A 277,863-nucleotide genomic window follows, 5' to 3' on the forward strand; every position below is an offset into this window, starting at 1 on the left:
ATTTTTGTCCCCATTTCACTACAGATTGGAGGTCATCCTCTAGTGTTTCTGCCATTTCCTTAGATATGTGTTCATTTGTTTTCCCCTCGTGCCTGTTATAAAGAGTGGTGTCATCAACAAATATACCTATCTCAGAAACAATTTTATCAGAGAGGTCATTTATGAATATCAGGAATAATAGAGGTCCAAGGATAGACCCCTGAGGTACTCCCGCATTTATATCATATTGTTTAGATGTACGACTGTCGAGGACAACTTGGATTTTTCTCCTACTTAAGAAGGATTTAATTACATTATGTATTCTTCCAGTGATACCAGTGATCTAATTTTCCTTAGAAGACCATCGTGCCATACCCTGTCAAAAGCCTATCAAGGGCTACTGCTCTACCCTTCCCTGTTTTCTCCAGTGAACAGTATATATGTTCAGAGATTACAGTTAGGATATCTGCTGTGGAACGAGCTTGCCTAAATCTATATTGTTTGTCAGTCAGGAGTTTAGCAGCTGTAAGGTAATGGACTAGAGCTTCATTAATTAAAGACTCAAATATTTTGGTGAAAAGCAGGAGAAGGCTAATGGGGCGATAATTTAATGGATCAGTTCTTTTGCCAGAATTCTTGAAGACTGGTACCACAGAAGCGGTTTTCCAACAGTCAGGAAAGCAAGATTCGTTAAGACATTGTAAAGCTTGGAGAGAACTGGAGCAACCCCAGCAGAGCATTTTTTTAATAGTACAGCCAGGATGAGATCGGGTCCACATGCTTTTGAGGTGTCTAGATTTTTTATGATACCATATACCTGAGAAGGGATAATTTTCAAATCATCTAGTGTGGCGTCTGTCTGCAAAGGAAAGTCAGGAGGGAGTGGTGTGCCGGATCCAATGTGGAGTTAGAGGCAAACCGACTGGCAAGCAGGTTAGTCTTCTCGGTTGCTGTACAAGCAACCTCATAATTGTTTGATAATGGTGGAATTGTTGGCTGCCCATTATTTACTACGCTGTTGTAGATTTTCCAAAAATCACAAATTCCTAATTTCTGTGCTTCGATGTGTTTTTAGGTGGTTTCAGTGTATTCTGTCTTAGCTGTCGTTATTTCTCTCTTACAATTACTTCTAGCTTCTATATACTTCTGTCTGTTTGCACTGGACTTATGTTGGTTGAATCTGCAGTATGTATGCTGCCTTTGAGCAATGGCAGCTGCACAAGCAGAAGTAAACCCTTGGCGAGAGTGGGGCTTGCTATAGAATTTTCGTGTGGGAACATGTGCTTAATTGCAGTTTTGAACCATTCAGTGGTCTCAATTGTGCACTGTTCAGCTGGAAGAGAAAAGATATTTTCCCATGGGGTATCTCTGATGAGATCCCTGATGGCTTCCCAGTCAGCCTTTTTGTAATACCTCATTGTTTTGAGCAGTGGGCCTCTAGTTTTGGGTCGAGAATTTAGGGTGATTTCTTCCATCATCACAGCGTGATCAGCATTCTTGAGTGGGCTGTGGGCATTCGTTGTACAATCATCAGGAACTGTGGTCAGAAATAGATCTAGCAGTGAGGCATGTTGATCTTGCTGGTCTGGGAAACGTGTCGGAAATGTAACCGTCTGTGATAATTTTGCTCTATAAATGTGTCTGTGGTGACAAAAGGTTATTTTTTTAGGAATTAATCCAGTGAGATTAAGAGTTTTTAGGTGTATGGCGAGTGAAGTCAATGTTAGTGATTTTACGTCAATGAGACGGAGTTGAACAGTGAGTTTTTCATTTGTGGTACTGCATCCTGAACTGAACTGAATGGAACTCTGACTCAACTGGTTTGGCTTTAGTGTGCAGTGTCTTTTATATGCTTCTAAGTGGCTCCCAGTGAAGGCTGTTAGAAAAAGATTTTAGACAAGAGTTTTCTCCAAGTGTTGATTGGACGGAAAGTGGACACCCTGTCATGTTGAAGAGAGTTGCTTGCCATTCATCGGCTACCGCATGGTGTTAGTGTCTCCAGACAAAATGACGGACAGCTCCCTTAAAATAATTTTTAGAAAAATAAATAAAAATAGTCAGACTTGGCATAAAAAAGGAAAGTGTAAATTTATTTGTCATTTTCTATTGTTTATTTATATTGTTTATAGTGTCCATTGGTCGGGTAGAGTGAAACGAAGAAATCCTTCTTGACTGGGTAAATGTTTTTTATGTAAAGAAGAAAACAGTTCTTTTTAAGGAAGAATTAAACAATATAAAAATCCCCCGCTTACTTAGCGGAGAGATAGAAAAGGGTAAAAATAAAAAGTCCATCAGGGTAACAAGGTCCATCTCTATGTGGAGGAATTAATTATTGAGCGTGCATGCGTTTAACGTCCACACGGATGGAGTTAATGATGATGTTATAGCATGCCTTGTGTCGACTGATTCGTTTGGGCGCAAAATGCCCTTTTTATAGATCTAAGCCGGCTCCAAAACGTGATAGTTTCTGCTGATATTTTGGCTTTTTGGAAAAGTGTTAAAAAGATAGTCTTTTTAATAGTGATGGGACGATGCCAAAATTTTTCCCGATTCCGATTCCGTTCAAAATTTCCGATTCCGATCCGATTCCCGATTCCGATTCCGATTCTTGTAAAATTTATACATATTTAATTAGAGATTTTTTTTGTTTGTTTTTTCGTAAATTTTCAAAGTATTACATAAACCCCTGGTTAATGTCCACGTATATTTTATCTCAAATGTTTGCCTTGTAATTGATTAAAAATTGTAACACAACAAAACATTTATTTTGATTTTAAAACAAAGCTATATTGTACCAGTTCGTATTTACTGTATAACATGCTACTTACATGAATAGTGGAAAATATTCGAAGATTGGTAGGCAAAATAAGAAAACGATGTAAGAACAATATATTTAACAACGCCACTTAGCAAAGCCACATCTCATTGTTACGAACGAATTTCTAAATAATAATATTACTATTATGAAAACCATTTTTAACGTGAGATTGCGTGAGCTTTCTGTGCTTTCTCTCGCAGCTAAATCCCTATTCCAAAATGAAATATTACTTTTATAGATTACGTGTTAGAACATTTTTTTAATTGGCGGAAAGAAAAGCGATCATTTAGAATTTAGAGTGTAAGATCAGTTTCGAATATAAATTTAACGTAAAATGATCATCATTTCTGGCCATCCTAATTCTTTATGGATATTAACTAAAGTGTTTCCCACTAAATTAAGTTCGGTTTGCAACGTTGTAAAACCATGTGTAATCGCTTAAAAAGTAGACACCCTATCCCCAATAAGCGCACATAATTTAAAATTGGTAACACACTACAGCTCATGTTACGTTATATTTATTTGTGAAACTGACCGTCTATTTTAAATTCCTAATCGTTTTATATTAGTGTTGTGTCGATTAATCGGAATCGGGAATCGGATAAATCGGTAATTTTGGGGGTATCGGAATCGGTATTGGAATCGGAAAAATTTGTGCCTAATTTCCGATTCCCAAATCGATTCTTTTAATATTTTTAAAAAGTTCATTTTCAATTGTTTGTACCGATTATAAATATTTCTTTCTTTTAAACTATTAGTAAAACTAAAGAAGATCTAAACTTATTTTATATGCGTAAAATAAACAAAACAAAAATTGAAACTTTGCGAAAATTCGCTAGGTAACCTTTAGAAGAATGCAGTTTATTTTCAAAGTAGCGAAAGAATTGTCTAAAATTAAAGAAATATTTTGCCCAGAAAAATAATATCAAACATTATTGCTAATTAAATGAAAAGTAGAATATAAAAGTGTTGGGTTTTGTCGGTATGTTTGCTGCTCCCTCACTTGGCAATCGGTATTGACAAATATAACAAGCCGTGCATGCATGGTCCCCCTCTATGTGAGGAGGGGGGATCGAATAAAGTGATAAAAAAAGTGATACATAACTGATAAAAAAACAATTTTGAGTGAATAAAAAAATTTTCAAAAGTTTTCAGAAAAATGACTAAGTTCAACTTTTGCTCCACACCCAATATTAGCCCTAAAACCTCCAGGGCTTGTGACTCTGATTTTTCCCAGGGTCAGTGATACTTCCATCAGGTGTATATCAGGTATGCCCATGGTTTTGCCAAGTTTCAGAAAAATCTAATGAATGGATGAAAAGTTATTCTGAAAAATATGTCAATTTTGTCTATTTAGAGTCATTTTGAGGTATTTTTTTACCTCTTTTGCCCCCATGGGGGAGCTGATTACTTGTAAAAATGGACAAACGGCTATGTTTCAGGCCTTAAGACATGTAAATTTGAGTTCAGCACCATAAAAAAAACACTAAATAGAGATACATAATCACATTTTAGACAAATATGAAAAAAAGAGCCTAAAAAAGGGGTGGTTTTTAGCCCTAAAAGTTCCCGGGGGGCGCAAACCAGAGTTTTGCCAGGGTCAGCGATACTGAATTTACATTTGCAACAATTGCCTTCACATTTTGGACAAGTTTCAGTAAAATCTAATGGACGGGAAAAAAGTTATGGGGCCAAAAGTGTCATTTTTGCCATTTTGGGCATTTTTGACCCCTTTTCAGCCCCTGGGGGAGCAACGAGAGTTTTCTTAAAAAAAAAAAAACTCGATGTTGTGCACATCTACGTATTGGAGTACAACTTGTGGCAAAATTTCAGAAAAAAGTAATGGACGGTTATCCAGGAATCATCCGGACGAACGCCACTGAAAATTATAGTCCCTCTCCGATCGGGGGGGGGGGGACCAACAAGGAATGGGCAAAATTTTGAAAAGGCTTGGCCTTTGATTTAATTTGAAATATGCTTCCAGTGTGATTTTCTTTGATTCTGCCGGTATTGTTTATGTTTATACTTAAGGATTGCTACGACGGCGCCAATGCCGTCTGAAGCTGAGGCCTCCGTGATATATATATATATATATATATATATATATATATATATATATATATATATATATTATGAAATTACGTGATTTTTTTATGAGAACTTCATTCCATAACGAGTACGTAGAATATATATATATTTTTTATTTTTCGTTTTTTAACATAGTGTAAACTGCACAAGCACCCTTTTTTAATACGTGAAGACAGTTTAGAGCTTCATCTAGATCTAAAAATAATTTGGTTTTTAGTGGGTTTACAAATATCGTCCAAAAGTAGAATTTCAATGAGGGGGGACTTTTAAATGTAAATATAATTTCTTTTTCAATCTGAAAAATTTCTAAATGTTTTCTCTTTATCTATTTTATCCAGACTTTGATAAATTCATTGTGAGATATTCATGTATATTTTTAACTTTTCCGAAACCCATGCGACGGTGTCAGACAATGTGGCTCCAGGAAAATAAAATAAAACTCTATTCGTTTGAAATCTTTTCATATTAAACTCCTTGAGAAATTTGGCAAGTGGGTGTGAAAAAGTATTGTTGTCGAAACCAACGGCATCGAAGGTGTTAATTACCCCATAATACTTTCAACTTGAGTGAGATTGGCGGGCTTCAGCGAGGCCTCCGTGATATATATATATATATATATATATATATATATATATATATATATATATATATGAAATTACGTGATTTTTTTATGAGAACTTCATTCCATAACGAGTACGTAGAATATATATATTTTTTTATTTTTCGTTTTTTAACATAGTGTAAACTGCACAAGCACCCTTTTTTAATACGTGAAGACAGTTTAGAGCTTCATCTAGATCTAAAAATAATTTGGTTTTTAGTGGGTTTACAAATATCGTCCAAAAGTAGAATTTCAATGAGGGGGGACTTTTAAATGTAAATATAATTTCTTTTTCAATCTGAAAAATTTCTAAATGTTTTCTCTTTATCTATTTTATCCAGACTTTGATAAATTCATTGTGAGATATTCATGTATATTTTTAACTTTTCCGAAACCCATGCGACGATATATGTATATATATATATATATATATATATATATATATATATATATATATATATATATATATATATATATATATATATATATATATCACGGAGGCCTCGCTGAAGCCCGCCAATCTCACTCAAGTTGAAAGTATTATGGGGTAATTAACACCTTCGATGCCGTTGGTTTCGACAACAATACTTTTTTACACCCACTTGCCAAATTTCTCAAGGAGTTTAATATGAAAAGATTTCGAACGAATAGAGTTTTATTTTATTTTCCTGGAGCCACATTGTCTGACACCGTCGCATGGGTTTCGGAAAAGTTAAAAATATACATGAATATCTCACAATGAATTTATCAAAGTCTGGATAAAATAGATAAAGAGAAAACATTTAGAAATTTTTCAGATTGAAAAAGAAATTATATTTACATTTAAAAGTCCCCCCTCATTGAAATTCTACTTTTGGACGATATTTGTAAACCCACTAAAAACCAAATTATTTTTAGATCTAGATGAAGCTCTAAACTGTCTTCACGTATTAAAAAAGGTGCTTGTGCAGTTTACACTATGTTAAAAAACGAAAAATAAAAAAATATATATATTCTACGTACTCGTTATGGAATGAAGTTCTCATAAAAAAATCACGTAATTTCATCAAATAGTTTTTATTTTATGCCGTAAAAACGATTTGGGAAATTCGGAATCTTCCTAAAAAAACTGCGATAATTAGTCAAGGGAGCGTAAAACAAAAACTATTTAATGAAATTACGTGATTTTGTTATGAGAACTTCATTCTATAACGAGTACGTAGATCTATAGAGTTTAGTTTTACTAATATTTTAAAAGAAATAAATATTTATAATCGGTACAAGCAATTGAAAATTAACTTTTGAAAAATATTCAAAGAATCGATTTTGGAATCGGAAATTATACACAAATTTTTCCGATTCCGATGCCGATTCCCCGAAAATTACCGATTTAACCGATTCCGATTCATCGGCACAACGCTACTTTTTAATTATCTCATTGGTTGGTTGTGTCACGTGATGGTGCTTTCAACTACGTCCGCCAAAAATATGTTATTTTTAATTTTGTTGTTTTGAGAAAAGTGTGTGGGCGTATTTGAATTTGTGCGGTTGCTGGACGAACTTATTTTTTTGCAAAATGCAATTTTAATGTCTCTGGCATATCGCTACAGAAGTATAAAAATAAAATTGTTGAAATCTAAATAACAAACGAAATTATTAAAACAAAATAACAAAATTTCAAACATCATCAAAAAAAAAAAATACATATTCAATACATAATAAAAGAAAAGGAACTGATTTGTCTTGTCACCGCTTTCAGTAAGCGCTTCACAAAAAATTAGGAAGTACCGTTAGCTGACCTTAACCAGACTCTAAAATCAAAGTGTACTAGTGCACTGCAGTGCACTCATTGATCCGTGCTGAATTAATAATGTTATTATTTAGAAAGCCATTCTTAACACGGTGAGGAGAGGGTGTTTTGTACCTATTCTGTACTTTAACCTTGTAATTTAATAAAAACAGATATCATAAAACTTTAATTAAACTTGAAAATAGCGCGGATCATTAAGTACATTAGGACCAATGAAAGATTTTAAATTTGATCAAAGGGAGGTAACTCGTATTTTAAATTTGAGCAAAGGGAGGTAACTAGTAGTTTTAATTTGAGCAAAGGGAGATAAGTCGTATTAAACTTCCTGTTTAAGACAGGAGCGAGAAAGTAACAAACTTTCTTTCAACACGCCTGAAACACGTAAACATGGTAAGTTTTTCTTTCTTTATTTCAAAACTATTGTTTTTTTTTTAAATTTAATTTTATTAATCTAATTGAAAAAAAAATTATTGTTGAGTTAATCGGGATTAAACGAGCCTCATCTCGTCTTTTTCTTTTTCATCCGTGTAAAAAAAAAAAAAATACAATTTAAATTTATTAATAACAAGACAAGACAACGTGTGTCTTGTCTGTGTGATCTACAAAAAACAGACAACAAAACTTTTATAAAAAACAAAATTATGGCGAGTTTGCAGTTTAATTTTTGGCGGACCTGGACGATAATCCCCCCCCTTCCCCCAAGAACGGCTTTCGGAATAAACACTCCCTACCTCCCTATGTTAAGAACGGCTTTCGGATTTTTGCAATTTTTCAGTGGATTATTATTGATTGGACATTAATATATAAGGGTGTGAGGTACTGAGGTACTAGTCGCGATTAGAGTTCCCTACCGAACACCCTAAAAAAACACTGACTTCTCCCTACGCATGAGCAAAGGACATGTTTTAGTTGCCATAGTAACTAAACGATCATGAATTTTTATCGGCTTTGTTTACTGTTTATGAATATTGAAATAAAAGACATTACTACACATTTATTAATAATATCTCACTTTTAATCACTTTTATCGACTTTTTTTTTTACTGTTTTACTGTTTATGTGTCACTTTTATCGACTTTTTCTTTTCTTTTTTAAATAGTATTTTCTTTTTTAAATGACTACGTTTTACTGTTTATGTCTGACTTTTTTTTTTATATTGTACTAGTGCAGTTATTGATTCGTGCTGAAATAACGTTATTATTTAAAAAGCCATTCTTAACATGGGGAGGGTGTTTTGTACCTATTCTCTACTTTAACCTTACAATTGAATAAAAAAACATTAAACTTTAATTAAGCTTAGAAATACGATTTAAAATATAGCGCGGATCATAAGTGCACTAGCACCCATTTTTTTATTAATAAATGTTTATTAATTATTTTTCTTTTAATATTCATAAACAGTAAAAACGTCGTCATTTAAAAAGAAAATGCTATTTAAAAAAAGAAAAGAAAAAGTCGATAAAAGTGACACATAAACAGTAAAACACTAAAACAGTAAAAAAAAAAAAGTCGATAAAAGTGATTAAAAACAAAGGCGATAAAAGTGAGATATTATGCAAATTCGCCTAAAAAAGTAGAATCTCATTTTACGGAATTAGCTAAGAGTGTTAATTTACAATAACGCCTATGGCACCATTGGCACTTCTGCATGTCAGTAACATGAAGCGAATGCGTGTAATTTAGTTTCAAAAACCGCCAACAGATGTCGTTTGTCAGCCAAAGAACCGGGGTCGATAACTATTGTTGTAATGAAAAAAAAAAAGTTTCATTCAACACACAAAACTAAAAACACATAGAAATTAAAAAAGTTGGGAAATTATTTTAATATTCATTTTAAGAAATTCTTTTTTAAAGAAAAGAAAAAGTCGATAAAAGTGAGACATAAACAGTAAAACGTAGTCATTTAAAAAAGAAACAAAGTCGATAAAAATTCATGATCGTTTAGTTACTATGGCAACTAAAACATGTCCTTTGCTCATGCGTAGGGAGAAGTCAGTGTTTTTTTAGGGTATTCGACAGGGAACTCTAATCGCGACCAGTACCGGGTGGGATTCTCGTTTAGATCCGCCCAGAATAGTTAACAGACCCATCCCCTCTCCCTGTTAAGAATAGCTTTCTAAATAATAACGTTATTATTTCAGTACGGTCCGTCCGTATTCTGCATAAGTACCTGTTCAAAAATTGTAAACGTGACTAGCTTTTTATAATTGTAGACTAAAACACTTGCCCGTTATTCGTTTTGGTTGTATTGGCGAACGTGACTTCCAAGAAACGTTTCGTTTATTTTTTGGGTACTTGTGCACTTTTGCCGACCCTCTTGCAGTTTAAGGAAACTAAAATATCGAGAAGAAAATGGGACATAAGTCATGTTACACCGGTAGAAAGAATGCCACCTGATTGGATATTGAAATTGACAATATTAGAAAACAATATTTTTTATATTAAATAATTTTTAATTTAAATACAGGAATTTCGAAAAAAAATTATTTTTAGCAGTTTAGATTTTTTTTATTGAATCACTCCCGCATAATTTTATAAATAAAATCGCTAACAAATGAAGATGATTAGAAATGATAATAATGAAACTATTTTGTTTTTTTTTTGTACACCAACAAAACACAGGCGGGATGCACCTCTCCTCCCCGTATTTTTAAAATTTTATCTTCTTTCAGTTTTTTGCGGATTATTAGCGATTGGACACTACTATTAAAAAAAAAAACCCAAATTCCGTCCTTTCGCATGTTTGTTGATCTTTTTCGTATAAATAAAGCAAAATTCATCGAAGGAAAGCCGTCAGCGGCCTTTCATGCCAGGATGTCTTGAAAGCAATTAGCTTTGATCAATGTGGAGAAAACCCCTCATATCAGATAATTGCTATTCATTTGGATACTCCCTTTTTATGGGGAGCTGGTTATCCATCTAACAGTGCTCGATATTCTTTTATATTTATTTCTACATATTTATTTAATGATTATTTAAAACTTTATTATTTTTTTTTTCAGGCTCGAAATAGTGAAAAGGCAATGTAAGTAATTTCACAATCCTTTCTTGCATTTTATACATTTTACAAAAACTCTGCAGACATTATGACTAGGGCTATGTCAACAGCATATTCTTTTCATTGTTTTGACTCTCAAGTATATATCCAACACAGTTAATCAACCAAGAACATCACTCTATATAAAAGCATATAAGATATCAACGAATACACACTCAAGAGTCAAAATAATGAAAAGAATATGCTGTTGTCCTAGCTCTGATTATCACCTTGCACCGTACACATTTCATCTGTCAGGAATGCAAGTTATCCGTCTGGTAGCAAGATTCCACTGATTTAAAATCCAAAATAATCATATTTCATACTAACAGGACCTCTGGAAATTCCACAGTGGTATCTTTCATGTGTAATCTATTGCTGTGCATTCTGTGAACGTTCAGAGTGAATGGAGACTTCGCAATATTATTGTAACCTTTTGTTAAAACTGTAAAATTATTTATCTAAGTAATCTGGTTAATGTAGTGTCATAATATAGTTTGTTAATAGTGGCTGCGCTGTGTCGGCACACACAATGCCGGGTTAAACACAAAATCGAGTACACTCAACATCGTCTTACCATCAACGCTTACCTTGTGAACTCGGAGTATGGGAAATTCCCATATGCACAAAACAAAATCACTAAAAAATCAAAAATACCCTAACTAAGGGCAAGGATAATGAGTAAACGTTGGATAAAATGATGGTTAAAATTATTACGAACTTGCCAGGATTCGAACCTGGAATCTTCTGATCCATAGTCAGATGCATATCCATTGCGCCACAAGTCCTGTCCATATGCCAAAAGATGTTACTGTGACTGTATACAGACAGTGCTAAATTCCAATGACATGGGCAGGTAACTTTTTGGACAAAAACGAAACGGCCCAAAAACCCTTATTTTGAGCTTTTTGTGTAACTTGGCGTTGTTCGTTACGAACCATATATAGATAAGGACAATCTAGGGACCCACAAGAAAAAAAAAAATTTTCAATTCGGTGCGTCCGTTCGAAAAGTTTATTGGTATATACACACACACACACACATAAATAAATAAATATTTAGAATTTTATTAATAGTATAGATTACAGTTTATCACCAATATCTTTATAGGAATCCGTGACAGATTTTTGTTGTATGGACACCTGGTGTGAACAGAAATCCCCACGATATCATTATACCATCTTTAGACAGAACGGATCCAGGGAGATTGGATCCTAGCTAGAAGACGAAGAAGGTATAGGGTGGAACGATAAAAATGTCGCCCTAAATAAAACAATACAACAGCTTTATTTTAAAACTTTTATAGAAAAAATCAATTCAGGTAACTTGATTATGTTGTAGAGATAACATCTATTAAATGTAGCCACCTTCAGCCTCAATCACTGCCTCACTACGGGTCCGGAAAAACAGCAATATTGCATCCCTGTGCTTTAAAAAAAAATTTTTTTTTTACAAGTATTTTTTAATGGAATGTGCTCAGATGAACTCATTGCATTTATACCCCTTTGACATACATACTCCCGACAAACCTGTCTAGCACCAAAATTACACCCCTTCCTATTGTTACCAGATCAGACTGTCTGAAGATATTGGCTTCCTGAGACAAAATGTACCTAACATTCATGCTTTTTGTTTTTCTACTTCCTTTTGCAAAACTTAATTATGTTCTACAAAAACAAAAACAACTACCCACCTTTTCCCCCTTTTTTTTCTTCTCATTCTCTCTTTCTCTTTCTACCTCTCCATTCCTGACTAGTTTCCTAACTTAAAATGTATAAAACATTAATACTGTAACCCTTTTTCCTCTCCCATTGCAAAACTTATTCATGCTCTGTAGGGCAAGGAACAAAGACAATAAAATCCACTATAAAAATATAAAGAACTTGAAGCATATAGAACTGTTTTCGAAATAACTGGATTTAACGTTTCTGAATTTTTGAGATGAGGATTAGTTATATTATTTGGATTTATCAGACTACTGTCCTTATCTTGAATGTGATTTTCACAACGTTTCGGTCAATGTAACCTCCGGCCTTCTTCAGGTGCATCTTGTCGAACTCAGGAATGTTTTTGTCAAACTCAGGAATTTGGACGGAATTTGGAGCGGAACCCTTTATTTACTTTATGGGGGTAGCGTGCTATTGTTCATCAGCCATGACTGGATGGAGGTCCTAAGTAATTCGCAATTGTATTTTTCGGTTGCTCACACTGAGGATTGAACCTTCAACCTTTAGGAGAATATCACTTTTTCCAAGTACTCTAACCACTGCACCACGGGTCCTTGCACACTTATTGTCTCTATAGACACACAACAATCCTTATCCATGGAATTCTTTATTTGGCCAATCAACTCTGGTATTTTGACTTCCTTACTCCTCCCATACCTCTCATTATTCCTCATAGATTCCTTGCCTTCCTTGAATCTCTTATGCCACTCAAAAACTGATGCTCAATTCATGCAAGATGGTCCAAAAACAGTCTGAAGCATTCCATACATTTCTGTGGCATTTTTTCCAAGTTTGAAACAGAATCTTATTGCATATTATTCTTCTAGAGAGTTCCCATGTCCAGATTGCATTTTTGAAATTCACCAGCTGTGGCAATCAGGCTTTAGTAGGCTGTATTCCAATTCCTGTTGTAGCTGTTCATTTGAACCTGGAATCATAAAAATTAGTCACTCATCTTCTAAGATATATAGCAAATAACATATTAAATTTTCAAGAGTCTACAACAATTTTAAATCCCTGTACCAAAAAAAATCTGGAAACTTATTGAAGGCACTTTGTAACTTAAACTTTTCTCATAAGTAAAAATTGTTGCTTGATTTTATCTGATTGCCCCAATTTGAATTTGAAAAATATCTAATCAAATATTTGTCTCCTTTGTCTTCAGGACGACACTTGCACGGTGGAGAGCGGCACAAATGGGACTCAACCGAGAAAAAGTAAGTAAAATATATTTCCAGCAAAACAAAAGTCAGTTTTAATCGTGTCAAGTTTATTATGTCGATATTAAAATCAATTTAAAATGGTTTCATGATAATACAAATCAATTTCATTTCAATAATCACAAATTAAGTCTATAATTGGTAGGCATCCCAAACCAACATTCAATAATCACAAATTAAGTCTATAATTGGTAGGCATCCCAAACCAACATTCAATAATCACAAATTAAGTCTATAATTGGTAGGCATCCCAAACCAACATTCAATAATCACAAATTAAGTCTATAATTGGTAGGCATCCCAAACCAACATTCAATAATCACAAATTAAGTCTATAATTGGTAGGCATCCCAAACCAACATTCAATAATCACAAATTAAGTCTATAATTGGTAGGCATCCCAAACCAACATTCAATAATCACAAATTAAGTCTATAATTGGTAGGCATCCCAAACCAACATTCAATAATCACAAATTAAGACATCCCAAACCAGCATTTTATTTACATTATATCTAAAAAAAAAAAAACAACTTAATTTTGCCAGATAGATCTTTACAGAACAAACAATAGTATTTTTTGAATTGAAACCCATGTTTAATTTCAGAAGAATTTCCAAATGGGTAGCTAATTTGTACAAGTACTGGAGATAAAAAAGAGTTTTTGGTGGGTAGCTGAGCTGTATAAGTTTTGGAGATGAAAGAGTTTCCAACATATTTATGTGCATTTACTACAAGTTACTTGGAAACCATTTCTGGAGATTTTCAGTGCCATATTTGGATTCCTTGCACAAAGGTACACTTATATGGCAAATTTCATTGCTTAATCTTGTGTTTTAACAAAAATATAACATTTTTACTGAAAAAGGGGCGTAAAAAATGTGATAGACACATATGAGAAAAATATCCAAATGTTCAAGGCACAAAAAAGTTATAATTTCCTTATTTTTTATTGAATTTTAAAAGTTTAAAAAGATTCTTTCTTAGCATAGCAAGCTCTTTCTATGTATGCCATTATTGAAATATTTTAATTAATTACAGTTTTGTTCATGTGTATTTTTATGTAAAATATATTTTAAGGAATTAATATTTTGTTCATGTGTATTATGTAAAAATATATTTTAAGGAATTAAAAAAAATTTTTTAAAAATTAAATCTTCACCCCAAAAAAGGCACATTGCCACTTTGGTGTAGAAGGCTACTATCAGGGACATAAGCTACTGGGGTACTATGTAGGGAGTTGAGCAGTAAGATGTCGGTTCACATTACACTTGAACTTCTGCATGTCAGTACAGGTGGGGAAGCAGGGAGCCGGAATAGAGTTCCAAAGTCTAGCAGTTCTGGGAAAGAAACTACTGGAGTAGAAAACTCTCCTACATTTAGGGATCTCCACTGTGTAAGGGTGGGATTTAGCTGCTAGTCGGGTTTGTTCAGGGTATTTACATCATGGGGGCACAAGTGCTTGCAGTTTGTCAGAGCATTCACCATTAAAATACTTATAGAACAAGCAGAGGGACACAACATTTTGTCGGTGGGACAGAGGCTGCAGCTTAGATGACAGTTCAGAACCTATCAGGTTGGCGACTCTCTTTTGAACCTTGTCTAGGAGTGAGAGACTAGTAGCAGATGCACCAGCCCAAATATGACAATAATACTCCATACATGGGCGAATGGTCGCCTTATAGAGGTACAGGATACTTTCGGGCGTTAGTAGCTTTCTAGCACGGTAGAGAGGGCATACCTTATTCACAGCGGTCCTGGCAATGCTCTCAATGTAATTATTCCAACTCGTGTTTCCTGTGAACATTAGGCCGAGGAGTTTTGAAAGAAGTACTTTGTTCCTGTGTATTATGCAAAAAAAAAAATGATATGTTATTTTATTATTTTCTTGATTTTGGTATTTTCTTGTCGTTTTCAGGAACGTCGTCCTTACTTATCGTCAGAATGTGATGATCTCCAGAAAGCTGAGAAATGGAGACGACAAATTATCGGCGAAATATCTCGGAAAGTTGCACAGATTCAGAACGGTAAAATCTTTGTTTTTGTTTATTTGAGTCTCTTTAATCATACACTCATTCATGTCTGTACGTACGTTATCACCTTTCACACATGTTAAAAATAAATTAAACCATCCAATAACCACGCTGATTCCGTCAAGGTCGTTGTCATCACACAAATGATTTATCCACAAAGCCATTGTGTAATAAAGCTCGGATGTGCGTATGGTAGTAGCAGTACGACAACCAATGTATGCAAATGACTGAGCTGTGTATGAGGTGATGTCACAGCGAGGAAGAAGAAAAAGATTATAAAAAAAGAAAAACGTGGTCCAAGAAAGAGAGAAATAGACGTGTTACACACATGGCCCGAAAGTGACAGGGAAAGATGTGTCTTTAAACATTGCCAGACAAAGATGTGTTCGATATGACAGTCTTGTTAAGCATATTGGAGTATGAGAAGATTTTTGAACAAGAGACAAAGCATTATTCTGGAAAGTACCTGTAAATAAATATCTGTTGTTTCACTGAAAAAAGAGTGAATCTTTTCTTGCGACTATCTGCATATAACATGTGAGTCTCAAGTGTTGGTATGTAACAACTACGTTAGAATTGGACCAGCCTCTCTTCAGGGTTGGAAAAAAAACGACACAATAGCCAGCTGAAAGTCTAGTTCGGAATGGTGGTGAAATAGGATACCCCTGTTGATCCTGGGACTGTTGCCTGGATGTGTTTTTTTTTTTTTTCTGTTAGCACCAATATTGGATAACACTCGTGTCTACTGCTGCAATGGACCATTGCGCCTGATTAGCATTTTTTTGGGATGCAGTAAATTCTATGAAAGGAGCCAGTTCAACTGCTCCAACTCATACCAAAACAAGTACAAGTCAGTTACCACATTTCATACTCATTAAAACAAATTAGATCACCTGATGATCAAAAATAAAATATGCCTGTGTTTTTGCTAGATTTGTATTCCAACTAATTACCGTGGAGTGATTGGTTTCATCATGCTAGACTTCTTTAGCTACTGAGGTTTTTTAATCTCTATGAGGGCTTTATGTTGTTACTGAAACAGTTGCATTTTTCGAAATGGCGATTAGAAATAATAAAACACTTTTTGCGATTGTGTTTTTTTTTTCATCGACAATCTTCTAAAGCTTATTACTGAATGAAAAGTATCTTTTCAACCATTATTTTTTTAATAAAACCAACAAAGTCAAATTATTTAAATAATAAAAGTTTAATGGAACAATATACTCTTATTTTAATGAAATCTGTTTCAAATAAACATCTGTAGAAATTTGAATGTTTATACGTTCAAATCTCAACATAAAACTTGGGGCATATTTAGAATTACACTTATTTGAAAATAACGCAGAGAAATCTTTGATGTACGTACTCGTCAAGAGAGTGATTTTTCCAAGTTGATCCTGCCCCCTTGACTCTATGGGTTTTTTTCTGCTAGAATCATGATTGGCTAACACTTATGTCTGCTACTGTGGTGGACCATTGCGCTTGGCTTACATTCATGTGGAACACAGTAAATTCTCTGGAAGGAGTCGATCTAACCGCTCCAGAGTGAATGCCAAAGCAAGTCAGGCATCACTTTTCATCCCTATTAAAAACCAACATTGATCACCTAATGACCAAAAGTAAAATATGCTTGTGTTTAACCAGATTTATATTCCAACTAATTACCATGAACTGATTGGTTCCACCATGCTAGACTTCTTCATTTGCTTAGGTCTATTAACTCTTTATAACCTGGTTGAACTTATTCATATGGTCATAAATAAATGAATATAACGGCATAAATAAAGTAAGAATTGATTCAAACACGCCTTGTACATATTCGTTCAGTATCTGGGTAGATGCCAGATACCTACAGATTGCAGCTGTCCATTACTTACATTCAGTCTGCTGCTATCTAAAATTAACAAATATTTTTAGGCACCGACTTAGTCAGATTTGGACCTTAGAATTCACCCTTCTCCGTTCCTCCATTCGTTCCCAAAATTCTCAATAACTACTCATTACATTTTTCTGAAATTTTGCATGAAGTTACAACTAACCAAGGGAGGAAAAGTAACATTCTTGAATTTTTGATAAAAATTCTGTTTGCATCACAAGGGGATCAAAATGGGAAAATTCTGGTTGCGTCCCCAGGGGGTTAACAGAGGTCAAAATGGCCAAAAATAGCACTTTTAGGGACATAGAATCTTTTCTGACCATTAAATTTTGCTGAAAATTACCCAAAAGCAAGATCACATAAATATACATCTGAAAACGTAATATTTGACCCGGAGAAAATTCTGGGGCTTGAGCCTCAGAGTATTTTAGGGATGAAAAACGCACCTTTTGGAGCTAATTTTTATTTTTTTCCTCAAATTCAAGACAACAGTCGGGGGACCATATAGTTTTTGGCTTGTTTTAATCATCTACATCATAATTCAGGTCATGAAGAATTAATGATGTACCATACTGGGAACATGAATTGAGTTGTCTCTATGCAGAGCTTTATGTTGCGAGTGAAACAGTCGCATTTACAAGTGATTTTGTCAATGTTTATCCTGGGCCCTCGTCTCTGTGGGTTTTTTTCACTGGAATCATGATTGGCTAACACTCATGTCTGCTATTGTGGTGAACCGTTGTGCCTGGTTAGCATTTGTTTGGAATGCAGGAAATTCTCTGGAAAAGTCAACCCAGCTGTTCCAGGGTGAATTCCTAAACAAGTGCAAGTGTAATGTTGTCATTAATATTTTAATGGACACGGGACCCTCACATTGTATGCAGACAGTCACAAGAACACAAAGACTAGGAAAGAATTTGACTTGCACAGAAGAGACATTGTGAGCCTGTCTCTGCTCTATCGTTATTTTCATGGTAAATGCTCGACTACACTCCAATCTATGGTTCCTTCTTGACAAACTTTCACAAAAAAACACTTGACTATTTACAACCACTATCAACAATTTCCTCCACTCTCTATCTGTACCTAAATCTAAATGTAGATTCCATGAACAAAGCTTCTTTTCCAGAAGTACCCACCTGTGAAACACTGTTCCGCTGGCTTGCTTCCTAGTTGAATACATGATAGCCTTCAAATCCAATGTAAACAAGTTCTTGTTGAGCTGTCTCTATAAATAATCAAATTCTACCCAGTTGACACCATTAATGATTACTACACTACCACCTTACATTCATTAATCTTTATCCTCGAGTGGCTTTCGAGCCTTTATAAGTGGTGACTTTCTAGTAAAAACAAAAAAAGAAAGACTTTTTTTAATAAAAGCCTTTTATTCTTTCTCCATATAGCAAGATTATCCGAGTCATGTTTTGAACGTGTGCTTTTTTGTTGCCCGTGACTCAAATACCTTTTTGAATCTCTTTCCTATGATATCTCGTGACTTGCTCTCTTGAATTCCTTTCAAATATCGCTCCCTTCTCTCTGAACATGTGGATCTGCCAACCTGGAGATCTAAAAATCTCTGTTTATAACACTGAACGGGTCTTGTTTTCCTTAGTGGCATCATGGTTTGTGTGGTTTGGTTTGGTTCGGTTTGGTTGTTTTGTTTGACAGCAAATCAACCCTTTTCAGATTATTTAATGCAGAATCCAGTTATTTTGGAAACAGTTTTATGCTTCAAGTTCTTTATATTTTTAAATATTTATTTGTAGAGTTTGGTTTGGTTGTTTTGTTTTACGGCATATCAGCCCTTTTCAGGTTATTTAAGAGAGAAAAGGGTTGCAGTATTAATATTTGGTACATTTTAAGTTAGGAAACTGGTCAGGAAGTCAGGGAGATAGAAAGAGAAAGGGGGAATGGGAAGAAGGAAAAGGGAAAAAGGTAGTGGCATCATGCCATGACGGATAAAAAAGATGAAAAAACAAAAAAAACTGTCTCCCCTGACAGATGTGATTACGTCAAAAAGTTTGATTTATAAACAAATAAATATTACATTGTTCGTAGACATTTATGCTGACAACATTGCCATCTGTGGTAGCACATCTAAGACCATAAACGACAAAGTTCTCTCTAATTCTCTCTCCTCTGATCTTGAGCACGTGGTACAGTGGGGAAAGAGGTGGCTGGTTACTTTTAATGCATCTAAAACCAAGCTTCTATCTTTACATCATCAATGCTCTGATCCCCATCTGGCATTAATTGAAATGAATGGTTTTCGCCTTGGGGAGGTTTCGTGTTTAGACAAGCTTCTGGGCTTGACCTTTACTCCCGATCTGAAATGGAACACCTACATCAAATCTGTTGCCAAGATCACTGGAAAAATGGTAGGATCTTTCTATTGATCCAGTAGATATCTCGCTGCTGATGCAATTCTCTACCTATACAAGAGCCAGGTACGTCCAAGAATGGAGTACTGTTGCCACATCTGGGCAGGTGCTGCTAGGAAAAACTTATCCTGCCTTGACAGAGTTCAAAATAGACTTCGTTGCCTAGTAGGGGATGCCTTTTTCTCTTCCCTGCAACCTCTTTCTCACAGAAGAGACATTGCGAGCATGTCTCTGCTTTATCGTTATTTTCATGGCAAGTGCTCGTCTAAGCTCCAATCTATGGTCCACACTTACCAAAGTTTCACGAGAAACACTTGTCTAGCTAAAAAAATTATTAATAATTTCCCTCACTCTTTATCTGTGCCTAAACCTAAATGTAGATTCCATAAGTAAAGTTTCTTTCTTAGAACGGCATGCCTGTGGAACTATCTTCCGTTTGCCTGCTTTCCAGCTGACTGCAATATGACTGTCTTCAAGTCCGATGCAAACAAGTTCTTGATGAGTCGTTCTACTTAAGTTAACAAATTTACCGAATCTCCACTACTATCGATTACTAGGATTCTGATACTGTACAATCTGTAACATTTATCCTCTAGTTGCCTCTGGGCCTCGATAAGTGGTGACTCCCATGTAAAAAAAATGTGTCTTGAATTGGCTTACTAAACTTATATTTTGATTTAATAATTTTTTTTTTGTTACTAATTTTTTTCTTGTCATTCTTTCAGCTGGTTTAGGTGAATTCAAGCTGCGAGATTTAAACGATGAAATCAATAAATTGCTCAGAGAGAAAGGCCATTGGGAAGATCGTATCAAAGAACTTGGCGGACCCGATTATAAAGTAAGGAAACTTTTAAGTACTTATACAAAGGACGATTTGTTTTTCCTTGAATGTTGCATTTTTTGGCAACTTAGATAAACTGCTGGAATATGGCAAAACGCTCAGCCAATTCAGTAGACAACAGTTGGTACTCTTGCAGAATTTGACCCAGATCCTCGGGATTTTTCATCAATTATGGTTCGGGCTCGGTCAGCAATCACCAGATTAAGTCAAGCAAAGTAACAGACACTGACGAATTTCAAATCAAACAAAACGAAATAAAAAAAAGAAATACAATAAATAAAAAATAACAAAAACCTACTGTAGATTTATTAAATAAATAAATATATATATATACACACACACACACACATATATATATATATTTTTTTTAAATTTGCATTTTGTATTGTTTATTTACTTTTATAATTATTTTTTCAATTTTTTAATCAACAAAAGTTGTTGTTTTTTTATTTTCAAGAAAAGATGAATTTTTTTTAACCATAAATTGTTAGGTGAAAGTACAGTTTTTTTTTCAAGAAAACTTATATATATATTTTTTTTTTAAAGAACATTGGCAGTAAAATTTTTTTTGTAAACAGAAGTTTTTTTTATAAAAAAAGATGAATGATTTTTATGAAAACCATAAATTGTTAGGTGAAAGTACAAATTTTTTTTTTTTCCATGAAAATTTACAAATTATTCTTTGTGAACAAATGTTAAAAAACAAAAAAAAAAAATTTCATTTAGTGTTTCAACATTTGAACGACGCTCGGCTTAATCTGGTGATTGCAGGTCAAAATGGAAAATCCCGAGGATCCAGCTCTAATTCTGCAAGAGTACCAACAGTTAATAAATTGGAAGAAAATATTCGTGTTAATCATGCAAAAAATTTAATCATTAAAAATATATCATTTAAGTAAAACCTACACAATGAATGTAACGGATTTGCAGATCAGAATTTAATTATATCATATTTGAATTGTTTGGATTCTTAATTTTTTATTTGGTTGAACATAAAGAAAATAAAATTTAATGCTAAGGTAGATAACTCTTATTATATTCTTCAATAAAAATTATTAATTATTCCCCTTTGCTGATTTGGAATAGGGCTCCCTATTCCCAAAACATGGTAAACCATTGTGTGTGACATTGTGTGTTTGTTTTTTCCCTCTTCCAACATTTATCCAAATGCCACGCATTGTGATTGGCTAATCGGTGTCTTAGGTTAGATTAGAGGCAAACCCAAGTGGACCCTTAGATACATCTGGTTCAGAATTTGCATAAGTAGCCATATTAGTTATAATCGTGTTAAAATTAAAATCGTTAAAAATAAATCATTTTAGTAAAGCCATCACAATGAATTTGACGGATTTGCAGATTATGCTATGGTTGCTGAAAAAATTGTTTCATTTTGCCAGGATTGGAAATTAATCGGAAAAACATGTGCTCAACGACATTGCGACTACAATTCTGAATTTTTGAGATGAGGTATAAATGTTTATATTATTTAGAATAATTCGAACAATTGTTCTCATTTTGAGTGTTATCGACACAATGTTTCGGTCGATATAATCGATATAAGGTGTTAAAGTTGCCTTGTTTTCTTTTTTGCCAAACATGGCGACTTTAACACCTGAAGAAGGTCAGAGGTTACATCAACCGAAACGTTGTGCAGGTGACACTCAAGATGCGAACAATTGTTTGATTTTAAAAAAAAAAATGTAACTTCCAATTTTCTTCAAATGTATAAGTTGGCAAATTTGGCAAAGGAGGAAACATGGCAACTTTTACACCTGAAGAAGGTCAAAGGTTACTTGCACAATGTTTCTGTCGATATAACCTCTGACCTTCATCAGATGTAAAAGTCGCCAATTTTTTGTAGTTTGGTAGTTTTTTACTTTTAACTGGGCATGTACACATACAGACAAATAACCTTTATATAATAGATTATTTGGATTATTCAGACTATCAGTCTATTTTGGCTGATATTTTTATAATCTTTTGGCTAGTGCTAACCTCCGACCTTCTTCAGGTACATTTTTTCATACTTGTGGAGCTGGGTTGGGCAGCTTTCCAAAAACACAGCACCATTCTAAAATCAAAAATTGTGCTGATAAATGTTAAAATAAAAGCTTATTTATTTTATGTCCTTCCAGTAGTTTTATATGCCTTGATTGTGTCACATGGACTAAACAACTTACCAATCATGTGTCACATGGACTAAACAACTAACCAATCGTGTGTCACATGGACTAAACAACTAACCAATCGCATTGAGGTGTTTTAAAATTACATAATGCATTTCATTACGGCACATCACCTGATCAAACAAAACAAAATATCCACCCTCCGTTAAGCTACTTCCCTACCTCCTCTGTTTGATAAAATCAAAAGTAGAACACTTAAACATTTTGGCCATGTCAAACGATTAGCCACTGATCTGTCAAAGTTATGCTTTGAGGGTATGTGTGTTTGTCTGTCGAAACGATGAGGACCATCTGATCATCCTGTAGGGTGGGAAGGGAGTCATCATCGGTGAGTACGGATATGGCTGATAAGCCCAATCTTTGCTTGAAAAGTTCTATTGCATTAGGAACAGGGAATCATAGCAGATGTCGCAGGCTTCAAAACATTGTCCTTTCTGCGCTTCTCTGCAGCAACCTTTCGAGGGTATACTAGAAGGCAAAAAAGGAGCAGAGGAAAGCCAAGGAGAAGGTGGAGAGAAAATGTTTTTGATTGGAAATCTCTCAGCAGTTGGGCGTCCATCAACCAACTTGCCCCAGATTGGGAGGAATGGTGAAAAATAAGTTACGTGGGTTTGCAATCTGCACTGAGTGGAAGATGCGACTCGTGATGATGAATCTTTGTCAAATTTGGGGAAACTATATCTGCACTCTTATATAAAAGTCACTTTGTGTGTGTACGAGTTCCTTCCGCGTAAGTTCTGAAACGGCTGAGCCTATCTTTTACAAATTTCAAACAAAACTAATTTATATGTCTGGCAGTGTTCTTAGATATGTTTTGTACAGCAATTCATTCGATAAGTATCGACCCCCCCCCCCAAATTGTTAGATAGAAAGTAAGTTTAAAAAGTAAAAAAATAATCATTAGTTTTGTTCTCCTAAATTATCTCTAATAGAATCTTACTTGATCTGCATTCTAAATCACTGATCAATATTAATTTTTATTTTTTTTTATTTTTAAGCGCGTTGGTCCCAAAATGTTAGACCACGAAGGCAAAGAAGTTCCAGGAAACCGAGGGTATAAGTGAGTAGTTTATTTGATTATGTATTTTCCGAGATGAGAATTCTCCATTTATTTGCTTGTTCTTGTTGTTTGTTGTGTCAGCGTTCACCATAGGTTGGTTGAAACAGCTTCTCCAACTGAATTCTCTGCATCTCGTATAGATGCCACCCAAGCATGTCTGTTTGAAGCTGCGGTTGATATCAGGTCTAGCTGTTCGTGGATCCAGTGGCGCACTCCGTAGAGGCGAGAACACAGGATCAGATCAGCATCTTGCTTCCCCATGCTGAGCCAGGTTTTCAGCTGACCACTGCATTGCTCTTCCAACCCTGGGATGCGGCTGGGTTGATTGTGGCATGGATGAGGTCATCTGGTTGCCGGCGTAGAGTATGACCAAATCGTATGAAATAAATTTTATTTAATCCTGAATTTAACTTTTAAACCTGAAATTAACTTTCAAATCTTTGTAAAACTATGCGTAATAGCTTAAAAAAAAAAAAATTATTAACCATATTGTGGTTTGTTGTCAGCATTCACCATGGGTTGGTTAAGATGACTCCTCTAACTGAATTCTCTGCATCTTGTATAGATGCCGCCCAGACACGTTGGTTTGAAACTGCGGTTGATATCAGGTCCAGCCATTCGCAGTTACAGTGGCGCACTATGTAGACGTGAAAACACAAGATTGGATTGGCATCTTGCTTCACTGTGTTGAGCCAGGTTTTCAGCTAACTACCGCTTCATTTCCTCCAACCTTGGAGTGGGGCTGGGTTGATTGTGGCATGGATGAGGTCATCTGGTTGCCGGCACAACTTCCACTTTCAGATTAATTTTTTTTTTTTTTTTTACAGTTAACAGTAGTTATTTCGCTTAGATATTATTACAAAACAAAACAGAAGGAAAGATAATATGCATATGTGCATAAATAATTAAATAATTATTATTACATCTAAGTGAAATGCATAATAATGATAATATAAACTAGCGAGACCTGTGGAAATTCCACAACGGCATCTTTCATATATATTATACTAGCGGGGGGTACCCGGCGATGCCCGGGTGTCTTGAGGTAAATCAAAACTCCGGGGGAGGGGGGGGGTTAAATAATAATAAAAAAAAAATGTTTTGATAGGTGAGTATGAGAATCGAACCCGTACCTTTGAGTTGGAAATTAATGTGTGAAAAAAAAACCCTGTGCTATGTTAACCATTGAGCTACGGCGACATACAACGTTAAGCAGGTTTGAATTTATTTATTTAACTATAAAAACAGCCGTGCGCAATAAAAGTTAACTCTGCTGCTTCCATTTGACCTAATTAAGAAGGTCAAATAGAAGTCACGCAGCGTTTGGGTTTGTTTACCCAAATTTGACTGTTTTTTTTCCCCCAACAGATGTTGGGGAGGGGAAAGCAGCTCCCAATTGTCCAGATTGAATTATACAAGAGTGATCAAAGCTGATTGCTTCTGGACGTGTTTCCCGGCGCAATGCCGAGAATACATCTGTTTGAGTTTAGTTTCATTTTATTTATACTAAAAAGCCCAATCAACACGCGAGAAGCCAAAATAGCAATAATTTTGTAAAAATCGATGTAAATAAATCTATACGCTACGCGCTTTCCTAATTCCTAGATATTGTTATATAGGACCTATATAAACAGTTGTAAGCGATAGTAACGAACCCGGGACCGTGTGCGAGAAAAGCCTTTTGAAGACATACACGAAATGATCACACACATTTTGCCTTTTATATATATTTTATTGCTGCTGGGCATTCTGTGGATGTTCAGCGTGGCTAGAAACCCTGCAATATTATTGTAGCCCTTTTGTTAAAACTGCAAAAGTATTTATCTAAGTAATCTGGTTAATGTAGTGTCAGAATATATCTGGTTAATACTGTTCAAATCCAATATCCTTATAGGAGTCTGTGACATATTTCTATTGTATGGACGCCTAGCGTGAACGGAAACCCCACAATATTATACCATCTTTAGACAGGACAGATACTACACTTAGATCCTAGCCAGAAGACCAAGAAGGTATATTTTAGTTTCACATACAGCCCAAAAGTGACATTTTTTTTATTTTAATGTTTATTTTTTTTAAATTTAGATTACGTCTTCGGTGATCGGGAGATCCTATTTATTAAAAAGGAGAATAGGTGATAACATACTACGAACATAAAATTTTATCTATATACTAATTTCATGTTCATAGTATGTTATCACTAGGGTTATGACAACAGCATATTCTTTTCCTTGTTTTAATTCTCAGGTATATATCCATTGATATCTTATATGTTTTTATGTAGAGTTATGTGGTTCTCGGTTGATTAATTGTGTTTATGTCGGATATATACTCGAGAGTCAAAACAATGAAAAGAATATGCTGTTCTCATAGCCCTAGTTATCACTTTCTATTCTCATATTTAATAAATAGGATCTTCCAATTGAATAAATTATAATCTGGAAACCATGACATGTACATACGTATGTTAAAGATACTTACTGATAAGTGAGTCAGCTAACTTACTTCCTAACTTCCGGTGTAGTTGCTACCAAAAGTGGTGACAAAGCAAATCAGTTTCTTCACTTTTCTTGTGATTCAGTATTTCTATTGTGAAGCGATTTATTGAAATATAATATAAGAAGAGGACATTATTAAAATAATATACAATAAAAATTTGTAAAAATTGTACAAATAGAAATAACGCAATTAGTCTTTTTCGATAGTCACCTGCAAGAATTCTTGTGGCGGCGGAGAATCAAAGCCAACTATTTTGGAAATATTATGTATTGGACACGATTTTTTATGATGTTTGAAATTTTTTTATTTTCATTTCAATAATTTTATTTTTATACTTTAATTTGATTTCGGTAGTTCGAATTGAGTTGTTTTCCTTTATTAAGCATGATGGAGAAACACTTAACGTCTCGCTTTGTAATAAAATGTGATTTTCTTAATTAAAAAAAACAAAATCTGATCAATTTACGCGATTTTTTTAAAAATATGACATCTTTGTTCCGTGATGGATATGTACATCATGAAGAGTTTTCTGTATTTTTTTTTTTTAAAATTAGGTTGAATTCTAAATAAGCACTAAAAAAAGAATAAAGATTATATTCAGTTAACGTACTTCCTAATTTTTCTGCGGAACGCTACCAGAAGTGATGAAAGTTAAATCAGTTCCTTCACTTTTATTGTTCTTCAATATTTCAATTGTGAAGCGATTTATTGAAATAAAATATAAAAAAAGGACATTGAAAAGTATACAATAAAAAATGAACAAAATTATACAGATAAAAAAAACATAATTAGTCTTTTTCGATAGTTATCTGCAAGAATTCCTGTGAAGGCGGAGGAGCAAACCACAATTATTTGGGAATATTATATATTAGATACAATTTTTTTGATGTTTGAAATTTAGCTATTTTGATTTCAATAATTTCATTTGTTATTTTGATTTCAGTAATTTCATTTGTTATTTTGATTTCAGTAATTTCATTTGTTATTTTGATTTCAATAGTTTCATTTGTTATTTTGATTTCAATAGTTTTATTTGTTATTTTGATTTCAATAATTTCATTTGTTATTTTGATTTCAGTAATTTTATTTGTTATTTTGATTTCAATAATTTCATTTGTTATTTTGATTTCAATAATTTCATTTGTTATTTTGATTTCAATAATTTCATTTGTTATTTTGATTTCAATAATTTCATTTGTTATTTTGATTTCAATAGTTTTATTTGTTATTTTGATTTAGATAATTTCATTTGTTATTTTGATTTCAATAGTTTTATTTGTTATTTTGATTTCAATAATTTCATTTGTTATTTTGATTTCAATAGTTTTATTTGTTATTTTGATTTCAATAATTTCATTTGTTATTTTGATTTCAATAATTTTGTTTGTTATTTTGATTTCTATAATTTTATTTGTTATTTTGATTTCAATAATTTCATTTGTTATTTTGATTTCAATAGTTTCATTTGTTATTTTGATTTCAATAATTTCATTTGTTATTTTGATTTCAGTAATTTCATTTGTTATTTTGATTTCAATAATTTTATTTGTTATTTTGATTTACATAATTTTATTTGTTATTTTGATTTCAATAGTTTCATTTGTTATTTTGATTTCAATAATTTTATTTGTTATTTTGATTTCAATAATTTTATTTGTTATTTTGATTTCAATAATTTCATTTGTTATTTTGATTTCAATAATTTCATTTGTTATTTTGATTTCAATAATTTCATTTGTTATTTTGATTTTAATAATTTCATTTGTTATTTTGATTTTAATAATTTCATTTGTTATTTTGATTTCAATAATTTCATTTGTTATTTTGATTTTAATAATTTCATTTGTTATTTTGATTTCAATAATTTTATTTGTTATTTTGATTTACATAATTTCATTTGTTATTTTGATTTCAATAGTTTCATTTGTTATTTTGATTTCAATAATTTTATTTGTTATTTTGATTTCAATAATTTTATTTGTTATTTTGATTTCAATAATTTCATTTGTTATTTTGATTTCAATAGTTTCATTTGTTATTTTGATTTCAATAATTTCATTTGTTATTTTGATTTTAATAATTTCATTTGTTATTTTGATTTTAATAATTTCATTTGTTATTTTGATTTCAATAATTTCATTTGTTATTTTGATTTCAATAATTTCATTTGTTATTTTGATTTCAATAATTTCATTTGTTATTTTGATTTCAATAATTTCATTTGTTATTTTAATTTCAATAATTTCATTTGTCATTTGGATTTTAATAATTATATTTTTATACTTTCGTAAACATATTTATTATATAAATTCAAATAAAAACTTTAAAAATAAAAAAAAAACTTATTTTTATAATTTCATAAACATATTTCTTATAAAATTTTAGATAAAATAAAATCTTTTAGTTTTTTAATTTTATTAAAAGTACAAATAAAGACTTATGAACAACCTGGCCTAAGAGATGCTCAGCATTAACCCAGATGTGGCAAAAATACATGATGCATGGTTTGAATCAAGTTGTCGTCAATTTTTTTGTGATTTGAGCCAAGTTGTCGTCAGTTTTTTTGTGATTTGAGCCAAGTTGTCGTCAGTTTTTTTGTGATTTGAGCCAAGTTGTCGTCAGTTTTTTTGTGATTTGAGCCAAGTTGTCGTCAGTTTTTTTGTGATTTGAGCCAAGTTGTCGTCAGTTTTTTTGTGATTTGAGCCAAGTTGTCGTCAGTTTTTTTGTGATTTGAACCAAGTTTTCGTCAATTTTTTTGTGATTTGAACCATGTTGTCGCCAATTTTTTCTTTTCACGCCAGCTCAAGCGTACTTCCTAATTTGCATACGCATTCAAATGCAGCTTCTGCTGCTAATACAATCACTTGCCATCCATCCTTCTACTGCTGTTGATATTTTCATACGTGCTCATATGCGCTCTGTAACACAGATGAACTGTCATCTAAGCTTCAGCCTGTGTCCTATTGACGAAATGTAGCATCCCTCTACCTGTTCTACAAGTACTTTAATGATGAATGCTCTGACGAACTGCAAGCACTTGTACCTCCTCGACGTAAATACCCCCGACAAACCGACCAGCAGCAAGATCCTACCCCTTCACAATTGAGATACCTAGATGTAAGAGAGCCTTCTACTCCAGTAGTTTATTCCCCAGAACCGCTAGACTTTGGAATTCCTTTCCGGGTTCCTGCTTTCCCAACTGTACTCACGTGCAGAAGTTCAAGTGTAACGTGAACCGACATCTTGCTGCCCAACTCCCCACATAGTACCCCTGTAGCTTATGTCTTTGATAGTAGCCCCTACATCTAAGTGGCAATGTGCCTTGTTTGGGGTGAAAATGTAATTTAAAAAAAAAAACGCATTTCAGCCAACTTATCTTCTGGCCTTCTTCAACAACAACTACGAAAATGAGTCCGCAAAAGAATGAATACATAAATTATGAAGCCTCATCACCAAGGATTAAAAAGCAAAACAAAAATAAAAAAAAAGAAATATAACTTTCCTTTTTGCAGATTTCTCAAAGAATGAGTTGGCATAAGGGACTTAACTCGTCTATAAAAATCCAGAGTTAATTGCCTTTAGTAAATAAAATGGTTGACTAAAATCACTAACCCTAACGAGCCTTCGTAAGTTGACTCCCAAAAAATGAATATTTGACAATTTTTTTAGATATTATTGATTTAACATTTAATTTTTGCTTTTGTTTTAATTGAAAGATATTTCGGTGCTGCCAAAGAACTTCCTGGTGTCCGAGAACTTTTTGAACAAGAACGTAAGTAATTAAAAAAACTTTTATAATTGTGAATAATTTAGAGGGGGGATCGCTCTTCAAAAATGTCACTCATGAAATGTAAATGAATAAATGCAAAATATTTTTACTTTTCCGAATTCTGAATTTTTTAGATGAGGATTGATAATTTGGATTGAGATTAGCATTCTCATCTTGTTTGTTATTTGCACAATGTTTTGGCCGATGTAATCTCTGACTTTCTTTAGGTGTATGAAGATACACCTCGGGAATCTTTCTGTCAAACTCAGGAATCTGTTTGGAATTTTTACAATGAGGATTTGTATTATTTGGATTATTCGGACTACAGTTTTTGTCTAAAATGTTATTTTCACAACGTTTCGGTCGAGATCACCTTCATCCTTCTTCAGATGTATTTTGTCAAACTCATGAATCTACACAGAATTTCGAACGGAATTTTTGTTTTCATTTAATCCATGGGGGTAGCATGCTGTCATTTCATCAGCCATAGCCGGGTAGAAGTCCTAAGTAATTTGCAGTTGTACTTTGGATGAGGATTGAACCGTCCACCTCTAGAAGAGTGTAACTTACAACTAAATCTTTATCCATGGGTCCTTGCAGACAATTCTTATATGAATTTTGGCATATTCTTGTTTTTAGTTGTACAATATTACTATTTATCACTATACATCGTTATTTATTTCTACAGATTACTCTGGTGCTACCAGATCGGGCTGTCTGAAGATATTGGCTTCCTGAGACAAAATTTGATGCTTTTTGTTTTTCTATTTTCTTTTGCAAAAATTAATTACGCTCGGCAAAACCAAAATAAAAACAACAACCCACCTTTTTCCCGCCATTTCCCTCTTCTTAATCCTTTTTTCTCTTTCTATCTCACCCACTTCCTGACTGGTTTCTTAACTTAAAATGGACCAAAACCTCTTCCCTCTCCCATTGCAAAACTCCTTCAGGTTCTGCAGGGCAGAGAATAAAAACGATAAAATTCACTATAAAAAAAACAAACCAAACACTACAAACTAGCGATTGAGGATACAAAATGGTTGAAGAATAAAAACCTTTGACAAAATAACTGGATGCAACATGAATACTATTTCTAAAATAACTGGATTCAGTATTAAATGACCCGAAAAGCATTGATATGCCGTAAAACAAACAAACCAAACCAAACCAAAAAGTCATATATTTAATATATATATATATAAAATGAAGATATTTACAATGATTATATTACTAATAATAATATTTTAACCACAAACCTATAGTAAAGCCTACATTGTTTTTTATTACATTTTCACCCCAAACAAGGCACATTGCCACTTTGGTGTAGGGGACTACTATCAGGAGCAACAACTACTGGGGTACTATGTAGGGATTTGGGCAGCAAGATGTCGGTTCACGTTGCACTTGAACTTCTGCACGTCAGTACAGTTGGGGAAGCAGGGACCTGGAACGGAATTCCAAAGTCTAGCGGTTCTGGGGAAGAAACTACTGGAGTAGAAAGATCTTTTAGATCTAGGGATCTCTACAGTGTGGGGGTGGGATTTAGCAGCCTGTCGGGTTTGTCGAGGGTGTTCACGTCGTGGGGGCACAAGTGCTTGCAGTCCATCAGAGCATTCACCATTAAAATACTTGTAGAACAGGCAGAGAGATGCAACATTTCATCGATGGGACAGAGGCTGAAGCTTAGATGCCAGTTCAGGGCCTATCAGATTTGCGACTCTCTTTTGAACCTTGTCAAGGAGCGAGAGACTAGTAGCAGATGCACCAGCCCAAATATGACAGCAATACTCCATACATGGGGGAATGGTGGCCTTATAGAGGTACAGGATACTTTCGGGTGTTAGTAGTTTTCTAGCATGGTAGAGAGAGCCCACCTTCATTGCAGCGGCCCTGGCAATGCCTTCAATGTAATTGTTCAAACTCACGTTTCCTGTGAACGTTAGGCCAAGGAGTTTGAAATATGTGCTCTCAGATAAAGAGTCGTTGGCCATTGCTGTAGGTGGTAGAGAAGGTTTCTTGTAATTATTGAATGAAACTAGTTTAGTTTTACATATATGTGTATATATACCTACAGCCTCTAGTGTTTCACGCTTAGGCAATCATGAGTGCAGGAGATGAAATGCAACGCTAATCAACAAATAGTTGTTTCTTTAAATCACAACTCCACATCCAAATATAAAAAAAAAAGAAAGTGTTTTGGAGATCATTATTTATGACGGCATTCACTATCGATGGGGAAGAATAAATGTATGTGGGAAAGGCTCTCTCTTATACTGACATATTTTATCTTTGTCACTGACCCCAAGCAAAGCCACTTCAGAAGAGGTGCAGTTAGAGAATATGCAACCCTTGCTTCAACATTGCAGAGATATTCATTACCTATTAAGAGTGAACAGAACAGCTAGAAAAAATATCTATATCTATAAAAGTGAGAATGTGTGTTTGCGTGTGTGAAAACACTTCTCAACCTATATACTCAATGAATTTATTATCTACAAACTTGAAATCTGGTATATGGGGTATTCAGACAAATGTAAAACTTTTTAATTGGTTTTCATTTGGAAAAAAGTCTGCTAAGGGATTAAAATATAAAAATTGGTATGTGGGAGTTGTCAGATTTTTATCTGTTTGATGTTTTACGATTACACATGAGTCAATGGTTCACATGACAGATTTCTTATGTTAAGTATGAGTTGGTTTGAAAACGCTTTTTAAAGAATGTGTCAAGCTGGTCTAATGGTTATCGTACTTGACTCACTGTCTTTTAGGTTTTGGTTTTGATCTCAGCTCGAGTATTTCTTTTTACTTACAAGTGAACTGTTAAAAAAATCATAATACTTGCATGCACATGTCTCAGTTTCTTTCCATTTTTTAAAATTGTTATTTAAAGGAATTTAACATTATGTTTAATACATGCAGTATTTCTGTTTATGATAAATAAGAAATCTGCATTAATTAAAATATAATATTTTTGCATATTTTATGACTGGGCAACACCAGGTGGCTTGCTAGTTGTTAATACAATTCAATTTTAACTTGTTTTTTTAATTTTTAGCTCCATCGCAACCACAAAGAAGCCGTGCAGACCTCATGAAAGAAATAGATGCAGAATATTATGGTTACCGTGACGATGATGATGGCGTTCTCATTCCTCTTGAATATGAACAGGAACAGAAAGGTAATAAGTGCATTTGAATTTTTTCTTTTGAATTTTCTTTTTTCCTTTTTAATTTTAATTTTTTCTTTTTAATTTTAATTTTTTCTTTTGAATTTAAAATTTTTTTCTTTTGAATTAAAAATTTTTTTCTTTTTAAATTAAATTTTTTTTCTTTTTAATTTACTTTTTTTCTTTTTAAATTAAATTTTTTTTCTTTTTAATTTAAAATTTTTTTCTTTTTAATTAAAAATTTATTTTTTTTAATTAAAAAATTTTTTTAAAATTAAGATAAATTAAAAAAATACCAAGTAATCTATGGCAGTGTTTTTTTTTTTATTTTTGAATTTTTTAAAATTAAAACAAATTAAAAAAAAAAACCAAAGCATCAATAACCGATTTTTTTTAAATTTAAAGATTTTTTTTAAATTAAAATAATTTTCAAAAAATTACCAAACAATCTATGGCAGAGTCTTTTTTTAATTAAAATTTTTTTAAGTTAAAATAATTAAAAAAATAATACCAAACTATCTATGGCAATGTTTTTTTCTTTTAAGTTAAAAATTTTTTTGAATCAAAATAATTTAAAAAAAAAAATTACCAAACAATCTATTACAGTGTGTTTTATTTTATTTAAAAAAATTTTTCAATTAAAATAATTTAAAAAATAATACCAAACCATCTATTACCGTGTTTTTTTTTTAATTTGAACATTTTTTAAAATCAAAATAATTTTAAAAAAAAAATACCCAACAATTTATGTCAGCGTTATTTTTTTTTTTAATTTAAAAATTTTAAAAATTAAAATAATTTAAAAAATAATACCAAACTGTCTATGATTGTTTTTTTTTTAATTTCAAATTTTTTAAAAATTAAAATAAATTAAAAAAAAAATACCAAAACATCTAGAGCAGTGGTTTTATTTTTTATTTTTTAAACTCCCCTTTACCCCAAACAATGCAAATCACCACTTGGACATAAGGGGCTATGCAATCATCAGTGCAGGAGATGAAAATCAATCCTAATCAAAGATAAAAATGAAATGTAATAAGTCCCCAGACGTACCTCTCCATCGTACAGTATATCGATACACTAAGGCTGACTGGGATAGCTTCCGTACATTTATATCTGATCTACCTCTGCATTCCATGTTTAAAAAGGATGTGTCCTCTATAGTATTAGACCTGATGGAATGGTTAATTGTAGGTATTGACCGTTTCATACCCTCTAAAAAGTTTCAGCAAAAACCTAACAGCCAGCCATGGTTCTCTCCAGAATGTGCTGCTGCCATTGCGCACAGAAATCACTTTTTCCACTGTTTCCAACGTAATAGATGTATGAATACTAAAGCCGCTTTCAGGACTGCCAGCAACCATTGTAAGAAAGTAATAAAGAATGCAAGAGAGTTGTATGCTCAATCTGTTAAGTCCAAAGTAGCTGAGCAGCGGCTTGGTTCCCACCAGTTTTGGCAAATAGCAAACAGAATCATGAATAGAAGCGTGTGCTCCATCCCAACTATTATCAATGGACCTGAGGTAATCTCGTCAGCATCAGACAAAGCCAAACTCTTTGTCAAGAACTTTGCAGCTAATTCTACCCTTTGCAATCAAGGCTGCCAACCCCCAATATTTCCTCCTGTATCAGAAAACATGCTATGTGATATACGTATATCTGTACGTGATGTTGCCAAGCTAATCAAAAACCTTGATTCCAGTAAAGCAACTGGCCCTGACGGTATTCCAATTATAGTACTCAAAAAACTTCAACCTGAACTAGCGCCCATACTTACAAAACTGTTTAAACGTTGTCTTAAGGAGAATAGTTTCCCATCTCCCTGGAAAATTTCATCAGTATGCCCTGTATTTAAGAATTCAGGTGATCGCTCATCCCCCTCTCAGTACAGGCCAATAAGTCTCCTGTGCGTCATGAGTAAGTTGCTGGAATCTGTGTTAAATACAGAAGTAATCAACCATCTCAACAAAAATAACCTTCTTAGTGACACTCAATATGGTTTCCGTTCTGCTAGATCTACAGCAGATGTGCTTACAGTTATATCTCATAGGATTAGCAAATCTCTCGACGGAGGCAACCTTTCTAGGGCAATTGCTCTTGACATATCTAAGGCCTTTGATAGGGTATGGCCTAAAGGTTTACTTCATAAGATCTCTAGCTATGGTATTGTTGGAAATGTCTTCTCAATTATTAAATCATTTCTTTCTGATAGGTTCATAAGAGTAGTAGTTGAGGGGCAAAAATCAGAAGCTCACAGTATTAATGCCGGTGTCCCTCAGGGGTCCATCCTGGGCCCAACTCTTTTCCTGATCTACATTAATGATCTTCCAAATCACATCCTTACATCATTTGGAGACATCTATGCTGACGACACTACCATTTATGGTAGCACATCTAAGACAGTAAATGACCAAGTTCTCTCCAATTCTCTCTCCTCTGATCTTGAGCACGTAGTACAATGGGGTAAAGAATGGCTGGTTACTTTTAATGCATCTAAAACCAAGCTTCTCTCTTTACATCATCAACATTCTGATCCACATCTGACATCAATTGAAATGAATGGCTCTCGTCTTCAGGAGGCCTCAAGTTTTGACAAACTTCTTGGCTTGACCATTACTCCTGATCTTAAATGGAACACGTATATCAAATCTGTTGCCAATGCCGCTGGAAAAATGGTGGGATCTTTCTATCGATCAGGTAGATATCTCACTGCTGATGCTATTCTCTATCTATATAAGAGCCAGGTACGTCCAAGGATGGAGTACTGTTGCCACATCTGGGCAGGAGCTGCTCGAAAGGACTTGGCCTGCCTTGATAGAGTTCAAAATAGACTTCGTAGCCTCGTAGGAGATGTCCTTTTCTCTTCCTTGCAACCTTTATCTCACAGAAGAGATGTTGCGAGTTTGTCTCTGATGTATCGTTATTTTCATGGAAAGTGTTCGAATGAGCTTCAATCTATGGTCCCCCCTCGCCAAACTTTCACAAGAAACACTCGTCTAGCTGTAAACACTATCAATAATTCCCCCCACTCTTTATCTGTTCCTAAACCTAAACGTAGATTCCATGAACAGAGCTTTTTTCTTAGAACTGCATGCCTGTGGAATTGTCTTCCGTTTTCCTGCTTTCCGGCTGACTACAATATGGTTGTCTTCAAGTCTAACGTAAATAAGTTCTTGATGAGCCGTTCCATATAAGTTATCAACTTTACCAAATTTTCATTACTAATGATTACTATAATGTCCAATTTCTACTGTACACTCTTTAACCCTTATCCTTGAGTGGCCTCTTGGACTTGATAATGTGGTGATGCCTATGTAAAAAAAAAAAAAAAAAAAAATAATCAACATATAGTTGTTTCTTTAAATCCTGACTCCTTATCCAACTATAAAATAATTATTTAAAAAGATAAAAAAATAATTTTAAAAAAAGAAAAAATACCAAAGCACATGTTTGATTTGGTTTATTTTTTTTTTTTAACGTTGTAAAACACTATTGGGATTTAAAAATTTTTTGCAGCTCACCTATAACAAAATAAATATTTTCTTTACTTTTAAAACTTTAAATGATCATTATATTTCTGAATTTTTGAGATGAGGATTGGTTATTTGGATTATTTGGATTCATAGGACTACTGTTCTCATCTTGAGTGTGATTTTCACAACGTTTTGGTCAATTACAATTTTTACAGAGAATTAGGGGAAATGGCATTTTCCCTAGAATACCTTGAAGATTGCGAATACAGGGGACTTATCTTTCTTTTCGCATTTTAATGGCTGACATTCTGTTTTAGCTGATAGTGATAGACTTGTTTTTACTAAAAACACAATTTTCGTCATTTTTGGATATATTACTGTTTTTAACATGACAAGTAAGTACTGTTGTTTTTTCTTAAAACCACATAGTTTAAAAAGTCGATCTGTTGACTCTGTCTTAAGAAACACCCTATTTTCATTAATAATTACTTTTCTACCTTAGCGTTTTTCATCACTTTTGGATATGTTTATTACTGTGACATGATAATTCAGTAGATACCATTGGTTTCACTTGAAATTCAATATTTCAATTTTTGAATTTCGCTACAATAACGAAGAATGTATAGAATAAGAGACAACGAAATGGAGTTTCATTCTGTGTTCAAAAACAACTTTGTTTGTCATCTTCGTTAGTCGCGTGTATGGGAGAAAAACAGGTTAGTAGGAGAGTTCAGTGTTCGTGCGTGCTTGTATTTATAGTAGTTGTGAAAAGAGTTCCTGATGTGGAGATGAAGATTAGATATCCGACAGTTAGATATAGGTCAGGCCTGTTGAAAGAGAGAGACAAGTATTCAATGTGTTTATGTGGTAGGAGTGTGCGTCCGGTAGTAGAGATGGGACAAAGGGTTAGTGTCTCGTGGTAGGAAAGAAGCGCACATGGAAGCAAGTTTTGACGATAGCCATGTTGGCTTGTTGTACTCGCATTTGGCCTGGGGCCAAAGGTCCAGGCGAAGTCTGTTGCCCGGCAGGGTCAGGAGGAAAGAGGAAGAGGGTTTGTGATTTCGACTTTTATGTATTTGGTAACGTGATTGAGAGCTAGCTTGTGATTGGACAAGCCAGGGAGAAAATGGATTTCAAGTTTCGAGCCGTGAGAATTTGCTCCTGCGTGTTATTGTAGCGAGTTTCGACTGCTACAAATGTATTTAGTTCTCTCCCACTGCAAGAACTGCAACACCAGAGTCAGAATGCGTTTCAGAGGAAGGGCACTCTGACCTGCAAAAAGTGACTTGGGAGCCCTGTCGGCATTCCCCGGTGGGTTTGCCTCAGGCGATTAGCAATAAACTAGTCCCTTCTCAAAGAGAGAAGGCAAAGCCTGGGAGGGTGAACGTTTTAGAACTGTACGGAACTAAACCCCCACCATAAAATCAACAGGGACCGGATCATTACAGGAATGGTTTAATCTCTGTTGATTTTGGGGGTCAAGGATAAAAATCCCTAAGAACCCAAATCTTCTAGTAAAATGGAGTTATCTCCCTCAGCACAATGACGAATTGTAAAAGAGCGTCCTTTATTCTCAACATGATTTACTCTCAGCCACTGCCTTCTCGTATCTGTTTGGAGAGAAACTTTCATCCATCATCACATTGTTTACACATCCCTTATTCGACAGTGTTAATGATCTGCTGGTTGATAAAGGTAGACACTCTCTAAACTTATTCTATCTACTTCTTAAATTTATCATACTAGTACCTGCTCCTCCCAGTGCTCCAGGGTAAGAAACTTCCTGAACAATGTCAATGAATTTTACTAACATTTTTTTTCCGTACAAACAAAATTATCCCGACCTCTTCAAATTTTCAAAGGTGGATTTTACTGTCTGATGCCAGGCTTGTCGTTTCAATACAATCAGTTGTTGGATAGCAGAATATCAAATTATCTGTATATATATAAAAGCGAAAATGTGTGTATGTATGTTTGTTTGTGTGTCCGCTAAAAACTTTCGACAGACACAACGAAAATTCACAAACTCAGTATCATATTGAAGCCCCATCCTTCGCCCGAAAAATATAAAAAAAATTGCCAAAAACGTTAATGTTTTCACCCCGAAATTGACAATTTTCGACGGATGGGGGTCAACAAAAACCGTCCCCTCGTGACGACAACCGGTTCTATGCATGCGTCAGATGATGTCATGATCCGATATACTTTAAATAGTTTAAGAACTTAATTTCATGTACGTCGCTTAGCTCAGTTGGTTAGCACGTTGGTTCATTATCTAAACGTTTTGGGTTCGAATCGTGGTGTGAGATGTCTTTTTTTTTTCTTTTTTTTTTCGAGTTTTTAAATTTAAATATTGAACCAGTGTTATTTAAGCCATTTTTCATGTAACGTTCGTTTTTTTTGTTTTTTTTTTACTTCGCTTATCCACCCCCGACCACACATCCAAAAACACCCGGGTACCCACCGATTTTTTAAATTTTAATATCGAAACAGGCTTATTTAAGCCATTTTCACATGTTTTTTTTTTGGGTTTTAACGTTCGTTTTTCTGTTTTCATTTTTCTTTTTTCAATTTTTTACATTTAACATAGTTCGTTTGCCTTACATTAGTTTTTTTTTGCGATGTTTTGATTACCCCCCCCTGCTAAAGTTTTAACGTTCGTTTTTATGTTTTCTTTTTTTACTTCGCTTATAACAAGCAAACCTGGTCCTTGACCTCATTTGCTGAATAGCTATTGCTTACGTCGTCGTCATCGTCGTAACGCTCTACGACTTCCGTGCGGGTATCTGTCAATTTGGTTCTTAAATAAATTCAAACATCTTTCAGTAACTTTATAGCTTCGCCTCAGGGCTTCCAGTTCGATCCTACCCCCCCCCCCCCCAGTTTCTTTTTTATTTAAGAGCACACACACCTCCAAACACCTTGGCAATGCCGGGTACCCCCGCTAGTCTATAATATAAATCTCACCTGTCTGTTTAAATGTATGTATGTCTTGCAAAAACTTTCGACAAAGACGACAGATTTTCACGAGATTGGTATCATTTTGAATCTCGACCCTTCAGACGACAAATATCGAAAAATTGGCCAAATAACATTAATTCATTCACCCTCAACTGGGCACTTTTGTACAAGGAGGGTCGGTTTTTTCGCTGACATTTTTTGGCAAGTCATTCAAAGCTCGCGTAAACGACATTGCATAAAAGGCGTTATTTCGACTGCCTGTAATGTCACAACAACGGTAGGCTCATCAATAAGACAGTTTGTTTTTTTCACCTCTTTTTGCTCTGACGTGTTACGGGTTTGAATGTGCTTACTACTCCTATTTTTTATTTATTTTTTTCTCTCGACCAACACCCTTACACACACCTCCACTTTCTTTTCCTCTTTCGCGTCACGGGTTTGATCCTGCCTGCCTACCACAACTTTTTTTTTTGTTGCTCAACACACACACCTCCAAACATCTGGGCAACACCAGGTACCCAGACTAGTTGATGAATAAATGTTGGTGTATATAAACTGACAGACAGGGTGTATATAACTTTTACGATGAGCAATGTTTTGCTTGAGCTGAAACGATGACGTGGACATATCCATATGTTATTTTGAGGGGATAACAAATAGTTGTACATGAAGGGGCTTCAAATGACAAGAGGAGACAATGTTCCATTGATGGAGAGTTCTTTGGTGAAGAAGAAGAAGAGGAGTGTATTTAATAACTAACATGAAACTAAATTAATAAACTATAAAATACAAAAATCGAAACTAAAAATAAAATAAAATGATTCGCCCCCAACCCTGCTGCACCCACTTTTATAGCCAATTAAAAAAAAAAAATTATAAATGCATCAAACCTCTAAGGAAAAGAAAAAAACAACAATTGCTCCTAACGACAATCTGATGCCCAATAGAAAACACTTGAGAAAAATATGGCCGACCAACAACTTTTGGGCACCATTCTATATAATATGTCTGCCGAAATAAAAAAGACCACTCGGCAAATAGAAAAGATATCCAGAAAGATCGGAAAAAGGAATAACTCTGTTGTTCAATCAAACGTGTCTAAATAACAGTCTATATAATAGACAGTTTGTAAACATTTAAGAGTTCGATAAACATTTAATATGACAGCAACACCCGTGATGAATTCACATACCTGTTTCTTCAAAAGATGACACCACGCTAAGTTACATTTCATGGTTGTCTTCAAATCTAATGTGAACAAATTTTTGATGAGCCATCCCTGAGTAATCCAATTTACCAAATTTCCACTTCTAACAATTACTACGACATGTTCCCTTAGACTACTGTACAATCATTAAGTCTTATCCTTGAATGACCTCTGTGCCTTGATAAGTGGTGACTCCTTTGTAAAAAAAAAAAAAAAAAAAAGCACTGTGTCAACATTTTGGAGATTACGTTTTGACTTCACATTTTGATCTTGACTTCACTTGCTTCTACAGTGTCTTTTCCCCGACTTCTCATCTAACTAACGTCCGTGTATATATTAAAACTATTTCTTTGTGATTCCGTCATTTGCATATCCACAAAGAATCCTATCAGCCGATGTCTATACCACATATCTAGGTATTTTTATTTTTTTTTTAAATTCCATTTTCACCCTAAACAAGGCACAGTGCGACTTTGATGTAGAGGGCTACTAACGGGAGCATAAATTGCAGGGATACTATGTAGGGAGTTGAGCAGCAAGATGTTCGTTCACAATACATTTAAACTTCTGCATGTCAGTACAGCTGAGAGAGCAGGAACCTGGAAGGGAATTCCAAAGTCTAGCAGTTCTGGGGAAGAAACTATTAGAGTCTTCTTACATCTAGGGATCTCTACTGGGTAGGGGTGGGATTTTGCTGGTTGTCGGGTTTGTCAGGGGTAGTTATGTCGAAGGGGTACAAGGGCTTGTAGCTTGCCGGAGCATTTGTCATTAAAATACTTGTAGAACAGGCAGAGGAATGTGACATTTCGTCGATGGGACAGAGGTTGAAGCTTTGATGACAGTTTAGAACCTATCAGGTTGACGACTTGATAGCGCACATTCCTTTTTTTGAAAACATTTGTTTTTATTTATCTAAAATTTCTTCTTGTTATTGTTTATAAAATCTAGTCAAGTTAAATTCCTAAAACGTCATTTGACCATATTTGTCCTTGAATTGCATTTTCGGTTCCCCAACAAAAGGAGGATGGACCTATAAATTCACCTTTGTCCGTTTGTATGTTCGTCCGTCCACACTTTTCTCAATTACTACGCCTTGGAATTTTTTGAAATTTTGCACAAACATTAAACATGATATGAGTAAAAAAGTAACAGAATGGATTTTCCGGGAAAACTCTGGTTGCTCCCCTAGGGGTGCCTTTCGGGTTAAAATGGCTAAAATTGACACTTTTGTGCTTATTAAAAAAAATTGATGCCTTAGATTTTTATAAAACTTTTTGAAAAGTTGTAACTAACTGATTTCTATATAATTTTCTATGTCTATACTTCGTGATAACTCTTGGGTGTGCCCCAGGGGCTCTTTTAGGGCTAATAAAAACACTCCATTTTTGGGACTATTTTACCATATTTGTCCAAAATTTTCTGTGTATGTCTATTTAGCAGTTTTACATGGTGATAAACTCAAATTTAAATATGTTAAGGCATTGGGGACTTTTGGGGCTGAATGGGGAAGGGCAAATATTTTTTGCATGGTGCAGAAGTCAAATTTACATATGCTAAGGCCTAAAACTGCACCGTTTGTTCATTTTCACCAGGATTTGACGTCTCCTGGGGACTTTTGGAGCTAAATGGAGAGTGGGGTCAAATGCTGAACTTAGTCATTTTTTTTATGTCTCGTTCACTGTGCACTCACGGGGAACCATGCATGCTTCACTTGTTCTCTTTAAAACAAATCTAATTTAATCTACATGATAATAATAATAATAGTAATAATATTAATAATAGTAAGCGAATGCAGCAAACTTGCCCAAAAGGAATACACGAGAACCACAAAATCCTATGGGACATGGACATACAGACGGACAAACCCATCCAAGCAAGAAGACCAGATGTCGTAATAATTAACAAGAAAGAAAAATCCTGTCAAATCGTGAACTTTGCAGTTCCAGCTGATCACAGGGTGAGTATGAAAGAAAAGGAGAAACGAAGCAAATACACAGAGCTAGCCAGAGAGTTAAAAGGGATTTGGATGAAGAAAATCCAAATAGTACCGATAATAGTAGGAGCACTAGGAACAATTCTGAAAAACTTCGAAAAAAGAATGTCTGAAATTGGAATCAGAGGAATAACTGCAAAAGTACAACGACTAACGATAATGAAAACGACTGAAATATTAAGGAAAACCCTTGAATGCGGAGAATAATACAAGACAATATAACGAATAAGCGTTACAGGGAATGATGAACACCGAAACTGCATATTTATAAGTTCTATACCCCCCCCCCTATCATACATCCCCCCATTGTTTCATCACCGATCCCCCCCACCAAAAAAAATGATACCAAAGGGCCGAGAAGGGTCAATAAGGACTGAAAGACCGAGGAGCGAGCGCCAACCAGACCTCGGCTGGACAAGCACAAAGAGAACTGGGACCTTGGGGAGGCTGAGTGCCACTCAAATTCCAGTATAAACCAATGGCCACTACCAGCGAAAAATCAATGGTAAGCGGTTGTTGCGATGATGCAAATTCATTTGCAAATGCTATCGAAGGAGGTGGAGAGAGCTGGACGTCTGGGGAGACTTGTTGTCACCCAGGTTTCCAATCAGATCGTTTGTTGACTTGTGTGAAAGCTCCATGTGAGCCAATAATAATAATCTTCTTGCTCAGATAATTTGGCAATACGCCGGGAGTGCTAATAAACAACACAATGTTATGCTTATTTTGTTTTATTTATTTAAAAATTTTATTTTTGTTTATTAATTTTTTCAGCGATTGCCCAAAAAATACAAGAATGGAAAGATTGCAAAGAAGCGATTTTACGTGGTGAAGTTTTAGAAGAGACTAAGAATGATGAAGAAGGCGACATCTACGCTGTTGATGAAGCCGTAAGTACTTTTTTTTGCAGCTTGTTTGTGACATCTCCACTTTTTAAGCAAAGTCTGCCATTTTTTTTTGTAAGCTTTTGGCTTGTGTGGTAATAAAACTTCTCAAATGCATTGTGATGTTAGGCTGTGTAAGGTGTTAACTTTGATCAAGATCACCTGTTCCTTCTTTCATCGGATTATTTTGATTATCAATACTTCTTGAAGACATTCTGATACAAAACTTACCTGAGAACACTGCCAGACACATAAAGTATACTTGTGTGAAATTTCATAAAAATTGATATGTCCCATAGGGGACGAACTCGCATACCCAAACACACAACACACAGACACACACATACATATGCACAACTATGCACAACATACACAGGTATCCAAACACAGACACACACACATGCAAGCACAGACACACAAACATACATGCGCACACACATACACACAGACACATGCACACATACACATACATACAAACACACACATATACACAAGCACATACACACACGCATATATATGCACACATATGATGATTGCAACGTCTTGTCAGACGAGTGCCACTCTCTCAGGCACTGAAAGTCCATGAGCCGAAAATGACTTTAGTCCTGCCGGCGAAATTCACACACTCAAGCAGACATAGCACTGAAGATGGTCACTGGTATACATACATATATATACATGTATGCATACATACATATATACATACACACATACATATAACCCACATATATGCATACATACATACACAATACACATACATAAACATACACAAGACGGTCATTGGCATACATACATACATATATATATAAACACAAATATACATATATACACATACACACCTGTAAACATGCACACATATATACATACACAATGCATAATACACATACATACATATACATACACACATACATACATGCACATGCACATACACACACATATACAAATACATACACACATATATATATACATACACTTACCTATATACACATACATAAATATACACTCATACACATATACATACATACACACATGGATATATACACATACACACACACATGCATATATACACATACATACAAACAATATATAGGTATATACATACACACACAAACATATATACATAGATACATATAATGATGGCAGATCAATTATTACATGCTTCCAGTATTTCAGGCCTACACGCATCACAACTTTTCCATCGCAACAGGACCATTTTTTATAGACAAATGCCTGAGGGAGTATCTATACAAAGATGATATTACAGAGTTTTAGCTTTGTACGACAGCTAAATCTCTCTCTCGGTTCAAAATGTTGACCTCCAGCAACAAGCAAGAGCAAGATAGCCAGCAACAAGTCAAACTGCAGACCAGCTTAATGCGGTATAGGTCTCCCGCTTTATGGTTTTTTTTAAATCAGAGATTTGCTTCTCCTAGAGGGGTTGTCTTCACCACGGCTTACAGGAGTTCTCTTCACCCCAACACACACATACATACAAACACACACGATGCTACATACATACATACATACATACATACATTCATACATGCACACACACAAAGTTTGTTATATATAATAGTAGATAGAGCGCTTCCGTTTGTTCTTTTCCTTATTCCGTACATTATGCTTTAAAAAAATTTGTGAAATTTGGCTTTAAAAAAATTTGCGAAATTTGGCTTTAAAAAAATTTGCGAAATTTGGCTTAAAAAAGCCAATCTTGCAACCGTGGATAAGAATATGAGTGACCTTGCTTTGATGTAACCTCGATTTTGAATATCGTTATAATAATATATGAATATCGTTATAATAATATATGAATATCGTTATAATAATATATGAATATTGTTATAATAATATATGAATATCGTTATAATAATATATGAATATCGTTATAATAATATATGAATATCGTTATAATAATATATGAATATCGTTATAATAATATATGAATATCGTTATAATAATATATGAATATCGTTATAATAATATATGAATATTGTTATAATAATATATGAATATCGTTATAATAATATATGAATATCGTTATAATAATATATGAATATCGTTATAATAATATATGAATATCGTTATAATAATATATGAATATCGTTATAATAATATATGAATATCGTTATAATAATATATGAATATCGTTATAATAATATATGAATATCGTTATAATAATATATGAATATCGTTATAATAATATATGAATATCGTTATAATAATATATGAATATCGTTATAATAATATATGAATATCGTTATAATAATATATGAATATCGTTATAATAATATATGAATATCGTTATAATAATATATGAATATCGTTATAATAATATATGAATATCGTTATAATAATATATGAATATCGTTATAATAATATATGAATATTGTTATAATAATATATGAATATTGTTATAATAATATATGAACATTGTTGTAATGTTGTAAAGGAATTTGTAGTAATTTCGATGTTCAGCGCTTCTTCACCAACGAAAGAAGTCAGCACAATGTTATGTAAAAAAGGGAACGTTTGAAAAAAACAGGGCAAAGAAAAGAACATTGTCTGCCAAGAGGTGTTGGATTGAAAAAGTAAATTAATGATTGCCTCTTCCAATATGATTTTATTATTTGTATTGAACTATTGTATATTACTATTGGATTATTTATTTGTATATATTAGTTTATTTTACTTTGGGTCAGTTTTATATTTAAAATATAATGGACAGTATTTTAGTAAAATGTAGCTGACATAACCTTAACACTTAAATTATAGGATCTGCTTTGAACAGTTTTTATAATATCGGTTTGACAAGAAAGTTCTTGCAGTTTTTAACTTTTAAATTCTGACGAACATATCTCAGCTCAAACAAAAATTTATTAATTGAAAGAAACACCATCAGGATCAACACGTTATGCTGTGCATTCAGTAGTGGTTCCTAGGCCAAACATTCTGTTGATATCGGGACCTGTTTCAGCAGCTTTTCAGCCTAGCTTGAATTGAAATAAGAAAATTGTGCAAATTTGCTTTTTTCCATCTTACATGTATGTAACATGTATTCAACATTCTGACAAGAAGATATAATTGTATTAAAACGATTGTAATTTAAACGGTTAGAAAACGCTATTTAAAATGATATATAAAGTAAAGGTATGTGTGTGTATATGTGAGTATATGTGTGTGTGTATATATGTGTATATATATGTGTGTTTGTGTGTGTGTATATGTGCATATATATGTGTATATATATATATATATGTGTGTGTGTGTGTATATGTGTATATATGTGTATGTATATGTGTGTATATATATATGTATGTATATATATATATGTATATGTGTGTGTGTGTATATATATATGTGTATATATACACGTGTATCTATGTATACGTGTATATATATATATATATATATATATATATATATATGTAATGGACTCTCCCGTTGATTGATGTATGAGGTTCTGACCACCCACATTTTTAAATTAATTAATTTATGTTTTTGCCTCTGATGACTTTTCAATCCAGCAAGAGACCTGCAAAAAACGTCGCATATAGAACATGGGTATGAATTGGCAGCTATTGATAGCCGTGCCACTGCCACTCGCTTTGCTCTTTCTTTGTTTTCCCTCAACTTACTTAGGCTATCAGATTGAATTTTTCGGATTCCTTTAAAACACCGCGAGCACCATTCCTTACGATCACTCGCTTCTTTTTCAAGACTTGTATATGGTATGTGTACTGCAGACAGATTACTTTTCAACATGTCCTTGTACCTAAGCCAAGGCTTACATATATATATATTGCTGTGTCTGTATCAATAACAACATGAACGCAGAAAGTAAAGGTAAAACAAATATATTAAGACGAAAATATAATACATATTTACAAAGGTGCAGTTGTACTGCAGTTGGAAGATTGTCTGGCAGAGGGTGTGTTAAAGTCTTTCATGGAGCAACCGGCACATGCGTCTTGCCTATCCGGCGTTAGAACACAGCTCTCCGGTCTTGCTGACTTGATACCTTTATCTATATCTTTTCACCCACGTATGCTAATTAGTGGGCGTCTCCACAACATTATATATATATATATATATATATATAATAACAATAGAAAGAATTTAAAGAACAAAAAATATATCTTTCTATAATCTAATATATAAAAGGCTATATGTCTGTCTCCATATTTTCAAACTCTATCTCCTCCGAAACTAAAAGTTGCAGAACAGTGCTAGGGACCTCAAATGATTTCATTTTTTATGGACTGTTCTTTTCTGGGTTTTTAGCCGATTAAAACTGTTTTTAAAGGGTTAAAAATGGGCCCAAATTGAAAAAATTGTTATACATTTTGCACATTCATCTTTATTTATTTTTAATTTTTAATCAGTTCACATGCATGTTACATTGGGACAGTGGTAACGTCACCAGCTTTGAATGCTACAGTTTTGGTTTCAATTCTAGCTGATGGCACCCAAATACATTTTTTTTTTCACCTTTGAAATCACGACTCTGTAAGAATATATACAAAATCTGGATGAATGAAAATATCATATTAAGCATATTTTATGCCCGTGCAAAGCAGGGCGCCCCCCTCCCTCCCTAGTCAATTATTTGTTCTTTTTATAATTATTCGTTTTCTTTTATAGTCTGACTCTGACAATGAAATCGAAAGTGGCGGCGTTGCCAAGGAAAGCCAACATTTTATTGCACATGTTCCAGTGCCGTCACAACAAGAGGTATTTCCAATCTTTTATTTTACTCTTCGATATTCAAGAGTCAAACATCTACAGCTGGTTGGCAGCTTCAACTTACTGTTTGAACTGTTTCCTGCTGTGATGAGATCTGGGAATTATTCCATTGCATGACTCTTTTTAGTCAGTTGCGTTATAGTCAGCTAACATACTTTTTAACTTCCAGCGTGGCTGCTACCAGAAATGGTGACAAGGTAAAAGAAAAAAAGCGAAGGAACTTATTTGCCATGTCACCACTTCTGGTAGCGCTACGCCGATAATTAAGAAGTATGTTAGCTGACTATAACCCTCTTTTCCCTCCATATGTGGTTAGCCATAACTGGTTTTTCAATGTCTCCACATATTACAGCATTTTTTTTTTTATGTTCTTTTGATTCTTTTAGTGAATGAGACGTCTCACTTTTGTATAGTTTTCTACATTTACATGGGATCTCATGTGCCCAATTCTTAATCACGATTTTTCCGCCAGGTGCTTAATTCACACAAAGTGTTTTCCTCCATGAATTAAATAAATTAAATAAATTCCGTTTGGAATTCCATACAGATTCCTGAGTTTTAGAGATTCCAAAGTTCGACTTGAAGAAGGTCGGAGGTTATGTTGACTGAAACATTGTGAAAAAAATATTCAAGATGAAAACAGTAATCTGTATGATCCAAATAAAACGAAATGGATTTTAGTTGAAATTTAATTATTTTCACTCAGGGTGAATTTTTTCTTTCGGCTCCAAAAACCAACAGTCTAAGCCATTCTTGTAGTGGCGTTTTCCCTGTTGACTGTGGTGTATTGCTGGTTCTGTGCTGTTCTAGGAGGTTCATGATCCTAGGCTTCTCTTCTTTGAGAAGGAACTACTTAATTGCTGATTGCCTGAGGTGCCTCTACTGGGGGCATGCCAACAGGGCTACTTAAGCATTTATTGCAGACTAGAGTGCCTTTCCTCTGGGGTGCTAGCTTTTCAATCCTACTTACATGACCCTTTTGTTACATCATATTCTTGCTGTGGGCGAGCGATAAATACATTTAGGAGATGCTTGTAGACACCCCCTAATTAAATAAATAATTATTTAACACAAAACAACACAAAACTTTTATAAACGAAAGAATGGACGGATTTATTCCGACTAGTAACAGGTTAGAATGTTCTAAGGAATAGAATGTTTGGTTGCGTGAAGTCAAGCATGGGGTTCCCTTGTGGATTTCGGTTTATTCCTTCGTGGACTTCTGTAGTGGATTTCGGTTTATTCCTTCGTGGACTTCTGTAGGTTCCCTTGTAGGGGAATTTAGGCAAAGAACACCGGTTTATATAGACACCGGGGAGTGACTTCCTTTGACAGGCACAGAGAACCAATATTGTAAACGTTGGGGGTTTCATAGTTGGTTGAATCACTGAAACTAGAAATGCTTACAAACATAAATACTTAACAAACGCAAATAGTTCGCAAGTACATAAATACATATTTTATTACGAATTGAGAAACCTGAAAGTTGTATAACATCACAATACAGAACGACAATAATTTGGTAATCACTTTCAAGTGGTTAAAGTCCTACTTTGTCTCATAGTGGGACAACGTTCTCACCTTACATTTTTTTGTCAAGGCCGAAACATCTCTGTGTCTCTTCCGTGGGCATTATGCCGCCTTCCCTTCTCGATGCTCAAACTCATTCTCCTCGTGTCTGTGTGTCAAGGGAAGTCACTCTCTGGTGTCTGTATAAACTAGTGTTCTTTGCCTAACTTCCCCTACACCATCATGGTGTCAATCGGCAGTTATTTCTGGTGAAATCATCGATGCCAGAAGATGAAGGAAGAGAGAGATAGAGAGAGAAAGAGTGTGTTGCCAGTTTAACCTTTTATAAACTTGGTCACATGACTGAGAGCTGACTTCTGATTGGACAAGTCAGGAAGGAAGTGTATTCAAAATCTCCAACCGAGAGAATTGTGTTCCTTGCAATTTCGTCTGCTACATACGTATCTCTAACTACCCAACATTGTCCTCGAGTTTTTACTTAAATTTTGTTCTGTTTGTTTTTATATCGCATCGATGCTTAAAATTTTTTTTAGTTTAAAAATAATGAGAAATCACTTGGTCTATGGCAACAGAACATTCTTTTCATTCTTTTGACTCTCGGGTATATATCTGACACAGACACACTTAATCAAGCAAGAACCATACCAGTCTATATGAAAACATAAGATATTAACGGATATATACTCAAGAGTCAAAACAATGAAAAGAATATGCTGTTGTCACAGCCCTAGAAATCACAGTTACCAAATCAGCTTGCAGGTTAATAGAGGAAAGGTGCTGATCATGTGATTAATGCAGGGAGGTGGAAACTGGCCACATACTTATATTGTTTAGAGAAAAGAAGAGAGCAAATACTAATTCAGAATTTGTTCTCTTTCTTTGTTATATACGAGTAATGAACTTTTTTATATCGATTCATTATTTAACTAAGAATGACCGAATAGTTCATTGTTATAAGTTGTTCAAATCTAACCAAAGTATGTTTTTTTTATTTTATTATTTCTGTTATTTTTTCAGATTGAAGAAGCCTTGGTTCAACGAAAGAAAATGGAACTCCTTGAAAAATATGCCAGTGCTTCATTACAAGAAGAAGAAACAGAAGTCAAAGAAATGTTAGGAATGTGACGCGTCTTTTTTTTTTTTTTTTCACAATTTTTTTTCCATTTATTTTTTACATTTTCTTTATAATTTTTTTTCCATTAAAATTATTTTTTACCATTTTTGATACAATTTTTTTTTCACATTTTTTTCTCACAATTTTTTTTCACAATTTTTTTTTTTCAGATTTTCTTTCACAACACTTTTTTCCATAAATCTATTTTTTCACAATTTTTTTTCATATTTTCTTTCACATTTTTTCCACAATTTTTTTTTTCACATTTTTTTTCACAATTTTTTTTTAATAAATTTTTTAGAATTTTCATTTTTTACAATTCATTTAATTTTTTTCTCCATGAAATTTTCAGATATTTATCATTTCATTACAGATTCATTAATATCTTTCATGTCATCATAAACAAAAAAATGCCAAAAAGCAAAAAAAAAAAAATTTTCCATCTATATTTTTGGCATGAGGGCTTTCTCTCATGGTCTCTTCAGCCATCTTCAGGTTTATTGTTCATGTACGCTGATGTCATTTTGTCTATTAAAAATTATTTGTTGACTATTTGCGTCGGAATTTGTTATTTACATTAATCCAAAGAAAGTTTGAGATAAATATTGATTATTCATATTATTTGGACTACTGTTCTCATCTTGTGTGTTATTTTCACAACATATTATTCGATGTAAACTCCGACCTTCTTCAGGTGTATCATGTTGAACTCTGGAATCTTTCTGTCAAACACAACTGTATTATGCAGTGGATAGAGTACTTGGTCAATTTCAATTGTAAAAGTTAAACTTCTGGAGATTGAAGGTTCAATCCTCAGTATGGGCGATGCTCACAAATATGATTGCAATATTTTTTTATAAAGGAGTCACCACTTATCAAGGCCTGGAGGCTTCTCGAAGATAAGGGTTAATGAGTGTACGTAGTCATTGGGACAATGTCGTAGTAATCGTTTGTGGTGACAATTCGGTATAATTTGATTATTTAAAGGACAGTTTGATAAGAACTTGTTTACGTTGGACTTGAAGATGATGATATTGTAATTAGCTGGAAAGTAGACCTGTAGAACAGAGTTCCACAGATGACCAATTTTAGGAAAGAAACTTTGTTCATGGAATCTACATTCAGGTTTCGGCACAGATAGAGAGTAAGGGAATTTATTGATAGTAATTTCAGCTAGATGAGTGTTTTTCGTGGAAGTTTGGCAAGGAGAGACTATAGATTGGAGCTAAGATGTTGAGTGTATATAATATTTATGCCAGGACATATAATACACATGGACACAACAAGTGACGGAACACAGTTCTCTGGGGATTTAACATCGGCCATTAGGGTAGCATGCTCTTGTTCCATCAGCCATGACTGGATAGCGGTTGTAAATAATTTGATGCAAAGAAGCAGAAAACATATGCTGGGAGATAACCGATTACTAAATAGACCCAATATAAAATTTAATGATATGGGATGAGTTCAAATAATACTAATAACCAATCCTCGTCTCAAAAACTCAGAAATTTAAAATTACTTTATATTCAAAGAATTTATTTGTACAAGATATATAAAAATGAAGCTTCATTTAAAAGGACTTCTCATTCAAAAATCTTTGAGTAAATAAAAGATGAAGCTGATTATATCCTTTGACTCTAGATGTTCACAGTATTCTGAAAACTGAGGCGTTGGTATTTTTAATATTCATCAAACAGTAGGTGTAATAGTTGGAAAATACTCCAATCTTTTACCTTTTTGCTGGAAGCAAAGTACAGTATCTGTTCTGATACTACACTTCATCTTTTTTGTTCTCAGTCAGTGAAGAAGTTGTGTAGTCTACCAGTTAACCACTCCGAAACAAAATTTATTAGTTGTATGATCGATTGGCACCTCACTCTGCCTTTTATGCCTCTGCATGAATTGTGAATTATATACTATTAACGTGGACACAGAAAAAGCAGCCATTGTCATCCTTGTATGTGTTAAATGTGCCTGATTGAAATGTGTTGATGAACAGGAGTCATTTCCAGCACCGTCATTTCTATCACTATCGCTGCTCCTCCTAATTCTGTATATTGTTGGTACTACTATTTACATTTTACATATGTAAATCTGGAGAGATATATTTAATATAAGATCTTGTCACAAAAGAATCCCCTTAAAAAGTGCACAACCTTCTGATTCAACTAAAATAGTGGTTTCAGCTAGATGAGTGTTTTTTTGTGAAAGTTTGGCAAGGAGAGACTATAGATTGGAACTAAGATGTGAGTGTATATAATATTTATGACGACATATATGAACACATGGACAAAACAAGTGACGGAACACAGTTCTCTGGGAATTTAACATCAGCCAATAAGGAAAACATACCTGGTAGCATGCTCTTAGAAGTCCTAAGTAATTTGATGCAAAGAAACAGCACATATGCTGGGAGATAACCAATTACTAAATAGACCCAGTATAAAATTTATTATGATATGGGATGGATCCAAATAATACTAATAACCAATCCTCGTCTCAAAAACTCAGAAATATAAAATTTCTTTATATTTAAAGAATTTATTTGTACAAGATATATAAAAATGAAGCTTCATTTAAAAGGACTTCTCATTCAAAAATTCATCAAACAATAGGTGTAATAGTTGGAAAATACTCCAATCTTTGACCTTTTTGCTCGAAGCAAAGTACAGTATCTGTTCTGATACTACACTTCATCTTTTTTGATCTTAGTCAGTTAGTTGTTGTAGTCTACCAGCTAACCACTCCTAAACAAAAATATGCTGTCAGCTGAAACCAGAAATACGCTACAATCACACGTGCTAAAAATAGCAACAACCACTTTCAAACAACAAAGAGAAAACAAAACTTCATAAAGTAAAAATTGTCACACACTTTTAAAAGATATTTTGAATAAAATTTAAATGAGAAATTTGAAAATTTTGAAGTGTCGTAAATAATGATAAAATCATTTTATTTACTTTTTTGTTGTTATTGTAAGTCCAATATTTTGCTAAAAATAGCATTATTTTTAGCAAAATATTATACTTACAACAAAAAAGTTTATAAATATGATTTTGTCATTATTTCTGGCACTTCAAAGTTTTCAAATTTCTCATTTAAATTTTATTCAAAATAAAAGTGTGACCATATTTTTACTTTAAAACTTAATATTTGGGTAAAAGAGGAAATCTATTCGAGGACTAAGATTTGCATGAAATTTTTTTAATTTCACTAAGACTAGATCAGAAGTTTATGTTGGCATGACCAGGTAAAACTTGAAAAATAAACACCCACAAAGTTGGTATATATTTTTTTTTAATTGGCATAAAACTAGAATGTATATCTAAAGAAAAATTCATTGTTTATTGGTAAGAAGTCTGGTGCGTAATTTTTCTTCATTTTGGTGTTATGGAGCGAGCGGGAAATTTACAGTAAAAGATGGTTACACACTTTTAGAAGACACTTATTTTGAATAAAATTTAAATGAGAAATTTGAAAACTTTGAAGTGTCGGAAATAATAATAAAATAATTTTTTGTTGATTGAGATTGTCGGACTGACTTCCTCATCTTGGTTGTTTTTGTCACAACGTTTCGGCCGTGTCACTAGGACATATGGCCGAGTGGTCCTAGACGTATCAAAGTTTACAGTTACCCTAAAAGGTGCTGAATTCAATCCTGAACGAAGGCAGTGAAAAAGTAACATTAAAAACAGAGAATCAGCAACTATGTCCCAAAGCCTAGCTGGAGTCCGAACACGGTACCCCCGTAATAATAATAAAGGGTTGGGTTCGAGACTCCTAACAAACGGTTCCCCAGTTCGATACAAAACACCTGACGAAGGCCGGAGGGCAAAACGGCCGAAACGTTGTGACAAAAACAACCAAGATGAGGAAGTCAGTCCGACAATCTCAATCAATGAAAACACCTCATCTCAAAAATACAGACAATTACTAAAATAATTTTTATTTACTTTTTTTTGTTGTAAGTCCAATATTTTGCTAAAAATAGCTTCATTAGGGTTGGAAATCTGGTTTGTGATTTATTTTTTATTTTCTTCATTTTGCTGTTATGGAGGAGGTGTTGACCTCGGAGTAGAAGAAAAGAGAAATATATGTGTTGTTCCGTTGGTTCTATGTGTGTTTTTCTCTAGTTTATTTCCCCTCGAAACACCGCCATTTCTGTCACTATTGCTGCCCCTGCTAATTATGTATATTGTTGGTACTGCTATTAACGTTTGGCATATGTAAATCTAGAGAGATATGCAATATAACATCTCGTCACAAAAGAACAAAAGTGTACACCTTTCTGATTCAACTGAAATAGAAAACAAAAAAAAAAGAACAAAATGAAAACCCTCAAAATGTTAACAATAGCAATAACAAAAAATGAAAATACAATCTTTTGATATTTTTCAAAGAAAACTAGCAAACAAGAAACCTCTCGTATAAATACTGAAATTATGGTGCAATTACACTATGATAACGAAATTTGGGGGGAAAAAATGGTATCTGCTGACTTTTTGTGTTGATATCATTGCTTTTGGTTGAAATTAACTAATTTCAGAAGTACTTAAATATTACTGCATTATTTAAAAAACGAGTTTTCGATCTTAATTGTAACAAACCATCACCATATTTCTTTGGGAAGACGTAACATTAACAAGGGAAGTAAGTCAGTGATACTAAAAACAAGGCAAAACACACAATTTATTTAAAAATGCAATAATTACACACTATTTACTTCTCTTTGAAACTTTGTTTTTTAATTTGCCAATATTTTATTTTCGCTAATTTTTTATCTACCATATCGTTTTTCATAATTTTTGGATATATTCATTACTGTAACAAAACAATTAAGTAGATACCATTGGTTTGTCTTGAAATTCAATATTAAACATTTCTAATTTCTCTATTATATGCAGTAGCACTGAAACTATTGATATTATTTTTTATTGCTTTAGTCTCAAGTTTGATTTTTTCTTTAGAGTTAGAGCTGCGTTTAACACTGGACGTCCAACCGGTATCTGTGTATGTCTATTTATACACTCTAAGGGACATAACTCCTACCTGCCTTTCGCTAGTCCAAGGGGCATAACTGCCATCTCTGCATTTTTGTTATCCTAAATGAGACAAGGAGAAATTTCATTTGCAGGTCATTGACATATTAATATTAAGAGAAAAGCCTTGTGCCACACAATCTGAACAAAGAAAATCTCCACAAGTTTTTCTTCAGAAACACTCATGCACTCAAAGTAGTACCATTTGCAGCATTCATCACGACTGTCGTTTCTAACAGAACTAGCGGGGGTGCCCGGGTGTTTGGAGGTGTGTGTTGAGCAAAAACATAAAAATAAATAAGTAGTAGTAAGAAGACAGGCTCGAACCCATGATACGAAGGTGAAAAAGAAAGTGATAAAAACAAAAAGCTGGCATCTTACCGATACGCGATGACGCAACAGGAAGTGAAAAGCGTTCAAATTTAGCGGTGTCAATCAAAAAGTTGACTTGCAGAAATGAACGTCTGGCTTTCAACAGTTTTATTTATTTGTTTCCCAACGATGTTGAGGAAAACCAGCTCCCCATCAAAAAGGGGAAACTCTGCCAGTGTTCAAATGAATAGCAATTGTCTGATAGCAAGGGTTTCCCCCCACATTGATCAAAGCTAATTGCCTTTCAGGATGTCCTGGCGAGACGGCCAGGGGGTTGCATTTGTTTTGATCAGTTTCACTTTATTTATATGAGAAAGACAAACAAACACGGGGAACCAAGGATTTTTTTAAAAACTCGATCAAAATAAAAATAGAGACAACGGCTGTTTGCAAATCTGAGATATTATAATCTAGGGAGTATAAGGAAACTTCTAAATAAATGTAGCCCCCATGAAAAAAGCCTTTTGTGGACATACAAAGACGCACGTGGCCATTTTGCCTTTTATATATGCAGACTAGTGGGGGTGCCCGGCGTTGTCTGGGTGTAAAAGAAAAAAAAGTTTTGGTAGGCAGGTAGTTTTTTTTTTATATGAAGGTCACCACTTATCAAGGCCGAGAAGCCAATCGGGGATAAGGGTTATTTTGTGTACAGTAATCAATGGGATAGTGTTGTAGTATTCATTAGTATTGGAGATTTGATAAAGTGTCATTATTTAGGGGGGCGGTTCATCAGGAATCTGTTTATGTTGGACTTGAAGACATCCAAGTTGTAGTCAGGAGGGAAACAGGCAAACGGAGGAGAGTTCCACGGGTGTGCAGTTTAAGAAAGAAGCTTTGTTCATGGAATTTACATTTTGATTTAGGCACAGATAAAAGAGTGGGGAAAATTTTTGACTGGTTTCAGCTAGACGGGTGTTTTTTGTGAAAGATTGGCGAAGGTTTGAACCTGAATCCTTGAGGTGAAGGCTGAAAAACGCGTGATGACTTACCTCGATGCTACAAAGGCAATGGTATGAGAGTGGATAAAATTAAACCATTAAAAATTTATGTGACAGGTGCGTAAATTTAATGAGGTCAAACATGACACCATAGGGGAAATGAAATCCCGCACTTAACTTTTGCTGCGAGGCAGTTTTTTTTGGTTTTGTTTCTCCAAGATGTTGGGGGAAAATCAGCACCCCTTAAAAAAAGAAAGGGGAATGTCCAAATAAATAGCAATTGTCTGATATGACGGTTTTCACCGCATTTATCAAAGCTGATTGCTTTCTGGACGTCCCTGGCGGGGAAGCCGAGGAGTTGCTTTGCTTCAGTTTCACTTTATTTATACTAAAAAGCCGAAAAACACGCGACACAGCGAAATAGCGCAAATTTTATAAAACTCCTTGGCCTAACATTTACGGGAAACATGAACTGGAATAGATACATTGAGATTATTGTGAAGGCTGCTGCAAAGAAGGTGGGTTCCTTCTACTGTGCTAGAAAACTACTTATGCCTGAAAGTATCCTGTATCTCTATAAGACCACCATTCATGCATGTATGGAGTACTGTTGTCACATTTGGGCTGGTACATCTGCTACTAGTCTCTCACTCCTTGACAGGGTTCAAAAGAGAGTTGCCAACCTGATAGGTCCTAAACTGTCATCAAGGCTTCAGCCTCTGTCTCATCAACGAAATGTTGCATCCCTACAAGTATTTTAATGATGAATGCTCTGATGAACTACAAGCACTTGTACACCTTCGACGTGAATACCCCGACAAACCCGACAAGCAGCTAAATCCCACTCCTTCATTGTAGAGATCCCTAGGTGTAAGAAAGCCTTCTACTCCAATAGCTTCTTCCCCAGAACTGCCAGACTTTGGAGTTCCCTTCCGGGATTCTGCTTTCCCAACTGTACTGACATGCAGAAGTTCAAGTGTAATGTGAACAGACATTTTGCTACTCATCTCCCTTAATAATATCCCTGCAACTTATGTCCCCAATAGTAGCCCCCTACTTCAAAGTGGCACTGTGCCTTGTTTGGGGTGAAAATTGAATTAAAAAAAAATGAAAAAAAGGCGATGTAAATAAATCTAGACACTATGCCCCTTCGCAAATCGTAGATATTATCTAGGGGGTATATAAACAGTTCTAAAATATAGTAACCCCCCCCCCCGAGAAGCCTCGTGAAAAAAGCCTTTGCTGGATATACAAAAATGTGCCGCTTTTGCCTTTTATATTATAGACTAGCAGGGGGTACCCGGCGTTGCCCAGGTGTTTCGAGGTGTGTGTGCTCGGGTGGGGGTGGGGGGTGTTAATCAAAACATAAGAATAAGCGAAATAAATATTAAAAAAAAACACAAAAAAACTAATGTAATGCAAACAAACGATGTTAAATGAAAAATGGGAAAAACAAAAAAAGAAAACAGAAAAACGAACGTTAAATCTGCTTTAAAAAATCTGAAAAAACCCCCCAAAAAATCACTGGCTTAAATAACTCTGTTTCAATATTAAAATAAAAAAAAAAAGATACCTCACACCACGATTCGAACCCAAAACCTTTAGATAATGAGGCTGCACTCTAAACAACTGAGCTAAGATGACGTCGATGAAATTGAAATTGCATCATTTTTTTTTAAAAATTGAAACTAAATCATGTTCCGACGTCGTATGACGCATGCGTAGAAGCAAACTTGTCATGAGAGGACGGTTTTTTCTGACCCCTCCCTGTAGAAAACTGATTATTTTAGGGTGAAGAAATTAATCTTTTTGACCAACTTTTTTACATTTGTTGGGTGAAGGATCGAACTTTAAAATGATCCCAATCTCGTGAAAATCTGTGACCTGTGTCGAAAGTTTTTGCGAGACATACAAACACACATACATACATACATACATACAAACATACACACATTTTCGCTTTTCTATATATAGATAAGTAGATACAAAATAAGCTCCCTCCGCTCTTCTTCAAAATTCAGAATCTGCCAAAATTCAGCATCTACAGGAGAAACTTATAGACATGTGTTGTCAAACTGCTATCCAGCGCACACACAGACACAATGCACAACACCCTCAAGTTTAAAAAAAATTTTTTTTTTTATCTTTTACTCACATGAACTCCTAACAAGGCATATCACCACTTGGACATAAGGGGCTATTATTTGGGACCATGCCTAGGAAAGATTAACAAGATGTTGGTTTACGTTACATTTAAACTTCTGCATATCAGTATATACGGCATAATCACGTTGACACACTGATTCTCATTAGATCACAAAAGTTAAGCAGCATTGAGCTTGGTCAGTACCAAATGGGTGACCAATTTGGGAATTCCAGGTGCTATCCATATACATAGAAGGACGTCGACACCTCCCTGCAAGAGTCGCAAAAACCTAACGTCGTCATCTCCCCTAATGAGGATATACATACGACTGGGGACCGCTTGTGAATTTCATACTCCCATGGAACTTCTTCCTTTGGAGAAAGCTGATTAAACCTGAATAGGGTTAGTGCCGTTTTCATTTTCTATTCCATATCAGTACAGTAAGGGAAGCAGGCAGCAGGAAGGGAATTCCAAAGTTTAGCTGTTCGAGAAAAGAAACTATTAGAGTAGAAAGCTTTCTGACATTTAGGGACCTCAACAGTGAAGGGGTGCGATTTTGTTGCTAAGCGAGTTTGTCGGGGATATGTACGTCGAGGGGGCACATTCCATTAAAATATTTGTAAAGCAAGCACAGAAATGCAACATTGCAGTGATGGGACAGGGGTTGAAGCTTAGTTGACATAGTGGGGCCTATTAGATTGAAGACTCTTTTTAGACCCTATCCATAAGCAAAAGACTAGTGGTAGATGCACCAGCCCAGATGTGGAGAAGGTGGGCGAAGCCAGGACTGTAGCCCTTGATATATCCAAGACCTATGACAAAGTCTGGCAAAAAGGGCTGCTAATGAAAATTCAATCGTACAGTATAACTGGACATATGCTAAATATGATTAGATCCTTCTTAGACAATAGAAGCATACAGGTTGTCATTGATGGACGTAAATTCAAGAAGCATAATATTGATGCAGGAGTGCTTTAGGGGTCGTTCCTTGGGCCATTATTATTCCTGATATTCATAAATGACCTCCCTGATAATACTGTGTCTGAGATGGATATATTTGCTGATGATACAATGCTCTATAACATGCATGAGGGAAGAACGGATGTACATAAATCTAAGACAATGGCAGAATTGTTAGAAAATAGCTTCCAAACCGTAGTGGGCTGGGGCTGAAAGTGAATGATAACATTTAATGCTAGTAAGACTAAGCTGCTCTCCTGTAACAATTACAAGACGTGTTACATGATAAGGGCTGTCCCCTTTTCATGTAAGTATAAAAATAGAAAGATTTAGTTAAAATGAAAATAAAATAGAATAGACGGAATTCGAACCTCGTAATTTAGGTTTAGAAATAGATTACGAGAGAGAATTAGAAAATGGAATGTAAAAACAAACCATTGTTTAGCTTAGAGATAAAATAGTTTTAAGAAAAGGAATGTGCATTTGTCAATTCTGTTATGAAATTGAAGTGAAGAATGCAACTATAAGGTAATTTAATAAACATGTTTTAACATATTGGAAATATAGTTTACTGGAAATATAGATTAAAATTCCTTTTGTAAACAAAGGAAAAAGTTTTGGACACGCATTTCCAGAACACGTGAAAGAAGACACATGTTTTAACATGTGTATGACGTCATGGAAAATGGGAAGTTCTTGATATAGTTAGAAACTTTAGAGTTAAGCAGAGAGAGTCTGAGGAGGGAGAGACGACAGTCTGGAGTCGAGAGATGGACAGTCGAACGTCTGGAAGCGAGACGGTCACCTTTGAAACATAGAATGTAAAACTTTGAATTCTTGACTAAGAAAACCACCGAGCGGTCGAAGAAGAAATAAACCCATCATGTGTTTTTATAAACGTCATCTTTGTGTTGTAATTCTACCAAAAGGTAAAGTGAAATTGTCATTATATGTCTTATATATCCTGTGTTTTAAAATGTCTTCACATACACAATTTCTCTACATCTCATATCTATAATGTGAACACTAAGACTGTCTCAACACTGTCTCCTCACTCCAGGAGCTTCTACACTTCTAAGTATGAACATTTTATGTATATGAATCTCTTCATAACACGAACACAGAACGCAACATCTCTCTTAATAAGACTCTCTAAGACTCACTTTTAATAAGACTTCCTAACAACGAACAATAACAATAACAACAAGAACAATAAGAATAATAATAATGAAACAAAATATAACAAACATAATTTGGTGCCGTGACCAGGATAAATTGTGTTTGTTATATTTTGTTTCAACCACCGATATCTATGATAAATAACACCCTACCTTAGAATTCTTACTTCAAACTCCTTGGCCTAACATTCATGGGCAATATGTATGGGAGCAAATACATTGAGGACATTGCCAAGACTGCTGCAAAGAAGGTGGTTTCCCTCTATCTAGCTAGAAGACTACTCAACCTGCGAATATCCTGTATCTCTATAAGGCCACCATTCGCCCATGCATGGAGTATTGTTGCCACATCTGGGATGGTGCATCTACCATTAGTCTCTACCTCTTAGATAACTTTCAAAAAAGAGTTTTCAATCTAATATATCCCACTTTGTCAACTAAGCTTTAACCCCTGTTCCATCACTGCAATGTTGTATCTTTGTGTCTGTTTTACAAGTATATATCCCTCACAAACCCGCTTAGCAACAAAATCGAACCCCTTCACTGTTGAGGTCCCTAAATGTCAGAAAGATTTCTACTCTAATAGTTTCTTCCCTCGAACAGCCAGACTTTGGAATTTCTTTCCTGCTACCTGCTTCTCTGACTGTACTGATATGCAGAAGTTTAAATGTAACGTAAACCAAAAATCCTGTTAATCTTTCCTAGATATAGTCCAAACAGTAGCCCCTGACATTCAAATCTTGTTAAGGTAGAGCATGAGTCCAAAAAAAAAACAAAAAACAAAAATAAATAAATAAATAAATAAAAATTAAATAAATCAAACAAAAAAAAAACCCAAACAAACAGATACATAAATATACAGCTGGAATGAACTTGTCCATCCTTCCCACGAATGAGATGAAGAATCTTACCAAGATGGGCTAGAGGGGGCTGGTTCGGTTTAGAGTCTTCAACAAAACAATATCACCGACTGATATTTTCTCTATGCAATAACTTATATTTCTGTCTTTTTCTCTCAAGGAAAAGAGGATAATCGTTATGCCATAAAAGAGAAACTTTTGATTGGGGGGGGGGGGGTAAAAATTTCTTCAGTCTAGAAGGACTGCTCCTTCAATGGCCGAGGACCGAACAGACCAAGTGTAGCACTAGGTGTGTCAGAATTTTTTGGAAATTTTTGACATCCTTAACACAAAACTGTGAATAAAATATATAAAACTCGTAATTTCTTATTTTAAAGTGGTTTGTTTAATTTTTTTATGGAATATACTTCCAAAATAAACTATTAAAGTTTTTTGAAAAATAATAGAAATATTATTTTTTATTATATAAAAAAAATATTTACAAACTGCCTGCGCGCGCTCATGCAGCCATTTTTTATGTAATCAAATGAATTGAATTTTACGAGTTAAATTTTTTTCAATTTTTTCAATTTAAAAATCTATCAAAATTTTTCTATTGGTTCAATTTTTACGACATTTTTAGGTTTAATGTGAAATTTTATGCGCTTTCCAATAAACCGAATATAATATTCTAGACACGTTTTTTAATTCATCGCCCCCCTCATTTTGAAATGTCTATTAAAATGAAAATAATTAATTTTCTCACCTCATATATATCACAAATTGAAGAGAAAAGATCAATAAATAAAATAATCTAATTTAAAACAAACAAAAAAAAAATAGTTTTGTGCAAATTTACCTGTAAAGTCAAAAGTTAAAAACTTTTTTTTTAAACCACGTTGATTTTTTTTTGTCAGTGAAATTTCACATTTTGGTTATATTGTCCAGTAACTATTGGATGCCTACAGCAATTTTTTCTATTTCATTCAATGTTTTTTTTTAGATTAAAAAAAATCACTGCATAAAGAAGAAATAAAATATATTAAATCAAAAACTCATGTATTTCTTTTAGAGAATAAGAAAAATGGAAAATTGGTCGAGCGGTTTCTGTTTAAACGGCAAAAAGTGATGAGTGAAATGTGATCATTTTTCAAGTACGGTGACCCATATTTCATGCACAAATCACGACGGCTCATGCATATGTGTTTTTACGTTTTTGAAATAATTAATTATGGCCCTTTTAGGTATCCATATTTCACAACTGGAAGAAAGAGAAGAAACACCGCTTTGCTAGTTGTGTCAGAAATTTCGTGAAAAATAGTGAATAATTCCACCCCATCTTTCCAAGCTTATAACTCCTCGAAAAATGTAATTCAAGCTCTAATTTTTTTTCGATTAAAGGAGCAAGGACCAAGGTTTCATTAAAAAAAAAACCCAAAAAACAATGTGTGTGTTTTTTTAAAGGTTTTAAACTTCGGACTTTACAGGTAAATTTCTAAAAAACAGTACTTTTTTGTTTTAAATTTGAATATATTATTTATTGACCTTTTCTCTTCAATTTGTGATATATAACACTTTGATGAGTAAATTAATTATTTACTTTTTAATAGACATTTCAAAATGGGAGGCGTGAATTATTCGACCCCCTGTCTTTCCAAGCTTATAACTACTCGAAAAATGTAATTCAAGCCCTAATTTTTTTTTAATTAAAGGAGCAAGGACCAAGGTTTCATTAAAAAACAAAACAAAACAAAAAAACAAACAAATAACGTGGTTTAAAAAAAAAAAGGTTTTAAACTTCGGACTTTACAAGTAAATTTCTAAAAAACACTACTTTTTAAAAAAAATTTGAATATATTATTTATTGATCTTTTCTCTTCAATTTGTGATATATAAAACTTTGGTAAGTAAATTAATTATTTACTTTTTAATAGACACTTGAAAATGGGGGAGGGGCGTGAATTAAAAAAAACGTTTGTCTAAAATATTATATTCGGTTTATTGGAAAGAGCATAACATTTCACATTGACCCTGAAAATAGCGTAAAAATAGACTCAATAGAAAAATTTTGATAGATTTTCAAATTTTAAAAATTGAAAAATATTGAGTTCGTAAAATTCATTACTGTTTTTTAAAAAATAGAAAAAATATTTCTATTACTTTTAAAGCAACTTTAATAGTTTATTTTGGAAGTATAATCCATAAAGAAAATAAACAACCCACTTTTAAAAGAGAAATTACGAGTTTTTTTAATATTTTATTCGCAGTTTCGTGTTAGGGGTGTCAAAAATTCCTACAAAAATTCTGATACCCCTACCGCTTTGCTAACAGCAATGAAAATGCGGCCTTTTCGAATGTTTGTTTAAAAAAATTATTTTATTTAAAAAGTGCATGGAATATAAAATATAAATATGGACAAATTCTTATAAAGGAAGAATAGAAGCACCCATTGATTAGTATTTTTTATAGGTAAGTGATTTTTTGGCATTTATATATATTTATTAAATTTGGATTAAGTTAAGATTTGTTGAATTTCGTGAAATCTTTTTTAAAGAAAACCGATTAAAAAAAATATTGTATATTTTTCGATTAAATCTGTTATTATTTTAAAATTTGGTCTTTGCTAGTTTTTTTGGAAAAAAAAATTAGGGTTTGAAATTATATTATTTATGTTGTTATAAGCTTCGAAACATAGCTAGTCTAATTAATCACTCCTTTTGTAATGGAGACTTCTGACACTCCTAGTGTAGCACTAAAACATATACTTCATTTTATTTCCATCCAAAAGACCAAAGAACATCAAACATTTTTTTTATTTTTTCATATACAATTTTTAAAGTTTTCTCATATTTAAATAAAATATATATCGATAGTCTAGGCACCGCCAAAAATGGCCGAAAAATCAAGTTGTTGTTGTTTTTTAAAACGAAATTACATTTATTAAAATCCATTATTTCTGAGTAACTTTTTTTTTCCAGAAAGATAAAACCCTGAATTTTATCATATAGAAAACAGAACAATGTAAAACTTTTTCTACTATTTTTAATTAAATTTTAAAGGTTAAATTTTCCCAAAAAGTTAACAATTGATATTTTTTGTCTTGCACAAAAAACGTACATAAATATTTAAAAAAAAGGTTTTTGAAATAATTAATTTATTTATTTGTTGTCTAACTAAGATTTAGGATGATTTTCTAAGAGAATATGCAAAAATATTATAATATAAGTACCTGGATTTCAAATAATGTTATGCAAACATCAGTGTGAAATAACTTGTTGAAAAGAATTAATTCTCATTTGATATGGTAACTTTCCATGTGGAGAATTTAGGTGTATGATGCACGTGAAGTCATGTTGGTGATTTTATGCCCCACAAGACAGAGTCGGCAGCAATGTTTTTATTTGTAGAAATACATCCTAGACTGACTGAACCGGACTAATTTAATTTATGAGCGCAAAAGCTTATATAGGAGAGTTCAGGAATATTCCAGACTGTTTGTTGTATTACTGTGCACGATGCGTAACAGTCCTTTTATTGCATGTGTGTGGATGGGCATGGTGTATCTTCATGCGTTCTTCAAAAACGGTGATTACTATGAAATGTCTCTGCTGCAGATTTGTTCCGGCTGTATATAGCGGATGCTACACCACAAAAAAGTAGTTTTCCAGATATTAAACAATGTAATTCCGGTAAATTTTCAAAGTAGCAGGGAAAGTAAGTAAAAATTTACAAAAAAAAAAGAAAAAAAAAAAGAAGGAAAACACTATCAATAATTCCCCCCCCCCACTCTTTATCCTGCTTAGACCTAAACGTAGATTCCATGAACAAAGCTTCTTTCTCAGAACTGCACGCCTGTGGAATTGTCTTCCGTTTTCCTGCTTTCCAGCTGACTACAATATGGTTGTCTTCAAGTCCAACGCAAACAAGTTCTTGATGAGCCGTTCCACTTAAGTTAACAAATTTACCGAATTTCCATTACTAACAATTACTATGTTGTTCAATTGACTACTGTACACTCTTAAATAGGCACCGCCAAAAATGGCTGAAAAATCAAGTTGTTGTTGTTTTTTAAAACGAAATTACATTTATTAAAATCCATTATTTCTGAGTAACTTTTTTTTTCCAGAAAGATAAAACCCTGAATTTTATCATATAGAAAACAGAACAATGTAAAACTTTTTCTACTATTTTTAATTAAATTTTAAAGATTAAATTTTCCCAAAAAGTTAACAATTGATATTTTTTGTCTTGCACAAAAAACGTACATAAATATTTAAAAAAAAGGTTTTTGAAATAATTAATTTATTTATTTGTTGTCTAACTAAGATTTAGGATGATTTTCTAAGAGAATATGCAAAAATATTATAATATAAGTACATGGATTTCAAATAATTCCACTTATTCATGTAGGCAACCAGTTACTTCGCCTCGATCTAGAGTCTAGATCGACAATGTTTACGTTTGTATTTGATAAAAAGCAAACTATGGAGGACCAAACAGGCCCAAAAAACTTATTTTTCAGTGACGAAAATTTCAATGTATTATTAATGCTGAGGCTGGCCAGTACCAGATGGGTGACCATTTGTATGAGTTTGGTTTTTAATGTGTATGTGTGTGGGGGCCAGGCTCTCCAAAATGGGGGGGGGAATTTAAAGCAGAATAAAAAAAAATTATTTCAGTGCGTTTGGTCCACCGTAGTCGAAAGGCGGCAAACGTTTTCAAACGTGATCGAAAAAATGATGCTATTTTTAACACAAAGTGCACAATATTTATCGATTTTTTTTGTATCGATTCTTCAAAGCATGCCCTGTTTAATAATGGTCATGCATTATTCGGCTCGCTAAAAAAAATTGTTAATTTATTTATCAAAGATTTTAAAATGACTTTTTTCGTATAAATATTAAAAAAATTTTTTTGTTGTTTTGCTTAACTTAAATTAATTATTTTACTTAACATATTCACCGAATTTCACACTTCAAAACTCAAAAGCGGGATAATTAAACACAATCGAAGTTCTGATATTCAGACGTCAAAATAAGGTATGCAAACAATTTTTTTTAAATCTATAATTCTGTCCCTTACAACAACACAATATGTTTTGTTCAGTTTCAGATGATTATTTTAAGCATATTTGGAACCCCCTCAAAACACGGGGGGGGGGTGTTTGTAAGCAAAAAAATATATATATATATAAAATTAAAAATAAGTACACTGTTATAAAGTTCATTCTTCTCTTAATAATCGCTGAAAATTTCGTATTGATCGGATAATTACCTGATTTTTGGTAGATTTTTAAAATGACGGTTCGTCAAAAAGTACTTACCTGCCCCCCCCCCAGTTTTGGAGGTGCCTACTCTTAAACCTTATCATCGAGTAGTCTCTGGGCCTTGATAAGTGGTTATGCATTTGTAAAAAAAAAAAAAAAAAAAAAAAATTTCAGTCAGCCCAAAAAACAAAACAAAAATTATCACTAGGTGACCAAAAAGTGGGTGCACTAGAAAAGTGATCCCAACTTGTTGAAAAAGTAATTTCTTCATATCATGGAAACTATTTCTCTGCGGCACTTTTAAGTGGCATATATTCGTTTCCAGCACCCCGAAAACAAAAAACAAAAAAAAAACATTATTGTAAATATTTTTTTTTGAAATTGGAAAGAATCTAGACATTGGCCGTTTCTTCATATAAAAAAAAAGAAATTTGTTTCCTTGGTCTGCTGATTATTTCCGCGTAAGTGCTAGTTATCTCCCTTTGATAAAGACCACCTCCCGAATAAGCACCGGTTTTTAAAGGGTCGGTGGTGTTGTCAAAGTCATTTTCATTATTTATTTATTTTTTTATTTTACCTCTGAGTTTTTCTGCGGAGTTGATTTCTTGCCGCCATCTTAAATTTCATTACGATTCCCTTAAACCTATATTTTATCTTTTAATTCGCAAATAATATGTTAGTATTGTTATTAGTTACCTTCTCCAACTCTGATTATTGATGAGATGTCTGTATCAAAGTAAGTATATTGTCTAATAAGTTTATTTTTATCGCTAAAAATGTTTATAGAACTTTGGGCAATTTGGCACTAAGTCGGACAAGACGAAAGTAAGTTCGACAACTCTAGAAGGGTCACATCGGTATTTTACACCGTCAAATCATGATATTACGAATTATTAAAGTTTTAAAATATTTCTCGGGGTTGCTTTGCTATACACATAGATTCGAAAAAATTATCAAAAAACAAATGTTATCAAAGGCAAGATAAGTTACTTTTGTACCTAACTGGATATTTTTTAGTGGTTTTATTTAATCTAACATGTTTATTCAGCTCGAGAAACATTATGTACGGCCAAAAATGGGGGACCTAGTTTTGAAAGCCGATTTATCGTAATTTTTTTGTAGATTTCCGACCACTTTTTGATTGTATTTGAAAGATTTAGGACTGAACTTAATTTCCAAAAGGAAAAAATATTTGTACACGTGAAAAAAAAAAAAAAAAAAAAAAGTTATGAAAATGTTTTCACGGCGAGCTTCTCAATTCAGCTGAAGTTAAATAAATTCATTGTAAAAATCCTTTAAAATATAAATATTAGTTTTCTGGGTCTATTTCAAAGATAATTAGTAAAGTAAAGTCCTAAGATATTGAATTAAATAAAAAGAAAAACACCTTGTTTGTACAAAACATAAATTAATTAACCCAAAACCGAGTGATTCTGGCGTTCGCAAAACGCAACAAACTAAAATTTTGTAAACACGAAAATTACAAAGGCCCAAAATTTCAGGCAATCGAAAGACTGTGAAAATGACGTCATGTAATTAAAAGGGAGGAAGTTCTTTTTTTTTCCAAGTCGTGCATCCGTACATTCCTTTTCTAAACGTTTGTATTAATTTTTGCATTTTTTAATTTAATTATTTTTCTATGTTCCTGTTTTTAAATTAATTAAAAAAAAATTATTGTTCAGTATTATATAAAAAAATATGTTACGCCAAAAATTTCACATTCTTGCGAGCAAGGAAATTATTGAAATCTCGCATATAAAAATTATGCGAAACCCGTAATTTAAAAAAAAAAAAGTAGAAATATTTTTTGCAATTGTAATTTTTGTGTGTGAAAATATTAAATAAGCAAGGCTTAATTCAATGGTAATATCGGTAGTTCGAGAAATTCATTTTTCTTCGAGTTATGTAGAATTCATTAATACGGATTTAGGGTCTTTTTTCGTAATGTTCCTATAAAAATTATTTTATTTTATTTTTATTGTTACAAATTACGAGACTTTATTTATATAAAAAACACAAATAAATTCTTGCATTTTTTATTTACTACTGAAAACCATAACTTTAGTAAAAGTATTTTTTGTTTAAACAAAATAATACATTTCAACTAAGATTTGAATAAAAATAATTAGTTCATTATATTCCGCGATCATTATTTGATAAATACTGAAAATTTCATTAAAATTGGTTAATTTCCTGAATTTTGGTGATTTTTTTTAAGTAAAGGGAGGGGTCAAAATGTTTATACATTTTGAGCATCGGCATTAATTTTGCCCGTACCTAAGAAACAGTGTGTACCGATGTATTTGAAACATGCAAATGGCGGCGTGCTTGCTGTTGAACACGGTAAGTTTGGCAAAATGAGTTAAAAATAAAAAAATATACAAAATACTGTTAGAAACTCACTCAATATATGTTACCGTGACATATGCGGACATATATTCGGTGGGTTTCTAACAGTATTTTGACTGGTTTTTTATTTATAACTCCTTTTCCCAAACTTACACACATTCGGTGCGTTTCTAACAGTATTTTGTATAATTTGTTTGTTTGAACTCAGTTTCCCAAACTTACCGTGTTTAACAGCAAGCATGCCGTCATTTTTCTTTTCAAAATATATCAATAAACACTGATTTTCGAACCGATTACACATTTTAAAGTGAGTAAAACCACTAAAACCTTTTCCAGATAGGTAGAAGAGTAACTTATCTTGCTTTTGATAACATTTATTTGTTATATATTTGTTTTATTTAACCACTTTTTCGATTCTATGTGTATAGTAACACAAACCCTATTTTTTAAAAATATTTAATTATTTTAAAATATTTTTTGGCTCTCTTGCAGTTTAAGGAAACAAATATATGAGGAAGAAAATGGGACATAAGTTTTGTTACACCGGTAGTAATAATGCCACTGGATTGGATAGTGAAATTAACATCATTTTATAAATAAAATGAAATATTGAAATTGACAATATTAGAAAACAGAATATTTTCTTATTAAATAATTTTTAATTAAATACAGGAATTAAAATAAAAAATGATTTTTAGCAGTTTAGATTTTTTTTCATTGAATCACTCGAGCGTAATTTTATACGTAAAATGACAAACAAATAAAATTAATTAGAAATCATAAAAAGAAACGATATCGAAATTGACAATATTAGAAAACAGAATTTTTTTCTTTGACAAAAAATAAAGAGAATTAGAAATGATATTAATGTAACCATATTAAAATGGACAATAGTAGAAAACAGATATTTTGGGGGCGAGGGGGGGGCAAACAAATTCCATTTTACGTCACGCATTGCCGTCAACGTTAATACCTGATCAGCAATTTGTTGTCGACTTCCTTGCATTTTTGACTTTTTGAGATCTAATTAAATATTTAAAAATAAACTAAAATGTATATATTATTTTAATTGGAATTCATTATTGAGATGAGTATTCATTTATTGCGGACTATTATCCTCATCTTTCTTAGATGTTGTTTCACAACGTTTCGGCCAACCATTCTTCTGACCTCGTCAGGTGGTAACCGTGACGGGATAGGAACTTTGAATCTCCTAACGGCATTATCTATAGTTGTGGTCGTTTAACCACGTTTTGGCCAAATAAGCCTCTGGCCGGCTTTGGGTAGGATTGAAACTGCTATCTTCAGACAATTCTGACCTGGATCCATAGAGATTCAACATCTCTATCCACTGCGCCACGGGCCCCGAAGGACAATCAAGGTTGGATTTTTTGGTCTTATGAATTCACATTTATTTATTATTTGATCTTCCATGGTCGGGTCTGTACCAAATCGTATATACAATATTTTAATTGGAATTCATTATTGAGATGTATATTATTTATTTATTTATTGTGGACTATTATCCTTATCTTTCTCAGATGTTCCTATTTACAATGCCTCCCCACGGGACAGAGTCGTTTTTTAACGTGGAAAAAAGGAACAAAAATAAAAATTGTCTCAGTCGTGAAGGATTTCTCCTCCACTGACCGAGAACAAGAAATTGAAGTGCAGCATCTGAAGAACAGATACTACACTTTGATCTTGTCCCAAAGACCAGGTATTTATTTGCTCCCCCACCGAGCAAATTAGGCACAAGGCCGATTTTTAATGTGAGGAGTGAAGGGGAAATGGGGACCAACTCCCTGGGGAGTAGGGGAGCTGGATAGTGACAATTGGTATGAAGGGTTGCCCTTACATTGACCAAGGTCTTATATTTGAGTTTGCCCCCACATATGGTCTTTGCTTGCAGTATCTGCTGGAACAGATGGTATTTATTTGCTCCCCCACTGAGCAAATTAGGCACAAGGCCGTTTTTAATGTGAGGTAAAAAACCAGCTCCCCTAAAAGTAGGCAAAAAGGGGGCACTCTGGTTACCAAAAATAATAATTGTCCCAGTATAGAGGGTTTCCCCTCCATTGACTGGTACAAATTATCTTAAGTGCAGCATCTGCCGGAACAGATACTACACTTTGATCACGGCCCGAAGGCCAGATGTTGTTTCACAACGTTTCGGTTAACTATTCCTCTGGCCTTCATCAGGTAGTAACCGCGATGGGATAGGAACTCCAAATCTCCAAACTGCATTCTCAGCAATTACTGCCATCCATAGTTGTTGTCGTCTCACCATGTTTTGAGTATCGAGTTCCTATCCTGTTGCGGTTACCACCTGACAAAGGCCAGAGGAATAGTTGGCCAAAATGTTGTGAAACAACATCTGAGAAACATCTTGTACACACGTATGCATCATGTATGAAAACAGTACTGAAGACGGTGAAATGGTGCAAAATAGTCCCAGGGTCCAGGAGTTCATACCATGCAAACGGTAAAAGTTTAGCAACTGAAAGGTGGTGGATTAGAGCGTGGCCAAAATGGAGGGAGGAACCTTTTTAAAAAATATTCAAATGTTTTATCCATCGAGGCAAAAATGGCAGTGAATGGTGTTTTTTTTGGGGGGGGGTGGATTTAAAATTCTATTAAAAATAGTAGAAAAAGTTTTATATTATTCTGATTTTCATATAAAATTCAGGCTTTTATCTTTCTGGAAAAAAAAGTTGTTCAAGAATAATGAATTTTAATAGATTTTAATTTGTTAAAAACAACAACTTGGTTTTTCTTTCATTTTTTTAACAGTGCCTATTTTTTAGGCATTTGTTATTATACAAACCAAAATGCATTCTAGTGAATTCAATCTCCTAATTATTTAGTGAATAGAATTTGTTTTAAAGTCCACAGGTTGTTCAGTTAAAGGCGAGGGCTCGCCTTTTATTTTTTTAAAGGAAGCAAAAAAAAATAATCGTTGGATCTGGATGCTGGTCGCCTGGAAGGCCGCACGTCACTGGAGGCTAAGGTCGGGAAACAGGTACTCTAGACGTAGTGTGGTTCAGGATTGCTCACTGGGTCTGGAACGATCAGCTGGACGTCTAGGTGGTCCGGACGGATGGTGGACACTGAGAACGGAAGGGTCAGTGTTAAGGAATGTGCGACATTGGGAACGGAGGATCAGTGTTAAGGAATGGACCACACTGAGAACGGAGGGATCAGTGTTAAGGAACGGACAACACTGAGAACGTAGGGTCAGTGTTAAGGAATGGACGACACTGAGAACGGAGGGATCAGTGTTTAGGAACGGACGACACTGAGAACGGAGGGATCAGTGTTAAGAAACGGATGACCGGCAGGGAGCCAAGTACGAGCAAGGTGGCAGGCGAAGCTGCAGGAGACACCAAGGGCTGGAAGGCTGCAGGAGTGATCTGGAGGCGCTGGAGTGAGCTAAGAGGCACCAAGGGCTGGAAAGCTGCAGGAGTGAGCTGGAGGCGCTGGAGCGAGTCAGGAGTGCTGGAGACTGGAAGTGAAGTTCGCTGCTGGTGGGTCTCAAGAAGCAAGCATTAGTGAATCACATTTGTGAAAAAACTTATTAGCCCTGATAAGGGCTGTTTGAACTGCTGCTGAGAATGGCTGTTGCTGCTGCTGGAGTCCTTCGGTGCTGATAGATTTGGACAACGTGACTGGTAGCGTCAGTCATTGCTCCCTGAGCAAGATGCCCTGACTTGGCCAAAATGAGCCGTATTCATTTTGCCAGCATAATATTAGTGAGGTTGGTTCCCATGAAAACAAACAAACGGCTCTAATTAATTCTAGAACGAAATTTATGCAATCAAAAGTAGATTCGGAGTTTGTTGATTCCATCTAAATTAATTTCGTCTAAAGGGTAAAAATTAAATCGCCTGTTTTGTTGGTATTTTGTTGATATATGTTCATGCGTTTCACTCGTGCTTAGCCACATGTTTCACTCGTGTTTGGCCGAACGTTTCACTCATGTTCAATGAATGCACTCATGTTTGGCGAATGTTTAACTTGTGTTTGGCGAACGTTTCACTCATGTTTAGCCGGTAAGAGAAGGAGCAGGAGCGAAGAAAGAAAGAAGGAAAAAAAATAGAGACAGTGATTTTTGAAACCATGACAAACTAATACTTGATTGACATTTCCTTTGCTGTTTATAATGCTAGGACCCTTCTAGGTATGGCATTGATCAGTTGATGAATATCATATAGAGGAATTTCTTGCCATGTCTGATGCAATAATGCTGAAAGTTCAGGTTTAGCAGATAAGTTCCTGCTTTTTTTTTTTTTTTGAATGCTCTGGTCTAATATGCCTCAAAGGTTTTTAATTGCGTTCATATCCAGGGACTGATTTGGCCATGGAAGTTTATTAATCCCATTTTGACTAAACTAACAGAGTGACAATGAACTCCATCTCTGATAAATAAGTAGTTAACTTGGTTCATTTTACCACTTGAAAATATTGGTAGGAGTCCTTCATGTAATATTGAAATATATTTAGCAAAATTGATGCTTCCTTTGCACTCCACCAGATCTGAGTAACCAGGACTCCAAATTGTACTCTGTAACATACACAAGAAACTACTATGTTTCAGTATTGGTTGCAGTCTTTTTAAGTAAAAATCTTGCTGAGGGAGCCTCTATACCTATACCCTTCCACTGTCGAGAAATAATGCAAATCGTGACCCATCAGAGAAAATGACATTGGTTCAAAAGGTCATAGGTCGCCCACCATCTCACGAGTCCAATCTTTTCTGCACTTGATATTGGCAGGACAAAGAAGAGGGTTCCTTCTTGCAGTCTTGCATGTTTTGATAAGCTTCTGGGTTTGACCTTTACTCCTGATCTTAAATGGAACACATACATCAAGTCTGTGGCCAAGGTCGCTGGGAAACTGGTGGGATCCTTCTACCGCTCCAGAAGATATCTCACTAATGATGCAATTCTCTATTTATATAAGTAGGGGTAGGCTATATAAACAAAATTTTTCAAATAAATGCCAAAAGTGGCTTATTACCTTCATTTATATGTAAATAGATGGGAACAAGTGATTTTTTTCAAAACGGGTCAAAATTGGAGGGTCGCTGGCCCCAAACGTGATTTGACCGCGTCAACGCGTGAAAATGGCCCAAATTTCGCCCCTGAACACACTTAATCACTTATTGAAAGCCACAGGGTGCATTTCTTGACTATAAATGCATTTGTATCATTAAATCTAACATTCCCATTGGCTATCCCACAAGTATAGGGCTTTTTAGGGTATCTCAGAGTCCAAAATGGGTCAAAATTACCCCAAAATTAGCCAAAAATGGTCGGAAATCACGGATTTTCCAAAATGCACCTCCCAAGCCACACAGAGTGCAATTTTTGACCATAAATGGCTCTATATCATTAAATCTAACATTCTCACTGGCTATCCCACCTATATAGGGCTTTTCAAAGTATCTTAAGGGTCCAAAATGGGTCAAATTTACCCAAAAATTAGCCAAAAATTAACGAAAATCACGGATAATCCCCCAAATGCAGGTATTATATCTCATCGGGCTCCTATAAACACTCCTGTATGGCTTTTTACAGTTGGAAGACTGAAATAACCACCCTGTTATCTTATCCATTTGTATTTAGGGTATTTAGAGATCTTTGGGGGATGTAAAAAGGGTCAAAACAATCCAAAAATGACAAAATTACGCTTTACGGTACATAACATATGAATCATTAGTTCATTCATCAATGATACTTTTTAGAAACATCGTAACTTTACGACATCAACTTCTCAGAAAGTAATTAATTGTAAATTGAACATTGAATGTCAATAAAATGCTGTCCAAGAAGAGTCTGAATTCATATTGTTCTCATAGTTACCCCAAAATTGATGAAAATGGTCCTCGATTCGCTATTTCTCGATTTGTAACCAATATATTAAATAACTTGATAAAAGGTATGAGTAATTAGCAAAGGAATTATTTTGTTATTTCAAGACACAGCTTCACTTCACATTACTTTAAAATCATTCAACAGTAAAATATCAATATAATGCATTAAAGAGCTCGTCAATCACATCATTATTCTCTAGCACAAATACTGGTTTTCGTCTTGTCAAGTTCCATGCACCAATGACATTGCACGACAAAAATTGAATTTTCAATGTCTTCTGCTCTTCAGTTCTTGCTCTGCCAGAAACCGTTCATGTTCCATATCGACGTGGAAAGTGTCAATGAGCCATTTGCGAGAGAGAGACTTTTGATCGACAAAGAATCTTCGTTCATGTACATCAAATTCATCAGGATTCACATCTTTTGAAAGTATATTGAGAAGGACATGGTGCTCTCGTTTCCATTTAATCATATTCACACGTCTGGAACCCTTTGCTTTGTAGACATCTTTGTTGTAAATTTTTAGCAATCGATCAAGTTTATGTTTTATCCCAGGTATTGTAACATAACGAACATCACTTCCAAAGGCTTTCTGCCACAATTGTAGTAATCGCAAGGAGAACTGGTGAATATGATTTTTCTGTGTCGTGGTACCATATTTGGCAGCATGATGTTGCACAGCTTGAACACATTCAGCCTCAGTTGGAAGAGAATCAAGCAGAAGATAAGTCCAATCGTCGTAATTATAATCTTCGTCAATCTGCCCTGCTATACCAGCCATGTTCATTGCATTTTATTAACTGAAAAAGAAAGCAAAGTTCAATCAAATTCACAATTAATGCAATGCAATGTTATCGTGTCTATTTAAAGATGCCATTGCATTGTTACAGAAAGAAAACATTTCCTTATTTGGTAATTTTCCATCTATAACTCAAATTAAGCCCCTTTTTGACAACCTATGTTGATTCTTAGGGACTTTTTGACTCTCTTTGGCTAAATCGGCCATATTTAGCCCCTTTTAAAGGTCCTTATACCCCTCATTAACAGTGTAAAAGTTAGGAGAGTGCCTGCTTCAAGCATTTCCCAACAGTTTCTGCCATGTAGAGGTGTCTTTGGGCCCATGGGAGGTGCATTTTGGAAAATCCGTGATTTCCGACCATTTTTGGCTAATTTTTGGGGTCATTTTGACCCATTTTGGACTCTGAGATACCCTAAAAAGCCCTATACTTGTGGGATAGCCAATGGGAATGTTAGATTTAATGATACAAATGCATTTATAGTAAAAAAATGCACCCTGTGGCTTTCAATAAGTGATTAAGTGTGTTTGGGGGCGAAATTTGGGCCATTTTTACGCGTTGACACGGTCAAATCACGTTTGGGGCCAGCGACCCTCCAATTTTGACCCGTTTTGAAAAAAATCACTTGTTCCCATCTATTTACATATAAATGAAGGTAATAAGCCACTTTTGGCATTTATTTGAAAAATTTTGTTTCTATAGCCTACACCTAATATAAGAGCCAAGTACGTCCAAAGATGGAGTACTGCTGCCACATCTGGGCGGGAGCTGCTAAAAACAGCCTATCCTGCCTTGACAGAGTACAAAATAGACTTCGTGGCTTGGTGGGGGATGCCCTTTTCTCTACCCTGCAACCTCTTTCCGACAGAAGAGACGTAGCAAGCCTGTCGTTGTTCTATCGTTATTTCCATGGCAAATGCTCGTCTGAGCTCAATTCTCTGGTCCCCCCTCGCCAATCTTTTTTAAAAAACACCCGATTAGCTGAAACCACCGTCAATAATTTTCCCCACTCCTTATCTGTGCCTAAATCAAAACGTAGATTCCATGAACAAAGCTTCTTTCTTAGAACTGCACGCCTATAGAACGCTGTTCTGCTTGCCTGTTTCCCTCCCGACTTCAACCTGGATGTCTTCAGGTCCAACACAAACAAATTCCTGATGAATCGCCCCCCCTAAGTAATGACACCTTACCAATTCTCCAATACTATTGCTACACTATCCCTTTCATTACTTTACTCACAATAACCCTTATCCCCGAGTGGCCATTGGGCCTTGATAAGTAGTGAACTCCATGTAAAAAAAAAAAGAAAAGTTCTATCATAGTAGCCCAGTTTGTGAAGAGACCTGCCAGCTGTTTATAGCTCCTATATTGAGAATCCCCCTTCGTCTATGACGTCAGCAGTGTGTTTCCCAAACGTGACCAATTCACATGGCTATGCATGTTTTTCCAAACACACTTTTAACAACAAAAGAATTCTCAACATATAATTCTAACCTATTTTTTAACAATATATTTTTAATTTGTATTGTTCGTTTTTAATATTCAGTTTTCCAAAAGCATGAACAATCAATTGTCAGGGGCTTTGCACCAAGGATCTTCTTCAACATTTCTTTTTACAACATTTCTTTTCACAAGGTTCTTTCAGAGGGCCTGAGAGCGAGCTGCATGAGGTTTTGTTCACTCTTTGTTCCTCTCTTGTAAATTGTACGATCACTCTATTAACAAAAGAAAGAGGTAATGAAAGATTTCCTGCTATTTTGCATTGACTGACCACCTTCATGTTGACCCACGGTTCGTCCTCACAGAAATTCTAATATGGCATGATTCAATGTTGTTAGATGCAATTTTAATGAAATACTTTATAAAGTTATTTCAGCACTATTCTCATCTGTAAATATAAATTAGCGTATATTAATCTTAGGAAAATATTTATGTGAATGTCTTTTCTGTCATGTCTATGTATATATATATATATAGGGTCAATGTTAACTACAAAAACACCTTTACAATGACGACTTTTAGAGGTTTTGGGGGTGCTGAAAATGAATATAGCATTTAAAAGTGATGCAGAGAAATAGTTTTCATGATATGAAGAAATTTATTTTTCAAAAGGAGTCACTTTTCTATATAAATTTAATGTAAAATGAGAACCCACTTTTTGGCCACCTAGTAATAATTTTTTGTTTTGTTTTTTCAGGCTGCGTTAAAACTTTTTGGGTAAATTTTTACTTAATTTCCACCTTAATAATCTCGTTTAAAATGACGACTTATAAGGGTTTCGGGTATGCAAGAAACAAATATCCCATTTAAGTTTGCTGCAAACAATTTTCTGGATATTAAGCAATGTAATTCCTTATGTTATCAGACGTGACCATTTGTGTACACACAAGTGTGCATAACATATACAAATTACATTGCTTAATATCTCGAAAAATATGTGTTTGCGGCAAATTTAACCCCCCCCCCACAAAATATCACAAGATGGCCAAAAAGTGGGTGCTCATTTTACGTTAAATTTATATAACTATTTCTTTGTCCCACTTTTAAATGTTATATTCGTTTTCAGCATCTCTGAAAAACTATAAAAGTTTTTTATTGTAAAGGATACAAAGAGAAGAAGATATTCTCAGGATATTGAGCACGTTTTGATGACTTTCTATGTATGAATAGATTTTTTTAAATGCTGCCTCAGTCTAGAAAGACTTCACTTTATGGTTTATTGAAACGGCTATATTACTTTGTGGTTGATTTTCTTAGCACTGAAAATTAACATTTCTTAACATAAACAACAAGTTCATATTTACTGATTTTTATGTGATTTATTTGGAAAATTAAATAGATGTGCAAGGATTTATAAAATCAACAAGACCTTCATTTGTCTGTTTTTGTTCATATGTCACATTACTTACAATACCCCGGTATTCTACATTGCCACAGCCGTATCATACATTTATTAAACAATACTAAAATTTATAATTTACAAGGATTTTATGTAAATACGGTATTTACTAGACTCTTTAAATAATTAAAATAAAATATTACAATTGGAGCTAAATGTTAATGTTTAAACGTTTAACTAATTGATGAATAATAAGTAAGATTATAAATTAAAGAAAAAGTATTAAATTTATACAGAAATAAAAATTATACTAAAAAATATTTTCTTAAAAATTTTTAATCCAATTTACTTAGTTTTATTTAATCAATAAAAGAGTATAATATATAATGTTAATATAATAAAAAATAAAAAAAGTAATATATAATGTTAATATAATAAAAAATAAAAGAGTATAATATATAATGTTAATATAATAAAAAAATAAAGAGTATAATATATAATGTTAATATAATAAAAAAATAAAGAGTATAATATATAATGTTAATATAATAAAAAATTAAAGAGTATAATATATAATGTTAATATAATAAAAAAATAAAAGACTATTATATATAATGTTAATATAATAATATAATATGAATAGCAAGCGCTTGTAATTCTTTTTTGTATTATTTGTATTGTTTGAAAACTTTTCTCATCTTGGTTGTTTTTTCCACCATATATCAGCCAATTTAACCACAAACCGTCTTCAGTTGCATTCACACTGGATGTCATTTGTGAATGGTGAAAAATAGTACCAAGTCTATTTCTTTTTATTAATAAATCCCGGTCCATTCCATTATTTTTTTTATGATGCTGTAATATTTTTTAGATGAGGCTTGATAGTTATTATTTTTTGTATTATTTGTATTTTTATGGACTATTATTATCATTCATGGTTGTTTTTTTTCACAATGTTTTGTCTGATGTAACCTTCGACCGTCTTCAGTTGTAATTCTGTTTATATAACTCTGTTTTTTATTTACAGATCATAGACTCTTATTGAGCAAAGACGAAATAAAACTTTTATATCAGTTTTAAATATACGAAATTTTAACTAAAACATAAAATAATGTTATTCATTTTCCAATTCAGCAAAGAAGAAAGAAAACTATTTTGCCGGTTTTACATAAATGTTGCCATATTTTTTGTGAAAGAATAATATATTATGTTGGACATTTAAAAACATAAATACACATGAAATTTAAGTTAAAAGTCAGCTGATCTGTAAGTTTGTTAAAAGTAAATTTTAAAAAGTGAATGTCAGTATGGAGCGATGAAACTGCATTGGTGAAAATATTTTTCTCATATTAAAATGAACATAATCACTGGAGAGAAACTTTATTCAAGTCAAGTTTCTATACCTGCATTTTCAATGAATTATTCTCTCAAAAACCACATGCAAACACACACAAGTAAGAAACCTCATTCTTGTCACGTTTGTGGGTTTGCATTTTCTCAGATTTCCATCCTTAAAAGACATATGCGAAAACATACAGGAGAGAAACCATATTCATGTCAAGTTTGTGGAGCTGCATTTTCAATGAATTCTCATCTAAAAAACCACATGCTAACACACACGGGAGAGAAAGCGTTTTCATGTCATGTTTGTGGGTCTGCTTTTTCTCGGACTGACCATCTAAAATCCCATATGCAAACACACACCCGAGAGAAACTGTTTTATTGTCACATTTGTGGATTTGCATTTCCAATGAACTCTTCTCTCAAAAATCATATACGAACACACACTGGAGAGAAACCATATTCTTGTGAAGTATGTGGCTCTGCATTTTCAAGGAATTATTCCCTAAAAATGCACATGCTAACACATACAGGAGAGAAAGCTTATACTTGTCAAGTCTGTGGATCAGCGTTTTCAATAAATTCTCATCTAAAAACACACATGAGAACACACACTGGAGAGAAACCATATTCTTGTCACGTTTGTGGTTTGGCATTTTCTCAGATTGGCAATCTAAGAAGACACATGCGAAAACACACTCTTATTTAAAAAATCACATAAAACGTTATTCTTCTCAAATTTTTAGGTTTGCATTTTCTATAAATTCATCTCTAAGAACTAACATGGGGAAGAAAACTTATTCTTGTCACGTTTGTGGGTTTCTATTTTCTCAGCATTCTCACCTTAAATGATATATGCAAGGTCTCATGTATGATATGAAAAGAAACTGGAATCTTAAGAAGATATCAATCATACCAGTTATCATAGGAGCCACAGGGCTTATGAAGAAGAACCTGAAATCCTACCTAACTAATATTCCTGGTGAACCAAGTGCAAAAGAGATCCATAAAATTGCACTTAAGGGAACGGCGAGGATACTAAAAAGAGTTCTTGGTTGGTTTCAATAAAAAGCGGAGCAATGTTGGCAGCTGGTTTGGCTGCCCCATACCCAGCATTACAATCTTCAAAGGAAGAAAATTAAAGGGGAAAGAAAGAGAACAGATCCAAAAGAACTGTGCTCATTATTGATGTCACTGTCCCAAATAACTATGGCCTTAATAGAGCTGAACGTGAAAAATAACAAATATCAGAGCCTAAAAAGTGATTAAAAAAACAACATGGTCTCTGAAAGAAATCAACATTATACCGGTTGTGATATGGACAAATGGCCCAATGAAAAACAATCTTAAGAAATACTGGAAGACCGAACTGTAACAAAATACAGATAGCAGCCATAAAGGGAACAGTATCGATTCTTAAATATTTTTCCAGCCCTACACTAATAGTACATTTTTATCTCCTTTTTATTCACTTTTCAGCAGAACAACATCGGGTTAAACCACACCAAATGCATCCTTGGTGCAACTTCTCTTGTCTTTTTGGGACACATATTAAAACCAACTGAGAATATCACACATTTCTGTTTCAATTTAAACTCTTTGATATTTATAACCATCAACTTTTCTTTAGGAAATGCAACATTTTCTAAGTCTATTGAATTATTATAGATGCTTCATCACATATTCACTTCTTTTGCTTTATTTAAAAAGAAAAAATATACAGAAACAAAAGAAAACATACTATTAAATGATTGCCTTATACAAGGCTAAGAAAAACCTTGCTGATACAGTTGTCCAGTTGTCGTTATTTGTGGATGCATCCAATTCATGACCCACAGCAACGACAACCATTGTCCTTTGTTTCACATCAACTGACAGTTATAAAGACACTATGAAGTTCCTTTGCATGTAATTTTCTATTTACTTAGCAATTAAACTTTTTTTTAATTTTCAGAAGAATGTGTCGATTCAGCTTGCATTTCACACCAAAATACCATGTGGCAGGCAGTAGTGGGCATAAAAAAGCTACCTGATTTCAAAGCGGTTAAACCCACTTGTAAAGCAAACGATACACAGTGCTTGCATTAATTTGATAGTATGACGCACACAGATAACACAAAAACATTAAAAACTCCCAAAAGCTAAAACAAAGGCAAGTCAACATCTAATCGATGTATTTTGTTTCTGTATCAAACATGATGTTATCTGATCCGCTCTAGGAAAGTTTTGCATAGAAAGAGATTCACCTCCACCGAAAACCTTGAAATCTGCCAGACTTAACCATTTGACAGAATTTTAGGGTCCTTAACAAAATTTGTTTTATTGGATAACAAATAATAGAAAAAAAAGAGCAAAGACAAAAAGATAGTAAAACAATAGATAAATAAAGAAAATAAAAGAACCCAGAAATGTACAATTTATTCAAAAGGAAATGAAAGTAGTTGGAAACTTTAAAAGTTCTATGAGTATGAATCATATAAAGAAGGTAAATAATGAAACAAAAATAATTTTTTTATTCAATTTTCACCCCAAACAATGCACAGTGCCACTTTGAAGTAGGGGATTACTATCGGGGACATAATTTGCTGGGATATTATGAAGGGAGATGAGTAGCAAGATGTTTGTTCACATTACACTTGAACTTCTGCATGTCAGTACAGTTGGGAAAGAAGAATCCCGGAAGGGAGTTCCAAAGTCTAGCTATTCTGGGGAAGAAACTATTGGAGTAGAAGGCTTTCTTACACCTAGTGATCTCTACTGTGCAGGGGTGGCATTTAGCTGCTTGTCGGGTTTGTCAAGGGGTATTTAGGCCGAAGGGGTACAAGTGCTTGTAGTTCATCAGAGCAGTCACCATTAAAGTATTTGTAGAAAAGGCAAAGGGATGCAACATTTCGTCGATGAGACAGAGGCTAAAACCTAGATCAGGACCTCTCAGGTTGGCGACTCTCTTTTGAACCCTTTCCAGGAGTGAGAGGCTACCATACATGGGCGAATGGTGGCCTTATAGAGGTACCGGACACTTTCAGACATAAGTAGCTTTCTAGCATGGTAGAGAGAGCCCACCTTCGCAACAGCCTTGGCAATGCTCTCAATGCATCTATTCCAGCTCATGTTCTCTGTGAACGTTAGGCCGATGAGTTTAAAAGAAGTACTTTCAAGTAATGTGTTTTTGGCTATTGCTATTGGTGGTAGAGAAAGTTTCTTGTAATTATTGAAGGAAACAAGCGTAGTCTTGGCAGCATTGAATGTGACCATCCATTTTTGTCACCATTCCATTACAGATTGGAGGTCACCCTCTAGTGTTTCTGCCATTTCCTTAGATATGTGTTCATTTGTTTTCCCCTCGTGCCTGTTATACAGAGTGGTGTCATCATCAAATATACCCATCTCAGAAACAATTTATCAGGGAGATCATTTATGAATATCAGGAATAATAATGGTCAAAGGATAGAGCCATGAGGTACTTCTGCATTTATATCATATTGTTTATATGTACGACCATCGAGGATAACCTGGATGTTTCTTTTATTTAAGAAGGATTTGATTACATTATGTATTCTTCCAGTGATATCATATGATCTAATTTTCCTAAGGAAATAATCCCTTTTCTTTTTCTTTCTCCTTTTAGAACCTTTTGTTATTTCCAAAGAGAATGTAAAGGAATTATGTAGACTATTGTGAGTTGCATTTCAGTGAAAAGAGAAAAGGAACTGGAACAAAGATTTGAAGCAGGACACTAACATGCGTGTGACGGGTATAAAGAGAAGTATATTTTGGGGGGGACAGGGAGAGGAGGCGGGGAGTAAAAAGGGGTCATGAAATTACAACGTAAAAGGGAGGTAATCATAAAAGGGTCCATGATAAGAGTTCTCGTAGTTACTCTCAACACCCCCACTTGCTCACGGCAAGAATTGAAATTATTGTAAAAGAATTTAATAAGTATTTAATAATAGTATAAAAATAATTAATGTAGAAGCATTTTAAAAGAGTTAAAGTCATTTAAGTAACAATTCGATCGCTGATTTATAATGAACTATTTTACTTTTATTTTAAATTTAAAAATGTTAATTAGCTCTCCAGTTAAAGAATTTTTGAAGGCTTTGATCATGGTTTTTATGAACACGATAAAGTGATTCATGAGGATAACTTCGTTGATCCCCATGATGAAACTCACACACAAACCATAGAAGGTTTGTGGTCACACGGAAAAAGGAAACTGCGTAGCCTATTAGGAACTACGAAAGAAATGTTCAATTTACATTTGTTGGAATTTGTGTGGCGGAGAAGGAAATCGATGAAAATATTTCCGCGTATAATAATAATATGTATCAGAGAACAGTATCAGTTATAATTATCTTTGGTTGATTAAAAAAAACCCTGTTTTATACTAAATAAAAAAAGTACTTTTTTTTATCATGCATGTATTTATTTATTTCTAAAACAATCATTTATTAAAAAAAGATTGTTTTCTAATACTCTCAATTTCAATATCGTATCTTTTTATCGTTTCTAATTAATTAAAATTACGCGTAAAAAATTGTTTAAGAAATTGTTTATTTATTTATAAAATGACGTTATAATTTATCTATCCAATCAATGGCATTCTTTCAACCGGTGTCAGACGACTGCTGTTCCTTTTCTATCTTCCTAATTTCCAGTTGCCTAAAGTGCAAGAGGGCCTTTTTTTTTTTAATTTTTATTAATATTTAGATATTTTAAAATATGTTTTAAAAGTATTTTATTTCAAGTTTTATGCTTTACACACGACAAAGTTTCAGTTTTTTATATTATATTTTGTTCTGTTAAGACAATAATATACTTTCTAAAAATGTTTCTTTTATTCTGTTAAATAAATAGTTATGAATATATAAAAAATACTTTCAATTCTTAAATTCTATCTGAACTTTAAAAATTCTTTTAACTAGAGAGCTAATTAACGTTTTTTAAATTTAAAATAAAAGCAAAATAGTTCACTATAAGTCAGCGATCAAATTGTTACTTAAATGACTTTAACTCTTTTAGAAATGCTTCTACATTAATTATTTTTATACTATTATTAAATGCTTATTAAATTCTTTTACAATAATTTCAATTCTTAAATTCTATCTGAACTTAAACATTTTTTTAAAATTCTAAAAATACTATTAATTATTAAATTCTTAGTTATTAAATTCTTTTCCAATTCTTTTTCAACAATTTCAATTTTTAAATTTTATCAATATTTCATGATAATGACGTCATAATTTCTCTATCCAATCAAATTGCATTCTTTCAACCGGTGGCAAACAACTGCTGTTCCTTTTCTATCTTCCTAATTTCCATTTGGCTAAACTGCAAGAGGGCCAGTTTACTTTATTCGTTCAATAACAAAATAACACATGATTTGACGGTGTAAATTCTGATGTGACCCTTCTAGAGTTGTTACACTTACTTTCGAGTTTGCCGGAATCAACTGAAAGTTGCAAGACTGCCATTAACCTGAGGTTCCAGTCGTTCCTCAAATTTTTGTCAAATAATCTTTGGATCTGTTCGGTCAGGGTCATTTTCGAACATTCAGGCATTGTATCGTTTAACTCCTTACTCGCCAGATAACACTACTATGTGGTCTACCTGTTTTCCGACTTGGATATTTATCACAGAGAATATAGCAAACAGAACAGCACTAGCAGTGTCAGAAACCAACATTAAAAATGCGTGAAAAAATTGAATAATTCGGCCTCCTATCTTTCCAAGCTTATAACTACTTGAAAAATGTAATTCAAACCCTAATTTTCTTTCAATTAAAGGAATAAAGACCAAATTAAAAAACAAAACAAAACAAGTTTAATAGCAAATTATGCAATATTTATTTTTTTACATCGGTTTTCTTTAAAAAAGATTTAAAGAAAATCAACGAATTTAAATTGCTTCGATAAATATATCTATTCATAAATTCCAAAAAATCACTTACCTATAAAAATACTATTCAATGGGTACTTCCATTCTTCATTGTTAAGAATTTATCCATAATTATATTTTAAATTCCATGTATTTTTTAAATAAAAGAATTTTTTTAGATAACTATTTGAAAATACCACCATTACGTAAGCATTGTTACACCACCGGAAGCTGTGTTTATTCTTGTTTTGAAATACGGATGGACAGAAGGAAGTAAAAACAACATGTTTGCGTTAGCCGTCTAGCTTTGTGCGTGAAGAAAGATGTGTCTCCATAGATGAAAAATAGTCACATTTTATCTGTTCAACGGCGCTGTTTGAAAAATCTGAACGCGTCGACCAGATTTTTCGAGTTCCAATATATGATTAGTTCGCATACATTTGTAGGCATTCTTTCTTTTTTTTTTATATATAGCAAAAAATAAATAAATAAAATAAAATAAAATATTGGACAATGATATCAATGAATTAAAATCGCTGTACTAACTTTATGCTTTGTTTGTTGTGTGTTGTGACATACCAAGGCAACTGTACATAACATTTACTGACCCTCAGGACAATAGTCTTCTGCAAGTGAGTTATTTTTTCAGACCAAGTAAAGAATAGATACCCTGTAGCAGAAGACGACTGGCGCACATTGCAAGTGGCACCAGTGGTTGGTTCGACCTTGACATTGGTGTTGGTTGTTTGTAAACACATCAAATAGCAGACATAGTCGAATATTTGTGAGCAAGATTTTAAAAAAATATATTTACAAAACTTTTTAAGATTTTAAAAGAAAAAAATATATATTTACAAAACATTTTTTTTTAATATTAAATATTTACAAAACTTTAAAGGATTAAAAAAAGCAAAAAAACAACAAAGGAATCACAAATTATTAAGGCCTGGAGGCCACTCGAGGATAAGGGTTATAGAGTGTACATTGGTTAAAAGGACAATGTCATAGCAATCATTAGAAGTGTAAATTTAGTAAATTGAATGACTTAAGGGAAACGGCTCATCAAGAACTTGTTTACACTGAACTTGAAGACGGCTATATTGTAGTCAGCTGGAAAGCAGGTAAACGGAAGTGAGTTCCACAGGTGTGCAGTTCTAAGAAAGAAGCTTTGTTCATGGAATCTATGTTTAGGTTTAGGCACAAATAAAGAGTGGGGAAAATTATTGATAATGTTTACAGCCAAACGCATGTTTCGTGTGAATATTTGGCGAGAGGGACCATAGGTTGGAGCTCAGACGAGCACTTGCAACGAAAATAATAAAACAGAGACAGGCTCGCGACGTCTCTTCTATGATAAAGCGGTTGCAGGGAAGAGAAAAGGGCATCCCCCACTAGGCTATGAATCTATTCTGAACTCTGTCAAGGCAGTATAAGGTCTTCCTAACAGCTCCTGTCCAGATGTGACAGCAATACTCCATCCTTGGACGTACCTGGTTCTTATATAGGTAGAGAATTGCATCAGCAGTGAGATATCTATTGGATCGATAGAAGAATCCCATCATTTTTCTAGCAACCTTGGCAACGGATTTGATGTACATATTCTATTTTAGATCAGTAATAAAGGTCAAGCTCAGAAGCTTGTCAAAACATAGAGCCTTCCCAAGACAAGAGCCATTCATTGCAATTGATACCAGATAGGGATCCGAGCATTGATGATATAAAGATAGAAGCTTGGTTTTAGATGCATTAAAAGTAACCAGCCACTTTTTTCCCCATTGTACATTGTACCACATTGTATCAGAGGAGAAAGAATCAAAGAGAACTTGGTTGTTTACGGCCTTTGATGTGCTGCCATAGATGGTAGTGTTGTCAGCAAAAATGTCTACGAATGATCTAAGGATATGATTTGGAAGATCATAAATTTAGATCAGGAAGAGAGTTGGACACAGAATGGACCCCTTAGGGACTCCAGCATTAATACTGTGAGCTTCTGATTTCTACTCATCAACCACTATTCTTATGAACCTATCAGAGAGAAATGATTTAATAATTGAAAAGACATTTCCAGCTATACCATAGCTGAAGATCTTGTGAAGTAGACCTTTATGCCATACCCTATCAAAAGCCTTTGATATGTCAAGAGCAATTGTCATAGAAAGGAAGCTTCCATTGAGAGTTTCACTAATCCTATGAGAAATAAGCACCTGCTGTAGATCTAGCAGAACGGAAACCATATTGCATGTCACTAAGAAGGTTACTTTTGCTGAGGTGGTTGACTACTTCTCTATTTAACACAGATTCAAGTAATTTACTCAAGACGCACAGGGGACTTATTGGTCTGTACTGAGAGGGAGATGACTGATCACCTGAATTATTAAATACAGGGCATACTGATAAGATTTTCCAGGGTGTTGGGAAGCAATTCTCCTGCTATTTGCTGAGCTTGACTTATTAGAAATAACTAACGGGAGGGCCCGGCGTTGCCCGGGTGTTTGTTGGTGTAAAAGAAAAAGAAAAGTTTTGGTAGGGAGGTAGGATCAAACTCAAAGCCTTGATGTGAATAGCCCGATAACTTACCACAATGCTATGAGGGGAAAGAAGTGATAATTGTTGAAATTAAACTTTTAAAAAAGCAGATGGTTAAATGAACGTCAAGGTGGGGTTTTCCAGGTCATACATCATGCCATAGAGAAATGAAATCACAGAATGAATTTTATAACATAAAAGTTGCTCAAATAAAAGATTTAGACAACCTTGTTTCATAAATCGGAAATATTACAATCTAGAAGGTATATAAAAAGTTGTAAGAATTAGTGAACCCCCCCCCACAGAGCCCCTCCCCAAAGCCTTTGCCAGACATACAAAAAATGCATACACACACAAACACACACACACACAGTTTAACTTTTATATAATAGACTAGCGGGGGTGACCAGTGTTGCCCGGGTGTTTGGAGGTGTAACAGAAAAAAAAACATTTTAGCAGCATGTAGAATTGAACCCTAAGCCTTGAGGCAAAGGTGAAAAAAAGCCTGATATCTTACCACGACGCTAAGAAGGCAGAGAAGTGATAATCATTGAAATTAAACGATTAAAAAGTTAAGTGAATGAGTTCACACAGGTGCGTAAATTTAATGAGGTCAAACATCACGCCATAGAGGAATTAAATCCCATACTTAACTTTGGCTGCCAGGCAGTTTTTTTGGTTTTGTTTCCTCAAGATGTTGGAGGGGAAAACCCAGCTCCCCATAAAAAGGGGAGTGTCCAAATGAATAGCAATTATCTAATATGACGGGTTTTCACCGCATTGATCAAAGCTGATTGCTTTCTGAATATCCCGGGCAGGAAAGCCAAGGAACTACCTTTGCTTTGATTAGTTTCACTTTATATGTATGAAAAACACCAGCAAATATGTTACAGAACGGAATAGTGCAAATTTTATAAAAGTTGATAAAAATAAATCTAGACACGACGACCCTTCACAAATCGTAGATATTATGATCTAGAGTGTACATAAAAAGTTCTAAGAAATAGTAAACCCCCCACGATACACACTCCCACCAAAGCCTTTCTTGGACATACAAAAACGCGCCCGCCGCCTTTGTCTTTTATATATATAGATTAAATAGATTAAGCAACATAAAAGTCATTTGCTTACTTCAGCAAAAAATTAGAACAAGGTAAAAAGTTCATTTCCACGTGGAGAATTAAATAACGGGTGCGCACGAGTTTAACATCTGTGGGTGGAATTGGTGTTATTGTTTACAGCATGCTGGCTGGGCTCGAGTGATTCTTTTTGGCATGTGATGAGTTTTTAAAGATCTCTAGCAGCTCCTGGAGACCGCCAAAAAAGCATTTACGAAAATGCGTTTATTTTCGAACAATGATTGGACGAAAAGTATGGGTCTGTGTCATGTGGCGTGCTTATGTCCAGGTGAAAAGACAAAATCTTAGTTTTTATGCCCTCAGAATTTGCGTGGGTGTAGAAAGGTGAACATGTGTATAGCTGGAATGTTCTTTACACAGCCACGTGTACAACTGGGTTTATGTTTGGGGAGCAAATATGTGCTGCATACCATTATTCTGGTTGAGTAGATCTAACCGTTGTTTGCCAGAGGGACGGCGAGGCTATGCTATCTTCTCCAATAGTCCTTCTTTGATGAAGATTAAAAATCCATGAAGGCAGAATATCTTAGTTTTATTCATGTTTCTTAGAAAAACTTTCATGAGACAAATTTTCTTCTTATAATCCTTAATTATCCCTTTCTCGATAGTTATATTCATGCCTTTCTGCCTTATTCTTCTCTCAATTTTAATGTCCTGTTAGGACAGAGTTGTATATCGTCTTTAACAATCCTTCAGATCTCCTTTTCTCCTGAGACCTTAAAAAGATGCATTCGATATGTCTTTCTTGTTCTCTCAACGATGTCTTTCCAGCAACTAATGATGTCACTTCAAAAGTCCTACACGTGCTCCAATTTGGCACAAAACGCCCCTTTCCAATTAGCGAGCAGAAAGCAGTAACATGACATAAAAAAAGGGGGGAAAGGGCATGAATGCTAGGTTGGTTGGTTGTTTTTGTTTTACGGTATATTCAGGTTATTTAATGCCAAATCCAGTGATTTTTAAAAATTTTTTTATAGAATGTTTTTCAAGTCTGTTTCTATTTAACCCATAGTTGGGATCCTAACAGATACTACGACTCTGGGTCAGAACGGACCTGGGAGCAATGGCAATTAAAGGGTAGTTCCACACTCCCCAAAGCCTACAAGCTTAGGCCTCACCATTGGATATAGTTTAATGTCATATCCAGGATCATTGAAGTGAATGCTCGCCGGGCAAAACGAAGAACAGCTCCTTAAAAATAATTTTTCATAAACATTAATAAAAAGCAAATATTCAGAAGAATTAATGAAAATAGTCAGACTTGGCTTGTTAAAAGAAATGTAATTTTATTTACCCTTTAGTGTATCACACTCATGTGGTTTCTTTTGTGTCTGTAGAAAAGGAAGAAATCTTTACTGACTGGGTAAATGTTCTCTTTTTTGGCGTAAAATCGAAAAGAAAAGATAAATTAAATATTCTTCTTTGGGATAGCCGTTCGAGTGAAAAGTGGCGTGGAAAGGTAAGAAGAATGTTTTTTTTGGTTTCATTATGAGAACTGGCATAGCGCGTGTCGCGCACATGTGACAGACACAGCAGTAGCACGTGTTAACTCCTCAAGGGTCAGCGAGCGAAAGAGGAAGAGAGGGCACTCGAATTTGGCGCCACGTTTTTTTTTGTCCTCGTTTTTAGAGCTCTCCGGAAACGGTGACAATTCAAAAGTCTCTGTCAAATTTTAGTTCCGGGGTAGACGCTACATTACCCCCCTACTAGACAGTATGTCGATAAGGAGAACAGAATGTCACTGAGTGTAAACAGCAAATCGGTGTGGGGCGCTGAATGCGTCTACCCGACCTGGTAGAAATGGTCGTGCTCGATGAGTCGGGGTCGTCAAAATGGACCGTAGTCTTTGGTTTCTGCATGTGTGTGACATCATCGTCAAAAATTGCTTTCTTTAAGCGATTGACACTGACCGAGTCACGTCTGCCATTAATCTCGATTATGAAGAATTTCGGGTATCTCTTGAGTACGACTGAAGGCGGGTAGTCACGCCACTATTCTGGACGAACACGTGTGTCCATGAGTTCATGTCCTTGGGAACATGCAATTGTACATCTTGTGCTCTTGGCGCGATGTTGAAAGGTATTGCCATATAATCCTTTACACGGGAGGTGTAATTCGCCGGGTTTGGCATGCGTTCGGGGGTGGTAGGTGTGACCATCTGCCCAGGCAAGGTCAGTGAGGCTCCGTAGACCATTTCAGCTGGGGTTAGACCAATGTCCGTTTTGATGGTGGACCTAATACCTAGGAGAACGAAGGGAAGGTATTCCATCCATCTGTTAGGGTCGGAGTATGCTTTCAAGGACGCTTTCAATTGCCCGTGAAAGCGCTCAATCATGCCGTTTGCCGCCGGATGGTATGAAGTAGTGCGTATGTGTTTACATCCGAGTAGGTGAGACCGTTCTGAAAAGAGGTAAGAGTCGAATTGTCTACCTCTGTCGGTTGTAATGGTGTTAGGTACCCCGTAACGAGCTATTCAGTGTGTGATAAGGGCTTTGGCCACAGTTTCGCAGAAGTATCTTTAATGGGTATGGCTTCAGGCCATCTCGAAAACCTGTCAATGCAAGTCAGCAGATGTGTACAGTCTCTGGAGGGTGGGAGTGGGCCCACTAAGTCTATATGGACGTGCTGAAAGCGAGCTTTAGGGGTTGAGAAGGTCGAAAGTGGGCTTTTAATGTGCTTATGAATTTTAGACTTTTGGGAAGGTATGCAACTCCTGGTCCATTCGCGTATATCTCGATTGATGGCTGTCCATATAAAACGAGACGTCACCAACTTCTGTGTAGAGCGGATGCCAGGATGCGATAGGCTGTGCAGCTGAGAGAAAACAGCTCGCCTATGTTTGGGAGGAACATAAGGGCGCTCATGTCCGGTTGAGATATCACACCAAATCACTTCGCTAGAAAAGGGTATGGGAACCTGTTTGAACGATAGGCTTTCAGAATGTAGCAAGTTATTCAACTCCTCATCATTTCTTTGGTCGACGGCGATCTGTTTAAGATCGATACTATCAGTAGGCTGAATGGCATCAATGTGCATGCGCGATAATGTGTCGGCGACAACGTTCTCAATGCCTTTGATGTATTTGATGTCTGAAGTGAACTGAGAAATGTAGTCTAAATGACGAGCTTCTCTGGGTGAATTCTTGCTGGGTTTGGCGAGCAAGGCGTGCGATAGCGGTTTATGGTCTGTAAAAAGAGTGAAGTCGGATCCTTCTAGCATGTAGCGAAAATACTTGACCGCACAATAAGTGGCTAAAAGTTCTCTGCCAAAGGTACTATATTTGGTCTCAGCATTCTGAAGTCGCCTGGAGAAAAAAGATAGTGGTTGCCACGTGTTGTCTACAAACTGCTGTAATACTCCTCCAATGCCCACATCAGATGCGTCTACTGACAGGGATAGGGGAGCGTGTGGATGGGGGAAAACCAACATAGTGGCAGTCATTAACGCTTCTTTTACTTTGTTGAAGGAGTGTAATTCCGTTCCGTTCAAAGTGATTGTCTCATTTTTTTTCTTTTTGTTCCTGAGTACATCCGTTAAGGGCTGTGCGATTTCGGCACAGTGAGGAACGAAACGCCTGTAAAAATTTATCAACCCGAGGAATTCCCGAAGTTTACGAAGGGAAGTGGGAGGCGGGTAATCAACAATGGATTGGACTTTTCCCGGGAGAGGGCGGATACCCTCCGAATCAATTAAATGTCCCAGGAAGAAAAGCGAAGAGACTCCAAACTCACACTTGCTGGGGTTGATGATAACACTGTATTCCGACAATCTGTGGAACAGTTGCTGTAGATGCTGTACGTGTTCACTTTCGGATGAACTCGCTACAAGTAGATCATCAATGTATGCGTAAACGAATGGTAATCCACGTAAGACTGCGTCTATAAATCGCTGGAAGGACTGGCCAGCATTTCTCAGTCCAAAGGGCATTCGTAAAAACTCGAAGAGTCCGAATGGGGTAGTTATAGCAGTTTTGGGGATATCTTCAGGTCCACAGGAATCTGATTGTACGCACGGATGAGATCGATTTTGGAGAATATCGATTTACCATGGAGAGAGTTTGAAAAATCCTGGAGGTGAGGAATGGGGTAATTATCTGGAGTCGTGCGACTGTTCAGTGCTCGATAATCCCTGCAAGGGTGCCAGTCGCCTGCTGACTTTTTGGGCACTATGTGGAGTGGCGATGACCAATTACTGTCGGAGGGTCGAATAATACCCAAATCTAACATGTGCTGAAATTCTTGCTTGGCAACTTTCAGGCAGTCAGGTTTGAGTCTGCGTGGGCACACGCTCACAGGAGGTCCTCTGGTCTGGATGTGGTGGGTAACATCGTGTGTAACCCTGTCGTTGCTAAAAACAGGACGAGTTATATTAGGGAAACCTTTTAAGAGGTCTGTGTATGGGTCCGTAGCATCCTTCAATATGACCAGGCTTATCGTCATCTTTCTATTAATCTTCCCTTGCACGGTAAGTCCAGTGCTATTGTCGATTACTTTGTCGCGTTTGACGTCCACAAGTATGCCAAAATGATGCAAGAAATCCGCTCCTAAAATTGGAATGGGCAGCTTCGCGATAGTAAAAATCCATTGGAAGGTGCGTCGGAATCCCAGGTCTAATGTTAACTACTTTTCTCCGAAAGTCGGAATAGATGAGTGATTCACGGCTTGTAGACAAAAAGTCGACGGGGTACGTTTCTCTTTCAACAGTTCCTTGGGGATTATGCTGACTTCTGCACCGGTATCAACGAGGAATCGTGTACCAGTGTTCTTGTCCGTGACGTAAAGGGTGCGACGAATGTGGTTTCTGCCAGGGGTATCGGTCGCCCCTACCACCTGGCCCGGCAGTTTCCCGCTTGCTTATCATTCTTTATGAAAGAGCAAGGCCTGCGGCATTGGAAAGCCTTTTTGCCGTAACACACATGGAATCGACACAGCCTGTCACCATTTCGACTGTTACTTTGTGGTCGAGAATGGTTCTGTCTGCTCGGACGCGGGTATCTGCTTGGTCTGAGCTCCATATCACGAATCTGGTCACTCAGGTTTTGGATTAGTTGGGCTTGTCTTTCCAGTTCTTCGCGGATATATGTGGAGGTGCCTGAGGTTTCGAGAAAGGAATCCTCTGGTGCCTGTGCGTGCACCGGGGCTACTGAAACCGTTACTTCCATGATTTTGCCTGCCAACTCCGCCAATTCCTCGACCAAGGTGGTGTCTTTGGAAGACGCTAGTATCATCTGAATACTGGACGGCAGCCTACTAATGAATAATTGTTTGAGGATGTCCGGCTGTAGAACGCTTTCGCCCATTAATTGTTTCATCCGTCTCAGTAATTGGGATGGTTTTTGGTCGCCGAGTTCCTCCTCGATCAGCAGTTGCCAGAGACGCTTTTGTTGGGAGTCGGTTGTTCTTCTGATTAACTCCGACTTAAAAGTGTCATAAGAAATAGATCCTGGGAATGCCATTATCAAGTCGCAGACTTCAGCCATCACTTCATGTGTGAGTGCGGCCACCACGTGGTTCAGCTTAGTTAATTCGCTGTGAATTCACTGAGTGAAAAACTGAGCTTCCACGTGGGCGAACCACAACGTCGGGTCGTGTGTCCAGAAAGGCGGAATTTTAAGAATGGCCTGTATTGCCGTTGTCGCCGATATGGTATCACTATCCATGGTTGGTTTGCCGCCCTGGCCTGGGTTGAGAAAAACTTAGTTTGAAAGTCTTTAAACTGCCGAATTGGGAATGTCCAGCTCCTCGCATGTTCTACCAAAGTCTGACAAAAAGGGGTCACCAGTGAAGTGAGCTGCTCGCCGGGCAAAACGACGAACAGCTCCTTAAAAATAATTTTTCATAAACATTAATAAAAAACAAATATTCAGAAAAATTAATGAAAATAAATAGTCAGACTTGGCTTGTTAAAAGAAGTGTAATTTTATTTACCCTTTTGTGTATCACACTCATGTGGTTTCTTTTGTGTCCATAGAAAAGGAAGAAATCTTTACTGACTGGGTAAATGTACTCTTTTTTTGGCATAAAGTCGAAAAGCAAAGATAAATTAAATATTCTTCTTTGGGATAGCCGTTTGAGTGAAAAGTGGCGTGGAAAGGTAAGAAGAATGTTTTTTTTGTTTCATTATGAGAACTGGCATAGCATGTGTCGCGCACATGTGACAGACACAGCAGTAGCGTGTGTTAACTCCTCAAGGGTCAGCGAGCGAAAGAGGAAGAGAGGGCACTCGAATTTGGCGCCACGTTTTTCTTTTGTCCTCTTTTTTAGAGCTCTCCGGAAACGGTGACAATTCAAAAGTCTCTGTCAAATTTTAGTTCCGGGGTAGACGCTACATCATGAATGCTAGGGAAGGGACAAGAAGGAAGGAAGAACAAAAGAAAGAAAGAAATAAACAAACTAATAATTTCCATAGGATACAAAGTGTTGACTCCATGGCCAGTCCTGATCCGCAAGATGTCCTGGGACAGTACCAAGTGGGAGAAGTTGTTTGAATTAGAATCCCTCACATCTAGTGTGAGCAAGTCAAGGATAGGCCGGGTGACTGGAATCGACACTCCACACTCGGATGTTAACAGTAGTTCGACCAATCCAAATAATAATTAAGGTATTTAGTTCTTCCCCACTGCAAAAACTAATACACCAGGGTTGGGGAGCGGGATTGAGAAGTCAGCACCCCCAAGGAGGGGCCCTATGATCTGCAAAAAGTGCCAGGCATTCCACAGGCGTTTAGCAATAAGCAAACTGTGGGGTATATGCGAAAGGGGGGGAAAAAGGTACCGTTTAAGGTTATGGTTAGAAACAAAAACAAAAAGAAAAGAGTCGTGAACATCTTCTCTTGAAAAGTATTTTGTGTTGCTGACGTTCAGATTGTGCGGTGTGACATTGGTGGCAAGAGGCCAGGTGTGGTCGATTGGAAAAAAAGAGGGCAGAAACGTCCCGACCCCCAGAACCAAATCCTGATTGTAACCTTAGAAGCTATTTCGGCCTGTCAAGCAGATTAACATGGCTGACTGGAGACTGAACACTCAGATGTTGAGAGCCTTCACTGGGGAGGGTGACCTAATTAAATGGCTAGAAAAATCGTGGCAAGGTTGCAAAAAAAATCGAAGACGTGGTCACCCTGCTGCCGCTATACTTAGAGAGGGAAGTCCTCACAATTTACCAGCAGATGCACAATGAAGATAAGGGAGACCTTGTCTCAGTGGCTTTCGCTGAGAGTTCAGTTGAAGCACTCAGCTAGCTTGCAAGTTTGAGGTGGACTGGCGAGTCTGTTGACGTCTTTGCTGTGGAGACCAGGAGACTGGCCGGATTGGCTGGTTACGTGGGGAGGAACCTGAAGATGACGGTAAAGCTATACCTAGTGAACGGATTCCCGGAAGAAATCTCCACAAACATGCAGAGAATCACTGAGATCAATACCATGGAAATGGACGATCTCTTGGTCCACACCAGAGTCCTAGTCAAGAATGTCAAGGGCCCAATTGTGGCTGCAGCTGTGAGTGGAAATTTGTGAAATCCAGTTGAACGACGAGAGACAGGTGGCGAGGCGACAGGAGGGGAGACCTGGCATCCAGTGCTTCTGGTGCCAGGGTCCTCACTTGTTCAAGGACTGCAAAGAGCTGAGACCGAGGGTCACCTGCTACCGATTTGGACGAGTGGGGCACATTAGCCGCTATTGCGTTACTTTGCAGGATCAGGGAAACGAGTGAAGGGGAACCATTGCGCCAGTGGTTCCCCCTTCTATGTGGAAATGGTGCACAACAAAACGTTGCCTCAGTTACCGGTAGTAGTCAATGGGAAGAGAGCCATGGCCCTTGTTGACACAGGCTGCACCACGACGTTGGTAGCGAAGAATGTTGCTAGGTCATGGAGCGGAGCCAGGAGTATTAAGACTGTGGATGGCAGAGAGGTGAAATGCCTAGGAGAGACAACAGTGGAAGTACTGGTGCAAGGTGTGCACATTGGACTGTGATCCCTGGTGTTGGATCGTCTGGTTGGTGATATTGATGTGGTTTTAGGTGTAATTGCGATCAACCAATTGGGGGGGGGGCGCTACGTTGAGAGGGGGCCAAGTAACTTTCGGACGCCTCGGTGCAGTAGGAATGGCAGGAGTGTAAGGTGATAGACATATCAGAATGCAAAAACCGGATGCTTACTGCATCGAGGATGAGGATTTCCTGGCGAGGTTTGATGGTGGATGGTGGAATGGAAATGGATCTCCAGGCCTCCAGAACTACGAAACAAAGTAAGCTGCTATGAGAAAACACTGCGAGGAGAAATAAAAGGATTCGAGGAAGAAGTGGAGAGGTGGATAGAAGAGAGAATTCTGAAACCGTGGACAGAGGAAGAAAAAGGAGTGCTACTATTACTGGCGGTTGTTCAACCCACCAAGAATAAAGTTAGAACGGTACTGGATTTCAGAGAATTAAGCAGACACGTAGCCTGCCACACTAGAGAACTTGAATGCCTACTAGACACTGTCCTCGAGTGTCTAAGGTCTCTCTGTACAGGGGTTTGTCAGAACAACCTGGCATGAGGATACTTTTTCCATAGAGGTAAACCCTGACCAAATATTCAAAATCACATAGTATTTGCTGCACAAATAAGATCTCCTCACTATGGTTGACTCACATTAGCTTTAACGAGGAATGGTGCACCTTCTCCAAGTGATGTTATCTCAGGTAATAGCACGAAGCTGGATACTCCACCAGACTAGATAAATTCTTGTCCTGGAATTTTGTAAGACCCAGAGACCAAAACAAAAGATATACTACAACATATGAAAATGGTTAATTGGGGAGATGAAATTATGTTCACAACTTCTTTACTAACTCAGTATTTGAGAAATAAAGAACTTAAGTGGAACATTCTATGTATCTCATATAGACTTCAAGTGTTAGTCATAGGTTGTGGGCCCCTTGATTTCTGAGAACTTCAACTGAAGTAAAATAAAACAAGAAAGGGGATTGATGTATGCGAAGAGGTTATGAGGAAATGGAAGAGGATGGAGCGAACCACTAAGATTATCGACCTGAAGTCAGCTTATTTCCAGATCCATGTAGATGAAAAACTCTGGTAACATCAATTGGTTCGGTACAAGGGGAAGATGTATTGCCTGATGCGGTTAGGCTTCGGGCTGAGCTCAGCCCCCAGAATTATGACTGTCGTGCTGAAGACGGTGCTGAGTAAAGACTGTACAGTGGACAAGGCCACTAGTTCGTACATTGACGACATTCTCGTGGAGGAAGCAGAGGTGACAACAGAGAAAGTAAGAGGCCATGTCGAGAGGTATGGGTTGACTGCAAAACCGGCAGAGTCTCTGGATGGAGGAGCGGCGTTGGGGTTGAAACTATGCCAAGATGGTAAAGGAAGCCTTGTCTTTAGACAAGGGAATGCGATACCCGAAGTCGGAACTGACCTGACAAAACGAGAATTCTCGGTCTGCGGGAGACTGGTAGGACACTATCCAATCACCGGCTGGCTCAGGATAGCATGCGGATTTATTAAACGACAAACTGGCACTGATGGCTTGGAGGGCCATGTGACGAAGGAGGTCAGGAACATACTACAAGAAATCATCACGATAGTGACAAAAGAAGACCCAGTGAAGGGGAAATGATACGTCAGCGGGGGTGATTTGGTGCGATGCCAGCAGTGTGGCATTGGGCGTCGTATTAGAGATGGGAGGTGTAACTGTGGAAGATGCGGCATGGCTAAGAAAGAAAAACGACTATTCCCATATCAACGTAACTGAACTGGAGGCCGCTATGAAAGGAATCAATCTGGCCCTGAAGTGGGGATTGAAAACAATTCAAATCAAATCTGATTCGGCAATGATAGTTTCATGGATCAGGTCAGCAGTAACTGCCGATAAGAGATTTAGGACCAGAGGTACTGCAGAAATGCTGATCAAGCACAGGCTCGGAGCACTCGCAGATTTGATAGCGGAATTCCAGTTGAGGGTATCTGTAGTACTAGTCCCATCAAAAAAAACAAAACAAGACAGATTCAATGACACGGGTAAAGAAGGCCTGGCTGCAAGAGGGAAAGGAGGTTTCCTCGGTATGCTGTGCAGGGGAGGAAGTTAAAAAGTTACATGAAATGCACCACTTTGGGCGAGAATGGCCGTTATTCCTGGCAAGAGAGGTTTACCTGGAAACCACTAAGGAGGAGGTCAGGGAGGTAGTGGAGCACTGTCAGGTGTGCCAATCGATAGATCCCGGACTATCCAGACATGAAGCAGGAGAGTTACACATTGCAGAGGACTGGAAGCGATTGGGCATTGATGTGACCCATTATCGCCATAAGCTGTATCTGTCGATGGTCGACTGTGGACCAGGGAAGTTTGCCATATGGAGAGAGATCAGGGCAGGAACTGCATGGGCGATCGGAGGGGTCATCGAAGAAATATTTTTGGAGAGAAGACTGGTTGAGAAACTGTTAATGGACAATGGCCCCACTTTCCAATCAGAAGCCTTTAAAGAGGTGTGTGATAAGTGGGGAGTAAAGCAATTTTTTAGGGCAGCGTATCAGCCGAGTGGCAATGGAATAGTGGAGAGGAATCATCGCACCATCAAGGCTGCTGTGGAAAAAAGCAACATTTCACCCATGGAGGCGGTGTTTTGGTACAACATCTCACCGAAAACCAGACAAGATGAGACAACTGTGCCTCATAGAGCCATCTTCACATATAAGTGGCGGCATCCGTGCAACAAAACGGTAGGAATTGAGGCTGAAGAAGCTACCATTAAAGCAGATAATGAGGTGTGGGTGAAGCCCCCTAATGCAAAATATACCACTTGCTGGGGGAGGGGGGTCGTAATGGGAATGCAGTCGAAAAACAATGTGATGGTGAATGGCGTTCTCCAGCATATCCTAGACCTGCATCATGTGACCCTGCTGGTGGGCAGTGATGGCAGTGAAGAGGAGGAAGTCGAGATCCACCGAGAAGCTAACGATGCACCTCAATTTGACTTAGCCCCACATTGCGGTTCTTTACAACTGGACGAGAATATCTGTAGTGAATCTGAAAACGTCAACCCAAGAAGTTGTTCCCCAGAGGCCTCAATTTGAGAGGAGGAGGCCTGCTTGGATGAAGGATTATGAAGTGTCTTATTGATCTCGAAGATCAGGGGGGCGCATGGGGTATATGCAAAAGGGGGGAAAAAAGGTACCGTTTAAGGCTAGGTTATGGTTAAAAACAAAAACAAAAAAAATAAGTAATATTATAAGACGTACCGGGCGTATCTGCATCGCTCTTTGGGAAAGAAGAAGGAAAGGATGGCTAGCTCATTTATATACTCAAAGGGCATCTTGGGAAGGCAGGGCATGATGGGAGAAGCTATTGTTTTCCTTGTCTCTTCCTTTTTTTTTTTTTTTGATAGGAAGATGTAAAAGCTGGGAAAAATTCCCTGCATGGGACAAAAAGAAAAGAGTTGTGAACATCTCTTGAAAAGTATTTCGTGTTGCTGACGTTCAGATTGTGCGGTGTGACATTGGCGGCAAGAGGCCAGGTGTGGTCGATTGGAAAAGGAGAGGGCAGAAACGTGCTATTGTCGAGCGAATGACTCACTCCTTCCCAAACCCTAGAACTGAATCCTGATTGTAATCTTAGACAAACACCTTCTGAAAGAAAAAGCAAAGCCTGGGAGGGTGGACCTCCTAGAACTGCAAAGAACTACCATCACACTACAATCAACAAAGACCAAATCTTTACAGGAATGTTCTTAATCACTGTTGATTTGGGGGCCAAGGATAAAAATTATTAAATTTTCAGTTAAAAAAAAAAGCTGATGCTTATATTATAAAAAAACATTACATAAGAAAGTACAACAAGGCTTAAGCATTGACAAATATCTAAACTTGACAGGAAACGAATTCGGCACACTTAACTTATGAACGGACATTTCAACACGAGGAACAAAATACTAATTACACCGTCTGACGATGGCCGAAATCCATTGTTCTTTAGAAGGTGATTTTCTATTTAAATAATTTCACGTTTAAATCGTGTTTTTCTTCTTTTAATTTTGATTCTTTTATATTTTTATATAATTTATTTCTTAATGGATTGAACATATGAAAGAAAAGTTGTATTAATTTACTTAAGAAAACAAAACAGATCTTCTGTTTTGAACATAAAAACAAAAACGAATTTATTTCGTTTTTTTTTTTTTTTTTTTTTTTGTATTGAATTCCTGGAATGAAAGGTAATAAAATTTTTTTGTTGTTCTTTTACACTTAAAAAAAATCCCATTAAACAACTTTTCAAATAATCTTAAGCAATAAAATGAGTTTAGTTTCATTGCATCTCCCCCCCCCAATTGATTCCGCCATGCTATATAACAAAGGCGATTAAAAAAGTATGAATCTACGATTAAAAGAAAGAAAAAAAAATCCCCTAAAAATACATTTTATGATCTGACATTAAAATTTTGTAAAAAATGCGTTTATTTAAACAACATTTTTGTGATTTCTGTGAAAATAATATTATTTACTGTAATATTTTATATTGAGCGAAACAATGTTGATATGAATGAACGCACAAGGTATATTTTACTAGCCGTTTTTATTTACCATGAAAAAGAAATGACAAACTCGATCCAAGGGAAACAACTCTTAAAAACTAAAAATTTTACAATAATTTAATTCGCAGATGGTCAAATTGTAAGGCAACTGAACATAGAAACTGCCTTTTCGATATTTTATTGTTTTAACATTTAAAATCTTTGGTACTTTTACAGAATTGGGATGAGATTTTGTAGTCGATAAATGGAGTTTTCAGATAAAAAACAATGGTTTCAACTAATATTTTTGTAAATTTAAATAAGTTACAATGGTAGCTTCCAAATTATGCAGTCGAGATTGTGCCTGAATATTACTGAATTATTAAAAAAAAATAAAATAAAAATAATAATCGTGTTTAGCAGGTAAAAAATTGCCGCCATTTGTTTTTATAAAATGAAACAAATTGAAACCTTCAACAAGGGTAGTAACTCTAAAATTTTAATTTGACAAACGCAAAATAAATAACAAAACAAACATAACATATATGCGGCGTTTCTGAGTCTGGTTTTCATTTAAGATTTTTTCATAATTGTTTAATATAAAAATCACTGTCTGTCTAAAAATTAAATAATGTAAAAATAACATACAAGTTTTTTGCAACTATTGAATTGCTTCCCTTGTGGCTCTCCTGTGTCTTACGTAAACATACATGATTGTGTTCTTCAAATTATATTTTCTTTAATAAAAAAGTTCTACCTGATCGATTTTCGTAATTTTTGGATATAATCATCTTAAAAATACGAGGAATACGTGGATACCGTTTTCATGTGAAATTAAACTTTACGATTTCCGAAATCTCGTCCCACTAGTGTAAAAGTGCCATTAAAAAATATTTATTAATTATTTAGCTAGAGAATGTTTTTTTTTTTTATGTTTTATCCAATATTTTAAATTTTAGAATAGGAATCACTTTCTTTTATGAAGTTTGCATAAAATGTGCAACCTCACAGAACAAAAATATTGGTAAATGTTTATTATCTAACCCAGCGTTGACTACCTACAGCAAAATTTTAAAAATCTACTTTTTCGGCTGTTATATTTGAACAGACTTTAAAAAAATTGCCCACAAAGAAGGAATTAAAAAATCTAATAAATATATTGGCTATTCATTTTTTTCAGTGATCATTTTCTGTTTCCTCCTAACTCGAAAGTGCTACGTTGAATTGACTAAAAGTCATAACTTTTTCTTTCTGAATCATAACGGTTGTCAATGGCTTAAAATACTAGGCAACCTTTTTAGAACCATGGAGATTAACAAACTGTCTCTAATAACTTCACCGGACATTTTTAATTAATTTGCTGTTTTGATCTTTATAATATAATCTGTAATCGTCTCAGCTTCCGTATATTTTAGAGATGTCAGTTAAGAATATAAAGAGATAATTTTGGGTTTTCCTTTCGATAAATAATGCTCTCTTAATGTGTTCAATGTTTAATATGTTTAATACAGTGCTTAGATGACAGACATCTATCATTGAATATATTCAATGCTTTACAGCCATTGTCCAAGGCTTCTTGCATTACCAGAGATAGATGTCTGTCATCTAAGCACTGTATTAATTACACAAAGAAAGTAGCATTTTTCAATAAACCCAGACTCGTTTCTATTTTCATGTTGTGCCTTAATTACCTTGTGTAACTTTTAGATTTGTAAATTACTATAAAATTTCACTTGCCACAATTTTAATTTTAATTTTGATCCATCAAAGTAAATTCTGCCTCTTGAATTGAAAGCCATGTTTAATTTCAGAATAGTTTCTATACAAGTCCTGAAGATGAAGAATTTTCAGTAGGTAGCAGTTCTGTACAGGTCCTGGGCTTTATAATTTTGCAGGCAAAGAGCAAATGACCCTTCTCTTGTTTACACAAAAAATTTATGTGCTGGAATGCTAAAAGATTTAATATTTTTATGGAGAAATGCTAGTTTCTTATTCGTTGCTAGCAGAAAGTCACTCAGTATTATTCATCAGTTCCTATTGCCAGTGTCTAGAAGAAGAATGTTCCAACTTTCAGTGATCATACCCTTATTTATAAAAAATATTACAACGTTATACCTTATGTTCCTAAACCACTATGAATAAAGATTTGTTATAAAATATGACTGTGCATTTAGGATATATTTTAAATGTTATAATATAGCAAAATATGTATAAAATTAATTTCTTAAATGTTAACTTTTAATTCGTTTTTTTTTATTTTGCAGAATGTCATTAATGAGAACAAGAAGACTGATTGGATTGAAATATGGAAATATATTTGAAACTTTGATTTTACATGTGTGTACATTGCATAATACCAGAGAAATACTATTGTGAATCTCTATTTCGCAAAATCAAGTTTTATGATATATTGGACAATATATATTTTCTTGTCAACTGTATGTGTACTTTATTACTGATTAGTCTTATTTATTTAAAAATTTACTCGATTGCTTGATGCAGATGTACATTTAATTAATCTACCCACAAATTTCAATGACTAAATTTCTCATCCACAAAAAGTTTAAAACATTTGGGTAATTCATAAGCAATTCTGTTTCTCACATAAAGGTATGATATAAAAGATATCTAATTGTAATAAACAACTAAGATGTTTCGTTTTCAACAGCAAACTATAAAGCTGTAACTGGAAGAGCTTATTTTTGCGAAGTTTGTAGTTCTATTTTCAGACACAAAATAGAGAACTATCAATATGCAGAAAGACACTGAAGAGAAACCATATTCTTGTGAAGTATGTGACTCTTCTTTTACAAGAAAACAAAATATGCTACGACATATGCAGATGCACACTGGAGAGAAACCCTATTCTTGTGAAGTATGTGGCTCTTACTTTACAGCAAAACAAACTATGTTGATACATATGCGAACGCATACTGGAGAGAAACCATATTCCTGTGAAGTATGTGGCTCTTGTTTTACACAGAGAACTAGTATGTTTGTACATATGCGAACGCACACTGGAGAGAAACCATATTCTTGTGAAGTATGTGGCTCTTCTTTTGCAACTAAAGAAAGGATGATTCTACATACACGAACGCATACTGGAGAGAAACCATATTCTTGTGAAGTATGTGGCTCTTCCTTTACACAGAAACAAAGTATGTTACGACATAAGACAATGCATACTGGAGAGAAACCATATTCTTGTGAGGTATGTGGTTCTTCTTTTAGAGAGAAAAAAAGTATGTTAGTGCACATGCAGAGGCATACTGAAGAGAAACCCTATTCTTGTGAAGTATGTGGCTCTGCCTTTACACAGAAACAAAGTATGTTACGACATATGCAAATGCATACTGGGGAGAAACTATATTCTTGTGAGGTATGTGGCTCTTCTTTTACACAGAAAAATTATCTGTGTGTACATATGCGAACGCATACTGGAGAGAAACCATATTCTTGTGAAGTATGTGGCTCTTCTTTCACACTCAAAAAGAATTTGTTGGTACATGTGCGAATGCATACTGGAGAGAAACCATATTCTTGTGAAGTGTGTAGCTCTTCGTTTACAACAAAACAAAGTATGTTGGTACATATGCGAACGCATACTGGAGAGAAACCATATTCTTGTGAAGTATGTAGCTCTTCTTTTACAGTCAAAAAGAATTTGTTGATACATATGCAAACACATACTGGAGAGAAACCATATTCTTGCGAAGTATGTGGTTCTTCTTTTACAACAAAACAAAGTATGTTACGACATATGCAAACACATACCGGAGAGAAACCTTATTCTTGTGAAGTATGTAGCTCTTCATTTACAACAAAACTAAAGATGTTGCGACATTCACGAATGCATACTGGAGAGAAGCCATATTCCTTTTAACTTTGTGGCCTTTTTCTTACAAGGAAACATTATATGTTACTACACAGGTGAACAAATACAGGAGGGAAATCATATACTTGTTAACTATCTGTTTCTGCTTTTATACCAAAAGATAATGTGTTCTTCTTTCACATGAAAGATCATGTTGCAATATTTTTGATTTATATTGGGGTATGATACTACACAGTCGGGCGATTCTATTTATAAACGATGCTACTATGAACTGACGAATCGAATTAATTCACATTTTGCTACCAACCAGTCAGAAACCAGAATTGCTCCATAAATATTAAACCTTTTCTGTAGCAATTTCTCATATGCTTTTTTCCGTCTCAACACGGTAAGAATCTTTTGCTCTGTGGAACTGTCTACTGCAAACCAGTCACCTCTCAGGACTTGTGTAGAATAACGAACCATTCAAAAGCTACATAAAGTACTTCAAACACAACCTGAAAACAGAAACGACCCCGACTTCATCGAAAAGAACGCAACTGTCTTTGCGGAATTAATACAGTGTTTAGATGACCGAAGTCTATCACTGGTGCTGAGAGAAGCCCTGGACGATGGCTGCAAAGCATTAAACATATTGAGAGAGCATTATTTATCAAAAGGAAAACCCAAAATTATTTCTTTATAAACTGAACTGACCTCTCTAAAACGAATGGAAGCTGAAACTATTACTGATTATATTATAAGAGCCGAAACGACTGCAAATTCTTTAAAAATGTCTGGTGCAGTTATAAGTGACAGTCCGTTAATTTCCATGGTCCTTAAGGGATAACGGAGCAATTTCAAGCCATTTACCACCGTGATAACCCAGAAAGAAAAACCCATGATTTTTAGCCAATTCAAGGTAGCACTCAGAAGTTACGAGGAAACTGAAAAAAATGATCACAAAAAACGAATCTACAAATATCATGAAATCTAAAAATACACACAGAAAAACACTAAAATTAAATTATAAAAACTGCAACTTTGCCAAAAACAATTTTTCTCCTGAGAAAAGTTAAAAAATATTGCAACATCTCCCCATTTTTTATAATGTGGAATGATCCCAAACAGTTGGGCGATTCTATTTATAAACGATGCTACTAGGAACTGACCAATAGAATTAATTCACGTTCTGCTACCAACCAATCAGAAACCAGAATTGCTCCATAAATATTAAACCTTTTCTGGAGCAATTTCGCATATGTTTTTTTTTCATCTCGACACGGTTAGAATCTTTTGCTCTGTGGAACTGTCTACTGCAAACCAGTCACCTCTCAGGACTTGTGTAGAATAACGACCCATCGGAAATTGTTCTGTCTACTGCAAACCAGTCACCTCTCAGGGCTTGTGTAGAATAACGAACCATCGGAAACCGTTCTGAAACTAAACATGGCTTACATTTCTAGATATCATTTTTTGCAACACAGGTCAAAACATACTGGAGAGAAACTATATTCTTGTAAAATATGTTGTTCTCCTTTTACAATGAAACAAATTATGCTAAAACATATGCAAACACATTTTTAAGAGAACTAGAATGCCTACTAAACACTATCCTTGCGTTTCTAAGGTTCCTGTACAAGACGTTTTAAAGACAAGATCAGATGAGAAATTTTTCATAAAAAATAACATTGAGCAAATATTTAAACCACATCGTATTTGCAATCAAAATAAGATCTTAATATTACTTTCTCATACCAGCTTTTATAAAAAATGGTGCGTCTTCACCAAATGATGTTACCTGAAGTAGCAACTAGAAGCTGGATACTTCACCAAACTAGATGCATTTCTGTCCTGGAATCCAGGAATACAAAGGATAAAAAGAAAGATATTCTAAATATTTAAGTGGTCAATTGTGGAGAGCAATAAAGAACGTTAATTGAACATTCAAATATCTAAGTATCGTATATAGAGTTCAAGTGTTAGCATTAAGTAAGAAAGTAAGATCCCTTGATTTTTAGAACTTCGACTTAAGAAATATGAAACAAAAGAGAGAAACCATATTCTTGTGAAATCTATCCTTTTACACAAAAGCAATGTAGATTGCAGCATATGCAAACACATGGAAAATAGCTTGATGAAGATACTAACACCAAAGACCTAGAAGAGCAGAAAAAAATATAAATACCTTGACATCGAAAAGAATGATTCCATTCAACATGACAAAATGAGAGAAATTATTGGCAGAGAATAAATATGCCATATAAAGAAAAATTCTAAAACAGGACTTACAAACAAAAACAAGATAACTGCCATGCATGGAGTATTGTTGCTATATCTAGACTGCATCTACCAGGATCTACTTGGATGAACTCATTGTACTTAAGCCTCATCGACATACACATTTTTGACAAACCCTCTTAGCAACAAAATCTCATTTTTTCACTATTGATGGCCCTAAATTCCAGAAACCTTTCTACTCTAATAGTTCCTTTCCCCAAACAACTAGACTTTGGAATTCACTTCCTTCTACGCACTTCCCTAACTACTAATATGCAGAAATTAAAATTAACGTAAAAAATATTGTTAATCTGCTGTAGGCATGGTCCCAAATAGTAGCCCTTTACATTTAAGTGGCGATATGCCTTATTTGGGGTGAATGCGAGTAAAAAAAATTAACCACCTAGCTATGCCTATGATAACATAAAAACTTGGCAATGTCGACTGGCTACAAAATGAGATTAACAAACGACAATAAAGTACAGAAAATGCTGACATTATACATAACAGACAGAAATCAGTGTCTGCCTAGTCTGTATCTGTCCAGAAGATCAAGGGGTATCGGTCTCTCAAAAATTGACCATCAGCATTTAGCTACTATCGTAAGCATCAGTCAATATCTGATGAGCTCACAAAATCCAAATCTCAATATGGTGCACCAACATCATGAAACAAGAACCAGCAGAAGAACATTTATTACGAAACTAGCCAAACATTTTGGACAAGACCGTCTTACAATTGAGACAGGAGCAGAAAACAAGTCTGCTAGGGAAATAGCCCCAAGATTCACGAAAAATACACCAAGAACTTCCATTTTCCTAAACTGGAAGAATTGGCCAACCAACAACCTGCAAAGTATTTTGTAGAGGAATTATCTCAGAACTACAGAGATGAGGCTAAAGAACTACATAGATTAAAAAACAAGATTTCTTGACTAAAAACAAGATTTCTGACTAAAAACAAGATTTCTTTTAAACTATGTGACTCTTTTCAAATAAATTTCGTAAGCTGATGCGTAAAAGAAACAATATTCTGAGAAAGTATTTGCATCATTTACATTGTAACATCATATGTTTCAACTAGTGTTGGGACAATTAATCGGAATCGGAATCGAAAAAATCGGAACTTTTGGGGGAATTGGAATCGGCTAAATTTGTGTCTAATTTTCGATTCCAAAATCGATTCTTTAAATGTTTTTAAAACTTAATTTTCCATTTCTCGTACTGATGATAAAATTTTTATTGTCTTTTTTAACTATTAGTAAAACTAAACTTTATAGATCATAACAACATCCAAATAAGATGTAATTTTTATTTGTGTAAAATAAACCAAAGCTTCTTTTACTTTGGTGAATGAGTGTAATTCAGATTCATTCAACATAATCTCTTTATTTTTCTTCTTTTTATTTCTGAGTAAATCAGTTAAAGGTTGTGCGGTTTCAGTACAGGGAGGAACAAAATGCCTGTAGAAATTGATAAACTCGAGGAATTCCCTCAGTTTATGCAGAGAAGTTGGGGATGGGTAATTGACATTGGATGAAACCTTTTCTGGGAGGGAACGGATACTCTCTGAATCAATCACATGATCAAGGAAAGATAGTGAGTGTAACAGAATAAAGAACTCTTCAATAAATCGAGTTACTCCCCCTTGAACACCCTTGTAAAATTTCATTGACATACTATTAATAAACATGTCTATATTGTAATTCTACCTTGTCTCAAGTGTCTTCATTAACATCCCTCGGTACTACATGGTGGCAGCGGCGGCGAATATTAAACACTGACCCCCCCCCCGCAAAAAAACTGTGTAAAGCAAAAAAATATATATAAACTTTTTTCTAAAATGTAAAAGAAGTGCGAAAAGAAACATGGTGACTTCCAACATTACCCGTTCTTGACTGGACAAATGAAGATAAACACGAAGCGCTCAACGAATGGATCGATTTTATATCTTCATATTTTATTATAAACAATGTAGAAGAAAAACTTAAATACGACTACATTTTACTTAGAATCGAACCAAAGGGTCGTGAGCTACTAAAAAATGCCAAACTCACGTGCGAACAAAAAGAAAACTCAAAAAACATATTCGCAGTATTTGAAACGGAAGTGCACATGATTCAAAAACCGAATAAATAGGTTGAGAGTTTGGAATTCTCACCAATGAAGACACAGTGGACGGCTACTTAGTCAGACTTAAAACTAAAGCCGACTGGTGCGACTTCAGGAACAACAAAGAAGAACGCATTCTGGAACAAATAATAAAAGGGCTTAGCAGTGCTGATGAAAGGGGAAACAATAGCTAGAGCAACAGACATGAAGAAATTTTCGCTAATATAAACTGCAACGACGCGGGAAATAAAATACACAAAATAAGAGTGAAAGTCGACACAGGAGCAAACGGAAATATTTTACCCATCTGGATACATAAAAAATGCCTTCGGGCTGGGATCAAAGTGTAGTATCTTTTCTGCAGATGCTGCACTTAAGATAATTTTACCAGTCAATGGAGGGGAAACCCTCTACACTGGGACAATTATTATTTTTGGTAACCAGAGTGCCCCCTTTTTGCCTACTTTTAGGGGAGCTGGTTATTACCCCACATTAAAAACGGCCTTGTGCCTAATTTGCTTTGGTGGAGAAGCAAATAAATACAATAAACAAAACAGATGAACAAAGGGAGGTAACTCCTGGATACCGAAAACAAGAGTTAACTACGCCATGGGTTGCAAACGGAACCAAGAGAAATCAATATGGATCAATCATCTTAAACATAAAACATAAAAACTCTATCAGAGCAAAGTTCTTCATCCGCAACAGCGACACCACAATACTGGGTCTAAGACCAAGCATTCGACTTGGTCTAGTAACCATCAACTGTAGCATACCCAAGGTTCACACAATGAAACAAATGAAAACTATCACTAAGGAATACCCAGACAGATTCCAATGCACAGGGAAGTTCCCAGGCGTCCAAAAGATACATCTTGTTGAAGACGCAATACCGGTAGTACGACCGCCAAGAAAATTCCCAGTGCATCTTAGAGACGAACTAAAAGAAGAATTAGACAACATGGAACACATGGGTGTCATAAAAAAAGAGACACAACCTACGGAATGGGTCAATGCTATCGCATGCAGCAGAAAGAAAAATGGAAAATTACAAATTTGCTTGGACCCCAAACCATTAAATAAATGCATAAAAAGGACACATCATAAACCCCAACGTTGGAAAAAATTTCACACAGTGCAACACGGTGCAAAATATTTCTCGAAACTGGATGCAAAACATGGGTACTGGGTAATACAAATAGAAGAGGAATCAAGCCTTCTCACCTGTTTCAACACTCCGTTCGAGAGCTACAGATATTTGAGATGTCTGTTTGGCCTAAAAATGTCACAAGATATTTTCCAACAGAAAATGGACCAAATAATAGAAACATGTGAGGGAGCCATTAGTATATCTGTTGATATATGTGTATGTGCTAGAACGATACAAGAACATGATCAAAACCTGATAGAAACAATGGACACAGTCCGAAAATACGGCCGAGTCTTCAACAAAGAGAAATGCGCCATCAGAAAAAAATAAATAATATTTTATGGTCTCATCTAGGATGAGAATGGCTCTCACCCAGACCCCAACAAATGTGATAGAATAAAATCAAAACCAGCATTAACCAACAGGGAGGAACTTCAGCAACTCCTAAGTATGATACCTAAGTCCCTTTATACCGGATCTCAGCACCAAAACAGCGATGCAGAGTATCACTAGGTGTATCAGAATTTTTGTAGGGATTTTTGACACCCCTAACACAAAACACAAAATTGCAAATAAAATATAAAAAACTCGTAATTTCTCTTTTAAAAGTGGGTTGTTTATTTTCTTTATGGATTATACTTCCAAAATAAACTATTAAAATTGTATAAAAAGTAATAGAAATATTTAAAAAAAAATAGTAATGAAATTAATTGAATGTTACTGATATATCCTGCGGTGTCACCAGGTTTGTAAAACCTTGTTGGAAAATTTTCTTTTGTTGTTGTTACTCTGGTTGCACTTGGTAAAAAAAAAATAGTAATTAAATTGTTGTTGTTACTCTGGTTGCACTTGGTAAAAAAATAGTAATGAAATTAATTGAATGTTACTGATATATGGTAAAAAAAAATAGTAATGAAATTGTTGTTGTTACTCTGGTTGCACTTGGTAAAAAAAATAGTAATGAAATTAATTGAATGTTACTGATATATCCTGCGGTGTCACCAGGTTTGTAAAACCTTGTTGGAAAATTTTCTTTTGTTGTTGTTACTCTGGTTGCACTTGGTAAAATTCTGTCAAATACAGATCTGATTTTCCGTGCAAACATCAGTTCGGCTGGTGACGAACCGGTATCAGTGTTTGGGTTCAGAGTTATCCTGTACACCGATAAAAATTGTTCAAGACTCTTCTCGTCAGTGTCCATGCCTTGGTTTTTCTTCAAGGCTCTTTTGAATGTATCGACGAACCTCTCTGCTAGGCCATTTGACCTTGGGTGGTAGATTGCCGTTGTTAAATGTTCAATGGATAGAGCCTTGCACAATTCTTCAAATTCTTTGCTGGTAAATTGGGTGCCGTTGTCGCTGACAATAGTTTTAGGCACTCCAAAACGATCGAAGAGAACTCTTAGTGCATCTATTGTACTCATCGAAGTAGGGTGTTTGTATTTAAACACTTCTGGCCATTTTGTGAAACTGTCGACGACCACTAAGAAATAATGTCCATTTAAAGGACCTGCATAATCGATATGTAACCGAGTCCACGGCGTATCAGTCTTTGGCCACCGTTGTATCTGCACAGGTGGTGCCTTTGCTGCTAGCTGACACCCTTGCCACTCTCTTACGAGTTTTTCAATGTCCTGGTCCATCCTAGGCCAATACGTATATCTACGCATTAAAGCTTTCATTCTCGACATGCCTGGATGACCACTATGAAATTCTTTTAAAATTGTTCTCTGAAGCGTAGTCGGTATGACGACTCTGTCTGCGTACATCAAGGTTTGAGCACAAATGGAAAATGGTAAAATTTTAGGGTCTTTCTTTAATTTTCCATTTAGTTGCACCAACTTTTTAATTTTCACAATATAATCATCCTTTTCTGCTGCCTTATTTATTTCATCTAGAGTCACTGGTAACTCTCTGATTGTGTTGCACAGTAATCCGGAGAGTTCTTTTTCTTCTGTCAATGCAGCTATTACTGTGTCTTCCAAAGGTTCAGCACACTTTTGGATGAGCTTGGACAGTCCATCTGCATGTCCGATATTTTTGGATGAAATGTACTCCATTTTAAAGTTATAATTTAGTAGAATTATGCTCCATCGTTGGAGTCTATTCGCAGTGTGCGTAGGTATGCCTTTTTTAGAGCCAAAAATAGTCAATAAGGGTTTGTGGTCGGTTTGCAAAGTAAACATCCTTCCATGAATAAATCTATGGAATTTTTTAATGGCATAAATAATCGCCAAGCTTTCTTTTTCAATTTGAGAATAGTTTCTTTCAGCCGGCAAAAGTGATCTGGATGCATGGGCTATTGGCTTTGTTGATCCATCTTCAAGTTTATGGAGAAGAACTGCTCCTACTCCGTAGTCACTTGCATCTGATGCAACAATCAATTCTTTCTGTGGATCAAAATGTGCTAGAGCTAAATCTGATAGCAGGCATTTCTTAATATCTTCAAACGCATTTTGGCATTCTTTTGACCAAATCCACTTTTGTCCTTTTTTTAAAAAATCATTCAATGGTGCTCTCAACTTATGCATGTTTGGAATATAAATAGCATAATATTGAGCCAAACCCCAAAAAGATTGTAACTGGGCAACATTATTGGGTGCTGGCATCCTCTTGATTGCTTCTGTTCTCTGAGGATCCGGTCTTCTGCCTTGGCTGTCGATAATTTGACCAAGATATTTTATCCGTTTTAAAAAGAATTCACATTTTTCGGCACTTAACTTGAAACCAAATTCCTCAATTCTTTGGAAAACTGCTCTGATGTGCTCCTTATGTTCCTGTACATTTTTACTTTTGACAAGGATGTCATACAAATATGCGATTGCAACATCTAAATCAGCAAGCATCGTATCCATTATTTGCTGAAATAGTGCTGGGGCCACTTTTAGTCCAAAAGGAAGTCTTTTTAGTCGGAAAAGTCCTAGATGGGTATTGCTACACAAATACTTAGAATATTCTTCACTGACTTTTACCTGAAGGTAAGCTTCCGATAAGTCGATTTTGGAGAAAATTCTACCTCCATTCAGCTTTGTAAAAATGTCTTCAGGAGATGGAAGTGGATAACTATGATCCATAAGACAGTCATTAAGGCCTGTAGAAAAATCGGCACATACCCGAATCTTCTTATTTTTTTTTTTTAACATACACAGTGGGGCTCACCCACTCAGAATAGTCAACTTTTTCGACTACACCATTCTTCTGTAGTCTTTTTAGTTCAATTTCAATATCTTCTTTTGAAGAAAAAGGCACATTTCTTTTTGGACTAAAAACAGGTTTCACATTCTGTTTTAATTCAAAATTTACTTCAGTTTTGGTGCACACTCCTAATCCCTCTGAAAAAACTTTGGGGAATTCACTTTTTAACACTACCAGAAAATGGTCATTTTGTTTGGAATTTTTCTTTTCCAACGCTCTTACATTATTGCAAAATGAATTTATGGGTAGCTCCCATAAATCAAACAAAACAATCCAATCAATTCCAAAAAGGCAAGAATTTATTCCTGGAACAACTGAAAGGTTTGAGGAAAAAGTTTTCGATCCAAGCGAAACACTCCAATTAAATTCTCCCATGAATTTTAATCGCTCTCCGGAAACACGTTTTGCAAGTTTTTGTGTTTTTCTCAGTTTTGGACCACCAATTCTCTTCCAGGTCACTTCGTCGATAAATGATATGTCGCTACCTGTGTGTAAAAGTAGCTTCACTGAGTGACCATTTATTTGTGTGTGAACGAATTTCCGTTTCCCTCCTTGTTTTATTTCTTCTTTGGACAAGACCACATTTACTTTTGGCTCCCATTTCCGTCTTTTGTCTTGCTTAGTTCGGTAGTGGGATGCCCGGTGTCCCATTAGGCCACATTTGGTACAACGTTGGTCTTTATAAGGGCAATTTTTCTTAAGTGCGGACCCGCACAACTCCAACATTCAAAACTTTTCCCTTTGTCTTTTGAAAATGTCTTGTTTTACTACCTGGACTTGGGATGTGGCTTTTCCCTCTATCCTCGTAGTGTCCCTTTTTACATTTATCAATTTTTGACATTCTTCTGTCACTTTTTGCAAGTTCATTTCCGGGTCTTGTTCCATGATTGATAATATCCTTGACCTTAAATCCTTGTCCTTCGGTGCTGTCAGTCCCTGGACAAATATGTCGCACTTAAACATGTTCACTGATAAATCCTTTAATTTAAACAGTTCACACTGGGCGTTGACTTTGCCCGCATATGTGACAATGTCATCAGTTTCGTCTTTTGACATATTTAAACATCTATACCGTGTATGAAAAAGACTATCTCTTTCACTGAATATAACATACAAAATTTTCACCGTTTCAGAAAAAGAAATCTCTTCCGGTTTTTTAGGCAATATCAAATTCATGAATTTAGTATTTTCTTCTGTGCCCATTTTTTGTAGTAATAGTGCTATTTTTTCCTCATCCGACCACTTTTCGCATCGTTTTGTAAATATCGTTTCAAACCTACGATAATAGGCTGGAAAAGTGTCACCTTTTTCTGGGTCATATTTAAACTCTGAAAGCGAGTTCGCTATACCCTCAGCCGAAAAAAATCTGGATGCACCCTCCTTAGATTTTTCTGACAAAATCGTTTCACAAAATAAGCGATTATCCGTCGTTTGTTGTATTACAAGAGTTTCGAAACGTTCTTGTTGAATTAGCATTTGTTTTTGAAAATCCATTTGGGCTTTTTGTTGAGCGATTAAACTCTCAGTTAACGTTTTCGTCAACGTCGCTATTTGTTCCGATTTCATTTTCTTTTTAAATGTATCAATAGCAAGTTAACGTATACCACAGAGAAGAAGAAAAAAAATATTGTTCAAAAATAAGATGCTTATTTTCACAGAAAATTGTCAACACATAGGAAAGTTCCGAAAAAAAAAATCACCGTTAAAATAACACTTGACAAAATTTCAAGAGACTCTTTTATCGTCTACTTCAGCGGACACACGCAAATTTCTTTTAAAAATTTTCTTTATTAAATAAACACAGATTCCTCAGTATTGTTCATTTGTTGGTTTTTTATCGTATTAACCAAATACAAAAAACACGTCCGTTAATCATGAAGAAAGTCACAATTTACACACACACACACACACACACACACACACACACGCACACGCACACGCACGCGCGCGCGTCATATAACGTCAACTCTTTGGGAGTTTAAAAAGAGAAAAACGGAGTTTAACTCGTCAATAATATAAAAATTATTTTTTACTTGTGTAAATTTGTGGCAGACACCAGTCTTTCGGCGAAAGACTCTTTCGCTTTCTCAGAAGCTTTTTCTTCAATTAAAAGTGAACTTTGTGAACAACAATTTTCAGAATGTCCTCGGTTACTCTTGCATGAGGGACTGAACAAGAGTTTTCACCGACTGGAGTTACGCCCCCTTACCGGTGTACTCATGTTTGGCAGATGTAAATAAAGACGCCATTTTTATAGAAGCTGATCTGTCGTTGTCTTATTCAATCTATTGACATCCTCGATAATGACACATGGTGGCCGCGAGTGGGATAAAGATATGTCTAAGTAAGATGTACAAAAGGATAAGTAGCGGAAAGTTATTTGCAGAAACAGAAACTTTATTGTTCTTGTTTAAAATTGTAATTCGTACGTACGTCACGTGGAGAAAAAAAATGTCGGAAGGAAGCATGGAAGAAACAAACAGACCAGTGGCTGGCATAAGACCACCAGCGGCCTTATGTACGGAAGATAATTTATCGGCGAACTGGAAGTTGTTTAAACTGAAATGGTATAACTACGCCATTATTACGTGTTTGACGAGACAGTCATTACAATATCAAACGGCACTTTTGCTTCACACGTTGGGAGATGACGCATTGAAAGTTTACTACGGATTTCAATTTCTAACACCTGAGGATGAAAGAACACCCACCGAAATTATTCAGGCATTCGATAAATACGCTATAAGGGAAACGAATGAAACCTACGAGCGTTACGCATTTCATTCTAGAAAGCAAGGAGGATCAGAGACTGTGGAATCCTTTATTACGGCATTTCGGACGTTAGTAAAAACGTGCAATTTTTGTGACAATTGCGTTTCATCAGTACTCAGAGATCAGGTAGTGCTGGGAATACACAACTGCCAGACACAAGCTGAATTATTGAAAATAAGACAGTTAGACTTATAAAAATGTATTGACATTTGTAAGCTGTCTGAAAATGCCACGGTCCAGTCCAGAATCCTAAGGCCTGAAGGAGTGAATAAGGTTGATTTTAAACCGAGGAGAAAGACATCGGCACAAACTGACAGAGATTGCTGGGCGTGTGCACTGCGGCATGGACCGAGAAAAGAGTTATGTCCTGCATTTGGCAAGACGTGTTATCAATGTAATGGGAAAAACAACTTTGCCGCGAAATGCAAAGTATCAAGGAAAAAGAAGGTGCAGGCTGTCAAAACCCAATATGAGGACCAGGAAAACGACAGTAGTAGTTCAGACTATGGACAGGTAGACAACATAACGATTAAGGAAAAGGTAAATGCTGTGAGTCAAGAGGTGATAAAGGCGGAAATGATGGTGAAAGGAAAACCAATTGCTTTTCAGCTCGATAGTGGAGCGTCCGTGAACATATTGAATGTGAAACACGTGATTGGAAAAACACTGGAACATTCAAATAAGACCCTTGTCATGTTGAATGGAACAGAAGTGAAGCCGTTAGGAGAGTGTCGAGTTAAAATGATAAACCCCAAAACTGGACAGAAATATGCAGTTAAGTTTGTCATTGTGAAAGAGGATTTCCATCCCTTACTGGGAACAAATGCAATCCAGAAAATGGAACTCGTCACAATCAATAACGACAAATTCAAAATGGTCGCCAAAGTTTCCCAAATGAATGAATCCAGCACCCAGTACTCGGACAGCATTATCAATGACTTCAGAGATGTATTCAAGGAAGAATTGGGTCAATTACCAGGAGAGGTACATTTGCAGGTGGATCCAGGAGTAACACCAAATGTTGCAGCAACACGGAGAATACCAGTGGCACTTAAAGACAAGCTAAAAGTCGAGTTGAAAAAACTGGTTAAGAAGAATGTTATTGAACCAGTGAGCGACCCAACACCATGGGTAAGTGCGTTAGCACTGGTAACTAAGAAAGATGGAAGCCTGCGGATATGTATAGACCCAATACCACTGAATACGGCTCTGAAGAGGGAACATTTTCAGTTACCTACACTGGACTATTTACTACCAGAACTGGCTGACAACAAGGTATTTTCTACCCTGGATCTACGAGATGGATTCTGGCATGTAAAATTAGACGAAGTCAGCAGTCGCTTAACAACATTTGCTACACCATACGGTAGGTTCCGGTGGAAGGTTTTACCTTTCGGTATTTCTCCAGCTCCAGAGATATTTCAAAAGACCCTTTTTAACAATGTGTCCGATTTGCAGGGGGTGGTTAACAAAGCGGATGATCTTCTGGTGATTGGGAAGGGTAAAACGATGGAAGAAGAAACAATTGATCATGACCTAAAACTCAGGAAACTGTTGCAGAGATGTCATGATCGCGGGATGCGATTGAATGCTGGAAAATTGAACTTACAACAAACGTCTATATCTTTCCTGGGACACATAATAACCAGTGATGGTTTACTTCCTGATCCTGGGAAGGTAAGAGCAATAAAAGAGATGCCGTGTCCAACAGATGTGAAAGGAGTGCAACGATTGGTTGGATTCGTGAATTACCTGGCAAAATTTCTACCACACATATCTGATGTGATGGCCTCAATTCGAAATTTAGTGAAGGCAGATGTGCCATGGACATGGTCCCAAATCCACGAAGAGGCTTTTGGGAAAATTAAAGAGTTAGTGAGTGAGGCACCAGTGTTGAGGTACTATGACCCCAACAAATCTTTGGTCATCCAATGCGATGCAAGTGAGAAGGGCATGGGGGCTGCACTACTACAAGAAAGTCAACCCCTAGCCTATACCAGCCGTGCACTGACCGACACAGAAACTCGGTATGCACAGATTGAAAAGGAACTACTAGCAGTAGTCTACGCATGTGAACGGTTTCATCAATATACGTTTGGTCGACAGATAACAGTGCTAACCGATCATAAGCCACTGGAGGCGATTATGAAAAAAGAATTGGTGAAATGCCCAAAACGACTTCAAAATATGCTGATGCGACTACAGGCTTACGATGCTACAGTTCTGTATCATCCAGGTAAGAAAATGTTCCTTGCAGACACTCTATCAAGAGCATACATTTATGCATTGAGCAGTGAAGATATGGACGATGAAGATGATATCAAGGAAGCAGAATATATTCCTGTAACAGAGAGAAGGCTGCTTGAACTGCGCTCAGCCACGAAGGAAGACAGAAGCATGCAGCAGTTACAGCAAGTAATTCTGGAAGGATGGACAGAAGAAAAAATACATCTTGACCCAGAGGTGAGACTATATTTTAACATGCGGAATGAAATGACGGTGCAAGATGGTTTAATTTTCAGAGGAAACCGGGTAGTGGTCCCACTGACACAGCGGGCAGTGTTGAAAGAAAAGCTGCATTCCACACACCTGGGAGTAGAAGGATGTTGCAGAAGAGCAAGAGAATGCTTGTATTGGCCAAATATGAACAGTGACATCAAAGACAATGTGTCAAAGTGCCCCACATGTAGAAAATATGAAGTGGCCAACCCGGCAGAACCATTAATGGTCCATGAAGTTCCTGACAGACCCTGGCGAAAGTGGGAGTAGATCTCTTTAAGTTTGCAGATAGAGACTATCTGTGCACAGTTGATTATATGAGCAACTTCTGGGAAATCGATCATCTTCTCAATACACAAGCAAAGACAGTGATAACTAAACTTTAACACCATTTTGCACGACATGGACTACCAGATCAGGTTGTAACTGATAATGGGCCTCAGTTTAGTAGCCAGGAATTTTCTACCTTTGCAAAAAAGTGGTGTTTTACACATACACCTGTCAGTCCATACAATAGCAAGGCAAATGGCAAAGTGGAATCTGCGGTAAAGATGGCAAAGAACCTTTTCTGGAAAGCGATGGACGATAAGGCTGATCCCTACCTAGCAATGTTGGATCACAGGAATACGCCAGCCAAAGGTCTCTTATCACCAGCTCAGAAGCTGATGTCAAGGAGAACAAAAACACTTCTCCCAACCAGGGAGGATTTACTTAAGCCAGAATTGCCCCAAAATCTGAGAAAATCAGTGAAGCAAGACAGCAGGAGGCAAGAACATTCTTTCAACCACAAAGTAAAACCACTTAAACCATTGTATCCTGGAGATGTAGTACGGATGAAACCACACATAAATGGTCAAAAAAAAGAAAGAGTGGAGGAAAGCTGTTGTATGGAGGAGACTGGATGAGCGATCATACCATGTAAAAGCGGATGGGGACTTATATCGACGGAATAGAGTAGATTTGAAGAAAACTGCAGAGACACCCCCACTCACATCAGGAATACACCAGCCATATGAAGTGCAGAGCGAGTTACCCAAGAATACAGGGCAGAGTACAGAAGAGATATGTAACTCAGAACCACCTCAATATGAAGGTGAAATAAGAGAAAACCTCAACCCGACCCCATCCCCAACAAAACCAAGTCCGGAAAGGTTGCGGACAACACGGTCAGGAAGAATAATAAGAGATCCTGTGAGATTCAAGGATTTCACAACATAAGTGAAAGGGCAGAATAATTCCTGTTAGGTAGGAGGGTAGTCAGCCCAAGGAATGCCTAGATCACTGTGTTTTGTAGACTGTTTTTTTTTAAATTTTTTTTTTAAGATAAAAACGAAATGTAAGAAGCCCCCAGACGTACCCCTCCACCGTACTGTATACCGATACTCTATGGCTGACTGGGATAGCTTCCGTACATTCATATCTGATTTACCTCTGCACTCCATGTTTAAAAAGGATGTGTCCTCTATAGTATCAGATCTGACCGAATGGTTAATTTAGGCATAGACCAATTCATACCATCTAAAAAATTTCAACAAAAACCTAACAGCCAGCCATGGTTCTCCCCAGAATGTGCTGCTGCTATCGCGCACAGAAATCACTTTTTCCATAGCTACCAACGTAATAGATGCACTGAAACTAAAGTTGCTTTCAGGTCTGCCAGCAACCACTGTAAAAGAGTAATAAAAAAGGCAAGAGAGCTATATGCCCAGTCTGTTAAATTCAAGGTAGCTGATCAGCGGCTTGGATCCCACCAGTTTTGGCAAATAACAAATAAAATCCTGAACAGAAGTGTGCGTTCTATACCAACCATTATCAATGGACCAGAGGTCATCTCGTCAGCGTCAGACAAGGCCAAACTATTTGCAAAGAACTTTGCAGCTAATTCTACCCTATGCGACGAAGGCCATCAACTCCCCATATTTCCTCCTATAACACAGAAAAAGCTAGGTAACATACAAATATCCGTACAGGAGATCGCCAAACTAATAAAGAACCTAGATTCCAGTAAAGCAACTGGTCCTGATGGCATCCCAATTATAGTGTTAAAAAAGCTTCAACCAGAACTTGCTCCCATACTTACGAAACTATTTAAGCGCTGCTTTAAGGAGAAGTGCTTTCCGACTCCCTGGAAGACCTCTTCAGTTTGCCCTATATTTAAGAATTCAGGTGATAAGTCATCTCCCTCTCAGTACAGACCTATAAGTCTCCTGTGTGTTATGAGTAAGTTACTGGAATCAATATTAAATAGAGAAATAGTCAACCACCTCAGCAGGAATAACCTTCTTAGTGACACACAATATGGTTTCCGCTCTGCAAGATCTACCGCAGATGTGCTGACGGTTATATCCCACAGGATAAGTGAATCTCTTGACAAAGGCTTCCTTTCTAGGGCAATTGCTCTTGACATATCAAAGGCCTTTGACAAGGTATGGCATAAGGGTCTACTTCACAAGATTTCCAGCTACGGGATAACGGGAAATGTTTTCTCAATCATTAAATCATTTCTCTCCGATAGGTTCATAAGAGTAGTGGTCGATGGACAAAAATCGGAGGCCTGCAATATAAATGCTGGAGTCCCCCAGGGGTCAATCCTGGGCCCAACTCTCTTCCTGATCTACATCAATGACCTCCCTAAACACATACTAAAATCATTCGTTGACATCTATGCTGATGACACAACCATCTACGGCAACACATCAAAGGCTGTAAATGACAAAGTTCTCTCTGATTCTCTCTCCTCTGATCTCGAGCGCGTGGTTCAGTGGGGGAAGATGTGGCTGGTTACCTTTAATGCATCCAAAACCAAACTCCTATCCTTACATCATCAACGCTCTTTTTTTTTTAAATTCTTATCAGACTTTTTGTTGTGTTTTTTTTTTGTTTTGTTTGTCTTTATCTTCTATTTTTATTATTGAGAAAGGGGAAGATGTTGCATGAGGGACTGAACAAGAGTTTTCACCGGCTGGAGTTACGCCCCCTTACCGGTGTACTCATGTTTGGCAGATGTAAATAAAGACGCCATTTTTATAGAAGCTGATCTGTCGTTATGTCTTATTCAATCTATTGACATCCTCGATAATGACACAACTTTAGAGCAGTCATTCCCAACATGGGGCGCATGCCCCACCGGGTGGGGCACGTCAATATTTTGGTGGGGCATGGGCAGGACGTGCACTTCCGCTGCTGATATATATGATAAGCTAAACAATTACTTACACGTCAATAATATACCAATAGAAAATATAACATCTTGTGCTGTAGATGGTGCTCCTGTTATGATGGGCAAGAAAAAAGGCTGCTTAAAATTGATAAAAGATGAGAATCCAGAAATGATTGTTGTGAACTGTGTTATTCATAGAGAGAACTTAGTGGCCAAAAATATTACTCCTGTTCTTAATGAGGTACTACGCTCAGTTATAAAATGTATCAATTCTATCAAAGCTAATGCAAAATGTGAGCGTCTCTTCAAGCAATTTTGTGAAAATGAAGATGCAGACTATGTGAGACTTTTATTTCACACTGACTCTCAAAGGGGAATTGCCTGAAAAGATTCATGGACCTATATAATGTTCTTAGCGACTTTTTAAGTGACAAGCCTGAAATGAAGCACCTGCAAACTGTTGATGGTAAAGCATTTTTAAGTTATTTAACAGATATTTTTGAAAAACTGAATCTGTTAAATAAACAACTTCAAGAATCGAATGAACTCTTTTGGATGCAAAGACAAAGATATTTGGCTTCGTTTCATTTATTGAGGTATGTCAAAAAACATTTCTAACAAAATATTTGACCAGTTTCATTGGCCTAAAAAATGTGAGGTGACTGATGCTGCTGTACTTGTCATTGTGGATCATCTGAAAATAATGGCCTCTGATTTTAAAGAACGATTTTCTGATTTAAAACAAATTGATTTTCCAACATGGGTTACGCAGCCAATGCTAGTGGATATATCTGATATTTCGATGCAGTACCAAGAAGAATTCTCGGAAACGCAAAATGATGAGTCAAACTTTATTCAATATAAAAGGAGTGATGTCATGGCTTTGTGATGAGACAGAAACTAAATACCCACATTCAACCAACTTAGCAAGAAAACTGTTGTTACCCTTCCCATCTTCATATTTAGCTGAATGTGGCTTTACTGCTGTCAATGATTTATTACTGAAGAAAAGAAATCGACTAGAAATCACTAGACGAGGAGACTTGAGACTTAAGCCCACTAAATTAGAGCCTGACATAAGATCTCTCTGTCGCAGACATGATGCTCAAGGATCTCACTAACAGACATTTTCATGTCAGCTAAATTTAATTTTTTTATTATTATTATTCAATAATTAAAATGATAAAAGTATTATAAAATAATTTTTCATTTAAAAATTTGATATTTTCGCATCTCAGTTCTCTATTATATGTTTTAAATTTAAAACATTATTTAAATGTCCTTTCGTTTTAAAACTTTTCTCTTTCATTGATGCCATGTTCTTTGGAACCTTGCTTAGATACAAGTTAATGGCCTTTTAAGCTTACTTCACTGAATAACAGAGGGATTTTTAATAACAAAAATTAAATATCACAAAGGGGAGGCATCAGGATTTTAGAAATGCCTAGGTGGGGCATGGCCCAAAATAGGTTGGGAACCACCGCTTTAGAGTGAGATGGGTGTAGTTCATTAGGGTATTTGATTTGTAATTGAAAGGGCCTGGGTTCGCTCTTCACCACAGATAGGCCCAACTAATAAGCTTGTGCTCTTCCGCGCATGCTCGGCACATCAGACTGTCGGAATATGACGTGATAATCAAACCAAACAAATGTGAGTTTGGAGTTTCCTCACTATCTTTCCTTAGTCATGTGACCGATTCAGAGGGTATCTATCCCCTTCCAGAGAAGGTTCGATCCATTGTCGATTGATTACTCATCCATCACTTCTTTGCATAAACACTGGGAATTCCTCGGATTTATCAATTTCTACGGGCGTTTTGTGCCTCATTGTACTGAAATCGCACAACCTTTAACTGATTTACTCAGAAATAAAAAGAAGAAAAATAAAGAGATTATGTTGAATGAATCTGAATTACACTCCTTCACCAAAGTAAAAGAAGTTTTGGTTTATTTTACACAAATAAAAATTAAATCTTATTTGGATGTTGTCATGATCTATAGAGTTTAGTTTTAGTAATAGTTAAAGAACAATAAAATTTTATCTGTGCGGAAAATAGAAAATTAAGTTTAAAAGATATTAAAAGAATCGATTTTGGAATCGGAAATTAGGCACAAATGTATCCGAATCCGATACCCCCGCAGTTCCGATATTTTCGATTCCAATTAATCGTCTCAACATTAGCTGAAACATATGATACTACAGTATAAATGATGCAAATACTTTCTAAGAATATCGTTTCTTTTAAGCATCAGAATATTAAATTTGTTTGCAGAGGAAGACTCACATAGTTTAAAGACATCTCATTTTAAGTCAGTCTATATATATATATATATATATATATATATATATATATATATATATATATATATATATATATATAGTCCTGAATGAATTCCTCTACAAAATACTTTGCAGATTATTGATTGGCCAATTCTTCCAGTTTTAGGAAATGGAAATTCCTGGTGTATTTTTCGTGACTTTTGTGTCTATTTCCCTAGCAGACTTGTTTTCTGATACTGTCTCAATTGTAAGATGGTCTTGTCCAAAATGTTTGGCTGGTTCTTGTTTCATGATGTTTGTGCACCATTTTGAGGTTTGGATTTGTGAGCTAATAAAATATTGACTAGTTTTACAATAGTCATGCAATGCTGATGGTCAATCTTACTTTAATTTTAATTTCTGCATATTAGAAGTTAGGGAAGCATGTAGGAGGAAGTGAATTCCAAAATCAAGTTGTTCGAGGAAAAGAACAATTAGAGTAAAAATGTTTCTGCCATTTAGGAACCTCAGTAGTGAAGAGGTGAGGTTTTGTTACTAAGCGGGTTTGTTAGAGACATGTATCGACGAGGCTCAAATGATTCTTTTTGGACAGTATCCTAGGCGGAGAGGTAGGAGTAAATGCACCAACCTAGATATGGAAACAATACTCCATGCATGGCAGTGATCTTGTTTTTTTGTAAGTTCGGTTTTAAAATTTTTCTTATATGGCGTATTTTTCTCTACCAATTATTTCTCTCATCCTGTCATATTGGATTGAATCATTCTCTTTTATGCAAGAGTATTTATATTTTTCCTGCTCTTCTAGGTCTTTGGTGTTAATATCTTCATCAAGCTGTTTTCCATGTTTGTATACGCTGCAACATACATGGCTTCTGTAAAAGAAAGGCTAGATTTCACAAGAATATGGTTTCTCTCTTTTGTTTCATATTCCTTTAGTCTGTAAAAGTTCTAAAAATCTAGTGGTCTCTTACTTGAGGCTAACACTTGAAGATACTTAGATATTTTAATGTTCCATTAACGTCTGTTTCTCATTTTCAGCTCTGTTCAGACCTCCATCATTAGGTACACTCATTTCAACTAAGGTTACCATTCTTTCTGACTTATTCCCTACAACTATGTCAGGTTTGAGAGCAGCATTTGTAAGGTAGGTGGCTGTAAGGATTACATGGTCGTAATGTTGATGCTTTCTGTGGCCAGTCAATGATATCAAAACTGTGTTATTACTGGCATAGAAAACTTATTTTATTTTTATTAGTATGCTGTTTTGCACCTCCTCACATGGTATACATATTCTTTACTAATCTTCTCCCTCATCTTGGCATGCTGTATGTTCTCGTTTTCCTCAATACCAAGGTACTTATAAGGCTCGCAATCTTCTAGATCCCTGATGTTGATGTCTGTATATTATCTGTGTAGGTCTTCTTCCCAGCTCTGAGTATACACTTGGCACATTTATCCAGGCCAAACCTCATTCGATGTCATTGGAGGTGTGTACTATCTGCAGAAGCTGGTGCAGATAGGTTTAGAACTGGCATACAATTTAAGATCATCCATGAAGAGCAGCTGGTTTACTCTCTTGCTTGGATCTCAATTGTTTCCCTGACTCAAATTGTAGGTGCTCAGATTGTTATTTGGGAGTTTTCTGAGTGGGTCTATTCTCATACAGAAGAGTAAGGGATATAAGCTGTCACCTTGTAATATTCCCCTCTTGAGCTTTACTTCAGGAGTTATGGTCTCTCCTCCATTATGACTTAATGATATGGTGGTTTTCTATATGTGAAGGTGAGCCGCCAGTGTTTGTTTAATTACCGGGTGGATCTTGTATAAGGCACCAAAGTAACCATGAGTGTAGCCCGCCGTCAAATGCCTTCTGGTAATCAATCCATGCAATGCTCAGATATATTTGCCTTTTCCTACAGTCTTCTAAGATGGTCTGTTGATCAATAGCTGGTTTTTGGTACCAAAGCATTTTCTTCTGCACCCTGGGAGCTCTTTTTCAAGGAAGGTCTCAGAATATAGGTGGTCATATATATTCTCGTCTATGAGATCAGTGCAAAGCTTGTAAGTGGTTGTTAGATAGCATATTGGCCTATATTTCTTTGGCGTCAAGTCTCCTTAATCTTAGGTATGAGGTTGGTGCCCCCCTTTGTAAGCCAGGGTTGTGTTCTTCTTCACCTCAGAATGTTTTCGTATGTCGCAACAAAGGATCTGTTCGTGTGAAAGACGAACCACAAATTTCACAAAAATGTGGTTTCTCTCCAGTATGTACTCGCATGTGTAGCAACAGTATGTTTGTTGTAAAAGCAGAACCACATAGTTAACAAGTATATGATTTCATGCCTGTATTTGTTCGCCTATGTTACAACATACTGTTTCCTTGTAGGAGAAAGGCCACCAATTACAAAGGAATATGGGTTCTCTCAAGTATGCATTCGTGTATGTAGCAACATCTTGTTTTGTTGTCAAAGAAGAGCTACATACTTCTCAAGAATATGGTTTCACTCTTTGTTTTATTTTACTTCAGTCGAAGTTCTCAGAACTCAAGGGGCACCCAACCTGGGACTAACACTTGAAGTCTATATGAGATACATAGATATTCGAATGTCCCATTTAAGTTCTCTATCTCTCAAACACTGAGTTAATAAAGAAGTTGAGAACATAATTTTCATCTCCCCAATTAACCATTTTTATACATTGTAGTATATCTTTCATTTTGGTCTCTTGGTCTTACTGGATTCCAGAACAAGAATTTATCTAGTCTGGTGGAGTATCCAGCTTTTTGCTATTACTTGAGGTAATATCACTCGGAGGAGGTGCACCATTCCTCGGAAAAGCTGTGGGGTAGCCGTAGTGAGGAGATCTTATTTGAGCTGCAAATACTATGTGATTTTGAATACTTGGTCAGGGTTTACTTCTATGGAAAAAGTATCCTCATGCCAGATTGTTCTGACAAACCCCTGTGCAGAGAGACCTTAGACAATTAAGGATAGTGTCTAGTAGGCATTCAAGTTCTCTCCAGTAGGCATTCAACTTCTCTCCCGTAGGCATTCAACTTCTCTCCTGTAGGCATTCAAGTTCTCTCCAGTAGGCATTCAACCAATGTGTGTTCGCATATGTCGTAACATATTTTGTTTTGTTGTAAAAGAAGAGCTACATACTTTACAAGAATATGGTTTCTGTCCAGTATGTGTTCGCATATGTACCAACATACTTTGTTTCTCTGTGAAAGAAGAACCACATACTTCACAAGAATATGGTTTCTCTCCAGTATGCCTTTGCATATGTACCAACATACTATGTTTGAGTGTAAAATAAGATCCACATACTTCACAGGAATATGGTTTCTCACCATTATGATTTTGCATATGTAGCCGCATACTATTTTTCTGTGTAAAAGAAGAGCCACATACTTCACAAGAATATGGTTTCTCTCCAGTATGCCTTCGCATATGTACCAACATACTTTGTTTCTCTCTAAAAGAAGATCTGCATACTTCACAAGAATATGGCTTCTCTCCAGTATGTGTTCGTGTATGTCGTAACATACTTTGTTTCTGTGTAAAAGAAGAGCCACATACTTCACAGGAATATGGTTTCTCTCCGGTATGCGTTCGTGTGTGTAGAACCATCCTTTGCTTTGTTACAAAAGAAGATCCACACACTTCACAAGAATATGGTTTCCCTCCAGTATGTTTTCGCATATGTGCCAACATAATATTTTTGTGCGTAAAAGAAAAGTCACATACTTTACAAGAATATTGTTTCTCTATAGAATGCCTTCGCATATGTAGCAACATATTATGTTTGGTTGTAAAAGAAGATCCACATACTTCACAAGAATATGGTTTCTCTCCAGTATGTGTTCGCATATGTACCAACATACTATTTTTCTGTATAAAAGAAGATCCACATACTTCACAAGAATATGGTTTCTCTCCAGTATGTGTTCGCATATGTACCAACATATTTTGTTTCGCTGCAAAGTAAGAGCCACATACTTCACAAGAAAACGGTTTCTCTTCTGTATGTTTCTGCATATTGATAGGCCTTTAGTGTTTGTGCCTGAAAATAAAACTACAAACTTCGCAAAAATAAGAACCTCTTTGTTACAGATTTATAATTTGCTGTTGAAAACGAAACATATTAGTTTTTACAATTATATATCTTTTATATTATACTTTTACATGAAAAACAAAATTGCTTATAAATTAACAAAAAAATTTATATTTTTTATGGATGAGACATTTAGTCAAAGAAATAAATTTGTGGGTAGACTAATCAAATGTACGCACATGCACGTTTATATCAAACATTCAATAAAAATAAATAAGACTAATCAGTAATAAAATACACATACAGTTGAAAAGAAAATATATATTGTCCAATATATCATAAAACTTGATTTTCCAAAACAAGAGATTCACAATAGTATTTCTCTCGTATTATGCAATGCACATACATGGAAAATCAATGATAATTAAAAATATATTTCCATATTTAAAATCAGCAAGGGAATGTAGATCGATTCAAGTCCAATGATTCTTCTTTTCCTCGTTAATGACATTCTGCAAAATAAAAAAATTAAAAGTTAACATTTAAGAAATAAAAAAAAATTAGAAGGTAACTCACGAGAAAGGTAGCTAATGGCAGTTAAGTAAACGATATTGTTTTGGAGAAAACTGATGCTAAAATCTGAAAAGGAATTTTGTTACTGTTCTGGAAAACGTTATTCTAATCCCAAGATTTAAACAAAATATATTTTCTGTACAAGCTCCCTTAAAACAAGGTACAAATATAAACTTTAGTCCCAATAAATCGACACTGGTGTACCCGAATGAAACTGTATTCGATATTAAAGAAAATGGAAGATTATATTATTTAAACAATGTAATACCAATGAAAAGCGCCTGCTATGATTTAGAAACATGGCATAAAATTTTGGGGCACTGCAATATTCCAGATATCAAAAAGTTGCCAAATGTGATTAATAATATGAAAATAAAAACTTCTAAAATCTTGAGAAACTGCAACATTTGTATACAAGGTAATATTGAAAAGTATCAAACCAAGACGACAGACAAGACGGCCACAACAATCCTATCGCTGGTGCATTGTGATTTGAACGTCCTGAGTGAAAACCTCATGTATGCATTAAAATTTGTATACGATTAATCCGGTTTGATAATATTCATTTTGTTAAAGAACAAATCCGATACCTTGCTAGCAACAAAAAATACTAAGCTGACATAGTCCCTTATGGTGCAGTAAAAAGTATCCGGTCCGACAATGGTACAGAATTCATTAATAAAGACTTTGAACGTTTATTAATTAACCATCGTATAAAACATGAAAAATCGCCCCTCATGGCGGACACTTTTTGAAATGGCAAGATGTCTATTAATTGAATCAAAACTCCCCAAAACGTCTAGATGAATGCAGTAATGACTACTGCGTATATACACAACCTATCTTTCAACAAAAGACTATCCAAACTCCCATATAAAGCTTTCTGCAGTGGAAAGGCAAATTAAAGGAGAATGTATGTATTTGCTTCAACATGCTTCACATTTATAGATAAGAAATGCTAATTAAATATCAAAACCTGTTGAGGTATATTCCTTGTGTACGACAAAGGCATCGCAGATTTAGTATTTTTCCAAAGAAAAATAAAATAAAAAGAATCTGATGTGTAAAATTCACAGACACGTTTAATTTTAAAGACATAAATTCCTCATATGAAGAGAATGAATTAATATTTACCCAAATTCATAAATCAAATGACGATAATAAAGTCATTGCTAACAAGGACAAGAGTATTAATAATAATGACAGCGATGATGCTGATGTTAAAGTCCAAAATTCATCAGAACATCAGTGAAAAAGAAGTACGAGACACCGATTATTTTTGTAGTTTACAATAGTCTTCCAAAGGACAAAAGTATTAATAATGATGACAGCGATGATGCTTATGTTAAAGTCAAAAATTCATCAGAACGTCTGTGAAGAAAAGAAACACCGATTATTTTTAGTTGACAATTCGGAAGACTATCAAGTCGACTATTGCTATTCCATGAATGATACACCAAAAAGTTTTAATAACGTAATTCAGAACATTGTTAACAATAGAGAATAGCAATGAAAAATGAAATAGATGCATTAACAGAAACTAATACCTATTCGGTAGTGCCTCTCTCAAAGGATAAACATGTCATTGCTTCTCGATGGGTTTTTACAAAAAAAAGACTACAGCGTCTGGTGTTGGGCAGTACAAGGCGAGATTTAATGCTAAGGGCTAATCTCAGATTTACAGCATTGAATATTTTTCTACATTTATTACCGACTATAAAGCTAATCACAATCAGAATTTTATTGCAAATCGCATCACTATATAACCTTAACATCTATCAAATGGACGTAAAAATATGCTTATTAAAATGCCCACATACACTCTGTTTCATGATTATATGATTGAACAACAATTCAAACAATGTCCAGTAAACCCCTGTTTGTATACCCTAAACAAAAACAATAAATTACTGATTTTAGCTTTATGGGGCGATGACCGCATCAAATTGCGACGTAATGTTAACGGATGTAAAGAACAGATTAAATAAAAAAATTCAAAATAACCGATCTTGTGCAGATATCGTGATTTCTGAGCATGTAAATTACTCCTGAAAAAGGACGTTAAAATGAATCAATCAAGGTACATTGATAAAATTCTATTAAAGTTTGGAATGCAAGAAACACACTACACCAGTCGTAAATGATATCAATAAAAGTAAAGACACAGAATCTGAAATAATTGATGATAAACTATACCGAGATAATAAGAAGCCTTGTATGCTTAATGATGGCTACATGACCCACCATATGTTATACAGTAACAAAACTATCACAAAAATTATCAAGACCAACAATGAAGGATTTTAACAGAGCTAACCAAGTCCTTCATTGTTTAAAAGGACATAAAGAACTACATTTAGTATTTAGAAAATCAACAAAACTTGGAGAGGTTTTCAGATTCAGATTGGGGAAATGATGATGATCGAAACCGGTTAACTTGATAGTATTTTCGATTATAAAAACCCTGGCCTATTATTTCATGGAAATCTATAAAGAAGTAGATTATATCTATCTCTTGTGAGGCAACATTTATCGCGTTTCCAAGCTCTGCACAGAAAGTGCTATACCTTAAAGCAATTCTAAAGACTGCTTCAAAACCAGAATTAACTGAAACTCTTGTAGTATATAAAGATCTAAGCATGTAGATATTAAATATCACGTTATAAGAAATGAAGTAAAAACGAAATCAATTATTGTAAATTGCATAGCATCAGAACAAAATATAGTTGATATATTATAAATTTATTGTGAAGCGATTTATTGAAATAAAATATAAGAAAATGACATTACTGAAAAATAACTAACAGCAATCAACAAAACTATACAGATAAAATTATCAGAATTAGTCTTTATTTGCAGTTTTTATAACAAAATTTAAAATAAAAGTTTGTATTTTTTTTAAATTGATAAGAAATATATATTAATGGAATTATAAAAATGACAGCTGTTTTTTTTCGATTTAAAAAAAGTTTCTTGTTTGAATGTATATAATAAACAGATGTTTATGAAATTTTACAAATAAAAGTTTTTTTTTGTTTAATAATAAAAGTTTCTTATTTTAATTTATATAATAAATATATGTTTATGTAATTACTGTTTGGGCGATGCACATTTGCCTGGTTTGTATTATTTCATAAACTAAATAGCTCATCACGTAAAAAGACTTTAAAATATGTTTTCATTACATCTAAAGAAAATAAAAAAATAATAATTTCATAATTTCTTAATTACAATAAGACCCCCAAAAACTTAAGTGATTATTTTAAAAAAACGTAATAAAAAAAAGAGTACAAACACAGGGCATTTAAAACAAGCGAAGGAACTGATCAGCTTTTTCACCACTTCTAATAGTGCTACGCCAGAAGTTAGGAAGTACGTTAGTTGACTATAACTAAACTGATATGATCCCCTCCTCTTAGCCCTGCCACAAAAATTTGAAACAGAGAACGATTACATATATTGCTGACCGCTAACTGGCCATGAAGTGAGTGTTCATTTTAAATTTATATAGGAATATATTCCCTCTCTCTACTATCTTAAATATTTATTATATTTTTTAATTCCTTCTTTGTGTGCCATTTTTTAAAAGTCTGTTGAAACATAATAGCCCAAAAAGTGGATTTTAAAGATTTTGCTGCAGGTAGACAACGCTGGGTTAGATCATAAAGATTTAACAATATTTTTGTTCCACTAATTGGTGATGGGAACACCTTTTATGTAAACTTTATAAAAGAAAGTGATTCCCATTTAAAGTTTTAAAATATTGAATAAAACATAAAAATCAAACGAAATTCTATAGTGACATAATTAGTAAACATTTTTTAGAAATGGCGCTTCGTAACTATTGAGATGAGATTTCAGAAAATATGTAATTTCGCATGAAAACAACGGTATCTACATATTTCCCGTATTTTTGAGATGGTTATATCCAAAAATGACAAAAATCGAGCACGGAGAAAAATTTTTATTAAAGAAAATAGAATTTGAAGAATTTTTATGTAAGACACAGGAGAGCAACAGGGGAGGCAATTCAATAGTTGCAAAAAACTAGTTATTTTTACGTTATCTAATTTTTAGACGAACAGTTATTTTTTATATTAAACAGTTCTGAAAAAATCTTAAATTTTTTTTTTTTTACATAGGCATCACCACATTATCAAGGCCAAGAGGCCACTAAAGGATAAGGGTTAAAGATTGTACATTAGAAATAGGACAATATAGTAATCATTAGTAATGAAAATTTGGAAAATTTGATAACTTATATGGAACGGCTCATCAAGAACTTATTTACGTTAGACTTGAAGACAACCATATTGTAGTCAGCCGGAAAGCAGGAAAATGGAAGACAATTCCACAGGCGTGCAGTTCTAAGAAAGAAGCTTTGTTCATGGAATCTACGTTTAGGTTTAGGCACAGATAAAGAGTGGGGGGAATTATTGATAGTGTTTACAGCTAGACGAGTGTTTCTTGTGAAAGTTTGGCGAGGGGGACCATAGATTGAAGCTCAGTCGAACACTTTCCATGAAAATAACGATACATCAGAGACAAACTCGCAACATCTCTTCTGTGAGATAAATGAAAACTAGACTCAGAAACGCCGTTTTGCGTTAGTCAAATAAAAAATGTAGAGCTACTTCCCTTGTGTATGCTTTCATTTCGTTTCATTTTATAAAAACAAGATGGCGACAATTTTTCACCTGCTAACACGATGAAAGATTTTTTTTGATAATTCAGTAATTTTCATGTAATCTCGACAGCATAATTTGGAAGCTAACATTGTAACTTATTTAAATTGACAAAAAAAAAATCAATTGAAACTATTGTTTTTTATCTGAAAACTCCATTTATCGAGTTGTTTCCCTTGGATCGAGTTTGGGCCCTCTTGCGCTTTAAGCAAACTAAAATATGAAAAGAACATGGGGCATATGCCGTGTTTACACCGGTAATAAGAATGCCATTGAGTAGTGAAATTGGCGTCATTTTATAAATAAAATGAAATACTGAAATTAACAATATTAGAAACCAATATTTCTTTTTAAATAATTTTTATTAAAATACAGGAATTTCTAAAAAAATATTTTTAGCAGTTCAGATCTTTCATAGAATCACTTCCACGTAATTTTATAAATAAAATGAAAAATAAAGATAATTAGAAATGATAATAATGTAATGGTATTGAAATTGACAATAGTAGATAGGTGCGGGCAAAAATAGGGGGACCTCGTTTTGAAAGCCGATTCATCATAATGTTTTTGTAGGTTTCTGACTACTTTTTGATTGTATTTGAAAGATTAGAGACTAAAGTTAATTTCCTAAAGGGAAAAAACATTTGCGCACGTGATAAAAAAAAAGTTATGAAAAATGTTTTCACGGCGAGCTAACCGATTCATCTAAATTTTGAAGTTAAATAAATTCATTGTAAAAATCCTTTAAAAGATAAATATTAGTTTTCTGAGTCTATCTTAAAGATAATTAGTAAAGTCCTAAGATATTGAATAAAAAAAACACCTTGTTTGTGCAAAAAAAAAAAAAAAAAAATTAATTAGCACTCAAAAAGCAAGTAATTTACCATTTGCCAAAAACACAACAAACTAAAAACATTTAAACACGATTATAAGGAGGCCCAAAATTTCAGCCAATTGAAACGCTGTTTCAAAATGAAGTCATGATAGTAAAAGGAGGTAGAGGTATCAGATTTCTTTTTTTTTTCCAGACGAGCATCCATACATTTCTTTTCTGAACGTTTGTATCAATTTTTATCATTTTTTAAGTTTATTTATTTTTTATGTCCCTGTTTTTAAATTATTTTTTTAAAAATCATAGTTCGAGATTATATAAAAACTATGTTACACCGAAAGTTTCACATTCTTGTGAGCAAGGAAATTATTAAAATCTTGCATATAAAAATTATGCGAAATCTGTAATTAAAAAAAATAGTAGAAATATGTTTTGCTATGATATTTTTTTTATGTGAAAATATTAAATAAACAATACTTAATTCAATGGTAATATCGGTAGTTCGAGAAATTCATTTTTCTTTGAGTTATATCGAATTCATTAATACGGAATTTAGGGGATTTTTTCGTAATGTTCCTGTAAAAATTATTTTATTTTTATTGTTACAAATTACGATGCTTTATTTATATGTATAAAAAAAAGCAAAAATAAATTCTGGCGTTTTTTATTTACTACTGAAAATCATAACTTTAGTAAAGGTATTTTTTGTTTAAACAAAATAATACATTTCCACTCAAATCTAAATAAAAATAATTAGTTCATTATATTCTGCGTTCATTATTTTTTGATAAATACTGACAATTTCATTAAAATTGGTTAATTTCCTGATTTTTGATGAATTTTTAGTAAAGGGAGGGGTCCAAATGTTTATACATTTAGAGCATTGACATTCATTTTGCCCGTACCTCGTAGTAGAAAACAGAGTTGTTTTTTACAATCAAATATAGATAATTAGAAATGATAATAAAACGATATTGAAATTGACAATAATAGAAACATTTTTTTACAATCAAATACAGATAATTAGAAATATTAATGAAACGATATTGAAACTGACAATAGTAAACAGTTTTTTGTTTGATTATTTGTTATTTTACAAACAATTTCTTTTTTAAATTCCAGTATTCAATAAAAATTATTTAATAAAAAAAAATATTTTCTAATATTGTCAATTTCAATATTTTATTTTATTTATAAATGACGTCAATTTCACAATCCAATCAAGCGGCATGCTTATTACCGGTGTAACACGACTAATGTTCAATTTCGTCTTCATATTTTAGTTTCCTTAAACTGCAAGTGGGCCCAAGTTTGTCAACTCTTTTTCATGGTAAATAAAAACGGCTAGTAAAATATACCTTGTGTGTTAGGTGTGTCAGAAACTGACCTTACGAATGCATGAAATATATCGAATAATTCCATCCTCTGTCTTTACAAGCTTATAATTACTCGAAAAATGTAATTCAAACCCTAAATGTTTGTCAATTAAAGGAGCAAGGACCAAGGTTTCATTAAAAAAAAAAACCCCCAAAAAACACGTGTTTAAAAAAAAAGGTTTTAAACTTCGGACTTTACAGGTAAATTTCTAAAAAAACACCTCTTTTTTGTTTTAAATTTGAATATATTATTTATTGATCTTTTATCTTCAATTTGTGATATATAAAACTTGGGTGAGAAAATTAATTATTTACTTTTTAATAGATATTTCAAAATCGGGAGGGGAGCATAAATTAAAAAAAAAAAAAACGTTTGTCTAAAATATTATATTCGGTTTATTGGAAAGAGCATAAAATTTCTCATTGACCCTGAAAATATCGTCAAATAGAAAAATTTTGATAGATTTTTAAAGTTTAAAAATTGAAAAATACTTAACTCGTAAAATTCAATTGATTTCATTACTGTTTTTTTAAAAAATAAAAAATAATATTTCTATTACTTTTTATACAACTTTAATAGTTTATTTTGGAAGTATAATAGTTTATTTTGGAAATATAATCCATAAAGAAAATAAACAACCCATTTTTAAAAGAGAAATTACGATTTTTTTTTCTTTTATTCGCAGTTTCGTGTCAAAAATTCCCCTTAATTCTGACACCTACTCGTGCGTTCATTCATATCAATATTGTTCCACCCAATATAAAATATTACAGTAAATATTGTTATTTTCTCAGAAATCGGAAAAGTTTTATTTAAATAAACACATTTTTTTACAAATATTTTGATGCCAGAGTTAAAAATATATTTTTAGAGGATATCTTTAATCGGAAGTGCATACTTTATAACCACTTTTGTTTTGTGGCTATGACAACAGAATATTCTTTTCATTGTTTTGACTCTCGAGGATATATCAGACACAGTTAATCAACCGAAAACCACACCACACCACTCTATATAATAAACGCATATTATATCAACGGATACACACTCGAGAGTCAAAACAATGAAAAGAATATGCTGTTGTCCTAGCCCTAGTTATAAAACATGGCGGAATCATTCTTTTTAGGATGGGTGCAATAAAATTAAACTTATTTTAATGTATAAAGATTATTTAAAAATTTGTTTAATGGATCTTTTGAAAGTATAAAAAAAAAAAAAAAAAAAAATTAAAACACTTACCTTTCTTTCCAGGAATTCAATACGAAAATAAAAAAACAACAACACAAAAAAAAAAAAACAAACAAACAAACAAACAAAAAAAAAAAAACGAGAGGAATTCGTTTTTTTTTTTTTAATGTTCAAAACACAAAATCTGTTTTGTTTTCTTTAGTAAATTGATACAACTTTTGTTTCATATGTTCAATCCATTAAAAAAATAAAATATATAAAAATATAAAAGAATCAAAATTAAAAGAAGAAAAACACGATTTAAACGTGAAAATATCGCGACTTCTAAAGTACAATGGATTTCGCCCATCGTCAGACGGTGTAATCATTATTTTATTCTTCGTGTCAAAATGTCCGTTTATAAGTTAAGTGTGCCGAATTGGTTTCCTATCAAGTTTATACATTTGTCAATGCTTAAGATTTGTTGTGATTTTATTTGTAAATTTTTTTATGTGTTCAGTTCATTAAGAAAAAAAAAAAAAATGATCATAAAAACATCAGATTTTTTTTTTTTACTGAACATTTCATTATTTTTATCCTTGCCCCCCAAATCAACAGTGTATAGAACATTCCTGAAATGATCTTGTCCCTGTTGATTGTGGTGTGATGGTAGTTCTGTATCAGCGATGTGAACATGTGTGAAAATCGCTCACACAATGCATTTCTGTCTTCCATGAGGCATCACGTGTGTTTGTGCCACGACGACTAACTCAAAAAGAGTGTGCAAGCCTTTTCTAGTCTCACACAAAAACACGCGTTCACATCTCAAGCTATATTACTTGTCATATACATATGCACACACACAAACATACACGCGCATGTCCACACACGTACATATATTCACGTTCGCGTATATACACTCACATTCACGTGTATACACACACACGCTAATGTACACACATGTACTCACATACGCGCACACGTACGCACACATGGGCAACGTCACTTCTCCTTTCAAAGGATATCCACACATGCACAAAAGACCACCGGAAACAACTATAAAAGCAAGAGCAATAAGCAGCTTCTTTCTTTTCGGACCAGCTTCCGAGCTGAACGGTTTGATGAACCAGCCGCCTCCTAAAAGGGAGGCGCACGCCCGTGCACGTCACGTCCCCTGCTATTGTATGTGGGACAAAAAGTTAACAGGCAGTACGTACACCTTATACGCTTTCTATCTCCATAATCTGGATTGACTTTCTCTCTCTCTCTATCTACAACTTGTGCCGGAGAACACCTCCGCGTAGCTAACTGCTAACATGGCGCGCAGCTTAACTGATGTCATCCCTCTATCTTTTTCTTTGTCTGCACGTGGAACTATCATTCCCATTTCTACTACATTACTCACGCCTCTTTCCACGTGCAAACAAACGATGGTGATTCAAATGTGAGATGAACACACATTTCCTTTTCTTTCTACACCACCAGTCCCACAACAAACAATGGTTGCACCTGCGCGAACATGAACACGTGTTATACCTATAACATTAATTCTTTATCAGTAAATAAACGACACGTTTATTTTATCCAGTAACTGAGTTTTTGTTTCCTTCATTCCATTCGTTTCATTATTTTCTTTTGTAACGGGATTAGGATATATATATTCTTATCCTCTACAAGAGAAAAAGAGGAATGTACTTTTCGTGTAGTATCTTTTATACTTTTGCGGGTGGCGCCAGCAAAGCTGTCAGAAAAAGATTTGAGAAATGTGTTTGTCTTTGAGTGTTGATTAGATAGAAAGTGGATACCCTCTGTGACGTGGTATGCTCTGTTTTACGTCTGCATGAAAAGACCAAGTTTTAGATTTTATCTCTGCAGAATTTGCGTGGGTGTATACGGCAATCTGTGCATAACTGAAATGTTATTTATTTATTTATTTTAATGTCTCTGGCGTATCGGTATAATATAATGCATTCCTCTGAAAAGGCATTTTTAAAACAGGAGTAAAAAGGTAGGTATTGGGCACCCCTAGCACCACCCACCTCTGCATGTCCCTGGTCGGAAACAATGTTCGACACAAAACGTGTTTTACTGGTATAATGTCACACAATTAGACAATGTTTCAACATCTATAGCGCTGCCCAACGCCATATACACCTACGACGTCTGCATATAAGGCATTGACTCCATGGCCAATATTGACCCATAAGATGCCCAATGGCTATACCAAGTAGGAGAGGTTGTCTGGGTGAAAATCCCTCACAGCTAGTGTACGAGCAAGTCCAGGATCGGCCGGATGACTGGAATCAACACTCCACACTAGGATGCTAACAGCAGTTCGACAAATACAAATAATAACGAAGGTATTTAGTTCTTCCCCACTGCAAGAACCTAGACACCAGGGTCGGAAAGTGGGATTGAGAAGTAAGCGCCCCGGGGGAGGGACTCTCTGACCTGTAAAAAGTACCAGGCATTCCCCGTTGTTGTAATATGAAACATCATATGCTGTGAACGCACTTATATGTGCGGGACTACTGGAAGTTCCGGATTCTGTACCTTAGAAAATAAACACGCTGCGCTGATCTGACCCTTCCTCAATCAGGCTTCGTCTTCATTCCTTATTACAAATATTACTTCATGGTGGCAAGCGGTAAAACAGAAGCACAACAAAGGAGGACTCCTTACACGTTCAAAATTCTGGACAATCCTTCATACGGAAAAGAAACAAGAACAAACCGACACAGAAAAACTACGGCAACGTCAGCCATATTGTCCCTCTCGACTGAACGCTTCTCGTGAGTAAAAAAACAAACTTTTCATGTATCAAACCAAGCGTAACTTTTCATTTCGTCTAATACACGGTGTACTATGAGAAAGCTACATCCGTGAAAAGCCAAACGACCTTGACCATGACAACCTGTTGAAACAAGAGCCTTAATAAAATGGCAGCCCGTCTACCAGAGATGCAATGGTCTGACCCTGACCTTAGCGAAGCGATATCACTGTTTAAACAAAAAATGACACTGTATTTAGAGGATGAGGACATAATGGACGCAGTGAAAGAAGCCAGAAAAATCTGCCGTGGCATAGGGGATGAAGGTTTAGAACGGCTTAAGGCCAGTGGTCTGACAGAAGAAGAAAAACGGTCACCACAAAAATTATGGAAGTTCTATGAAGCACAAATTAACACTAATGCGCACTTCTGAATCTGCAGGCTATATTTAATGCAGTTTAGGCAAAAAACTGATGAAAGTTTAAACGACTTCGTCACTAGGGCCCGGACACTTGCACTAAAGCGCGATTTTTTCCAAAGAAGAACTGCATGAGAGGATCATTGAACTAATTATTGCCTCCACACCATATGACGCCTTCAGGAATGAACTTTATGGCAAACACAAAGGACACAAGATTGGCGATGCTCTTGCCAAAGGCAGAAAATTTGAAACCCTCTCAGCCGGAAATAACCAACTGCAACAAATCTGCGGGTCACAAAGCGAAAAAATCCACAGCATACATTGGGGCAGGGAATGCAAGAACTGTAACACCTGCCACAAGCCACGAAAATGTTCCGCATACCATGACGAATGTTCCGCATGTGGGAACAAGGGGCACTGGGCCAGATGCTCTAGGCCTTCAAAACAACATAGAGAAAATAGAACTCATAGCAGAAGCCATAGAAAGTAACCCCACTACAACTGGCGAGAAGAAAACCGGAAGTGGAGGTAAAAACCAAAATGTTGACAGTATAGACATTGATAGCAATAGCGACGACTATCACCAACATTTCTATTCGATCACGATAAGTGATAAATGCATGGACAGCATAGATAAACAATCCAGGGATAAGGCATATACGACCCTAACTATAATACCTCACATCCCTAACTCATCACATACACTCTGCTTGAAAATTGGCTCCGGGGCATCAGGTAACACTCTCCCAATGAGAACGTTTCGACAAATGTATGGAACAAACAAGGCTGCCCTCAACATCCTACAACCAACACCGCACATAAGACTCATGTCACAATCACTTGCGCAGGAACCATTAATATCCCATGCCGTTACAAAGATTCTAAATGGACAGACGCCGTTTTTTATGTTGTAAATGTTCCAAGACCAGCCGTTGTAGGTTTGCCTACAAGCGAACAACTCAACCTCATTACGATAAATGTCGATGCTATAAAGGATACAACACCAAATCCACAAACTTTGCTGAAAAAGCTCACCCATTGCACAGCCTCCTAAGATCACAGATACCCTGGATATGGGATCCAAACTACCAACAATGCTATAACGACCTAAAAGAAATGATCGGTGTCGACGCCCTCTTATCATACTACGACCAAACAAAATCATTATCACTGGAAGTATTGCATCACAGAAGGGTTTGGTGGTAGCCATGACACAGGAAGGCAAACCAATTACGCTTGATTCCAAAACACTGACCAAATGTCAATCTAGATGCAGTAACATTGAGCGCAAAATGCTAGCAATTGTGCACGGTATCCAGCATTACCACCACGGTATCCAGCACATTCACAGTAGTGATCGACCACAAACCGCTCGACACTATATGTGCAAAGCCACTACACTCAGAGCACCAACACGTTTGCAATGTATGCTTTTAAAGATACAAAGCCACAACTTCAGGGTAGTCTACCGTCTGGGCAAAGATATGATCCTTGCAAACACACTTAACCGATTGCCCAACCCAGAAAATAACAATGTCGTTGAACTGGATGAAAGAATCGATGGCATAGACACAGAAGTTGATGATGGACATCATACCATCGCAACCATCAATTTCTCAATTGAGAAAAGAACTTTGCTATGCAAAGAAACAAGAGACAGAACACTGAATCTCCTGAAAGAAATTGTATTTCAAGGATAGCCAGAAACTGTTAGAGATTGTGCCAGTTGACACGGTTAAGATTCGGATTAAAAATTGTTATAAAAATAAATACAATTTAGGCGCGCAGTATAATTATGATTATGTTGGCGTGTGAAATATAAAAAATAACTCCCATGCAAATTCCGGCGTGGCCTTATATATTAAATCGACTCAAAACGAGGGGACGTAGTACAGAGCATCCCACGTGATGTTTCCGTCCAATGGAGTTTCTCCAAGGACATTTTTCTAAACTTTTCTTCTTAAGCTCGCTGGGAGCCGGTCCAAATAGGATTTAAGCACACACAAACATCAAATCTCTCTTTCAACTGCATTTTAATTCGGACGTTCCACGCGTGTTACTATCACTCTTCCATTTTCACCGTTCCGCGCGCTTCATACAATTTTACAGGCAAACATTACCTATTGCCTCTCTTAACTTGTTTTAACATATGAACAGTTCAACAAAAAAAGACATTCTCCTTTTTTTATACGAACACTTAAAAGGGACTTCTGAACTCATTATAAAGAGAATCATATTTTATTTAATGGTTGGTTTCTGTGAATAAACCTCCATTTGTTTTGCATGTAAGTCTTCTTCTTTTTATTTATTTGTGGAGGAAGTTAGTTTCTAAAAAGGCCTGACGACCCCCACAAGATCTACCAACCGACATCCGAGTATACTGGTCATTCCGCGACGAACTGGCTGTTGAGGCAGGAATACTTTTCAGAGGACAAGTTCTGATTCCAGAAACTATGAGAGATGACATTCTACGTCAACTGCATGAAGCCCATCAAGGCATTGAGAAAACCCGCCGCCTTGCAAGAGAGAGTATCTACTGGCCAAACATCAACAAAGGTATCGAAAAAAATGTGCCAATCGTGTTTGCTCTGCCAGGAACATCAAGATGCAAACAAACGTGAACCACTCGAATCACACAACATTCCATCACAACCGTGCCAACACATTGCATAGAACCTGTTTGAAATAAATGGACGCCAGTACCTCCTTACTGTCGACAGATACTCGAAATACCCAGTGATTGATGAAATGCCTACACCTGTAATGAGCAGAGCAGTCGCTGACAAAATCAAGAGCTACGCATTCCTATTCGGGCGACCAGACCAGATCATGATGGACAATGGCCCACAATTCATCGGACAAGCTTTCCAGAACTTTACCACATCATGAGATATTAAACATATCACCAGCTCACCACACTTTGCTAGAAGTAACGGATTTATTGAGAGACATGTAAGACATGTCAAATCGGTAATTAAAAATGCCTTAAAGGCAAAGGTGACATACAGTTAGCACCACTGCAGATCAAAGCAACCCGATAGACAACAAGTTACCATCACCTGCTGAACTACTATTCGGACAAGCTATACCCACGCCCCTACCCATCCGAGTAGAGCCAGGAAAAGAAGAACACTGACAACAATTATAGGAAAGGTAAAAAAAAATGAAGAGAAACTATAACAGTAGTATGCAATCTGTAAACCTACCACCACTATAGACAGGACAACATGCGACCATAATAAACAAAGCCGACAGGATGTGGTACCCTGGGACCATAGTCCAGAAGGATGATGAAAAACTCCAAATGGGACAAGACTCCACCGCAACAGATCCCACCTCCGTTCAGTACCAATACCGACCACAAAGAAATCCCACTTTGCCAACCCAACACCAACAACAGCACAAAATGTGGAACATTCCTATGTACATAACGGCCAAAACCAAACTATCTGTGGTTAGAAGCAAGAAAGAGAAGTCTTACCGTGGGTGCTCAGCGAGTGAGTACAGGCGAAGAAAAGGAAGAACAAACATGGCGGCCAGCATTTTTATTTCGTCCGTTCTCGCATAATCTCGTGTGTGCGTGAAGATGGAACCTATAAAACGATGTTCATTTCTGGGTGCTGCGAGATGATTCCCAGCCAGCCAAGAGAGAAGAGACAGAGGACTGTAGCGATAATCTTTCTTTCAATTTTTACGTTTGTGTATTTGAGGTGAACCCCCCCCCCCCATTTCACGTCAAGCTATTTCGGCGATGGCCAACGCAGGTTTAAGCAATATGATTAAGCCTTTTTATGGCGACGGTGATGTGGTGGCGTGGCTTAAAAAAGTGGACCTTGTAGCAAGGATTCAGAAGCTGGATGATGTGGCCGCAGTTATACCACTGTTTCTGGAAGGGGACGCACTGGCCCTCTATTTGGAGCTCAGCGAGCGGGAACAGGGTGATGCAGATGCCATCAAGGGTCGACTGATCGAAGCTTTGCAGAGGGGCCTTTCGAGGCCTTTAATAAGTTGAAAGAGAAGAGGTGGACTGGTGAATCTGTGGATGCCTATGCGAATGAGATAAGGAGATTGGTTGAGTTGTCGGGCATCAGAGGACATGCCACGAGTCACGTAGTCAAGATGACTTTTGTTACCGGGTTCCCGGAAGAAATATCGAAAAGGTTGCAGCAGGTACCAGGGGTGGAGACGCTGGATGTGAGTGAGCTGCTTAGAACTGCGAAAATTTTAGTGAGCACTCAGCCCACGGAGTCTGGAGGAATGACAGCAACGGTACAGCAGGATGTGGGCAGGAATCTGCCAAACCCGGGGATCGCATGTTTCGAATGCGGGGGACCACACATGAGAAGAGACTGCAGGAAGTTCTTGCAACGGACAGTGTGTTACAAATGCAATCAAAGAGGCCATTTAGCGGTAAAATGCACAAGTTCGGGAAACTGGCGAGGGGAGGCCGACGCGCCAGCGGCCGCCCCGATTCGAGAATAGAGGCGCACCCGCAGCAGATGCCCAAACAGAAGATTGCGGTGGAAGGACGGGAAATTATGGCCCTGATTGACACTGGCTGCACCACTACCATGGTGCACACTACCCTGGTCGGAAGATGGAAAGGGAAGGGAGAAGTAGTGGCATTCGATGGGTCGCGAGTGAAGTGTCGAGGGAAGAAGACCGTCACTATTGATATTGCTGAACGTCGGATGAGGGTTCATGCAATTGTCACTGATCGCCTGGTGCCTGGTGTCCAAGCCATCATTGGAATGGATGTTATATGCCGCCTTGGAGGTGTTACCATCACATGTGACAATGTGAGGTTCGGACTAGCTGAGTGCGCGGTGACGGAGAACGCTCCCAGAGGGATCAACAAGGCCGGGGAGGAAAGAAAATTGTCGATCAAAGATCAGGACTTCCGAGCCGAATTCGACGGAGAGCGGTGGACGGTGGAGTGGGCATGGAAACATCAAGCGCCATCGCTGACAAACAGGGTGGCGTGCTACACAAATTCGCTTAGAGGAGGGGCGAGAAAGGAGTTTGAGCAGGAAGTCGACCGATGGATTGAGGAAGGGATACTGATGCCTTGGACGGATGATGTGGAGTCGGGCATTTTGCCGTTGATGGCCGTTCTGCAAACAACTAAAGGGAAAGTAAGACCGGTCCTGGATTTCCGAGAGCTGAACGGCCATGTTAAGTGCTATACGGGAGGCGACACCGTAGATGTGTGCAGTGAGACCATTAGGGAATTGAGGCAGATGAATGGTGCATCTACATTGGTAGATCTAAAATCTGCCTATTTGCAACTCCATGTTGCCAAGAAGCTCTGGAAATATCAGTTAGTCAAGTACAAAGGCAAAATCTACTGCCTTACACGAGTAGGGTTCGGGTTAAATTCGGCACCCAAGATTATGTCAACTATCCTCAGGAAGATTCTGGAGACAATGGGAAAGGGAGATGGGGTAGTGAGCTCATACATAGACGACATTCTGGTGAATGAAACTGTGGTAACTGCCAAGGAGGTGGTAGCTCATTTGAAGAAGTTCGGGTTGGTCGCCAAAGAGCCGGAAAAATTAGACGGAGGGGCTGCTTTGGGCCTAAAACTGAAACGAGGTGCGTCAGGCGGCCTAGAGTTTCGCAGGGGAAACGAAATCCCACAACTGAAGCAGGAGCTCAACAGATGTGAACTTTTTTCCATATGCGGAAAGTTGATCGGACATTACCCCATTGCTAGCTGGCTTAGACCAGCATGCAGCTACATAAAGAGACACGCCGAAGGACAAGGATGGAATGATAAGGTGGGAGAAAGAACGGTCGCCATGATGGAAGAGCTCCTGAAAGAAGCAGAACGGCAAGACCCAGTCCGGGGAACCTGGAACATACCGCGAACATTGGATGGAGTCGTGTGGTGCGATGCGAGCAGCATTGCAACAGGGGTCGTTTTGGAAATTGGAGGAGTAGTTGCAGAAGATGCAGCCTGGTTGAGGAAAAAGAATGACGTCAGCCACATCAATGTGGCGGAATTAGACGCGACAATAAAAGGAGTCAATCTGGCCTTGAAATGGGGACTACGTGACATCTGCATCAAAACAGACTCCGCCACGGTGTTTGCTTGGCTAAAGTCTCTCATTTCAAGCGAAAAAAGGATAAAAACGAGAGGGGCTGCTGAGATGTTAGTGAAGCGCAGGCTTGGGGTGCTGGCTGAGCCGATGCAAGAGTTTTGTTTGAAGCTTCGCGTAGACATGGTTGCTTCTGAAAAGAACCGAGCAGATGCTCTCACGAGAGTGAAGAAGAGTTGGCTGTTGCCAAAGAAAGATGTTGTTGCTGCATCGGATGTAGATGATGTTGGTGTGCGAGAACTGCACAATTTGCACCATATGGGGGTAGAGAGGACTTGGTACTTAATGAAAAAAGTCGACCCAAGGATCACCAAAGAGCAGGTGAGGCAAGTGGTCAGGACATGCGACAGATGTCAGTCGATTGATCCTGCTCCAAGCACGCATGAAGCTGGCCAATTGGAGGTGAGTGGGACCTGGGAGAGACTGGCATGCGATGTCACCCATTACAGGGGTGGACTTTACCTTACCATGATTGACTGTGGGCCCGGGCAATTTGCTCTATGGAAGAAGCTACGTGGAGGAACAGGCAATGAAATAGCGGCAATCTTTGATGAGGTGTTTTTGGAGCGAGGCCCCGTGGAAGAGTTGTTAACCGACAACGGGACTGCGTTCAAGTCAGTAGCAGTGACAGAAGTACTGAAGAAATGGAAGATCCAACAATTTTTCAGAGCTGCCTACAGACCTAGTGGCAACGGGATCGTAGAGAGAAACCACCGCACCATAAAGGCAGTTGCGGAAAGAGGAGGCATCTCACCTGAGCAAGCCGTCTTCTGGTATAACATGTCGCCTAAACTGGGACAAGTACCAGAGACGGTCCCGCAACTGTCAATGTTTGCATATTCCTGGAGGCATCCCAGGGTGGAGCCAGCAAGCCGAGAAGTAGAGGCCACAGGGACAATTAAACTCGGGGATGAGGTATGGGTGAAGCCACCGGGGGCGCGCTGCACCACACAATGGAGTAGGGGTCGCGTAACTGGGAGGAACACTAGTAACAACATTGTGGTGGGAGGAGTCCCGAGGCACATTCTTGACGTCAGACCAGTTGAGGGCGAAGCAGTGGAGGGGAGTGTGCAGCCACAGGAGGAGGACGAGACACCTCAGAGGCCAAGTAGAGAGAGGCGACCGCCACAGTGGATGAGAGACTATGAAATGTGATCTTGAGATCAGGGAGGCATGTGGTTAGAAGCAAGAAAGAGAAGTCTTACCGTGGGTGCTCAGCGAGTGAGTACAGGCGAAGAAAAGGAAGAACAAACATGGCGGCCAGCATTTTTATTTCGTCCGTTCTCGCATAATCTCGTGTGTGCGTGAAGATGGAACCTATAAAACGATGTTCATTTCTGGGTGCTGCGAGATGATTCCCAGCCAGCCAAGAGAGAAGAGACAGAGGACTGTAGCGATAATCTTTCTTTCAATTTTTACGTTTGTGTATTTGAGGTGACCCCCCCCATTTCACGTCACTATCACACCCTACAACAATACAAAAACACACTAGAAGACGACCAAGTCCATGAAAGCCAACTCTTACTCGATTTGGACGAGTCATAAAAACCCCTACAAGATTCAAGGACTAAAATTAAACAACATGCACACTAAACACTGGCCAACATAACAGACTAACAAGTTTACACCCATACACCCTATCTATAACCCTCTCAGTAGAACTTTTATTAACTTAGAACTGAGTCTTACACACACAAATACATAACTAAACATGGGGGATTGTCGGAATTTTATTTTTTTAAGGACCTCGCCATTAACAGTGCAAAAGGGAATGGTGGGGTTGTCAGCATTTTCACCAACCTGTAAAATTCACTTAACTCCTACCCCCTTGTCATCTTGGCCTCCGTTGTCCAGCAGTCGTCTGAATTGAAACCCTTTTCCACTGGCGAATGTGGGTCTCTCTCTCTCTCTCTCTCTCTCTCTCTCTCTCTCTCTGTTAATACCTTTCCTTTTTCTTGGTAGCCATCAGCATTGCTTAACGCTGATTGGCTGTGCTATGAAGACGATCCTAATCAACTTTGTGAGACCCTTTTCAGATCAGTTCCAAATAAGACATTGGACAGTGAAGTCTTGTTTTTGGGATTCTGTCAGGCCCAGCGACGTAAAACGCTCAACTTCTTCACTAAGGGCGGAAGGCCCTTTACACCATTTATTGAAAAAGTTTACCCCTTTCAGAGAAAGGGAAAAGAAAAAAAAAACCCTTTCAGAGAAAGGGAAAAGAAAAGGAAAGAAAGAAAAAGAAATCTACTCTTTCAGAGAAAGGAAAAATTATTGCTGGCGTATCTAAAGAAAGCTATTTCAGAGAGCTATTCTTGAAAAGGTTTCTTTAATGGTTTTGTTTGTTTGAAAAAAAAAAAAAAAAAGGAGACAGAGAAGAAGAGAGAAAAAGAAAAGAACTTTAAATGAACCTTGCAACCTGGATGATCTTTTTTCAGGAAAGAAAGAGAAAAGAACTTTTTGTTGAAAGACTGAATTTAAGGACTTGAAAAAAAAGAATATTTTCTATTTTGAATGTGCTTTTCTTTCAACCTTTCTTTCAAGACAGAATTGTGTTTTGTATATTTTTTTATTTTTTATTTTTTCATATGTTACTTACAGGTTTTTAAAACTTGAGCTTAGGAAAATATAAGCAACCGTAACTATTTTATTTAAATAAATTTGGATCATTTTAAATTCATTTCGAGTCGTTGTTTCATTTGCTCATTTCTTTTTGTTTGAGAATTTTTCCCTTTTTTCCCCTTTATTTTGTTACCCTAAAAAGCGGATTTTGGTGACAATCCCAAAGTTCTGTTAGGATGTTGTAATACGAAACATCATATGCTGCGGGCGCACTTATACGTGCGGGACTACCGGAAGTTCCGGTTTCTGTACCTTAGAAAATAAATACGCTGCTCCGGCCATTCCTCAATCAGGCTTCATCTTCATTCCTTATTACAAATATTATTTCACCCGTTAAGAGCGCCTCAGGCGATTAGCAATAAACAAACACCTTCTCAAAGAGAAAAGGCAAAGCCTAGGAGGGTGGACCCCCTAGAACTGCACACAACTACCATCACACCACAATGAACAGGGACCAAATCAAATCATTACATGAATATTCTAATTATTGTTGATTTGGGGGCCAAGGATAAAAATAAAGACATGTTCAGTTAAAAAAAATATCTCATGTTTATATGATCAAATATTTTTTTCTAATGAACTGAACACACAAAAAGTTTACAAATAAAATCACAACAAATCTTAAGCATTGACGAATGTCTAAACTTGATAGTAAACCAATTCGGCACATTTAACTAATAAACGGACATTTCAACACGAGGAATAAAATAACGAATACACCGTCTGACAATGGCCGATCTCCATTGTTCTTTAGAAGTCGATTTTCTCTTGAAATAATTTCACGTTTAAATCGTGTTTTAATTTTGTTTCTTTAATATATATATATATATATATATATATATATATATATATATATATATATATATATATATATATATATATATATATATATATATAAATTTAATGGATTTAACATATGAAACAAAACATCCAATTCGTCTCGTTTTTTTTCGTATTGAATTCCTGGAATGAAAGGTAATTTTTTTACAATTTTATTTTTTTACACTTCGCTTAAACAACTTTTTAAATAATCTTAAACATTAAAATTAGTTTTATTTTATTGCACTAGAGGTTTAGGCTTCTTATCACGAGGTGCCGATTTCGAATCTTGCTAGATTCAACCACTCTGATGAGTCGTGGACGACGAAACACGTGTCAGTGGATAATTATATTTAAAAATAATATATATGCCGCTCCCCGTTAAAGGGGGTACCAGATTGGTCAATGGAAAAATTATTCCCAACAAGCATTTAGGTAAAAATTTACTTTTGCATAAATACTTGAATTCATTCAAGAAAGTATCGCTAACAAAAACAAATAAACACACTGTGGTTAAATACAATGACCCCACAACTCAATCTTCACTCTTCAATCCTGCAGTCCAATGCACTTCTGACAGCAATTGCTTCTGCCAAACAAAAAAGACACCCTCTCTCCCAAATACAGGCTTTTTATAGGACAAAACCGTCCAAAGTTATTTGCATACTCTTCCCATGATCTCTAGTCTATAAATAGACGCAGTGGCCATTCTCTTCTTCTTTCTTCTTTCACTCTCTGAAGCGGGCGTTGCCAGTGGAAAAAGGTTTGCACGATTTTTTTTTTTTTTTTTTTTTTTTACTACACGCCCCCATGATCATTAAAGATCATTCACATCTCATAATCCCGTGTCCAGATCGGCGCATTGCGTTCTCTTTGCAGTCTCTGCATCGGCACCGGTTCATCTTCATCACTCCCTGCCTCAGTACCACCATCCTCATCACCTAAATGGACCACACGCCTTAAATCTAAAACATGTCGTGGCATTCCATTGACACTTAAGTTATTTGGGGATTGCACTCCTGTTATCACTCCTCTTCCCCACTGCGTTGTGCATCGGGCATTAGGCGGTTTCACCCAAACTTCTTCTCCTATTTGGATTCTGGCTGGTCCTTGATCATTAATTTCCGGTGACATGTCTCTAGGATGTCTCCATTCGTAATTAAAGATTGCTCTATGTGGTACTGTGTCATCTCTTTGCCCGACCTTAGGGGACATGTTGTACGAAAATGTGGCCTCTTCAGGCGATATTCTTCCTCCCTCAGCTATTGCTTTCACGGTCCGATGATGTCGCTCCACAATGCCATTTCCTCCAGGTCTGTAGGCTGCCCTGTAATAACTTTTAATCTTCCATTTTTTTAGCATCGTCTGAAAGATTTCTGAGCGAAAAACAGTGCCATTGTCTATTATCACCTCCCTTACTAGACCTCGTTCAAGCATCACCTTTTCTAATTCAGTTGCAACTGCAGGTGCGGCTTCCACTCGCAGTTCCTTCCATATCGCCAGTCTACTTGGCCCACAATCAATTATTGATAAGTACGCTCCCCCTCGGTAGTGTGCTATGTCAATAGCTAGTCTCGTCCAGTTCGTTAAAACTCCAATTTCCCCAGGATTATGTATATTTGGGGCAGGATCGATCGATTGACACCGAACACAGTTCTTTACTATCATCTGAATTTCTTCCCGTTTTACATTCGGATCCACTTGCCTCACCAAATACAATGTTCTCTCCACTCCCATGTGATGCATGTCATGCAACTCTTTAATTTCTCCAATTCCAAGACAGCATATCGGTGCCTCCTCTTTCTCAATTAACCACTGTTTTTTTTATCCGTGTTAGCGCATCTGCCTTGTTTCTTTCAGAAGGCACAAACACTGCTTTTATTTGCAGTTTCAATTCAGACATCAACTCTCTAAGCATCCCTAATCTCCGCTTTATTATCACTTCTCCGGCATCCTTTGTTCGTATTCTGCCACTCTCCTCCACAGTAGAGTTCACCCAACTGAGTACAGTGGCTGAATCAGTTCTTATTTCAATATTTGTCAGTCTCCATTTGATAGCTAAATTGACACCCTTTAGAACAGCATCTAATTCAGCTATGTTAATGTGATTAAAGTCATCACTTTTCCTCAGCCAAGTTGCATCTTCCGCCACCACACCGGCAATCTCGACAACTACGCCAGTTGCAACATTGCTTGCATCACACCACACGACTCCTGTGCTCACTTCAGGTATGTGCCAAGCGCCATTAACAGGGTCTTCTTTTTTCACCTCAGCTAGAACCTCCTGCATCACTTTCATGGTTCTGCAATCAACTTTTTCTTCCCAATCCATTCCATTTGCTCTTCTTTTCACATAACTGCATGCTAATCGCAGCCATCCAGCAATTGGATAGTGCCCCAATAATTTACCACAAATCGAAAATAGCTCCCGCCTACTAATTTCTCCTCCCATCTCTGGGATCTCGTTGCCTCTCCTGAACATTAGTGCACCCATCTTATTTTTCATAAGCTTAAGGCCCAGTGCCGCTCCTCCGTCCAGGGATTCCGGAGATTTTGCTGCTAACCCAAACCCCTTCAAATGTTCCACAACTTCCTGTGTCGATATTTTCGTTACGTCTACCATTATATCATCAATGTATGAATCAGTGGCCTCTTTCGTCCTACTTCCTTTCTTTAATACTGTTTTTAAAATGGCTGCCATAATCTTTGGTGCGACATTAAGTCCGAATCCTAATCGTGTTAGGCAATAGGTTTTTCCTTTATAACAGACCAGCTGGTACTGCCATAGTTCCTTTGCCACATGTAGTTGCAGGTAGGCAGACTTAAGGTCCACTATTGCGGTCCCTCCTACCAACTGTCTCCACTTTCTTATCTTTTCATCACATACATCTATTATGTCGCTCCCTGTATGACACGCCACAAAACGGTTCAACTCACGAAAGTCGAACACTGGCCTAACTTTCCCTTTTGTGGCCTGAAATACTGCCATCAATGGCAACACGCCTTTTCTTTCTCCTTTCCATGGTAACAGAATACCATCCGATATCCATCTTTCCACCTCTTTCTCGAATTCTAATTTCTTATCGCCTTCCAGAGAGTTTTTATAATATTGGACTTTGTTCTGCAATACTGGAGGCTCTCCCTTCCATGTCCATCTTACTGTCCATTTATCTCCATCGAAGTTTGCTTCAAAGTCTTTATCCTCGATTTTGCAAACATTCAGCTGATGGGCAGCCACGGCACATTGTATATCTCCAAACTTCACTTTGGCTTTCTTTATAGTTACACCTCCCGGCTCATTAATCACGTCCATTCCAATTATGACGTCGATCCCATCAACGATGTGATTCATCAAGATTGCCCTCACCTTTACGTGCATTCCACAGACTTTTATCTCCACTTGTCTGGCTCCTTTACATTCTATATTCCTCCCATCAATTGCTTTCACTGTACCGTTCCTTCCATATCCCTTCAAAAGTTTGGAATTGATTAAAGTAGTGGTGCACCCAGTATTGACAAGTGCAGTCATTACAGAATCATTCACCTCTACCTCTATTATAGGAAGAGGCCAGTATCGCGCCTTCATTTCATTGCTAGGGTAGCTTGCGGCGCAGAAGCTCCCCCTTGCCCGTTTCCCTGAATCTGAGGACAATATCTCGCAATGTGGCCAAATTTTCCACAATTGTAGCATGTTGCCCTGGCCCTAGGGATCTCTGTGCAATCTTTTTTTAGGTGCGGTCCTTGACATCTAAAGCACTGAAGGCTTGATTCTTTCTTTCCCTTATTAGTCTCATTAGTTTGTGCACTTGCAGCCAATGTCCGAGTTTCTACGACTCTTTTGCTGACTAAAAGCCGTGCAGTCGGTATCAGTTTGCTGACATCCATTCTCTCTATGTTCGGTAGCTGCTGTAATGCCACAGATACATCGTCTGGGAATCCAGTTATGAATGCCAGTTTGGCTGTATGTTCCAGCCCTCTTCCCAGATATCCCGCCAGTCCAGCCAATCTTTTGATTTTATTAGCATAAACATCCACCGATTCTCCTGTCCACTTGAATCGTTGCAGTTTTTCGTATGCCTCAAAAGGCCCCTCAGTGAAGGCGGTCACGAGTCTCATCTCTATCAGTTCTGCATCTTCTTGTTCTGCATTATTCATCTCAAGATAGAGAGCGAGTGCATCTCCCTGCAAAAAAAGTGGAATAAAACTGGCAAGGTCTGGCACATGTTGAAGCTTAGCCACCAGTTTTACTTTCTTTATCCAGCCGACTACATCACCTTCTCCACTAAAAGGTGGTATCACATCTTTTCCCAATCTCAACATCCCAGATTCCATGATCAGTTCTTGGCCGAAATAGCTTGTGGTTAAATACAATGACCCCACAACTCAATCTTTTTTTTTTTTTTTTTTTTTTTACACAGTGATCACCACTTATCAAGGCCCGGAAGCCACTCAGGGATAAGGGTTATTGCAAGTACATTACGTTAGTGAGGAGATTTGCTGAAATGTTTACTTAAGGGGGCGGTTCATTCACTCTTCAATCCTGCAGTCCAATGCACTTCTGACAGCAATTGCTTCTGCCAAACAAAAAAGACACCCTCTCTCCCAAATACAGGCTTTTTATAGGACAAAACCGTCCAAAGTTATTTGCATACTCTTCCCATGATCTCTAGTCTATAAATAGACGCAGTGGCCATTCTCTTCTTCTTCTTTCACTCTCTGAAGCGGGCGTTGCCAGTGGAAAAAGGTTTGCACGATTTTTTTTTTTTTTACTACACACACACACACACACACACACACACACACACACACACACACACACATATATATATATTGATTCCGCCATGTTTTATAACAACAAAATTTTTTTTGATTGTTTTAACTCTCGAGTATGTATCCGTTGATATTTTATATGTTTTTATATAGAGTGATGTGGGTTTCGGTTGATTAACTATTTCTGATATATAATAGAGAATCAAAGCAATTAAAAGAATACTATGTTGTCACAGCCCTAATTATAATAAAAGTGATTATAAAGTATGAAGCTCGGATTAAAAAAAAAAATCCCTAAAAATATATTTTTCACTCTGACATCAAAATTTTTGTAAAATATTTAAAACTTTTCTGATTTCTGAGAAAATAATAATATTTACTGTAATATTTTATATTGGGCGGAACAATGTTGATATGAATGAATACACGAGGTATATTTTACTAGCCGTGTTTATTTAGCATGAAAAGGAGTTGACAAACTTGCTCCAAGGGAAACAACTCTTAAAAACTAAAGAGCTCTACAAGGATTTAATTCACAGATGTTCAAATTGTAAGACAACTGAGCATAAAAACTGCCGGTTATCCTGACGTTCTGCACTTCTTTATTTACCGTTGAAGTGACGTCACACAAATCTTATAATACGGATGGCTACAATTGTAAAAATAATTTGTTTTATTTTTCTTTCATTTTGAGCTACTTTTTTCTCCCGTTTAATGTGGTTTGAGTTGTCCCCCTTTGCAAATTGGCTGTTTGGAGAAATGGAAAATTAGATGGCTCTGGTTGATAGTCAATTTGCATAAGTGGAGAAATGGGCAGCATATAAACGGTACTTTTTTTAAGCAGGGGTGAAGAGCGCAGAGAGTGAAACGATGGTTGGAAGAAGTGACGGCGAATTCTTTTTGTGACGGTGAATTATTTTTGGACGTTGAAGAGCTTGACCTTTTGGAAGGAACAGCTGTGTCTTATATATATATTTTTTTAAATTTCTTTTTTTTCTACTTCACTACAAGCTATTTCGGCGGGAACTATGGAAGCAAAGGGGATCAGCAGTGAAATGCTTAAGACGTTCTCTGGAGAGGGAGATGTTATAACCTGGCTGACCAAGGTTAAACTTGTCGCTAAGTTGCGGGACATCGCGGATGTAGCCAGCTTGATACCGCTGTTGGTGATGCTCTGGCCCTATATCTGGAGATGCGGGAGGAGGATCGACTGTTTGTTGACGCCATTGAGGAAAAGTTGAAGGAAGCATTTACCGAAGGACCGTTTGTGGCATATCGCAAACTAAGCCGTATGGTGTGGACCGGAGAGCCTGTCGATGTTTACGCCAACAATATCAGGAGGTTGACGGGACTAGCAGGATTCAATGGAGGAGGCCGTCGACAGATGGTTAAGATGGCCTTTATCAATGGCTTCCCGGACCATATATCTATAGCTCTGCAGCAACTGCCCGGTGTAAATACTATGGAGGTGGCGGAGTTGATTACACAGGCTAGGGTGCTGGCCAGGAAAAAAGAGAGTGAGCAGGGAATCGCAGCTGTCACTCAACGAAGCAAACTGCAGCAGGAAATTGTGAAGGACGAAAAGCAGAGAGGACTGTGGCAGAGACCCAGGTTCTCTGGCAGATACTACCGATGCCAAGGCCCCCATATGGCGAGGGAGTGCAGGGAGCCAAAACCAGAAGTCACGTGTTACCGCTGTGGAGAAGTCGGCCACATCAGCAGATTCTGCCCCCCAGGGAAACAGACAGGGGGAAGCCACTGCGCCGGTGGCTACCCCACTTATTCGATGAAGGCACTTCAGGGTATGTCACCACAAGTAGAGGTAACCCTAAATGGACGAAGTGCAACCGCCCTTGTCGACACGGGCTGTACGTCAACAATTGTCACCAAAGACATAGTTGACACATGCAATGGAACCAGCAGCATTACGGCAGTTGACGGCAGAGAGGTGAAGTGCAATGGCACAAGTATCGTTCGGTTGATGGTACGTGGGATGTCACTAACAATCCAGGCGATTGTTATTAACAAAATTGTCACGGGTGTCGATGTGGTGCTAGGGATGGACGCAATTGCTCGACTAGGGGGCGTTACGTTATATAGGAACTCCGTGAGATTTGGAGGACATCAAGGGGCTGCAGGTGTGCAATTCGAAAAAGGTGTCACAGGAACGGCCGGGTTAGACAAAAGTTGCACGATAGAGGACCAAGATTTCTCTGCACACTTTGATGGTGAGAAATGGACAGTCAAGTGGGCATGGAAGGGAGAACCTCCCATACTGAACAACAGAGTGGAATGCTACGAGCATACATTGCGAGGAGGCACAAGAATTGAATTTGAGAAGGAGGTGGACCGATGGATCTCAGAGGGGATTTTAAGACCATGGACGGAGAAGGTGGAAGGTGTGCTGCCGTTAATGGCGGTTGTTCAGCCCACAACACAAAAAGTTCGGCCTGTACTGGACTTCAGGGAGCTGAACGTACACGTTGCGTGTCACACGGGAGGCGATGTGATGGACATGTGCGGAGAGACCATGCGAGAGTGGAGGCAGATTCAGAAGGCTGCGACGATTGTGGATTTAAAATCTGCATACCTACAGATCCACATTTCACAGGAATTCTGGAAATACCAGCTGGTCAGATACAAGGGCCGAACGTACTGCCTGACTAGGCTGGGTTTTGGCCTGAATTCTGCACCAAAAATCATGGCAGCGATCCTCAAAACGGTGCTTAGCAAGGAGGACGCAGTCAGAAGAGCCACCAGTTCCTACATTGATGATATTTTGGTGGATGAGACGGTAACAACTGCGGAGGATGTAGTAAAACACCTCAACAGCTTTGGGCTAATTACAAAACGCCCGGAATCGTTGGAGGGAGGAGCGGTGTTAGGGCTCCAACTAAGAAAGGACCGGATAGGACGGTTAGTGTTCCGGAGGGGAAATGAGATCCCGGAGGTGTCGGAAAAATTGAGCAGGCGAGAACTCTTCTCAATATGCGGAAAACTGGTGGGCCATTACCCTATTGCAGGATGGCTACGGACTGCATGTAGCTATATCAAAAGGCGAGCTAGTGGAGCGAAGTGTGAGGATGGAGTTGATAAAGAGACTGTGAACATTATGAGAGAGATTATTGAAGAGGTGAAGTGGGAGGATCCAGTGAGAGGTGTTTGGCATGTACCCAACAGTGCAGAAGGTGTTGTGTGGTGTGATGCAAGCTGTATAGCAGTGGGGGTCACCTTGGAGATAAGTGGTGTTACTGCAGAAGATGCTGCTTGGTTGCGGAAGAAGGATAACGTGGCTCACATAAATGTGGCGGAACTGGATGCGGTTATGAAGGGCATCAACTTAGCCTTGAAATGGGGGCTACAGAATGTTGAGGTGAGGACCGACTCAGCCACTGTGTTCTCTTGGATTCAGTCCGAAGCTACAGGAGAAAGGAGGGTGAAGATGAAAGGTGCTGCCGAGATGCTAGTAAAGCGTCGATTGATGATGTTAAGGGAGCTGATTAGGGAATTTGATCTTCAACTTAGGGTCACTATCGTTCCTTCAGCGAAGAACAGAGCAGATGTGATGACGAGGGTGCGGAAGACCTGGCTAAAGGTGCCGAATGAGGTGGCTGTTGCAATATGTTGTTTGAATGAAGACACTCTGAAGGATTTGCATGACATGCACCATTTTGGAGTGGATAGAACCTTGTTCTTGGCCAGGAAGGTGGACGCCAGAATCACAAAGGAGGCCGTTAGGACAGTGGTTGAGACATGCAACTGGTGTCAATCAATCGACCCTGCACCGAGTAGATACGAAGCTGGTGAGGTTCAGGTGGCAGAGAACTGGAGCAGGTTGGCAATAGACGTAACGCACTATCGACAGAGGCTGTATCTGTCAATGGTCGACTGTGGACCAGGAAGAGTAGCCATTTGGAGGGAAATCAAGGCGGAGAATGCAGGTGAAATTGCAAAGGTCTTGGAAGAGGTGTTTTTGGAGAGGGGTCCAGTGACGGAAGTGCTAATGGACAATGGAACTGCCTTTCGCTCAGCTGCCATGGAGAATGTGTTGGATAAGTGGGGAGTGCGGCGCTATTTCAGGGCTGCATATAGACCAGGCGGAAACGGAATTGTGGAGCAGCATCACAGGACCATTAAGGCTATAGCTGAAAGCGGCCAGATTTCGCTGCCAGAAGCTGTCTTCTGGTATAATATGGCTCCAAAGTCAGGGCAAAATGTGGAGTCAGTGCCGCAGAGGGCAGTCTTCAAGTATGAGTGGCGGCATCCCCGAACTGCACAGGTACCCGCGGAGGAAGGCGAGAAGCGAGCGACTGTGCGAGTGGGAGAGGAAGTGTGGATCAAACCGCCTGATGCTCGCTGTACCACACGCTGGGGGAGGGGCATTGTGACAAGTGTTCAGTCTCCGAACAATGTATCTATCGACGGCATCCCTCGACACATCCTTGATGTGCAGCCGGTAGTGGATTCATCAGAGCAAGACAGTGACGTCGAGCCAAGTAGCGACGTTCACGAAGAGGCTCCGCCGAGATCGCAGCGAGAGAGACGGCTGCCATGTTGGTCGAGCGACTACGTGATGGGTTGACATGTGATGAACATGTAGATCAAGGGGGCGTGTGGTTTGAGTTGTCCCCCTTTGCAAATTGGCTGTTTGGAGAAATGGAAAACTAGATGACTCTGTGTGGTTTGAGTTGTCCCCCTTTGCAAATTGGCTGTTTGGAGAAATGGAAAACTAGATGGCTCTGGTTGATAGTCAATTTGCATAAGTGGAGAAATGGGCAGCATATAAATGGTACTTTTTTTAAGCAGGGTGAAGAACGCAGAGAGTGAAACGACGGTTGGAAGAAGTGACGGTGAATTCTTTTTTTGACGGTGAATTATTTTTGGACGTTGAAGAGCTCGACCTTTTGGAAGAAACAGCTGTGTCTTATATATATATTTTTTTTAATTTCTTTTTTTTCTACTTCACTACATTTAACTTTTTTTTTTCCCATTTCTTATTTTGAGCGGAGAATTTATTTTATTTTCATTTTGAGCTCTTTTTCCGATCCGGCGTTACCTTTTATAGGTACTCCTGCAGTCCTGCACTTTACGACCCGAGCTATTTTTTAACGCTATTATTTAGAAACCTATTATTCAACATGGGGAAGGGAGGGTGTATTGTAACTATTCTGTACTTTCACCTAACAATTCAATTAAAAAAAGGTAAATATGAAGAATTACTCCACCCTCGAAAATTCCTTTAAAATTACCACTCATAAAGGTTTTCGGGGTCGCTGAAAACGAACATAACGTTTAAAATTACGGCAAACGAGTAGTTTCCAAGATATGAAGAAATGTTAGTTTTAAAAAGTTTACGTTCATTTTACGTTAAATTATTATAGAAAATTTTTAATATAAAAATAACTGTTCGTCTAAAAATTAAATAACGTAAAAATAACATACAAGTTTTTTGCAACTGTTGAATTGCCTCTCTTGTTGCTCTCCTGTGTGTGGAGAAAGAAGTGGCTTACCGTTAAAGCGGCTGCGCATTTGTGCCTGCAGAGCACAAATTGAGAATCAAGATGGCGCCCACAGGCTTTTATGTGGAAAAAAGTCTCGGGGAATCTCGGAGAATCTTGTACCCTGGTTCCATAAATAACGAGGAAAGGAAAGCAGGAGGAGAGACGATTTTTAGTTACTAAAGCGAACGGACGTGTGTAAAAGAAGAGGTAGAAGAAAAGAGTGTGGTGAACGAAACAAACAACAACTCGGTTGAAAGTAGAGTTGTAACGAACACAAGCTATTTCAGCATGACGTCAGGATTTGACCCCAAGCTAATTCCCCTGTTTGATGGCAGTAGCACTGATCATTCAGTGCAGGAATGGGTGAAAAAAGCAGAATTAATATGTAAGCTCAGTGGGGTGAAGCGTATGGAATGCGTGGTCCCAATGCGCCTCACTGGGGGAGCATATGCAGTATACGAGCAGTTGGCTGATGAGAAGAAAACAGATTTCGCCTGCATCAAGTGTGCCCTTTTTACAGCATTTGCGTTAGATCCAGTTACTGCATGGAAGGAATTAATGGCCCGAAAATTACATCCCGGGGAAACGGTGGATGTGTATCTGGCTGAGCTAAAAAAGCTATTGGTCCTTTTTGGAGGGATGTCAGACAAAGGCTTGGTGTGCGCCTTTGTTGCAGGATTACCTAAGAGTGTGGAAGATCTGCTCCGTGCCTCATCGCAAGTGGATGAGATGGACATATCTGAAGTATTGGCGTGGACACGAGCAATACTAAAGAAAAGCCCCAACACTATAGACCAAGCGGCAGCTGTACAACCATCACAGGTCGGATTGCAGGACCTGGGCGCAGCTACAACCTGCTATAAGTGTGGAGGACCCAACCATTTGGCTCGTGATTGTCTTTCGTCACGTCAACCAACTCAGAAACTTGACGGGCCGCAGTGCTACAAGTGCAAAAAACGCGGACACCTGGCCCACACCTGTCCGAGAAACGGGCAAGGGGAAGAAGCTACAGCGCCAGTCTTCTCCCCAGATCGTCATTGAGCAGGGTGCTACCCACTGTAAGCATACACATTAATGGAAGCAAGCGCCTCGCGCTTGTGGACACTGGGTGCACTCAGACTCTCGTAAGCAAGATATGCTGTGCCACTTGGAAAGCTGAGAGAATTCCGGTACTAACTGTAGGCGGAGGTTCACTAGTCTCTTGTGGGGTGAGCATTATCCGCGGAAGCATCAACGACGGGCCTGCAGTAGCCATGCGAGCCCTGGTGATGGAGGGAGAGCTTCTCGGGTACAACCTACTCTCCTGGGTATGGACTTGATTACACAACTGGGTGAAATTACTGTGGACAGAACCGGCAAGGTCAGTTCTCCCGATGTGAGGAACACGTTTGTGCTGCCATAACTCTCGATGAGCCTGACTTTCGTGCAGTGTATGATAGAAACACCAATGCATGGACGGCGTCTTGGAAGTGGTCAAACAATCAGCCACCAATATCCTTGCAGAACCGGTTATCGGATTATCCTCCATCCATGTGGTTAAGGGAACAGTATTAAGAAGAACTGCAGACGTGGATCGACAATGGCTGGCTTCTTCCATACTCAGAGGATGATCTTGCCCCCCACCCTCCCCGTGAGGGCTAATTCCCTTGATGGCCATTGTACAAGAGACCAAACAAAAGGTCTGCCCTGTCCTAGACTACCGTGAGCTCAATGAGCATGCCGACCAATATACAGCAAGGGCTAATGTGTGTGCACTTAAATTAAGGGAGTGGCGACAGCAGGGATCAAACGTGGCAACTCTGGACCTACGCAGGGCCTATCTGCAAATACGCATTGGGAGGAAATTGTGGCCATTTCCAACTGTGGAAATTGGAGGAACCCGATATTGTCTAACCAGGCTAGGATTCGGTTTAAATGTGGCACCAGGCATTATGACAGCAATCATGCATGCTATCCGGCAGCAAGAGGCGGCAGTGCAACAGGCAACATCCTCATACATCGATGATATAAGAGCCTCATGTCAGCACAATTGGTTAGAATGCACTTTGAGAGCTTTGGACTGACATGTAAGGAACCAGAGCGTCAGTGCGATGGAGCAAAAGTTCTCGGCCTGCATGTGCGCAATAGCAAGGAGGGACTTTGCTGGAGAAGAGGAAGTCACGTCCCCAACGTTCCATCAAACATCACTCGACGAACAATGTTTTCGCTTCGTGGAAAGATAGTAGGCCATTTCCCTGTGTGCGGTTGGCTCAGGGTGGCTGTGGCGGCCATAAAAAGACGTGCAACAGCCGTGTCGTCGGGATGGGACGATGCAGTACACGATGTCACCCTAAGGAGCATGCTGACAGAGACTGTGTCCAGGGTGACCAGTGATGACCCCGTTCAGGGAAAGTGGTGCGTCAGCGGGAATGAGTTCACGGTCTGGGTGGATGCTAGTTCACTGGCCCTTGGAGTTGCCCTTGCAGTTAATGATTCCATAATTGAAGATGCCTGTTGGCTTCGGCCAGAGAATGATTCGAGGCACATAAACCTGGCCGAACTTGATGCCACATTGAAGGGCGTTAACTTGGTGCTTCAATGGCAAGCCAAGGTTCTACATATCATGACTGACTCGGCATGCACTCATCGGTGGATAACCGATGCATTAAGTGGAAGAGCACGGCTGACGACACAAGCATCGAGTGAGATGTTAATTCGAAGACAGCTTGCCACCGTGGTCGACACCATCACAGAGTACGACCTGACCGTGGACATAGTGTTGATCAGGTCTGCGCTCAACAGAGCAGATGCTCTGACAAGAGTCCCTCAACAATGGCTTCTGGATGTAGAATAATCAAAAGAACTGTGTTAGTCAATAACACACAACAACAAAAACAATAATAATAATAGCAGCAACACTTACCAAGGGTTCAGCTCATGCACAAGACAGACATCAGATTGAGCTGGACTGAGGGCTTGTATTTATGTACAAGCATATCCAATCAGGTGATTCAGCCAATCACAATCCAAGGAATAGACTGGCCCATGTGTGCACAATGGAATCTCCCATTGTGTCATAAATAGTTCTCCTCTTTCATGAGAAGTAACTTTAGTCTTTGTCAAGTTATCCACAACTTGAACACTGACCAAAAGTCCACTACACAATCCAACATGGCGCTGCGAACAGGATTTTTTAAAGCAAGGGTCGTAGAAAATCGCATTTTCGTAACGTGTTTTGCTCCAAGTTTAAAAGAGCACCTCCTGCTAATTGTTGGATTGTGTAGTGGACTTTTGGTCAGTGTTCAAGTTGTGGATAACTTGACAAAGACTAAAGTTACTTCTCATGAAAGAGGAGAACTATTTATGGCACAATGGGAGATTCCATTGTGCACACATGGGCCAGTCTATTCCTTGGATTGTGATTGGCTGAATCACCTGATTGGATATGCTTGTACATAAATACAAGCCCTCAGTCCAGCTCAATCTGATGTCTGTCTGTTCGCAGCGCCATGTTGAGTACTGCACCAATCAGTAGGCATACCCACGGGTACTGGAGCTATGATACCTTTTTCTACATCCTTCCAAAGGGCTTGTCTTACTGGTTCCTTGAAGTGGAAGGGTACAGGAATTGGGTTATGCCTGGCTTTAGGGATTGCTCCCTCTTTGAGGTGAATGTGGGCAGCTGGGCCGGACATGGCTGGAAATATCCCATCTTTGTTGAATGTGGTTTTGGCAAACTTTTCTAGGAGCCAGCTCTTAAGTTTGCCTATGTTATCTTCTGTTGCGGGAAAAGGGAGGTTTTTGGGGCGATTTGGCATTTGAGTCTGCACTACGGGACCAAACCGCAATGACTGATACCTCAGACATAACTACAGTCCGGATGTCAATGTATCGCAAAAAAAAAAAAAACACAGTGCTGTACGGACTAGCAGAGGCAATATTCGCACTAGCTCTACTGCTACTCACAACGATAACATTGCTGATAAAGAACCCCGTCAAACCTGCATAGGTTGCGGTAGTCACCAACACGGTACTCCAAGGACAAGTGCCCGCCATTTAACATGTCCGGCATGGAATCAAATGTGCAACACTTGTGGGAAACTTAACCATTTCTCAGCAGTGTGCCGGACAAAGAAATATCGCCCGGCAGTGATAAAGAGTTTTGAAGACCAAGAAGCTCCCATGAATACACTCATGGCCCATATCACATTCGATCAAATGAGGGGCACCATTATGACTACAGAAGGTGAAGATAGTAGACGATACCCTGCTATATGACTGTAGCATTGAGGGAGCCTTTTATCATACCTTCGATTTTCTGCTCCAATGTGCTAAGAATGGAATTGTGCTCAACACCGACAAATTCCAATTCTGTCAGGATGTCGTACAATTTGGAGGCCTCCAGATAACTTCTTCAGGAGTGACCCCTTCTGAGTCCATGATACAAGCGATACAGGATTTTCCAGTCCCAAGGACAATTACTGATGCCAGATCATGGTTTGGGCTTGTCAACCAAGTAGCCTGGGCATATTCACTGGGTCCAGTTATGGTGCCTTTTCGGGACCTCGTCAAACAAAACTCCAAATTTGCTTGGAATCAAAACCTTGAAGACGCATTCAAAGATTCCAAGCGAGTTATAATTCACCTAGTCCAGAAGGGGGTAGCAACATTTGACAAAGACAGAGCAACTTGCCTTGCTCCAGATTGGAGCAAAGAAGGAATGGGCTTCCTACTCCTACAAAAACATTGCCAATGTACCATGAAAAAAGCCCCAATCTGCTGTTCCGAAGGTTGGCATCTGATATATGCCGGCAGCAGATTTTGCACGGATGCTGAGCGCAGATACGCACCAATAGAGGGTGAGGCAGCAGCAATAGCATGGGCATTGGAGAAATGCCGTATGTTTGTCATGGGTTCTCCAAACATCATGGTGGTCACAGACCATGAACCGCTGAAGGGGATATTTGGCGATCGTGATCTGAGCAAGATCCAAAACCCCCGGCTCTTTAGACTAAAGGAAAAGACCCTGAGATACAGATTTACCATACAACATTGCCCCGGGAAGTGGCACAGAGGCCCTGATGCAGTTTCCCGCCACCCAGTGGCGATGGTGCAAGCTCTCCTCGATGTATTTCCAACAAAACCTTCTCAAATGGATATACTGGAGTCGAACAACATAAGCAACATAACAGAGTCAACAGCCTTAATAGCAACATTTGCAGACAGTAGTAATATAGCCATGATATCACCAGACCTAATTCGTTCAGCAGGTCGTGGCGATCAACAATATAACAAATTAAGAGACACAATACAGCAAGGCTTCCCAAAAACACGTAATCTCACTGCGCCCGAAATCCGTGAGTATTGGGAGGTGAGGCACCGCCTTAGCACTGACAATGGTCTAGTATTGTTGGATCGAAGGATCGTCATCCCCAAAACACAACGAAAAAAGGTCCTACACTGCCTGCATTCTGCACACCAAGGAGTAGTCGGCATGAAAGCACATGCCAACGAATCGGTGTACTGGCCAGGGATGGATGCATCAATCCGCAGTATTAGAGCGAATTGCATGGTATGCTCAACCATCACACCTAGTCAACCAAGGGAACCTATCATTCTAACACGATCCCCAGAGTGGCCATTCCAACAAATCGTCATGGATATTTTTTATATTGGAGATCACACATACCTTGCCTGCGCAGATAGGCTAACTGGTTGGCTAATTTTATACCGCCTAGAATCAGGTCACACTACTACAACCAAATTGATGTCCATATGCCGACAACTGTTCCAAACATATGGTGCCCCAGAAGAACTCAGCACCGATCACGGCCCACCTTTCACTTCCAGCACGTTCCAAGAATTCCTGAAAACATGGTGTGTTAGGCACAGATTATCTTCTGTTGCGTATCCCCAATCCAATGGCAGGGCAGAGCTCGCAGTAAAAACTGCAAAGAGGATTGTGAAAGGAAACACAGGCCCCCACGGTTCCTTGGACAATGACAGTGTTGCCCGGGCCATCTTGCAGTATCGGAATACCCCAATCCAAAGCATTGGCCTATCACCGGCCCAATTATTACTTCACCGTCGACTACGTGACTCCATCCCATCACAGCCAATCCTCTACAAGCCTCATCCTGAATGGGTGTCAGCGGCACAACATCGCGAGGAAATGCTCCACCACCGCAATGCAAAAATAGTAGAAAGATACAATAAATATACCCACAACCTTCCACCATTACAAGCTGGTGACACTGTAGCCATCCAAAATCCAGTCAATCGCAGATGGAACACAACGGGCAAAATCATCAGTTCCCTACCAGATCGACAATACCGAATCAGGGTTAACGGATCCGGAAGGATCACACTTAGGAACCGCCGTTTCCTCAGAAAATGCGAACTTAAGCCTACACCAACCCCAATACCAAATGCAGCACTAGGACCAACAATTCCCTCAAGCGATACTACATTATTGCATATCCCACTATCTCCCTGTAATAGCACATACACAGCAATCAAACCCCAACAACAAACCACACATATATCCCCACGCTTTCGATCAAGGATTCCCCGAGCTCTTTCTTGGTTACTACCACACAACAAACTAGGCCTAAAAGAGAGATACACCTCTCACACAACCCAGCCTACTCGTGGGGGGGGGAGAGGGGAGATGTAGAATAATCAAAAGAACTGTGTTAGTCAATAACACACAACAACAATAATAGCAGCAACACTTACCAAGGGTTCAGCTCATGCACAAGACAGACATCAGATTGAGCTGGACTGAGGGCTTGTATTTATGTACAAGCATATCCAATCAGGTGATTCAGCCAATCACAATCCAAGGAATAGACTGGCCCATGTGTGCACAATGGAATCTCCCATTGTGCCATAAATAGTTCTCCTCTTTCATGAGAAGTAACTTTAGTCTTTGTCAAGTTATCCACAACTTGAACGCTAACCGAAAGTCCACTACACAATTCAACACACGTTTGCAGTTTTTCTTCATACTGTTCCCTTAGCCACATTGGTGGGGCATATTCCGATAACCGGTTCCGCAAGGATATTGGTGGCTGATTGTTTTACCACTTCCAAGACGCCGTCCATGCATTGATGTTTCTATCATACTCTGCACGAAAGTCAGGCTCATCGAGAGTTATGGCAGCACAAACGTGTTCCTCACATCGGGAGAACTGACCTTGCCGGTTCTGTCCACAGTAATTTCACCCAGTTGTGTAATCAAGTCCATACCCAGGAGTAGGTTGTACCCGAGAAGCTCTCCCTCCACAACCAGGGATTGCACGGCTACTGCAGGCCCGTCGTTGATGCTTCCACAGATAATGCTCACCCCACAAGAGGCTAGTGAACCACCACCTAGAGTTAGTACCGGAATTCTCTCAGCTTTCCAAGTAGCACAGCATATCTTGCTTACGAGAGTCTGAGTGCACCCAGTGTCCACAAGCGCGAGGCGCTTGCTTCCATTAATGTGTATGCTTACAGTGGGTAGCACCCTGCTTAATGACGATCTGGGGAGAAGACTGGCGCTGTAGCTTCTTCCCCTTGCCCGCTTCCCGGACAGGTGCAGGCCAAGTGTCCGCGTTTTTTACACTTGTAGCACTGCGGCCCGTCAAGTTTCCGAGTTGGTTGACGTGACGAAAGACAATCACGGGCCAAATGGTTGGGTCCTCCACACTTATAGCAGGTTGTAGCTGCGCCCAGGTCATGCAATCCAACGTGATGGTTGTACAGCTGCTGCTTGGTCTATAGTGTTAGGGCTTTTCTTTAGTATTGCTCATGCCCGCGCCAATACTTTTGATATATCCATCTCGTCCACTTTGGATGAGGCATGGAGCAGATCTTCCACACTCTTAGGTAATCCTGCAACAAAGGTGCACGCCAAGCCTTTGTCTGACATCCCTCCAAAAAGGACAGATAGCTTTTTTAGCTCAGCCAGATACACATCCACCGTTTCCCCGGGATGTAATTTTTGGGACATGAATTCTTTCCATACAGTAACTAGATCTAACGCAAATGCTGTAAAAAGGGCGTGCTTGATGCAGGCAAAATCTGTTTTCTTCTCATCAGCTAACTGCTGGTATACTGCATATGCTCCCCTAGTGAGGCATATTGGGACCACGCATTCCATACGCTTCACCCCACTGAGCTGACATATTAATTCTGCTTTTTCCACCCATTCCTGCACTGAGTGATCAGTGCTACTGCCATCAAACAGAGGAATTAGCTTGGAGTCAAATCCTGACGTCATGCCGAAATAGCTTGTGTTCGTTACGACTCTACTTTCAACCGAGTCGTTGTTTGTTTCGTTCACCACACTCTTTTCTTCTACCTCTTCTTTTACACACGTCCGTTCGCTTTAGTAACTAACAATCGTCTGTCCTCCCGCTTTCCTTTCCTCGTTATTTATGGAATCAGGGTATGAGATTCTCCGAGATTCCCCAAGATTCCACAAAACTTTTTTCCACATAAAAGCATGCGGGCGCCATCTTGATTCTCAATTTGTGCTCTGCAGGCACAAACGCGCAGCCACTTTAATGATAAGCCACTTCTTACGAGCCAGGCAAATGTGCATCGGCCAAACAGTATTTACATAAACATATATTTATTATATAAATTAAAATAAAAAACTTTTATTATTAAAACTAAAAAACTTTTATTTATAAAATTTCAGAAACATCTATTATATGCAATCAAACAAGAAACTTCTTTTAAATCGAAAAAAAAAACAGCTGTCATTTTTATAATTCCATTGATATATATTTCTTATAAATTTAAAAAAAAATACAAACTTTTATTTTAAATTTTGTTACAAAATAAATAAAGATTAATTCTGATATTTATATACATATAATTTTGTTGATTGCTGTTAGTTATTTTTCAGTAATGTCATTTTCTTCTATTTTATTTCAATAAATCGCTTCACAATAAATTTATAATATATCAACTATATTTTGTTCTGATGCTATGCAATTTACAATAATTGATTTAGTTTTTACTTCATTTCTTATAAAGTGATATTTAATATTTACATGCTTAGATCTTTAGATACTACATAAATGCTGCCTCACAAGAGATAGATATAATCTACTTCTTTATAGATTTCCATGAAATAATAGGCCAGGGTTTTTATAATCGAAAATACTATCCAGTGAAGAAATTTTATTATCCACTTTGTCCCGTGGAAGTTAATTCTTCTTAAACAATTAATCGTTACTACTAACTCTGAAACTGAAGGAAAAAAATACAAACAAAAAGAGAAAAATAGGAGAAATAGAATTTATTAACAAGGATATCTAAAGGAAAGGTTTGTGACCTCTATGGGCTGCCAAAAATGTCCATCTGGCTTACAAGAGTCTTGTAGTAGTAACCAAAATGGGGGAGAGAGAGTGAAGGGAAATAGAAGGAAAGAGAGATAGAGAAGGAGGAAGAAGGGGGGAAAAAAGGAGGGGATCACTTACTGGAAGCTTCTGGGCGCCCTTTTACGAAAGGAACATTTAGAAAGTTTGTTTTCTTGTGGGTTTTATTTTTTGAGTTTGTGTTGGTTAAAAGTTCCCTTTTTCTTTCTTTTTCCTGGAAATTCGTTTTTCGTAGTCCTTTCAGCAAGGTAGAAATTTCTAGAGGCTGGATATTCTGGTGTTTTCTGGTATCTTCGAAAACTTCCCTGCAGCAAATATTCTGTTCAAAACATCTATTATCTTTTCTCGATAATAGAATTAGTTTTCAAGTGTCTTAGAAAACTGGGTTCTTCTTTTCAACTTCTATTATCTTTTCTCGATAATAGTATTAGTTTTCAAGTGTCTTAGAAAACTAGGTTCTTCTGTTCAAAACTTCTATTATCTTTTCTCGATAATAGTATTAGTTTTCAAGTGTCTTAGAAAACTAGGTTCTTCTGTTCAAAACTTCTATTATCTTTCCTCGATAATAGTATCAGTTTTCAAGTATCTTAGAAAACTAGGTTCTTCTTTTCAACGAATTTAATGTCTCGTCAAGACAGAGTTGTTCAACGCCTTAGTAAATTCCAGGCGTCCCTTTTTATCCGAGACCGACAGTTCGACCGTTCTGGTCTCTTCGAAGCCTTGTTCACAAGTCACTATTTTAACTCAAAATATCACACACGTGCCTCAATTTAGCGCGAAAACGTCGCATCCAATCAACGGGCATAAGGGAGTCAGGTGACATAAAAAAAAGGGGGAAGCTAGGGAAGGGGGTAGGAAAGGGGTTAAGAAGAAAGGAAGGAAGAACAGAGCAGCAAAAAGAAGGAAAGAAAAAGGAAAGAAAGATGGTGGAAGATAATTTCCACACTCTCCCTAAAAAGAAAAAAGACAAAAAGAAAAAATCCTCAAACAACAATCTAATACCAAACGTATTCTGGATTTCTTTCATTTAAAGATTTAACAGACCTTACAGGCCTAGACTGAAAGTTTTCCCTGTCCTGACTAGTCCCCGAGCTCAGAGAATTGCCCTCTCCATCGTTAGAAGCTTGGTGAGAGTGGGTTATGGAAAGTTCTAAAGGACACAAGTTCCTTAAGGAATGTTCCTGAGTGCTGCCATCACTCCTTCTGATTAAAGCTGACCGAACTAAGCTATCCGATCCAGAAGTTAGATTAACCACCCTTCCCAAGGACCAGTAAGGACGAGACTTCATAGGGTTTTTTATCAAAACGACATCACCCAGCTTAATCATATTTTCAAAATCAGATTGGTAAAGATCCTGCGACAACTCCCTCAGACCCAAGAGATATTGTTCATACCATAGCCTTTTAAAACGATTCAAGAATTCATCTCTACATCCCAGACTCTCAATAAGATCTTCTTTACTAGGGGGGTTATTCAGGAAACAATCTTCTTCTAAGGACAAAAACACAGAGTTTTTATGGAAGGGATGCACAAAGGCATTAGGAGTAATCACCTCCAAGCCAGAGTCATCAGAGCAACGATAGGTCAAGGGCCGATCGTTAACAGATCCTTGCACATCTGACAGAACGGTCAAAAGTTGAAAATAACTTAACTTCCTACGTCCTATAACCTTGAAAAGACAACTTTTAACAACTCGAATTAATCTTTCCCACACAGCACCGTACCAAGCAGAATATAAAGGTATCGTTTGGTGTTTGATAAGATGGGCATCAACTGTCCCTCTAAATTCGTCAGACAAATAAACCTGTTTAACAAGGTCACAACCCGCCACAAAGGACTTTGCATTATCCGAATAAATGTGAGAAGGGACCCCATAAAAATTGAAAAATCTCAAAAATGCCAAAACCACAGACTGAGTGGTCATATCAGGCAACAGTTCCAAGTGTATAGCTCGCACACTAAAACAGGTGAAGATTAAAATATACATCTTTTTAGTTTCATCACCTTCATGCACCCACAAATGGCCAGTAAAATCGATCCCGTTGTGCAAGAACGGCTTAACTAAATTAACCCGATGCTTAGGCAAATTTGTAACCTTGGGATATCTAAAGGAAAGAGTGTTATATTTTTTTGCAAACGACACAACAAGATATCGCCGTTTTAATAGCTTGTCTAGCTTTGGGTATCCAAAATCCCAACATTCTGATTTTGCTAAGCGTAGCAGCAATTCCCAGATGCTTACACTTCAAATGACAATCCATGATTATCAAACTTGTAACATGACAAGACTTAGGAAGCAGAATAGGATGAAGGACTGCATCAGAAAAATAAGTAGATTTACCAATTCTACCTCGTGAGCGAATCAATCCTTCATCATCCAAAAATAAATTAAATTTAGAAACCAAAGGGGGGGCTTCACCGCCATCAGACTTAGACAAATAATCCTTTTCCTTAGAAAGGAACAGTCCTTGTGTCATTCTGAGCAAGTACAATCTCGCCTTAATACTAGAGTCGAGAACAATACCTCTCATTTTTGATATAAATCGGAATACAGCAATCAAAACTCCAATGAGCTTCTTCAGCGAAGAAAATCTCTCTACTTCAATTATATAACTGCCCTGAAAGACAGGTTCACAACCAGTAACGGTACTGATCAACATCTGGCTAGCTGGATTAAGACAATTCAGGTCATAACTAGGCCAGATCAAGTTATCTCCTCTCAACCATTCAGGCCCGAATAACCAACGAGTAAAAATCATTTTAAATTTGTTCAGGGACATACCCCTCGTAACAAAGTCAGCAGGATTGTCATCAGTCTTCACATACTTAAACTTCACTGTCAAACCTTTATCACTAAGATTTTTTACCATCGCTTTTACATCTTTTAACCGGTTACGAGTGAATTGACATTTCGTATGGACATTGTCAGATAAAACCCAGGACAGTACTACCTGTGCATCTACAGCGATAATCACAGAACTGAGCACTTCCTGAGCACTTGCCTGTATTGAAAATTCTTTCTTCTTTTTTTCGAATCCTACCTTATATAGTTAGCCTTATGTTCAAGTACATTCGAAATATAATACAATGCAAAGAAAGTCACTCATGAAAACGGACCTCCTAAACTAAAACCTTGAATAATTATTTAAACTCTAATGTAAATTAATATTAAGCAGTCTTTACAAATTGATAATAGTTAATTATTGGATTTTAATTAATTATAAGATGAAACTTTAATGATTCAAACTAGATAGATAACCGACAAACTTCCACCCATTAATATGGGAGGGGAGATTATCACCAAAAGTGTCATGAATTATTAAGTTCGCACCGGACTTACTACTTAGATATAAGTCACTTGTACCCATTCCCCTTTCTCCCCCCCCCCTTTTTTTTTTTTTTTTTTTTTAAAATGGAGAGTAGATAATACAGTGGATGTGTTATCGGCAGCTCCAGTAACTCTCGCTTCTCCTATTTTGTCATTCAATCCTCATTCAATGAGTGATGTTTCTGACAAAGGGTGAAGAAAAAGCTGCTTAAAGGTCGGTACTACTTGGTGACCAGTAGTCTGAGATGTCGGATATTTTTCTGTCTTTGTCTGTCCTTGTTGCCATGTCACTAGTAAGGGTGCTGGAGGTAAACGTTTTGTCTGGGCTGACGTTATCCGCCTGATAGTCAGGGACCCGAACCTTGGATTAACCACTAAGGAGGCTGTCCTATCAGCAGGCGCAAAGTACTGGGACTGCTGTATTGCCATTTGGTGAGTGGATCTGGACCATGCAGTAGTCTCTGGTGGGGCCTCTCGATGCCATACTAGTGGGTAATTGTTACGGCTTTACCTTTTCGTGTGCTACAAATAAAAAAAAATTTTTTCCTGTCTTTTTCTCTCTTACTTTCCCTCTCTGTACTGCTCTAACCAAGTATGCCGACCTATTCCACAAATTCCAAAACCTCAACATGAAATATCTCCAGAATAAAAACTCGATTAAACCTAGAACCCCATCTTCCAGCGTAGACCCCTACTACCAGGTCTCCTTCTCCAATATCAGGGGTCTACGTTCCAACCTTCCAGAGGTTGAAACCCAATTACAGGAGACGAAACCGGACATATTATTTCTATGTGAAACTGGAATAGGGCCGACCACTTCCCTAGATGAGTTCATAATTAATGGATACTCCAATTTAACAGCTAAATCTGACTCCCAAGATCGCCATGGGCATGGAATATGTGCCTACATTAAGGATGGCTTCCCATGTGGCAGGGATATCTCTAGAGAAGATCCTAATTTACCCTATATGTGCTTCAGGGTTGCACTTGCTAACACCACTGTATTTATATTTGCCCTCTATAGGCCCCACAACAGCGGAGTTACTATCTTTAAGAGCATATCTGAGAAAATAGACCACATACTGTCTTCACATCCCTCGGCTAACATCCACATCTGTGGTGACTTCAACGTCCATAACGTGGAATGGCTAACCCATTCAAATAAGACAGATGATGTGGGGAGGTTTTGTCATGATTTTGCCATTGCTTATGACCTCACTCAGATTGTTCGCGAACCCACCCGTGTGCCCGATACACCCAATCAATATGCAAGCCTCTTAGCCCTTTTTCTTTCAACTTCCCCTGAGCTATGTTCATGTACCGTTCATTCTCCTTTAGGATCCTCCGACCACTCCGTCGTATCAGTTAAGATAAAAACAAAATGTAAGAAGCCATCAGACGTACCCCTCCACCGTACTGTATACCGATACTCTATGGCTGACTGGGATAGCTTCCGTACATTCATATCTGATTTACCTCTGCACTCCATGTTTAAAAAGGAAGTGTCTCTGACCGAATGGTTAATTGTAGGCATAGACCAATTCATACCATCTAAAAAATTCCAACAAAAACCTAACAGCCAGCCATGGTTCTCCCCAGAATGTGCTGCTGCTATCGCGCACAGAAATCACTTTTTCCATAACTACCAATGTAATAGATGCACTGAGACTAAAGCTGCTTTCAGGACTGCCAGCAACCACTGTAAAAGAGTAATAAAAAATGCAAGAGAGCTATATGCCCAGTCTGTTAAATCCAAGGTAGCTGATCAGCGGCTTGGTTCCCACCAGTTTTGGCAAATAACAAATAGGATCTTGAACAGAAGTGTGCGTTCTATCCCAACCATTATCAATGGACCAGAGGTTATCTCGTCAGCATCAGACAAGGCCAAACTATTTGCAAAGAACTTTGCAGCTAATTCTACCCTATGCGACGAAGGCCATCAACTCCCCATATTTCCTCCTATAACACAGAACAAGCTAGGTAACATACAAATATCCGTGCATGAGGTCGCCAAGCTAATAAAAAACCTAGATTCCAGTAAAGCAACTGGCCCTGATGGCATCCCAATTATAGTGTTAAAAAAGCTTCAACCAGAACTTGCTCCCATACTTACGAAACTATTTAAGCGCTGCCTTAAGGAGAAGTGCTTTCCGACCCCCTGGAAGACCTCCTCAGTTTGCCCTGTATTTAAGAATTCAGGTGATAAGTCATCTCCCTCTCAATACAGACCAATAAGTCTTCTCTGTGTTATGAGTAAGTTACTTGAATCAATATTAAATAGAGAAATAGTAAACCACCTCAGCAGGAATAACCTTCTTAGTGACACACAATATGGTTTCCGCTCTGCAAGATCTACCGCAGATGTGCTAACGGTTATATCCCACAGGATTAGTGAATCTCTTGACAAAGGCTTCCTTTCTAGGGCAATTGCTCTCGACATATCAAAGGCCTTTGACAAAGTATGGCATAAGGGTCTACTTCACAAGATTTCCAGCTACGGTATAACTGGAAATGTTTTCTCAATCATTAAATCATTTCTCTCTGATAGGCTCATAAGAGTAGTGGTAGATGGACAAAAATCGGAGGCCTGCAATATAAATGCTGGAGTCCCTCAGGGGTCAATCCTGGGCCCAACTCTCTTCCTGATCTACATCAATGACCTCCCTAAACACATACTTAAATCATTCGTTGACATCTATGCTGATGACACGACCATCTACGGCAACACATCAAAGGCTGTAAATGACGAAGTTCTCTCTGATTCTCTCTCCTCTGATCTCGAGCGCGTGGTTCAGTGGGGGAAGATGTGGCTAGTTACCTTTAATGCATCCAAAACCAAACTCCTATCCTTACATCATCAACGCTCTGATCCCCAGCTGGCATCAATTGTGATGGATGGCTCTCGTCTGGGTGAGGCCCCGTGTTTTGACAAGCTTCTGGGTTTGACCTTTACTCCTGATCTGAAATGGAACACGTACATCAAGTCTGTGGCCAAGGTCGCAGGAAAGATGGTGGGATCCTTCTACCGCTCCAGAAGATATCTCACTACTGATGCAATTCTCTATCTATATAAAAGCCAAGTACGGCCAAGGATGGAATACTGTTGCCATATCTGGGCAGGAGCTGCCAAAAACAGCCTATCATGCCTTGACAGAGTACAAAATAGACTTCGTGGTTTAGTGGGGGATGCCCTTTTCTCTACCCTGCAACCCCTCTCCCACAGAAGAGACGTTGCGAGCCTATCCTTGTTTTATCGTTATTTTCATGGCAGGTGCTCGTCTGAACTCCAATCCCTGGTCCCCCCTCGCCAATCTTTAACGAAAAACACCCGTCTAGCTGAATCCACTGTGAAAAATTTCCCCCACTCTATATCTGTGCCTAAATAAAAACGCGGATTTCATGAGCAAAGCTTCTTTCTTAGAACTGCACGCCTGTGGAACTCTGTTCCGTCTGCCTGCTTCCCTCCGGACTACAACTTGGATGTCTTCAAGTCTAATGTTAACAAATTCCTAATGAACCGCCCCCCTAATTAAACACTTCATAAAATCTCCTCACTAACGTGATGTACTTACAATAACCCTTATCCCTGAGTGGCTTCCGGGCCTTGATAAGTGGTGATCACTGTGTAAAAAAAAAAAAAAAAAAACTTCCAAAGGGAGTATTTTCACCAGAATGTCCACATAGAAGTGGCCCAAAAGCATCTCCCTGCAAGGACCAGGAGGGTATTTCTCTACATGATATCGAACCATGTAGCTCAGTATGAAAGGACTGGATACAAAGCCAAATATAAGAGTGTTGTATCTAAAGCAGATCAACTCATTACCCAATCTTAAAAAGAAGCAGAATCTATTTTTGTCACATTCGTCATTGAAACGAATCATTAAAAAGGCCTTCCGAATATCGGCCAGTAGAACATACTGGTTCATCCGAAACCGCAAAAGCAAATCCAGCATGTCAGTGCACATATTGACACCAGAATAAGCGCAGTCATTTAAAGAAGGTTTCCCACCGGTTCTCAAAGAACAATTGAAGACCGGTCTAATCTTGGTCGTGCACTGTAAATCCTGTTTTATCACCGGTCGATGAGGAATCCATACGTATTTGTTAAAATCGGAAGGAGTAACCACAATCCTTTCAATTATTCCTTCCTTTTCTTGATCTAAGAAGACCTGACAATAATCCTTGTACAACCCCTGTTCCGTGAGCTTCTTCTATACGCGATTCAAAACTGACAAAGACACCTGATGATTAGCAGGCACCGATTTTAATTTTTCTTCATTCCAAGGCAAACTGACATAGTAAGAGTTATCTATGAAGCGAATGGAGGAGCGAAAGGACTCAATCATATTCTTATCGAAATCACTGAATTCCTCATCAACAATACCTATGGTTTCCAAACTAAACATTTTTTCTACAGTCCTCTCAACAGAAGACTCCTCAAAACAACTGAACGGATCAGTATACACAGACTTGGGGTTCAACGTAAAATATACATGAGTGAGGTCGCACACAGAGTGTTCCTTGACGACTTGAGCATAATTCAATTCCAACCCCTTTTCCAGGTCTTTGGGAGGAGGAGACCCAAAATCCGCCAGATCACCAAACAAAACCATTTCTTGGGGAAATTCCCACACAAGGCCCTCTCTAAACTCCTTTAAATTCATAGGTCCCAAAAACCTAAGCACGTCCACACCCAGTAAGCCATATACAGGCAAAGTGTCATCTCTCAACTCCGAGAAATTAGCAGCCAATTTGACCTGATATTTCTTAAGGTCTTCTACCACAGAATTCAATCCGTGAACACGAAAAGAAAGGTCCATATCATCATCCACCAAGAACAACACAGAATGGCATGAATTTGGAAACCTCACTTGAAGATTAACTTCCTTCAAGTGTTTAACTTCTTTTCCCAAAAAGGTCTTAATCAGAAACTTACGATCTCTCATGGGAGTATTAATATCAGAAAAAGCATCCAACATTTTTCCAGACAAATAGGATCGCTCACTACCAGTGTCGATAAGGCAGTTGAAAGATACACTTTCACCAGATCCATTGTCGACGGCAACCTCAACAACAGGCAGTAACGAAGAGCTATTCAAGTGCCAACAAGCATTAGAAGCAGTAGATTCACCCCCAACAGAAGGACACAGCACTCTACAATGACCCTTCTTATTACATAGCCAGCACATTCCATACTCCTTACCCTTGCAAATACATGACTCTTCTGCATGAGAACGGCTCGAGCACTTGCTACATAAGCCAATCTCCTTACACCTCCTCAACCGGGCAGCATGAGAAGGAAAAAACTTGCAGGAATAACCGTTATGGTTATTGGTTCGGCAAAAATTACACTTAAATCCAATCTTAGTAGACTGGATATGAAAATTTTCCAGTGTGGAAGGTTTTTTAGCATCTGGAGAGCCCATGAACCTAGGGGAAAATGTTTTCTTAGGTATACTAGCCACCTTCCGAGGATATGTTTCCTTATTTTTACAAAACTCAATCGTTCGAAATATTTCCGTACTGTCGTCTAGTATGTCTTCCAGGGTAGGGTAATTATTTCCTATTTTATGTATCAACTCAGACCTAAAAAGAGTGGGCAGCTTACTAAAAACAATATGACTTAACAACTTGTTTCCGGGAGAGTTCATCTCCAAGAAATTTAAACTGAAGGAACTATTTAATTCGTGAACCTGAGCCTTAACAGAATTCAAGAACTTTTTTGCTACTAAATTGTTGCTTAACTTCTCTATACCCCATATATGGGAAAAAACAGAATCCACAAGGTTGTCCTTATCTAGAAATTCCGACGCGAGAATGTCGGTGGCTATGCGATAGTTTTCCTCAGATATAGAGAGGTGGCGCACCAGTTGAAAGGCGTAGCCAGACAAATGGTTTTTCAACACAACTAACTTCAGGGCGTCATTTTCTAAGTCCACTACGCTATTTTCGAATTCCCGCTGAAAATTAAGGAAGGCTAATATATCGTTTTCTAAATCCTTTTCACTAAACTTGGGACATTCAATTTTAGGCGTCATCCCCAGACGTTTTTCCTTAATAAGAGAGACTTTGTGATTTGCACTATCCTTCACTTCCACCGAAGGCTTGAGTCTCGACAATTTTTCCAAAACCTTCACTCGATGAAGAGCGCAATCCCTACTAAATGACCTTATCTCCCCATCTTCTGTCCCCTCAATTAAGTAAGCATTAATAATTTGCTCTTCTAACAAATCCTTCGAAGCAGTGTAATCATCTATCTGCTTTTTATACAATATATAACCTGCTTCGTTTATTTCGTCCAACGAGTCCAAGAACTCAAATACCGTTAAGATTTTGTCTCTAATCTTTTTTTTTTCAAATAACATTGAGGTAGTGGGAGAGGTAGTCATTTTAGAATACTAAACCCCGCCCCTTCTAACCTATCAACGGCTAAATACTAAGCCACTACCCTTTTGGCGCCAAAAATGCCTGTAAAAAAAGGAACAAGAAGCCAAAATGGCCGACGCAGAAACAAAGAAGAAGGAAGGAGGGAGGGGGGTACTATCTACGCGATGGACAGCAGCCGGTCATCAAAAAGCCGAGACCAGTTTAGCAGAGAGTAGCTTACTAAACTGGCAGAGTTATTAACTCTATGAGTACCTATTTTTGGCAGAGTGAAGAAATTTTATTATCCACTTTGTCCCGTGGAAGTTAATTCTTCTTAAACAATTAATCGTTACTACTAACTCTGAAACTGAAGGAAAAAAATACAAACAAAAAGAGAAAAATAGGAGAAATAGAATTTATTAACAAGGATATCTAAAGGAAAGGTTTGTGACCTCTATGGGCTGCCAAAAATGTCCATCTGGCTTACAAGAGTCTTGTAGTAGTAACCAAAATGGGGGAGAGAGAGTGAAGGGAAATAGAAGGAAAGAGAGATAGAGAAGGAGGAAGAAGGGGGGAAAAAGGAGGGGATCACTTACTGGAAGCTTCTGGGCGCCCTTTTACGAAAGGAACATTTAGAAAGTTCGTTTTCTTGTGGGTTTTATTTTTTGAGTTTGTGTTGGTTAAAAGTTCCCTTTTTCTTTCTTTTTCCTGGAAATTCGTTTTTCGTAGTCCTTTCAGCAAGGTAGAAATTTCTAGAGGCTGGATATTCTGGTGTTTTCTGGTATCTTCGAAAACTTCCCTGCGGCGAATATTCTGTTCAAAACATCTATTATCTTTTCTCGATAATAGAATTAGTTTTCAAGTGTCTTAGAAAACTGGGTTCTTCTTTTCAACTTCTATTATCTTTTCTCGATAATAGTATTAGTTTTCAAGTGTCTTAGAAAACTAGGTTCTTCTGTTCAAAACTTCTATTATCTTTTCTCGATAATAGTATTAGTTTTCAAGTGTCTTAGAAAACTAGGTTCTTCTGTTCAAAACTTCTATTATCTTTCCTCGATAATAGTATCAGTTTTCAAGTGTCTTAGAAAACTTGGTTCTTCTTTTCAACGAATTTAATGTCTCGTCAAGACAGAGTTGTTCAACGCCTTAGTAAATTCCAGGCGTCCCTTTTTATCCGAGACCGACAGTTCGACCGTTCTGGTCTCTTCGAAGCCTTGTTCACAAGTCACTATTTTAACTCAAAATATCACACACGTGCCTCAATTTAGCGCGAAAACGTCGCATCCAATCAACGGGCATAAGGGAGTCAGGTGACATAAAAAAGGGGGAAGCTAGGGAAGGGGGTAGGAAAGGGGTTAAGAAGAAAGGAAGGAAGAACAGAGCAGCAAAAAGAAGGAAAGAAAAAGGAAAGAAAGATGGTGGAAGATAATTTCCACACCAGTTAACCGGTTTCGATCATCATCATTTCTCCAATCTGAATCTGAAAACCTCTCCAAGTTTTGTTGATTTTCTAAATACTAAATGTAGTTCTTTAGGTTCTTTTAAACAATGAAGGACTTGGTTAGCTCTGTTAAAATCCTTTATTGTTGATAATTTTTGTGATAGTTTCGTTACTGTATAACATATGGTGGGTCATGTAGCTATCATTAAGTATATAAGGCTTCTTATTATCTCTCGGTATAGTTTATAGTGGATTATTTCAGATACTGTGTCTTTAATTTTATTGATATCATTTTCGACTGGTGTAGTGTGTTTCTTGCATTCCAAACTTTAATAGGATTTTATCAATGTACCTCGATTGATTCATTTTAACGTCCTTTTTCAGGAGTAATTTACATGTTCAGAAATCATGATATCTGCACAAGATCGGTTATTTTGAATTTTTTTATTTAATCTGTTCTTTACATCCGTTAACATTACTTTGACCCATAAAACTAAAATCAGTAGTTTATTGTTTTTGTTTAGGGTATACAAACAGGGGTTTACTGGGCATTGTTTGAATTGTTGTTCAAGCATATAATCATTAAACAGAGTGTATGTGGGCATTTTAATAAGCATTTTTTTACGTCCATTTGATAGATGTTAAGGATATATTGTGATGCGATTTGCAATAAAATTCTGATTGTGAGTAGGTTTATAGTCGGTAATAAATGTAGAAAAATATTCAATGCTGTAAATCTGAGAGTAGCCCTTAGCATTAAATCTCGCTTTGTACTGTCCAACACCAGACGCTGTAGTCTTTTTTTTTTTGTAAAATCCCATCGAGAAGCAATGACATGTTTATCATTTGAGAGAGGCATTACCGAATAGGTATTAGTTTCCGTTAATGCATCTATTTCATTTTTCATTGCTATTCTCTATTGTCAACAATCTACTGAATTAATTGCGTGATTAAAGCTTTTTGGTATATCTTACATAAAAATTCTTCAAATTCTATTTTCAAATACAATCAAAAAGTAGTCAGAAGTCTACAAAAACATTATGATGAATCAGCTTTCAAAACGAGGTCCCCCTATTTTTGCCCGTACCTCAATTAATCGGTGTTTCTTATTTTTCTTCACAGACGTTCTGATGAATTTTTGACTTTAACATAAGCATCATCGCTGTCTGTCATCATTATCAATACTTTTGTCCTTTGGAAGACTATTGTAAACTACAAAAATAATCGGTGTCTCGTACTTCTTTTTCACTGTGGACTTTAACATCAGCATAATCGCTGTCATTATTATTAATACTCTTGTCCTTGTTAGCAACGACTTTATTATCGTCATTTGATTTATGAATTTGGGTAAATATTAATTCATTCTCTTCATATGAGGAATTTATGTCTTTAAAATTAAACGTGTCTGTGAATTTTACACATCAGATTATTTTTATTTTATTTTTCTTTGGAAAAATACTAAATCTGCGATGCCTTTGTCGTACACAAGGAATATACCTCAACAGGTTTTGATATTTAATTAGCATTTCTTATCTATAAATGTGAAGCATGTTGAAGCAAATACATACATTCTCCTTTAATTTGCCTTTCCACTGCAGAAAGTTTCATATGGGAGTTTAGATAGTCTTTTGTTGAAAGATAGGTTGTGTATATACGCAGTAGTCATTAGTGCATTCATCTGGAGGTTTTGGGGAGTTTTGATTCAATTAATAGACATCTTGCCATTTCAAAAAGTGTCCGCCATGAGGGGCGATTTTTCATGTTTTATACGATTGTTAATTAATAAACGTTCAAAGTCTTAATTTTTTTTAATTTATTTTTTATTTTTTATCTTTTTATTTAAAAAATTTTTTTTTTATTTTTTAATTTTTAATTTTTTTTGCTTTTTATTTTTTATTTATTTTTCTTATTTTTTATTTAAAAAAGTTTTTTTATTTTAAAAAATCTTTTTTATTTTTTATTTTTCTTTTAATTTTTATTATTATTATTTTTTTTATTTATTTCTTTTATTTTCTATTTTTTTATTTTTTATTTTTTTAAATTTTTTATTTTTTTTATTTTTTATTTATTTTTATTTATTTATTTTTTTTTAATTTTTTTATTTTTTTATTTTTTATTTTTTTTTTACATGGAGATCACCACTTATCAAGGCCCGGAAGCCACTCAGGGATAAGGGTTATTGCAAGTACAGTACGTTAGTGTGGAGATTTAGTGAAGTGTTTACTTAAGGGGGCGGTTCATTAGGAATGTGTTAACGTTGGACTTGAAGACATCCAGGTTGTTGTCAGGTTGGAAGCAGGCAGACGGAACAGAGTTCCACAGGCGTGCAGTTCTAAGAAAGAAGCTTTGTTCATGGAATCCGCGTTTTGATTTATGCACAAATAAAGAAAGGGGGAATTTTTCACAGTGGATTCAGCTAGACGGGTGTTTTTCGTTAAAGATTGGAGAGGGGGGACCAGAGATTGGAGTTCAGACGAGCACCTGCCATGGAAATAACGATAAAACAAGGATAGGCTCGACACGTCTCTTCTGTGGGAGAGAGGTTGCAGGGTAGAGAAAAGGGCATCCCCCACTAAGCCACAAAGTCTATTTTGTACTCTGTCAAGGCAGGATAGGCTGTTTTTAGCAGCTCCTGCCCAGATATGGCAGCAGTATTCCATCCTTGGACGTACTTGGCTTTTATACAGATAGAGAATTGCATTAGCAGTGAGATATCTTCTGGAGTGGTAGAAGGATCCCACCATCTTTCCAGCGACCTTGCCAACAGACTTGATGTGCGTGTTCCATTTCAGATCAGGAGTAAAGGTCAAACCCAGAAGCTTGTCAAAACACGGGGACTCTCCCAGACGAGAGCCATCCATCCCAATTGATGCCAGATGGGGATCAGAGCGTTGATGATGTAAGGATAGGAGTTTGGTTTTAGATGCATTAAAGGTAACCAGCCACGTCTTCCCCCACTGAACCACGTGCTCGAGATCAGAGGAGAGAGAACTTTGTCATTTACAGCCTTTGATGTGTTGCCGTAGATGGTCGTGTCATCAGCATAGATGTCAACGAATGATTTAAGTATGTGTTTAGGGAGGTCATTGATGTATATCAGGAAGAGAGTTAGGCCCAGGATTGACCCTTGAGGGACTCCAGCATTAATACTGCAGGCCTCTGATTTTTATCCATCGACCACTACTCTTATGAGCCTATCAGAGAGAAATGATTTAATGATTGAGAAAACACTTCCAGTTTATTAATGAATTCTGTACCAGTGTCAGACCGGATACTTTTTACTGCACCATAGGGGACCATGCCAGCTTAGTATTTTTAATTGCTAGCAAGGTATCGGGTTTGTTCCTTCAGAAATATACTATTATCAAACGAAATTAATCGTCTACAAAATTTAATGAATACATAATTTTTTTATGCACATCCGTTCCTCAGGACCGTTTGAAGTGAATAGTATCAGTAAGTAAAGAATTGCCTTTTAGAAAGGTTTTATTAACTGTAAAATACACGTACGCTCTTGAAAGGATCGAGTGGGAAAATGAAACAGAGGGCGCTTTTATTATGAATGTCAACCCCAAGGGGGATAACTCTTAACAACAAATTAAATCATAACATTTTCCCCGTCCTAAAGTATAAAAGTAAGGGGTAATTAATTATAGACAAATTTTTTTTTTTTTTTTTTTTTTTTTTTACAATCACATAAGAATCATTTTATTTACAAATAACATATGAACCCAAACTGCAGTTTTTTCAGTATTTAGTCACAAAATCCTTATATTTACTAGGGAATTGTCGAACTCGGGACGACCTCCGCACAGATTGGCAGGAATGCTGATTTTCAGTATTATTTTTTAGTGAAATCTGATTTTCTTCAAGATCAGACGATTGATTTTTGTCTTCCTCATGACCAATGTTTTCATTAGTAGTAGGTTCAAATAAAGTCTCTGAAGTAGTAGGATTATTATTAGAGTTTTCTTCATTTGATGAGTTTGGAGCTAAGTCTCGAACGTTGACAGTGGTTTCAGTACCAGAAGGTAGTTGAACATAAGCGTAGTGGGGGTTGACATCTATTAGGGTGGCAGGCGTTACAGGAGGGTCATGTTTACTTGTTTTAGTGTGGTTTCTAATATATATTGGGCCTGGTTTAACCCAAGAAGGAATTGAAATTCCGGAAGCAGATTTACGACTATATTTAAAAAGTCTATCATGGGGAGTCATATTAGTGGCAGTACAAAGTAATGATCTAATTGAATGAAGTGCGTCCGGTAGTATGTCTTCCCAATAAGGTAGTTTCATTTGATTAGAATGTAATGTTGTTTGAATGGCCTTCCATAAGGTACCGTTGAGTTTTTCAATCTGTCCATTACCTTCAGGATGATACCTACTTGTTTTAGAAGTAGCAATTCCTTTTTTGTGTAAAAAATCCTTTATTTCTCTTGCTAAGAAATCAGAAGCACGGTCAGTATGTATCATGTCAGGCAAACCAAAAATTGAAAAGAGTTTGTTTAGACAGTGGATAATGGTTTTGCTTGTCATATCTCTGCAAGGAAAAGCGAAAGGAAAACGGGAATACTCGTCAATTAGAGTAAGTAGATATTTGTTGCCATGTATAGAAGTAGGTAGAGGGCCTTTAAAATCAAGATTTAATCGTTGAAAAGGTAATATGGCTTGAATGAGAGTCCCTCCATTGGTATTGGCGAATTTGGGTTTCAGTAATTGACAGGATGAGCAAGAGTCAGTAATATTCTTAATTTGATCCAAAGTAAAAGGGAGATTCCTCGTTCTTATAAAATGGCTTAATCTTGAAACACCAGGATGACATAATTGTTTATGTAAATCACGAAGATCTTGTAGATTGTAAGTAAGAGCAGAGATGCGAGAGAAAGTGTCAGCAGCAATATTTTCAGGTCCAGGTCGATAAACTATAGTGAAATTGTATTGGGATAATTCTATACGCCAACGACATATTTTGTCATTCTTAATTTTAGATTTTCTTTTATTGTCGAATATGAAGCTGATGCTCTTCTGATCTGTGATGACTTTAAAGTGCCTGCCGAGTAGAAAATGTCGCCACTTACGGAGAGCTTCTACAATAGCGGCTGCCTCTTTTTCTACTGCATGGTGCTTAATTTCGTTAGTATTGAGAGTTCTTGAAAAAAATGCAATAGAACGACCTTCTTGATTTAGTGTTGCAGCAATGCAATAGTTACTAGCGTCCGTTTCTACTTCAAATTCTTTATTTGGATCTACCGTTATTAAAGTGGCGTCTTTTAGATCATTTTTCAATGTTTGAAAAGATTTTAATACAGATGGAGGTAGTGGAAATTCTTTGTTTTGATTTAGTAATAAAATTTTATCAGAAAATTTTTTAATGAATTTGCAGTAATAGGAAAACATTCCAACTATTCTTTTTTGAGATTTAAGATTCAGCGGAGGTGGCATTTCGAGTAATGGTTTTAGTCTTTGATAATCGGGAGCTATTTGATTATTTTCTATGGTGTAGCCGAGTAGAGTAATAGAACTAGAAGAAATTATGCTTTTATTTTCATTTAAAGTGATGTTATATTGTTTAGCAATTTTGTAGAATTTTTGAAGATTGTAATCGTGTTCTTCTTGATTTTTCCCACATATAGTAACGTTATCAACATACACAAAGGTATCGGTTAGATTTTCTTTTTCTATAATATAGTCTATGCTCCTCTGGAAAGCACTTACTCCATTGGTGACGCCAAAAGGAAGACGAGTAAATTGAAAAAGTTTGCCACTTACTTCAAACGCAGTGAATTTACGATCAGCATGATTTATAGGTATTTGGTGATAAGCAGATTTTAGGTCGAGAGTAGAGAAGATGTTATATTGAGCGATGTGGTCTACCATCTTATTGATATTAGGCATTGGGTAAGCGTCTAGTTCCGTGAATCTATTGATGGTATCGCTGTAGTCGACTACCATTCTTTTCTTATGATTCTCATTCGAAGTTACAAGAACCTGCGCTCGCCACGGAGATATCGAAGGTTCAATTATGCCTTCTTTCAACATTCTAGCAGTCTCTTCTTTTATGAATTTGTTGGCGGCAAAAGTGTAACGTCGGGATTTTGTCGCAATAGGAGTAGTATGAGGAGAAAGATTAGAAAAGAGAGGAGGGGGTGGAACGTTTATGGTAGGAAAAAAATTATTCGTGTTTATAGCTCCAATTATAAGTTTGTCTCTAGGACCGTCGAATTTAAGTGTTACTTTTTTATATTTTTTTAAAATATCTTTTCCGATTATTAAATCAATGAAAAGGTTTTCAATGATTTCAATTGTTATTCCAGAATGGGTTTTATCTTTCAGTATTAAATCCATGACAGCTTCGCCAGTTATTTTAGCATGTTGATCGGAAGCAGCCAGAGCTATACTTTTGTTTTTAGGTATTGTGAAGAGTTTAAGTTTTTTAGCAGTATTTTCATTAATGAATGTTTTTACACTGCCGGAGTCCACCATAGCGTTCACGAAGTGCCCGTTAATTTGGCATTGAGTGAATGTGACATCTTTGGAGTTAGTTTCTAGTCAGGATAGAGAAGGTGAGGGGTAGTCAGAGTCGTCATAAAGAACAGCAGTATGAGTGTTAGAAATAGAAGATTTACACACTTTAGCCCAATGACCATTTTTTTGCATTTTTTACATTCGGCGTTTCGTGCAGGACATAAATATCGAGGATGACGTGATTTTCCACAGAAAAAACAAACCCCTTTTGGATGCATATTTTCTTTAGTCACAGCTATACGATTGTAGCCCGAAGGATTATTTGTAGCTGCTACAGTAAAGTTATTTGCGTAGCTTATCGAATGCTTTTCTGCTTGTTCAAGAGATCTGGCCGTGGCATATGTGTCTTGTAAAGTCAGGATGGGTTTTTCTAACAGTCGCTGTCGGATGAACGAAGAAGAAATTCCGCCGATGAAAGCTTCCCGAATGTATTGATTTTTGTTTTCTTCAGCAGAAACCGCTTCGAAGTTACATGTTTTGGCAAGCATTTCCAATTGTAGTATGAAGGCATCTATATTTTGCGTTGTTTGTTGCTTCGTCGTCATCAATCGATATCTATTATAAACAATATTTTCAGGTTTTAAATAAGCGGCGTCCAATGTTCTTAATGCACTATCGTAGTCGGTTTTATCGCTTATTAAATCGAAAACAGAGGCTGAAATACAATTGATCAAGGCAAAGAAATTATCTGAAGTGTTTTCGATTAATCCGTTATTATGTGAGCGGATATAATTCTGGAGGGTTAATTTCCAATGCCTATAGGATTTTTCGGAATTAGGGCATGTAGGTTCCACCTCGAATCTGTCGGGACGTAAGATTCGATCCATTATTTTTTTTTTTTTACAGTTAATAAAATTGAAGTGAATAGTATCAGTAAGTAAAGAATTGCCTTTTAGAAAGGTTTTATTAACTGTAAAATACACGTACGCTCTTGAAAGGATCGAGCGGGAAAATGAAACAGAGGGCGCTTTTATTATGAATGTCAATCCCAAGGGGGATAACTCTTAACAACAAATTAAATCATAACACCGTTCAAATTACAATGCACCAGCGATAGTGTTGTTGTATCATTCTTGTCTGGCATCTTGGTTTAATACTTTTCAATTTTACCTTGTATACAAATGTTGCAATTTGTCAAGATTTTAGAAGTTTTTATTTTCATATTGTTAATCACATTTGGCAACTTTTTGATGTCTGGAATATTGTAGTACCCCAAAATTTTATGCCATGCTTTTAAATCATGGACTACACTGTTTAAATAATATAGTCCTCCATTTTCTTTTATATTGAATGCAGTTTCATTCAGGTACACCAGCTTTGATTTAATGGGGGTTAACGTTTATATTTGCACCTTGTTTTGAGGCGGCTTATACAGAAAATATATTTTGTTTAAATTTTGAGATTAGAAGAGCGTTTTCCAAAATACAGCAACAAAATTCATTTTCATTATTCCTTTGCAAGATTTTAGCATAGGTTCTCTTTAAAACGATATCTGCCGTTGGCTAGCTCTACATAGTGACTCTGAGGGTTAAAGTTAGGATTAAAATTGATAAAATCCGATTGTTTCGTAATTACATGTGCTGTTGTCCCACAATCGACATGACAGTTGATACTTTTCAATATTACCTTGTATACAAATGTTGCAGTTTGTCAAGATTTTAGAAGTTTTTAGTTTCATATTAATTATCACATTTGGCAACTTTTTGATATTTGGAATATTGCAGCGCCCCAAAATTTTATGCCATGTTTGTAAATCATGACAGGCGTTTTTTTTTAAATGGACTACACTGTTTGCAAATTGGCTGTTTGGATTCAATGGAGGAGGCCGTCGACGGATGGTTAAGATGGCCTTTATCAATGGACCATATTTCTATAGCTCTGCAGCAACTGCCCGGTGTAAATACTATGGAGGTGGTGGAGTTGATTACACGGGCTAGGGTGCTGGCCAGGAAAAAAGAGAGTGAGCAGGGAAACGTAGCTGTCGCTCAACGAAGCAAACTGCAGCAGGAGATTGTGACAAGTTATTTCGGCGGGAACTATGGAAGCAAGGAGGACGACTCAAACCACAATAATATAGTCCTTTATTTTCTTTTAAATTGAATAAAATTTAATTCAGCGACACTACTTTTGATTTAGTGGGGCTAAAGTTTATACTTGCATTTTGTTTTGAGGAGGGTTGTACAGAAATATATTTTGTTTAAATTTTGGATTAAGAGATCGTTTAAAAAAACAGCAAACAAAATTCACTTTCAATATTACTTAGCAAGATTTTAGCATAGGTTCTCTTCAAAACGATATCGTTTCCTTGACTGCTAGCTCTACATTGTTATTCTGAGGGTTAAAATTATGATTAAAATTGATAAAGTCCAATTGCTTCAAAATCACATGTGCTGTTGTCCCACAATCGACAAGAAAGTTGTTACTGTTTGTTGAAGTGTCAAAATTACACGAAAATAAAAATGTATTTTCACTAGCGAAGCTCTCCGCATTTTTAATGAAGTCGTCTTTGAAATATTTTTATTTACATTAGAGACTCTTGTTATTAGATCTTTCACAACTATAGCAAATAATGTTTATCTTTTCTTAGGAAAATTTGTTTTGGAAAAGTTACGTTTTTTTTTCAAGGTAAATGTGTAATTTAATTGTGGTGTTTTTAAGTGGGCATTTTTAAATTTCATGATATTTGCTATTCGTTTTTTTAAATGATCATTTTCTGTTTCCTCCTACCTCGAAAGTTGAATTGAATAAAAGTTATTACTTTTTCTTTCTGAATCATAACAGCTGTCAATGGGTTAAAATACTAGGCAACCTTTTTAGAACCATGGATATTAACAGACTGTCTCTTATAACTTCACCAGACATTTTTAATTAATTTGCTGCTTTGATCTTTATAATATAATATGTAATCGTCTCAGCTTCCGTATATTTTAGAGATGTCAGTTATGAATATAAAGAGATAATTTTTGGTTTTCCTTTCGATAAATAATGCTCTCTTAAAGTCTTCAATGCTTAATATGTTTAATACAGTGCTTAGATGACACACATCTATCTATCATTGAATATATTCAATGTTTTACAGCCATTGTCCAAGGCTTCTTGTATTACCATTCTTGTATGCCGGAGCCGAAATTACGAGATCGAAGACAAATCTCGGGAGCAACACACGCCCCTCTCTCCATCACAGCCGCCATCGTGGAGAACGAAGAATAAGATCTTAACTGGTTTCTTGTGTAATCGAACTAAACAAATGTACATATGTAAATATCTGTAATTTTCGTGGATTAACATTTTAGTAGACTAGACGCCCCCCCTGAGTCTGTTTTATTTTTGATTAGCATGAGAAGCTAATTAATTCTCAGCAGAAATTGACACAAAGCCTGCAACACTGAGAATTTTTTTAGCGCTCCCAGAGAAGACGATCACCAGCCATTGCAGTTTCAACGGGGCCAGAGGTCATCTGCTGAACTAGGGTGGGAGGCTTACAAACTTCTGTATATTTTAGAGATCTCAGTTAAGTCTATAAAGAGATAATTTTGGGTCTTCCTTTCGATAAATAATGCTCTCTTAATGTGTTCAATGCTTAATATGTTTAATACAGTGCTTAGATGACAGACATCTATTATTAAATATATTCAATACTTTACAGCAATTGTCCAAGGCTTCTTGTATTATCAGAGATAGATGTCTGTCATCTAAGCACTGTATTTATTCCACAAAGACAGTAGCATTTTTTTTATCAACTCAGACTCGTTTCTATGTTCACGTTGTGCCTTAATTACCTTGTGTGACTTTTAGATTTGTAAATTACTATAAAATTTCACTTGCCACAATTTGAATTTTAATTTTGATCCATTAAAGTAAATTCTGCTTCTTGAATTGAAAGCCATGTTTAATTTCAGAATAGTTTCTATACAAGTTCTGAAGATGAAGAATTTTCAGTAGGTAGCAGTTCTGTACAGGTCGTGGACTTTGTAATTTTGCAGGCAAAGAGCAAATGATCCTTCTCGTGTTTACACAAAAAAATTATGTGCTGGAATGCAAAAAAAATCAATATTTTTATGGAAAAATTCTAGTTACTTATCGGTTTATAGAATAAAGTCACTCAATTGCATTCATCAGTTCTTATCGCCAGTGTCTATAAGAAGAATGTTTCAACTTTCAGTGATCACACCCTTATTTATAAAAAAATATTACAACGTTATACCTTGTTTCTAAACCACTATAAAGAAAGATTGATTTTTTTTATAAACTATGACTGTGCATTTAGGATATATTTGAAATGTTATAATATTGCAAAATATGTATAAAATTTCTTTCTAAAATGTTAACTTTTAATTCGTTTTTTATTTTGCAGAATGCCATTAATGAGAAAAAGAATGCTCATTGGATTTGAATGGATGTACATTCCCTTGCTGATTTGAAATACGGAAATATATTTGAAATATTGATTGATTTTACATGTGTGCACATTGCATAATACGAGAGAAATACTATTGTGAATCTCTTTTTCATAGCATCAAGTTTTATTATATATTGGACAATATATATTTTCTTGTGAACTGTAAGTGTATTTTATCACTAATTAGTTTTATTAGAAAATTTACTCGAATACTTGATGTAAATATACATGTCCGTACCCCAAAAATTTATTTCAATCATTAAATTTCTCATCCACAATAAATTTAAAGCTGGAAGAGGTTTTTATTCCAGCGAAGTTTGCAGTTCTATTTTCAGACAGAGACACTAGAGGACTATCAATATGCAGAAGCGCACTGAAGATAAACGTTATACTTGCGAAGTATGTAACTCTTCTTTTACAAGAAAACAAAGTATGCTGATACATATGCGAACACATACAGGAGAGAAACCATATTTTTGTGAAGTATGTGGCTCTTGTTATACACAGAAAAATAGTTTGTTGGTACATATGCGAACGCATACTGGAGAGAAGCCATATTCTTGTGAAGTATGTAGCGTTTCTTTTGCAACAAAAGAAAGGATGATTCTGCATAAACGAACGCATACTGGAGAGAAACCATATTCTTGTGAAGTATGTGGCTCTTGTTATACACAGAAAAATAGTTTGTTGGTACATATGCGAATGCATACTGGAGAGAAGCCATATTCTTGTGAAGTATGTGGCGTTTCTTTTGCAACAAAAGAAAGGATGATTCTACATACACGAACGCATACTGGGGAGAAACCATATTCTTGTGACGTATGTAGCTCTTCTTTTACACTCCAAACGAATTTGTCAGTACATATGCGAACCCATACTGGAGAAAAACCATATTTTTGTGAAGTATGTGGTTCTTCTTTTACAACAAAACAAAGTATGTTGGTACATATGCAAACGCATACTGGAGAGAAACCATATTCTTGTGAAGTATGTGGTTCTTCTTTTACAACAAAACAAAGTATGTTACGACATATGCAAACGCATACCGGAGAGAAGCCATATTCTTGTGAAGTATGTGGTTCTTCTTTTACAACAAAACAAAGTATGTTACGACATATGCGAATGCATGTTGAAGAGAAACCATATTCTTGTGAAGTATGTAGCTCTTCTTTTACTACAAAACTAAAGATGTTGCGACATGCACGAATGCATACGGGAAAGAAGTCACATTCTCTTTAATTTTTGGAGTTTCTCTTACAAGGAAGCATAGTATGTTGCTACATAGGCGAACAAATACAGGAGAAATCATATATTTGTTAACTATGTGTTTCTGCACAACAAAATATAATGTGGTTCTTCTTTCACACGAAAGATCATTTTTTGCAACACAAGCCAAAACATATTGAGGAGAAACTATATTCTTGTAAAATATGTGGTTCTTTTATAATGAAACAAATTATGCTGAAACATATGCAAACACATCTTGAAGAGAACTAGAATGCTTACTAAACACTATCCTCGCGTATCTAAGGGTTCTGCACAAGACAACATTAGATGGGAAATTTTCCATAAAACATAACATTGAGCAGATATTCAAACCACATTGTATTTGCAACCAAAATAATATCTTAATACTATTTTCCCCATACTAGATTTATGAAAAACGGTGCATCTTTAACAAGTGGTATTTTCTGAAGTAGCAACTAAAAGCGGGGTACTTCACCAAACTAGATGAATTTCTGTCCTGGAATGCAAAGGATCAAAAAGAAAGATATTCTTAATATTTAAATGATCAATTGTGAAGGTAAATGATGTTCTCAACTTCTTTACTCAGTGCTTCAAATATCTAAGTAGCTTATATAGAGTTCAAGTGTTAGCGTCAAGTAAGAGACCCCTTGATTTAAAAAAAATTGCTGACTAAAGGAATATAAAACAAAAGAGAGAAACCATATTCTTGTGAAATCTATCCTTTTACACAGAAGCAATGTATGTTGCAGCATATGCAAACACATAGAAAACAGCTTGAAAATACTAACATCAAAGACCAAGAAGAGTAGGAAAAATATAAGATACCTTTGCATAGAAAAGAATGATTCAGTCCAACAGGCCAAGATGAGAGAAATAATTGTCAGATAATAAATACGCCACATAAGAAAAATTTGCAAAACAAACCTTACAAACAAAACCTAGATCACGGCTATGCATAGAATATTGTTACCATCTACCACTAGTCTCTCCGCCTTGGATCCAAAAAGAATCTTCAATCTAATGCATCAACTAAGCAATGTTGTATCCCGTGTGCATGTTTTACAAATAGTTTAATGGCTTGTTCTCTGACGTACATATTGCACTTGCGCCTCCTCGACAGCCTTATCTCTGAGAAACTGCTTAGCAACAAAACCTCAACCCTCCACTACTGAGGTCACTAAATGCCAGAAACCTATGTAAGAAAAAAATGTAAGGAAAAATTCAAGATGGCGCCCGACTCTCTCTTTAACACGGTAAGATATCCTCAACACGGCACAAGAAGCAACAGCCACACGATTCCCCAGCCAACTCAATCGTCACTCCCCCACGTCTTTCCCCTCACCCGCTTTTATCGTCGTTCTAGGCCGGCTAAATTTGCATATTCCGAGAATTCGTGTGACTTTGCGAGACATCATACTTTACAAAAGACGGCGGTCGCCATCTTGGTCCTCTTTTCTATTTTTGGTCGGTAACGCTGAGCTGGTCTCGAGGTAAGTCTTTTTCCCCTCATCCGTCTCTCCCACGTACCCACACAACACGCAAACACGCGGGCGCTTATCTCCTGGATGCACGTTACACTCCCCCCTGATCTGATGATCACATAGAGAGCACTGGGGGGGGGTGGCCTTTTAGTGCGTGTGCTTCTGCGAAGAGGTACATTCACTGTTTCAGATTCGGGCTCTGGATCTGGTTCCGCCTCATCAGATGAAGTATCGCTATCAGTCTCTGGAAGGGACTCACAGCCTTATCTCTGAGAAACTGCTTAGCAACAAAACCTCAACCCTCCACTACTGAGGTCACTAAATGCCAGAAACCTATCCACTCTAATATTTCCTTTCCTCGAACAACTAAACTTTGAAATTCACTTCCTTCTACTTGCTTCTCTGACTTCATATATGCAGAAATTAAAATTAACATAAACAAATGTGTTGTAAATCTTTTGTAAGCATGGTCCCAAATAGTAGCCTTTTATGTCTAAGTAGCGATATGCATTATTTGGGGTGAACGTGAGTAAAAAAAAAAGAATTGATCACCTAGCTATGACTATGATAGCATAAAAACTTGGCACTGTCGACAGGCCATTGGACAATGAAACACGGAAAATGCTAACGTACAGAATAAACGAGAAATCAGTGTATGCCTAGTCAGTATCTACCTAGCAGAGCAGGGGACATGGGTTTCTCAAAAATTGACCATCAACATTGCACCAGTGGTGTAGCATCAGATTTTGCCACCCGGGGCGGTCGTAAAATTTGGCCCCCTCTTGCTGGCATATAATTGCCTGTTTTACCCCCCCCACCGCTGGAATATAATTACCTGTTTTGCCCCCGCTTGCATATAATTACCTGTTGTGCCCCCCCACCGCTGGTATATGATTACCTCTTTTGTCGCTCCCCCAGGGACATATTTTTCCGATTGTGATTCCTCCAAAAATTCCAATTTTTTACAAACTTTTCGATATAAAATTTCAGATATTTCGTTAGCTTTTATTTATTTTTTCCATTTTTTATTTTCATCCTCATAAAATGCCGCCACTGGAATGTGCCGCTTGTAAAATAGGAACACATTTTTCTGATTCCAATACCTCCAAAAGTTCCGATTTTTTTACAAACTTTTCTGTATAAAATTTAAGATATTTTGTTAGCTGTTATTTATTTTTTTCTATTTTCTATTTTTCACCTCTCAAAATGCCGCCCCTGACATGGGCCGCTCATAAAATAGGGATGCATTTTTCCGATTCCAATACCTCCAAAAGTTCTGATTTTTAAAAAACTTTTCGGGGGGAAAAAATCCGTTTTTTTGTTAGCTTTTATTTATTTTTTAGTTTCTATTTTCAACTTCTCAAAATGCCGCTCCTGACATGTGCCGTTCATAAAATAGGAGCACATTTTTCTGGTTCCGATATCTCTAAAAGTCCCAATGTTTTACAACATTTTCGGCATAAAATTTCAGATTTTTTATTAGCTTTCATTTATTTTTTATCCTTTCAAAATGCTGCCCCTTGGCATGTGCCGGCCTGGGCGGACCGCCCACTCCCGCCCCGACCTTGCAACGCCACTGCATTGCACGACTATCGTAAGAACTAGTCAATATTTTATTAGCTCACAAATCCAAACCTCAAAATGGTGCAGCAACATCATGAAACAAGAACAAGACGGTCTTACAATTGAGACAGAATCCAAAAATAAGTCTGCTACGGAAATAGCCTCAAAAGTCACGAAAAAGAACTGAAAGAATTGGCCAAACAACAACGGGCAAAGTGTTTCCAGCAGGAGTTCACTCAGGACTATATAGAAACGATATTATTAGAAAGTATTTCCATCATTTACACTGTAGCATCATATGTTTTAGCTAGTGTTAGGACGATTAATTGGAATTGGGTATAAAAAATCGGAACTTTTGGGGGTATCGGAATCGGTATCAGAATCAGGAAAATTTATGCCTAATTTCCGATTCCAAAATCGATTCTTTCAATATTTTTCAAACTTAATTTTCCATTGCTTGTGCTGATGACAAATTTTTATTGTATTTAAAAATTAGTAAAACTAAACTCTATAAATAATAAAAACATCCAAATAAGATGTCATTTGGGGTAAGAAGCGGGCGGCCATAGTGAAAGGACATTTTGTCAAAAAAGTATAGAACATTAACAATAAATATTACATTTCTAAAAATTAATATGCCACAAAAACGTAACCAGTTTTTATTTATTTTTTATTAATTTATATCTAAGAAAATATATTAATATTATTTTTTTTATAAATTTATATCTAAGAAAATATATTAATATTATTTTTTTTATTAATTTATATCTAAGAAAATATATTAATATTATTTTTTTTATTAATTTATATCTAAGAAAATATATTAATATTATTTTTTTTATTAATTTATATTTAAGAAAATATATTAATATTATTTTTTTATTAATTTATATCTAAGAAAATATATTAATATTATTTTTTTTATTAATTTATATCTAAGAAAATATATTAATATTATTTTTTTATTAATTTATATCTAAGAAAATATATTAATATTATTTTTTTTATTAATTTATATGTAAGAAAATATATTAATATTTTTTTTTTTATTAATTTATATCTAAGAAAATATATTAATATTATTTTTTTTATTAATTTATATCTAAGAAAATATATTAATATTATTTTTTTTATTAATTTATATCTAAGAAAATATATTAATATTATTTTTTTATTAATTTATATCTAAGAAAATATATTAATATCATTTTTTTTATTAATTTATATCTAAGAAAATATATTAATATTATTTTTTTATTAATTTATATCTAAGAAAATATATTAATATTATTTTTTTTATAAATTTATATCTAAGAAAATATATTAATATTTTTTAAATAAATTTTTTACTTTATTTTACCATTAGTTCTAATTACTTTGACTATGGCATTCGTTTCATGCATATTTTTAAGGGGGGATGAATTTTAAATTTACACGTTTTCCCTGTATAATTAGTTAAAAATATGCAAATTACTACTATGTGTGTTCTAAATTGTGAGTTGGTCACGAATGTTGTAAACGTTAGGTGTTGGTTGAATCACTGAAACTAGAAATGCTTACAAACATAAATACTTAACAAACGCAGATAGTTCGCAAGTACATAAATACATATCTTATTACGAACTGAGAAACCTGACAGTTGTATAACATCACAATACAGAACGACAATAATTTGGTAATCACTTTCAAGTGGTTAAAGTCCTACTTTGTCTCATGGTGGGACAACGTTCTCACCGGGGTAAAACTTTCCATTTTTGTTAAGGTCGAAACATCTCTGCGTCTCTCCTATGGATGCTATGCCCATGGGGTGTTAATGTGGCTTCCCTTCTCTATGCTTAAACTCGATGTCACTCTGTGTCTGTGTCAAGAGATCACTCTCCACTCGTGTTTGCACCCAAATTCTCATACACGAGGAAGAAACAATTTGTGTATATCCAATGGCTATGAAATCCTGCTTATAACGTAACTAGTTAATCTGATTAAGTTGAGAAGCACCGATCAATTGTTCTCACAAAAAACGATAAGCTGCTAAACCATACAAATACCAGGTTCAAGTGTGCGAATCAATCATTTGTTAGTTCCTGCGCATTCTGCCGATTAATTAACGTCGGGTCACCAGTGCAAAGGTTGAAGTGTGTGTATAGGTGTCGCCAGCGTAGTAATAAAGAATGGCCGATATTCATCAGTGCCAGAATCACATCAGTGACGTGAACACGCATAAAAATCGCTTACACCTCAACATAAACAAAAAAAATATAAGTGTCAGAATCAGTACAATGATGAAATTAACATAACTTTAACTTTTATGATAAGGTTTTATTTAACAATAAAAATAAACCATTTTTTGGTCGGGTTTTTATGTGTATCGACACGCGAGAGAAAGATAAGTCATTAAATGATTTACGATGTAACAGGTTTAAGTGTTAAATTTTTAGGATCATGTATAGTCATGAGGATTTTATATATATTTCTTAATTAGAATCAGATAGAACTTGAATAAAAACTGTACCGAAAGAGGGGAAAAAATCCTCGTCTAACTGAGGCAATCATTTATTTTTAGAAAAAAAAATCTTTCTTTTTTTTTACCAAAGGAATTAAAACTTTGTTATATTAGTTAGTTCCAGTAGTATGATAATTTTGCTCCATAAATGTGTCCGAGATAACAAAAGGTTATATTTTTTTAGGAATTAATCCAGTGAGATTGGGACGTTATTATTGGAGGAAATGCATTTCTTTTTTCCATGAGACGTTGCGTGTGTTCACTGCATGCCAACTAGCCGAAAAAGAAAAACAGGAAGGTACTTTTCATGTGGTGCCTTTTATGTGCTTTTGGATGGCTGAGAAATGTGTTTTTTCTTCGAGTGTTGATTGGAGGGAAAGTGGATACCCTCTGTGACGTGGTATGCTCTGTTTTACACCTGCACGAAAAGACCAAGTTTTAGTTTTATTTCTGCAGAAAATGCGTAGGTGTATACAGTGTTATATTACAAAACTGAACACATGGAAGCAAGAAAAGAAAAAAAGAAATGGTTAAGTTTAAACTTTACTTAAAGTTAAAACGATCGTAAAATGCACTGTTGAATGCACTGTTGAATGTGTCAGGATATGTCTATTCTATATATTGTGGGTGAGAAAATGCGTATGGTTGCAAAAAACAAGACTACGATAACTGAGTAAGTTGAACATATATTTATTTACCACAAATCAGATGAGGTATTGTTTGGATCATTTCCCGGCATCTGTAATAGTTACAATAAAGTCTTGTCGGGTTCGGGTTCGAGAGCAGGGTTTAGAGACTGCTCGTCTGTTAAGACGTGGTTGTTTCGATGATGCAGGGTATAGGCGTGGCTTGTCTGATTGTAACGTTATGGAGATGACGCGTGATACAGTAAATATGGGATAACCACAAATAAATACCGTTCACTTGTGAATAGAGAATCTCGTAGCAGCTGCAATTTTCCGGTCGGCCATGTGCTGCACCTTTTTTCTCCGCACTCGAGATGACAATAACTTCCGTCTCATCTTGTAACAGTGTCTGAAATATGGGTGCGATGGTGACGGCAACGGAGGAGTAACCTTAAAGGCTGCTGTCCGGTAGCACGAGTTGTGTGGCGGCGGGTGCGGCGACAGCGAAAGAGGAGTAATCTTGATAGCTGCTGTTGGTGATGAAAGGTGACTGCTGACGGAACAAAGTTCGCTGCTTGATACAGTGTGCTGATCTCGGCTTTAGCCACTAGTGTCAAGATCCTTCCTAGCTGATTGCTGTGCCGCTGGTGAGTGGGTCGTTCTTAGATTGCTGCTGCTGGCGTGACGAATCTCGCTGCTTGATGAGCTGTTGTGATCTGCTTGCTTGTCGAAAACGCGGTCATATTTATACTCGTGTTGTAGACGTAGTTGAAGACAAAGGTGGCTTTAAGCACTAGTCGTCGTTTTTGTTTTTTATTTGTGTTTGTTTTTTGTGCTCTAATGTATTGTAGATAGTCGCCTGTTTGAAGTTTGTATACATGTCATATCATTTTAAAGCTAAGAAAGTTGTGAATGTGTTCTAGTAGGCATTGTACTGTTGCAGTGTTTTATAGGATAATTATTTGTATTTATATGCTGTCGGAGTCGCATTTGCTGTGATGTTTGTGCTTTGGAATTAGTTTTTCTTTCGATGGACAGCTTTCTCTGGCGATTTTCTTTGTTCAGGTGAGTTGTGAGTTATTCCAGTGATGTGAGTATATAAAGAAATGGGGGTTGTCGTAGTTTCAAAAATCACCGTCTCAATTTTTTTTGGTTTTTCTGTCTTCAACCTCGCTGTTTTCTCTTTGTCTTCCTTTCATTAAACAAAGGACAAAAAAGCTAACGCTTCCTAAATGTATGAACAACATCCGGTTCAGTGAACACATTCGCTTTCACTTTCTTTCTGTCCTTGACCCCTTTACACATTTGGGAATTTTAATTGTATTAAGCTTAACGTTAATAATTCAAACAATTGACATTTTACTTTTAGACGAAATTAATTCAAATATAATCAACAAACTCTCAAGCTACTTCTGATTGCAAAAAATTTTTTCTGGGATTAATTAGAGTCCTTTGTTTGCCTTGTGGGAGCGACACCTCTAACATTACTCTGCCTCTTGTGCCTAATTTGCTCAGTGGGGAAGCAAATAAATCCAACAGATCTGGCCTTGGAGCAGGAGGAGGCTCCCGGAGTCCGACTGACGCTACCAGTCACATTGACCGAATTCATCAGCCGAGGGATTCCCAGCAGCAGCAGTTCTAACAGCCCTTCTCACGGCTAAACAACCTGCTCTTATAAGGGCTAATACGTTTTTCTACCACTGAGTCGATTCACTACTGCTTGCCCCCCCCCCTGAGACCCACCAGCAGCGAACTTCACTTCACTCCAGCGACTCCTGCTCACTGCGACCTCCAGTCTCCAGCAGCTTCCAGCACCTCCGGCAGCTTTCCCGCAACCTCACCTGCACCTTGCTCCTCCGGTCTGAAACCTCGCCTTCACCTGGCTCCCTACCGACTGTCTGTTCTTGAACACTGACCCCACATTCTCAGTATCGATCTTTTGTCCGTTCTTGAACACTAACCCTACGTTCTCAGTATCCACCGACCGTTCCAGATTGCCCTGACACCCAGCCGATCGTTTCAGACCCAGGGAGCAATCTTAACCCACACTATGTCTAGAGTACCTGTTCCAGACTTCCAGTTCTTAGCCTCCTGTGACGTGACGTGCGACCTTCCAGAAAGCCAGCATCCAGATCAAAAGAAAAGACGAACCCTTGTCTTCAATCAAACAACCTGTGTCTGTCATTCTTCTTTGCCGTTTGCCATTTGCTTTTTATGTGTGTCTACCTTGTTAGTTGTTTGGTCGATTTTTCCCGGCCGGCCGGCCCCACAACTGGTTTAATGTTGTTGTGTGCGTATAGTGTGATCATTTATGTTGTATCGACGAATGGGGGTTGTCTTAGCGTCGCCATTATTGTCGCTGACATTGTTCTTGCTGGTTTCTGTTTTATTCATGTAAATATGGGGGGATATGCAATATAAAAACGGTAATGTGCACGTAACTGAAATGTTATTTATTTTATTGTCCCTGACGTATCGCCACAATATAATTAATTCCTCTAACTGTATTTTACTGGTATAAAGTCACACCAAAATACAGTGTTTCACTGTTTCAACATCTACGGCGCCATCCAACGCTATATACACCTATAACGTCTGCATCTAAGGTGTTGACTTAATGACCAGTCTGGCCTGAGAGAGCAGTACCAAGTGGGAGAGGTTGTTTGGGTTAGAATCCCTCGCAGCTAGTGTACGAGCAAATCTAGGATAGGCCGGGTGACTGGAATCAATACCCCACACTTGGATGTTAGTTCGACTAATCCAAATAATAATTAAGGTACTTAGTTCTTCCCCACTGCAAGAACTTATACACCAGGGTTAGGGAGAGGGATTGAGAAGTCAGCACCCCCGAGGAGGGGCTCTCTGAACTGCATAAAGTACCAGGCATTACTCGTTAAGGGCGCCCCAGGCAATTAGCAATAAATAAACACCCTCAAAGAGAAAAGGCAAAGCCTGGGAGGGTGAACCTCCTAGAACTGTACAGAACTACCATAATACAGGGACCAAATCATTACAGGAATGCTTTAATTACTGTTGTTTTGAGGACCAAGGATAAAAATAAAGAAATGTTCAGCTTAAAAAAATCTGATGTTTAATATCATCAAATTTTTTAATTTTTTTTTTTAATGAACTGAACACACAAAAATTTACAAATAAAATCACAACAAATCTTAAGCATTGACAAATGTCTAAACTTAAGAAACCAATTCGGCACACTTATGAACGGACATTTTGACACGAGGAATAAAATAATGATTACACCGTCTGACGATGGCCGAACTCCTTTGTACTTCAGAAGTGGATTTTCTCTTTAAATAATTTCACGTTTAAATCGTTTTTTTTTTGTCTTTTAATTTTGATTCTTTTATATTTTCATATATTTTATTTTTTAATGGATTGAACATATGAAACAAAAGTTGCATCAATTTACTAAAGAAAACAAAACAGATTTTCTGTTTTGAACATAAAAACAAAAACGAATTCATCTCGTTTTTTTTTTTCGTATTGAATTCCTGGAATAAAAGGTAGGTTTTTATAAATTAAAAACATTTTTGGGTTTGTATTACTGTACATATAGATTCGAAAAAGTTGTCAAAAAACAAATATATAACAAATAAATGTTATCAAAGGCAAGATAAGTTACTTTTCTACCAAACTGGATATATTTTTTGTGTTTTTATTCAATGTAACATGTTTATTCAGCTCGAAAATATGCAGTGTTTACCGATGTAATTGGACAATTCAAAATAGCGGCCGACTCTCTCTTAAACACGGTAAGTTCGAGAAAAGGTGTTATAAATAATAAACTAGACAAAATACTGTTAGAAATTCGCTCAATATATATTACCGTGACATAGGTTGACATATATTCGGTGTTTTTTTAATAGTATTTTGTCTAGTTTATTATTTATAACACCTTTTCTCGAACTTACCGTGTTTAAGAGAGAGTCGGCCGCCATTTTGAATTGTCCAATACATCGGTAAACACTGCATGTTTTTCGAGCTGAATAAACATGTTACATTGAATAAAAACACAAAAAATATATCCAGTTTGGTAGAAAAGTAACTTATCTTGCCTTTGATAACATTTATTTGTTATATATTTGTTTTTTGACAACTTTTTCGAATCTATGTGTACAGTAATACAAACCCACATTTTTTTTTTACACTTTTAAAAATTTTCATGGTGCTTCTACACTTTATCGCCGAAATTGGAGGAACCATTTTATTTCACGCACCTGCTGTTCAAATGCAAGGGAGACATCATTATTTTAAACTATGGCCGCTGCATGAAATAAATAAGAAAAAATTTAAACTTCCGGAAAGAACTATGAAAAAACGTAAATAAAGAAAGTGAAAGAGAACATATATCCCTAATTGTTTGATTGGAAATGTTTCGATTTAAATAATGAAAACGAAAACACTTGTATAAAAATTTATCCAAATATAATTGTAAAAACATTTATTGAAAAGCTTGCGAAAGAAAATATAATTTTAATAAAACAATTTTGTAATGAAAGCAACATTGGATTTTTATAAAATAGTTTTTTTTTTTTTTTCAAACAAATAAATAATTTTAAACATGTTATTAAATTAAAGCAAGTTTGAAGAGTCAACAACAAATTAATTTAAATGATTGCTTTTCTTTTTTTTAACGGAGAAGTGGGTTGTTTTATTATTCTTTTTTTTAACTTGGAATCGAAATATAATTGTAAAAACATTTATTGAAAAGTTTGCGTAAGAAAATATAATTTTAATAAAACAATTTTGTAATGAAAGCAACATTGGATTTTTATGAAATATATTTTTTTTTTTCAAACAAATAAATAGTTTTAAACATGCTATTGAATCAAAGCAAGTTTGAAGAGTCAACAACAAATTAATTTAAATGATTGCTTTTCTTTTTTTTTTAACGGAGAAGTGGGTTGTTTTATTATTATTATTATTATTTTAACTGGGAATCGAAATATAATTGTAAAAACATTTATTGAAAAGTTTGCGCATGAAAATATAATTTTAATAAAACAATTTTGTAATGAAAGCAACATTGGATTTTTATGAAATATTTTTTTTTGTTCTCCACTTCAATTTTTTTGTTATTAATTTCATGCTTCGGCCATAGTTTAAGATAATGGTTTCTCCCTTGCATTTGGACACCAGGTACGTGAAATAAAATGGCGTCTCCAATTTCGGCGATAAAGTGTAGAAACACCAATTTCATTAAACAACTTTTTAAATAATCTTAAACATTAAAATAAGTTTAGTTTTATTGCACCCCCCCCCAATTAATTCTGTCTTGCTTTATAACGAAGGTGATTAAAAAAGTACGAATCTCCGATTAAAAAAATCCCAATAAAATATATTTTTCACTCTGACATTAAAATTTTGTAAAAAATGTGTTTATTAGGTACGGGCAATTCTAATGCCTGCTTCGGTATTGGACCTGGTTTTGAACGCCGGTTAATCATAATATTTTTTTTTTAATTTTCGGTTACTTTTTGATTATGTTTAAAGGATTACAGCTTAAAGTTAATTTCTTAAAGAAAACATAGCGTATGAAATAAAAATTACATGGAGTAATTTTATCTAAAATCTGAAAAACCGTATATTCCACGTAAAAAATCATTATCACAAATATCGTGTTTACATTTTTCTGGCAAGGAAATATAAGTTTTCTGGAATTATTGTGAAAATAAAATTTTCAGTATTTATCAAATAATGATCGCGGAATATAATGAACTAATTATTCTTATTTAAATCTTAGTGGAAATGTATCATTTTGTTTAAACAAAAAATACCTTTACTAAAGTTATGGGTTTCAGTAGTAAATAAAAAACGCAAGACTTTATTTTTGCTTTTTTTATATAAATAAAGCAAAAGCATCGTAATTTGTAACGATATGTGGAAAATTTCTCCACTGAAAGGTAGAGGTTAACAAGGATTTTGCAACAATGGTTTGTTGCGACCCGTGACTAGGTAAAAATTGTAGAACCTTGTCGGTCTGGTAATAAGGGTAACGATTCAATTTCCTTCAACTCCAATCCCAAACTGAAATCACCACCAAAATTCAGTTCACTCCACCCCTCTTATAATCCAGTTAGCCAATCAAATAAGTTAAATGTAACATCTACCAATATAAAAAGAGGCATCGCCCACACAAAAGGTTTTTGCTGCCACTCTTCCTGAGAGTCGCAGGTAAGTGCTTCAAGTCTTCTCAACAGATAAAAATAAAATAAAATAATTTTTATAGGAACATTACGAAAAAAGCCCCTAAAGTCCGTATTAATGAATTCAATATAACTCAAAGAAAAATGATTTTCTCGAACTATCGATATTACCATTGAATTAAGCATTGTTTATTTAATATGTCCACTAAAAAATTATAATTGCAAAAATATTTCTACTTTTCTTTAATTACAGGTTTTGCATAATTTTTATATGCAAGCTTTTAATAATTTCCTTGCTCGCAAGAATGTGAAACTTTCGGCGTAACATATTTTTTTTTTATAATATTGAACAATAATTCAAAAAAATAATTTAAAAACAGGAACATACAAAAATAATTGAATTAAAAAATGGAAAAATTTATACAAACATTCCATGTCGATAACTACGGATGCTCATTCTTGAAAAGAAAAGGAAACCTGTCCGTTTTGCCCCCTCCACCTCTGCCTCCTACCTTTTTCCTCCAACTACCCGATGTCGTTTTCAGATAAGTTTCAAATTTTATAAAGTCGACTTTAAATTTCAGGTAAACATTCCGATTAATTAAAACGTAAGTTTGTATTTTTTTTAAGTGTTAATTTTTTCAATAATTACATTGTTTCCTTTCCACTTTGAATTCTGTATAGATAAGTGTGAATTTTTTTTCAATTAATAAATTGTCAGTATAATTAATGAATTTAATTAACATTTTATGCCGTTTAAAGTTTATGAAAGTTTAAATTCTATTAATAATTGTTTGAACTTTTATAATGCATACATTATCATTGTAACTTAGTGAATTAAATTCACTCAATTAAAGTAACCTTCCAACACTTAAATACATTTGTAGTTTTATTAAAAAATAATTTATTGACGCATTTAGAGTAGCCGATGAAGTAAAAACGAGGGGGGAAAATAAATAAATTAAAAAAATAAATATTACCTAAGGCAAGCTATCTTTCTACATAACTAGATAACAAGTTTGTGTGTGTGTGTGTTCTAATTTATTTTTAAATATTTTTTTCGGTACTCATGCAGAGAGTGATCCGTACTGAAATAATAACGTTATTATTTTAAAAGCCATTCTTAACATGGGGATGGGAGGGTGTTTTTTTTAGCTATTCTGTACTTTAACATTAAAATTCAATAAAATACATCATAAAACTTTAATTAAACTTGGAAATACGATTGAAAAAATAGCGCGGATCACTCTCTGCATTAGCACCTTTTTTTCTATTGAAAAATAAAGCTATCTGAAAACCTGCAAAGTTAGAACTGTTTTTGAGTTGCATAACTTTTCGACTCCAAAATAGAGTCGGTTAAAATTCTGGAACACTATAATGTGTTCATTGTATTCTATGATAATTAATTTATAAATACTGAAATTTTCATAAAAATTGGTTGATTCCCTGAATTTTTATGAATTTTTACGTGCAGGGAGGTGTCTGCACCTGCAAAGAAAAAAATAAATAAATAAAATGCTCGATAAGCCAGAACATTGTTAAATAATAATGAAATTATGTCATTAATGTGTTTCCGTACTTCTGTGAATTTTGCCGCCATGACTTTTTTTTGACACAAAACTAATCTTGTTGCTACCATGACCATATTTTTTGGATAATTATTACCCTTTTTAGCAAAAGTTAAATACATTTATTGTATTAATTCATTATTTAAATACTTTAACTTGATACTTCACTTGGAAATAATTGCAGAAAACTTATATTTCTCTTGCCAGAAAAATGTAAACACGATATTTGTCATGATGAATTTTCACGTGAAATATACGGTTTTTCAGATTTTAGATAAAATTATTCCATGTAATTTTTATTTCACACGCTATTTTTTCTTCGAGAAATTAACTTTAAGCTGTAATCCTTTAAACATAATAAAAAAGTAACCGAAACTTTAAATATCATAATTAACCGGCGTTCAAAATTAGGTCCCATACCTAAGTAGCCATTAGAATTGCCCGTATCTATAAGTTACTGTGTAACACATGCCGTGTCGTGTAGCTATCATTGAATATATAAGGCTGCCTATTATATCTTGGTATAGTTTATCGTCAATTATTTCAGATTCTGTGTCTTTACTTTTATCGATATCATTTTCGACTGGTGCAGTGTGTTTCTTGCATTCTTGCATTCCAAACTTTAATAGTATTTTATCAATGTACCTCGATTGATTCATTTTAATAATTCCTTTTTTCAAGAGTAATTTACATGCTCAGAAATCATGATATCTGGCCAAGATCGGTTATTTTGAATTTTTTATGCAAATTTTTTATTTAAATGAGAACATTTGAAAACATGAAAAGGTTAAGAAATTATTTACTTTTTTATTGTTGTTATTTCCGAATTTTGACAAAAACATGGCTTTATCAAGGAGAGGATAGTCCGATGCAGTTTTTTTTTCTTCATAATGAATTATATTCATAATTAAGATGTTGAGCCTCCCAAAGAGAAAAAAAAAGTCTCTTATCCGTGCTTTTTAAAATCTGTGTGTGTAATCGCTTGGTTTAAGCTCGAAATTTAAGAAATTTGTCGTTGTTAATAATGTTTCAATCCTTTTAAAAACAGTTAAAAATTTATTTTTAAATAAATATTTTTATGAATTGAAAATAAGGCTATAACAAGTAGTAGTAGTAGTATATTGAGTCTCTCGGTTAGGTTACTCTTCTAAAATAAAACAAGAGTCTATTTTTTAGCTGATTACGTGTTAATGCCTTAAAGACTTGAGAGATGTTGTTATTTCCGAATTTTGACAAAAAACATGGCTGTATCAAGGAGTGAATAGTCCGATGCAGTTTTCTTTTTTTTCTTTAGGGTTATAATCAAGATTCGGTTCTGGGGTTCGGGAAGGAGTGAGTCACTCTCTCGACAACAACACGTTTCTGCCCTCTTTTTTTCCAATCGACCACACCTGGCCTCTCGCCACCAATATCACACCGCACAATCCGAACGTCAGCAATGCAAAATTCTTTTCAAGAGAAGATGTTCACGACTCTTTTCTCTCTGCTGCCCTAAGGAATTTTTCCCTGCTTTTATATCCTCCTATCTAGAAAAAAAGTAAGAGACAGGAAAAAATAGCTTCTCCCATCATGCCCTGTCTTCCCAAGATACCCTTCGCGTATACAAATGTGCTGGCCATCCTTTCCTTCTTCTTTCCCAAAGAGCGATGCAGATACGCCCGGTACGTTTCTTTTTTCTCTTCTTTTCTAACCATATACCCCACATCTTCATAATGAATTATATTCATAATTAAGATGTTGAGCCTCCCAAAGAGAGAAAAAAAGTCTCTTATCCGTGCTTTTTAAAATCCGTATGTGTAATCGCTTTGTTTTAGCTCGAAATTTAAGAAATTTGTCATTGTTAATAATGTTTTAATCCTTTTAAAAACAGTTAAAAATTTATTTTTAAATAAATATTTTTATGAATTGAAAATAAGGCTATAACAAGTAGTAGTAGTAGTATATTGAGTCTCTCGGTTAGGTTACTCTTCTAAAATAAAACAAGAGTCTATTTTTTAGCTGATTACGCATTAATTGCCTTAAAGACTTGAGAGATAGATAAACAAACAAAACAATTATTTAAGAATTTAGGGTGGAGATCTGCTTCAATATTAATTAGATGTAAAATGATTTTTCATTTCAGAGATATTGTAGCATTTTAGAACACTAACCAAATATTATGTTCCTCATGTAAATAAATTCTGTAAGTTTTTTTTTTTTTGGGGGGGGGGTCTAAGCAATTACGCATAGTTTTACAACCTTGCCAGTCAGACTTTGGGTTAGTGAACATTTCTACAATTGTGAGTAACCTGAAAATGTTGACTATTCATAATTTTAGGTTAAATTAATGTACGAAAGTTTAAATGTAAAAATAATTGTTTGTGCTTTTTTTCCGGCAAGATTTTCTAGGTGTCCATATGCAATCGCATAAAACAAAAAATGAAAGTCGAATAAAACAATGGAAAATATCATTTTTTTAGCCAAGGGTGTTAATTCAGATTCTCACAATATTAGTAAAAAGTATTTTTTAGGAAACGTATTTATTTTTATTGTTTATTATTATTTAGCATACATAAAAGTATACCTATGGGCACGCATGTTCTGGCTTTCGTCAGCACAGGTCAAAATCGAGCACATGACATCAGTGTTTGCATACTTAACTTACGTACCACAGTTGCTCACCGCTTTAAACATTGGTTTTTTTCGCTTATAAAGTAAAGATATTGTTGTTGGCAATTTTTATTAATATCGCTAAAAATATTCCATTAAAATACTTTCATGGTTGCAACATATGGGCGATGGGACAGGCTTAGTTTTTAATTAGATTGGAGATCTTTCATTATCTAGGCACAAAAGTATTTCTATTATAATTATCTGTATCTTGTTTTTTTTTTGCATTAAAACAAATCAATCTACTACATATCTATAACATTTAAGTAGTAATAACGAGGTAAAATATTGATGATTAGGGTAAACACATGAACATTCTTTGGTAGAGAGAATGTATAGAATAGTTAAGAACACATTCATATCCGTTCTTAAGTTAAGAATTGTTTTCTGTATAGTAACTATGTTATTTAAAAACTCACGTTTAAAATGGAGGGGGACATTGTTAACTATTCTCTTCCTATACTGTTTTATTTTGCATAACAATCGTTAATTATTTTCAATTGTTTATGAAATATTCAAATACCGTTTTGCCAACTATTGACGAATGCAAATCGGCTTTGTTTCATTATTTTCAATCAATTAAACGGAAAACATCCGAGAAAAATATTTAGACCGCCCTCCCCTGTATATTTAATATATGTCTGTCCCACACTCACACTAAGTGCATTTTTTGTTTTCGAAAATATATGCAGACATGAGAAGGTTTTAGAGTAATTTGAAAAACAAAAAGACAAAAACAAATGACTAATTAAATATTTAGAAATTTAAAAAGAATCGGAATCAGGAATCGTATCAGATCGGGAATTTAAGAGAGAATCGGTAATTGAATCGGAATCGGGAAAAAATTTGTAATCGTTCCATCGTTAGTATATACACAAACACAGACGCATTTACACACACACACACACACACACACACACACACACACACACACACACACACACACATATATATATATACATATATGTATCTATATACCTAGGGGATCGGACAAAAGGACACTGGACAGAACCCACCAGCTAATTAAAGCAAAAACAGAAAAAATCCCAAATGAATCAAAAACATTAAAAATCACTGTATATATTTTTATTTTAATTTAATTAAATTTAAAAAAATTAGACATCTGAGAACTAATTTTGGCAAGGTATGAAAATTAAGCCTCTACAGAATAAATGTCAGTTAAAGATAGAGTTTAAGACCATTCTTAAAGACAATATAGTTTTAAATAGGATTCAAGTACCTCTTACAAAAATATAGATATTTTTAGATATTTACTCTTGTTTGAAAGCAAGTAAATCGATTTTTCTAAGCTAGGTACGCGTTCTAAGGAGATTTTTCTTGTATTATCTTTTACAATTATTATATTAATAAAAAAGTAAAAAATTAAAATCCTATTACCAGAATTAATTAATCATATATTTCGGTTTAATTATAAATACATCAATGATTATAAAATTTTGTTAATAGTTTGAAAAAATCTATTACTCTGCGATTGTTTGAAACTTGACAGAAGTTCGGCAGTATTTAAACTATCAGATAGAAAGCCACTTATATAGTATTTGAGGTGTAGCGCTTGGTTCACATTTAAAATTATATTCCCTGATATAACGATCATAAAACCTGTTTACACTCGATTTTTATTCCGTACTTGCTTAATGTTTCTACAATTCCAAAATTACGTAATTTTCTGTTGTTAATTTTCCGTTGTATCATTTAATTATCAGTGATGTTTGAAAGTATTTTTCTTGACAAAAATGTTTTGTTTAATTTTTCAACATTTTTGGAACATGTAAATCAACTGCTTTCTTTGAAAGGTACCTAGAAAATTTATGCAACTTTTAAAAAAAGTTTGTTTTACAAATAAAATAAATTTACATCGTATTTTGATTTTATTATCATTTCAGATTTAGTAATAATTTAAAAACAATAAATATTTATCATTAGTACCAATAATGAAAAATTAAATCAAAAATTTAAAACGATCGGTTTTGGAATCGTAAATTAGGGACACATTGTTCCAATTCTGATACTTCCAGAAGTTCTGATTTTTACAACTTTTCGGTATAAGATTTCAGATTTTTTGTTAACTATCAATTTTATTTATTTTTTCTATTTTCTATTTTTATCCTAAAAAATGCCACCCCTTGGTATGCTACGTTCCTAAAATAGGAACACGTTTGTTCGATTCCAATACCTCGAAAAGTTCCGATATTTTACAAACTTTTCGGTATAAAATTGAAGATATTTTGTTAGTTTTTATTTATTTTTATTTATTTTTTTCTATTTTCTTACCCTCTCAAAATGCCGCCCCCCTGACATGGGCCGCTCGTAAAATAGGGACACATTTTTCTGATTGCGATACCTCCAAAAGTTCCGATATTTTACAACATTTTCGGTATTAAATTTCAAATTTTTGTTAGCTTTTATTTCTTTTTTTCTATATTCTATTTTTACCACCTCAAAATGTCGCCCCTGACATGTGCTGCTCGTAAAATAGGGACACGTTTTTCCGATTCTGATACGTTTAAAAGCTCCGATTTTTTCACAACCTTTTCGGTATAAAAATTTCAAATTTTTTGTTAACTTTTATTTATTTTTATTTATTTATTCTATTTTCATCCCCACAAAATGCTGCCTCTGGTATGTGCCACTCGTAAAATAGGGACACATTTTTCCGATACTAATACCTCCAAATGTTCCGATTTTTAAAAAAGATTTTCGGTATGAAATTTAAGATATTTTGTTCACTTTTAATTATTTTTATTTATTTTGTTCTATTTTCTTTTCTACCCTCTCAAAATGCCGCCCCCTGACATGGGCCGCTCGTAAAATAGGGACACATTTTTCTGATTTCGATACCTCCAAAAGTTCCGATGGTTTACAACCTTTTCGGTATAAAATTTCAAATGTTTTATTAGCTTTTATTTATTTTTATTTATTTTTTATATTTTCTATTTTAACCTCTTAAAATGCCGGCCTCTGGTATGTACCGATCGTTAAATAGGACATATTTTTCCGATTCCAATACCTACAAATGTTTCGATTTTTTTAGAAATTTTTCGGTTTGATATGTGGGTTAATTAATAAAGGTTCAAAGTTTTATTAATGATTTCTGTACCATTGTCGGACCGGATACTTTTTACTGCACCATAGGGGACCATGTCAGCTTAGTATTTTTAGTTGCTAGCAAGGTGTCGGATTTGTTCTTTAAGAAATAGACTATTATCAAACCGGATAAATCGTCTACAAGATTTAATGCATACCTGAGGTTTTCTCTGCATATCGGCTCCTTAGAACTGTTCAAATCACAATGCACCAGCGATAGGATTGTTGTGGCCTTCTTGTCTGTCGTCTTGGTTTGATTCTTTTCAATATTACCTTGTATACAAATGTTGCAGTTTGTCAAGATTTTAGAAGTTTTTATTTTCATATTGTTAATCACATTTGGCAATTTTTTGATGTCTAGAATATTGTAGTGCCCCAAAATTTTATGCCATGCTTTTAAATCATGGACTACACTGTTTAAATAATATAGTCCTCCATTTTCTTTAATATCGAATGCAGTTTCATTCAGGTACACCAGCTTTGATTTAATGGGGGTTAACGTTTATATTTGCACCTTGTTTTGAGGCGGCTTATACAGAAAATATATTTTGTTTAAATTTTGAGATTAGAAGAGCATTTTCCAAAATACAGCAACAAAATTCATTTTCATTATTCCTTTGCAAGATTTTAGCATAGGTTCTCTTTAAAACGATAAACGATATCTGCCGTTGGCTAGCTCTACATAGTGACTCTGAGGGTTAAAGTTAGGATTAAAATTGATAAACTCCGATTGTTTCGTAATTACATGTGCTGTTGTCCCACAATTGACATGAAAGTTCTTACTGTTTGTTGAAGTGTCAAACTTACACGAAAATAAAAATGTATGTTGACTAACGAAGCTCTCCGCATTTTTAATGGAGTCCTCTTTGAAATATTTTGTATTTACATTAGAGACTCTTGTTATTAGATCTCTGACAATTATAGCAAATAATGTTTATTCTTTTCTTAGAAAAAATTGTTTTGGAAAAGTTACGTTTTTTTCCGAGGTAAATGTGTAATTTAATTGTGGTGTTTTTAAGTGGGCATTTTTAAATTTCATATTTGCAATTCGTTTTTTGCAGTGATCATTTTCTGTTTCCTCCTAACTCGAAAGCGCTACCTTGAATTGACTAAAAATCATAGGGTTTTCCTTCTGAATCCATAACGGTTGTCAATGGCTTAAAATACTAGGCAACCTTTTTAGAACCATGGAGATTAACAAACTGTCTCTAATAACTTCACCGGACATTTTTAATTAATTTGCTGTTTTGACCTTTATAATATAATCTGTAATCGTCCCAGCTAAGGCATGACCGCCTAGGAGAGCGATATTGCTACCCATTGGGGAGATTAAGACCCCCTAAAACACTGACTAAGGCCGGGTAATTATGATGAGATTGTCTATTAAGCCTTAATTGGATCCCAGACAGCGGCAAGTGACCTATCAAAAGGGATGAATTTATTGTGTTTTTGTAAAACAGACATATATTTTATTGTTTGGAAAAAGTGACAAGAGATGTCAGATTAATGTAGAATGAAATCATACATTTGTTTGGCCTGACGAGCCCGTGCTCAGGATTTCTGGCTTTCTGAGTGCGAAGGGTCAAAATGCTAAACTTTTGAGTGCGTAAATACATTCAAGTTCTGATCTCAGATTCACAAGCCTGGCAGAAGTGAACACATGCAAAGGATTCGGGAATTCTTGAAGAGACGTGTTGAGTTCTGATTGGTCTGGGGAACAGCTTACCCCACCCCATCACCTTCCAATATAAGCAAATGCCAGAGCCGAAATTACGAGATCGAAGACAAATCTCGGGAGTAACACACGCTTCCAAGAAACGCCACCCCCTCTCTCCATCACGGCCGCCATCATGGAGAACAAAGAATAAGATCTTAACTTAAATCGAACTAAACAAATGTACATATGTAAACATCTGTAATTTTCGTGGATTAACTTTTTAGTAGACTAAACCCCCCCCCCCGAGTCTGTTTTATTTTTGATTTGCATGAGAAGCTAATTGATTCTTAGCAGAAATTGACACAAAGCCTGCGACACTGAGATTTTGTTAAGCGCTCCCAGAGAAGACCATCATCGGCTATTGCAGTTTCAACGGGGCCAGAGGTCATCTGCTGAACTAGGGTGGGAGGCTTACAAACTTCTGTATATTTTAGAGATCTCAGTTAAGTCTATAAAGAGATAATTTTGGGTCTTCCTTTCGATAAATAATGCTCTCTTAATGTGTTCAATGCTTAATATGTTTAATACAGTGCTTAGATGACAGACATCTATTATTAAATATATTCAATACTTTACAGCAATTGTCCAAGGCTTCTTGCATTACCAGAGATAGATGTTTGTCATCTAAGCACTGTATTTATTCCACAGAGACAGTAGCATTTTTTTAATCAACTCAGACTCGTTTCTATGTTCACGTTGTGCCTGAATTACCTTGTGTGACTTTTAGATTTGTAAATTACTATAAAATTTCACTTGCCACAATTTTAATTTTAATTTTGATCCATTAAAGTAAATTCTGCCTCTTGAATTGAAAGCCATATTTAATCTCAGAATAGTTTCTATACAAGTCCTGAAGATGAAAAACTTTTTGTTGGTAGCAGTTCTGTACAGATCCTGGACTCTGTAATTTTGCAAGCAAAGAGCAAATGATCCTTCTCGTGTTTACACGAAAGAATTATGTGCTAGAATGCTAAACGATTCAATATTTTTATGGAGAAATTCTAGTTTCTGATTGGTTGCTATCAGAAAGTCACTCAATTTGCTTCATCAGTTCCTATCGCCAGTGTCTATAAGAAGAATGTTTAAACTTTCAGTGATCATACCATTATCTATAAAAAATATTACAATGTTATACCTTGTTTCTAAACCACTATGAATAAAGAGTTATTTGTTATAAAATATGACTTAGAATATATTTGAAATTTTATAATATTGCAAAATATGTATAAAATTTATTTCTTAAATGTTAACTTTTAATTCGTTTCTTATTTTGCAGAAATGAGAAAAAGAAGACTCATTGGATTTGAATGGATCTACATTCCCTTGCTGATTTGAAATATGGAAATATATTTGAAATATTGATTGATTTTACATGTGTGCACATTGCATAATATGGAGAAATACTATTGTGAATCTGGTTTTCGTAAAATCAAGTTTCATGATATATTAGACAATATATATTTTCTTGTTAGCTGTATGTGTATTTTATTACTAATTAGTCTTATTTATTAGATAATTGGCTCGAATACTTGATGCAGATGTACATGTGCGTACATTTGATTAAGCTACCCACAAATTTATTTCAATGACTAAATTTCTCATCCACAAAACAAATAAAAACATTTAGTTAATTCATAGGTCATTTTGTTTCTCACCTAAAGATATAATATAAAAGAAATCTATTTGTAATAAACAACTAAGATGTTTCGTTTTCAACAAAAAACTATAAAGCTGTAACTGGAAGAGGTTATTATATTTGCGTAGTTCTATTTTCAGACACAAACACTAGAGGACTATGAATATGCAGAAAGACACTGAAGAGAAACCTTATTTTTGTGAAGTATGTGGCTCTTACTTTACAGCGAAACAAAGTATGTTGGTACATATGCGAACACATACTGGAGAGAAACCATATTCTTGTGAAGTATGTGGCTTTTGTTTTACACAGAAAAATAGTATGTTGATACATATGAGAACGCATACTGGAGAGAAACCATATTCTTGTGAAGTATGTGGTAGATCTTTTTCAACCAAGCATAATATGTTGTTACATATGCGCAGGCATTCTATAGAGAAACAATATTCTTGTAAAGTATGTGGCTCTTCTTTTACACGCAAAAATATTATGTTGGCACATCTGCGAAAACATACTGGAGGGAAACCGTATTCTTGTGAAGTATGTAGCTCTTCTTTTGCAACAAAACAAAGGCTGTTCCGTCATACACAAACGCACACTGGAGAAAAACCATATTCCTGTGAAGTATGTGGCTCTTCTTTTACACAAAAAGGAAGTATGTTACGACATATGCAAACTCATACTGGAGAGAAACCATATTCTTGTGACGTATGTGGTTCTTCTTTTACACAAAAACAAGGTATGTTGGTACATATGCGAAGGCATACTGGAGAGAAACCATTTTCTTGTAAAGTATGTGGTTCTTCTTTTACTGTGAAAGAAAGTATGTTACGACATATGCAAATGCATACTGGAGAGAAACCATATTCTTGTGAAGTATGTGGCTGTTCCTTTACACAGAAAAATAGTATGTTGGTACATATGCGAACGCATACTGGAGAGAAACCATATTCTTGTGAAGTATGTGGCTGTTCTTTTACACTAAAACATATTATGTTGGTACATATGCGAACACATACTGGGGAGAAACCATATTCTTGTGAAGTATGTGGCTCTTCTTTTACACTCAAACATATTATGTTGGTACATATGCGAACACATACTGGAGAGAAACCATATTCTTGTGAAGTGTGTAGCTCTTCTTTTACAACAAAACAAAGTATGTTGGCACATATGCGAACGCATACTGGAGAGAAAAAAGATATGTTACAACATATGTGATCACATACTGGACAGAAACCATATTCTTGTGAAGAATGTAGCTCTTCTTTTACACCAAAATTAAAGATGTTGCGACATACACGAATGCATAATGGAGAGAAGCCATATGTTTAAATTTGTGGTATTTCTTTTACAAGGAAGCATGGTATGTTGCTACACAGGCGAACAACTACAGGAGAGAAATTATATACTTATTAACTATGTGTTTCTGCTTTTACAAAAAAACATAATGTGGTTCTTCTTTCACAAGAAAAGATCATTTTTTGCAACACAGGCGACAGCAAGTCAGAGAGAGTTGCAACCTTGGTTGAAGTGAGTGTTCCTAATGATGGAGGTCTAAACAGAGCTGAAATGGAGTAAAAGACCAAATACCAAGTGCAAAAGGGATCCAGGCAATTGCACTTAAGGGAACAACGAGGATACTAAAAAGTGCTATCGGTTGGTTTCAATAGAAAGCAGGGCAATGTTGGCAGCTTGTTTGGCTGCCCCATACCCAGCGTTGCAATCTTAAAAGGAAGAAAAGTTAGAAAAAAGAGAGAAACCATATTCTTGTAAAATATGTTGTTCTCCTTTTACAATGAAACAAATTATGCTAAAGCATGCAAACACGTCTTGAAGAGAACCAGAATGCCTATTAAACACTATCCTCGTGTGTCTAAGGGTTCTGTACGAGACTTTGTAAAGACAGCATAAGATGAGAAATTTTTCATAATAAATAACATTGAGCAAATATTCAAACCACATAGTATTTGTAACCAACATAAGATCTTAATATCGCTTTCCCATACTAGCTTTTATGAAAAACGGCGCGTCTTTAACAAATGATATTACCTGAAGGAGCAACTAGAAGCTGAATACTTCACCAAACTAGTTGAATTTCTGTCCTGGAATCCAGGAATACAAAGGATAAAAAAAGAAAGATATTCTAAATATTTAAATGGTCAATTGGGGAGAGAGATAAAGAACATTAATTGAACATTCAAATATCTATCTTATATAGCGTTCAATTGTTGGTGTCAAGTAAGACACCCCTTGATTTTTAGAACTTCGACTTAAGTAATATGAAACAAAAGAGAGAAACCATATTCCTGTGAAACGTATTCTTCTTTATTCTATTCAGCATGCCAAGATGAGAGAAATAATTGGCAGGATATAAATATGCGATATAAGAAAAATTTGTAAAACAGAACTTACAAACAAAAATAAGATAACTGCCATGCATGGAATATTATTGCCATATTTAGGTTGCACCTTCCAATAGTCTCTTTTAATAGAACTAGTTGTACTTGAGCCTCGTCGACATACATATTTCTGACAAACCCTCTTAGCAACAAAACCTCACTTCTTCACTATTGATGGCTCTAAATGCCAGAAACCTTTCTACTCTAATAGTTCCTTTCGTCACACAACTAGACGTTGGAATTCACTGCCTTCTACGTGCTTCCCTGACTACTAATATGCAGAAATTAAAATTATCGTAAAAAATATATTGCTAATCTACTGTAGACATGGTCCCAAATAGTAGCCCCTTACATCCAAGTGGCGATATGCTTTATTTGGAATGAACGTGAGTAAAAAAATTAACCACCTAGCTATATCTATGAAAACATAAAAATTTGGCAATGTCGACTAGTCACACAAGGAGATTAACAGGCGACAATAAAGCACGGAAAATGTTGATATTATACATAACAGACAAATCTGCCTAATATGTATCCGTCTAGAAGATCGGGGTATGGATCTCTCAAAAATTGACCATCAGCATTTTGCGACTATCGTAATCACCAGTCAATATCTGATGAGCTCACAAAATCCAAATCTCCAAATGGTGCACCAACATCATGAAACAAGAATCAGCAGAAGAACATTTATTACGAAACTAGCCAAACATTTTTGACAAGACGGTGTTACAATTTGAGACAGAATCAGAAACCAAGTCTGTACGAAAATAGCCCCAACAGTAGCAAAAAATACACAAGAACTTAAATTTTCTAAAAGGAGCAGAAAACAAGTCGGCTAGGGAAATAGTCCCAAAAGTTGTGAAAAATACACCAAGAACTTTAATTTTCCTAAACTGGAAGAATTGGCCAACCAACAACCTGCAAAGTATTTTGTAGAGGAATTATCTCAGAACTACAAAGATGAGGCTAAAGAACTACATAGATTATGCTATAGACTGACTAAAAACAAGATTTCTTTTAAACTATGTGACTCTTTCTCTTCAAACAAATTTCGTAAGCTGAAACTTAAAATAAACAATATTCTTAGACAGTAGAGAGAGAGAGAGAGAGAGAGTTTGAATAGCTTTGGAGGTAGCGAATAGCGTAATTATCCAGGGTAATGCGGCTACTGAGTACCAAGTAATCTCTGCAAGGACGCCAGTCGCTAACTGTCTTTTTGGGCACCATGTGGAGTGGTGATGACCAGTTAGTGTTGGAAGCTCGAATTATGCCTCTGTCCAACGTGCTGAAATTCTTGTTTGGTGGCTTTCAAACGATTAAAGTTGAGTCTGTGCAGGCGTGCGCTCATAGGAGGTTCATTGATCTGAATATGATGGCTAACACCATGGTTAACCCTGTCGTCGCTAGAAACGGGACGAGTTATATTTGGGAAGCCTTTTCAAAGGTCGCTGATAACGCCACAAACTGCTGCTATTTACGCTATTGCTTTGTCGCCGAGGACGGTTCTGTTCACTGGAACATTGGGGTGAAGAATAATCTCGCAATTTGTGCTGGTGTCTATACTGTTCAGCTCCATGTTGTGCAACCTATCACTCGGATAAGCTGAGATTGTCTCTCTATTTCTCCACCCACGTTCATGCAGACGTCTGTGTTTTCGAAGAGAGAATCTCTTGAAGCTTGAGCACTCACGGGAGCTATGGAAACGATGACTTCTATAATTTTTTCCGGGAAATTCTGCCAATTCCTCGACCGTAGTGGTGTCTTTGGAAGACGCCAGGATCATTGAAATGCAGGACGGTCGTCTGCTGATGCTTAAGGATGTCCGATTGTGATGTGCTTTCGCACATTAGCTGTTTCATCTTTCTTAGTAGTTGTGAGGGTTTTCTGACACCAGTCTATTCCTCGATAAGCAGTTGCCGGAGCTGCTTCTACTGCGATTTTGTCGTTCTTTTGGTGAATTCTGTTTTGAAGTTGTCATAGGTGATCGACCCAGGTGTGCCATGATTAGATTGCGGATGTCAGCCATAACTCGTGTGACAGTGCGGCCACTACATGGTTGACTTAGTTTGCTGTGGATTCTCTGTGTGAAAAATTGTGTTTCCACTAGTTCGAACCACAACGTTGAGTCATACGTCCAAAAAGGTACATTTGTTTAATGTAGTTTTATAATCTCCTCACGACTGTATTGTTTGGTCAGTTTTGACAACTACTATATGGGCAGCCCATTCTGAGTATTGTACTGGTTCGATAATACTCAGAGACTCCAGTCGACCCAGCTCCTTGTCAACCTTTTCACGCAATGCAAAGGGCACGTGTTGAGCTTGCAGAATATGAGCTTTGTTTTTGGGTCAACACTAAGTTTTGCCATGAAACCCTTCGAGGTGTCCAACTCCTTGAAAACATTGGGGTATTTTGCAATAATGTCTTCAATTGCAGGTGTAGCGTTTACTGCTTTCAGCTGATGGATGCGTTTCAAGCTTTGTTGCACTACCCGTAACCAGTTTCTACCAAGAAGTGCAGGATCAGAACCAGGAACAATCACTAATGGCAGACAAAACTGTCGGTCATCATAGTCTACCGACACTTGACACGCACCACACGGCGTGATACTTTCTCCCTTGTAGCTTGCTAGTTTCTGTGACATAAGCTTACGTACGGGCTTATCAGGTTCGCACCATAGGTTTTCAAATGTGTTGCAGAGCACAAAAGAACGATACGTCAGGTCCGACGTCAACACTATAAAGTAATATGGTGGACACTACTGGAGTAGTATACAGAGCTAGCGCTTCGAGAGTGCTATTGGGAAGTTTCCTATCCATACGAAACGCACTACAACATTCTCTCCTCCATTAAATTAGAAAGTTCCTGCCGTGGGTGAAAAGTTCATTCAAGTATTAGTGCATGTAGGTAGGTTGTTGAAATTTTTAAGAAAAAAAATAATTATTATTTATTTTTTTATTTACACATATTCAACATCTCGGCATTTGGGGAAAGGAACGCATTCCTTGACCGGCTGTTTGCAGGCCACTTTATCATTATCATCGTTATAATTGTCTTCTAGCAGCCCGCTACTCTCCACTACCCTCTGGAGGAGGAGGAGGAGGAGAAGGAAGGGTTTTTGCCCATTTTCGTCAGTTCGAATCTAGCCAGCCAAGAAGGACGCTACTTTGCTCCGTCCAAAAGGATTTTTTGACGTTAAATTCTTACGGGTTTTTCTCTCCTCCTTTGGAGAAAGACGTTTGTTTAGAACTCCATTGGGAAGTACTAAACTGTTAACGGTATTTTAGTCGCAGTCATTATAAGACAACAAGGTCTTACGGCTGGAAAATTAATACCAGTTATTAAAAGGCAAACTGTGGTGTAAATGAAGAAAAAGAGAAACAAGAACGACCGACCGTGTTTTTGTGTGGCTTACCTCGTGTTCATAATGAAGAAAGAAACAAAAATGGCTGCCCTGTTTGTTTATATGCCTACAGGGTGACCACGAGGTATGCAAATGAGATGCTCCTGATTGGAAATAAAAGAGGAGTGATTTGGGGAAGGAGGGATTCTGAAGTTTGATTGCGAGCAGAGAAGGTGTATTTGTAGAAGAGAAAAGCTAAAGTTGCAGAAGTTCGTTTTGGAGTGGAGAGAAGACGCGTCAAGTGGGAACGGGAAGGTGAAAGTTCGGACAGCAGTGTCACGCAAACGAGACAAACAAGTCTTACAACTGGTAAATTATTATTCTCAAAGGATTTACGAAGGAAACCACCGTGTGTTGAAGAGTTCTTTTCTTTAAAGAACAAAAATTAATTTCGCCGATGAGACGAGCAGAAAATCCACTCTTTGTTCAAGGAACTTGAAAGATTATTCAACTGAAGTTTCCTTCAGAAAGGAAATCTTCCATAATACAAGAATTTACCCCCGTATTTGTACGCATAAAGCCTACCAAAGCGGTTTTATGGTCTTCTGTTTCTCCCCTTTGAATTAAAAGGTACTTAAGCCTTCACAAAGGGGAAATCATTTTAACTCTTTCTCCCAGTTTAGGTCAAAGAAACTTTTTGTTTGTGATTCCTTTCGGAAAAGAAAAAAAACATTTTGTCAAAGAAAGATTGAACATTTCGTTAAAAGGACTGAGTTCAAAACAAGGACTGTTTTCCGTTTTTTATATATTCTTTTCTTTCAGCCTTTCTTGCAAGCAAGGATTGACGTTTTTTTTTGTATTTTTTAATATGTATTTTAAATGTTTCTTAAGGGTTTTTTTTTACTCCAGCCTTGGGAAATAAAGGCAATTGATATCTTTTTGTTTTAATAAACTTGGATCATTTTAAACACATTCGGGTCTGTATTTCTTTTGCTCATTTCCATTAGTTACTCATTTCCGAGAAATTTGCTCTAAATGCTTTTTTTTTCTTTTTTTCTTTCCGAAACTGAAAAGTAAAGAAAAAAAGAAAAGAAAATGATTCCTGAACATGCAATTGTGTACAGCGGATTAAGTGACATTATTTTATAGAAAACTAATGTGTAACAAAGACGTGGATTTTTTTTTCTTTCTTTTGTAAATTCAATTGTATTATTTTGTGATATTGCATTCCGTTATGGAGTAGGTGCGTGTAAAATGAAACAAAAATATATCAAATATTATTTTTTAATAAGAAGCTTTCGGTTTAATAGCAATTTGCGTTGGGTAATCCAGATCCCCAGGGAGTGACTCAAACAAAAAGTCGGTCACAAGTTGTAAGTAAAATAAATACTGTATACCCTTTAAATAAGGTTTTTATTAGCATAAAAGAACGATACGTCGGGTCCGTTGTCAACACTATAAAGTACCTATTTACAATGTCTCCCCACGAGACAAAGTTAGACACCAAGGTCGTTTTTTAATGTGGAGAAAAGGAACAAAAATAAAAATTGTCTCAGTCATGAAGGATTTCCCCTCCACTGATAGAGAACAAGAAATTGAAGTGCAGCATCTGAGGACCGGATACTACACTTTGATTTTGACCCGAGAGCCAAGCAGTTTAAACACTATAAAGTAACACGGCAGACGCTACTGGAGTAGTATACAGAGCTAGCCCTTCGTCAGGGAGAGTGCTATTGGGAGTTTCGTATCCATACGAAACACAATACAACATTCTCCCCTCCATTAAATTAGAAAGTTCCTGCCGTGGGTGGAAAGTTCATTCAAGTATTAGTGTATGAAGGTGGGTTGATCACAACAAATGCAAGGAATGTAGTTTAATAGTTCAGGTTCGTAATGTTAAAACTCACTAATTCAGCCAGCACAAGGAGTGCAATTTAATAGTTCTGATGCGCAAAATAAATTTTATCAAGATTCACTAAACTTTAGAATCACAAATTCAACTTATCTGGTGATCTTCCACTACGTTCTGACCGTCGCAAAACGAGTGGTTCTACTGGTGGAGGTGAATTTTCCTCTTGCTGATCTACTGGTGTATTATTCCAGTTTTCCGAGTCATGTGGGTGATTGGTGAATTGGAATCTTTCAACGGGACCAAGTCACGTGTAGATACAGTCATCTGCCTACCCTCGTAAGATCGAACAAAGGCATGATGAGGGTTAGCATCTAGAAGTTCAACCTTATCAACTAGAGGTTCATATTTAGTTAACCGGTTGTATCTCCGCATTAAAACAAAACCAGATTTGGTCATCCAAGACGGTACCGCTGTACCGGACACTGATCTTCTTTGGTGTTTAAAAAGGCGCTCATGAGGTGTCTCATTTGTGGCTGTGGATATTAAAGACCGAATGGAATGGAGGGAGTCTGCTAAAACCTCTTCCCAGTGTTCAGTCGGCAAACCTTTGTCTTCCAATGCTAATGAAATAGTTTTCCGCACTGTTATATTCATTCGCTCCACTTGACCATTCCCCTGCGGGTGATATGGAGTGCTGTAGCTAGTGGATATCCCTTTGCCGTGCATATGATTCTTGTACTCAGCACTCTTGAAACAACTCCCGTTATCTGAATGAACTTGGCCGGGCATGCAAATATAGAAAACACTTGTGTCTTTACAAGGGTATACAAATGGGAAGCGGCTGTATTCATCAACTAATACCAACATATACTTATTTGGGGTAGATGAAGGTAGGGGTCCTTTAAAATTGAGGTTCAACCTCTCGAAAGGTTGAGTTGATTTGATTAAATGCCCATCAACAGGGCGGAAAAATCTTGGTTTGCACTTGTTGCAAATAATAGTCCTTTGTCATCTGCCGAATATCCTCAAGAGAGTAAGGAAGGTTTCTACTCCATATGAAGACCATCATCCTTGTAATCCCAGGATGGCACAAGGATCAATGCAAATTGAGGAGGTTGTTGCTACTATTCGCAGTAGTGCAAGAAGCCCGTATCAATGTGCCAGCTACAAGATTATTCTCACCAGGGCGATATATAATGTCGAAATTGAAGCATGAAAGCTCCAATCTCCAACGGAGCAATTTATCGTTTTTTTATTCGACTATGGTGATTTTGGTCATAAACAAATTTTACTGATTTCTGATCAGTAATAAGTTTGAAGTGCTTCCCCAAGAGGTAATGGCGCCAATATCTAACTGCTTCTATAATTCCTTTTCAACAGCTGGTTGGTTTAGTTTGGAGCTGTGTAGAGTTCGTGAGAAAAAAAACAACTGGTCTACCATTTTGGTTGAGGGCTCCGGAAAGAGCACAATCAGAGGCATCAGTCTCCAACTCAAGGGGAGCATTCTCGTCGATAGTTTTTATTACAGCTATTCAATATCTAGCTTTAGACTGTCAAATGCATTTCGAGCTTCCTGATTAAGGGGAAATAAATTGGTCTTAATAAGAGGCTGAATCTTATCAGAATACCTATGGATCCACTTTGAATAATACGAGAAAAAACCCAGGGCTCACTTGAGTGATTTGCCGTCAGTTAGATAAGGGAGTTCTTTTAAAGGCTCCAGCCTCTCAGGGTCGGGTTTAATTTTACCGTTGGGGCCAATGATATAACCCATGGAGCTCAGTTCATTCACAGAAAACACACACTTTTCACAGTAGCGCAAGAAGCACGTGCTCATACATCAGCTACAAGATTATTCTCACCAGGACGATAGACAATGTCGAAACTGAAGCATGAAAGCCCCAATCTCCAACGGAGCACTTTATCGTTTTTTATTTGACTATGGTGATTTTGGTCGTAAACAAATTTTACTGATTTCTGATCAGTAATAAGTTTGAAGTGCTTCCTCAAGAGGTAATGGCTCCAATATCTAACTGCTTCTATAATGGCAGCCCCTTCCTTTTCAACAGCTGGATTGTTTCGTTCAGAGCTGTGTAGACTTCATGAGAAAAAAAAAACAACTGGTCTACCATTTTGGTTGAGGACTCCAGAAAGAGCACAATCAGAGGCATCAGTCTCCAACTCAAGGGGAGCATTCTCGTCGATAGTTTTTATTACAGCTGATTCAATATCTAGTTTTAGACTGTCAAATGCATTTCGAGTTTCCTGATTAAGAGAAAATAAATTGGTCTTAATAAGAGGCTGAATCTTATCAGAATACCTATGAATCCACTTTGAATAATACGAGAAAAAACCCAGGGCTCGCTTGAGTGATTTGCCGTCAGTTGGATAAGGAAGTTCTTTTAAAGGCATCAGCCTCTCGTGTTCGGGTTTAATTTGACCGTTGGGGCCAATGATATAACCCATGGAGAAAACACACACTTTTCTTTATTGTACGTAATTTTCCGTTTTTCTGTTAGTTTGATAAATTTCGCCAGGTTCTCATCGTGTTGCTCCTGATTCTTTCCACAGATGAAAATATTGTCCAGGTATCCAAAGGTGTCGTTTAAGTCCTCAGAACTAATAATTTCATCGACAATTCGCTGAAAACAAGCAACCCCGTTTGTAACCCCAAAGGGTATTCGGGTGAACCGATATAAACCGGAGTTAGCTTCAAAAGCAGTGAAGGGTTTGTCATTCTTATTGATGGGGATTCCATCGTCCCTACAGAGATCCACCGTAGATATCCACATTTTGGGTCGGCTATTAAGAGAACTAATGGACACTGGACAGTGGTAGCTCTGACAGCTTTATTCATACCATACGCATTTTTCAGGTCGATTGTGCTGAATACATTATACTGAGCAACCTTATTCACTACGTTATCCAGCCGAGGCAGAGGGTAGGCATCAAGGCTTGTATACTTATTCACAGTCTCAGAATAATCAATGACCATTCTCTTTTTCTGATTATCGGATTTAACCACGACCACTTGTGCCCTCCAGGGGGAGTTTGAGGTTTCGAGGATCCCCTCCTTTAAAAGGCGCTTAACTTCTGAGTCAATGAACTTGCTATCACTTGAGCTATAACGTCTAGACTTGGTAGCAACCGGTTTGCAGTTCTTATTTATATTAGCAAAAAGTTCAGGCGGTTCCACCGAAGCCACAGCGAGTCCACAAATCACAATAGGAGTTGAACTCTCACCGTACTTGAAGGTAACGCTTTCATGTTTACTTTGAAAATCCAGTCCGAGAATCACATCACAACAAAGGTTATTTAAAACAGACAGTTTCTGGTTGGGATACATACGTTTGTTAAAAAGTATGTTAGGAAAACAAGCACCTACCACTTTGGATGAGAGGTCAGACGATGCCATCGAAACTCTCAAGTCTAAATCTGTTATTTTTAAATCCAGATCCTCAGCTACTTTGGTATGAATAAAGCTGTCAGAGCTACCACTGTCCAGTGTCCATTAGTTCTCTTAATGGCCGACCCAAAATGTGGATATCTACGGTGGATCTCTGTAGGGAAGATGGAACTGCCGAACCCGAACTTATAGAGGCTAAGGTTGGATAATGGACCGAGGCAGAAGTTGATTGAGTAGTATTATTTGATTTGCAGCATTTTACAAAATGCCCGATCCGTTTACATCGATGACAAACACTCGATTTCGCTGGACATCGTGATTTTGGGTGTTTATAATTTCCACAGTTCCAACATTTAATTTCTGATTTAGCAGTGTTGCATGAGGAACTAGTCTCAGGTTACACCGCTAGAGTAACGTCCCTTGGCTGTGACAGACTTGTATTGTAGGTAATGGCGCTAGAATAAAATAAGATGGCAGTAAACCAAGTGTACGCGTTGTGTTGTTTTCATTAATGGGAATCTGCATGCGAAGATAATGAAACAAGATAATAGCGGTCGGATGAACAGAGTTCTAAGGAAGAAAACAAAATGGAAAATGTATTGTAAGAAAAATTAACGAAGATAAGTAATGTTTGATTTATTGTGTTACATTGCACACACACACACACACACACACACACACACACACACACACACACACACACACAGAGTTTGTTTAGCTTTATCTGGTCATTGTGATCTATTTGCATTTAAATAATATAAAAAAAGAAGTTTAAACCAATTTAATCGGCCGTAAAACACAAGATTGTATTGAGGAAAAATAGTGTCCGAACTTAACATGGAAGAGATAAATAGACCAGTGGCGGGGATACGACCCCCACAACCCCCGTGTATGGAAAATAATTTGTCAGCGAACTGGAAGCTGTTTAAATTAAGATGGAATAACTATGCTATCTTCACGTCTTTAGCGAGACAGCTAATACCCTTGATGGCAGTAGTCCAGCATAACAAGTCGAAAGTACGGCCCGTGCTGGACTATAGGGAGCTTAACAAGCATATTGAAGCCTACACTGCCGATGCGGACGTATGCGCCAGTAAGTTGAGGGAATGGCGTCAGAAAGGCACTAATGTCTCGATATTGGATTTGTGAAAAGCCTATTTACAGGTGCGAGTTGATGAGACGTTGTGGCCGTTCCAGACAGTTTGGTTCCAGGGGCAGAGGTACTGCCTTACACGCCTTGGCTTTGGCCTAAATGTGGCACCACAGATCATGAAGACTATTGTCAACACAGTATTGTCCCAAGAAAAGCCCATGAGGGACTCAACGTCAGCTTACATTGATGACGTATACGTCAATGAAGATGTACAGTCTGCGTCGTGTGTCAAAGAAAAGTTGGCTCAGTTTGGTCTGGAATGCAAGAATCCCGAACGTTTAAGGGAAGGAGCACGTGTATTGGGATTGGATGTTCATGAAGAAGATGGTACCCTACAATGGAGGCGTGGCAGTGAAATTCCAAGCATCCCCAACCTCGTTACAAGGCGGACCGTTTTTTCTTGGTGTGGAAAACTTGTTGGTCACTTACCGGTCTGTGGCTGGCTCCACGCAGCTGTTGGTGTGATTAAACGCAGAGCAAATTTAACAACCATGGGTTGGGATGACATATCCGATGATGTCCTACTAACTCTGATGATTAAAGAGACACTGGAGAGAGTGAACAAGAAGGACCCTGCCTGCGGGCGGTGGTGTGTTAACGGAGACAACGTAGGTGTGTGGGTTGATGCCAGTTCTTTGGCGTTGGGAGTATCGTTGGAGCAAGGAGGAAACGTGTTCGAGGATGCGTGTTGGCTGCGGCCCGTAACAGATTCTCAGCATATCAACCTGGCAGAGCTGGACGCTGTTGTAAAGGGGGTAAATCTGGCCCTGCAGTGGCAGTCTAAGAAGTTGACCTTGTACACAGATTCTCTCTGCGTCTACCACTGGGTGTCTGACACACTTTCAGGACGGACACGAATCCGTACCAAGGCAGCAAGTGAAATGTTAATACGGAGAAGGCTAGACACGCTAAAAAACCTGGTATCTGAGTATGGGCTATCACTGAGCGTCACTCTGGTGCCATCACATTGTAATCATGCTGACCAACTGACCCGTGTACCTCACAAATGGCATGAAGCCGCGAAGATGGGAATGGAGATTACTGCTCGATCTTGTGCAGTTGCAATCGACCCATGTCAAATACAAAAAATTCATGCACAGAGCGGACATCCGGGTATCAAGAGGACCCTTTATTTTGTGAGGCGTGCATACCCAGCAGTGACCAAGATGGATGTCAGACAGATCGTCAGAAATTGTGAGGCTTGCCAGTCTATTGATCCTGCACCAGAGCGATGGCAGAAGGGTCGCTTGGAAGTTGAGAGTGTGTGGCAGCGGCTGGCCATGGATATTACCCATTACAGTGGCAAGCCCTTTCTAACTCTCATTGATTGCGGGCCTACGAGATTTGCGGTGTGGCGGCAGATGACCAGACAGGATTCAGCAAATGTTGTTCGCCACCTATCATCCATTTTTTTTGAGCGAGGTGCGCCGGAAGAGCTCCTGACTGACAATGATGCAGCGTTTTGTAGCCAGCAAGTTCGGCAGTTGTTAGATGAGTGGGGCGTCCGACTACGGTTGCGATGTGCGCATGTGCCGTCAGGAAATGGCATTGCTGAAAGAAGCCATCGCAGCATCAAGAGAATTGCTGCCAGGAAGCGATGTACTATTGCGGAAGCAACATATTGGTACAACATTACGCCAAAGGACGGGACGTCCCCTTCAACCGCACCTGCGAATGCTATTTACACGTACCGAGTTGGAGTGAAGGGAATCAACACTACGCAGCCAACCGACAAGGGAACATATAACAGATATGAAGTGGGAGATCCAGTGTGGGTGCGGCCTCCAGGAAATCGGTGCACCGACAAGTTTAAGCGAGGACAAATATCTGGAGTGATTAGCCAGCAGTCTGTTTTGGTCGATGGAACCCCACGACATGTGCGAGATCTTCGCCCAGCTACCGAGGTGCGTCACACAACTACAGAAGAAAGCAGTGAAGCGTCTAGCGATGAGCTGCTGATGCACGGATTCAGTGAGCCCCTTACAGAGACTGATAGCGATACTTCATCTGATGAGGCGGAACCAGATCCAGAGCCCGAATCTGAAACAGTGAATGTACCTCTTCGCAAAAGCACACGCACTAAAAGGCCCCCCCCCCCAGTGCTCTCTATGTGATCATCAGATCAGGGGGGAGTGTAACGTGCATCTAGGAGATAAGCGCCCGCGTGTTTGCGTGTTGTGTGGGTACGTGGGAGAGATGGATGAGGGGAAAAAGACTTACCTCGAGAGCAGCTCAGCGTTACTGACCAAAAATAGAAAAGAAAGACTAAGATGGCGGCCGCCGTCTTTTGTAAAGTATGATGTCTCGCAAAGTCACACGAATTCTCGGAATATGCAAATTTAGCCGGCCTAGAACGACGATAAAAACGGGTGAGGGGAAAGAGGTGGGCGAGTGACGATTGAGTTGGCTGGGGAATCGTGTGGCTGTTGCTTCTTGTGCCGTGTTGAGGATATCTTACCGTGTTAAAGAGAGAGTCGGGCGCCATCTTGAATTTTTCCTTACACTTTTTCGTTACAGTAAGCGCCCCGGAGAAGGGGCTCTCTGACTTGTAAAAAGTACCAGACATTCCCTGTTAAGAGTGCCTCAGGCAATTAGCAATAAACAAACACTTTTTCAAAGCGAAAAGGCAAAGCCTAAGAGGAAGGACCCCCTAGAACTGCACATAACTACCATCACACCACAATCAACAAGTATTTCAGAAATGTTCTATACACTGTTGATTTGGGGGCCAAGGGTAAAAATAATGAAATGTTCAGTAAAAAAAAAAAAAAAATCCGTTAAATGATCAATTTTTTTTTTTAATGAACTGAACACACACAAAAAAAATGACACATAAAATCACAACAAATCTTAAACATTGACAAAGGTCTAAACTTAGGAAACCAATTCGGCACACTTATGAACGGACATTTTGACACGAGGAATAAAATAATGATTACACCGTCTGATGGCCGAAATCCATTGTACTTTAGAAGTCGATGTTCTCTTTAAATATTTTCACGTTTAAATCGTGTTTTTCTTCTTTTAATTTTGATTCTTTTATATTTTTATATATTTTATTTTTAAATGGATTGAACATATGAAACAAAAGTTGTATCAATTTACTAAAGAAAACAAAACAGATTTTGTGTTTTGAACGCAAAAAAAAACAAAAAAAAAACAAAAAAAAAAAAACAAAAACGAATTCGTCTAGTTTTTTTTCGTATTGAATTCGTGGAATTAAAGGTAGGTGGTTCGAAATTTTTATTTATTTTTTATACTTAAAAAAATCAATCAGACAACTTTTTAAATAATCTTATACATTAAAATATTGTTTGTAAAAAACAAAACAAAACAACAATAAAAACAAACTGTTTACTATTGTCAATTTCAATACCGTTTCATTATTATCATTTCTAATTATCTTCATTCGTCATTTTATTTATAAAATTACGCGGAAGTGATTCTATAAAAGATCTAAACTGCTAAAAATAATTTCTTAGCAATTCCTATATTTAAGAAAAATTATTGAATAAACAAATATTGTTTTCTAATATTTTCAATTTCAATATTTCATTTTATTTATAAAATGACGTCAATTTCACTATCATATCAGTTGGCAATCTTATTACCGATGTAACACGACTTATGTTCCATTTTCTTCTTTATATTTTACTAAAATAATTTTAGTTTCTTTAAAGTGCAAGAGGGCCCAAACTCGATCCAAGGGAAACAACTCTTAAAAACTAAAAGCGCTACTACAATGATTTAATTCGCAGATGGTCAAATTGTAAGACAACTGAGCATAAATACTGCCTTTCCGCTATTTTATTTTAACACTTTCAATTTTTGGTGCTTTTACACAATTGGGACTACATTTTTGTAATCGATAAATGGAGTTTTCAGATAAAAAAAACTATGGTTTCAACTGATTTTTTTGTCAATTTAAACAAGTTACAATGGTAGTTTCAAACTTATGCAGTCGAGACTACCTGAATATTACTGAATTATTTAAAAAAAAAACCCCAAAAACTTTAATCGTGTTTAGCAGATGAAGAATTGCCGCCATCTTGTTGTTATAAAATGAAAAGAAAGGAAACCATAAACAAGGGAAGTAACTCTAAATTTTAAATATGACTAACGCAAAAAACAAAAACAAAACAAACATAACATATATACGGCGTTTCTAAGAGTGGTTTTCATTTAAGATTTTTTCATAATTGTTAACTCAAAATTGTTCGTCTCAAAATTAAATAACGTAAAAATAACATACACGTTTTTTTTGCAACTATTGAATTGCATCCCCTGTGACTTAAGCATACACGATCGTGTTCTTTAAATTCTATTTTCTTTAATAAAAAATATCTACCTGATTGATTTTCGTAATTTTTAGATATAATCACCTAAAAAATACGGGGAATACGTAGATACCGTTGTTTTCATGTGAAATTCAATATCACGATCTTGTCCTAATAGTTTAAAAGCGCCATTAAAAAAAAATATATATTTATTAATTATGTCGCTATAGAATTTCGTTTGATTTTTTTGTTTTATCCAATATTTTAAATTTTAGAGTAGGAATCAGTTTCTTTTATAAAGTTTACATAAAATGTGTAGCCATCACCAATTAGTGGAACAAAAATATTGGTAAATCTTTATGATCTAACCCAGCGTAGTTTACCCACAGCAAACATTTTAAAAATCCACTTTTTAGGCTATTATGTTTCAACAGACTTGTAAAAAATTGCCCACAAAGAAGGAATTAAAAAATATAATAAATATTTAAGATAGTAGAGAGAGCGAATATATTCCTATATAAATTTAAAATGAACACTCACTTCATGGCCAGTTAGCGGTCAACAAGATATGTAATCGTTCTCTGTTTCAAGTTTTTGTGGCAGGGCTAAGAAGAGGAGGATCATATCAGTTTGGTTATAGTCAACTAACATCCTTCCTAACTTCTGGCGTAGCACTATCAGAAGTGGTGAAAAGACTAATCAGTTCCTTCGCTTGTTTCAAATCCCCTGTGTGTGTACTCTTTTCTTTTATTACGTTTTTCTGATCTTTTTTTTTTTAATAATCACTGGAAAGTTTTTTCGGTCTTATTGTAATTAAGAATTAATGAAATTATTATTGTTTTTTATTTTCTTTAGAAGTGATGAAAACACATTTTAAGTCTTTTTAAGTAATGAGATATTTAGTTTATGAAATAATACCAGCTAGGCAAATGTGCATCGCCAAACAATAATTTCATAAACATATATTTATTATATAAATTAAAATAAGAAACTTTTATTATTAAACTAAAAAAACTTTTATTTATAAAATTTCATAAACATCTGTTTATTATATAAATTCAAACAAGAAACTTTTATTTTTTAAATTGAAAACAAAACAAAACAAATATCATTTTTGTAATTACATAAATATATATTTCTTATAAATTTTCAAATAAAATAAAAACTTTTATTTTTGATTTTATTATAAAAACTGCAAATAAAGACTAATTCTGATATTTTTATCTGTATAATTTTGTTGATTTCTATTGGTTACTTTTCAGTAATGTCATTTTCTTATATTTTTTCTCAATAAATCACTTCACAATAAATTTGTAATATATCAACTATATTTTGTTCTGATGCTATGCAATTTACAATAATTGATTTCGTTTTTATTTAATTTCTTATGAACTGATATTTAATATCTACATGCTTAGATATTTGGTGAATTATTGTATTCTTATCTAAGACTATGCTGGCTTGATTATCCAAGTTAATTACTACAAGAATTTCAGTTAATTCTGAGTTTGAAGCAGTCTTTAGAATTGCTTTAAGGTATAGTGCATCCTGTGCAGAGCGTGAAAGCGCTATAAATGCTGCCTCACAAGAGATCGATACAATCTGCTTCTTTATAGATTTCCATGAAATAATAGGCCCAGATTTTTATAATCGAAAATACTGTCCAGTTAACCGTTTTCAATCATCATCATTTCCCCAATGTAAATCTGGAACTCTTCCAATTTTAGGGGGACTTGTTGATTTTCTAAATACTAAATGTAGTTGTTTTGTCCATTTTAAATAATGAAGGATTTGTTAAACTCTGTTATAATCCTTCATTGTTTGTCTTGATAATTTTTGTGACAGTTTTGTTACTATATAACATATGATGGTTCATGCAGCTTCCTGTTATCTCTCGGTATAGTTTATGTTCAATTATTTCAGATTCTGTGTCTTTACTTTTATTGATATCATTTTCAACTGGTGTAGTATATTTCCTGTATTCTTGCATTCCAAACTTTAATAGGATTTTATAAATTTACCTCGATTGGTTCATTTTAATAATTCCCTTTTCAAGAGTAAATTATATGCTCAGAAATCATATCTGTCCAATATCGGTAATTTTTAATTTTTTATTTAATCTGTTCCTAACATCCGTTAAGATTACGTCACAATTTGATGTGGTCATCAACCCATAAAACTAAAATCAGTAGTTTATTGTTTTTGTTTAGGGTATACAAACAGGGGTTTACTAGCCATTGTTTGAATTGTTGTTCAATCATATGAGCATGAAGCACAGTGTATGTGGGCATTTTAATAAGCAGTTTTTACGTCCATTTGCTAGATGTTAAGGTTATATTGTGGTGCGATTTGCAATAAAATTCTGATTGTGATTAGGTTTATAGTTGGTAATAAATGTAGAAAAATATTCAATGCTGTAAATCTGAGAGTAGCCCTTAGCATTAAATCTTGCCTTGTACTGTCCAACACCCGACGCTGTAGTCTTTTTTAAAGACCCATCGAGAAGCAATGACACGTTTATCCTTTGAGAGAGGCACTACCGAATATGTATTAGTTTCTGTTAATGCATCTATTTCATTTTTCATTGCAATTCTCCATTGTTAACAATCTACTGAATTAATTGCTTCATATAAAAATTTTGGGCGTATCATCTATGTAATAGCAATAGTCGACTTGATAATTTTTCCAGATTGTCGACTGATAATTAATCGGGTGTCTTCTACTTTTTTTTCACTAGTGTTCTGATGAATTTTTGCCTCTAACATCAGCATCATCGCTGTCTTCATTATTAATACTCTTGTCCTCGTTAATAACGACTTCATTATAATCATTTGTTTTATAAATTTGGGGAAACATTAATTCATTCTCTTCATATGATGAATTTATGTTTTTTTAAATTAAATGTGTCTATGAATTTTACACATCGGATTCTATTTATTTTTTTTTTTGGAAAAGTACAAAGTAGTCTGGGATGTCTTTTTCGTACCCAAGGAATATACCTCTACTGGTTTTGATATTTAATTTGCTTTTCTCATCTATAAATTGGGAGCAAGTTCAAGTAAATACATATATTCTGCGTTAATTTGTCTTTCTACTGCAAAAAGTTTCATATGGAGGTTTGGATAGTCTTTTGTTGAAAGATCGGTTGCGTATATATGCAACAGTCATTAGTGCACACGTCTAGAGGTTTTGGAGAGTTTTGATTCAATTTACATACATCTTTTTTATATCTGGAATATTGGAGTGCCCTAAAATTTTATGTCATGTTTGTAAATCATATCAGGCAGTTTGTGAATGGGCTACACTGTTTAAATAATTCTAATAATACTACTATTTACTTTAATATCAAATACTTAAATATCGAATACAGTTCCTTTTAGGTACACCAGTTTTGATTTATTGGGACTAAAGTTTATATTTCCACCTTGTACAGAAAATATATTTTGTTTAAATTTTTGGATAAGAAGAACGTTTTCCAGAATACAGTAACAAAATTCACCTTCATTATTCCTTAGCAAGATTTTAGCATAGGTTCTCTTCAAAACGATATTCTTTACTTGACTGCCGTTGGCTAGCTCTACATAGTGACTACATGGGGTTAAATACAATGACCCCACAACTCAGTCTTCACTCTTCAATCCTGCAGTCGAATGCACTTCTGACAGCAATTGCTTCTGCCAAACAAAAAAGACACCCTCTCTCCCAAATACAGGCTTTTTATAGGACAAAACCGTCCAAAGTTATTTGCATACTCTTCCCATGATCTCTAGTCTATAAATAGACGCAGTGGCCATTCTCTTCTTCTTCTTTCTTCTTTCACTCTCTGAAGCGGGCGTTGCCAGTGGTAAAAGGTTTGCACGATTTTTTTTTTTTTTTACTACACGCCCCCATGATCATTAAAGATCATTCACATCTCATAATCCCGTGTCCAGATCGGCGCATTGCGTTCTCTTTGCGGTCTCTGCATCAGCACCGGTTCATCTTCATCACTCCCTGCCTCAGTACCACCATCCTCATCACCTAAATAGACCACATGCCTTAAATCTAAAACATGTCGTGGCATTCCATTGACACTTAAGTTGTTTGGGGATTGCACTCCTGTTATCACTCCTCTTCCCCACTGCGTTGTGCATCGGGCATTAGGCGGTTTCACCCAAACTTCTTCTCCTATTTGGATTCTGGCTGGTCCTTGATCATTAATTTCCGGTGACATGTCTCTAGGATGTCTCCATTCGTAATTAAAGATTGCTCTATGTGGTACTGTGTCATCTCTTTGCCCGACCTTAGGGGACATGTTGTACGAAAATGTGGCCTCTTCAGGCGATATTCTTCCTCTCTCAGCTATTGCTTTCATGGTCCGATGATGTCGCTCCACAATGCCATTTCCTCCAGGTCTGTAGGCTGCCCTGTAATAACTTTTAATCTTCCATTTTTTTAGCATCGTCTGAAAGATTTCTGAGCGAAAAACAGTGCCGTTGTCCATTATCACCTCCCTTACTAGACCTCATTCAAGCATCACCTTTTCTAATTCAGTTGCAACTGCAGATGCAGCTTCCACTCGCAGTTCCTTCCATATCGCCAGTCTACTTGGCCCACAATCAATTATTGATAAGTACGCTCCCCCTCGGTAGTGTGCTATGTCAATAGCTAGTCTCATCCAGTTCGTTAAAACTCCAATTTCCCCAGGATTATGTATATTTGGGGCAGGATCGATCGATTGACACCGAACACAGTTCTTTACTATCATCTAAATTTCTTCCCGTTTTACATTCGGATCCACTTGCCTCACCAAATATAATGTTCTCTCCACTCCCATGTGATGCATGTCATGCAACTCTTTAATTTCTCCAATTCCAAGACAGCATATCAGCGCCTCCTCTTTCTCAATTAAGCACTGTTTTTTTATCCGTGTTAGCGCATCTGCCTTGTTTCTTTCAGAAGGCACAAACACTGCTTTTATTTGCAGTTTCAATTCAGACATCAACTCTCTAAGCATCCCTAATCTCCGCTTTATTATCACTTCTCCGGCACCCTTTGTTCGTATTCTGCCACTCTCCTCCACAGTAGAGTTCACCCAACTGAGTACAGTGGCTGAATCAGTTCTTATTTCAATATTTGTCAGTCTCCATTTGATAGCTAAATTGACACCCTTTAGAACAGCATCTAATTCAGCTATGTTAATGTGATTAAAGTCATCACTTTTCCTCAGCCAAGTTGCATCTTCCGCCACCACACCGGCAATCTCGACAACCACGCCAGTTGCAACATTGCTTGCATCACACCACACGACTCCTGTGCTCACTTCAGGTATGTGCCAAGCGCCATTAACAGGGTCTTCTTTTTTCACCTCAGCTAGAACCTCCTGCATCACTTTCATGGTTCTGCTATCAACTTTTTCTTCCCAATCCATTCCATTTGCTCTTCTTTTCACATAACTGCATGCTAATCGCAGCCATCCAGCAATTGGATAGTGCCCCAATAATTTACCACAGATCGAAAATAGCTCCCGCCTACTAATTTCTCCTCCCATCTCTGGGATCTCGTTGCCTCTCCTGAACATTAGTGCACCCATCTTATTTTTCATAAGCTTAAGGCCCAGTGCCACTCCTCCGTCCAGGGATTCCGGAGATTTTGCTGCTAACCCAAACCCCTTCAAATGTTCCACAACTTCCTGTGTCGATATTTTCGTTACATCTACCATTATATCGTCAATGTATGAATCAGTGGCCTCTTTCGTCCTACTTCCTTTCTTTAATACTGTTTTTAAAATGGCTGCCATAATCTTTGGTGCGACATTAAGTCCGAATCCTAATCGTGTTAGGCAATAGGTTTTTCCTTTATAACAGACCAGCTGGTACTGCCATAGTTCCTTTGCCACATGTAGTTGCAGGTAGGCAGACTTAAGGTCCACTATTGCGGTCCCTCCTACCAACTGTGTCCACTTTCTTATCTTTTCATCACATACATCTATTATGTCGCTCCCTGTATGACACGCCACAAAATGGTTCAACTCACGAAAGTCGAACACTGGCCTAACTTTCCCTTTTGTGGCCTGAAATACTGCCATCAATGGCAACACGCCTTTTCTTTCTCCTTTCCATGGTAACAGAATACCATCCGATATCCATCTTTCCACCTCTTTCTCGAATTCTAATTTCTTATCGCCTTCCAGAGAGTTTTTATAATATTGGACTTTGTTCTGCAATACTGGAGGCTCTCCCTTCCATGTCCATCTTACTGTCCATTTATCTCCATCGAAGTTTGCTTCAAAGTCTTTATCCTCGATTTTGCAAACATTCAACTGATGGGCAGCCACGGCACATTGTATATCTCCAAACTTCACTTTGGCTTTCTTTATAGTTACACCTCCCAGCTCATTAATCACGTCCATTCCAATTATGACGTCGATCCCATCAACGATGTGATTCATCAAGATTGCCCTCACCTTTACGTGCATTCCACAGACTTTTATCTCCACTTGTCTGGCTCCTTTACATTCTATATTCCTCCCATCAACTGCTTTCACTGTACCGCTCCTTCCATATCCCTTCAAAAGTTTGGAATTGATTAAAGTAGTGGTGCACCCAGTATCGACAAGTGCAGTCATTACAGAATCATTCACCTCTACCTCTATTATAGGAAGAGGCCAGTATCGCGCCTTCATTTCATTGCTAGGGTAGCTTGCGGCGCAGAAGCTCCCCCTTGCCCGTTTCCCTGAATCTGAGGACAATATCTCGCAATATGGCCAAATTTTCCACAATTGTAGCATGTTGCCCTGGCCCTAGGGATCTCTGTCCAATCTTTTTTTAGGTGCGGTCCTTGACATCTAAAGCACTGAAGGCTTGATTCTTTCTTTCCCTTATTAGTCTCATTAGTTTGCGCACTTGCGGCCAATGTCCGAGTTTCTACGACCCTTTTGCTGACTAAAAGCCGTGCAGTCGGTATCAGTTTGCTGACATCCATTCTCTCTATGTTCGGTAGCTGCTGTAATGCCACAGATACTGGGAATCCAGTTATGAATGCCAGTTTGGCTGTATGTTCCAGCCCTCTTCCCAGATATCCCGCCAGTCCATCCATCTTTTGATTTTATTAGCATAAACATCCACCGATTCTCCTGTCCACTTGAATCGTTGCAGTTTTTCGTATGCCTCAAAAGGCCCCTCAGTGAAGGCGGTCACGAGTCTCATCTCTATCAGTTCTGCATCTTCTTGTTCTGCATTATTCATCTCAAGATAGAGAGCGAGTGCATCTCCCTGCAAAAAAAGTGGAATAAAACTGGCAAGGTCTGGCATATGTTGAAGCTTAGCCACCAGTTTTACTTTCTTTATCCATCCGACTACATCACCTTCTCCACTAAAAGGTGGTATCACATCTTTTCCCAATCTCAACATCCCAGATTCCATGATCTGTTCTTTGCCGAAATAGCTTGTGGTTAAATACAATGACCCCACAACTCAATCTTCACTCTTCAATCCTGCAGTCCAATGCACTTCTGACAGCAATTGCTTCTGCCAAACAAAAAAGACACCCTACTCTCCTAAATACAGGCTTTTTATAGGACAAAACTGTCCAAAGTTATTTGCATACTCTTCCCATGATCTCTAGTCTATAAATAGACGCAGTGGCCATTCTCTTCTTCTTCTTTCTTCTTTCACTCTCTGAAGTGGGCGTTGCCAGTGGTAAAAGGTTTGCACGATTTTTTTTTTTTACTTCAATTATTCCTTAGCAAGATTTTAGCATAGGTTCTCTTCAAAACGATATTCTTTACTTGACTGCCGTTGGCTAGCTCTACATAGTGACTCTGAGGGTTAAAGTTGGGATTAAAATTGATAAAATCGGATTGCTTCATAATTACATGTACTGTTGCCCGACAATCGACAAGAAAGTTGTTACTGTTTGTTGAAGTGTCAAGCGTACACGAAAATAAAAATGTATGTTCACTAACGAAGCTCTCCACATTTTTAATGGAGTCTTCTTTGAAATATTTTGTATTTACATTATAGCAAATAATGTTCATTTTTATCTTAGGAAAAATTATTTTTGGAAAAGTTGCTTTTTTATTTGAGGCAAAGGTACATTTTAATTGTGGGGTTTTTAAATTTCATGATATTTGCATATTCGTTTTTTTTTTCTGTGATCATTTTCTCAGTTTCCTTGTCACTTCAAAGTGCTACCTTGAATTGACTAAAAGTCATGATTTTTTAAAGAATCATCACGGTTATAAATGGCTTAAAATCACCCGGGGACCCTTTAAGGGCCATGGAGATTAACAGACTGTCTATAATAACTTCACCAGACATTTAATTTGCTGTTTTGGCCTTTATAATATAATCTGTAATCGTCTCAGCTTCCATACATTTTAGGTATATCAGTTAAGAATATAAAGAGATAATTTTGGGTTTTTCTTTCGATAAATAATGCTCTCCTCATATGTTCAATGCTTTACACCCATTGTCCAAGGCTTCTTGCATTACTAGAGAGAGATGTCTGTCATCTAAGCTGTATTATTTCCACAAAGACAGTTGCATTTTTTCTTCAATAAACTCACAGTCGTTTCTATTTTCAGGTTTTACTTGAATTACCTTGTGTGACTTGTGGATTTGTAAATTACCTTAAAATTTCACTTGCCACGATTTGAATTTTGATTTTGATCCATCAAAGTAAATTCTGCCTCTTGAATTGAAAGCCATGTTTGATTTCAGAAGAGAATCCAAATGATACGAATAACCAATCCTTTTCTAAAAAATTCAGAAACGTCAGTTTCTGATGGATAGTTCTTCTATACAAATCTTGGAGATGAAGAATTTTCAGTGGGTAGTAGTTCTGTACAGGTCCTAGTCTTTATAATTTTGCAGGCAAATAGCAAATGATCCTTCTTGTGTTATTAAGAAAAGTAAGTGCTCAAATGCTAAAAGATTAAATATTTTTATGGAGAAATTCTAGTTTCTGAATGGTTGCTAGCAGAACGTGACTCAATTTTGTTCGCCAGTTCCTATCGCCAGTGTCTATGAGTATTATAATATTGCAAAATATGTATAAAATTTATTTATTAAAAGTTACCTTTTAATTCTTTTTCATTTTGCAGAATGTCATTAATGAGAAAAACAAGTACCATTGGATTTGAATGGATCTACATTTCCTTGCTGATTTGAAATATGGAAATATTTTTACATTTTCATTTATTTTACATGTATGTGCATTGCGTAATTAAAGAGAAATACTATTGTAATCTTTTTTGTAAATCAAATTTTATAATGATCTCTTGGACAATATATATTTTCTTGTGAACTGTATATGTATTTTATTACTGATCAGTGTTATTTATTAGAAAATTGACTCCATTGCTTGATGCAAATGTACATGTGCATACATTTGATTAATTCGCTAAGAAATTTATTTAAATGACTAAATATCTTATCTAATAAAAATTTAAAACATGTGGTTAATTCAATAACAATTTTTTCTCACATAAAAGTATAATATAAAAGACATTTAATTGTAATAAACAACCAAGGTGTTTGTTTTAAACAACAAACTATAAAGCTGTAACTGAAAGAGGTTCTTATTTTTGCGAAGTTTGTGGTTCTATTTTATGACACAAACACTGCAGGACTATCAATATGCAGAAACAAACTGGACAGAAACTATATTCTTGTGAAGTATGTGGGGCTTCCTTTACACAGAAAAATAGTATTTTGGTACATATGCGAACGCACACTGGAGAGAAACCATATTCTTGTGAAGTATGTGACTTGTCTTTTACACGCAAAAATAATATGTTGGTACATATGCGCACGCATACTGGAGAGAAGCCATATTCTTGTGAAGTATGTGGAACTTCTTTTACACAGAAAAATAGTATGTTGGTACATATGACAAAGCATACTGGAAAGAAACCATATTCTTGTGAAGTATGTGGCTCTTCTTTTACACATAAAAATAATATGTTGGTACATATGCGAAGGCATACTGGAGATAAACCATATTCTTGTGAAGTATGTGGTTCTTCTTTTACAGAGAAACAAGGTATGTTGCTACATATGCGAACACATACTGGAGAGAAACCATATTCTTGTGAAGTATGTAACTTTTCTTTTACAACAAAACAAAATATGTTACGACATATGCGAACACACACTGAAGATAAACCATATTCTTGTGAAGTATGTAGCTCTTCTTTTACAGAGAAACATGGTATGTTACGACATATGCGAACACATACTGGAGAGAAACCATATTCTTGTGAAGTATGTAGCTCTACTTTTACAGAGAAGCAAGGTATGTTACGACATATGCGAACGCATACTGGAGAGAAACCATATTCTTGTGAAGTATGTAGCTCTTCTTTTACGGCGAAACAAGGTATGTTACGACATATGCGAACGCATACTGGAGAGAAACCATATTCTTGTGAAGTATGTAGCTCTTCTTTTACAGAGAAGCAAGGTATGTTACGACATATGCGAACGCATACTGGAGAGAAACCATATTCTTGTGAAATATGTAGCTCTTCTTTTACAGCAAAACAAGGTATGTTAAGACATATGCGATCACATACTGGAGAGAAACCATATTCATGTGAAGTATGTAGCTCTTCTTTTACAACAAAACAAAATATGTTGCTACATACACGAATGCATACTGAAGAAAAGTCATATTCTTTAGAAATTTGTGGGCTTTCTCTGCCAAGGAAACATAGCATGTTGCTACACAGGCAAACAGATACATGAAAGAAATCATATACTTGTTAACTATGTGGTTATACTTTTACAACAAAACATTATGTTGCTACATATGCGAAGTCCTACATATTCATGGTAAACCAAGTACAAGAGACATCCAGACAATTGCACTTACAGCGAGGACACTGAAAAGAGCTCTTGGTTGGTTTTCAATAAAAAGAAGGGGAATGTTGGTGACTTGTTTGGCTGCCCCATACCCAATATTACAATCTGCAAAGAAAGAAAATTAAAAAAAAAGAAGAGAAAAACCGTATTCTTGTAAAATATGTGGTTCTGCTTTTACAGTGAAACAAATGCTAAAACTTATTAAAATACATCTTTGAGAGAACTAGAATGCCTACTAAACACTATCCTCGCATGTCTGAGCTTTCTGTACAAGACTTTGTAAAGACAACATCGGATGAGAAATTTTTCATATAAAAATAACATTGAGCAAAAATTCAAACCACATAGTATTTGCAACCAAAACAAGATCTTAATATTGCTTTTTCATACCAGCTTTCATGAAAAACGGTGCGTCTTCACTAAATGATGTTACCTGAAGTAGCAACTAGAAGCTGAATACTTCACCAAACTAGATGAATTTCTGTCCTGGAATCCAGGAATACAAAGGATCAAAAAGAAAGATATTTTAAATATTTAAATGGTCAATTGTGGAGAGGTAAATGATGTTAACAACTCAATGTTTGAGAGATAAAGAACGTTAATGGAACATTCAAATATCTAAGTATCTTATATAGAGTTCAAGTGTTAGCCTCAAGTAAGAGACCCCTAATTTTAGAACTTTTACTAAAGGAATATGAAACAAATGAGAAAAACCATATTTTTGTGAAATCTAGCTTTTCTTTTACACAGAGGCAATGTAGGTTGCAGCATATGCAAACACATGGAAAATAGCTTGATGAAGATACTAACACCAAAGACCTAGAAGAGCAGGAAAAATATAAATACCTTGACATCGAAAAGAATGATTCCATTCAACATGTCAAAATGAGAGAAATTATTGGCAGAGAAAAATACGCCATATAAGAAAAATCTGTAAAACAGAACTTACAAACAAAAACAAGATCACTACCATGCACGGAGTATTGTTGCCATATCTGAACTGGTGCATCTACCACTAGTCTCTCTGCCTTGGATACCGTCTAAAAAGAATCTCCAATCTAATACCTTTTGCTTCGTCAACTAAGCTCTTACGCTGTTCCATCACTGCAATGTTGCATCTGTGTGCATGTTTTAGAAATATTTTAATGTCTTGTTCTCTGATGAACTCATTGCACTTGAGCTTCATCAATAGTCTTATCTCTGACAAAACTGCTTAGCAACAAAACCTCATCCCTTCACTATTGAGGTCACTAAATGTCAGAAACGTTTTTACTCTAATAGTTCCTTTCCTCGAACAACTAGACTTTGGAATTCACTTCCTTCTACGTGTTTTCCTGACTTCTAATATGCAGAAATTAAAATTAAAGTAAGAATTGACTATCAACATTGCACGACTATTGTAAGAACCAGTCAATATTTGATTAGCTCACAAATTCAAGCCTCACAATGGTGCACCAACTTCAACTGTTAGGGTCAAGTAAGAGACCCCTTGATTTTTAGAACTTCGACTTAAGAAATATAAAACAAAAGAGAGAAACCATATTCTTGTGAAACAACCATTTTTTTACACGGAAACAATGTATGTTGCAGCATATGCAAACATGGAAAACATATTTCTGACAAACCCTCTTAGCAACAAAACCTCACTTCTTCACTATTGAGATCCCTAAATGCCAGAAACCTTTCCACTCTAATAGTTCCTTTCCTCGAACAACTAGACTTTGTAATTCACTTCCTTCTACCTGCTTCTCTTACTACTGATATGCAGAAATTAAAATTAACGTAAAAATATATTGTTAATCTTTTGTAAGCATGGTTCCAAATAGTAGCTCCTTACGTCCAAGTAGCGATATGCCTTACATGAGTAAATACAAATTAATCACCTAGCTAAGACTATGATAGCATAAGAATTTGACACTGTCGACTGACCACTGGACAATGAAACACGGAAAATGCTGATATTGTACAGAATAAGACTGAAATCAGTGTCTGCCTAGTCTGTATCTGACTAGAAGAGTAGGGGTATGGGTATCTCAAAAATTGACCATCAGCATTACGCGACTATCGTAAGCACCAGTAAATATTTTATTAGGTCACAAAATCGAAACCTCAAAATGGTGCACCATCATCATGAAACAATAACCAGCAGAACAACATTTATTACGAAACTAGCCAAACATTTTGGACAACACGGTCTTACAATTGAGACAGAATCAGAAACCAAGTCTGTAAGGAAATAGCCCCAACAGCCGCAAAAATACACAAGAACTTACATTCAACAATGTGCAAAGTATTTCATGGAGAAATTCACTCAGGACTATAAGGAAGGTTCTATAGACTATAGACTATATAGGTTCTATAGACTATAGATTCAGGACTATAAGGAAGGTTCTATAGACTGACTAAAAACTAGATTTCTTTTAAATTATGTGACTCTTTCTCTTCAAACAAATGTATGCTGATGCTTAAAAACAATATTCTTAGAAAGTATTTGCATCATTTACACTATAGCATCATATGTTTAAGCTAGTGTTGGGACGATTAATTGAAATTGGGAATAAAAACTCGAAACTTTTGGGGGTATCGGAATCGGTATCAGATTCGGGAACATTTGTGTCTAATTTCCAATTCCAAAATCGATTATTTTTATATTTTTTAAACTTAATTTTCCATTGCTTGTATTGATGATAAATTTTTTATTGCTTTTAAACTATTAGTAAAACTAAATTTTATAGATCATAATAAACATCTAAGTAAGATGTAATTTTTTTATTTGCATAAAATAAACCAAAGCTTCTTTTACTTTGTTGAAGTAGCGTAATTCAGATTCATTCAATGTAATCTCTTCATTTTTCTTTTCATTTCTGAATAAATCAGTTAAAGGTTGGACAATTTCAGAACAGTAAGGCACGAAACGCCTGTAGAAATTGATCAACATGAAGAATTCCTGGACTTTATGCAGAGAAGGGGGATGGGTAATCGACAATGAATCGAACCTTCTTCGGGAGGTGACGGATACCCTCCGAATCAATCACATGACTAATGAAAGATATTGAGAAAACTCCAAACTCACATTTGCTGGGGTTGATTATAACGCCGTATTCTGCCAGTCTGTGGAACAATTGTTGAAGGTTTTGAATGTGTTCATTTTCTGATGAACTGACAACTACTAAGTTGTTGATATAAGCATAGACGAACGGCAATCCGCGAATAACTGCGTCTATAAACCGCTGGGAAGACTGACCAGCATTTCTCAGTCCAAAGGCATTCGTAAAAACTCAAAGAGTCTTAATGGGGTGGTGATCACAGTTTTGGGAATATCTTCAGGGTCAACAGGAATCTGGTTGCATGAACATACAAGATCAATTTTAGAAATATCTATTTTGCATTGAGAGAGTTTGAAGTCTTGGAGGTCAGGAATAGAGTAATTATCTGGAATAGTACGGCTATTGAGTGCCCGGTAATCCCTGCAAGGGTACCAGTCGCCAGCTGTCTTTTGGGGCACCATGTGGAGTGGTGATGACCAATTACTATTAGAAGGTCGAATTATGCCTAAATCGAACATGTGAAATTCTTGTTTGGTGGTTTTCAGGCGATCGGGTTTGAGTCTGTGCAGGTGCGTGCTCACAGACAGTCCCTTGGTCTGAATATGTTGGGTAACATCGTGATTAACCCTGTCGTCGCTAAAATCAGGACGAGTTATGTTGGGCAGTTATATTGGGGAGTTATATTGGGGAAGCCTTTTAAAAGGTCGATGTATGCGTCCATCGCATCTTTCAGTATGACCAGGCTTATCTCCGCTGTTTTATTAATCATCCCCTGCACGATAAATCCAGTGTTGTTGTCGATGAATTTCCTGCGCTTGACGTCCACGAAGATGCCAAAATGGTGTAAAAATATCCGCTCCTAAAATCGGAACTGGTAGCTTCACAATAGTGATTACCCACTAGAAAACGCGCCGGAAACCCAAATGCGACGTCAAAGATTTTTCTCCAAAAGTTGGGACAGAAGAGTCATTTACGACTTGAATATAGAAAGTTGACTGGGTTCGTTTCTCTTTCACAAGTCTTTTGGGGATCATGCTGACCTCTGCACCAGTATAAATGAGAGATCCTATACCAGTGTTTTTGCCCGTGGCATAAAAGGTGTGACACGTGTGGGTCTGTCCAGGAGTATTGGTCGCTCTTACTGCTTGGGCTGGTTGTTTCCTGCTAGCTTATCCGTTCTCACGAACGAGCAGAGATTGTGGAATTTGAAAGCCTTTTCGCCATAATGTGTGTGGTAATGACACAGACTTGCTATTTCGACTATTGCTTCATCGCCAAGGATGGTCCTGTTTGCTGGAACGTTGGGATGGAGAATAATCTTGAAATTTCTACGGTTTCTATACTGTTTCAGCTCCACGTTGTGCAACCTGTCACTTAGTTTTCGGATAAGCTGGGCCTGTCTTTCTATTTCCCAGCTCACGTCCATGGAACCGTCTGTGGTTTCAGGAAGAGAATCTCTTGAGACTTGAGCACTCACTGGAGCTATGGAAATTGTGACTTCCGTAATTTTATTGGCCAATTCTGCCAATTCCTCAACCGTGGTGGTGTTTTTGGAAGACTCCAGGATCATTTAAATGTTGGACAGTAATCTGCTGACGAACAATTGCTTAAGGATGTCCGGTTGTAATGTGCTTTCGCTCATTGGCTATTTCATCCTTATTAGGAGTTGATCCGCTTGTCTGTCACTGAGCTCTTCCTCGACAAGCAGTGGCCAGAATCACTTGCTGCGATCCTGTCGTTCTTCTGACGAGTTCTGTTTTGAAGTTGTTGTAGGTGATCAACCCAGGGGGTGCCATGATAAAGTTGCGAATCTCAGCCATGATTTCATGTGACAGTCGGCCAACATGTAGTTGAACTTAGTTTGCTGTGGATTCTCTGGGTAAAAAATTGTGCCTTCAAGTGTGCGAACGTTGGGTCATGCGTCCAAAAAGACGGGATTTTGAGTGTGGCCCATGTGGCTGTTGTTGATGGTAGAGTATTACTATCCACCGTAGTTGCACTTGATAAAGGGAACACGAATAGCAAAGGTTTTTGGGTAATCTGTCTACATGCCTTCGAGAAAAATCGTCAATTTGAGAGAGAAATACTTTGTGTAAATCCAATGGCTATGAAATCCAGTTAATAACATAACTAGTTAATCCGGTGGAGCTGAGAGGCGCCGACCGATTGTTTCCACAAAAAATAAATCGATAAGCTGCTAAACCATATAAGTGCCAGGTTCGGGTGTGTGAACTCCTCATTGTATGTTCGTTATTTCCTGCATGTTCTGCCAATTAACTGACGCCGGATTACCAGTGTAAAGGTTGAAGTGTGTGTGTAGGTATCGCCAGTGTTATAATAAGGAATGACCGATATTCATTGGTTACAACATCACATCAGCGATAATAAAAATCGCTCACACCTCAACATAAACCAAAAAATAAAAGTTTCAGAATCAACGGTGAAACGAACTTCAACGTTTATAATAAGGTTTTATTTAACAATAAAAGTAAATAACATTTTGGTTGTATTTTTATGTATGTGCTGTACTGCTGTACTGCTGTGTCGACACACGAGAGAAAGATAAGCCATTAAATGATTTACGAGATGCTTGTACTTCTTGGATATAATTTCTTGAAAATAAGTGTTAGATTTTTAGAATCATGTATAGTCATGAGGATTTTATATATATTTCTTGAAATGATAAGTAAGAGATAAAAGAAGAGTAAACAGGAATGCCTTTCGTAAAGGTTTTATCAACTTAATAGTATACACGTGTTTTCAAGAAATCAATATGGCGGAATCCTTAATTCCGGCGAAGGGGAATAACTACGATCCTTTATTGCTGGAAGAGTCAAAGCAATTTATTCTAACATTTCCCCCTTCAACAATAATTAAGTATAGAATTACAGAAGTTAAATTTAGTCTGTTCAGTACTAGGTTAAGAATGTCTTATATTGACTTGGAAATAGTCGCATTCTGGAAATCTCCGCACTGACTCAAAGAGATTTTGGTCCTCAGCGTCCACATCTTGGGGAGCATGGATATTTTCAGGATCAAGTAAGGGATTCTTCTCCTTCACGTAGGTGTTGTTTTCATCAGTTAGCGGTTATTTAGGGGCTTCTGGGCTTGCAGGATTGTTTTCATTATGTTGGTCTTCTTGATTTGAGGAGTTAGGAGCCAGGTCTCTCACATTGACAGTAGTTTCCGCACCCGAGGGTAGTCGTACATGAGCATAGTAGGGGTTGAGGTTTAATAGGGTAGCAGGGGTTACCTGAGGGTCGAGATTACTAGACTTAGTATGGTTTCTGACATATATTGGGCCTGGTTTCGCCCGAGTGGGAACAGAAGTTCCGGAGGAAGATTTACGACTATATTTGAACATTCTGTCATGAGGAGTCGTATTAGTGGCAGTGCATAATAACGACCTAATTGAATGGAGAGCGTTTGGTAGTATATCTTCCTAATGGGACAGTTTCATGTTGCTAGAGTGTAAGGTCGTTTAGATGGCCTTCCATAAAGTTCCATTGAGTTTCTCAACTTGCCCATTACCCTCAGGGTGGTATCTACTTATTTTAAAGGTGGCGATACCTTTGCCACGTAAGTAATCTTTGATTTCTCCTGCAAGGAAGTCGGCAGCCCGGTCAGTGTGTATCATATCGGGCATACCAAAAATTTAAAATAGTTGGTTTAGGCAGTGGATCACGGTTTTGCTAGTCATATCCTTATAGGGGAAGGCAAAGGGAAAGCGAGTATATTCATCAATTATAATGAGTAGGTATTTGTTACCACGCACAGAAGTAGGTAAAGGGCCTTTAAAGTTTATCTTTAATCGCTGGAAAGGTAGTATAGCCTGTATGAGTGTTCCTTTGTTACAACTGGCAAATTTAGGTTTCAGATACTGACAGGAGGAGCACGAGTCTGCTATATTTTTAATTTGTTCTAAAGAGAAAGGAAGATTTCTTGTCCTGATGAAATGACTGAGTCACGTGATACCAGGATAGCATAGTGTAACATGCAAGTTGTAGAGGTCTTACAAAGTGTGCGTTAATGCAGAGATGCGAGAAAATGTGTCAGCAGCTGTATTTTCCGTTCCTGGACGATAAACAATACTGAATTTGAATTGTGACAGTTCGATCCGCCAACAACATATTTTATCATTTTTAATTTTAGATTTCCTCTTATTATCAAACATAAAACTGATGCTCTTTTGATCTGTAATAACTTTGAAATGTCTCCTAAGTAGGAAATGTCGCCACTTTCGGAGAGCTTCGACAATCGCAGCAGCATTCTTTTTCGACAGCATGATGTCTAATCTCATTCGGGTTTAGTGTCCGAGAAAAGAATGCAACAGGTCTACCCTGTTGGTTTAGAGTAGCAGCTATGCAGTAATTACTGGCGTCAGTTTCTACTACAAATTCTTTATCCGGGTCAACAGTTATAAGGGTAGCATTCTTAAGTCGGTCTTCAGCGTCTGAAAAGAATTTAGAATAGACGGGGTCAGTGGAAACTCCTTGTTATGGTTGAGAGGCAGTATCTTATCAGAAAAGTTTCGAATAAATTTACTATAGTAAGAGAACATACCAATTATTCGTTTTTGAGACCGGAAATTTAGAGGAGGTGGCATTTCAAGGAGTGGTTTTAGCCTCAGGTAATCAGGAGCAATTTGGTTGTTCTGGATTGTGTAACCAAGAAGTGTGATAGAAGTAGCAGAAATGATGCTCTTACTTTGGTTGAGCGTGATGTATCTTTTCGCTACATTATAAAACCTTTGAAGGTTGTAGTCATGCTCTTTTTAATCCTTTCCGAATATTGTGACATTGTCTACATACACAAAATTGTCTGTTAATTTTTCCCTTTCTACAATTCCATCGATGCATCTTTGAAAGGCACTTACTCCGTCAGTGACGCCAAAAGGTATGCGAGTAAATTGGTAAAGTTTTCCATTTACTTCAAATGCTGTGTATTTCCGATCGGCGTGACTAATTAGGATTTGATGGTAAGCAGACTTCAGGTCGAGTGTTGTAAAAACGTTGTATCGAGCTATGTCATCAGCCATTTTATTAATGTTAAGCATGGGATAAGCATCCAGTCCTGTAAATCTATTTATGGTGTCACTGTAGTCGACCACCATTCTTTTTTTTCTTTTTTTGATTCTCGTGAGAGGTCACTAAAACTTGGGTTCGCCAAGGAGATATAGAGGGCTCTATTATGCCTTCCCTCAACATTCTGGCAGTTTCCTCTCTAATAAATATGTTGTCAGTGAATGAGTGACGACGAGATTTGGTAGCAATAGAGGTCGTCTGTGTAGAAAGATGAGAGAAAAGGGGAGGAGGAGAAATTTTGATACATGGAAAACTGTCCCTCTTGCCCATTGCTCCGATAACAAGTTCTTCCCTGGGACCGTCGAATTTCAGAGTCACAGTTTTATATTGTTTTAGGGGGTCTTTTCCGATAATCATATCAATGAACAGGTCCTTAATTACTTCCACTGTTATGGCGTGGTGGTTTTTACTATTTAGGGATATGTCAACAATAGTTTCGCCGATGATTTTGGCATGATGATTAGGGTCCGCCAATGCTACGGTTTTCTGTTTAGGAATAATAAAAAGTTTCAGCTTTCTTGCTGTATTTTTGCTGATAAACGTCCCCACGCTGCCGGAGTCTACCATAGTGTTCACTACTTGCCCAATAATTTTGCATTTCGTGTATGTAATGTCTTTGGTACCCGTTCTTAGTCAGGAGAGATTGGGTGGGGTGGGAGGGAGTCCGGGTCGTATAACACAGCAGTGTAATGTTATGACCCTTTGGGCTGTGATCATGGCATAGTATCTGTTAACTGTGGCAAGCGGGAGCAATGGTCAAAACATTATTATTATTGTTATTGTATTCTTGTTAATTGATTTGAGCGACGGATGGTCACTGGATAAGTTATTATGATTAGAAGAATAAACAATTAAATTGCGAAAGAAATGATTGACGTGTAAATCACAAAAGGAATGCGAAAATAGAAAATAGATGTAAACATTCTTTTGGATTTGAATAAACAAATAACTAGGTGGATCAGATTGGTATGAAACACGTAATTAGGTTACGTAAGAGAACAGGTGATGTAGTTAGTTTTGGAGAGATTCGGGGAGTTGAGGATTGACCACCAGAGCAGACAGACGTAGACAAGGGTGGACAGACAGCTGGGAGCGAGCTGTATGAACAGAAAATGTAGAAATCGCAGATCCTGTGAAAACCAATTGAGACAACTTTAATAAATTTATATTACAAAAATATAAAGAGTTGTTTTATGGTTTTCATAAAGAAGAACAGTTGTCTCAATTATATGGTGCTGATCGCTTCATGGTTGTCACAGAGCAGCGGGAAGATACAGAAGAAATCTTCAAGAAAACAAAAGGTATGACGCATATATTATTCTTCTTATATATGAACTGTAAAAATATCCCGTGTGATAAGTCTGATACAACATGACTCAGTTTACACGTCAATATCATGTCCCCTGGCTAACAACATACATACGATTTATACGTTTATTATCTGTCTGTTAAAAGAAAAATATCTTACATCCACTAGACAACACATGACACGTTTTGATATATAATCTCCTCCAATATAAACAAATATACAACAGCAGCAGTGGAGGAGGAAGATTTACATACCTTCGCCCAATGACCATTTTTCTTACATTTCCTACACTTGGCGTTAAGTGCAGGACACATCGCCCGTGAACGTTGTGTGCTCCCACAGTAGAAACAAATCCCTTTTAGTAGGGTATTTCCTTTTATAGCGGCTAAGGGAGTGTCTTCTGGTTTAATTACGGTAACGGCTACGTTCAGGTGGTTATTGAAGCTTATCGTACGCTTCTCCACTTGTTCTAGAGACCTAGCCATTTTAAAGGTCTCTTGTAGAGTTGAGAATGGTTTATCGAGTAGGCGCTGACGAATAGACGAGGAGGAGATGCCGCTAATGAAAGCGCATCACGGATATATTGCTTTTTTGTTCTCCTCAACGCTTACTGCTTGAAATTCGCAAGATTTGGCAAGTACTTGTAATATATGGCGATACAGAGTTATTCCCCCTTCACCAATAACTTTAATCGTGTTGACTTAGCGTGTATTATCTCCCCCTTGTCTATACGCTCTTCAGTAGAGAACTATATTCTAAAGAAAACAGTCCTGTATATATTTTATCGTGTATTAAAGCCTTCCGTTTAAGGTTATTTCTGTCTTTTTCTCTACTCACTTCAGTACTTCCAGTTGTTGCATGAAATCGTCGATAGTTTGTACCGGTTTCTGTGTATTCTTCAGAAGTTGATGCCGGTTAAATATAACGTTTGCCGGTTTTATGTAAACAGCGTCTAGCATTTCTATGGCGCCATTGTAATCTGTAGCAATAGCATTGCTTATTATTTCGAATACTGTCGCTGAGACTGAATTAATCAAGGCGAAGAGATTTTGTGCATTATTTTCTATTTTCCCGTTGTTTAAAATGCCTAAGTAATACTCGAACGTCAATTTCCAGTGTTTATAGATTTTTTTCCGAATTCGGAGCTGTTGGTTCTACGTTGAATCTGTCCGGCCACAGTAGTTTGCCTATATATATATATATATATATATATATATATATATATATATATATATATATATATATATATATATATATATATTTTTTAAAGTTGCTAAAATTGAATTGATAAGTAAAGATAAAAGAAAAGTAAACAGGAATGCCTTTCGTAAAGGTTTTATCAACTTAAAAGTATACACGTGTTTTCGAAAAATCAATATGGCGGAATCCTTACATCCGACCAAGGGGAATAACTACGATCCTTTATTTCCGGAAGGGTCAAAGCAATTTATTCTAACATTTCTTAATTAGAGTCAAATAGAAACAGTACCAAAAGAGGGAAAGAGAAATCCTTCTGTGACAGGCAATAATGTTCTTTTAGAATAAATATTTCTTTTCTTTTTAAACAAAAGGAATTAAAATTTTATAATATTAGTTAGTTTCAGTAGTGTGGTAACTTTTCTCCGTAAATGTGTCTGAGATGACAATAGATTGTTTTTTAGGAATTAATCCACTGAGATTGGAACGTTATTATTAGCAGCAATGCAATATGCATTGCTATCTTCCATGAGGTGTCGCATGTGTTCGTGGCATGACAACTAGCTAAAAAAGAAGAAGGCACTTTTTGTGCAGCGTCTTTAATACGTTTTCGGGTAGCTCCAATGAAGACATCAGAAAAGATTTTAGAAATATGTTTTTCTTCGAGTGTTGATTGGACAGAAAGCGGATATCCTCTGTCATGTGGTATGCTCTGTTTTACGTCTGAACGAAAAGACAAAGTTTTAGTTTTATCTCCGCAGAATTTGCATAGGTGTATACGGTAATGTGCATGTAACTGAAATGTTATTAATTTTAATGTCTCTGGCGTATCGCTATAATATAATACATTCCTCTTAAAAGGGCACTTTTAAAACAGGAATAAAAAGGGCAGGCGTGGTTAAAAGTTAAGAACCTTACCTCATGCATCGTGCGGCTCATGTTAGAAAAGAAAAAAAAAGAGAAAATAAAATGGCCGCCCCCTGGTATTTATGGACTGATGATCACGTGATGTGAGGAGAGGGAGGAGGGAGTATGCAAATGAGATGTGGTTGGGTCTCTCTATAAAAGAGCCGTCTTCTTTATTTTGGGCGTTAGTGTGGAAAATGCAGAGAGAAGAAAACAGTTGGATTTGGAGTTGGATTTGGAGTTGAATTCAAATTTAACGTCAGGCAAGTTTAGAACCCCCTCCTCTGCACGTCGCTGCTAGGAAACAATGTTCCACACCAAACGTGTTTTACTGGTATAATGTCACACTAAAAGATAGTGTTTCAACATCTACCGCGCCATTCAACGCCATATACACCTATGACGTCTGCATACAAGGTGTTGACGCTATGGCCATTCCTGACCAGTAAGATGCTCAGGGACAGCACCAAGTCGGAGAGCTTCTTCTATTCCCAATCACCAGAAGATCATCTGCTTTGTTAATCACCCCCTCTAAATCAGATACATTGTTAAAGAGGGCCTTTTGAAATATCTCCGGAGCTGGAACAATCCCAAATGGTAAAACTTTCCACCAAAACCGATCAAATGGAGTAGTAAATGTAATTAAGCGACTACTGGCTTCATCCAATTTTACATGCCAAAATCCATCTCGTAAATCCAGGGTGGAAAATACCTTGCTGTCAGCCAGTTCTGGCAGTAAATCATTCAGAGTATGTTGCTGGAAATGTTCCCTTTTCAGAGCTTTATTTAGTGGTCTTGGGTCTATACAAATCCTTAGATTTCCATTTTTCTTCACGACGAGTGCTAATGCACTTACCCACGGAGTAGGCTCACTACTTACTGGTTCAATAACTTTCTTTTTAACCAGTTTTTCTAATTCGACTTATAATTTGTTTTTAAGTACCACTGGTACTCTTCGTGCTGCTGCTACATTTGGCGTTACTCCTGGATCCACCTCCAAATGCACCTCTCCCTGATAATTGACCCAATTCCTCCTTAAACACCTCTTTGAACTCGTTTATAATGCCGTCCGAGTTCTTGCTGCTGACTTCATCCATTTGGGAAACTTTGGCGACCATTTTGAACTGGTCCTGGTTGATTGTGATGAGTGCCATCTTCTGAATTGCGTTTGCCCCAAGTAAGGGATGGAAATCCTCTTTCACAATGACAAACTTGACCGCATATTTTTGTTCAGTTTTAGAGTTTATCATTTTGAATCGAAACTCTCCAAATCGCTTCACTTCTACTCCATTCCACATGACAAGCGTCTTATTTGAAGGCTCCAATGTTTTCTCCACCACGTGCTTCTCATTCAGTATGTTTACTGATGCTCCACTATCAAACTGAAAAATAATTGGCTTTCCTTCCATCATCATTTCCGCTTTTATTACCTCCGAACTCACAGCATTACCCCTTTTTTTAATTGTCACACTGTCTACATGTCCATAGTCTGAACAACTACTGCTGTCGTTTTCCTGGTCATATTGTTGTGTTTTGACAATCTGCACTTTCTTTTTTCTTGATAATTTGTATTTCGTAGAAAAGTGTTTTTTTCTATTACAGTTATAGCATATCTTGCCAAATGCAGGACATAACTCTTTAATTGGCCAATGTTGCAGTGCACATACCCTGCACTTTCTCATTTTTTGCCAATGTCTTTTTCTTGGGTTTGAAATCCACTCTGGTCACTTTCTAGGGCCTTAGGATTCTAGATTGTAATATAGCATTTTCAGACAGTTTACAAATGTCACTGCACATTTGCAAATCTGTCTCATTTTGTTGGAATTTTTTTGTACCAATAATAGTGCATCCCCCTATTTACAGTTATTATTTTTTATCTGGTTCTTGTATTTGATTTTTTGTATTTCGTACCTTTTATGATTGTTAGCTTTGTACATTTTGGGTTTGTACGAAACTCCCTTTAATTTGAAGAAAAGGGAAATGCTAGCTCCGTGATGACGTCACGAGCCCAGCGCGAATTATGGTCTCTTTTTTGGCTCCAGCAGCGTGGAGAATAAATGCGTGTTCATTGCCCGGTGCAGACAAGGAATTTTGGAGCCTCCTTCAAAGAAGAAAACCCGGCAAGAATACCCCGTGTATGCGACGAGGCATGCTTCTGAAAATTATCTATGTTGCTATGTTTTGCGCGTATTTGGAAGGAGTGTAATTAAAAAAAAAAACTTATTTTACGTGATAAAGAATTTTGGAACCTCCTTCAAAGAAGAAAACCCGGCAAGAATACCCTGGACATGCGACGCGGCATGCTTCTGAAATCCATCTGCATGGCTACGGTTTGCTCGCAAATGGAGGAGAGAAAATTCTAAAAGGACTTTAAACAAAAAAAAAAAGAAAATGGCACGTGCCTGACTGGCTTTCAATTTGTGAGTACGGTCCTAAAATTTATTTCCTATGAGAGTGTGATTAGGAGATACTATTTTGCATCATATTATTGCATCCGTTCATGGATACAAGATTTTAATATAAGAACCAGCGTGTTATTTTTTTCATTATATGTTACCTTGGCGTTTTTTTAATTTAATGCCCGCAAAGGGAAAAATTTGAAACTAATTTTATTGTAAATAAAATCTCTTCTTCGTTTTGAATCAAGACCTTTATATTTCATCCTTTACCCCCTTTTTTATTTCATGCTTTTATTTTTTTCAGGCTAGTTACTTTCACGTCGAATTTATCTGGAAACAAGATAAATTTCCGACAATTTTTAATAACTCAGCTTGTGTCTGGGGCTTGTGTATTCCCAGCATTACTAGATCTCTGAGTACTGAGGGAATGCAATTGTCACAAATATTGCACGTTTTTACCAACGTCCGAAGCGCCGTAATAAAGGATTCCATGGTCTCTGATTCTCTTGTGTGAAAAACGTACCGCTTGTAGGTTTCATTTGTTTCCTCTATAGCATATTTATAAAACGTCTGAATAATTTTGGTGGGCGTTCTTCCCTCTTCGGGCGTTGAAAATTGAAACCTGTAGTACACTTTCAAAGCTTAGTCTCTCAACGTGTGAAGCAAAAGTGTCGTTTGATATTGTACTGGTTGTCTCGTCAAATATGTAATAATTGCATATAGTTATGCCATTTTAGTTTGAATAACGTCCTTCTCATTGACAAATTCTCCTCCATACATAGAGGTGATGGTGCTCTTATGCCAGCTACTGTTTATTTTATCCATGCCCACTTGCACTTCCGATATTTTTATCTTTTTTTTATTCTCTGCATGACGTAGATACAAATTTAAACAAAAAATTAAACGTCACTTATCTGTTTTTCCCCCACTTTTTTTCTTTATTGGACATCGTTTTAACCCACCGCTATCACCATGTATCATTTCTTAGGATGCCTACGGATTAAACAAAAACAACGACCGAGATGCCTCCACATGTGTTCGTCTTTTATTCTTTACTGTAAAGATAAGTCGTCCCAAGAGGCTTAACTCCAAACGGTAGAGACCCTGGTTAGTTCCTCATGCAACAGCTATCGATTATTAACTATTCCCCTCTCAAATGAGGAGATAAGGCCTGAGAATGAACAACTGACAAATAAAGCTTTTAACCCGTCAGAATGATGATAACGCAAAACATGTCTCGCATGAGCACACCATTCAGAAACAGGTACTACAGTTCCCTTGCGCAGATTAATTAGCAAGTTTAACTCTGGAATCATAAATTTCACTAAATCGGGTTTCATAACAATAAGTTGCAAGTTTCATAATGTAATCATGTGCTTATAGTTTGCTTCCTTGGTTCAAATCTATTTTTGTCTTTGGCTTACTTTGCCGTTTGTGCAATTCCGTCCGATTATTTGAGTTGTTGATGTCAAATATTCAGTTTTGAAGTTTTCATATGAGGAGTATATGGATTATTCAGTTTACTAAATCTAATGTATAAAAAGTTTTATGTCTGTCTGTCTGCCTCCATATTTCCAAACTCTATCTCCACCGAACCTAAAATTTATAGACAGTGCTAAGGGTCTCAAATGATTGGACTTTTTATGAACCGTTCTTTTTAAGGTCTTCAGCTGGTTAAAATAGTTTTTAATGGAGGAGGGAGAAAAAAAAGAAGGTCAAAATTTAAAAAAATCGTTATACATTTGTACATTCATCTTAGTTTATTTTAAATCAGTTCATATGCGTGTCACGTTGGTACAGTGGCATCAGAAGCGGCCATTAAAAATGTTAATAACTTTTATAATTCAACTTACTATCTTTCGAAGCTTATAACTACTTGAAAAATGTAATTCAGATCCTAATTCTTTTTTCAATTAAAGGACCAAAGACCAAATTAAAAAAAGATAACAGGTTTAATAGCAAATTATGCAATATTTGTTTTTTTTTTAATCGGTTTTCTTTAAAAAAGATTTAAAGAAAATCAACATATTTTGACTTGCTTCGATAAATATATGTATATATATAAATCCCCAAAAATCACTTACCTATAAAAAATACTATTAAATGGGTAGTTCCATTATTCATTGTTAAGAATTTATCCATATTTATATTTCAAATTCCATGTATTTTTTTAAATAAAAGGATTTTTTAAAGCGAGGGTCATAGAAAATCACATTTTCGTAACGCGTTTTGCGCCATAAACTTAAAGGTTGCTACTGCTAATTTGGAATTTATCAAATACGGATTCGTCAAAGGGACATAATTAATGTATCTTTTTTTATTGCGTGCTGTTAACCAAAATGAGTATTTTTTGTCCTCCATAGTTAACTAAAAACACACATTAGCTAACTAAAAACACACATTCACTTAAACTCGTTAAACAAAAAATCCAGTCGATCGATTTTTTTTAATTCTCTTAATGAAATACACGAATTTTGATTATCATACCTATGTAAGCAGTAAAATCTTCGGAATATATTAAATAGTGTTCTAATTGGTAAATGTCGGTGCGTTACTTACGGAAAACCGTTTAACTAAACTGCAAAAGCACCTACTAAGCCACATAAGTTCTATAATTGAATCCCCCTCCCGCAAAAAAAAAGAATGAAAAACATAAAAATGTTTGGTGCTTACGTTTTTGTAAACCACGTTAAAAACTACGTGAGACAAAAAAAAAAGTCCCCCAATTTGTTGTACTTTTCTTTAACTGTAAGTCATTAAAAAAAATGTCAGTCCATAATATTTTGATTGGTACGCCATGTGAGAAGGCAGTTTGCTAGGTGAAGCAAGCCGTCGTCCATGCTGCAGCGCACGCACGTAGCGTAAACGGAAGCTGCAAAATGGTGGAAAATTATTCGTGGGTTCGGGGGTTAATACCATGCAAACGGTAAATTTTCCCCAAGTTTGACTATCAGATTCGTTGTCAGCGACCTCAATTACCTATAAACAAACAAATTAGAGTGGTCGGTGTTCTGTAGTAGCGGATCTGGATATTTACCGTAGTGAGACTACCCTATCATTACCCCCCCCCGTCTTTTGTTTTGTCACCCCTGGTCAACCCTTACTCGGAGATCGCCTTCTACCCCTCCTTTCTTTATTTTTTTTATGCTTATTTATTTTTTCCCCCAATACCCGATAAGAATCCACCCCAATCCCCCCTAGGAATCTCCCTGCTTGTTTTCGGTGCCCCGGAAAACAGGAGGCGATCTAACTACTTAGATTAGCTCAGGGAGGGACCTTACTAACAACGCACTAGGAATTTTTATTTGATCATTATTTCTAGGTTGTTTTCCCCACTCCCCAACATGAACTTTTATTTTTCCAATGAATTGAACTTTTTTCACACACACACATACACATTTATATTTTAAAAAAATGCACACACACACGCGCGCGCACACACACGCGCGCGCACACACACACACACACACACACACACACACACACACACACACACACACACACACACACGGAGAAATTGTAAATATATGCTTTTGGCTAAAACGCTGGGAATTCATTAGTTAGCTTTAGATTCCGCAGAGTGAATGAGGTATTGTGGTAAATGGTGCCAGTCAAGAGTAAGTCACCAAAGACTCCAATGTTTTCGTTAGTTACAAAGACCCTGCAACACTCCCCTCCCCAGATCTTATAGGGCCTTGTGCCTAAATTTGTTTTGTCTTTTGGAGATTTTACTTTTTAAATCTTTTAATTTTATATTGAAATTTTTTAATTGTAATTTTTTTCTTTAAACGGAATAAATCAAATATGAAGATCAAAGTGTAAAAGTGGGAGATCACTTTTCTGTATTAATTTAATGTAAAATGATCACCCACTTTACAACCAGTCAGTCTCAAAGCGATTCAAGTCATTCTCCAGATCATTCAAGTTGTTTTTGAAGGATTCCAGTTAGTTTTTAAGCATTCAAGTCATTCTTAAGGTCATTCAATTCATCGTTAAGTTCATTAAAGTCATTCTAAGTCATTTATTTATTTAAGTCATTTCAGCCCATTTTTCAGTCATTTTAGTTTATCTTTAACAATTACATGTCAATCCTACTTTCACCCATTCATTCATTACACGAGAGCATGCGACTAATGGCTATCGGCCTTGTTATTATATACATGATTATTATTTTATCACTAGTTCTCACATAAGTCAGAAAAAGTAATTGCACACTGGCAACAAATGGTGTTCCCTGTGATCTGAGTGACAGTAGGTGTCCCAAAATTTCTGTGCTTTCCTTGATAAACATATTTTTATTTATTATGTTTTTATTGTTTGTTTTCATTAAAGTCATTCTAAGTCATTTACTTTTTATTTATTTAAGTCATTTCAGCCCATTTTTCAGTCATTTTAGTTTATCTTTAACAATTTCATGTCAATCCTACATTCATTCATTCATTCATTACATGAGAGCACGCGACTAATGGCTATCGCCCTTGTTTTTTTTAAATTCTAATTATTTGAACTGTTTATTCATTTATTTTTTAATTCTGATTATTTGAATTGTTGAATTAAAAAAATATCGGTATACCAAAAATTCTTATTATTTGTGGAATTTATAAAGGGGTAAAAAATACTAATTATTTGAACTGTTTATTTTTTAAAAAATTCAAATTATTTGAACTGTGAAAATAAAAAACAATCTAATTATTTGAACTGTTTTTTTTTTCTTCTTAAGTTAAAAACTCGGCACTTTATTGAAGGAGTAATTTTTCGCCTCGACACCGCTTACATCAGACGATTTTTCCCCGAATTCAGAACAAGGCAGGACGTCGGGACCTTATCCGTACAGGTTAACCCAAGAATGACTCGCGTTTTTAATTTTACATGTAAACAAAATGCGCCTTCCTGTATGGATTTTAGTTTTTTTTTTTTTTTTTTTCTCTCTTTAAGAAAAAAAAAAAGCAAACTGTAAAAAGAAATTGTAAAAAGTAAACATTAAATAGTTTTCGTCGGCCCGTAAAAGGAGAATATTTCTGCAAAGAGGAATATTTTGTGCGACACTAGTCGCAGCTGTCTAGCAGAGCTAGCCTTTCGCGAATGCGAAATACTGCTAAAATCTGAGAACTCTATATTGAACACCCAGCAGTGCTGGTCCCAGCACCATTTTGTTTTACTTTAGAAATCTATAATAATATATACGAAATCTGGAAAATGAAAATATCATATTTAAGCGTATTTTACGACCCCCCACTGGTATAATCTAGGAAAACAATTCGGCATACTTAATGAACGGACATTTTAACATGAGGAACAAAATAATGATTACACCGTCTTACGATCCTAAATTCATTGTTCTTTCCTAGTTGATTTTTCTCTGTAAATAATTTTACGTTTAAATCGTGTTTTTCATCTATTAATTTTGATTCTTTTATATTTTCATATAATTTTATTTCTTAATGAATTAAACACACAAAAACAAAAGTTGTATCAATTTACTAAAGAAAACAAAACAAATTTTCTGTTTTGAACACAAAAGTGAAAAAAAATTCAACACGCATTTTTTTCGTATTGGATTCCTAGAATAAAAGGTAAGTTTTATTTTATTTCATTTTTTTTTTACACTTTAAAAAAATTTATTAAATAACTTTTAAAATGATCTCAAACATTAAAATAAGTTTATTTTTATTGCAATTCAATAAAAAAAAATATTGATTCCACCATGCTTTATAATAAACGTGAATAAAAAAAGTTTGGTGCTTGTTTAAAATTGGGTATGTAAATTTTTTTTTTTTTAAGAAAAATCTTTAAAAACGTTTGATGTACGTACCTATTACCGCACCAAAATATCATATTCCGAAAATCACGTAAATCGATCAAGCATTTTTTTTTTAATATAAGAAAATCAAATTTTATGACACATTTTATCGAAGGATTTGTGCACCAAATTTATTTCACATGTTAGGCTAATAGCGACGCCTGTCTATAATGTAGGCTCATCAAGGGTAGACAATCGACTTTCCAGCCTCAAAAACATTCTATTTAAGAAGAAAAAAAAGGTTTGGCCATTTTTTTTTTGTTTATTTTTCAAAGTCGATTGTCATGCCCTCCCACTGACCATTTGTTGGGGGGGGGTCAACATGGTGACGCTCATTTTACGTTAAATAGTGTTCATTGTACGTTGACCCCGCCCCACCATACAGACGCCCATAAAGTGGACAGATTCTATGATAATTGCATGGGATAAAAGCTAATAAAAACCCATGAATGCCATCTTGGAACTCTCTCTTCCGCTCAGGCCGAAACACAACAGACGGTCCGAGGTAAGCTCTCTATTTCTCCTCATTTCGGTTATTGCTAATTCTGCTACACTCCTACCTGATCTCATGATCACAAATGGGGCAGGGGGGGCAGTCGTCTTTGTCAGGTACTTCTTTGAAGAACTAGAGGCAGCACTTCCTCCTTGCTATCTTCCTCATTACCACTGTTATTACTGCCAGTCTATTCCATAGGCAAACGGGTGGTCTCTCTTCTGCTTCTTCAGTATGTGCATTATATGGCTCAAAATCCTCTCCGTCATCCTGTATCATACTCTCTGTCCTTTCAGAAGACATTGTACTGTCTGAGTATTCCTCTTCCATCGATGTAACAACATAATGGCGAGGGCGCAGATCTTTCACGTGGTGAGACACACCGTCTACCAAAATCGATTGACGGCTGATTACCTTGGTCACCTCACCCTTGCCGAACCTCGTGGTACATCGATTTTGTGGTCTTTTGGGACCTGGGGACGCAGTTGCGAGATTGGTCTCCTTTACTCGAACTTCCTATCGATAAATCCTGTTGGCAGGCGCAGTGAAGGGAGATGTGTCATCTTTTGGTGTGATGTTATACCAGTAGACAGCCTCCTATATGAGACAGCGCATGCTAGCCGCTATTCATTTCACTGTCGGTTGACATCGCTCCACTATGCCATTCCCAACTGGAGCGTATGCACAACGGAATCGCAAGTGAACTCCCCATTTATGTGCAAATGCTTGCAACGCATTGCTGCAGAAAGGCGTGTCATTGTCTAAAAGGATTTCATGTGGCGAGCCATGTTCGAGGAACACTGCCTTCAACTGATTAATTACACTTGCTGAGTCCTGCTTTGCCAATTTCCTCCAAATGGAGAAACGCAATGGACCGCAGTCTGTTAGAGTTAAAAAGTGGAAGGTGCCATAATGCATGATATCCATTCCAATTCTCTGCCAATTCTCGTTAACTTTCAGCTTTCCTTTTTCCCACCTGACTGGCACTGGGTCAATGGACTGACATTCCTCACATTTCCGTATGACCGTTTTAATGGTTGCTTTTGTCGTGGTTGGGCAACTTCTCCTGACAAAGTAGGTAGTGCGTCACACCCCCGGATGTCCACTACCTTTGTGAATAGCCATGATTTGACTCTCATCCAGCTCGTCTGTGTGAACCGCACCTATCACTGGGTCAAGCCCGTTTTTCTTTTTCATTGCCTCAGACTATCACTCTGGTACTCGTGTCAATCAGTCAGCAATGTTTTGTGCTGATGGAACTAGCATCATGTCCACTGTCAGCCCGTATTCTTTCACGAGCTCCTTGAGAGTGCTTAATCGCCTCCTAATAAGCATCTCGCTTGCTGCTTCGGTGCGTACTCGTGCCTTTCCAGTTAGCGTGTCCGAGGCCCAATGGTATACGGCATCCAGTTCAGCTAAATTGATATATTGAGAATCATCTTCAGGTCGCAGCCAACATGCATCTTCCAACACAGTTTCACGCATCTCCATGGTTGCACCCATACATTCAGGTCTTTGCTGTCCACACACCAATTTCCCTGGGCCGGATCATTCTGCTGCACAGATTCTAAGGTTTTGAACATCATACGATGCAGTATGGTGTCCCTTGCTTCATCATCCCAGTCCTCCGTTACTGAACTTACTCTTCTAAGTATTCCACAAGCCACATGAAGCCAACCGCATACCGGAAAGTGCCGACAAGTCAACCACACAGGGAAAACGTTCATCATGTAACAATGCTAGGAGTCTCTGGAATTGCATTTCCTCACTTCCACCGCAGTTCACTGCGTTCCATCTTGACCGCCAATCCCAGCACTCATGCACCGTCCTTCAACAGCTCCGAGTTCTTGCACTCCAACCTGAACTGCGTTAGGTGTTTTCTTACACGGGTCACGGGCACCATGTCTTCGTTGACAAAAATTTCATCAATGTAAGCAGATGCTGCGTGGCTTACAACTTCTTCCTGAGATAATACTTCGCTGACAATTGCTCTCATTATCATGGGAGCCACATTCAAACTGTACCCCAGATGGGTCAGACAGTATTTTTTCCCGTCGATTTCCACAGTCTGGTATGACCACAGTGTCTCATAGACCCAGACTTGTAGGTATGCTCTCCTGAGGTCCATTAGAGACATGTTAGCACCTTATTGTCTCCATTTGCGCAGCCTAGCTGCACAAGCATCTGCATTGGCCGTAAATGCGTCTACGTAATGATTTAGCTCTCAGTAGTCCATCACCGGGCACACTTTGGCTTTGTTCTGCTGTATCACAGCCATCAGGAGAATTAGGCCTTTAGGGGGGGGTCCCAATTTATCCTCTGAGTACGGCACAAGCCAACCATTATCTATCCAGGTGTGGAGCTCCTGTGTGTATTCCTCATGGATTTCTGCCAGCACTGGGTATTCTGACACTCGATTGTGTAGCCTTTCAGGAGAGTGGTCCTCAGACCACTTCCACGATGCGGTCCATGTTCAGTTTTGATAGTCAAAGGTGGCAGTGAAATCTGGTTCATTAATAGAAATGGCTGTGTATTTAATATTTTTTCTACCGCCCAGCTGCACTGATCCTGTAGGCTTGACAACGACACCTCCTAGAGCTTTTATGGCGTTGACCCCTAGAAGTAAGTCAAACCCCAGTGGTTTGCTACGCACCACCAACACATCAATTCTGGCAAACACACCTTCATCAATGGACACAGAGACCACTCCAACACCGCAGCATGCATGGGACATTCCACCAATTGTTTTGACATTCACATTCGTCTTTCTCCAAGACCGGCACCGGTCTGTATGTAAAATCATCCTAGAGCATCCTGTATCAATAAGCGCCAAACATCCTGCCCTGTCAATATCGATGCTTATCACCGGAAGTGTCGTGTATCTTAGTGGGGAAGGAGACTGGCGCTTATGCATCCTTCCCTTGCTCGTTTCCCGAGCAGTTCCGAGCCCAGTGTCCACTCTCACCGCAACGGTAACACCGTGTTCCACATTTTTGACAGTCCTTTGCAAGGTGGCCTTTAACATTGCATTTGAAACAGGTCACACTAACAGGAATATTCTGGGCCCTGTTGTTGAGTGAGCATGTGGCCACAACCACGTCCTGATTTTGTTCCCCAGTCATCGTCAAAATTCTCGCTCTTGACATTAACTTCCCCATGGTCAGGGCTTTGATGTTCGGCAGCTGTTGAAGAGCAATTGAGATGGCGTCGGGAACCCAGTGATACAAGTCAATTTTGTGATTCTCTCTAAGCCATCTCCTGTGAATCCGGCCAATCCAATCAACTGTCTGATTTTTTTGGCGTAAACATCCACACATTCGCCAGCCCATCTAAGCGTAGTTATTTTTCTGTATGCTGCAAATGCGTCATCGGTAAATGCCTCCTTTAATCGGGCCTCAATCTGGTCTATCTTTTTTTGATCATCCTCCTCTATTTCCATGTAGAGGGCCAGTGCATCATCTTCCAGATATAAAGGTTACAGACTCACTACATCATCCATCTGCTGAAGTTATGCGACAAGTCTCACTTTTTTCAGCCATGCTACAACGTCTCCCTTGCTAGAGAACGGCTTGATAATATTACTGCTTATCCGCACTTTCGCCATAGTCGTGCTGAAATAGCTTGAAGCAAAATATAGTAGGCAAAACAAAAAAAATCAGGAACACAGATAGAAAATAGTCAGTATCGCCCACCTCTAGAAGAGAGGGATTTCTTGTCTGTAATAACCGTGGAGAAAGAAGACAAAAAAAAACAGAAAGAAAAAAAAACTATGTGGTTCGTCACAAAGAACAATCCAATCGTCAGAACTACCTACACTCAATCTGCAGGATGCCCCGTGACTGCTTTCCAGTGGCCGGGAATTATGTATTTGCATAATCGCGTGAGAGCAGACAGATTCTACGATAATTGCATGGGGTAAACACTAATAAAAACCCATGAACACCATCTTAGAACTCTGTCTTCCACTCAGGCTGAAACACAACAGACGTATCTGAGGTAAGCTCTCTATTTCCCCTCATTTCGGTTATTGCTAATTCTGCTACAATGCCGCATAGGGTTGTTCAACTCTTTGACAGGTTTAGCGCATTTCAGTCTACCAGACCTTAGAGATATCTAGGTCGCAACAAGGCAACTTGTTGCGATGTTACTTACTTCTATAGCTTTATCTTCTGGGAATTCCCGATCGATCAATTATTTTAGAAAAGTGATCGCCCACTTTTTAAAAAGTAACATTGTTTTGTATCTTGGAAATTACTCGTTTGCCAGAATTGTAAACGTTATTTTCATTTTCATCATCCCCAAAACCTAAAAAAGTGATAATTTTAAATTATTTTTCTCGAGGGTGGAAAGTCGATTGTCTGCCCTCCTTGTGTTGTGAATCTTTGCTAAGAAGCTACAAAATGTAGAATCAAAGGACTTAGGTCTAAATTTAAGGAATTATTCTAGACACATCAATTGCAACTGGCAGAGAAAGAAAGAAAAAATCGTCTTACCTTCTTTATTCAGATATCTCTTGCAACAGATTGCCATTTATTGCATCCAAGGTATTAGTTCTTGAAGTCCTGTAAATGTTAATCAATGCCACAAATCAAATTGTTAGAAAAGAATAATTACTGTGATGGTAGGAACCAAATGTAAAGAGAAAAGAGGGGAAAAATAAGCCATTGTATAACATGATCAAAGATCACATGATTACAATCATGATCCAAGGTCACATGATTGCAATCACAAAGGAAAAAGCGCTTTTGCATCCGTCTCCCCAAACCAGAGGTCATTGAAGGTAAGTAACATAGTTGAGCCTATAGGCCCAATTGTAAACAAGCACCAAATGTTTGAATCTCCAATTAAAAAAACTCTCCTGAAAATATTTTTTTAAATCTGACATTTAGATTTTTGTCAAAAATGAGTTTACTTAAGTAAAACTCATGAAATTTCTGAGAAAATAATGTTATAATAAACACAATAATTTAATTCGAAGTTAGTCGAATTGTGAGCATACTGATCACAAAAACTGCTTTTCGATATTTAATTGTTTTAGCATTTAAAAAAAAATCTTTTTTTTCTTTGTCTACCTAAAATGTTGCTGGAGGATTTCATTTGATTTTTGATGTTTTATTTGATATTTTACATTTTCAAATGGGGATCACTTTCTTTTATAATGTTTACATAAAATGTGCACCCATTTCTTGGGCATCACCAACAAACAGAACACAAATATTCGTAAATCTTTACTATCTAACCAAGCATAGATTACATCCTAAAAAATTTTAAAATTTACTTTTTGGCACTTTTACGTTTCGACAGACTTTAAAAAATTTGTCAGCAAAAAAGGAACATTTTTTTTTTTTTTTACACTTTCGTCAGTACACTTTGATGTAGGAGTTACTATCAGAGACATAAGGTGTAGGGATACTATGAAGAGAGTTGAGCAGCAAGATGTTTGTTCACATTACACTTGAACTTCTGCATGCCAGTACAGTTGGAGAAGCAGCAACCTGGAAGAAAATTCAAAAATCTAGCAGTTCTGGGGAAGAAACTATCAGAGTAGAACACTTTCTTACATCTAGGAATCTCTACTGTGTAGGGGTGGGACTTTGCTGCTTGTCGGATTTGTTGGGCATATTTACATTAAGGGGGTACAAGGGCTTGTAGTAATAAATATTTAAGATATTAAACTGAGGAATCATTTTCTTATATAAATTTAATGTAAAATAACCAGTTAGCAGTTCAAAAGATATATAATCGTTCTCTGTTTCAATATTTTGTGGCAGGGCTAAGAGGAGCGAGGGGGGGTCATATCTGTTTTTGCTTGGTCACATTTATTTTGGGTGGGGGTTGTGCAGAGCCCACGTGTTGTTAACTATTCTGTACTTTGACCTAACAATTTACAAAACAAAAGATGGCATAACAATTTTTTAAAGTGTCACTATGACATATTGGGTCGTTTTATACCAGTATTTTGTCTAATTTAAAAAAGAAGTTTTTGAGTCGTTATTGGGACTTCCCAATTTAAATACTTCAGTCTTGTTCTAACATATTCGGCAGCATTACTTTTTGAAAGCAAATAAACGCTTCAAAATAAGTTAAAAACAAAACTTTTCCAGGTAGTTAGAAGAGTTACTTTTCTTACTTTTGGCCACATTTATTTGTTATATTTTTGTTTTTACCACTTTTTCGTTTTTTTTTTCGGTCCATGCTTCAAAATGCCGTTTTTGTTTCTTAAATAATTAAGTGGAAGTACATATTAGTAAGCAAGGACTTGCTTCCCTATATTAAGAATGGGTTTCTAAATAATAACTTTATTATGATTGATAAGAGGATTTTTTATTTGAAACATGACAGAAAATAAAATGGATAAGTAAAAATTAAATTTGTCCTCTCCAAATCTAATCTGACCATTACTGTCAAACTAAATTTTCAGAACCATTGTCAAAAGCTTGTTATATCCTCTCATCTCTTATGGTTAAGTAATATTTCAACTCTAGGAAATTTAATTTGTTGTCTGCATTTTCTCAGAAAAGTTTGGATTATCTAAAGAAAAAACTCCACTATTTACATTCTCCATCTCTATAACCAAGGACTGTGAACACCCCAAATGTTTAGTGGGCATTTATCTTTTTACTACAGCAGCAATGCAAGCTGCTGCGTCTTATCGTTATAAAGAGTTTTAGTTTTAAAGAATAATTTCCTTCTTGTCAAGTGTCTAGACCACCATGCAGTTTTACTTGCCATTTATTTTAAAATTAAAACGATTTAAAATCTTAATATTTTAGTGTTCAGTATTTATCTGAATCCAAATAACAAAATACTGTTAAATAAAAGCACCATACATTTAAACTTTCCCAAATAAAAAATATTTATAAGTCACTCAGCATAGCCTATACTAAGAATGGGCGTTTCCTAATATTTCCAGTTTCTTATCAAAAAAATAAAATGCCCTATTTGTATTAATTATATTTAATAATCCTTTTTCACAATGGCAGGATGAATAGTCAATTACGAACGACCCATAAGCTTAGAACAAAATTGCTACTCTTTACAAAGTCAGATTAATTTTTATTTTTTTAGGATTTACTAAATATTATATTAATTTTTTCCCCATATTATAAATGGTTAAACCTCCAGCCAAGTTTTTTTTTTAATTTTAAAGCTTTCGTAATCCATAAAAAAAATTTAAACTAGATATTAAGCATTCCTAGCTAAAAGTAGGAAATCATGCAAACAGTCCAAATAAAAATATACCAAATATGTTCAAGTCAAATGATTTATACCAAATTCCTATCTAAAACAAAATGAGCTATTTGCTAAATGAGTATGAAACAATATCCCTTATAACAATGCATAAGTGACCCATACAAAAATAACTTTCATCTTTAACATTAAAATAACATTGATGGTAAACCATGGTTCCTACAAAACATCCTTGAGAAGCAAAAACGATAACTAAGAGAACTGGACAACAAGAAAAAGAACAAACAATTGTACTCCCCGACTTTTTAAATATAATTCTCTCCCTCAGCCTGTTTTTGCTTTGTTATTTAATTATCTTTTCTTGTTAAAAAGCAATATTTATTTATTTTTTGATAAAAACATTTAATACTTATGCAAATAAATTTATTTAATTTAAATAACTTAGGGTTTTCCTTTTTTTTTTGCTAAACTCTCTTATCTCACTTTCTGCCTAAACTGACATTGCTTATCTCCCTTTTCTGACGGCTTTTCCTATTCTTAATGACTGCTTTTATGTTTTTTTGATAGCGATATACCTATTTTTACAAAAAAAAACAACAGAATAATAGTTGTCCTACTCAATAAATTACTAAATATAAATATTTATTTTCAATATGACAATAAGCTGAATAGTATTAGTTTTGCTTAAAACGATATATTTAAAAATTCGATGTATTAACTATAATTTAATGAGTATCTTCTTTCAAAATCCATTAAAACATGAAGAGGGGGGCATTGTTTACTACTTTCAATTTTAATAAACCAAATAAATTTTTGCCCTAAATGAGAATAGTTGGGACAGCCCTTGGCTTGAAGGTAATATAGTGGGCACTGAGTTTCACTATTCGCCACTTATGCTGAACACATTTGTTATATGATTTTACCTTAGTTTTTATTCTATATGTAAAATCAGGAACAAACAATATGAATTCAGGCATAGATCTTTGTTTCACGGTAATGATACTGTGCAACAACTCAAAACATCTTGTATAACAGTTAGTGACAACATGTGCAGGTTATTCAATGGCCACAATCATAAAATCAAAAACAAATAAAATGCAGCATAAAATTAGGAACAAACAATGGGAAAGAAACGGGTTGGCCTGGCACCACCTACTTCCAGAAGAGAGAGACTCCTCAGCTCCAAGACAGGTTGCTAAAAACAATTTAGTTTCAACACATTGAGTGCTGAACAGTTTGAAGGAATCACTTTATGTTAGATCCAAAAAGTCTCAGTTCTCGGTAAGAAGGACACAGTTTCCAGTGATGATAACACTTCAAAGTTTGGGCTTCCATGAAGAAAAACCTAGAAGGAAACCCACTCCTCACAAATTCGTTAGTTTGTTACAGAAACAATCATCTCAAGACACCACTGATTTTCGCACTCAATAATAAAACTGCTTTGTAGTTCACTACACACCATTTTCCAAGTGGTCTCCTGTTGTCACCTTTATGCCAGCAAATGCCAACTAATTTGCATACGGCTAAGTTCACCTCTCGCCAATGCTCGCAGATACAAGATTGTGTTTCCCATAAGACTGACTCACCGTAATGGCGGTGTTTCTTTCTTCGGATCAATTACTGCCCTACATGGCAGACACAAACGAACCCTCTTACATCGAGAGCTAAGGTTAGTCTCACTTTTATGTCCACATATTCATAGCCTGATATGTAGTAAATTCACTACATAATATTATATTTTTTTGCACTGCATACTTCTTGTTTGGAAAACATCTGTCCTCGAAATCACTTTGTTCTGGCAAAGCATTTGACTCCTGCGCAGATTCAAGTACCACCAAAAGAATTTTTCTTTAATCCACTCGGTTGCCCTTACAACAGAAATTGGCAAACAAATGTAGCTTGTAAATTCCCTTACTTGTATAGCCTTTATGAGCAAAAAACGTGAAAAAATATTAAAAATAAAAAACAATAGTTACAAAGTATTTTCCAAATTATGTAAGCAAACCAAAATAAGTTCTTCAATTCTGTCCAGAAATAGTTATGATTTGTGAATAGGTAATCATTTTATGTTAAATTTATTGAAAGAAAATGCCGTCCACAATGAAATCTAAAATATTGTCATGGAACCAAAATAAATGTATTTTCTAGTGATATATATATATATATATATATATATATATATATATATATATATATATATATATATATATATATATATATATCAAGTGTTACACACACAAAATCGTTACATTGGTTATTGTAAAAAAAACAGGTTATAATTTCACAGTAAATTTTTAGAAGAAAGTTATCTGCAAAAATTAAGCCTTTAATATGTGATAAAAAATAATTAAAAATTGTAATTCTGTGGCCCCTTACTTGTATAGCCTTTACGAGCAAAGCCTAAACTTTTTACAACAAAATGAAACCAAGTTACAAAGTAATTTCCAAAGTACATATGAAAACCAAAATATGTTCTGCAATTCTGTCCAAAAGTAGTCGTAATTTGTGAATAGATAATCATTTTATGTTAAATTTATTGAAAGAAATATACAAATACTAAATATATATTTTTCTTAAAGCTTCTCTGAACATTATATTTTTGAAATTCATTTAAACATTAAGAGGGGCCGTTGTTAACTACTTTCAAATTTAATTAACCAAAGGAATTTTTTGTTGCAAAATAAGAATAGTTAACCCCCCCCCCTTGACTTGAGCATAATGTTTAAAACACTAAGTTTCCCTGAACACATTTGTTATATGATTTTACCTTAGTTTTTATTCATAGCCTGATATGTAGTAAATTCACTACATAATATGTATTTTTGCACTGCATCTTTTGTTGTGACCCACCTGTCATCTGAACCACTGCATTCTGGTCAAGCTTTTGCCTACTCTCCTCCAGATTCGAACCTCACCAGAAATGATAGCTAAATGATCCTTTAACCTACTCGTTTACCCTTGCAACTGAAACTGGCAAATGAATGTAAATCACCGTACATGTATAGTCTTTATGAGCAATACCTAACCCTTTTACAAAAAAGTGAAAAAATATTAAAAATAGAAAACAATAGTTACAAAGTATTTTCCAAATTATCTAAGCAAACCAAAATAAGTTCTGCAATTCTGTCCAGAAATAGTTATGATTTGTGAATAGGTAATCATTTTATGTTAAATTTATTGAAAGAAAATGCCGTCCACAATGAAATCTAAAATATTGTCATGGAACCAAAATAAATGTATTTTCTAGTGACATACAAAATCGTTACATTGGTTATTGTAAAAAAGCGGGTAATAATTTTACATTAAATTTTTAGAGGAAAGTTATCTGCAAAAAATAAGCCTTTAATATGTGATAAAAAATAATTTATAAAATGTAATTCTGTGGCCACTTGATCGATAATTAAATTGAAAAATAGTTCGCAGAACATGCTAAAAGAGTAATTAAAAAACAAGAATTTTTTAACTCTTAGAGTCAAAAGAGGATGTTTTCTCTTTACCTTAATTCATACTCTCTTGTCTTCATTCTCCTATACTTCTGTGATTATACAGTACAATGAACACACTGTTTAAAGACGTTTACAGCCTACTACTGACAGATTGGTTGTACACTGGGTCTAAAGATCGATGCCTCAAAAATTCCTAGCCATGTTTTCTTTATCACTTGCTTATTTTTTCGTTTTCTTCCCTATTTTGTTCTCTTAATTACATGTTGACAATTCCTGTGTATTTTTACTTATTTCATGTTTAAATTTTTTGCTCATGTGTTTATAGGTACGTGCAAAATGAATGCTGATGCTCAAAATTTATAAACATTTTGACCCCTCCCTTTACCTAAAAATTCACCAAAAATCAGGAAATTAACCAATTTTAATGAAATTTTCAGTATTTATAAAATGATGATCACGGAATATATTGAACCCATTATGTTTTTATTTAAATCTTAGTGGAGATGTATCATTTTGTTTAAACAAAAAATACCTTTACTAAAGCCTGCACTTTATAAACTACACACAAAATGGATGGTGGCAGCTCAGAACTGTGAGATAAGCTTGCCTAATCCAATGTTCATCTAACACAGAATTGCAATCACACAATACATACTGTCTGATAATTACATAATAAGAAAATAGCATTGATACTGCACCTAAACAAGTATTGATGGGATGAAAAAGACTGAGTTGTTGTAATTGTTCCTGTCAGTAGCAGATTAGTGTTGATGTGCCTAAAATATTCCTAGCCATTTTTTCTTTATCATTTGCATATGTTTTCGTTTTTTACCGTATTTTGTTCTCTTAATTACATGTTGACAATTAATCTCTGTGTATTTTTACTTATCTCATATTTTATTTATTCCATGTTTAGATTTTTTCATGAGTTTATTTATTATTTCTCCCTTTTTATTGTCACTTTACCATAAAAAAAGAAAAAGATAATTGATAAATATTCTTTGTAATTCTCTCTCTTTTGTCCCTGTTTCTGAGAAAAGATGTATCTAAGAAAGCATAGGAGTATGAGGATTGAGGTACGTTTGACAAATATGTTCTAAAAAAGATAAAACGTTTTTATCAGCATAAAAAGGGTTAAAAACAATTTAAAATATTTTAAAGGATTTAATTAGAGTAATTTTTCTATAGAATAGGAGAAACCTATTTGCAAATATGAAACTACAATCCCACAATACATACTGTCTGATAATTCCATAAAAAGGAAATAGCATTGATAAAACACCTAAACAAGTGTTGATGGGACACAAAAGACTGAGTTGTCAAAACTGTTCCTGTCAGTATCAAATTAGGAATCACTGTGACATTCTAATCATTAGACATTTATGCTGATGACATTACTATCTATGTAGCACATCTAAGACCGTAAACGACCAAGTTCTCTCCGATTCTCTCTCCTCTGATCTTGAGCAAGTGATACAATGAGGAAAAAGGTGGCTTGTTACTTTTAATGCATCTAAAACCAAGCTTTTATCTTTACATCATCAACGCCTTGATCCCCATCTGGCATCAATTGAAATGAATGGCTCTTCTCTTGAGGAGGCCTCATGTTTTGGCAAGCTTCTGGGCTTGACATTTACTCCTGATTTGAAATAGAACACATGCATTAAATTCATTGCCAAGGCTGCTGGAAAAAATGGTGGGATCCTTCTATCGTTCCAGTAGATATCTCACTGCTGATGCAATTCTCTATCTATATAAGAGCCAGATACGTCCAAGGATTGAGTACTGTTGCCACATATGGGCAGGAGCTGCTAGAAAGGACTTATCCTGCCTTGATAGAGTTTAAAATAGACTTTGTAGCCTTATAGGAATGTCCTTTTCTCTTCCCTGCAACCTCTTTCTCACAGAAGAGATATTGCGTGTTTGTCGTTGCTTTATCATTATTGTCATGGCAAGTCCTTGACTGAGCTCCAATCTATGGTTCCCCCTCGCCAAACTTTTACAAGAAACACCCGTCTAGCAGAAAATACTAAAAATAATTTCCCCCACTCTTTATCTGTGCCTAAATCTAAGTGTAGATTCCATGAACAAAGCTTAGAACTGCACGTTTGTGGAATTGTCTTCCGTT

The 277,863-nt window shown here is 36.4% G+C and overlaps 4 protein-coding genes, 3 long non-coding RNA genes and 1 other non-coding gene across 8 annotated transcripts in view; 6 read left to right on the forward strand and 2 right to left on the reverse strand.

Annotated features, from left to right (window-relative positions):
* The first annotated feature begins 7,588 nt into the window (after nucleotides 1-7,588).
* Nucleotides 7,589-51,529, forward strand: LOC145263594 (pre-mRNA-splicing factor ISY1 homolog). The gene is made up of 11 exons (XM_080120439.1): nucleotides 7,589-7,665; nucleotides 10,278-10,300; nucleotides 13,205-13,256; nucleotides 15,176-15,284; nucleotides 20,276-20,388; nucleotides 23,576-23,637; nucleotides 29,853-29,908; nucleotides 32,961-33,083; nucleotides 43,480-43,595; nucleotides 48,234-48,323; nucleotides 50,883-51,529. Exons 1-11 carry the CDS (start codon nucleotides 7,663-7,665, stop codon nucleotides 50,988-50,990), a joined length of 855 nt encoding a protein of 284 aa, XP_079976565.1. The 5' UTR covers nucleotides 7,589-7,662; the 3' UTR covers nucleotides 50,991-51,529.
* Nucleotides 11,029-11,100, reverse strand: Trnah-aug (transfer RNA histidin (anticodon AUG)). Its single transcript has one exon. It is a non-coding gene; the product is annotated as a tRNA-His (tRNA).
* A 16,635-nt stretch (nucleotides 51,530-68,164) lies between the features above and the next one.
* LOC145263595 (uncharacterized) lies at nucleotides 68,165-85,334 on the forward strand. Its single transcript, XR_013864577.1, has 2 exons — nucleotides 68,165-68,456; nucleotides 80,608-85,334. It is a non-coding gene; the product is annotated as an uncharacterized LOC145263595 (long non-coding RNA).
* Nucleotides 85,335-95,285: 9,951 nt separating this feature from the next.
* Nucleotides 95,286-95,942, reverse strand: LOC145263565 (uncharacterized). Its single transcript, XM_080120411.1, has one exon. The coding sequence runs from the start codon at nucleotides 95,940-95,942 to the stop codon at nucleotides 95,286-95,288; it is 657 nt and encodes a 218-aa protein (XP_079976537.1).
* A 9,327-nt stretch (nucleotides 95,943-105,269) lies between these two features.
* Nucleotides 105,270-112,900, forward strand: LOC145263596 (uncharacterized). The gene has a single exon (XM_080120440.1). It carries the CDS (start codon nucleotides 105,718-105,720, stop codon nucleotides 106,846-106,848), a length of 1,131 nt encoding a protein of 376 aa, XP_079976566.1. The 5' UTR covers nucleotides 105,270-105,717; the 3' UTR covers nucleotides 106,849-112,900.
* Nucleotides 112,901-123,943: 11,043 nt separating this feature from the next.
* Nucleotides 123,944-124,330, forward strand: LOC145263566 (protein FAM200C-like). Its single transcript, XM_080120412.1, has one exon. It carries the CDS (start codon nucleotides 123,944-123,946, stop codon nucleotides 124,328-124,330), a length of 387 nt encoding a protein of 128 aa, XP_079976538.1.
* Nucleotides 124,331-203,648: 79,318 nt separating this feature from the next.
* On the forward strand, nucleotides 203,649-224,296 carry LOC145263597 (uncharacterized). Its single transcript, XR_013864578.1, has 2 exons — nucleotides 203,649-204,265; nucleotides 217,224-224,296. It is a non-coding gene; the product is annotated as an uncharacterized LOC145263597 (long non-coding RNA).
* Nucleotides 224,297-263,949: 39,653 nt separating this feature from the next.
* The window catches only part of LOC145263598 (uncharacterized), an 18,961-nt gene continuing 5,047 nt past the window's right edge, over nucleotides 263,950-277,863 (forward strand). Inside the window, exon 1 of the long non-coding RNA XR_013864579.1 lies at nucleotides 263,950-264,378. This is a non-coding gene — a long non-coding RNA (uncharacterized LOC145263598). The remainder of the gene's footprint in view (nucleotides 264,379-277,863) is intronic.

This window comes from Euprymna scolopes, chromosome 39 (genome assembly GCF_053919585.1).
Source record: "Euprymna scolopes isolate OS-2025 chromosome 39, ASM5391958v1, whole genome shotgun sequence".
Classification (NCBI taxonomy): Eukaryota; Metazoa; Mollusca; class Cephalopoda; order Sepiida; family Sepiolidae; genus Euprymna; species Euprymna scolopes.

Excerpts from the sequence above, each read along its gene's own strand:
- LOC145263594 (XM_080120439.1), top strand. Across the intron at positions 20,389-23,575 it reads TTGGCGGACCCGATTATAAA|CGCGTTGGTCCCAAAATGTT; the intron begins GTAAGGAAACTT and ends TTTATTTTTAAG. Across the intron at positions 23,638-29,852 it reads CCAGGAAACCGAGGGTATAA|ATATTTCGGTGCTGCCAAAG; the intron begins GTGAGTAGTTTA and ends TTTAATTGAAAG.
- LOC145263565 (XM_080120411.1), bottom strand. The coding sequence starts at position 95,942 with ATGGCTGAAGTCTGCGACTTGATAATGGCATTCCCAGGATCTATTTCT.
- LOC145263596 (XM_080120440.1), top strand. The coding sequence starts at position 105,718 with ATGCAGAAAGACACTGAAGAGAAACCATATTCTTGTGAAGTATGTGAC.
- LOC145263566 (XM_080120412.1), top strand. The coding sequence starts at position 123,944 with ATGGGCAGGACGTGCACTTCCGCTGCTGATATATATGATAAGCTAAAC.